At 43.3% G+C, this 265,426-nt stretch overlaps 5 protein-coding genes, 2 long non-coding RNA genes and 1 pseudogene across 14 annotated transcripts; 2 read left to right on the top strand and 6 right to left on the bottom strand.

Annotated features, from left to right (window-relative positions):
- The first annotated feature begins 17,597 nt into the window (after window positions 1-17,597).
- On the top strand, window positions 17,598-19,369 carry LOC110491696 (C-reactive protein). Its single transcript, XM_021565334.3, has 3 exons — window positions 17,598-17,732; window positions 17,899-17,969; window positions 18,249-19,369. The coding sequence occupies exons 1-3, from the start codon at window positions 17,629-17,631 to the stop codon at window positions 18,863-18,865; spliced, it is 792 nt and encodes a 263-aa protein (XP_021421009.3). The 5' UTR covers window positions 17,598-17,628; the 3' UTR covers window positions 18,866-19,369.
- A 1,276-nt stretch (window positions 19,370-20,645) lies between these two features.
- LOC149976612 (uncharacterized) lies at window positions 20,646-22,593 on the bottom strand. The gene is made up of 2 exons (XR_016487186.1): window positions 22,271-22,593; window positions 20,646-21,108 (listed from the first exon to the last, which is right to left on the bottom strand). It is a non-coding gene; the product is annotated as an uncharacterized LOC149976612 (long non-coding RNA).
- A 794-nt stretch (window positions 22,594-23,387) lies between these two features.
- On the bottom strand, window positions 23,388-24,212 carry LOC110491695 (serum amyloid P-component-like; annotated as a pseudogene).
- Window positions 24,213-27,567: 3,355 nt separating this feature from the next.
- Window positions 27,568-67,555, bottom strand: LOC110491694 (V-type proton ATPase 116 kDa subunit a 1). Of its 7 annotated transcripts, none has more exons than XM_021565331.3 (22): window positions 67,422-67,555; window positions 66,016-66,174; window positions 65,787-65,865; window positions 61,987-62,084; window positions 61,181-61,309; window positions 59,558-59,640; window positions 53,995-54,121; window positions 53,522-53,604; window positions 53,131-53,224; window positions 49,241-49,453; window positions 48,356-48,506; window positions 47,924-48,063; window positions 47,182-47,345; window positions 45,590-45,680; window positions 45,321-45,439; window positions 44,934-45,150; window positions 44,404-44,511; window positions 43,611-43,808; window positions 42,350-42,367; window positions 40,791-40,908; window positions 40,247-40,418; window positions 27,568-29,046 (listed from the first exon to the last, which is right to left on the bottom strand). In XM_021565331.3, the coding sequence occupies exons 2-22, from the start codon at window positions 66,130-66,132 to the stop codon at window positions 28,953-28,955; spliced, it is 2,613 nt and encodes an 870-aa protein (XP_021421006.2). In that variant the 5' UTR covers window positions 66,133-66,174; window positions 67,422-67,555; the 3' UTR covers window positions 27,568-28,952. The 7 variants fall into 7 exon arrangements, with proteins under 7 accessions (XP_021421006.2, XP_021421007.2, XP_090058462.1 ...); XM_021565332.3 differs by having other exon boundaries at window positions 66,016-66,155; XM_090202336.1 differs by having other exon boundaries at window positions 43,611-43,718; window positions 66,016-66,155.
- A 2,631-nt stretch (window positions 67,556-70,186) lies between these two features.
- Window positions 70,187-79,332, bottom strand: LOC149976611 (zinc finger C2HC domain-containing protein 1B-like). The gene is made up of 2 exons (XM_021565330.3): window positions 78,127-79,332; window positions 70,187-70,588 (listed from the first exon to the last, which is right to left on the bottom strand). The coding sequence occupies exons 1-2, from the start codon at window positions 78,202-78,204 to the stop codon at window positions 70,313-70,315; spliced, it is 354 nt and encodes a 117-aa protein (XP_021421005.1). The 5' UTR covers window positions 78,205-79,332; the 3' UTR covers window positions 70,187-70,312.
- On the top strand, window positions 78,194-103,385 carry LOC110491691 (caveolae-associated protein 1). Its single transcript, XM_021565329.3, has 2 exons — window positions 78,194-79,333; window positions 99,548-103,385. The coding sequence occupies exons 1-2, from the start codon at window positions 78,809-78,811 to the stop codon at window positions 100,541-100,543; spliced, it is 1,521 nt and encodes a 506-aa protein (XP_021421004.2). The 5' UTR covers window positions 78,194-78,808; the 3' UTR covers window positions 100,544-103,385.
- A 63-nt stretch (window positions 103,386-103,448) lies between these two features.
- Window positions 103,449-108,976, bottom strand: LOC110491693 (uncharacterized). Its single transcript, XR_002468862.3, has 3 exons — window positions 108,518-108,976; window positions 104,976-105,037; window positions 103,449-104,723 (listed from the first exon to the last, which is right to left on the bottom strand). It is a non-coding gene; the product is annotated as an uncharacterized LOC110491693 (long non-coding RNA).
- A 237-nt stretch (window positions 108,977-109,213) lies between these two features.
- On the bottom strand, window positions 109,214-262,131 carry LOC110491690 (zinc finger protein 385C). 2 transcript variants are annotated; one of them, XM_021565326.3, is made up of 11 exons: window positions 261,965-262,131; window positions 198,627-198,775; window positions 192,807-192,930; window positions 126,810-126,952; window positions 125,467-125,574; window positions 123,151-123,337; window positions 117,349-117,717; window positions 116,989-117,191; window positions 116,641-116,739; window positions 116,421-116,513; window positions 109,214-113,217 (listed from the first exon to the last, which is right to left on the bottom strand). In XM_021565326.3, the coding sequence occupies exons 1-11, from the start codon at window positions 262,011-262,013 to the stop codon at window positions 112,981-112,983; spliced, it is 1,761 nt and encodes a 586-aa protein (XP_021421001.3). In that variant the 5' UTR covers window positions 262,014-262,131; the 3' UTR covers window positions 109,214-112,980. The 2 variants fall into 2 exon arrangements, with proteins under 2 accessions (XP_021421001.3, XP_090058458.1); XM_090202332.1 differs by lacking the exons at window positions 192,807-192,930; window positions 198,627-198,775; window positions 261,965-262,131 and adding an exon at window positions 169,152-169,445.
- Between the last annotated feature and the right edge of the window lie 3,295 nt (window positions 262,132-265,426).

The following is a 265,426-nucleotide window of genomic DNA, read 5'->3' as shown; positions in this document are numbered from 1 at the left end:
AGTTTCAACTATTCTGCCTTATTATTATTCGACCATGCTGGTCATTTATGAACATTTGAACATCTTGACCATGTTTTGTTATAATCTCCACCCGGCACAGCCAGAAGAGGACTGGCCACCCCACATAGCCTGGTTCCTCTCTAGGTTTCTTCCTAGGTTTTGGCCTTTCTAGGGAGTTTTTCCTAGCCACCGTGCTTCTTCACCTGCATTGCTTGCTGTTTGGGGTTTTAGGCTGGGTTTCTGTACAGCACTTTGAGATATCAGCTGATGTACGAAGGGCTATATAAAATAAATTTGATTGATTGATTGAAAAGTGCATTTGTGGAATTTCTTTCCTTCTTATTAATGCGTTTGAGCAAATCAGTTGTGTTGTGACAAGGTAGGGGTGGTATACAGAAGAAAGTCCTATTTGGTAAAAGACCCAAGTATATATTATGGAAAGAACAGCTCAAATAAGCAAAGAGAAATGACAGTCCATCATTACTTTAAGACATGAAGGTCAGTCAACAAGGAACATTTCAAGAAGTGCAGAGTTACCTCTCCTGCAGAGGATACGTTCATTAGAGTTAGCAGCCTCAGAAATTGCAGCCCAAATAAATGCATCACAGAGTTCAAGTAACAGACATATCTCAACATCAACTGTTCAGAGGAGACTGAGTGAATCAGGCCTTCATGGTCGAATTTCTGCAAAGAAACCACTACTAAAAGACACCAATTATGAAGAAGAGACTTGCAATGGACATTAGACCAGTGGAAATCTGTTCTTTGGTTTGATGAGTTAAAATTTGAGATTTTTGGTTCCAACCGGCATGTCGTTATGAGACGCAGAGTAGGTGAACGGATGATCTCCGCATGTGTGGTTCCCACTGTGAAGCATGGAGGGGGAGGTGTGATGGTGTCGGGGTGATTTGCTGGTGACACTGCCACTGATATATTTAGAATTCAAGGCGCACTTAGCCAACATGGCTACCACAGCATTCTGCAGCGATACGCCATCCCATCTGGTTTGGGCTTAGTGGGACTATCATTTGTTTTTCAACATGACAATGACCCAACACACCCCCAGGGTGTGTAAGGGCTATTTGATCAAGAAGGAGAGTAATGGAGTGCTGCATCAGATGACCTGACCTCCACAATCACCTGACCTCAATCCAATTGAGATGGTTTGGGATGAGTTGGACCGCAGATTGAAGGAAAAGCAGCCAAAAAGTGCTCAGCACATATGGGAAATCCTTCAAGACTGTTGGAAAAGCATTCCAGGTGAAGCTAGTTGAGAGAATGCCTAGAATGTGCAAAGCTGTCATCAAGGCAAAGGGTGGCTACTTTGAAGAATATCAAATATCAAATATATTTTTATTTGTTTAACACTTCTTTTTGGTTACTACATGATTCCATGTGTTATTTCATAATTTTGACATTTTCACTATTATTCTACAAAGTAGAACATAGTAAAACATAAAGAAAAACCCTGGAATGAGTAGGTGTGTCCAAACTTTTGCCTGGTACTGAAAGTGTGTGGGAGAGGGAGTTGAATGTGAGTATGTAGTGGTAGAGGTGTAGTTGGGAGGGGGAAATATGGTAATAGTGAACTTTTACAACCCGTGTAAGAGACTAGAGTTGCTGGCCCTTAGGAATGTAGAAGGTCAAGATAGGAGACGGGTAATGTGGTGTGGCGTCTTTAATGCTCAAGGTACGCTCTGGGGAGAGTTACGGACTGATGTAAATGGACAAGTGTTGGAGTAACTACTGCATGAGAAAGGGCTTGTGAGTCTTAATGATGGCCGGGAACCAGGATTGACCCATTAACTGAAAATGAATCTGCTCTGGATGTTACTTTGACCTCAAGTTCAATGGCAGGCAGATGTAGTTGGGAGGTTTTGGGGAAATCTACAGTGGGCAATGATCACTATTTTATCATGTGTACTAGAGGTCGACCGATTATGATTTTTCAACGCAGATACCGATACCGATTATTGGAGGACCAAAAAAGCAGTTACAGATTAATCGGCCGATTTTTATTTTATTTATTATTTATTTGTAATAATGACAATTACAACAATACTGAATGAACACTTATTTTAACTTAATATAATACAGCAATAAAATCAATTTAGCCTCAAGTAAATAATGAAACATGTTCAATTTGGTTTAAATAATGCACAAACAAAGGGTTGGAGAAGAAAGTAAAAGTGCAATATATGCTATGTAAGAAAGCTAACGTTTCAGTTCCTTGCTCAGAACATGAGAACATATAAAAGCTGGTGGTTCCTTTTAACATGAGTCTTCAATATTCCCAGGTAAGAAGTTTTAGGTTGTAGTTATTATAGGAATTATAGGACTATTTCCCTCTATACCATTTGTATTTCATTAACCTTTGACTATTAGATGTTCTTATAGGCACTTTAGTATTGCCAGTGTAACAGTATAGCTTCCGTCCCTCTCTTCGCTCCTCCCTGGGCTCGAACCAGCAACACAACGACAACAGCCACCACCCATGCAGAGCAAGGGGAACAACTATTAGAAGGCTCAGAGCGAGTGACGTTTGAAACGCTATTCGCGCACGCTAACTAGCTAGCCATTTCACTTCAGTTACACCAGCCTCATCTCACGAGTTGATAGGCTTGAAGTCATTAACAGCGCAATGCTTGACACACAACTAAGAGCTGTTGGCAAAACGCACGAAAGTGCTGTTTGAATGAACGTTTACGCGCCTGCTTCAGCCTACCACCACTCAGTCAGATACTTAGATACTTGTATGCTCAGTCAGATTATATGCAACGCAGGACACGCTAGATAATATCTAGTAATATCATCAACCATGTGTAGTTAACTAGTGATTATGATTGATTGTTTTTTATAAGATAAGTTTAATGCTAGCTAGCAACTTACCTTGGCTTACTGCATTCGCGTAACAGCTTGTGGAGTGAAAGGAGAGAGGGGCAGGTCGTCATTGTGTTGGACTAGTTCAGTGCTTCTCAATTATTTTATGTTACGCCCACCCCCCCCCCCCCCCCCCCTAGGAAGAAGTAAACATTTCGCGCCCCCCAACTCTCCGCCGCGACTGTAAATAGTATAATTTGTCTATAAAATTGTTATAAGTTCCCCCTCTGCATAACATTGTATCCATTGTATTTGATACTGAAAAATACAATTAAATATAATCAATAAATAATACATTCAAATTGATCAGCAACATTAACTCAGGAGCACAATATATGAAACACACAAAAATGAATAAAACAATTTGTGCTGATTTTTAAAAAAAATCAAAATGAGGAAGTCAGGATTAATGGCTACAATGAGCACGTTTTGCAGAGCACAGCTTTTCGAAGAGGGGTTTGAAACATGATACTGCAACTCTCAGCTCCTGCTCAATGTTTAGCTGGGACCTGTACTTGGTCTTCAGTGCAGCAACAGCAGAGAAGCCAGTCTCACAAAGATAAGATGTTGCACCACCAGTCAGCTACTTGCCCCCTCTGTCCCTCAGACTTCCTTAGCTGACATGGGCTAATTGAGTGACTTTCAGTGATTGACATAACGATTAAAACTGCTGATCCACAACCAGCACCTAGTGTATTATACTATTCTAGTATTGGCTTGGGGCGCTCAGGCCGCATGACCCCGAATGCAGGCTGCATGACCCCGACTGAGGGGGGCACGCGGCCTGTGGGCCACCAGTTGCCCATCGCTGAGCTACAGGCTATGGTAAAAGTTTAGTGTATCAAGTGTGGCCGACAGTCTGCAATTTATTGAAAATTAAAGTGGAGAAATCTATGATAATAGTAGTTTCTCCTCTGATGTCAATCATCGAGGATCAGGTTCATGTTCTGAACTCTCAAGGAACGCATACAAAGTGAGATGGAGGATGAGTACTTTTGTTGGTTCAGAAAAATGGCGATGCCTACTTTAAACGTAATTTTTCCGCCAGCGTCTCATTGGAATGGCTGTCGGTGAATTATCTGTGTGTAACTAAAATGTGTTTTGAGCATTTTTGGCTAAGTTGACTAAAACCAGGGCTGGCTCTAACCTTTTGTGGGCCCTGAGCAAGATTTGGTTGCCCCCCCTCCACCTCGCTGGCAAGACATTTTAGTGGCTGCCCCCTTCTTGACGACAGAGAGAAAAGTTTACGTTTTTAAGTGAATTTCCTGCAACTCTACAAATTTTGCCATGGGGCAAAGAGAGAGAAATGTGCAGTTCTACAGCTTTTGCCATGGGGTGGAGATTCATTTTTTTTTTCAGTTTTAAAGCAATTCTACACACTCTGCCATGACTTATGCCATGTTAATGATATTTGAGTGAGAGTGACTAACAAAATCAATGGGGCCCCCTGGAAGTCAGGTCCCCTGGGCACGTGCCCTGCCTGCCTGGTCGGTATTCGGCCATGATTACTACAAGAGATAGCTGGCTAGACTAACTTATCTAATTGAGTGACTGTCATAATAAGCAAAAAATTGCTGATGCACAACCAAATTTCGAACTTGCAACTTGTGTATTCTACTATTCTAACTCTCAACAGTAAGGGATGGGTATGGTTGCTCCTATGTGGGTAGAGTATGTGTGTATATGTTTTACTAAATGACGAACTCGAGTTCTTACTGTGCTATAAACTGTCTCCAGATAGGACCACTGAATAATAGTCCCGTCATGGCCATGGCAGGCAGTGATTGGCCCCTCCACACCATGATGCATAATGCCCCACCCCCGAGGGTATAATACGCACTATCCTGCCTGAGAGTGTCACTCTTGCTTTATTCAGCCACCGCTGTTCATCGGAGCTATCATTCTTATCTGTAAATTAATCTATTCTTATTTTGGTCTAAACTGCTACATTTCGGATGGCCTTCGACAGAGTGGCTAAGAAGATATTTTAGATATTTTTTTTATTCCGTTGACGTTGGTCCGTTTAATAGCCTGAGTCAGCTAGCTAGCTAATGTGTCGTTCTTGCAAGAGACAAGGATTCTCAGGTAATTATTTCATAATCACCTTCCCAATCACACTCAAACAGTGAAGGAAGTAGACAAAATCACATTCAAACCGTGAGGGAAGCAGACAAAATATTGGTCATTATCAGAAATATTTTCTAGTGCCAAAGAAAGACGGTGGCATGAGACCAATCTTAGATTTGAGGGTGTTGAACAAATTATTACGAAAACGACCTTTTCGCATGTTAACACACCTCCGTTTATTCAAAGTAGTCAGACATGCAGAATATTTCACAACAGTGGACCTCAAGCACAAGTTATTTTACGTACCTATTGTGGAAAGGCACAGGACATTTCTCAGGTTCTGATTTCATAACAAAGAATACAAATTTTGTGTCCTCCCGTTCAGCCTGAGCTGGACCTCCAACAGCCGAAGCTAAGTAGTAACATTAACATGATGCCTTCTAATTGCAGTCGCTGTACTCATAATATACATGAGAACGATCGCCTTACGGCGAGGATAGCTGTGCTACAAGCCCAGCTTCAGACGCAACCGCTAGGCAAGGGTAATTCCAGTGTAGGAAAGGATGAAACAGGGGCTGTGCCACCAGTAAGTACAGATAGTAACGTTAGTATAAATCCCCTCGCACAGTCCCCGCAGCCGGACAACTTTCTCATGGTTTCTGGAGGGAAATGCTGTAGAAATGCTCAACCGGTGTCGCTCATTCAGCCGACAGAAACTTTCAACCGGTTTTCCCCATTAAGCAGCGAGTCGGAGTCTGAGGCCGAGCCTTCTCTTGTCTCTACTCCTCTCGTTACGGGGTCTGAGACACCGAAGCTTCCCACCATTAGCTCTGACAAATTGAAAACCCTAGTCATTTGCGACTCCATTACCCACAGTATTAGACTTAAAACAAATCATCCAGCGATCATACACTGTTTACCAGGGGGCAGGGCTACCGACGTTAAGGCTAATCTGAAGATGGTGCTGGCTAAAGCTAAAACTGCCGAGTGTAGAGAGTATAGAGATATTGTTATCCAATTCGGCACCAACGATGTTAGGATGAAACAGTCAGAGGTCACCAAGCGTAACATAGCTTCAGTGTGTAAATCAGCTAGAAAGATGTGTCGGCATCGAGTGATTGTCTCTGGCCCCCTCCCAGTTAGGGGGAGTGATGAGCTCTACAGCAGAGTCTCACAACTCAATCGCTGGTTGAAAACTGTTTTCTGCCCCTCCCAAAAGATAGAATTTGTAGATAATGGGCCCTCTTTCTGCGACTCACCCACAAACAGGACCAAGCCTGACCTGCTGAGGAGTGACGGACTCCATCCTAGCTGGAGGGATGCTCTCATCTTATCTACCTACATAGATAGGGCTCTAACTCCTCTAGCTCCACAATGAAATAGGGTGCAGGCCAGGCAGCAGGCTGTTAGCCAGCCTGCCAGCTTAGTGGAGTCTGCCACTAGCACAGTCAGTGTAGTCAGCTCAGCTATCCCCATTGAGACCGTTTATGTGGGTTGGGCAAAACTAAACATGGCGGTGTTCGCCTTAGCAATCTCACTAGGATAAAGACCTCATTATTGAAAGAGATCGTGATACCTCACATCTCAAAATAGGAATTTACTGTGTTAAATGAGGCCTCACCTCCTGGTTACACTAGTGACCATATCCCCCGTGCATCCCGCAAAGGTGGAGGTGTTGCTAACATTTACGATTGCAAATTTCAATTTACAAAAAAAAAAAAAATGTTTTTGTCTTTTGAGCTTCTAGTCATGAAATCTATGCAGCCTACTCAATCACTTTTTATAGCTACTGTTTACAGGCCTCCTGGGCCATATACAGCATTCCTAATTGAGTTCCCTGAATTCCTATCGGACCTTGTAGTCATAGCAGATAATATTCTAATTTTGACTTTAATATTCACATGGAAAACTTCACAGACCCACTCCAAAAGGCTGTCGGAGCCATCATCGACTCAGTGGGTTTTGTCCAACATGTCTCTGGACCTACTCACTGTCACAGTCATACTCTGGACCTAGTTTTGTCCCATGGAATAAATGTTGTGGATCTTAATGTTTTTCCTCATAATCCTGGACTATCGGACCACCATTTTATTACGTTTGCAATTGCAACAAATCATCTGCTCAGACCCCAACCAAGGAGCATCAAAAGTCGTGCTATAAATTCACAGACAACACAAAGATTCCTTGATGCCCTTCCATACCTAAGGGAACATTTTGACGCTTGCCATATGGTTAGTGAGAAAGTCCGAAAACGTTTGTAAAATTTGCGGATGGTGTCGGGCCGTGCGACAGGGCCGGATCTTCCAGGAAGTCATCAAGCGAACTCTCTTGGACATTCGGTTTCCGTTTGATAAAATAATCAAATTTTGGTAATTTTTCAGCTGTCCCGGTAAATCCCACAAGAGGGCGAATGGAATCATATTGCAAATGTACAAAACATCACGAATCACAACGTGGCCTTATCTCCTAAATGGAAAATATTTAGAAGCCGAAACTTGGTGAGCAAAGGTTTGGCATAATGGGCAGTTGGCCCCGAACAAGATGGCGTCTAGACCTCAACGGTTTTTGAGTTATGGCCATTTTTCTGTGATTAAAGGTCCAAAATGAAAATAGAGCAATAATTTTTCCGCTTCATGTCAAAGTAAAGGAACCTACGGTGATAATAAAAAAAGAACCAGACATTTATCTATCGTCATTTAAGAGAAATCGTACAATGTCAAATTGGTGATGTTCAAAAATAGTTTTTTTTTTTTTAAACAGTTACAGATCCAGTTGCAGCATGTTCATACGAATCGTGCCTTTAATTGGGTCACAGTGTCTTTTTCGAAGGGTTAAAAAAGTCACATCTTTCCAAAACTTCATATGTGTGACTAGTTAACCCTCATGAACTGTAAATCAGTCATGTCTCCTATAAAAGTTCCAAGAAAAACTAAATCACACACACACACAGCTTGGAAGGAGGGACGCATTGGGGTGCGTAGAGACAGACAGTGTCTGCAATAGTTAACTTTGTTCGAACTATTAAAAAACCGTCAGACCTAGAGTTCTGAAACTTTAGAAACCTGTTCTAGAGCTCAGGTCGATAGTGCGTGGTGAGTTATGTGGCTCTAGAAGGTTCTCGGACTGAGAAAAAGCCTCGTACATTTGCAATAACTTCAATTAATTTTTGCATCACGAAAATGCCGACATTTAGAAATGTCCCAAAGTCGCAAGACTAGGTGCATTGCGACCGCCTCGGCCCATATAGACGAACCCCAACGTTTCTGTCCAATAGCTCATTTAATCTAATGGATATAGGGGGCGCTCTTTTAATTTTTGGATGAAAAACGTTCCCGTTTTAAACAAGATATTTTGTCACGAAAAGATGCTCGACGATGCATATAATTGACAGCTTTGGAAAGAAAACACTCTGACGTTTCCAAAACTGCAAAGATATTGTCTGTGAGTGCCACAGAACTGATGTTACAGGCGAAACCCAGATAAAAATCCAATCAGGAAGTGCCGCATTTTTTGAAACCGCCTCATGCCAATGACTCCTTATATGGCTGTGAAGGAGCTAGGAGTCAGCTTACGTTTTCCACGTTTTCCCCAAGGTGTCTGCAGCATTGTGACGTCTTTTTAGGCATTTCCATTGGAGAATGGCTGTAAGAGACCATATAGGGCGAGTGGACGCATGGTGTCTCCCGGAGAAAACCTTGCGTAAAATACTGAGGTAGACATTTTTCTAATCGTTTCTTAAGAGAAACCAACTGCCTCCACGGATATATTGTCGAATACATATGTTAAAAACACCTTGAGGATGGATCCTAAACAACGTTAGGACACTCAAGTGTTTTAGTACTATATCTCTTTATACAATGATGAAAATAATCATGTTCTCTAAACCTTCAAGCTGCATACTGGACCCTATTCCAACTAAACTACTGAAAGAGATGCTTCCTGTGCTTGGCCCTCCTATGTTGAACATAATAAACGGCTCTCTATCCACCCGATGTGTACCAAACTCACTAAAAGTGGCAGTAATAAAGCCTCTCTTTGAAAAGCCAAACCTTAACCCAGAAAATATAAAATGTATACGAAAAACAATGTATACGAAATGCTTCAGTCTGGTTTTAGACCCCATCATAGCACTGAGACTGCACTTGTGAAGGTGGTAAATTACCTTTTAATGGCATCAGACCGAGGCTTTACATCTGTCCTCGTGCTCCTAGACCTTAGTGCTGCTTTTGATACCATCGATCACCACATTCTTTTGGAGAGATTGGAAACCCAAATTGGTCTACACGGACAAGTTCTGGCCTGGTTTAGATCTTATCTGTCGGAAAGATATCAGTTTGTCTTCTGTGAATGGTTTGTCCTCTGACAAATCAACTGTACATTTTGGTGTTCCTCAAGGTTCTGTTTTAGGACCACTATTGTTTTCACTATATATTTTACCTCTTGGGGATGTCATTCGAAAACATAATGTTAACTTTCACTGCTATGCGGATGACACACAGCTGTACATTTCAATGAAACATGGTGAAGCCCCAAAATTGCCCTCGCTAGAAGCCTGTGTTTCAGACATAAGGAAGTGGATGGCTGCAAACTTTTTACTTTTAAACTCGGACAAAACAGAGATGCTTGTTCTTGGTCCCGAGAAACAAAGAGATCTTCTGTTGAATCTGACAATTGATCTTAATGGTTGTACAATTGGCTCAAATAAAACTATGAAGGACCTCGGCGTTACTCTGGACCATGATCTCTCCTTTGACGAACATATCAAGACTGTTTCAAGGACAGCTTTTTTCCATCTACGTAACATTGTAAAAATCAGAAACTTTCTGTCCAAAAATGATGCAGAAAAATTAATCCATGCTTTTGTTACTTCTAGATTAAACTACTGCAGTGCTCTACTTTCCGGCTACCCGGATAAAGCACAAAATAAACTTCAGTTAGTGCTAAATACGGCTGCTAGAATCCTGACTAGAACCAAAAAATGTGATCATATTACTCCCTACACTGGCTTCCTGTCAAGGCAAGGGCTGATTTCAAGGTTTTACTGCTAACCTACAAAGCATTACATGGGCTTGCTCCTACCTATCTCTCTGATTTGGTCCTGCCGTACATACCTACACGTACGCTACGGTCACAAGACGCCAGTTAAATCTAGGTGCCAGTTAAATCTCGGTGCAGACCTATCGTCCTCAGTCTGCAGAGTGGCGTATCCACCCACAGGTGATAGAGGAGATTTTGCGCCAGTTCAGACGAGCCCAGATCTATTCGCATCTCGAAGCGCCACATATTTCCCTCGTTGGTATTCCATTCTGAATGACAATCCACCGTTGAGTCACAATGCCCTGGCCCACCAGTGGCCCAAGCTTGTCGATATGTATTTCCTCCAACTGCCCTGCTACAACAGGTCTTGGACAGAGTGAGGGAGCACAGGCTGATACTGGTGGCCCCGTTTTGGCCCTCACAGACAAAGTTTGCAGAACTGAGTTCAATGGTGTCCGGAGCGCTTAGGACACTTCTGTTAGACCTTTTGTCTCAGGTGGATATATATTCCACCACTCCCCGCACAAATGGAAGCTGGTCGCTTGGTACCTGAAAGATAATTTAGTTTAAGTGACAGGTTACCTCTGGTGGTTATAGAGACTATACAGAGTACTAGGGCTCCTTCAACAAGGTCTCTTTACGCTTACAGGTGGCAAGTGTTTGTACGTTGGTACGAGGCACACAGTGAAGAACCACTGCACTGCAGTATCGGAATCATAATGAGCTTCATACATATTTTGATATTGGTCTTTCTCCTTCTACATTGAAGGTCTATTTAGCTGCTATATCGAAGTGCCACACTGATATAGATGGTAAGCCTGCAGGAAGCCACATTTTGGCCGCTCGGGTTTATGAAGGGCACTCGTCGTCTATTCCCCAGATGAGATTTGGTCACAGTTCTGGGTACGTTAACTTAACCTACTTTCGAGCATATAGACATCATACAATTAAAATTCCTCTAGTTTAAAACGGTGCTACTATTAGCCCTTGCCTCTGTGAAATGGGTAGGTGACCTGGCGGCCCTCTCCATGCACCAGTCATGCATGGAGACTGGTGACCTGGTGCCCCCTCCCTTCTTTCCGCTCGGCAGATAAAGGGGTTCCTCACTCAGTGTTCTGTGGCAGATGAAAGGGGTTCCTCACTCAGTGTTCTGTGGTGTTCGAGCTACAGTCCTCCTCATTCCACACCGATCGGGCCATGATTGCATACATCTCTCTACTCTCGCGCAAGGCCCTGGCGTGGGCAACAGCGGTGTGGGAACAGCAGCCACCATCTTGCAGATCCATAGTAGCCTTCACTGCCGAGCTGCAACGAGTCTTTGACCACCCAGTCGGCGGACGAGAAGCAGCCAGCCGACTGTTCAACCTCCGCCATTGGGCCAGACCAGTGGCTGACGTCACCATTGAGTTCTGCACCCTCGCCACCGAATGTGGGTGGAATACAGAGGCACTGGTTACCACTTTCCACCAGGGTCTAACTCCATCAAAGATGAACTGGCCGCTCAGCAACTGGGAGAGGACCTCGAGTCCCTGATAACGCTGGCAATCAGGTTTGACAACAGCATCCGGGAACGTGTGAGACAGCGCCCTTTTGACACCACTCCAGCTTTCACAGTTTCCTGAGCACCCCAGTCCCTCCGAACCCAGAATGGAGGATCCCATGCAGCTGTGGCGCACACGTCTGAGCCCACAGGAGAGCGACAGGCACATTCGCAAAGGCTGCTGCCTCTACGGTGTAGGTCTCGGCCATCTCCGTGCTACCTGCCCAGAGCTGACGGGAAATGCCAGGACAGGCTACCCGGCTACCCAGTCACCGTCTGTTTCTATCTGCAACCCTCCACTGAGACAACCGTCAGTACCAGATTCAAGTCTTTGTGGACTCCGTGGCCGCGGATAATTTCATTGATCAAGACTTCGCTAGAGAGTTACAGATCCCCTGTGTGAAATGTCCCATCCCTCTGCAGATTCAAGCCCTCAAGCCCCATTGGCTCCGGTCAGGTGGAATATCAGACCAAGCCCATTCTACTGCAGGTTGGGGTGAACTACTCTGAGACTCTTATCCTAGGGTACCCCTGGCTAGCGCTACATAACCCACTAGTTTCCTGGTCCATGGAAAACCTACTAGACTGAGGTAAGGACTGCCAGACTAAATGTCTAAGACCTCCAAGAACCTCTCCGTGTCCTCCTGCATCCCTTGAAGACCAATACTTTGACCTCCGGGAGGCCTTCAGTAAGAGGCAGGCTGCCACCCTCCCCCTCATCGTCCTTATGACTGTGCCATAGAACACCTACCTGGCACCCCACCTCCCCGGGGTCCTCTGTACTCCCTCTTGACCCCTGAAGCAGCAGTCATGGACAATTACATCCGGGGGTCGCTGGAGGTGGTATTTTCTTGTTTTTATTCCATTTCCTATAATTATAATATATGCCATTTAGCAAACGCTTTTATCCAAGTGTAATGGTATAAAAGTAAATACATGTTTTATGAATCTACATTGTCATTTCAGTACTACGTCTTCTTTCCTCATTCTTACATTACTTCTCTAACTGTGGCATTTAAGATAACAATTCCGATTCTAGGGTCTCAGCACTACAGCTGAAATCAACTGTCAATGTTTGTGACCCTCTCTGCGTGCCAAACGAACAAACAGTTTGTTCTTCTCACGGTGTAAGTTCAGTTTGTGGTTGTTGAACAACAACACTAGTTCCTCATAGTCCAATTTGTGCAACAGGTTTATTTGGAAGTTCTGGAAGCTTGGGTAGAACCTCCCAAGTTTAAATGCTGATGAAGTCTGTCTTTATCAAATATGAGGTCTGTCTGCTCTCCAATGTCTGTCTGCTCTCCAATGGTCCTGACTTTCTTTGCGATGTCAAACTGGACATTGGCCCTTTGATGTTGGATGAGTTCTTTTGTGAGGCGCACATGGTGTTTTCAGTTGAAGTCCAATGTATTGTTGTTTCCTGTTCCACCACCTGTATGAGACACACTGGGGCTGCAGGTACTCTCTCCATCACCCTCATGTATTAAATCTAGAAAGCTCCTTTCCAGGAGTGACACTTTCAGCAGGCCACTATGATAACTGAAAAATGTATCAACTACTGTTTAGTTTCGATCTGGCTTCAATTTTTGCTTGATTATTGCTCATGGGGACTCAGTTGTTTCTGAGTTCGGAAGGCCAGATGGCTACAGCCAGGATATTAACAGGTCTGTGGTTGTTTGTCCTGTGTTTTGGCTTTGATCCACTAGGTTGGCGGTGGACATCTCTTTTGTCATTGTTCATTGGTAGACAGTTCCCCTTTCTCCATTGGATGTTGTCTTGTAGAACTCCATGTATATAAGGTCAGTAAGTGGAAGTGGAAATCTGCAACAGCAGGCATGGCTCCATGGGTTCAAGGTGAAGGTTCTTATTTTTCAGAGTAAATAACCCACGGACACTAGAGAAGCTTTAACCAAGTTTAATTATTCCCAAAAGTTCTGTACAGCTGTAATTCAGACATTTCTCTCCATCACAGTTATATACATCTTACTTAAGACACGCCTTCTCTCCAATCCTTACATCTTATGGTTCAACAGAAAGAGGGTAACAGGATACCAAACCCTTATTACTCCCTTAAGGGAATCTGTCCACACCTCCTGACCTCAACCCTTACCTCCTGACCTCAACCCCTCCTTCACCTAATCCACAGATATCCAACTGTCTTCCCTATATCAACACGTTGCTCTCCTCTTTTCCATAAAACACATTCCAAAGTCTTCTGGCTTTCTACAGAGACCTTTGATTCTACTCTTCTTTCCTATCATTTATTTAATATTTCAATGTTCAAAATTTTGAATCCAACAAAGGGAATTGATCTGTATTTTGCTTTGTCAACTTCACAAGCGGCGTCTGAGCGGTCTTGCCATCTACTTCTATTGAAGAATAAGGGACATAACATTGTTTGATCAACCTCATTATCATTACTTTTTACTCTTTTACTCTTTTACTCATGTCTTTTATCTCCATCCTGTCACACCTTGATCTGTTTCACCTGTCTTTGTGCTTGTCTCCACCCCCCTCCAGGTGTCGCCCATCTTCCCCATTATCCCCAGTGTATTTATACCTGTGTTCTCTGTTTGTTGCCAGTACGTTTTGTTCTTCAAGCCTACCAGCATTTCACCTTGCTCCTGTCTGTTTATAGTTCCTGTTTTCTAGTTTTCCTGTTTTTTAACATTCTGCCTGTCCTGACCCTGAGCCTGCCTGCCGTTGTCTACCTTGTCACACCACACTGGATTATTGGTCTCTGCCTGCCCTGACCCTAAGACTGCCTGTTGTTCTGTACCTTTTGGACTCTGATCTGGATTACTGACCTCTGCCTGCCCTTGACCTGTCGTTTTGCCTGCCCCGTTCTACTAATACGCTTTTATTACTTCGACACTGTCTGCATCTGGGTCTTCCCCGAAACTTGATAGTACGAACTGGCCATGACTGACCCTGCAGACGCGGAAAAGCTCTGCATTGCCATCTCCTCCCAAGGAGCCACCATTGGAAGGCAGGAGGAGTTGCTTCGTGGTCTCATGTAAGGGTTCCAGACCTTGGACGAATGCCATGACCGAGCGTTGAACACATTGCTGGAGCAAATCCGCGGGTTGTCTGTTAGGCAACCTATCACGATGGTAACCAACCAGGCCCTCAGTAACCTGCTTGTTGGCAGCGCCGCCTTCTCGCCAACCCCGGTATCCCGGAAACATTGCTTACCTCCCCCGAAATGCTTTGATGGAGAGTGGGGCACCTGTCGGGCGGCTATACAGGCATCAAATCAAATCAAATTTTATTTGTCACATACACATGGTTAGCAGATGTTAATGCGAATGTAGCGAAATGGTTGTGCTTCTAGTTCCGACAATGCAGTAATAACCAACGAGTAATCTAACTAACAATTCCAAAACTACTACCTTATACACACAAGTGTAAAGGGATAAAGAATATGTACATAAAGATATGTGAATGAGTGATGGTACAGAACGGCATAGGCAAGATGCAGTAGATGGTATCGAGTACAGTATATACGTAGACATATGAGATGAATAATGTAGGGTATGTAAACATTATATTAAGTAGCATTGTTTAAAGTGGCTAGTGATATATTTTACATCAATTCCCATTATTAAAGTGGCTGGAGTTGAGTCAGTGTGTTGGCAGCAGCCACTCAATGTTAGTGGTGGCTGTTTAACAGTCTGATGGCCTTGAGATAGAAGCTGTTTTTCAGTCTCTCGGTCCCAGCTTTGATGCACCTGTACTGACCTCGCCTTCTGGATGATAGCGGGGTGAACAGGCAGTGGCTCGGGTGGTTGTTGTCCTTGATGATCTTTATGGCCTTCCTGTGACATCGGGTGGTGTAGGTGTCCTGGAGGGCAGGTAGTTTGCCCCCGGTGATGCGTTGTGCGGACCTCACAACCCTCTGGAGAGCCTTACGGTTGTGGGCGGAGCAGTTGCCGTACCAGGCGGTGATACAGCCCGACAGGATGCTCTCGATTGTGCATCTGTAGAAGTTTGTGAGTGCTTTTGGTGACAAGCCGAATTTCTTCAGCCTCCTGAGGTTGAAGAGGCACTGCTGCGCCTTCTTCACGATGCTGTCTGTGTGGGTGGACCAATTCAGTTCGTCTGTGATGTGTACGCCGAGGAACTTAAAACTTACTACCCTCTCCACTGCTGTTCCATCGATGTGGATAGGGGGGTGTTCCCTCTGCTGTTTCCTGAAGTCTACAATCATCTCCTTAGTTTTGTTGACGTTGAGTGTGAGGTTATTTTCCTGACACCACACTCCGAGGGCCCTCACCTCCTCCCTGTAGGCCGTCTCGTCGTTGTTGGTAATCAAGCCTACCACTGTTGTGTCGTCCACAAACTTGATGATTGAGTTGGAGGCGTGCGTGGCCACGCAGTCGTGGGTGAACAGGGAGTACAGGGTGGTCTTGAGAAGAGCCGACCGGGCTCTCTTCCAGGAACGACAACAGCGATGGACAAACATCTGGGCCGAAGGTATGCCGACCTCTTCCTCTTGCTCAGGGAAGAGCGGGGGCTGATAACCCAGGGAACACTCAAAGAGCGAGAGACCCTTGGCAGAGCAAGGCAAGGAAGGGTGCTATCTATTGTGCTTGAGGCCATTTCACAGCCGCCGTTCAGACCGCTGGAAAGCATGTAAATGAGATGTGTAATAAACGACCACTTTACATATAGCCAGTAAGACTAGCTGTCACCATTGGCTTCGGCTAATGGGGATCCTAATAAATCAAAGTACGTCCATAATCTCTTGGGGATTGTGGAGGCTATTATACTGGCGTATAAAAGCAAAGTTTATCACCCTCGGAGGGCTTGAGAGCTCACTCCATTAGAGGTATGGTGGCGTCATGGGCAATGTTCAAGGACATCTCTGTTCATCTACCTTCATGAGGTTCTACCGACTGGTTGTCACTGCGCCCTCGTTGGTGCATTCAGATCTCAATGTCAGGTTCACTGAGGGGTGATTCCGTCTAGACTACCTAGCTTTGGAGAGTATACGAGTGCTATGGGAGTTGGCTATATCCTCATAGTGAGAGACCAAAACAAATATTTAAAAGATAACTTATTAAGGTTACTTACGTAACCTCTGTGCTCTGACACAAGTACTGTAACCTTAGGTTATTATACTCAAATGTGGATAAATGCACGGCTTCTTTTGACCAATATCCTGGGCCCAGTTTTTTTAAATTCTTAATCTGGATCAGAATGATTTTTTGCTGTCCAAAATCAGATCTGTCTTTTTTTTGCCCGATTGCATAGTGCCAACTGTAAAGTTTAGTGTAGGAGGAATAATGGTCTGGGGCTGTTTTTCATGGTTCGGGCTAGGCCCCTTCGTTCCAGTGGAGGGAAATCTTAACGCTACAGCATACAATTACATTCTAGACAATTCTTTGATTCCAACTTTGTGGCAACAGTTTGGGGAAGGCCCTTTCTTGTTTCAGCATGACAATTCACCCGTGCACAAAGCGAGGTCCATACAGAAATGGTTTGTCGAGATTGGTGTGGAAGAACTTGACTGGCCTGCATAGAGCCCTGACCTCAACCCATCGAACACCTTTGAGATTAATTGGAATGCAGACTGTATGCCAGGCCTAATCACCCAACATCACCTCGACCTCACTAATGCTTTTGTGGCGGAATCCTGCAGGGACTTGCTTCCAATGTTCAAACATCTACTGGAAAGACTTCCCAGAAGAGTGGAGGCTGTTACGGCAGCCAAGGGGGGACCAACTCCATAGTAATGCCCATGATTTTGGAATGATATATTTGACGAGCAGGTGTCCACATACAATTACACTACATGACCAAAAGTAAGAGTAAAATAAGAGTAATTCGGACATAGCCCTGAAGAAGGCTACTGTCACCATTTTCTGTGTCAGTGGGATTGACAAAGCTTCTAATAGGTTCTAGTTGTTTCTCTGTAGAGAGGGTACGGAGTTTGTGTCTCGGAATATACTGTGTGCAAAGATGAATGACCTGCAGCTTTGATTTGAATGACCCACTTACACTCACTGGTAAAACATGGCAACCAGAGGAGGAGAGTGTATTTATCTGACGCTCTTCACCATTGGTTCATAAAAGATCCACCCCTTCCCCTTTAAAAGTCTATGACTTTTACAGTAAAAGAGAAAGACGCGGAAGAGAGCTCGAGTAAAACTGGTATCCTGGACATTTGCCTAATCAAGTCTTTTAAACAAGAAGACATGGAAAGGTAATTTGAATGACTTTACTAAAATATAATCGTTTTTCAATTGATTATGCAGATCGGCAACCTTTAGCACTGTTTTTTTTGTGTACAAAGCATGGTTGGTTCTTGAAGGCAGGTTTAACAGGCAGCAGATGCCATACTTTCAGTACCTTTTGTTCTCTTTTTACAGTGTACTAAAGTGGATGGAGAAGCTGCTGGTTCTGCTGTTTCTGATCTATGGTTGTTATGCTGAACATCAAGGTGAATGATCTCTCAAGTTTTCACTTGTAATTTTAACCATGTAGTAGATCTGGCCCTACATGGACTTAACTGTGCAAATATTTGCTGTCACTGAGTGTCCGCAACTTCTCTTCCGATCATGTTGCATTGCAAATATTGTTAAACTAATCTGTGGTGAAATAACAAAAAAAAGCTCTATATTTTCATCATACTGGACATCAAGACATACTAGGTCAAGTTGATTTCTGTTACATTTCTGTTGGTGAGCTTTTCGCCTTCTCTCATTTTTAACCCATACAGATCTCTCAGGGAAAAAGTTAATCATCCCAGTCGAGACAAGCAACTCGTTTGTAAAACTCTCTGGCAACGTCTCAAAGCCTGTTACTGCTATGACCATGTGTCAGAGGTTCTTCACTGAGGAACACCGAGACCAGTCCCTTTTTTCTCTAGCAACCCCCTCTGATTCCAAAGATATCAATCTGTGTATGCAATCAAAGGGTGGGTATAAACTGAATATCAGAGGAAATTCTGTTACTATCAGCGGTTTGCCAGAAAATAGAAATGCATGGATCTCTTTGTGTGGCACCTGGGACTCTAAAACTGGTCTCACCCAGATGTGGGCGAATGGGAGACGAAGTGCATCGAAGATTCTTAAGCCAAATGGCCCTATAAATGGAAAACCAAGTATAATCTTAGGTCAAAACCAAGGCAGTTATGGTGGAAGTTTTGTAGCATCACAATCCTTTGTGGGGGATGTTACTGATGTACACTTCTGGGACAGTGTCATCTCTCCTTGCCAAATCAAATTGTATATGCAAGGGAAAAACTTTACTCCAGGAAATATTCTCAACTGGAAAGCATTGGAGTTCACTACTGGGGGAGGGGTGTTCAAGGAGATAAGTGACTATAACTGTTAGTGAACCAAAAGCAATACATTTGTACCAGGTATTGCTAATGTGTTAAAATGTATTATGATTACTGTCATCGTCATTTGCATGTTCATAGCAGCTTTCACTTTAAAAGCTCTGTTACGAATCGATATCCCATATTTTTATGTTCCTGAGTATTCAATTCATAGAAAAGAATAGTGCAATAAAGTTTCAATCATTTCTGATAAATGTTTGTCTGTCTTTCATTTAGCGTTTGTATGCAGATGACCTCTGAAATTGTGTAAAGTGTTATTTTCAGAGGAGAATGAAACCGAAAAAGCAAGATGTCTTTATTGACATTTTTCCAGTGTGTCTGTGTGCACAAGGTCGTTGTGTAAACAGAAGATGAATGACTTTGCTGGCCAATTGCAACTACCAGGCAGAACCACATGCAGCTCTGTATTTACGCTGGTGTTCATGCACCAGCGTGTTGAAACCACTTCCCTGCAACTAAAAACCCACAAGAATAAACCAGCAGATCAGTTGATCTCATGTTACCGTGTCAAGCTTTGATTCCAAACAGCTGTGTCTAGGTTCTCTACTCCCGCTCCTTATAGGCCTATAACTCCTAGTCTGGTAATTGATCTAAAAAAAAAAAGACTTATTGTAAGAATATAGGATTATATTTCATACAAACATGTCATCTTAAATATCAAGATAATTATAATATAATTTGTCATTTATTTTAAATAACTTGATGAGACAATTTGTTCGAAAGCCACCGTCCGCCATATTGGTAACCTACTCCTCATGTCCCCTATTCAGGGGCGCAACTTTGGTTTTTAGAAGTGTTTACACTTTTGAATCCAGTCGGATAAACACTCCAAACAGCCTACCCGACCGCTCGGTGGCGTCTGCATGGTCATAAAGCACACCGTTTCCTCGTTTTGTATCACATTCCATTGATTAAACTGAGCAGGACAATTTCAGAATGTGGGTGGAGCCCCACCGTCCCCAGTGAAAGTTGCACCCCTGCAACTGTACACCGGGTGTACAAAACATTAGGAACACCTGCTCTTTCCATGACATAGATAGACTGACCAGGTGAAAGCTATGGTCCCTTATTGATGTTATCTGTTAAATCCACTTCAATCAGTGTAGCTGAAGGGGAGGAGACAGGTTAAAGAAGGATATTATAACCTTGAGACAATTTAGACATGGATTGTGTATGTGTGCCATGTCATGGTAGTAGGTGCCTGGCGCACATGTTTCAGTGTGTGAGTTCTTCATGCTCAACTGTTTCCCATGTGTATCAAGAAAGGTCCACCACCCAAAGGACATCCAGCCAGCTTGACAAAACTATAGGAAGCATTGAAGTCAGCATGGGCCAGCATCCCTGTCGAATGCTTTAGTCAGCTTGCAGATCCATAACCCCCCCCCCCCCGAAATGAGGCCGTTCTGAGTGCTAAAGGGGGCGCAACTCAATATTAGGAAGGTGTTCCTAATCTTTTGTACACTCAGTGTATATCTGTGCAATAAGTAGCGTAACATAAAACCTGAAATCATGGCCAATGTTTCGCCTGTTGTGACCGAACATGTTTTCAAGTGTCCTTGACAAAAGTCAAACTACTGCATGGGTCTGCTCATCTTTTGCGCACATGCATGTGCTTTGCGCAAATAAGTTTTCCTCAAATATTATATAGTGTTACGAATCCCTTTTGGCCCGACAGTCTAGGGGGGGATGGTAATGAGACCAGTAACATAACTCATGCAATTCTAATAGTGACAAAGTAAAAGTGTGAACGAAATAACCAGAACAACTGAAATCTACCGTCAAACTCAAGGTTTATTTGAAAACACACGGTAATGGGGGGAGCAGGAAAAGGGGCTGAGTCTGGACCCAAGGAAAGAAACAATAAGTATACAAAAACACCCCTAAGCTAGACTGGCTAGTACTTTAACAACAGCTAACTAACTAACCAAAAATACAGTGGGTGGTCCACCCAGTTCTAACTAGTGTATTTAACAAAGTTCACCTACGGGTAGTGTATGCCCATGGGCGACTTGTCTTGGTTTCCCCCTTTTCCCACCAGCAACAAACAAACACCATAACCAAAAAGAGAGCGTGACCTACAGACATGGCATTTACAGAGAGATTGAGCTGTAGAGCAAACAACTGATGGGGTTTTTAAACCAAGGGAAAGGAACTGTGATAGGGTAGGAAACAGGAGGAGGTGTGTCTTCTGATTGATGATTGGATTGGTGACTGATTGGGGAGTGATGATTTTCACCTGTGAGGGGAGAAGGAGAGAAAAGAACACAGGACACACACAGGATAATGGTATCTGTAACACATAGCCTACGTGTTATTCCTTTATTACTGTACATAGTCAATTGTCAAAAATGCAGAATGATATTTGACAAAGGACTAATAAGAGTACTTTTTAATAAGAGTACTTTTTAATAAGAGTACTTGAAAAAGGACTGGCCAGGTGGTAACCTTCACTGTGAAGTGTGCTAGGCATCCCAACATTTGCGCTGCTTGCTTGCACTAATTGACTTTCCATTATGGATTTTTTTTTAAACTTTGAAATGTACAAATATTACAAAAATGTACAAGAAATATGTATTATTATAATGACCCTCTTTGTCACTATGTGTTACGTTCATTGACACGCATATGACAACCAGTGCCGGTCAGTGCCATTCAAGATGAGGGAGGACAATTTTTTTTAATGAGCATAGCCTTATTTCTATTACAGCATATTGGATGACTGTCATTCATATTCCATTCACCCAGTTCAATGTAACAGCAATAGATTTAGGGTACTACATGATACACACATTTTCCATATACCCATCATGAGGTTCAATGGAAGCATATGAATGAAAGTTTACAATGTCGGTACACACAGGTCGAGAGACAAATTTGAGGACACAGACAGTGACACATGCACACATTCAATAGCGCCTTGCGCACTCTTGCCTGCATCTAGCTGATATTGGATGTAATCATTAGTCCAACAGTTACAGACGAGAGTTTCTATTGGACAAATTCATGTTTATCCCTGTTTTGTTCAATTTACTTCCGTTTAAGAAATGTTTTTCAACAGAATAGGCGGAATGAATACACCCCTGATCACGTGTGAACACACAGGCAAGTTGTACTCGTTCTCGCATCTTTGCGCTCTCGTCCTCTCCCCCTTTCCCTTCGCTTGTGGAATATTCAATGCACAACACATCAGCTGTATGTGACCAGGCTAAAAATCCTTTCCAAGCCACAACCTACATCGTTGTCACCATATTAGCTAAAGTAACGTCCTAGTCAACATAGCTGATATAACTAATGCGCTAGTAAACCCGCTACAATCATGCATTAACATTAGTGTACAATCAGCAAGCAGTTACATCGGCGGGCCAGGTGGCAATAAATTAGTAAAAACAAAAGCTTACCTTGACTTGGAAGAGTTTCAGGGTTGTGATGGATAGTCATAGCCAGCTAGCTAACATAGCATCCCTCTGCTTGAGCAGGGTGTTTCAGTAGGCCAAACGAGCTAGCTGCATTACTAGCTAAGTAATTGAAACTGAAAGTGAAAAAAAAAATGACAATCTCTATATATAGTTCTCTCTTGCTTCTCATTCATTTTGGAGTAAATTAATTAGTTCAAAATTGTTAAATTATTATTTTTCTCTCTCTTTGAGTCAACTATTCACTACATTTTATGCCCTGCAGTGCTAGCAAGCTGCTTTCATTACTATATTCATTTTCTGATCCTTTGATTGGGTGCACAACATGTCAGTTAATGCTGCAAGAGCTTTGATAGGTTGGAGGACTTCCTCGGAAGTTATCATAATTACTGTGTAAGTCTATGGAAGTGAGTGAGAACCATGAGCCTCCTAGGTTTTGCATTGAAGTCAATGTACCCAGAGGAGGATGGAAGCTAGCTGTCCTTCAGCTACCCTACAGAGTGCTGTTGAGGCTACTGTAGACCTTTGCAAATTGTGTGTTTTAATCAATTATTTGGTGGCATGATTATATTTAGTATAGTTTTATCTAAAAAGGATAACTTTGAAATGTTTTAAATTATACTTTTATGATTTCAGTGAGGAGGATGGTCCTCCCCGTCCTCCTCTGAGGAGCCTCCACTGATGACAACATGGCGCAATCCACTCGACTGCCTTCATCATACAAACGCAAGTCACGTAACCTTATCCAAATACTACTTGGGTGGTGGGATGGCTCACCACTGCCATCTGCTGTATGGTAACTAAACTGCTCCATGGCACTCCATAATGCTTTGGAATATATATATCCTTGACTCTTGAGTTTGCTCATTCTGATATTTATTAATTTCTTTATTTTTACTTTTTGGATTATGTGTGTATTGTTTTGTGTTACTAGGTATTACTGCACTGTTGGATCTAGAAACACAAGCGTTTCGCCGCACCTGCGATAACATCTGCAAATCTGTGCATGCGACCAATAAACTTTGATTTGATTTGCATCAGGGGAATATTACATTTTCTAATTAGAAGAGTGTATTCAGTAAATACTCAGGAAGCAAGAAAATCGTATTATAGCATATAATAATGTTGAAACAGCTGAAACAGTTATCACACACATTGAAAGACAGATAAAAAATCATGCTAGTGTTCAGGCAACATTATCAAAGTCACTCTTCTCCTTGAACATGTTCCCCTCAGTTATGTACTCTAATGCTTTCCAGTTTAGAATATTTCCAGGAGTGAAGGAATTCCCCTTCACATAAAAATCGGATTTGTCAAGGAGGGAGGACACTATCCCATAAGTGGACATTGGCCAGGTCCCCCACAAAGGACTGTAATCTATGAAAGCACCACCCCATATGTGTATTGCTCTTAACCTAAAATAATACTTGGCTTTCCAGTTATGGAAATGTCCGAAGTAACAAACTTCCATGTACTTCACTTCCCATTTATCCAGAGTTGGGTCAGACCAGTGTAAGAGTCCCAGGTCCAGCAGATGGAGTTCCATTCATTCTTATTATCTGGCAACCTCAAGAAATCCAGTCCAGCTTCTTTGATGTGCACTCAGTATGCTCCCCTCACATATGGTTTGAACAACAGCAAATCCTTATCATGACGGGCCTGCCAGTGAGACAATGGACTGGCCTCTGCCAACCTCAGAGAAGAACCGCAAGCACACGGTCATAGCGGAAATGGGCGTCTGGATTTTAGCAGAGAGTTTCACATGGAAAGTGTCGCTCTCCAACAGGAACGAGAACACTGTCCCTGAGAAATTGGAAAGGGTGTGGAATTGATTACAACATGATATCATGTGTCAAACATAGCCTGAATTAGAGATCATCAACTAGATTCAGCCTCGGGACGATTTTCTGTTGAGTGTATTGTCAGGGAGCCGAAACTTAATTACAAATCATTTGTAGACTGCAAATTGACCGCAGGAAGCCCAAACATACAGTGCATTTGGAAAGTATTCAGACTCCTTGACTTTTTCCACATTTTGTTATGTTACAGCTTTATTCTAAAATTGATTACAATGTTTTATCCCCCCCCCATCAATCTACACACAATACCTCATAATGACAAACCAAAAACAGGATTTAAGAAGTGTTAGCAAAGTCATTAAAAATAAAAAGCTGAAATATAACATTTACATAAGTATTCAGACCCTTTACTCAGTATTTGGTTGAAGCACCTTTGGCAGCGATTACAGCCTCGAGTCTTCTTGGGTATGACACTACAATCTTGGCATACCTGTATTTTGGGGAGTTTCTCCCATTCTTCTCTGAGGTCCTCTCAAGCTCTGTCAGGCTGAATGGGGAGCGTCACTGCACAGCTATTTTCAGGTTTCTCCAGATGTTCAATCTGGTTCAAGTCACTCAAGGTTAGAAGGTGAACGCTCTGGAGCAGGTTTTCATCAAGGATCTCTCATTAATCTGCACCGTTCATCTTTCCCTTGATTCTGACGAGTCTCCCAGTCCCTGCCGCTGAAAAACATCCCCACGGTATGATGCTGCCACCACCATGCTTCACCAAAGGGATGGTAACAGGTTTCCTCCAGAAGTGACGCTTGGCATTCAGGCCAAAGAGTTCAATCTTGGTTTCATCAGAACAGAGAATCTTGTTTCTCATGGTCTGCGAGTCTTTAGGTGGCTTTTGGCAAACTTCAAGCGGGCTGTCATGTGACTTTTACTAAGGAGTGACTTCTGTCTGGCCACTCTACCATAAATGCCTGATTGGTGGAGTGCTGCAGAGATGGTTGTCCTTCTGAAAGGTTCTTCCATCTCCACAGAGGAACTCTGGAGCTCCTTCAGTGTGACCACCTCCCTGACCAAGGCCATTCTCCCCTGATTGCTCAGTTTGCTTATTTACTTATGTAAATAAGGTACTTCTGTTTAAAATGTTTAATAAATTAGTAAACATTTCGAAAAACCTGTTTTTGCTTTGTGATTATGGGGCGTTGTTTGTAGATTGAAGAGGAAAAATATTTATTTAATCAATTTTAGAATAAGGCTGTAACATAAGAAAATGTGGAAAAGGTAAAGGGGTCTTTACACATTTAGGCTAGACACATTTAGGCTGGACACATTTAGGCTAGATACATTACTACCGTATAAATATTACAATTCCTAAGGCTATTGACAGGAGAAAAGACCTGTTATCGCAGTTATAAAATAAAAAATGATAAAAAATAGTGCTTTAGCGGAGACCAGACGTTTCTCCTCTTTCATTTAAAATGGATAATTAAGTTCTCCTGGACATGCTTATGCCTATCTGATTTTCTTTCAAATACAAATAGTGCTTCCATGTTCCAGAGAGCTCGAGACTTGTACCAATCTTCACAGGAATTTGTATGCTTTGAAAGGGAAATAAAGTCTGCCAAGTTTATGGAGGGAGGGAGTGGGCTTGGGGTATCCCCAGTCCAAATGTGCAGTCATATGGTGGTTGTTGGTCAGCTACTCTCATATCTCCCACTCATCGACTGAAGGGTTGAGCTCCCTCTTGTGTTACCTCTGGCAGCGTTTCTTTGCTAAATAACTTTCTCGGGTGTTCGCCTGTTTTATTACTCAAGATTCTTTATGACTTGCCTAGTTAAATAAAGGTTAAATATATATATATTTTTTAATCTCCTTCATGCTTCTCTGGCCATCACGTCAGAAAACTTAAAGGAGCTGATGGCCACGAGCGTGCTTGCTATCCATTTGGCGGAAACCAGCTAATAGTGTGCAACTGCAACCCACAATGCGGGCGTTCCTGCGTGGGTGGCGTTCTTGTTCCTGCATGAACACCCCTCCCTCAAGCACCCCACTGGTCTTGCATGAATGCACCCCCTTGAGCACAACATTTTCATGCTTGTGTGACACGTTTGAATGTGGGTCAAAAGGGGAATAAAAGTATTATGTGTTTTTCGCCCCCAACCTAATTTCTACCAGAATCCTCCTTCGGTAAAACAGTGACCGACAGGCGGGCGTGAAAGACATTGTCTACCGGTCGTCCCTACCCCATGTACTAGCTATAGCTAGCTATTGTTGTCACCCTCTGCCGATTCTTTATCGGCAGTTGGAATCCAACATTATTTACATTATTGCCACCTACTGTATTGGATAGCTCCAGCCTCCCTCCTGTGCCGGAGTCATAGCTTAAAAATGGACCAATAAAAGTATAAAAGGGGGTTTCTGCAGATGCAGGAATGCCCACATTGAGGAATGTCCGAAATTGCGGGCGGGGGAATGCGGGAGTGCACCCTGGCACATTTTATTTTGCAGTGGATTGTTGCCACGTGCCTCATGCTAGCCTGGGCAGCCGCTAGTGGGCGCTATGGATCTCCACTATCGTCTGTGCTCAGCTGGTAATACACTCATGTCCCCCGGCAACCAGGTTGTACATAGAACATCCTCCAAGGCCTCTAGACTAATTAGCCTACGAAAAGAGGGACAATTAGGCCAACGTCATTCCAAAAACAGTCCACTTCAGTTGTGATTTAGTTTCTTTTTGTCAAGACCCGTGGTCCGTATTGACCCCGTTCTGTGTTCGGATGCGGAATGCGGACCGCCTATTGAGTATAGCTGTTGTATGCCTGGATTTGATCAGGAAGAGGCATGAGAGGTTAGCCTGGAGTTCCCATTATAACGATGCATTGTCCTAACAGGTTGTTTGTTTCCACAGGCTTCTGAGGCCATATGGAAGGGGGGGATTGGGAAGTGGGTGGGATGGCTTGGCAGAGGAGCTCCAATTTTGTGTATTCAGGGCCATGTTGATGTTGTTCCTCTTGTTTCAAACAAAGGAGGCCTGTAAATCTCTGAGGGCTTTACCTTCATACATGGAAATCAATTACTGAAGTATTCAACAATAGACCAGGGAATCAAAAAACCAGGAACCCTAAGAAGTGAGTTCAGAAATCCAGGGATGATGAGGGTGGATGGAAGTATGTGCTTGACCATGGGAATTTGAGGTATCGATGACTGTTAAATGGATAGTTCACCCAAATTACACAAATACATATCGGTTTCCTTACCCTGTAAGCAGTCTATGCTAAAAAGTTAGCATTTGGAGACAGTAGACAGGTACACAAAACCAAAGCATGGATTCCTGTCTTACCTTCCATAGACTGCTTACAGGGTAAGGAAACCAATATGTAATATTGTCATTTGTGTAAAGTACCTTTTAAAGCTGATGGGTATACCTCTGAAAAACTATAGTTACTGTAAACAATGAATAACAATCACAATATGAAAGTGAGGACACTAGGGCCATTCCCCCAAATACTTTGTTTTAATAGTTAGCTTCACAAACACATCTGACTGATATCATGTACAAACATCAACTGACAGAGCACATGTTACACTGCAGAGTAAATTTGACCGTTAACAGGACTTTGTTTTAAATAGGCCAATCCTTCTGCAGGGCATGCACACGCGCACATGTACACACCGACTATGAACACAACACAACAATTCAGATGACCACATTAACCAGTTAAAATATGTATTCGCAGAACGAAAATAATACAAAATAAATATTTGTCGATGACTACATACCATAGGATTGTACTAGAGAGGACTTAATGTGTGTATTTTGATAGATATGTTTCATTACTTGACAGCCCACATCACACACAACCACCGATATGAACCAAAGAGAGTGTTGTTTTCATCACATGAGTTTGAGGGTAGAATAGGCTTCAAACCTAGCATTTAAAATAATATATGTGTAAGTACTACAGTATAATAAACAACAATACAGTTGCTGCGAGTTAGGGGCAAGTAAATGAGTACAGTACAGTAACCAATAGAAAGGCATTTTATGTTTTGATTTAAATATCGCTCTGCCTGCTCCTCAACGGAGCGGGTTCAGAAAATACAGTCAAATCAAACTGCTCCTGAACATGTCCCCATAATCTCCCCCATCTCAATTTGGTCATATCCTTAGCAGGAAGCATCTGTTATGATTTCCTCTTGACACGGTCAGGCTAATAGCTAGATCATGCTGCACAAAACAATATATACAGGGTGAGCCACAACACACAGAGGACATTCTCTTTGAATAGATACACCAGAACATTTTACACCAGTCACATTGAGGGAATGCCATAGGATGCCATAGGATGCCAGAGAATAAAACTTGACAGTGTTGCTACTTTGTCACCGACCCATCGTTTGTTCTCTTCACCACTTTCACAAAATTGTATGATGTTAGTACCAGCAGTGCTACGGGATAGCATCATTACATACACATGTTGTCAACAGCTGTCATTACATAGCCATGCGTTTTGGAATAAACACTCCATGACCATCTTTCATATGAATGAAGAGCGACTGATAAGCTCATGGGTGAAACGCGACAACACACAATATGTAGCAACTTCTTATGGCATCGCGGAAGGAAGGAGGGAGTTTCGTGAAAATGGAAAAACAACAACAACACTTCACAACATTGCGAGGCTGGAGTGGGGCAAAGAGGAGCGTAGACACACAACTCACGAAACCGACACGTCACAACATGGCTCCTAGAGGGGGTAAGAGAGCTGCAGTTTGGGGGTCCATGCAGAAACGTTTATAGAGGGAAAAGTCTGGGGGTGGGGGGTGGGAGGGGGTGTTCGTCTGGGATTTGTCAGGGATGTGGCCGAGCTGGTTTACTCGTCAAATCGCCCCTCCAGGATGCTCTCGAAGGAGAAGGGGACGAACTTGAAGCCCTGTCCCGTGTAGAACTTATTCTGGAACTCCACCCTAAAAAAAAGAGACAAAAAGGACCGCTAAAGATCAGAGGTTTATTGAACAGGTCGATGGATTTTTGGGACGAGGCCTCGAGCCAGCCGCCACAACACAAAACAAAGAAATGGTTGCCTCTCGAATGTCAAGACCAATTACAAATGATCATAGTCAATTATGATACTTCGTCCAACATTTCCTGGACATGAGTCAAAAAGCCTCAAATAAACTTGGACGGTCTTTGGACGGCACCATTATACCACATTTCGGGCTTTAACGAGCAGCATGTTCCTTCCTCAGTTACGAGGCCAGATGCTTGGCAGTAACACCATCTCCTCTCTGAATGAGAACAAACCTTAAAGAAGAAACATTTTAAATCGTGGAACAACTGCTGTCCCTACTTCGCTTTCAAGCTGGATTGTCCTACCGACAGTAGCTGAATATATATTCAACTGGCTGAAAGCAACATACACAGCATCATCCACTTGCTGACAACTGGTGAGAAGCCAAGTGAAGTCAACTTCTTTTTTTGTGCTTACCCAACATTATTTACATTAAGAAAAGGATAAAATTGCTTTTTAACAAGTGGAACACTTCCATTTGCATTTGATTTAAATAACCTGATGTTATACTGCTAAGCTACATGTAGCTAGCCACTTGTCGATCATCCCTTTCTCCAGAGAGGGGGTGGGGGGGGTGGGGTGGGGGGGGGGGGGGGGCAGTATCTTGCCAGTGACTGAGGCTGCACTTCATTCCCTCTCTCCTCTGTCCTCGTTCACTCCTCTGGCAGATCTGAGATGCATGGATGGGTGGAAGGAAGCAATAGCTCCAACTAGTTTCCATCATACTGATTTCCCACAGTTCTATCAAATCTGCCAAGGGAAGTAAGCAAGGGCAGATGGATTAAGATAATGATAATCAATTGCACACAAGGTTCAACTGAAATCGTACTTCCGCTTTTAACCCTTTTTCCACATTTTGTTATGTTACAGCCTTTTTCTAAAATGGATTCCAAAAATGTTTTTCCTCATCAATCTACACACAATACCCCATAATGACAAAGTGAAAACAGGTTTTTAGAAATCTTTTCAAATTTACTAAAAATAAAAAACAGAAATACCTTATTTACATAAGTATTCAGGCCCTTTGCTATGAGACTCGAAATTGAGCTCAATTGTACGGAATTGTCCGTAGAGCTCCGAGACAGGATTGTGTAGAGGTACAGATCTGGGGAAGGGTACCAAAACATTTCTGCAGCATTGAAGGTCTCCAAGAACACAGTGGCCTCCTGTGTTCTTGGAGACAACCAAGACTTTTCCTAGAGTTGGCCTCCTCGCCAAATTGAGCAGTCGGAGCAGAAGGGCCTTGGTCAGGTTGGTGACAAAGAAAAATCAAATTAAATCAAACTTTATTTGTAACATGCGCTGAATACAACAGGTTACTGTGAAATGCTTACAAACCCTTTACCAACAGTGCAGTTCAAGGAAGAGTTAAGAAAATATTTACCAAATAAACTGAAGTAAAAAAGAATAAAATAGTAGCAAAATAAAATAACAATAACTAGGCTATACACAGGGGATACCGGTATCGAGTCAGTGTGCGGGGGGGGGGGGGGGGGGGCAATTTGTACATGTAGGTCCTGGATGGCAGGAAGCTTGGTCCTGGATGGCAGGAAGCTTGGCCCCAGTGATGTACTGGGCCGTACGCACTATCCCCTGTAGCGCCTTGCGGTCAGATGCCGAGCAGTTGCCATTCAAGATGCTCTCAATGGTGCAGCTGTAGAACTTCTTGAGGATCTGGGGACCCATCCCAAATATTTTCTGTCTCCTGAGGGGGCAAATGTGTTGTTGTGCCCTCTTCAGGACTGTGTTGCTGTGTTTGGACAATGATAGTTCGTTAGTGATGTGGACACCAAAGAACTCTCGACCTGCTCCACTACAGCTCCGTCGATGTGAATGGGGGCCTGTTCGTCCCTTCTTTTCCTGTAGTCCACAATCAGCTCCTTTGTCTTGCTCACATTGAGGGAGAGGTTGTTGTCCTGGCACCACACTGCCAGGTCTCTGACCTCATCCCTATAGGCTGTCTCATCGTTATCGGTGAACTTAATGATGGTGTTGGAGTCGTGTTTGGCCAAGCAGTCGTGGGTGAACAGGGAGTACAGGAGGGGACTGAGCACACACCCCTTAGGGGCCCAAGTGTTGGGGATAAGCACGTCAGGAAGTCCAGGATCCAGTTGCAGAGGGAGGTGTTTAGTCCCGGTGTCCTTAGCTTAGTGATGAGCTTTGTGGGCACTATGGTGTTGAACGCTGAGCTGTAGTCAATGAACAGCATTCTCACATAGGTGTTCCTTCTGTCCAGGTGGGAAAGGGCAACGTGGAGTGCGATTGAAATTGCATCATCTGTGGATCTGTTGGGGCGGTATGTGAATGGGAGTGGGTCTAGGGTATCTGAGATAATGCTGTTGATGTGAGCCATGACCAGCCTTTCAAAGCACTTCATGGCTACCGACGTGAGTGCTACGGGGCGATAATCATTTAGGCAGGTTACCTTCGCTTCCTTGGGGACAGGGACTATGGTGTTCTGCTTGAAACATGTAGGTATTACAGACTCGGTCAGCGAGAGGTTAAAAATATCAGTGAAGACACTTGCCAGTTGGTCCACGCATGCTCTGAGTACATGTCCTGGTAATCCGTCTGGCCCCGCGGCTTTGTGAATGTTGACCTGTTTAAAGGTCTTGCTCACATCGGCTACCATCACACAGTCGTCCGCAACAGCTGGTGCTCTCATACATGCTTCAGTGTTGCTTGCCTCGAAGCGAGCATAAAAGGCATTTAGCTCGTCTGGTAGGCTCGTGTCACTGGGCAGCTCACGTCTCGGTTTCTCTTTGTAGTCCGAAATAGTTTTCAAGCCCTGCCACATCCAACGAGTGTCAGAGCCGGTGTAGTAGGATTACATCTTAATCCTGTATTGACGCTTTGCCTGTTTGATGGTTCATCTGAGGTCTTATAAACGTCCAGATTAGTGTCCTGCTCCTTGAAAGCGGCAGCTCTAGCCTTTAGCTCGATGCGGATGTTGCCTGCAATCCATAGCTTTTGGTTGGGATATGTTTGTTCGGTCACTGTGGGGACGTCGTCGTCGATGCACTTATTGACGAAGCCGATGAGGTGGTATACTCCTCAATGACATTGGATGAATCCCGGAACATATTCCAGTCTGTGCTAGCAAAACAGTCCTGTAGTGTAGCATCCATGTCACCTGACTACTTACGTATTGAGCAAGTCACTGGTACTTCCTGCTTTAGTTTTTGCTTGTAAGCAGGAAAACTTGGAGGATAGAATTATGGTCAGATTTGCCATATGGAGGGCGAGGGAGAGCTTTGTAAGCGTCTCTGTGTGTGGAGGTAAGGTGGTGTAGAGTTTTTTCCTCTGGTTGCACATGTGACATGCTGGTAGTAATCAGGTAAAACGGTTTTAAGTATTCCTGCATTGAAGTACCCAGTCACTAGGACCGCCACTTCTGGGTGAGCATTTTCTTGTTTGCTTATGGCCTTATACAGCTCGTTGAGTGCGGTCTTAGTGCCAGCAGCGGTTTGTGGTGGTAAAAAGACGGCTACGAATAATATAGATGAGAACTCTCTTGATAGATAGTGTGGTCTACAGCTTATCATAAGGTACTCTACCTCAGGCGAGCAATACCTCCAGACTTCTTTAATATTAGACATCGCGCATCAGCTGTTATTGACAAATAGACACACACCCCTGCCCCTCGTCTTACCAGACGTATCTTCTCTGTATCTTCGCTGTAGTCGCAGCCAAAGGTGCGTCAACAAAGTACTGAGTAAAGGGTCTGAATACTTATGTAAACGTGAAAAACGGTTATTGCTTTGTCATTGTTGGGTATTGTGTGTAGATTAATGAGGGGAAAAAACGATTTAATACATTTAAGAATAAGGAATAAGAATAAGGCTGTAATGTAACAAAATCTGGAAAAAGTCAACGGGTCTGAATACATTTTGAATGCACTGTACATACACATACTGTACATGCAGTACACATTCAGTGCCTTCAGAAAGTATTCATACCCCTTGACTTTTTCCACATTTGTTGTGTTACAGCCTGAATTTAAAACGTATTAAATTGAGATTCTGTGTCACTTACACACAATACCCCATAATGTCAAAGTGGAATTATGTTTTTAGAAATGTTTACAAATTAAAAATGAAAAGCTGAAATGTATTGAGTCAATATATATTCAATTATTTTGTTATGGCAAGCCTAAATAAGTTGAGGAGTAAAAATGTACTTAAAAAGTCACATAATAAGATGCATGGACTTAACTCTGTTTGCAATAATAGTGTTAACATGATTTTTAAATGACTACACCCCCTCTGTAGCCCACATATACAATTATCTGTAAGGTCCTTAAGTCGAGCAGTGCATTTTAAACACAGATACCACCACAAAGACCAGGGAGATTTTTCTACAAGAGCAGACATTGAATATCCCTAAAACTCAAGGCCAAATATACACTGGAGTTGCTTACCAAGACGACATTGAATGTTCCTGAGTAGCCTAGTTACAGTTTTGACTTCAATTGTCTTGAAAATCTATGGCAAATGGCAATGATCAACAACCAACTTGACAGAGCTTGACAAATGTTTTAAAGAATAATGGATAAATATTGTACAATCCAGGTGTGCAAAGCTCTTAGAGACCCAGAAAGACTCACAACTGTAATCTCTGCCAAAGGTAATTCTAACATGTTTTGACTCAGGGGTTTGAATACCTACAGTGCCTTGCGAAAGTATTCGGCCCCCTTGAACTTTGCGACCTTTTGCCACATTTCAGGCTTCAAACATAAAGATATAAAACTGAAGAATCAACAACAAGTGGGACACAATCATGAAGTGGAACGACATTTATTGGATATTTCAAACTTTTTTAACAAATCCAAAACTGAAAAATTGGGCGTGCAAAATTATTCAGCCCCCTTAAGTTAATACTTTGTAGCGCCACCTTTTGCTGCGATTACAGCTGTAAGTCGCTTGGGGTATGTCTCTATCAGTTTTGCACATCGAGAGACTGACATTTTTTCCCATTCCTCCTTGCAAAACAGCTCGAGCTCAGTGAGGTTGGATGGAGAGCATTTGTGAACAGCAGTTTTCAGTTCTTTCCACAGATTCTCGATTGGATTCAGGTCTGGACTTTGACTTGGCCATTCTAACACCTGGATATGTTTATTTTTGAACCATTCCATTGTAGATTTTGCTTTATGTTTTGGATCATTGTCTTGTTGGAAGACAAATCTCCGTCCCAGTCTCAGGTCTTTTGCAGACTCCATCAGGTTTTCTTCCAGAATGGTCCTGTATTTGGCTCCATCCATCTTCCCATAAATTTTAACCATCTTCCCTGTCCCTGCTGAAGAAAAGCAGGCCCAAACCATGATGCTGCCACCACCATGTTTGACAGTGGGGATGGTGTGTTCAGGGTGATGAGCTGTGTTGCTTTTACGCCAAACATAACGTTTTGCATTGTTGCCAAAAAGTTACATTTTGGTTTCATCTGACCAGAGCACCTTCTTCCACATGTTTGGTGTGTCTCCCAGGTGGCTTGTGGCAAACTTTAAACGACACTTTTTATGGATATCTTTAAGAAATGGCTTTCTTCTTGCCACTCTTCCATAAAGGCCAGATTTGTGCAATATACGATTGTTGTCCTATGGACAGAGTCTCCCACCTCAGCTGTAGATCTCTGCAGTTCATCCAGAGTGATCATGGGCCTCTTGGCTGCATCTCTGATCAGTCTTCTCCTTGTATGAGCTGAAAGTTTAGAGGGATGGCCAGGTCTTGGTAGATTTGCAGTGGTCTGATACTCCTTCCATTTCAATATTATCGCTTGCACAGTGTTCCTTGGGATGTTTAAAGCTTGGGAAATCTTTTTGTATCCAAATCCGGCTTTAAACTTCTTCACAACAGTATCTCGGACCTGCCTGGTGTGTTCCTTGTTCTTCATGATGCTCTCTGCGATTTTAACCGACCTCTGAGACTATCACAGTGCAGGTGCATTTATACGGAGACTTGATTACACACAGGTGGATTGTATTTATCATCATTAGTTATTTAGGTCAACATTGGATCATTCAGTGATCCTCACTGAACTTCTGGAGAGAGTTTGCTGCACTGAAAGTAAAGGGGCTGAATAATTTTGCACGCCCAATTTTTCAGTTTTTGATTTGTTAAAAAAGTTTGAAATATCCAATAAATGTCGTTCCACTTCATGATTGTGTCCCACTTGTTGTTGATTCTTCACAAACAAATACAGTTTTATATCTTTATGTTTGAAGCCTGAAATGTGGCAAAAGGTCGCAAAGTTCAAGGGGGCCAAATACTTTCGCAAGGCACTGTATCTTATCAAGATAGTGTTTTATATTCCACAAATTAACAAAAATATAGAGAATTTTTCTTCCTCTTTGACATTGCAGAGTATTTTGTGGCGATCGTTGACAAAGATGTTACAATTAAATTCATTTTCATCCCACATTGTAACACAACAAAATGTGGAAAAAGTCAAGGGGTGTGAATACTTTCTAAAAGCACTGTACATGGACAGGTTGCGGGGGGCTGACACACTGGGTGCCCAGGGAGCTGTTGTTGTGGGGAGTTAAGTGTTTTGCTCAAGGGCAGGCAATGGCGTCTAGGATCTGATAACAGCAACCTTCCTGTTGCCAGCTCTCACCTTCCGGTGGCTGTCTCGCCTCTCGAACCGCTTAGGTTACCTGCCGCCTAGGGGGCAACGTCCTGGAATGGAACGTCGTATCAGAGCGGTGGGTGACCAAATATGGCCAAAATAAGCACAGTATCCAGAGGCAGACGATCAGATGAGACCCTTCACGTCTTAACATTCCCCTCCTCATCTACACTGGAACTGGAACCCAACCAGATATTAAAATGACATTCATTATGAGAGATTACATTTATTCTCAAATAAGATCATCTTGGAGGTTTGTGGTATTTTTCATATGGCACCAGGACCAGAAACATCAATGGTGCATGCTTCGAATGATATAGGCTATGGACGTTATTGTCAGAATCATCGGTAAACCCAGACCAATGTGACGTACACTGACCACCTTTACATAATGACTCTGGTCTTTGTGCACCCAAAAACTCATTTTTTCTATCCTCCTCTGCTGGACAATTTAGAAGTTCACTTCAATGTTTACATGTTCAGTCAAGTTTTTAATTTATTTATTTATTTTTATGTTCAGTCAAGTTACCGAAAGCCAAGGTGAGAAACTTCAGAGTTAAACGAACAAGGTCAGGCTCTGGTATAGTCACTCTTTCTGGGGTGTGTCCCAAATGGCATCATATTCCTTATATAGTGCACAATTTTTGACCAGAGACCTATGGGCCCTGGTCATAAGTACTGCAGAGCACTATGTAGGGAATAGGGTGCCATTTGGAACGCAACCTGATGTCTTGATGCATTGAAAAAACAAAGAGTGGATTCCCAATTCCCGCTCCTCCTCTCCGGCCTCAGCTGACAGCCATACGAGGGAAGCACGGGAAGTGCCAAGGAATGTCCCACCGCCACAGCAAATATTTAGCTGTCAGAGTTGAGAGGGCAGCATTTAACGGCCCAATGCAGTCAATGACTTGATTTTCCTGTGTTTTATTTACAGTATATTTCCACACTATGATGTTGGAATAATACTGTGAAATTGTGAAAATTATGATAATGCCATTTTAGTGTAAGAGCTGTTTGAAAAGACTGTCTGAAATTTCAACCTGTTTTAGTGGGATAGAGTTTTGGTCTGCCCGGTGACATTTTCATTTACTATATATATATATACATATATATTCAGTTTCATTTACTATATATATATATATATATATATATATATATATATATATATATTCTCATCAGCTGTAGTACAATATGATACAAAACATAGAAAAACAAAACTTTTTCTGCACTGGGCCTTTAATATATTTAGCTGGGCCCTGGTCAAAAGTAGTGCACTATAGGAAATAGGTTGCCATTTTGAATGCACCCATTATTTATGTGAGGTGGTCTACATAGCATTTCCCTGGAGGCCATTTTGAGGAGCTGATAAACTGACTGATGTTTGGGAGAGAGAGCGGTATGGCACTGCACCATTCCAACACTGACAGACTACAGTACAAAGGCAGGCAAGCAGGCGTAAGACATTAGGCTTATACTGGCATCCAACAAAAACACACTCTCCTATACCTCATTTCACAACCATGAGGTAAGATGGTCATTAGTGCTTAATAGCCAGTGCCAGACGAGGAAGGTTTTAAGAAAATAAACCCAACTCTGTACGTAACATGCCAAAAACCTTTACCTAAGAAAGATAGACCACTAACAAAGTAAAAAAGAATGATAGTGAGTTTTTTGTTTATTTAGTTTTCCAATTCTTAAAAATATCGCCTCTCGCCTGTCTACCTACAGTATATGTCTATTTGGTTACACTGCGCAGAGCTATTTTTCCACATGACCTCTATCACTGGAAAACTCAGGGGGAAAAGGACACTTTGGAGAAAGTGAAAAATGGAGTATCGCATGAAGACTGGACAGTTAGTCTGCATCCCAAATGGTACCCTATTCCCGACACATGGGCCTTGGTCAAAAGTAGTGGATTATGTAGGGAATAGGATACCATTTGGGATGCAGCCAAGATAGACTGTGGGGGCTGTGAACTGGATCATCAGTCAGTGGCACACTCCCCTCTGCTAAGGCACTGGATTCACTCCGTGAGTCTTTACCCATCACATTCCACACTCCACTCCACCTCCCGACCATGTGTGCTCTCCTGTGAGTTTACACGAAAACAGATGAGCAGATCCCAAGGTATCTGAACAGCATCAATTTGGAGGTTGCGCAGGGCCATGGATACGGTATACAGAGTCTGTCATTGTGTGTGTGTGTAATGTGTGTGTGTGTGCGTGTGGGGGTGTCTGTGAGCGTGTGTTATGTGTGTGTGTGTGTGTGTGTGTGTGTGTGGGTGTCTGTGAGCGTGTGTAATGTGTGTGTGTGTGTGTGTGTGTGTGTGTGTGTGTGTGTGTGTGTGTGTGTGTCTGTGAGCGTGTGTAATGTGTGTGTGTGTGTAATGTGTGTGTGGGTGTCTGTGAGCGTGTGTAATGTGTGTGTGTGTGTGTGTGTGTGGGTGTCTGTGAGTGTGTGTAATGTGTGTAATGTGTGTGTGTGTGTGGGGGTGTCTGTGAGCGTGTGTAGTGTGTGTGTGTGTGGAATGTGTGTGTGGGTGTCTGTGAGCGTGTGTAATGTGTGTGTGTGTGTGTGTGTGTGTGTGTGTGTGTGTGTGTGTGTGTGTGGGTGTCTGTGAGTGTGTGTAATGTGTGTAATGTGTGTGTGGGGGTGTCTGTGAGCGTGTGTAATGTGTGTGTGTGTGTGTAATGTGTGTGTGTGTGGGTGTCTGTGAGCGTGTGTAATGTGTGTGTGTGTGTGTAATGTGTGTGTGTGTAGGTGTCTGTGAGCGTGTGTAATGTGTGTGTGTGGGTGTCTGTGAGCGTGTGTAATGTGTGTGTGTGTGTGTGAGTGTGTAATGTGTGTGTGTGTAATGTGTGTGTGTGTGTGGGTGTCTGTGAGCGTGTGTAATGTGTGTGTGTGTGTGTGTGTGTGTGTGTGTGTAATGTGTGTGTGTGGGTGTCTGTGAGCGTGTGTAATGTGTAATGTGTGTGTGTGTGTGTGTGTGTGTGTGTAATGTGTGTGTGTGTGTAATGTGTGTGTGTGTGTGTAATGTGTGTGTGTGTGTGTGTGTAATGTGTGTGTGTGTAATGTGTGTGTGTGTGTGTGTGTGTGTAATGTGTGTGTGCAGACGTAGAGTGTCTTCAGAAAGTATTAACACATTTACTTAACACGTCACAAAATAAGTTGCATGGATTCACTCTGTGGGCAATAATAGTGTTTTATATGATTTTTGAATGGCTACCTCATCTCTGCACACCACACATATAAGTATCTGTAAAGTCCCTCAGTCGAGCAGTGAATTTAAAACACAGATTCTTCTTGCAAAAGAAGGGCACCTATTAGTAGATGGGTAAAAAAAAAAGACAGACATTGAATATTCCTTTTGAACATGGTGAAGTTATTAATTACACTTTGGAATGTGTATCAGTACACCTAGTCACTACAAAGACACAGGTGTCCTTCCTAACTCAGTTGCTGGAGAGGAAAGAAACCGCTCAGGGATTTCTCTATGAGGCCAAAGTTGACTTTAAAACAGTTACAGAGTTGAATGGCTGTGATAGGAGGAAACTGAGGATGGATCAACAACATTGTAGTTACTCCACAATTCTAACCAAAATGACTTAGTCAAAAGAAGGAAGCTTTTACAGAATAAAATATTCCTAAATATGCATCCTGTTTGCAACAACGCACTAAAGTAATACTGCAAAAAATGTGGCAAAGCAATTAACTTTTTGTCCTGAATACCAAGTGTTATGTTTGGGGAAAATCCAATAGGATACATTACTGAGTACCAATCTCCATATTTTCAAGCATAGTGGTGGCTGCATCATGTTATCAGTATGCTTGTAATCGTTTAGGACTGGTGAGTGTTTCAGGATAAAAAATAAATGGAATGGAGTGAAGCACAGGCAAAATCTTGGGAAAACTTGGTTCAGTCTGCTTTCCACCAGACACTGGGAAATGAATTAACCTTTCAGAAGGACAATAACCTAAAACACAAGGCCAAATCTACACTGGAGTTGCTTACGAAGAAGACAGTGAATGTTCCTGAGTGGCTGAGTTACAGTTTTGATTTAAATCTACTTGAAAATCTGTGTCAAAACCTGAAAAAATTGTTGTCTAGCAATGATCAACAACCAATATGACAGAGCTTGAAGAATTATGAAAAGAATAATGGGCAGGTGTGGAAAGTTCTTAGAGACGCACACAGAAAGACGCTAAAGTATTGCTTCTACAAAGTATTGACTCAGGGGTGTGAATATTTCTGTATTTCATTTTCAATCAATTTGCTAAAATTTCTAAAAACAAGTTTTCACTTTGTCATTATGGGGTATTGTGTGTAGATGGGTGAGAGGGGGGGAAAAAACTTTTTAATCCATTTTGAATTCAGGCTGTAACACAATCAAAAATGTGTAATAAGTGAAAGGGTAAGAATACTTTCTGAAGGCACTGTATGTGTAGTGTGTACGTGCGTGTTTGAGACTCACCAGTGGAGACGGAGCGCGTGCAGGAAGGCGGACAGGCCTTCCATGATGAGCAGGATGCACACGGTGAGCATGGCGAAGGCCGCGAAGATGATTGACAGGCCGAAGAAGCCGCCTCCGCTCCTGGAGGATAGGCCCAGGTGCATCACCATCGTCCAAAGCACCTCCGACAGCTCTGTGGATAGAGAGAGAGAAAGAAGGAAAGAAAAAAAAGAAAGATAGAAAGGGGAAAGAGAGGTAGAAAGAGACAGACGGGAGATAGGGAGGTGAGAAGTGAGCGATGTAAGGCGTTCATTCCACCAGTAGGTCGTTATCCACCAATTAGTGTCAACCCTCTTGCCATGTAGTATGTGCATGATTGAGTAAGTGAGAGATAGAAAAGAACCGTATTGCATGTGCACTATGCTTGTGTTATGAGTGCGTGCCTGCTCGTTGTGTGTGTGCGCGCGCATGTATTTCTAGGTGCACAGAGTACGTAGTTACATGCACGTGCACAGTATATTCACCTGTGTGTAGTGTGTGTGTGCAGTGTGTGGGTAACACTCACGTGCATGGGCCAGACTGAGGGCCCAGAGTCGCAGGTAGGAGGCAGTGTTGGAGATGCAGCCCAGGCAGTATTCTATGGTGTGGATGGCCTGGTGGACCGCCACATCTCCAAAGTCAAACTGCAGAGAGAGGAGGTGCTCATCAGGGATGTGTTCTAAGATCAATGCTCCTTCCATTGGAACAGCATGTGCACTAAGACCTACTGCCATTCCGATGGAAACTAGATGTCTACTATTAACAATGGTCATTCCACTGGAAGCTACACAGATCTAGGCTATGGTCATGGTCAGTAGGAACAAAACAGAAAAAAAAGGATTTGAAAGAGAGTAAAAAGGAAAGAAACAGGGAGGTACCACCTGAGCTTGTCTAATAAAAACACAGATTTTTGTTTTCCATTGCAAAAAGGTTTTGTTACAGTGTGCCCTGCTGAACATGACTCTGGCTGGTGCTGTTCAAATTCACTTTACAGTTGACTGTAAGTATGCTGTAATTCCATACTGAGTGAATTGTACCTCAAGAGGTTGCTTTATCTAATCTATCCACAACTACCGGTAATGTGGCTTTCTTCCCTTGCGTATGAGATGTGAAAAACATGAGAATCAAAATCATTCAGTTTAGCTTGGCAAGGGCAAGGCTTCCTTTTTCCATCCCTCTCTTTTGTCCTTCGATCTGCTCACAGTTCACGGAAAAGCCAGCGCTGGCTCTCATTGTTCTACTTGAAAAGGGCTTCCAACGTGATTCGCTAAGAAAAACAACACTACTGCACAGTACATGTTGCAATGGCAAATGTAAGAAGCTGAATAGCTCAGATATTGGTTTTCATCCAACATCCAGATATCAATAGCAAAACATTACAGCAACAATAAAATCATGCCTTTTTGATATCTCAATGCACATTGGTGGGGATGGATGGACTGAGGATTGGTGAGAAAGGAGATGCAGAGAAAAATAAAAAGTGAGCAATCAGATGGTATGGCTAAATGTTAGTTAATGAAAGGGAATCCAATCAAAACTGTTTTTTGATGCACTTGCCTTGCCTTGCTACACACATACACGCATACACACACACACATGCTGTCCCGCCACCCACAACCCGCCAACCCCTCTTTACGCTACTGCTACCCTCTGTTCATCATATATGCATTGTCACTTTAACCATATTTACATGTACATACTACCTCAATCCGCCTGACTAACCGGTGTCTGTGTGTAGCCTTGCTACTGTTATAGCCTCGCTACTGTATATAGCCTCGCTACTGTTTTTCACTGTCTTTTTACTGTTGTTTTTATTTCTTTACTTACCTATTGTTCACCCAATACCTTTTTTGCACTATTAGTTAGAGCCTGTAAGTAAGCATTTCACTGTAAGTGCTACACCTGTTGTATTCGGCACACGTGACAAATAAACTTTGATTTGATTTGATGCACACACACGTCATTCTTGGGTGGTTGACAGAGAGTGGGTAGGTAGGCAGGTTGGGTAAACAGACAGGGCACAGAATACTGTCATTGGGGACAGGCAGACGCACAGCATGCCGGGATGCACGGCCTGGCTCTTACCGGTTCCTCCTCTGCATGCTTGAAAGTAAGCAGAGGTCAAAGGTTAGTGGCAGGGTTCAGGAATCAATTTGTTATATGACTACCGTGATGGCAAAAAATGATCACAAAAAAATGAATAGCATGCATTACATAACATTCTATGGCGCTTTGCGACAACATAATAACAGTTTTAGTTAATCCAGCATTTTGCTAAATGTTTAAACGTTCAGAAAAGGTGCCAGAGAATGTCTGGTTGGCCTTCCAGTGAATCATTACTTTAAAAGATGCTCCCAACACCCACAATGAAATTATATCATCTTGGACACAGTACACATTTCATAGTAGTCGTAGTTTGTATTACAGAACAAGCCAGCAATTTTTTTGTAAACATACAAACCTTTTCATAAGAAATCATCAAAGTATACTCTTATTGGACTATCAAGTACACTTTCTCTGTAAAAAACAAACCTCTTACCAGGATATATAATGTAACATTAGGCCTACATGAAAAACCCCAGAACCTCTGACTCAGAAACAATATTTTCCAAATTCCATTCCCTGATGCAATGACTCACTGAGGCTGGTTCTCATGCAAAATCACCTCACTGTTTACTTTTCTGAACCCACTGGAAACAGAAAATCCATTTCTTATCTCTTCCATTCCATCCCCCCTGCCCTCACTTGTACCCCCCCCCCCCCCCTTCACTCAATAACACACAGAAAGAAGCGCTGCTATTTGAAACACTCGTCTAAGAGGAAGACGATGTAACGAAGCTACGTAGTGAGGGTACATTAATGGGTTTTATGTAGCTGCGACAGGTTATAGCAAGTCATTGCTGCTGCATAAGGAATAGAGTGAAGCAGTATGTGCTGTAGTCTACAAAGATACCACAAATTCTGTAAAAAGGTCCACAGACTCATCCCTTTAAAAGGGTTTCAAATGGTTTGAGAGAAAGATCCAGAGGAAGAGCTATACTGTAGTTATGAATGAGAGGTTTTAAAAGGTGTGATAAAGAACGGGATGATTTCAAATGAGAGAGGGGAACGAAGTGCTTTCTAATGAGAAAGAGATACAACGTTTGAAAGGGAGAAAGGTCATAATACATGTTTAAGAATGGCAGAAGGAAGTAAGGTCCGAAGTGGGAAGATATTCGATTCTATTCTAAGCTGAGAGAAAACCAGATGATAGATATTTTTTTTAAATTAACTTTCAGTCTGAAATTATGGTACTTCAGAGCCAAAATGTCAGAAAGGTACGTGGTCAGTTAACCCCTTGGCTCACCTCGTCTCCGTCCTCAGAGTGCTGTGAGAGCGCGTCGTGGTCCATGATACCAGCTTCGTCCTCCGTGGGCCCGTTGCCCACCCGCACCCCTCCGAATTTCTGTGTGCCCTGTTGGGTGAGTCCGGTTGATGAGGACACGCCTGTTTGCTCTAAAGATTGCTCTAGATTCTCTGCAGGGCATTCTTCCCTCTTCTGTGACTAGATACAAAAGCCACAAGATCTGTGTCTGGCTTAAAGCACGCCTTGGGGTGTTATGTTTCCGTTTGGCACTTAGGGGGGCACCCAACAAGCAGATTGATATAAAAAAAATATGTAAAATATATGTAAAATACATGTAAAAATGTTAATCATGTATGCAAAATACATGTAAAATATATGGAAAAAAAGACATGGAAAATATATGTCAAATATTTAAAATTATGGGGAATATTGTACAAATTGGAGACTTGTTAGGTGCCACTAATATGCCAAACAAGCAAAGCTAGCCCTGTGTTAATCAAATAACAAAATAAATATTTTTTACATGCAGCTAAATTATTTCTAATCTCTTTGTAATCTTTTATCAAAATATAGCAAAGTAAATATACTTGTTTTACTTCACAGATTTTCCAAGGCATGCTTTAAAGCATCATTGTATGGCAAAACACAACCAAGCACAACATTACAGAAATAAAACATACAGTCCATAGAAACGAAAGGCCACGAAAAAAGCGAAAGAAAACGACAACAGGTTCTCAAAAACAGGTAATCAACTAGAGTCGTAAAGGTTAAAGGTTAGATCTGATGAACATACCAGGTGCTTTTTCCACAGGTGCTGGCGCCGAAGCACCATAGTTTTCACTATCAGCATACAGGGAACACATGCAAGGGCAATCAGCACCAAAACAATCTGGATCCCCATCTATAGATTCAAAACAGAGAGAACGTTAACAGACAACATTTTGGGGACATGGAGCCTTATCAGCGACATAGGCTAACTCGCTCTCCGGGACCCTGGCTGCGCCCCCAATAGCCTAAAATAGTGACCACCTTTCCCGTTCCTTTGATTGCACTGGTGTGAGCGAGAGAGAGAGAGAGAGAGAGAGAGAGGGAGGGGGTAAAAGTGTTGAAAAGCTGAAAGGGTCGTAACAGGCACACCTCAAGGGTCTATCTTCTCATCTGTTAAGTTCTTTCTGATGGGAGCAGACAAAGGAAAGAAGACGAGGAAATTAAGTCACTTTTTGAGTCACTATTGAGATGCAGCCCCATATGCCACTGGGCATCAAAGGGACCAGAGTAGCTAGGAGAGACCGAGGGATGGAGGGAAGGGTCCCCCGGTCACACCTGTCCCCGGTAGAGAGGCTTATTGGTGACGTCGCCGTAGTTGAAGAGACACATGTTGATGAAGGCAATGAGGAGGCTGGGCGCGTCCTTGGAGGTGAAAGCGTCGTAGGCCGTCCACTTGTAGAAGACCAGGATAATGAGGTAGCCGAACAGGCTGGCCATGAAGACAATCTCAGGGATGAAGCCCAGGAAGATGTTCAGGGGCTTCTTGAAGTACCTGGCCCACAGTAAGAGAAAATAAAATATGAGAAGAGGAGAAGAGAATAACATTATTGACCATTACGTTTTCATGAATGAACCTTTTGTCTTTGGCACTCTGGTTTACAGGTAAAAGGTCAAAACGGACATCCAGACCACATACAGCATTAAACACAGAGGGGTACGTACAGGTGGTTGAACAGGCTGAGAGAGACGCCAAACATCATGTGGATCACTCCCAGGATCACAGACATCTTCATCTTGAAGGAGTTAAGGAAGGTCAACTTGTTGGTGGCAATGTTCCAGATCTGAAGATCACAAAGAAGAGGCGTAGATAAAGAGCTCTCATTGTCGAGATGACTCCCGGTAAGTGCAGACAGATAGACAGACACAGAGAAACAGAGGGACGGACAATATAACAGTTCAGACAGACAGACTGACTGGGCAGACAGACTTACCGGGTCTATACCCAGTGGATAGGGGCCATTGAAGACACCCGGCACGGCTGGGTCCAGCTGCAGCACCTTATTTTCATTGAGAGTTTCAAACCTAGATATATTATAGACAATTGAAGTGAACAATTTGTAGAGCGTTGCTATCATTGACAGACAGTATACATAAAGGGGGTTCTAGTATGCATTGCTGGAAAGTGCACCAATATTAGATTTTAAAAAGCCTGGTATAATAAATGAAGTGCCCTGTAATATACCCCAGATGGAACTTTCAATAAATCAGATTTTGTATATAAATAAATAAAGACTTGCTAAATGTCCCTCTGTACACTCACTGTGACTTCTCTGAAGATTTTAAACTCTAAAAGTCAAAGCCGTTGGGGGTACTAAGCTAACATATGAAATTATTTTAAGATGGTCATACTATGGATCATTTAGCAATTTGATTTGGAATTTTAAGACCCCGCAGTGCTAGAGGAGTCACTACAGACCTGGGTTTGATCCCAAGACGTATCACAACCGGCTGTGACCGGGAGTCCCACAGGGAGGAGCACAATTGGCCCAGCATCGTCCAGGTTAGGAGAGGGTTTGGCCGGGAGGGCTTTTCTTGGCTCATCGCGCTCTAGCGACTCCTTGTGGCGGGCCGGGCGCCTGCAGGCTGACCTCGTCGTCAGTTGAATAGTGTTTCCTCCGACACATTGGTGCGGCTGGCTTCCGGATTAAGGCGGGTGGATGTAAAGAAGCGCGGTTTGGCGGGTCATGTTTCGGAGGACGCATGACTTAACCTTCGCCTCCTGAGCCCGTTGAGGAGTTGCAGCGATGAGACAAGATCGAAATCGGGGAGATAATTGGGGTAAAATACAAGAAAAAAGAAAAAATATGATACAATTTTGAACTTGGCCTTTAATACTACAGCGCCTAGAAATGCATTGAATTAAACATTCATAAATGGCAAAAAAGACAGTTAAAAAATAAATCATAAGGAATAAGGTTTTGAAGTGTCTATCCTATATCTAGGCGATATAAGAAAGCTCAGGGAATATTTTAGTTTTTTTGGACACATATTCAACCCCTTATTTTTGTTGCCACAAAACCACCTCCATACTTCCATTTGTTTGTATGGGTTACTTTCAGACGAGTCCCATGACACTTGTGGGGGTCATAGAGCAAAACAGAGCAATGTTTCCCCTTTCCATAGTGGGGTCATATTAGTTTGTATCTCAAACGGTTCCGAGGCACATCAGTGTTACCAACTTCAGAAGAGTTTAACATCCGCTCATCATGACAGTGTTAAAATTAGGTGAATTAAAATGTTTTCACCAAGTTATACTACACAAAAAGGACACCTTTCGTGGAAAAACCCGGCTTCTACATTAACTGGAATGAAAGTTTGAGTATTTTTATTTTTTTACAATATGTTAAACAGCAATCATGCTATTGAAATCTCCCGTGGTGGGTGTATCCTTTTGTTGTTAGCTAATGTCAAAGCTTGTTACCAAGAACTGCCTTCACCCAATTGGCTGTCGCGCAGTCGCGTGAGTGATTGGTTGGTTATTGGTGGATTTATAGGTAGGACAGTTAACTGACGGATAACTTACGTCCAGTTGGCTCCCTTGGGGCTGAACATGGGCCGGACACTCCAACCGGAGCCAAACATGTTGAGGGATTTGGAAAAGCAATCGTTGTAGATGATACCGGTGTAGACAGAGAAGATTCCCATCAGCAGGATGATGTAGCGTCCAGCGAATACCATGTTGAACATCTGCCAGGGCAGGGAGAGTATGAACACACATTGGAGCACTGGCCTGGGTCATGTTCATTGGCACAGAAAGGAAAAAACGTACAGAGAGGGAAAACGTAGACCAGTCCAATAAGAAACAATCATTTTAATTTCCCTTTGTAAAACGTTGGAAAATGTTTTCTGTTGCGTACCCTAATGAACACGACCCAGGCCTCACCGGGTAAAGAATGCATCCGTCATTGCCTGTACCAGCCATCATTCAACACTCAACTACACCAAACACTAAAACATTACTTAAATTGCCCCAAGTTATGTAGCCTACTGTACAAGAGAGGGTAGTTTGCCAAATTAAATCTACAATACATTGGCCTAATTATCTCCTTCCTCCCAAAGTGTGCACTTGCTCACATCCCTTCACTGACTTTAAAGGAACTAAGTGTTATAAGAAACATGGTGGAAACTCCCCCTGGCCCATTCATTCCCCAATCCAATGCTTTTAGGTTTGTGAGAAGTAGTGAACGAGTGCACACTTCAGGAGAAAGGAGATATGAATCGAATCGGAAGCACACAATGTCATCAGCGCTCTTGGTGGGACGTACCTCATTGTCAGTCTTCTGGGAGAGGATGCGGCTCTCTCGGATGACCAGGTAGAGGGCGGCACAGGTCATCAGCACACCGTGACCCATGTCCCCGAACATGACGGCAAACAGGAAAGGGAAAGTGATGATGGTGTACGGTGCTGTAGGAAGGAGCACACAATAAGACACATCACAGTGGACAGTACAACACAATGGCATGGGGGAAAACAACAACAAGATACAGATAGAGACACAAGCAACACAAGAGACAAAACAAGAGACAAAGCAACACAAGACACAAAACACACAGAGACATGACAGTTATGTAGACACAACAAAACAGACAGACAAAACAACACACAAAGACACAACAGCATACATAGACACAACAACAACGACAGAAAGACACAACAACAACAACACAGAGGCACACAGTGTAGACGTGTATGTCACCTGGGTTAATCTCCCGGTAATTTCCGATCCCGTAAGCGTCCACGATGTTCTGGAATCCAGAGGTGAACTTATTGGTCTTGTTGAAGGTGGGCGGAGTCTGCTTGGTGGTCATCCTGTTGAGAATGGAGGGCACTGTGGAGCCACTCCTCTCCTGTAAAACACACCAATCCACAATGAGTCACCGCTATGGGGTGAAGTTTGTCCTAGGTACAACTCTAGGATCAGCTTCCCCTCCCCCAATCCTAACCTTAATCATTAGTGAGGAAAATGCAAATCTGACCCAAGATCAGCATCTAGGGGAAACTTCACCCTATACCAGAATTACCTGACAAATGCCAATTCACCTTCGCAAGCCCATTACAAACCTGATACAGCCAATACACAAACACCATTTTCATATTTTCAGATGACTCAGTGAGGAGGTTGCCACATCACTTAGATCAATGAGTAATGGGAGAAGGAACATACCCCAGGTCAGTTCTGCAGACCAAAGACTGGGCAGAAGCACTGTTGTATTTGGCTACATGATAACATTACATCAACGTTGGCCTATTCCTGTAATTTCATTTAGCTTTAGATAAGAACAGGGCACAGAAAGAGTACATTCCATAGACCTCTGGGTGAACTGGTGAAAATTGTGCGTGTTGTTAGTTTAGTTTGCCTGGCAAAACAGATTGCACAATGACAATCTGTATGTATTTGATATCTAGCAATATAATTTATCCCTTTATTATGATTACTGTCCAATTCCAAGTATTTCTATTCGACTCAAATTCTATGGTGTTTATAAAGAATGCAATTTATTTAACAGGAAGTGAGGTAATGAACTAAAGGGAGGTTCCTGCCTCAGAGCTCTAATCCTTCTGATTTGCAGACCCGACTCACCGTTCCTCGGCGCAGGGCGAACTGGATGGAGTCCAGGTCGGATACAGGGCACCACACCTCGGCGATCAGGCACTTCTGGGTGACGTCGATGTTGCACAGGTTCAGCGTGTGGTAAATGGCCTTCATCTTCCTCACCTTGATGAACCACACCCTCATGGTCTTGGCTGCAGCCTGGAGCACCCTCTGTCTGTGGTCCTCTGTCTGGTTCAGCACCTGCACGGGAGAAAAGAGGGTTTTGTTAGCCCGTTGAGCTAAAGCCTAGGTATTATTTCGGGGGAGCTAACGCAAGTCTTCAGGTCGTTGGTGCAGTTTAATGATTAAATATCTGGTTTTGGACCTGCACAGACAACAAGATGGTGTTAGCTAAGCCTAGGTAGTAGGTATTATCTCAGGGGAGCTAAAGCAAGTCTTCAGGCCTCAGATGGTTCAGACATAGACCGTGTCCAAATACCCATACTTGCATTCTAAATAGTAGCCATTTTAGGTATGCGAAAATATTACGTATTATAGTATATGACATTTCCAAAATCGAGTATGCTTTAAATGCCAGGATGTTATACTCACTTCGGCTTTTCATCTAGTAGAATTCGCTGCACACTTTTGAGGAAAATAATCGTCTTTCCAGGCACATGTGTTTGACAACAGCTGATAGTCAGCTGATAATGAGATAAGGGGACACACTGTAACCAAGTGAGCAAATAGCGGGTATCAATGAAATTGCACATTAGACGACGCATTCTTAGGAAGGGTGAGCCGAGTATGTTGATATTTTTTGCTTACTGTATTAACTTTGACTAAACAGTATGTAGTTTTAGTAAGTAGTAGGAAAAACAGATTTCAGAGAGAGGGAGTCTTCCCTTTCAAGCAGAACCACATAATTTTTTTTATAAGGATAGAGTTCAACACAATTATTGTTATACGAGGCCGAAAGACCTCTACCGACTAGTACTGAGATACTGCACATGTGCACATCCCAACATCGAGAACATTGTGCGACTTAAACCAACAGTATAAAGGGACTGTGCAACACAAGCACACACATAGAAATGTGCTTTCCGGAACAATTTATGATTGCCATTGCCATATGTTGTTGATTAGCATGCAACACTGTCACACAAACACAAAAGCCCTGTGTAACAAGAATGATGTATTGGAAAACGCAAGCCTGAGAAAGGAACAAGGGGTAACTGGGTAACTTCCTCACTTGCAACAGTGAAGGGTGGCGTTCCTACCTGAAAGACGTTGCATCGCATCAACCAATCGTTACGCGCCACACCATCGACTGCATAGTCGGGCATCATATTGCTGTATCATATGATGTGGTTATTTGATATGCAAGCGTCTGCAACGTAGTGAGGCAGGAACAAACCATTTGGGACAGTTCATGGGCCCTGTTTGGATGGAACTCCAATCCTACAATCATACAGTGCCTTCAGAAAGTATTCACACTCCTTGACTTATTCCACATTTTGTTGTGTTACATCCGGAATTCAAAATGGATTAGATAGATAATTTTTCTCACCCACCTAGACACAATACCCCACGACGACAAAGTGAAAACATGTTTTTAAAATGTTAGCAAGTTGGTTGTTGATTGTTGCTAGACAGCCATTTTACAGTCTTGCTATAGATTTTCAAGGAGATTTGAGTCAAAACTGTAACTAGGCCACTCAGAAACATTCAATGTCGTATTGGTAAGCAACTCCAGTGTATATTTGGCCTTGTGTTTTAGGTTATTGTCCTGCTGAAAGGTCGATGTTGGAAAGCAAACTGAACCAGGTTTTCCTCTACTACACTATCTACCAAGTGAGTTTTCATCTATATTATTCTTGCCGTCTATTTACCACCACAAAACGCTGCTGGCACTAAGACCGCACTCAACAAGCTGTATAAGGCCATAAGAAAACAAGAAAATGCTCATGCAGACGCGGCACTCCTAGTGGTCGGGGACTTTAACGCAGGCAAACTTAAATCCGTTTTGCCTAGTTTCTATCAGCATGTCACATGTGCAACCAGAGAAAAAAAACTCTAGGCCACCTTTACTCCACACACAGAGACGCGTACAAAGCTCTCCCTCGCCCTCCATTTGGAAAATCTGACCATAATTCTATCCTCCAAGTTTTCCTGCTTACAAGCAAAAACTAAAGCAGGAAGTACCAGTGACTCGCTCAATACGGAAGTGGTCAGATGACATGGATGCTACGCTACAGGACTGTTTTGCGAGCACAGACTGGAATATGTTCCGGGATTCATCCAATGTCATTGAGGAGTATACCACCTCATCGGCTCGACGTCGTACCTACTATGACCGTATGTACATATCCCAACCAGAAGCTTTGGATTACAGGCAACATCCGCACGAGCTGAAGGCTAGAGCTGCCACTTTCAAGGAGCGGGACACTAATCCGGACGCTTATTAGAAATCCCACTATGCCCTCAGACAAACCATCAAACAGGCAAAGCGTTGATACAAGACAAAGATTGAATCCTACTATACCGGCTCTAACACTCAGGGCTTGCAAACTATTACGGACTATTAAGGAAAACCCAGCCGCGAGCTGTCCAGTGATGCGAGCCTACCAGACGAGCTAAATGCCTTTTATGCTCGCTTTGAGGCAAGCAACACTGAAGCAACACTGAAGACTGCACAGACGGATTACCAGGACATGTACTCAGAGCATGCAGTGTGGTGCCTGGACAACAACCTCTCCTTCAATGTGAGCAAGACAAAGGAGCTGATCATAGACTACAGGAAAAGGTGGGCCGAACAGGCCCCCATTAACATCGGCGGGGCTGTAGTTGAGCAGGTCGAGAGTTTCAAGTTCCTTGGTGTCCACATCACCAACAAACTATCATGGTCCAAACACAGCAAGACAGTTGTGAAGAGGGCACGACAAACACCTTTTCCCCCTCAGGAGACAGAAAAGATTTGGCATGGGTACCCAGAACATCAAAAAGTTCTACAGCTGCACCATCGAGAGCATCCTGACCAGTTGCATCACCGTCTGGTATGGCAACTGCTCGGCATTTGACAGTAAGGCGCTACAGAGGGTAGTGCGAACAGCCCGGTACATCACTGGGGCCAAGCTTCCTGCCATCCAGGATCTATATACTAGGCGGTGTCAGAGAAAGGCCCAAAAAATTATCAAAGACTCCAGTCTCCAAAGTCGTAGACTGTTCTCTCTGCTTCAGCACGGCAAGCAGTACCGGAGCGCCAAGTCTAGGTCCAAAAGGCTCATTAACAGCTTCTACCCCCAAGCCATGACTGCTGAATAATGAATCAAATGGCCACCTGGACCTCCTGGACTATCTACAGATTTTAGTTTCGGGTCAAAGAAAACGGTTAAAATCACCAGCTGAAATTAAGTTGAATTTAGGAAATCTGTTCCCAAATAATCCCACAAATAAGATAATAGATATGTAATTGTGTCTCAATGTAATTAAGGTATGAAATGATTGTTATGTTGCGGCCCTCAACCATCAGCTCAGCCAAAAATCGTCCCCCTGCTGAATCTAGTTGCCTACCACTGGGTACAGTGTCCATATTAGGATACATGTAGCATCAAATTACCAAATCTCCCTCTAGTGGCCTCATGGGTAGAATGTTATTAATATGCCTCATCATTATTTCTATGTCAAACAATTTTGTTATATTTCAGTCATCTGTGATGTACATAAAGTGTAATATTGGGATGCAAACCCAAAAGTGAATTCATTTTCAACTCTATATCTGACATGGTGTCTTTGTTTTTTAAAGCCCATAACCATGTGTGTGAGGTGTATACCTTGGTTTCAAAGTAGATTTGTTTGACAACCAAAAAACACTGTGTCCCTGATTTTGCACACTGCAGTAAATGGTTAAGTGACAATGTGTTCATTGTCTTGCATACCATCTGGAGGTCGTCAATACGGGTGTTGACCCCAGCAGCCATCTCCTTCCTTTCCTGGGGAGTCTCGGGGCAGGGGTAGAGGGAGGCCCGGAACCTGGAACACACAACCAACAGTTCACATACTGACTTACAATTATACTGTAGGTAACCATAGAATTAGATTTACTAGAAAACAAACATTCCCATTTAAATCAATGTTCCGTGATCAGATAATGAAACGTCACAACTGATAAACTCGGGTATCATCATTCTGGCCCAAGTTTCCCAACTTAAAGGATTGTTCTAGTGGTTATTTCCGTGTCGGGAACTCGTATATCTACATTTCTGACAGCACTCAAACGCTAAATGAATGGACGAACGAGCTGGGTACTGACTAGTGGTAGTAACGTACCCCTCACATATCTTCTTGACTCTGTTCTTCAGCTGATCGCCTTGGAAAAAGATGATGAAGACTGACTTGTGGACTTGGTCGCCCTGTAAGAGAGAAGAGTCAATCATCTCACCAATCAAGCAGTGACTGTTGTTGGAACAACTTATTGAGCAACGCATATTTCCATATTTTTTTGCCCTGGCTCATTGGGTGTTAGGTTGCACAAACTTGGGTGTGTATACGTTTCTGTATTTTTCATCTTTCTTGGTGTGTCAAAGAAAAAAAAAATTGACAAACTTTTTATACTTAATAATTTTTATCCTTTTAGGTGCTCAGTTCACAGACAGGCGTGTATACATAATAACATAAACAAATACATACACAAATAATTGAAAGACAGTAGAGAATAAGAACAAACATACAACATAAAACACACACACACACTATTGTTTTTAAAAATATGAAGTAAGATTTCAAAAACGTTATTGACAGACCGTGGCGGGGTCCTCCAGGGGGTCCTCAATTTCTGCCTGACGTAAAAAGACGTTGCCGCGGCACACTCTCCACAGCATCCTCTCAAAGGTAGGGATCCTCTCCCGGCTGATCACCCCAGCAACAAACCTGCTCGGGCCAAATTAAAATATTTCAGGTTCTGGCCAATCAAATGCACTGTACATGATCCCTCTGGGTTGTCGTGACATTTTTCCTGACATAGGTGCCTGGTCCCAGATCTGTTTGTCCTTTTGGCATAACAACAACCATATGAGTTGCTACAGAACAAACTGATCTGGGACCAGCCTAATAGCATTAACCCCAATATGTCAATGGCTAATAGACGCAATAGGCGGCAATGGGAACAGTGCAAAACAAATGTTTGACGGATGGATGATCCCAAGTTGTTTGCTGTTCTGTCACTGTGTGTCACACACCTGAGATATCTCTGTTTTCTTTATATTTTGGTTAGGTCAGGGTGTGATTAGGGTGGGCACGCTAGTTTTTCTATTGTCAAGGGTTTTTTGTATGTCTACAGTAAGTTGTCTTTGTGCACTCCAGTAGCTTCACATTTCGTTTGTTCTTTATTGTTTTTGTTCGGCGTTCATTTAATAAATAGAGAATGTACGCATACAACGCTGCACCTTGGTCTCCTTTATATGACGAACGTGACAGAAGATCCCACCATAAAAAGACCAAGCAGCGTGTTCAAGAGGAGTAGACATCCTGGGCCCGGGAGACAGATGAGTGGAGGACATCCTGAACCTGGGAGGAGGTAATGGCAGGGGACAAGACCCTGCCATGGAAGCAGATGGAGATAGCACAGGAGGAACAGCGACGATACGAGGGGAGACGGCTAGCACGGAATCCCGAGAGGCAGCCCCAAAAAAAGATTGGGGGGTGGCACACAGGGAGATTGGCAGAGTCAGGGGTTAGACCTGAGCCAACTCCCGTGCTTATCGTGGGGAGCGTGTGACTGGTCAGACACCGTGTTACGCAGTGATGCGCACGGTGTCTCCAGTTCGCATTCATAGCCCGGTGAGCTCTATTCCAGCTCCTTGCATTTGCCGGGCTAGAATGGGCATTCAGCCAGGACGGATGGTGCCGGCTCAGCGCTCCTGGTCTCCAGTACACCCTCACCAGGATATCCTGCGCCGGCGCTGCGTATTGTGTCTCCGGTGCATCTGCACAGCCCAGTGAGTCCTGTGCTAGCGCCCCGCACTTGCCGGGCTCAAGTCAGCATCCAGCCAGGACGCATTTTGCCAGCTCTACGCTCCAAATCTCAAGCGCGCTTCCACAGTCCAGTATGTCCTGTGCCTCCTCCCCGCACTCGCCCTGAGGTGCGTGTCTTCAGCCCAGTGCCACCTGTACCGGTCCCACGCACCAGGCCTCCAGTGCGCCTCCAGAGTCCAGTACGTCCTGTGCCTCCTCTCCGCACTCGCCCTGAGGTGCGTGTCACCAGCCCGGTACCACCAGTGCCGCCACCACGCTTCGGCTTCCAGTGCACATCCAGAGTCCAGTACGTCCTGTGCCTGCTCCTCGCACTCTACCTGAGGTGCATGTCTTCAGCCCTGTGCCACCTGTACCGGTCTCACGCACCAGGCCTCCAGTGCGCCTCCACAGTCCAGTACGTCCTGTGCCTGCTCCCCGCACTCGCCCTAAGATGCGTGTCTTCAGCCCGGTACCACCAGTGCCGGCACCACGCATCAGGTCTCCAGTGCGCCTCCACAGTCCAGAGCTTCCGGCGACAGTTCCCAGTCCAGAGCTTCCAGCGACGTTTCACAGTCCGGAACCTCCAATGACGGGCCACAGTCCGGAACCTCCAACGATGGGCCACAGTCCGGAACCTCCAACGACGGGCCACAGTCCAGAACCTCCAACGATGGGCCACAGTCCGGAACCTCCAACGACGGGCCACAGTCCGGGGTCTCCAGCGACGGTCCCCAGTCCGGGGCCTCCGGTGATGATCCGCAGTCCAGAGCCTCCGGCAATGATCCACGGTCCGGTTCTACAAAGGCGGAGGGATCAGCGTAAAGAGGGGGGCTGCGTCCAGAACCGGAGCCGACACCGAAGGTAGATGCCCACCCGGACCCTCCCCTATAGGTTCAGGTTTGCGGCTGGGAGTCCGCACCTTTGGGGAGAGGGGGGGGGTACTGTCACACCCTGACTGGTGTTTTTTGTATGTCTACAGTAAGTTGTCTTTGTGCACTCCAGTAGCTTCACATTTCGTTTGTTCTTTATTGTTTTTGTTCGGCGTTCATTTAATAAATAGAGAATGTACGAATACAACGCTGCACCTTGGTCTCCTTCATATGACGAACGTGACACTGTGACTATAGGTCATAATGAGTGTAAATGTCCCTGCTTTGTTGGTGTGGCAGCTTCATATGCTGCCATTGACCTACTGACACGCACTCACACTTACTTGCTTACGGTTGTCCATCGTATCAAAGGATGACTTCCACTTCTGAGTTAACAGTGAATTCTTTGGTGACAGTAGAGTCTAATCCGAGATCCACAAACTTTATTGCAGGTGGGGCATATGAGGCATATGCAGTCTGTGTTGGTGGAGGCAGGCATGGTTGTATGTCTCCTGCGCTGTTTTTGCTGTGCTTGCTTTGTGCTCTTCTCCTCCCACCTCTGTACACAGCTCTGGCAGAGCAGAACGGTCGGCAGCAGCATCCTCCAGGTCTGTGGGTTTGATGTTGCACGTCTTCAGCAACGTTTTTAGCTGGTCCTTGTAGCGCTTCTTATGCCCCCCTATAGACCGCAGGCCAAGATGTAGCTGGCCATACAAGATCTTCCGCGGCAAGCGCTCCTGAGACATTCTAATGACATTCCCAAGCCAGCGCAGTTGGTGTTGGGTCACCATGGCCTCCATACTCTTGCAGTTGGTCTTAGCAAGTATTTCTGTATGGGGCACATGGTTGCGCCAGGTGATTCCCAGGATGCGCAGCAGGCATCTTATGCGGAATCGCTCGAGCTGCTTGTTGTGGTGATTGAGTGACCCAGGCTTCACAGCTGTAAAGAAGTGTGGTGATGCAGACGGCTTGATAAACAGCGTATTTGGTGTGGAGGTGGAGATCCCTGTTTTGGAAGACCCTGGGTCTGAGTTTTCCAAAGACAGCTGATGCTTGCTTGATCCTAATTTGAATTTTAAGGTCGTTGCTGCAGTCCTCAGAGAGGATGCTGCCCAGGTATTTGAAGGACGTAACGTCACCTTTGCCAGGACCTTGACGGCAACAGCCAGAAGGGATATCCCCCGGCTGTTTCTGCAGATGGACTTGTCACCCTTGTTCTTATAGATGGTGACAATATTTGCATCACGCTGCTGTTGGCGGACGATCTCCCGGTCCCAAACATCACTGATGTACTGGAGCGTTCTAGTGCAGAAGTAACCTCCCTTCTTAAGTAGCTCTGCCTGGATGCTGTCAGCACCAGGAGTCTTGTTGTTCTTGAGGGATGGATAGCTGATAACACCTCTTGGAAGGTTGGCAAATGATTGAGGTCTTGAATAGGTGGACGGACAGGCAGTTCTTCCAGGATGGAGTGGTCTGTAGGAGAGTGCTGATTGAGTAGTGCTTCAAAGTGGTCAGCCCACCTCATCAGTATCTGGTTTTGGTCCTTCATGAGTCAGACCATCAGCTGTTTTCATGGGGGTGATGTAGCGACTTCCCGGGCCATAGATAGCTTTAGTTGAGTTGTAGAAATTGTGCATGTCGTTTTTATCTGCATAAATTTGGATATTGTCCAGTAAAGGTTGTGATGGTGTCAGAATTCTCATCAAACCAGTCCTGATGTTTCCTACCTTTGTAGCCAATGGAGTGGGCTGCTGCCTGATAGAACACTGAGCTAATAGATGCCCACTTCTGGTCCATGGGGTCCTCTGCGTTCAGAAGAGGCTCAGTCTACCTCAGCCTTTCAGCGAGAGAGGGGCGGGACTCGACCCTTACTGTTGCTTTCTCAAGCCGGATATAGTGCAGACGCCTCTTACTGGACTTCTGCAGACGTTGGGGGGGGGGGAATTATTCTCACCTGGAGTTTAGCCAGTATCATACGGTGATCTGTCCAGCATTCTGCACCCCTCATGACACGTGTCAGCAGGATGTTATTAGTGTCACAACGTCTCCCTATGACGTAGTCGTCCAGGTGCCAGTGTTTGGAGAGTGGGTGCATCCATTATGTTTTATATTTGTTCTTCTGCTGGAACAAGGTGTTAGTGACAATGAGATCATGCTCGGCACATAGAGTTAGCAGTATCATGCCGTTCTCATTGACCTGGCCAACACAATGCCTACCCAGCACTCCACTCCATATCCTGTTTTTCTGTCCCACCCTAGCGTTGAAGTCACCCAGCAAAAACATCTTGTCATTCCTGGGCATGCGCTGAAGGGCCTTATCTAGTGATTGGTAGAAGCAGTCCTTTGCCTCATTTTCAGATGGTAACATTGGTGCTTATGCACTGAGAAGAGTAGCATAACGCATCTTGGCTAAGGGGATATGGAGAGACATGAGTCGTTCACTTATGCCGACAGGTGTTTCGGTGAGGCTGGGTGGAAGGCTGTTCTTAATTGCCAGTCCCACACCGTGCTGATGTTGTCCACCCGGAGGGTAACCTGACCAGAAGGAGGTGTAACCTTCTCCCTCCTCTTTCAGGGAACCTTCATCCAGGAGCCTGGTCTAACTCAGGGCAGCAATGCCAATATTATAGTGCCTTAGTTCTGCAGCAATCAAAGCTGTTCTCTGACGGGGTCTATTGCTATTATCGTCAGTGTCCAAAAGAGTTCTGATGTTCCATGTCGCCAGTTTCAGGGGAATTATTTTCTTTAGCATTTTTCGACCGCTGAGTGGAACTCCCGATAGGTGCGGAAGCCTATCCACACACACACACACACACACACACACACACACACACACACACACACACACACACACACACACACACACACACACACACACACACACACACACACACACACACACACACACACACACACACACACACACACACACACACACACACACACACACACAGCCCTGACATTATCAAGCATGGATCAATGCCTGGCTCAAAGTTAATTGAAATCAGTCCCTATTAAGAGGCCAGTAGTTTTTTTTATACACCATCCACTACCATCTGTCATTTAAACTGCATGTATATGCCTATAGGCCAAAAAGAGGTGACTTGGACATATATGAGTTAAATGATCCCCACGACAGCTAGAATATATTTTTCCTTGGGCTACAATATAATATTACAGCATGCAATGGTGTATGTATTGTACAGCTGATTGCATTCAATGTACAGTTCAAGTGCCCTATAGGGCGTACTCTAATGTATTGTATGTTAAAAGTACATCTCCTAGAACACCAGTGTTCCCCCTACCGTTATTCAAGCAGGGCGAGCCACCTAACTCTGTTAGACCCAAGCCTAACAAACTTTGGTTTCTATGGATTGCAATTGACAATTTCAGTGCCCGAGGGCTTGGAAGTTTCTTTGGGAAAACTGCTGTACGGTGCGTGTGTGTGATTGTGTGATTGTGTGTGTGTGTGTGTGTGTCTCACCCGAGTCGGAGCGGTGCTCCCCGGCCACCCTCGTTACCCTCCATTAGGGCTGACGACTCTTCCATCAGGGCGGGGTCCTCCATCTGTGGAACATAAGGAATATGATGATGATGGAGATAGGAGGAAGATGCAATTTAGTCTGGCGTTACAAACCAGCAACCACTTTGTTAAGATACACTTCATATACAAAAGTATGTGGACATCACTTCAAATTAGTGGATTCGGCTATTTCAGCCACACCCGTGTATGCACCAGGTGTATAAAATCAAGCACACAGTCATGACATCTCCATAGACAAACATTGGCAGTAGAATGGCCTTATTGAAGAGCTCAGTGACTTTCAATGTGGTACCGTCATAGGATGGTAACAACAAGTCAATTTGACAAATTTCTGCCCTGCTAGAGCTGCCTCAGTCAACTGTAAGTGCTGTTATTGTGAAGTGGAAACATCTAGGAGCAACAACAGTTCAGCCACGAATTGGTAGGCAACACATGCTCACAGAACAGAACGGGACAGCCGAGTGCTGAAGTGCGTAAAAAAAGTCTGTCCTCGGTTGCAACCCTCACTACCGAGTTCCAAACTGCCTCTTGAAGCAACGTCAGCACTTAACTGTTCATCGCAAGCTTTATGAAATAGGTTTCCATGGCCGAGCAGCCGCAAACAAGCCTAAGATCACCATGCACATTGCCAAGCGTCGGCTGGAGTGGTGTAAAGCTCGCCGCCATTGGACTCTGGAGCAGTGGAAACGAGTTCTCTGGAGGGATGAATCACGCTTCACCATCTGGCATTCTGACAGATGAATCTGGGTTTGGCAGAAGCCAGGAGAACGCTACCTGCCGAATGCATGTAAATGTATGTAAAGTTTGGTGGAGGATAAATAATGGTCTGGGGCTGTTTTTCATGGTTCCGGCTAGGCCCCTTAGTTCCTGTAAATAGAAATCTTAACACCTACAGCATACAATTACATTCTAGACTATTCTGTGCTTCCAACTTTGTGGCAACAGTTTGGGGAAGGCCCTTTCCTGTTTCAGCATGACAATTCCCCCGTGCACAAAGCGAGGTCCATAAAGAAATGGTTTATTGATATCGGTGTGGAAGAACTTGACTGGCCTGCACCAAGCCCTGACCTCAACCCCTTCGAACACCTTTTGGGATGAATTGGAATGCAGTCTGCGAGCCAGGCCTAATCTGCCAACATCAGTGCCCGACCACTAATGCTCTTGTAGCTAAATGGAAGCAAGTCCTTGAAGCAATGTTCCAACATCTAGTGGAAAGCCTTGCCAGAAGAGTTGAGGCTGTTATAGCAGCAAAGGGGGGACCAACTCCATATTCATTTCCATGATTTTGGAATGAGATGTTCGATGAGCAGGTGTCCACATACTTTTGGTCATAGGGATTGAGGAAAACAGGGGTTGTGTTCCAGGTGAACTACATTACAGATGTTGCATTGCATCAATCAATGGTTGTGTGCCATGAGCAGTCGGTCATCAAATTGCTATATCAAATGATGTGGGTAGCTGATATGTTAAAAACCTATCCAGGCGTTGTGAGATCTGGCATGCATCTGCAATGTAGTCCGCCTGGAATGTGCCCAAAGTATTGGAGTGGAGGTACTCGCTGACCTCGTCAAAGAACTGCTGGGTACGTCGCAGGATGTGCTTGAGCTCGGTCAGCTCCAGGAAGTTCTTCTTCAGGGCTTCCTGGTTGGTGTTGATCTCCTTCAGCTCGTTCTCCAGCTTCTCAAATGTGGCCTGTCAATCAAACAGAGACAACCAATGAGATTAGGCTTTAGATGGGATGGGGCGTGATTCGAAAACGGTAGAAGGGGTCATAGAAATAAAATCATTAGAACGGACATAGCCTTTACTTCCTGCTTTACTCCCATTGGTAAACCTTTAAAATGGCTGCCGGTACACCCATTACAGACCCATTGATTTGAATGAGGATACCCGTTCTAGTGTTTTTATTTCTATGGAAGAGAGAGTCTATTCAGCTCCATAACAAGCAGTCATCAGACCTAACATGAGTCCTACCTATATCCTATAATTATGGCCAATGTACGGTAAAGTGTCATCATGGGTCTTAGAGGTATTGGCTAGAGCAGGTGAACTGCTGCACAGTTCCACTTCACTGTCAGGTAGGCCCTTACAGAAAAAACACATGATTTCACATGTGGAAAATCTGGTTTTCACGTTGCTTTAAATGTTGTCACATGTTATTACATTAACTTCACATTAAGAAGTTTTGAAACACGTCACATGTGATCACGTGAAAGTCATGTGGTTTTTCCGTAAATGGAGTAGTAGTATAAGGCAAAAAAAGATGATTAAATGATCTGTGAAATTGTGTTGTGCTAAATTTGGGTTGATGTTTAATGACATTCATCATTTCATATTACTGACATGCAGTATTCAACAGGGATAGATACCTCCAGGTCAATCATATCCCTAGGGAAGGGGACTTCGGGATTCTCTCCTGTATCCACAGTCGGGATGTTGGCTTTTTTAATCTCCTTCTCGACAAACCCTGGAAAGCAAAACACCAGGTAATATTCAATACATGTGCGAGTTTCTACCCTGGTTGCCAGTCTGTTTCTGATCTCTTGCCAACTCCTTATGGAATTGTCATGCCAAATTGATTGACAATGGCAACATACGTAGTAGGCAGAAGCACAAACAGACCTGGGACTAAGCCATTGAGTTTCTGCATTGTCGGAGGAATAGACATCTGTGTGCCATTCTGTGTGTGGTATTCTTAACAATACTATATCTCAATGTACAGTGAATTCGGAAAGTATTCAGACCCCTTGACTTTTTCCACATTTTGTTACATTACAGACTTATTCTAAAATTGCTAAAAGCATTTTTTCCCTCATCAATCTACACACAATACCCCATCACGACAAAGCGAAAACAGGTTTTAAGTCTCTGTTCACCGGACGTGCTACCTGTCCCAGACCTGCTGTTTTCAACTCTCTAGAGACAGCAGGAGCGGTAGAGATACTCTAAATGATCAGCTATGAAAAGCCAACTGACATTTACTCCTGAGGTGCTGACCTATTGCACCCTCGACAAACACTGTGATTATTATTATTTGACCCTGCTGGTCATCTATGAACATTTGAACATCTTGGCCATGTTCTGTTATAATCTCCATCCGTCACAGCCAGAAGAGGACTGGCCACCCCTCATAGCCTGGTTCCGCTCTAGGTTTCTTCCTAGGTTCTGGCCTTTGTAGGGAGTTTTTCCTAGCCAACGTGCTTCTACACCTGCATTGCTTGCTGTTTGGGGGTTTAGACTAGGTTTCTGTACAGCACTTTGTGACATCCAATGATGTAAGAAGGGCTTTATAAATCAATTTGATTGATTAAGAAATGTTTGCACATTTATAAAAAACTGCAATACCTTATTTACATAAGTATTCAGACCCTTTGCTATAAGACTTGAAATTGAGCTCAGGTGCATCCTATTTCTATTGATAATCCTTGAGATGTTTCTACAAACTGATTGGAGTCCACATGGTAAATTCAATTGATTGGACATGATTTGGAAAGGCACACGCTGTTTATATAAGGTCTCACAGCTGACTGTGCATGTCAGAGCAAAACCAAGCCTTGAGGTCGAATGAATTGTCCGTAGAGCACTGAGACAGGATTGTGTCGAGGCACAGATCTGGGGAAGGGTACCAAAAAATGTCTGAAGGTCACTCTGACAGGGCTACAGAGTTCCTCTGTGGAGATGGGAGAAGCTTCCAGAAGGATAACCATCTCTGCAGCACTCCACCAATCAGGCCTTTATGGTAGAGTGGCCAGACAGAAGCCACTCCTCAGTAAAAGGCATATGACAGCCCACTTGTAGTTTGCCAAAAGGCACCTAAATGACTCTCAGACCATGATAAACAAGATTCTCTGGTCTGATAAAACCAAGATTGAACTCTTTGACCTGAATGCCAAGCATCATATCTGGAGGAAACCTGGCACCATTCCTACGGTGAAGTATGATGGTGGCAGCATCATACTGTGGGGATGTTTTTCAGTGGAGGGACTGGGAGACTAGTCAGGACCATGGGACAGATGAAAGAAAGCAAAGTACCTTCCAACAGGATAACGACCCTAAACACACAGCCAAGATAAGGCAGGAGTGGAAGTCTCTGAATGTCCTTGAGTTGCCCAGCCAGAGGCCGGACTTAAACCAGATCAAACATCTCTGGAGAGACATGAAAATAGCTGTGCAGCGACGCTCCCCATCCAACCCAACAGAGCTTGAGAGGATCTGCAGAGAAGAATGGGAGAAACCAAATACAGATGTGCCCATTTAAGGTTCTGTATTTATTTTCTTAAGTCAACCTTGTGTTCTTGAACGTAGCCCTGTTTCTTTGTGTTTTTGAACGTAGCCCTGTCTTTAATTTTTTGTTCATTGATTTCACCTGTGTTAGTTACTCACCTGGTCTCATCAGTTCCTTATTTAGTTCAGTTCATTCTGTTTGTGCCTTTGAGAGGTATTGTTCGTTTTGACTCTACTAAGCCTATTCCTAGCGCGTTTGTGAGAACCAGTTATAGCCTTCAGTCCTAGTTTTGATTCACCTGCCTGTTTGTCTACCTGTGTATGACCATCGCATGCCTGTGACCACGATTCCTGCCTTCTGCGAAGGTGAAATAAACATATCTGTGTGTGAATCTACACCTTTTTCTCCCTGAGTTTTCATTACAGCCAAGCTTGTAGAGTCATACCCAAGAAGACTCGAGGCTGTAATCGCTGCCAAAGGTGTTTCAACAAAGTACTGAGTAAAGGGTCAGAATACTTAAGTAAAATTAATATTTCCGTTTTTATTTATTTTATTTTATAAATGTTCATTTTTCCACTAAAAAACATATTTTTCTTTATCATTAGGGGGTATTGTGTGTACAGTCGTGGCCAATTGTTTTGAGAATGACACAAATATACATTTTCACAAAGTCTGCTGCCTCAGTTTGTATGATGGCAATTTGCATTTACTCCAAAATGTTATGAAGAGTGATCAGATGAATTGCAATTAATTGCAAAGTCCCTCTTTGCCATGCAAATTAACTGAATCCCCAAGAAACATTTCCACTGCATTTCAGCCCTGCCACAAAAGGACCAGCTGACATCATGTCAGTGATTCTCTCGTTAACACAGGTGTGAGTGTTGACGAGGACATGGCTGGAGATCACTCTGTCATGCTCATTGAGTTTGAATAACAGACTGGAAGCTTCAAAAGGAGGGTGGTGCATGGAATCCTTGTTCTTCCTCTGTCAACCATGGTTACCTGCAAGGAAACACTTGCCGTCATCATTGCTTTGCACAAAAAAGGGCTTCACAGGCAAGGATATTGCTGACAGTAAGATTGCACCTAAATCAACCATTTATCGGATCATCAAGAACTTCAAGGAGAGCGGTTCAACTGTTGTGAAGAAGGCTTCAGGGTGCCCAAGAAAGTCCAGCAAGCGCCAGGACCATCTCCTAAAGTTGATTCAGCTGCGGGATCAGAGCACCACCAGCACAGAGCTTTCTCAGGAATGGCAGCAGGCAGGTGTGAGTGCATTTGCATGCATAGTGAGGCGAAGACTTTTGGAGGATGGCCTGGCGTCAAGAAGGGCAGCAAAGAAGCCACTTCTCTCCAGGAAAAACATCAGGGACAGACTGATATTCTGCAAAAGGTACAGAGATTGGACTGCTGAGGACTGGGGTAAAGTAATTTTCTCTGATGAATCCCCTTTCCGATTGTTTGGGGAATCCCGAAAAAAGCTTGTTCGGAGAAAATACTTCAGTATTTCATAATAACATCTGACAAAAATATCTAAAGACACTGAAGCAGCAAACGTTGTGGAAATTAACATTTGTGTCATTCTCAAAACTCTTGGCCACGACTGTAGATTGATGAGAGAAAAAACAATTCAATCCAAGGCTGTAATGTAACAAAATGTGGAAAAAGTCAAGGGGTCTGAATACTTTTAAGGGGTCCGAATGCACTTAATGTGGTATTATATGAAATGTCCCTGCTATGTTTTGCCCAAGCTGTCCATTCTGTTACCCACCTAGAAATAGGGAGGACCACAACGGAAATGTCTTTATTGTGTAACACTTACTGTGTTTTTAATTCTCAAAAACATTGGATATATTGTTGGTTCACTTGGCTGACATATCTCTATACATATATTAAATATGTCAAATAAAATGTATTCATTCAACATATTGTGAAATCACTCACTTAGTTTCCTGTCCATCTCCTCACACCTCCTCACTTCATTCACAAACTTCCTCTGGAACACATTCACGTCTGGGTTGAGCTAAAAACAGAAACAGGTGTCAAAGTTGCCCTTCTTGGCCAGGTCTACCTTGGGAAAGAGGTATTCTGACCTCAATCGGACTTCCTGTTTAATTAAATAAAGGTTAAATCCTTTTTTAAAAAATAGATAGATGACTGGTATGTTACTTACATCGCGGAACTGAACCATTCCCAGTTCTCCCAGCTCGCTGACACAGCAGTAGGCTGCCTCAGACTGGAGGAAGAGCTGGGCAAGCGTCATCTCCTCGCTCCTGAACAGTTCCCCCATGGTGACCACCTGACACACTCACCCTCACCAAAAATAATACCCCTGTTGGCAAAATTAAGGGCAAAATGACAAGGACGGACAGATAGATAGTTAGCCTGAACAAAGTTGGGTTGGTGTGTCTCTAGCTTGAACAGTTCAAGAGCAGTAGGTCTAGCATTTGGCCTACCATTCAAAAGTTTGGGGGCACTTAGAAATGTCCTTGTTTTTGAAAGAAAAGCCATTTTTTTGTCCATTAAAATATAATCAAATTGATCAGAAATAGTGTCCAAACTTTTGACTGGTACTGTATGTCATTCTTCTAATTCTATGGCTTCCTTTTTCTTTCCAGGTGTGAAAGGACTGTCATCAGGATCAGTCAACACGGATATGAGGATTAACTGTCCGTGTCCAATGGAAATCCTACTCGTGCTTAAAGATGCTAAACATATATCCGCTGCCCAGGTAGTCAACCCGAACATAATTCATATAGGTTAGTTATATTCTAATACATTTCTAAAATGTTCTAAATAACATAAAGCATATTACGTCCAATCGTTAAAATATCAAATATTCTCTCAATTTCAGAAAGCGATGTCGTTTTCTCTGCCGCACTGTCCTTCATCTCAAGGACGCCATTATGATGATGATGCTGCTGTAGGCTACCAGTAGACTATTGAGCATCTTTCATAATATGATGAAGGCAACGGTGAACACGGGGAACAATGATAGGAATATTATTGATGAATTTATATACGTATTTCTAACAATTATGTAGGCTAATTGAAAATTAGGAGGACACATGTCTGAAATATTGCTTGAAATGACCGGCTATAGCTATATTTCAACCAAAATGACGCCGAAATAAATAGATAGCACCTCTGTTTGATGGTCACTGAAATAAACATTTGAGTATTATGAATAGATAATAATGAATTTCGTTTATATCACAAACGGTTATATTTTGACCGAAGGTCTATGGTTATTAGGCCTACGGCCTAATGCAAATACAGAATTATTCTAACATCGTCGATTAATGGTCGACTGACCTTATTTGCAATTTCTTCCATTTGATTTGGGATGACATAGAGTACAGTATGTCTATCACTATTATTTTAAACAACACCAAGCCGCATCGCATCATCAGCTGAAGTGCATGGACCAGAGAGGAAATGTTCTCAAGGTGAGGACACGCGCAAGTTGACAGCACGTTCAAATTCACCATTTAAAAAAATGCATTTCTGTTTGATACCGTTCGGTTTGTAAAATTGACATTTACATATATAGATTTAATCAGTTATGAATTAGCTTACTTGTGATAAAATCCTTCAGAATTTCTCCAGGTCGAACGAAAGGCGCTCTCCTCACGAATCAATGTGACATCACCCAAACCATCTGCTGGGGGATGGTCATGTGATGCGTTGGGATGCTGCAAGGCTGTGCGATTAGTGTGGCTTTCGACGTCAGCCACACTTTAGTTGAGCTATTACAATGGGGATTTATATTATGTAATGACGGTAGGCTACAAATATCTATAGATGGACTTAATACACTCTTTGATATCCATTTGATGTCATTAATTTGATGTAATTAATTGAAATGTGTAATTCAAATGGTAGCCAATACCATTTATTTAGAAATTCATTTAGATGACTGATTTTGAAATTAATTTCAATGACTGATGAATGTCAAGACGGATGCGCTTTCACGCCGCTATAGCCCTGCAGCTACACCCTCGGACCCCGAGACCATCCTTCCTACCAAATAAAATGTTATTGGTCACATACACATGGTTAGCAGATGTTAATGCGAGTGTAGCGAAATGCTTGTGCTTCTAGTTCCAACCTTGTAGTAATATCTAACAAGTAATCTAACAATTTCACAACAACTACCTTATACACACACACATGTGTAAAGGAATGAATAAGAATACAGATTCTTATACACACATGTGTAAAGGAATGAATAAGAATACAGATTCTTATACACACATGTGTAAAGGAATGAATAAGAATACAGATTCTTATACACACATGTGTAAAGGAATGAATAAGAATACAGATTCTTATACACACATGTGTAAAGGAATGAATAAGAATACAGATTCTTATACACACATGTGTAAAGGAATGAATAAGAATACAGATTCTTACACACACATGTGTAAAGGAATGAATAAGAATACAGATTCTTATACACACATGTGTAAAGGAATGAATAAGAATACAGATTCTTATACACACATGTGTAAAGGAATGAATAAGAATACAGATTCTTACACACACATGTGTAAAGGAATGAATAAGAATACAGATTCTTATACACACATGTGTAAAGGAATGAATAAGAATACAGATTCTTACACACACATGTGTAAAGGAATGAATAAGAATACAGATTCTTATACACACATGTGTAAAGGAACGAATAAGAATACAGATTCTTACACACACATGTGTAAAGGAATGAATAAGAATACAGATTCTTACACACACATGTGTAAAGGAATGAATAAGAATACAGATTCTTATACACACATGTGTAAAGGAATGAATAAGAATACAGATTCTTACACACACATGTGTAAAGGAATGAATAAGAATACAGATTCTTACACACACATGTGTAAAGGAATGAATAAGAATACAGATTCTTATACACACATGTGTAAAGGAATGAATAAGAATACAGATTCTGTACATATGGATGCGAGATGGCCGTGTGGCATAGAGTACAGTATATACATATGAGATGAGTAATGTAAACATTATATAAAGTGGCATTGTTTAAAGTGACTAGTGATACATTTATTTTTACCCCTTTTTCTCTACAATTTCGTGGTATCCAATTGTTTTAGTAGCTACTATCTTGTCTCATCGCTACAACTCCTGTACGGTCTCCAACCCGGAAGCCAGCCGCACCAATGTGTCGGAGGAAACACACCTGGTAACCTTGGTTAGCGTGCACTGCGCCCGCCCGGCCAGCCACAAAGCCCTGACCTCAATCCTATAGACAATTTGTGGGCAGAACTGAAAAACCGTGTGCGAGCAAGGAGGCCTACAAACCTGATTCCGTTACACCAGCTCTGTCAGGAGGAATGGACCAAAATGTACCCAATTTATTGTGGGAAGCTTGTGGAAAGCTATCCGAAACGTTTGACCCAAGTTAAACAATTTAAAGGCAATGCTACCAAATACTGATTGAGTGTATGTAAACTTCTGACCCACTGGGATTGTGATGAAAAAACTAAAGGCTGAAAAAATCATTCTCTCTACTATCATTCTGACATTTCACATTCTTAAAATTTAGTGGTGATCCTAACCGACCTAAAACTACATTTTTACTAGGATTAAAATGTCAGGAATTGTGAAAAACTGAGTATAAATGTATTTGGCTAAGATGTATGTAAACCTCCGACTTCAACTGTATCATACTTTGACTAAAACAATGAATTATTGACTTAAATCCATCATATGCTCTGGCCATCGTCTGTTGCTTTCTACTGGTGTATGGGCATTTAAAAAGGCAATTAAAGTAGTAAGGCCTCGTTAGTCATTGTTTATCATCTCTACACACATAAGAAAAACCTATAGATCGTATCTGTAAAAATGTGCTGCTATGCTTACAAATAATTATGTACCTTTGAGGTTTTCTCTGCAGTAGGGTAAGGGTCAAAACACAGTATCCACTCCTTCTTTTGAAGAAAATGGACACCTGCCTGCTGGGCTGCGCCACTTCCTTTGCCACTTCCTGTGTTTTCTATTTGGTTTGTATGTTTGTGATTTTAATTAACTTAGTTTTTAAAGTAAAAGATAAATGGAAAGCAAAGTATGCAGAACTGAATATGGATTGGATATGGATTGATGTTTGGAACTTAATTGCAATGATTTATGGACAAAACCATACCTTAAGAATAAATCTTTGAAAATTGTAATTTGTGTTTGCCTCTGCCTGCTCAACCCATATCCCCAAATAATGGTAAATTGTCCACCATTGGACATATTTACAGTGTAAATGCACCAATAGACTGTGATGGGAACACATCTTTCTCTTGAAATGCACTGATAGATCCAAACAATTCACGTATACTGTTTATTGAAGTGAAAATAAAAAGGTTTCTCTAGTAGGGGAAGAGTTTTAAACTTTGTCATAGTCAGAATGGCCTATAGCCTTGGAGGACAGGTAACACACCACATCACATGAATCATGGATTAATAGATCGCTTGATGAAGCTGTCCAGGTTGGTGCCCTTGTACCGGTGCTTGAAGGAGTCGTAGACCCCACGTCTTTTACTCTCGGAGGCGACCTTGGCACATATCAGGCTGTGTTTCTCCACACGGTCAGGATGAAAGCGCCGGCCACAGATATCACACTCTTTCCGGTTGCAGTCGGCGTTGCTCATCGACTGCTGTAACCCTCCATGCTGTTTCGCCTCCACTACTTCGCACCTCTTCTTCTCCTGAAATGGATTCAAAGTCACCTGGAGGAAACAGGTGAACACTGTTACATGTCATGTGATATCTGTAATTTTGCATACTATTCTCCAATTAAAAAAATATATTGCAATACAAAATAACCTGATTCAAAGTCACCGTATCTACCTTTTCTATCATGGTGGCCATCTTGGTCTTACATGAGTTCTCTAGCCACACCTTGCGCACCCTGAGGACTGCTGTGGGGGGCACAGGGAGTCTGGGGGGCAGATGCGGGGTAAACCTAGCCTTCGGCTGAACTGAAGTATCTGTACTGAGGCCATGTTGTGAACACAAATCCTCTAGTTGACTATTCCTCTTCGTCATCCAGATGATCACTTGGTTCATCTGCTCCTTCTCCTCCCTCAGTTTCAGGTATTCCTGCAGTAATTCCTCGTAACTTGCCGGAGGCTCCATTGCAAGCCAGTTGCTTTGATACCACTTTCTACATTGTTTCGAAGGTGCTGTTATATTTTCAGTGGTCAGCCATCAAATAGTTCAAACGGAATGTTCAAGGTGTACTGATCAATTATGAAATCATGGCTCACATTGTTGGGCTCATAGAATTAGTAATTATTAGAAAACTTAAGTATTCTAATTCCTAATTCTAGATGCAGTAAAGAGGTCAATGGAACCCGACTTAAACAATGCAAATGCCATGGAAACGCGTGGGGGAAAGATGCTGTGGGGGAAAGATCCCAAATCTCCATTTAGCCCCCCAGCAAAATGTGCCTACATTTAGGCGATTGTGTATATGTTTCTTTCACACTATGTTGAAGTAAAAATTGGAGTATAATGCTTGTCTGGATGTCATCGTCACCAATCATCTGTATTACAGAATTTCAATAAGCATTTTTCTACGGCTGGCCATGCTTTCCACCTGGCTACCCCTACCCCGGTCAACAGCTCTGCACCCCCCACAGCAACTTGCCCAAGCCTCCCCCACTTCTCCTTCACCCAAATCCAGATAGCTGATGTTCTGAAAGAGCTGCAAAATCTGGAACCCTACAAATCAGCTGGGCTAGACAATCTGGACCCTCTATTTCTAAAATGATCCGCCGCAATTTTTGCAACCCCGATTACTAGCCTGTTCAACCTCTCTTTCCTATCGTCTGAGATCCCTAAAGATTGGAAATCTGCCGGGGTCATCCCCCTCTTCAAAGGGGGAGACACTCTAGACCCAAGTTGTTACGGACCTATATCTATCCTACCCTGCCTTTCTAAAGTCTTCGAAAGCCAGGTTAACAAACAGATCACCGACCATTTCGAATCCCACCGTACCTTCTCCGCTATGCAATCTGGTTTCTGAGCTGGTCATGGGTGCACCTCAGCCACGCTCAAGGTCCTAAACGATATCATAACTGGCATCGATAAAAGACAATACTGTGCAACCGTCTTCATCGACCTGGCCAAGGCTTTTTGACATTCACCGCATTCTTATCGGAAGATTCAACAGCCTTGGTTTCTCAAATGATTGTCTCGATTGGTTCACCAACTACTTTTCAGATAGAGTTCAGTGTGTCGAATCGGAGGGCCTGTTGTCCAGACCTCTGGCAGTCTCTATGGCGGTGCCACAGAGTTCAATTCTCGGGCCGGCTCTTTAGTCTGTATACATCAATGATGTCTGCTGCTGGTGATTCTTTGATCCACCTCTACGCAGATGACACCATTCTGTATACTTCTGGCCCTTCTTTAGACACTGTGTTAACAAACCTCTAGATGAGCCTCAATGCCATACAACACTCAATCTGTGGCCTCCAACTGCTCTTAAATGCAAGTAAAACTAAATGCATGCTCTTCAACAGATCACTGCCCGCACCCTCCCGCCCGTCTAGCATCACTACTCTGGAAGGTTCTGACTTAGAATATGTGGACAACTACAAATACTCACATTAAGCATCTTCAATCCAATATTAAATCTAGAATCGTTTTCCTATTTTGCAACAAAGCATCCTTCACTCATGCGCCAAACACACCCTCGTAAAACTGACTATCCTACCGATCCTTGACTTCGGAGATGTAATTTACAAAATAGCCTCCAACACTCTACTCAGCAAATTCGCTGTAGTCTATCACAGTGCCACCCATTATGTCACCAAAGCCCCCATATACTACCCACCACTGCAACCTGTACGCTCTCATTGTCTGGCCCTCGCTTCATATTCGTCGCCAAACCCACTGGCTCCAGGTCATCTATAAGTCTTTGTTAGGTAAAGCCCTGCCTTTTCTCAGCTAACTGGTCACCATAGCAGCACCCACCCATAGCACGCGCTCCAGCAGGTATATGATCCCCAATCAGAGACAACAATAGACAGCTGCCTCTGATTGTGAACCATACTCGGCCAACAAAGAAATATAAACATAGATTTCCCACCCTAGTCACACCCTGACCTACCAAATAGAGAATTTAAAGGATCTCTATGGTCAGGGCGTGACACCAACCAACTACCTCATCCCCATATTTATTTTTTGCTCCTTTGCACCCCAGTATCTCTACTTGCACATTCATCTTCTGCACATCTATCACTCCAGTGTTAATGCTAAACTGTAATTATTTCGCCACTATGGCCAATTTATTGCCATACCTCCCTAATCTTACTACATTTTCACACACTGTATATAGATTATTCTATTATGTTATTGACTGTACATTTGTTTATCCCATGTGTAACTCTGTGTTGTTTGTGTCGCACTGCTTTGCTTTATCTTGGCCAGGTCGCAGTTGTAAATGAGAACTTGTTCTCAATTGGCCTACCTGGTTAAATAAAGGTGAAATAAAAATAAATAAATACAATTAAACAGTTAAAAACAACTGACCACTGATTTTGTATGCTAGCTATGCTACCAGCTTATTCGAATGGGCGTTATCATTTGTCAGTTACTTCTTCTAAACCTGAAAAGGAAATGAACAGGGATAGCTAGTCAGTCGCACAACTGAATGCATTCAACCGAAACGTGTGGGACAACTTCTAAATGTTATGCAGCGAAAACAGCCAAATATGTCGAAATCAGACTTTAGTAACCACATTGTGGGCCTGTTACAATACATAAATCGTGACGGATTTGAAGAATATCCACTTGGTTAGAACAGATTTGTTGAATGTGCAACAATCCGACGTCCTTCTTCCATCCCCCACGGTCTGCGTTCCATTGACCTCTTTCCTGCATCTATTGGTAATTTAATAGACACAACACAACCACAGAGATCCTATGTCACAATGGCCCAGAACTGCCCAAAGTTGACTCCACTAACTTCCGAATGTTTAAGTTGTCGCTGACTGATGTAATGGATCATAGGTGGGTTGATATGATGTTTTTTTTTTTTTAAAGCTTGGTTTAATTATAATACACTACCGATATATAAAATAACTCTGTATCTCAAATGATGTAAAATGGTATATAACTATTCTTGTTACTTCTCAATCGATATGATATTTCCTCTTAAAGCAACTCTAATTGTTGCCTCTCATTCAGATGCTGTTGTGTATCCATTCACCAGAGTGCATACGACTTTGAGTTTTATGATCTATAAAAAATCAAATACAGTCACTCAAAACCAGCTCTCTCTTAAACACACATTTTGATTGACTGTTTGACAAACAGGGAGACTTCTCTAGAGGTTATTACTGTAATTGTAATACAACATAATTTGAAAATATACCCTCTAGTGAAAATTCTGGATAATCCAGATGCCTTTCATAGGGGAGACTGGGGTTGGTTGTCATACTTTTTACTCTTGTGTGTATTCCTCAGCACTTGTATATCTTACAACACTCTTTTCAATATTAGGAGAAAGACAAATGTTGAAATGGGGACCATTTTTATCCTCATATCCAAAATGGAGTTATAAGCCATTAAACACACTCTGTCCACTTGTGACAACCAGCCCTACCGTGGGGTTGGTTGTCACAATGTTTGCTAGTAACCTATTCCCTTTGTAACAGGAAATTAAGCAATATAGCATGCAGAGTTTTAGAAATGGCCAGGCCTTGATCAAACAATATTCCTAACACAATTCCACATTTTGAGCCTTGAGACAAACAACCCAGATCTCCCCTACAGGAGTTATTCATGTAAATAGGACCTTATCTGGATGATAGAAATCGACCACAATTGTGTGACTATCCACTTGTCTTATTCACTTCGTAATCTTTCTTCAAATGTATCCTATTAATTGGTTTTAAAAATCTTAATTTTAACATACTTAATACATTTAGTTTGTTTTCATCTGGCAGTGTGTATTTGCTATTAAGTACTTGAAGGCTGCAGCCATTATTGGCAAAACATGAGGAATAGTGATAGTTTCTTTCCCCTTAACCTGAAAAACAGTGGTATTAGTAAAGTCATAAATATCGTAAAAGACAATGGCAGTAATAAGTAATTGGTCAAATATAAGTCCCTAATATAAAATAATGATGAGGCTAGCTATACAGCATGTTTTTCTTTCAACATCAGCAATACACAAACACACACAGACACACACACCTCCACTTCTTCACATATTCGACAGATCCCAAAATATATATATAATACAACACCCACGAAACACAATAGAAAACAGGCTACCTAAATATGGTTCTCAATCAGGGACAACGATAGACAGCTGCCTCTGACCAGGCCAAACATAGAAATAGCAAATCATAGAAAAATGAACATAGACAACCCACCCAACTCACGCCCTGACCATACTAAAACAAAGACATAACAAAAGAGAGACTCTGGCAGCTCCGGACAGACGGGCGACTCTGGCAGCTCCGGACAGACGGGCGACTCTGGCAGCTCCGGACAGACGGGCGACTCTGGCAGCTCCGGACAGACGGGCGACTCTGGCAGCTCCGGACAGACGGGCGACTCTGGCAGCTCCGGACAGACGGGAGACTCTGGCAGCTCCGGACAGACGGGAGACTCTGGCAGCTCCGGACAGACGGGAGACTCTGGCAGCTCCGGACAGACGGGAGACTCTGGCAGCTCCGGACAGACGGGAGACTCTGGCAGCTCCGGACAGACGGGAGACTCTGGCAGCTCCGGACAGACGGGAGACTCTGGCAGCTCCGGACAGACGGGCGACTCTGGCAGCTCCGGACAGACGGGCGACTCTGGCAGCTCAGGACAGACGGGAGACTCTGGCAGCTCAGGACAGACGGGAGACTCTGGCAGCTCAGGACAGACGGGAGACTCTGGCAGCTCAGGACAGACGGGAGACTCTGGTAGCGCTGGGCAGGAGGAAGGATCTGGCAGCGCTGGACAGGCGGGTGCAACTGTAGGGAGGAGACGGAGAGACAGCCTGGTGCGGGAGGCTGCCACCGGAGGGCTGGTGCGTGGAGGTGGCACCGGATAGACCGGACCGTGAAGGCGCACTGGAGGTCTCGTGCTCCGAGCCTGCCCAACCTGTCCTGGCTGAATGCTCCCCGTAGCCAGGCCAGTGCGGCGAGGTGGAATAGCCCGCACTGGGCTGGGCTGGCGAACCGGGGACACCATGCGTAGGGCTGGTGCCATGTACCCCAGCCCGAGGAGACGCACTGAAGACCAGATGCGCTGAGAAGGCTTCATGGCACCTGGCTCGATGCCCAACCTAGCCCGGCCGATACGAGGCGCTGCTATGTACCGCACCGGGCTATGCCTGCGCACCGGGGACACAGTGCGCCTCACGGCATAACACAGTGCCTGCCCGGTCCCTCTCTCTCCACGGTAAGCACGGGGAGTTGTCGCAGGTCTCCTACCTAACTTTGCCACATTCCCCGTGTGCGTCCCCCACAATACATTTTTGGGCTTCCAGCCACGCTGCCGTGCTGCATCCTCATACCGCCGCCTCTCAGCTTTGGCTGCCTCCAGCTCTGCCTTGGGGCGGCGATATTCCCCAGCCTGTGCCCAGGGTCCTTTGCCGTCCAGGATCTCCTCCCATGTCCTGGAGTCCTGAGATCGCTGCTGCTGCTGCCCGTTACCACGCTGCTTGGTCCTTTGGTGGTGGGTGATTCTGTAACGGTCATCGATGGTGGAAGAAGGTGAGGACCAAGGTGCAGCGTGGTATGTGTCCATATTTATTAAAATGAACACGGAAATAACAAAAATAACAAAGAGAAACAACCGAAAACAGTTCTGGCTGGTGCAGACACACAACAGAAAACAATCACACACGAAACACAATAGAAAACCGGCTACCTAAATATGGTTCTCAATCAGGAACAACGATAGACAGCTGCCTCTGATTGAGAACCATACCAGGCCAAACATAGAAATAGCAAATCATAGAAAAAAGAACATAGACAACCCACCCAACTCACGCCCTGACCATACAAAAACAAAGACATAACAAAAGAACTAAGGTCAGAACGTGACACTTATTCTAAAATTGATTAAATTGTATTATTTCCTCATTCATCTACGCACAATTCCCCATCGTGACAAAGAAAAAACAGGTTTTTAGAAATGTTAGCAAATTTATTAAAAACAACAACAACTTAAATATCACAATTACATAAGTATTCAGACCATTTACTCAGTACTTTGTTGAAGCACATTTGGCAGCAAGTACAGCCTCGTGTCTTCTTGGGTATGACGCTACAAGCTTGGCACACCTGTATTTGGGGAGCTTCTCCCATTCTTCTCTGCAGAACCTCTCAAGCTCTGTCGGGTTGGATGGGGAGTCATTGCTGCAAAGATATTTTCAGGTCTCTCCAGAGATATTAGATTGGGTTCAAGTCCGGCCTCTGGCTGGGCCACTCAAGGTCTTTCAGAGACTTGTCCCGAAGCCACTCCTACATTGTCTTGGCTATGTGCTTAGAGTTGTTGTCCTGTTGGAAGGTGAACCTTCGCCCCAGTCCGAGGTCCTGAGCGCTCTGGAGCAGGTTTTCATCAAGGATATTTCTATATTTTGTTCCGTTCATCTTTCCCTCAATCCTGACTAGTCTCCCAGTTCCTGCTGCTGAAAAACATCGCCACAGCATGATACTGCCACCACCATGCTTCACCATAGGGATGGTGCCCGGTTTCCTCCAGACGTGGCGCTTGGCATTCAGGCCAAAGAGTTCGATCTTGGTTTCATCAGACCAGAGAATCTTGTTTTACATTTTTATGATATTTTATATTATATATAAAGTTCTTTGTTTCTGACCATTTTGAGCCTGTAATCGAACCCACAAATACTGATGCTCCAGATACTCAACTAGTCTAAAGAAGGCCAGTTATATTGATTCTTTAATCAGAACAACAGTTTTCAGCTGTGCTAACATAATTGCAAAAGGGTCTTCTAATGATCAATTAGCCTTTTAAAATGATAATGTTGGATTAGCTAACACAACGTGCCATTGGAACACAGGAGTGATGGTTGCTGATAATGGGCATCTGTACGCGTATGTAGATATTCCATTATAAATCAGCGGTTTCCAGCTACTGTAGTCATTTACAACATTAACAATATCTACACTGTATTTGTGATCAATTTTATGTTATTTTAATGGACAAAGAAAAAGTGCTTTTCTTTGAAAAACAAGGACATTTCAATGTGACCCCAAACTTTTGAATGGTAGTCTATTATGAAAACTCCTACCTCACGTTCCTCCTGTTGCTGTGCCTGAGCTTGCATGTGACGGCCAGTCCACAGCGCCACTCTAACTATTCCAACCATGCTGGAGAGAGAGGGATGGGGCCCAGAGGGATGGGCCGTCTGGGTCCGGGGGAGGTGGGGGCTGGGTTTCCCCACAATGTTGAGGTGGAGTCTCACGGACAGAGAGGAGGGGCCAGGGAGGGGAGAGGAGAGGAGGGGAAAGGGGAGAGTCCCAGGAAAAAGGGGTCCGGAGAGGAAAAAAGCTGCTGGCTCTGCTTTGACTGGAAGGGTTTCTCCGGGAAGAGTGTCATTCACATCCCAGCGCTCCTACGGTTACTTCCAAAGCAGATTTCTTCCCTGTAGACTGGACTTTGTCCAAGGATTTGGAACATAGGGAAGAGAGAGAGAGAGTTAGCCTGCTTGCATGTTTTATAGAAAGAGTTTGAGAGTTTGAGAGAAAGAGTTTGAGAGTTTGAGAGAAAGACAGGAGAGAAGTGTACGGGACCACAGAAGGACAGGGCAGACAGAGAAGTGTACGGGACCACAGAAGGACAGGGCAGACAGAAGTGTGTGAGTCAGGGGACAGAAAGCAGAAAATACTGAACTGACACCCAAGGTATTATTTTGAATACACAGTCCTTTGGCTTATTTTCAGGTCTTCATCCAGAAAACTATCCAGAAAGTCATGGAAGTGGAAACATCCAGCCTGCACTTGGAGCTGCAGGAGCAGCAGCAGACCCTCACCGAAATCTCAGACGACGAAGTCAACCTGCCACCGTCGGATGACGAAGACTTTGGTGCCGCCAAGGAACGTTCATCGGTGGCGCTCGCCGTGTCCGAGGGCGACCAGGAGGAAAAGGAAGAGGATAAAGTGGGCGCCCAGGTGAACGGCGTTATGGTCCTGGCTCTGTTGGACAAGATCATCGGGGCGGTGGACCAGATCCAACAGACGCAGAGTGGCCTGGAGGCTCGGCAGCAGGACATGGAGCGGTCAGTGACGGGGATCCAGGGCGAGCTCACCAAACTGTCCAAGAGCCACAGCACCACGTCCAACTCAGTCAACAAGATGCTGGAGAAGGTGCGCAAGGTGAGCGTCAATGTGAAGACAGTGCGTGCCAACCTGGAGAAGCAAGGGGGTCAGATCAAGAGGCTGGAGAGCAACGAGAACGAGCTGCTGAAGAGGCGCAACTTCAAAGTCATGATCTACCAGGTGAGCGTTGGGTGAATGTGTTTGGGTGTGGAGTGGGGATGGGATGGAGGTGTGTGGGTGGTGGGGTGAGGGTGTGTGTGTGTGGATATGTGTGTCGATGGAGGGAAGGCGTGTGGGGTGGTGTGTGAGTTGGTTGAGGGGGGAATTTGGCACGGCACGCCCGCTTGACACCGTGATGGGTGAGGATTGGGGACTATCATGAGGGTACTGGACTGGGGGTGGTTGGCAAACACACAAACAAGTGGAACTTCGTGAAAAGGTTAATACTCAATTGACAGGTATTTTTTGCAGATGATAGTTTGCATATTACCCGGCTGTGTGTGTACTGGCGAGGGAGAGGAGTTTGGGGTGTGGCTCACCTCAAGGCATCATTGGCAAGTTACCAAATGACAGCTTGTTCTTTAATATGGATGTACTCCAAAAGGCAAACATGCCACTCAAAGATAAGTATATTTCACATCACACATCGCTATGTTTGAAGGACACAATTGCCCCATGAAAGCAATCCATCAAGTAGGGGAAAAAAAAATCTAGATTTGAACTTGAACATCAAAAAGCAGTTTAACCAGTGCCACATACATTTATTAATATGTTCTACTATGTCATATTTCTATGCAATATATGTTTCATTGTTTTGGTATACCTTGGGTGATCTAGGATTATATCATACCATGTGCCACACCCTATGGTAGAAGTAGGGTCACCCTTACAAATGTCCACTACCGACAAATCTCATGCCTTTGATCCTATTTGACATCCTACAGAGTTAAAACATACATGGCTTCACATGTGGATACAGCTCACTTCTTTGACCATAAGGAATCTATAAGCCATCCCTTTTCTATTTTATTTAAACAAAGATGGAAAACACCACCAGCACACTCTCGACTTCCAGATGTTTCATTTGAAAAGACACTTTGTAGTTTCGCAGCGAGCTCGGGAGCGCCGCGCAGTCTTTTTTTAGCCCGGGCCACGGCATAATGTGTAATGGCTTGCAGCTTTGCACAGCAGTGTGAGAACATTCAGAGTTTCCATCCTCCTGACTGTCTCGAGCACAGCTTGGGCAGACCCCCCCCCCTCCCTCTCTCTCTCTCTCTCCCTCCCACTCCCTTCTCTTTCTTGCTCTGTTCCCTTCCCCCTTTGCCCGTCTTTGAGAAAATGTTTTTGTCTGTGTGAGCTTGCCCACAGACACACACACACACACACACACACACACACACACACACACACACACACACAACAAAGAGCTGTCCACTCTCCCATTTGTACAAGTCTTATTTTAACTACAAAACTGATTCAAATCAAATCATACCCAAATGAGGCAGGCATACCATACATATGATACACAAGAGCACACAAAACTCTTTCTCCTCTATTATGTTGAGAGATGCACTGGCAACACAGGAACATTTAATCCACCACAGATGAGACTGCTGTACTGCAGAGAAGGATACTACATTCTTATAGGTTGACTCATAGGATTACTTTTTTGGTTCTAATTTGATGAGTGGATTATTTCTCAATCAGTACCATAAATCATTTTTTAAATTAGAAACGGATCAAATGGCAGGCGTAAAGCTAGTCTTGCTATGAGCCTTCTAAAATGAAATATATATATTTTTCAATGTAACAATTATTACTCTAGGCAAGTCAGTTAAGAACTCATTCTTATTAACAATGACGGCCTACCGGGGAACAGTGGGTTAACTGCCTTGTTCAGGGGCAGAATGACACATTTTTACCTTGTCCGCTTGATCCAGCAACCTTTCAGTTACTGGCCCAACGCTCTAACCACTAGCCTGCCTGCCGCCCTGGTTTGTTTGTGTATTTGTGTTTGTACTTGTGTGTAAGAATACATTCTGGGCTCTGTGGTGTAGAAGAGACTCCCTGAGATCCCTATCTAACTCAAAACATCACAGCCAAGTGTGACATGTCATCATATTCATCTTCATTAAAAACAACAACCACAACGTATTCTGTTTTGTGCTACTTCTCTTAGAGCCATCAAGGTCAACCACCCCTACACACACACAAACAAACACACACACAGCCATGAATGCTATCAATGTTTTTGCTACTTTGGGGCCATGAATACTGGATACAGTACACAGATAATAGCTTTTTGGAGCATTCCATTTTTAAGGCTATTTGGAGGGGAGTTCACTGTTAGCGATTTTGGAGCATTCCATTTGTAGGCAATTTGGAAGGAAGGATACGGTTGGTGATGCCTTCCTATCTCACCCTGCCAAATAGTGTTAGGTGGTTCCGATGGCAAGATGTGTACACTTTCACTATGAGGGAGAGTCCACTAGGTGAAGTTTTCAACCCTTCCCTAGTGATTGATACTCTGGGTGTGGTTCTTTGGGCTTTGTTTATTCGTTCCAGCCAGTGAGTGGTACTGTGTGTATCAGTGATGTAGAGGTCAAGCTGGGGACATAGAATATAGTGTGGGGATGCCTATTCTTACACAACACCAAGGATGCGTCCCAAATGGCAACCTGTTCCCTATATAGTTCAGTGCTCTTAACCAGGGCCCATAGCGAATAGGGTGCCATTTGGAACGCATCCGAGGAGTCAACAAGATACTGGTACCTATCAGAAACATGTTTCCTGTTAATGGATGAAAATGTAAATACACTTTGGGGTTTCTGTGCATCTTTCCAATGTTCTTTTCGAGCCTCCTCCTTCTAAGAACTAACTCCAATTATGATGTCACGCCAAAATCATATATCAGTCGTTCCTGATATAATCTTTTTTTTTTCAACTCTCATCCAAGCCCTTAGGAAACCCTACCGAGCCGCAGCCCTCCTCTGATACTAGTAAAAACACGCAGTAACTCATCCCGAAGGGAAGGTAGAAAGTTGAGGGCACAGCTGGGGTGGCTTTGTAGTCGGCAGGAGCACTGGTATTTATCTTCCCTTTGCAAGTGCCTGTTTACCCTGTAGTCAGCGCCCCCACCAGCCCACTCCCTCCGGGGGCCTCCAGGCTACCACAAGTGTAGTCACGACTCCCGGCTCAGCTGAAGTCCTCTATCTTCTGTGGTTGAACCGGAGAAGCTAACGCTAGGCTAAGCTAATATGAGAAGCCATTGGTATGCTAAATTAGACTAAACTAGGTTAATCGAAAGTAAGTAGGGGGAGTGAGTGGACCCTAATCAAATCAAATCAAATGTTATTAGTCACATGCCCCGAATACAACAGTGAAATGCTTACTTACGAGCCCCTAACCAACAATGCAGTTTAAAAACAAAAAAACAAACAAGAATAAGAAATACAAGTAAAAAGTAATTAAAGAGCAGTAGTAAAATAACAATAGCGAGACTATATACAGGGGGGTACCGGTGCAGAGTCAATGTGCAGGGGCACCGGTTAGTAATATGTACATGTAGGTAGAGTTATTAAGGTGACTATGCATAGATGGCAACAGAGAGTAGAAGTGGTGTAAAGAGGGGGGGGGGGGGTAATGCAAATAGTCTGGGTGGCCATTTGATTAGATGTTCAGGAGTCTTATGGCTTGGTGGTAGAAGCTGTTTTAGAAGCCTCTTGGACCTAGACTTGGTGCTCCGGTACCACTTGCCATGCGATAGCAGAGAGAACAGTCTATGACTAGGTTGGCTGGAGTCTTTGACAATGTTTAGGGCCTTCCTCTGACACCGCCTGGTATAGAGGTCCTGGATGGCAGGAAGCTTGGCCCCAGTGATGTACTGGGCCGTACGCACTACCCTCTGTAGTGCCTTGCAATTGGAGGCCGAGCTGTTGCCATACCAGACAGTGATGCAACCAGTCAGGATATGCAACCAGTCAGGATGCTCTCAATGGTGCAGCTGTAGAACCGTTTGAGGATCTGAGGACCCATGCCAAATCTTTTCAGTCTCCTGAGGGGGAATAGGTTTTGTCGCGCCCTCTTCACGACTGTCTTGGTGTGCTTGGACCATGATAGTTTGTTGGTGATGTGGACAGCAAGGAACTTGAAGCTCTCAACCTGCTCCACTAATCTGTGTAAGCTCGGTCAGCGCATCAGCGAAATTGATGGCTCCCACCTCTCTATCAGCAGGAACAGCTGTCCTGTGTGTATGTGTGTGCGCGCATGTCATTTATGTACATTTACTGTAAGTCCTTGTTTAATCTGTCTGATGCATCAGACTGGGCTTGGACAACTGACTGAATGTATGTGTTGCTGTGTTCCCCTCAGAGAGGCGCTCGGAATGGGGCTACACTTCAGTGAAATGTCACTGGAATGTGACAACTCCATGAAAGGGAGGGAGGGAGGGAGGGAGGGAGGGGGTTAGAGAGGGAGACAGAAAGAGGGAGAGAGAGAGAGAGAGAGAGAGAGAGAGAGAGGGGAGTGCGATAAGGAGATAAATAGGGAAGAGAGAGAGAGTAGTATGATTGGGGGATAAATAGGGAAGAGAGAGAGAGTAGTATGATTGGGGGATAAATAGGGAAGAGAGAGTAGTATGATTGGGGATAAATAGGGAAGAGAGAGAGAGTAGTATGATTGGGGGATAAATAGGGAAGAGAGAGTAGTATGATTGGGGGATAAATAGGGAAGAGAGAGTAGTATGATTGGGGGATAAATAGGGAAGAGAGAGTAGTATGATTGAGGGATAAATAGGGAAGAGAGAGTAGTATGATTGGGGGATAAATAGGGAAGAGAGAGTAGTATGATTGGGGGATAAATAGGGAAGAGAGAGTAGTATGATTGAGGGATAAATAGAGGTAAATAAGAGCAACACAGGAACATTTAATCCACCACAGATGAGACTGCTGTACTGCAGAGATTCTTATAGGTTGACTCATAGGATTACTTTTTGGTTTCTAATTTGATGATTGGATTATTTCTCAATCAGTACCATAAATCATTTGTTTAATTTGAAACTGATCAAATGGTAAGCGTAAAGCTAGTCTTGCGATGAGCCTTCTAAAATGAATATGTGTACGTGTGTGTGTCAGAGAAGGCTGGTGGGAGGAGCTATAGGAGGATGGGCTCATTGTATTGGCTGGAATGGAATCAATGGAATGGTACCAAACACATCAAACACACGGAAACAACGTGTTTTACTCCTTTCCTTAAATTCCGATCCAGCCATTACAATGAGCCTGTCCTCCTATAGCACCTCCCACCAGCTTCCTCTGGTGAGAGAGAGAGAGGGTCCATCTTCTTTGTGTAAGGAGTGCGTGATGCGGGTGTGTGTTTTGATCCAGAGCAGCACATATTTAGACAGCTGATTCATACCATCGGCATCTCCAGCTCCCCAGCTCTGCTCTGCTCTCTCACCTCCACTACCATCACTCCACCCTAACTCCCATCCCACCTTCCTCTCTCCTACTCCCCCTACACCACTAACTATCACCCCTCCCTGCTACCCCCCTCCAGTCCCCCCTTCACCTTAACTCCAAACCCACCTTCCTCTCTCCTACTCCCCCTCCACCCTAACTCCCACCCCTCCACACCACTACCAACCCCACCTAGCTTTCCGTGTATGTTACAAACCACATTACCCTAAGGGACGATAAAGTATGCTGTTCTCTTTTCTGTTTTCACATACACACCTCCAAATTGTCTACAAATGGAATGCTCAAAAAAGCTATTTTACTGTATCCAGTAGTCATGCACGCAAAGTAGCAGAAACATTGATAGCATACATGTGTGTGTGTGTGTGTGTGTGTGTTGGGGGCTCTAAGAGAAGTCGTACAGAAAACAGAATACGTTGTGGTTGGTGTTTTTAATGAAGATGAATATGATATGTCACATTTGGCGATCAGCAAATGTTTTGAGTTAGAGAGGCATCTCAGGGACTTTCTTCTTACACCACAGAGCCCAGAATGTATGCTTACACACGCACGCACGCACACACACACACACACACACACACACAGACACAGACACACAATCCTTGATTCCCATTCAAAATCCTATTTACCCTAACCCTAACCTTAACCCCTTACGCCAACCCTAATTGTAACCCTAAAACAGCCTTTTTCTTTTCGGGGACCGGCAAAATGTCCCCACTTGTCTGAATTGTCCTTATTTTACTATCCTTGTGAGGACTTCTGGTCCCTACAAGATGAGTAAAACCAAAAAAACACACACACACACACACACACAGACCATCCACTGTAATGACTAAACACAGATACCTGTAATGACTTATTCCCAGTCATTGCTGTTACATTCATAAAAATACTATGAGACGTTCCATTCCATTCCCCTCCCAGGCATTTTACTTTCCGTAGCGTAGTCTCCTCCCACACCCACTGCGTCTAACAACACAACACAAGGGTGGCATAGGCCCATGAGTTTGGCCAAGCAAGACTATTTCCAAAGATAGAGGAAAGTAGTATAAATACAATCCGTTATCCAATACGGTGGTCTACGTCTGCACTCAAGGACTTGCATGGACTTTTGTAGACACAATCCATTGCGAACTGTAACCAGCCTTTGCCACCGACTCCATTCTTTCTGTCCAGGCCGGTTTATGTACTGTTCTGTACGCTTGACTTATGGTGATGCCCAATGGGATGACAGTCACCACCGTTGCCATGGCACCCCCCTTGTTACTCTTTCCAATAACAATGGATTTCTGTTCATGAAGAGATTCACGACTCCGTGTGTGTGTGTGTGTGTGTGTGTGTGTGTGCATGAATGTACATGTGTTTGGAGCCCCAGACAAAGTATGTAGAAGAAAAAAAACCTGGCTTCTCACAATGGCAAGCTGTATCTTGCAGTGGCATTGTAGGGTGTATGGTGAAAAGTGCTCAGAGTACTTGACACAGACCTGTCGGTATCTCGGGTAACCCTGTAAAGAGGCACGGTTGCTACCATAGCCATGTATAGCCCTGAGACTGCCATGGCTCGATATGCGGGGCATATTTACAGCCTTGAACATTCACAAAGACGAGCCTATTTAGCGATATCTAATAAGCAAATTCCCGTGAGCGGGACATCGAGCTATTATCGACTTAACAATAAATGTATTGATATGTGTCAAATGACCGGCATTACCGTTGATCTGTTATGGGCCTTCCAAGAGGGGGGGATGGAGAGGGAAATGCAAATTGGGACACAAAAGGCCCTCAACAAACCCTCTTGTCCAGAAATGAAGCCGTCCGTCAGTCAGCTGTTACTTAATTGGTACAGTGAATTAACAAGCAATAATTTGCCACGACTGTCAACGGACACAAGGGATAGTTCACCCAAATTATGACATTGACAATTCATAACCCAGTCTATGGACAATGTAAGACAGTGATCCATGCGTTGGTTTTGTTTACCTGGCGACTTCTTTTGGGGGGTGAACTATCCCTTTAAACAACAACCACCCCATGACATCACGGCGGGCCGAAAGCCACAAGAGATAGAGTTTCGCAGGACAAAGACTTAGACCGTTGGTTCAAATCCAAGCCAACGTAAACAGGAACCCGATCCCATAAAGGCCTCTTCCTTCTCACAATCAAACAAGTATGTGATAGTCGCTATTTTTAGATTGCAGCCCCTTCCCCACCGACCCCTCCACCTCCAGTTCCCGTGGGCCCTGCGAGCAGCTACTCGAGCCGGAGTCGCCGCTACGCCAGCTGTCTAGATGTGTCTTCTGTTTTCCTGCAATTCTGTCCGTTGACAAGCTCTCTGTCCGAACGTATGATGTCATACCGGAGAGGATAAGGCCGCTACCCTACCTGCCAAAGTCCCCCGAAAGAAACTCGCAAAAATGAATGTTGAATGTTCTACATTTTGGCTAGTAAGTGAGTTAAGAGAACCAAAGCATTCCTGATACCTTGCCTTATATGGCACTGTAGACCGGAGAGAGGTGAACAAATGGATTTGCCCTGTCAAAGACAAAGGTTTGAGTCTGAGAGTTATTGTCAAGGCAGCTTCTAACATGTACATTTTCATCATTGTGTTGTGAATCACTGGTTTCAATCTTGAATTCAAAAGGGGAAACATTAGGGGCTTGTAATGGTAATAACATTACATTTGGCTGTATGTGAGCCATTTGGGTAGTGTGCAACACTAAAAATGGTCAAACGAGAGGGCTGTTTGACACCACTGTCAAACATAAGTGAGTGAGGACTGTGTGTGTGTGTGTGTGTGTGTGTGTGTGTATCCAAAGAAGAAGGGGGCACTTCCTTTAACATTGTTCCTCTCCACACAACTTCCCACTGGGCACAGACGTGAATTCAACGTGAAATCGAACAAACAAAAAAACGTCACCATGTCATTGGATTTAGGTTAAAAGTTGGGTGAAAAAAAAAAGACAAAATGCCTTTAAGTTGATGACTTCTTGCGAACCCAATCAGTTTTCCACGTTGATTCAACATCGTCATATTGATTTTGGGGGTTGAAATGACGTGGAAACAACGTTGATTCAACCTGTTTTTGCCCAGTGGGCTGAGTCTGCACTCAGACAAAGCATAAATCAAATGAAATCAAACTGTATTGGTCACACACACGTGTTTAGCAGATGATATTGCCGGTGTTTCGCGAAATGGTTGTGTTTCTAGCTCCAACAGTGCAGTAATATCTATCAAGTAATATCTAACAATAAACACAATCTAAAGTAAAGGAATTAAGAATATATAAATATTTGGAAGTGCAATGTCAGAGCGGCATAGACTAAGATACAGTAGGATAGGATAGAATACACATGTGAGAGGAGAAATGCAAAATATGTAAACATTATTATAGTGACTAGTGTTCCACTATTAAAGTGACCTGTGATTTCAAGTCTATCTACATAGGCAGTATTCTCTAATTTGCTAGTGATGGCTATTTAACAGTCGGATAGCCTTGATATAGAAGCTGTTTCTCAGTCTCTCGGTCCCAGCTTTGATGCACCTGTACTGACTCCCTCTGGATGATAGCGGGGTGAACAGGCAGTGGCTCGGATGGTTGTTGTCCTTGGTGACCATTTTGGCCTTCCTGTGACATCGGGTGTCCTGGAGGGCAAATAGCTTTCCCTCTGTGATGCGTTCCGCAGACCGCACCACCCTCTGGAGAGCCCTGTGGTTGTGGGCGGTGCAGTTGCTGTACCAGGCGGTGAAAAAGCCAGACAGGATGCTCTCAACTGCGCATCTGTGAAAGTTTGTGAGGGTTTGAGGTGCCAAGCCAAATTTCTTCAGCCTCCTGAGGTTGAAGAGGCGCTGTTGTGCCTTTTTCACCACACTGGCTGTGTGGGTGGACCATTTCAGTTTGTCAGTGATGTGTACGCCGAGGAACTTGAAGCTTTCCACCTTATCCACTGCAGTCCCAATGTGGATAGGGGCGTGCTCTATCTGCTGTTTCCTGAGGTATACGATCAGCTCCTTAGTTTTGTTGATGTTGGGTGAGATGTTATTTTCCTGGCACCACACTCCCAAGGCCCTCACCTCCTCCCTGTCTCATCATTGTTGGTAATCAGGCCTACTACTGTTGTGTCGTCTGCAAACTTGGTGATTGAGTTGGAGGCGTGCATGGCCACACAGTCATGGGTGAACAGGGAGTACAGGACGGGGCTGAGCACGCATTCTTGTGGGGCCCCAGTGTTGAGGATCAGCAAAGTTGAGGTGTTGTTTCCTACCTTCACTACTTGGGGGCAGCCCATTAGGAAGTCCAGGACCCAGTTGCACAGGGCGGAGTTCAGAACCAAGGCCTCAACCTTAATGATGAGCCGCGAGGGTACTATGGTGTTGAATGCTGAGCTATAGTCAATGAACAGCATACTTATGTAGCGGGTTTCTTATGTACCACAGGAGAACCAAGAAATGAAGAGCGACACCACGGCTGTCTTTTAGGCTTTTATGTTGATCTGCAATAGTATTGTGAAAAGACAGGACAGGAACACATCAGTCTCCAATGCACCATCTGACAAGTTGTTCTTTCTCTCTCAGTGTTTTCTCGGACTCACACAATCACACTCCTACATAAAGCCATAATGTATACTATAAAATAATAACCAGTCCTTAATACAGATCATGTATAATCTTAATTCCTAGACAATAGGACCATACCTGCAACAGTCTTGTGAAAAGACAGGACAGGAACACATCCGTCTCCAATGCACCATCTGACAAGTTCTTCTACACAGGAGCATGAAGAAAGGTAAAACACATATCCTGTCTCACATCCCCAATACATTTCTAGGTGCTTTCAGTGTTGACAGTACCAAAACACAACAACTCATGTACAAAAACACTGCAACATAAACAAGTCACAACGTGAAATCGCCTCTATTCCATTCTGACCGTAGAGGACCAAACTACATCTCCCATAATGCAACGCCAGCACCAGTCGGCAGCTCGGCTAACCGTCTGCATCACAGAAAGGCATGCTAGCAAGCAACAGCAGCACTTTTAGCACTCTGTAAACTATATGTTTCAATAGTCTCACACTCCCTTATAACAATATCTACAGCATCAACCTTGGGATGTTTTATTTATTTCACGTTATGGACTTCTACAAAGGAGTCATCTGCAACACATACCTTTCTCTCTCAGCGTTTTCTCGGACTGAGGAGAACGGGAGCTACGGGTAGTACCAGGGTGTTAGTAGGTGACACAAGCACCCAGATGAAATAAAATACATTTAATGAAACAAAACCCGAAGATGTTAACATCATTCAGCTACTTTAGCTGCCTACCTAACAACAACAGGCAGCACCAGTAGCGCAAGTTCCTGGCAATCATAGCGATCTGACTCCCCCCTTCTGTCTGAACTTGGAATATTCCTGTTTGCGGTAAGCAAATCGAAGTGGGTCTAGGGTGTCAGGTAAGGCAGAGGTGATATGATCCTTGACTAGTCTCTCAAAGCACATCATGATGACAGAAATGAGTGGTATGGGGTGATAGTCATTTAGTTCAGTTACCTTTGAATTATTGGGTAGAGGAACAATGGTGGACATCTTGAAGCTTGTGGGGACAACAAAGTATGTCCATAAACACTCCAGCCAGCTGGTCTGTGCATGCTCTGAGGACACGGCTAGGGATGCCGTCTGGGCTGGCAGCCTTGCGAGGTTTAACACGCTTAAATGTCTTGCTCACGTCGGCCCCAGAGAAGGAGAGCCCACAGTCCTTGGTAGCAGGCCGAGTCGGTGGCACTATGTTATCCTCAAAGCAGGCGAAGAAGGTGTTTAGCTTGTCCGGAACCAAGGACGACCCTGCGTTCACTCTACTGTATCAAGAATACTTTGACACTGCAAGCCATCTCACAAACTTAACCTAGCATGTTGTTGTTTTATATTCTAGCACAGTGATGTCAGTTCTTTATGACAAAAGTTGTACTTGTGACACTCCAGTTGTATGGTTCATTTGTTTCACTTTGGTTGGTTGAATGGACTTACTGTTGGTCTGCATCTGCGAAATTATTAAACTGTAACATTGACTAGCCCTGAAGTGTTTTGAAAATGCATATTTACAGATTTACATCTCGAACAAGCACAAAGACATGCCTATTTGCGATATCATATCTAATAAGCTAATTCCTGTAAGCGGAACATCAATACGAAATCATGTGATCAGATTAGTGCATTTTGTTATTTAGGGCGTTTGTGAAAGGGGAATCATCGGTTTGACTCACTGAGAAATCTTCAAGACTGTTACTGGAAAATAGCAAGCTATTATTAGAAATGTAATGGTTTAGCATTATACTACCCCAGTATAGGCCTAATGCACTAACTATAACTAAACCACCTTACAATGCCATAGGAGAACAGCTGAAACTAGTTAGTCAGGGCAGCCCTTTTCCGAGGGGAAAAAAATAGGGGAGTCTGTAAGGGTGTGCTGCTTATCTTTCAGGAGTCAGGGGTCAGCTAGTGTTGGCCAGGCATGGGCTTACTGTAGCTCATAAAGGAACTGTAAGGGAACTTCTCTTTGTGTTCAGCAAGACCTCACGGATGACCTCACAGTCAATTGATGAAGTAAAACAAAATCCCAATGTTCCTCATTGAAAAGCAGTGCGTCATGTCCTTTGTACCGTATGCTCACTGAGTTACTCGGCTCTCCTTGTGATATGACATAGTGTGTCTACTGAATGATAAGCTGAATTCACCATCTTCCTCTCCCCTGCTCCACCCTCAGAAACCATTCAAGAGAGGGGTGGAAAAGTGTTCTGAAAACAGCTCAGGGAGTCCCAATAGCAACAACATACGAAAGTCAAAGTGCGCTCATCCCTATAGGAACAACAAGGTGGAGTCAAAGTGCACTCATCCCAAAGGGAACAGCTTAGGGGAGTCAGAGTGTACTCATCCCCAATAGGAACAACATAGGGGAGGCAGTGGAGGTGTTGCTGTGGCCAGTTTGTGAACAAAGGGCCGAGGAGGAGAGATGTCTCAACAACAGAGCTTGTGATTCATCGCGCTCCGTTCCCCCCCGAGGGACCTCCGGCATGCCATAACTTTATATAGCAATCTCTCCTCTCCTCTCCCTCTGTGACTCCGACATTCTCTCTCTCTCTCCTCCTCGCTCGCTCGCTCTCCACTACACTGTATTACTCTTTCTCTCTTTCCACATTTTCTCTCTTTCTTTACTCTCTCGCTCTTTCAATCTCTTTCTTTCTTTCTCCATTTTCTCTCTTTCTTCCATTCTTTCTCTATTTTTTTTCTCTTCCTCTGTCTCTCTTTATTTCTCTTTTCTCTCTCTATATTTCTCTCTTTTTCTTACAGTGTCTATTTTCTCTCTCTTGCTCTCTCTCTCTATATATATTTCTCTCTTTTTTTCACTGTGTCTATTCTCTCTAAGGGCCAGGGGAAAATCAGAATGGAAAAAAGGAGCAGCCATTCTCCCCCAGTGGCTCTCTGTCACTGTTTGCCCATCGCATGCTTTCCCACACACACACACCCCTTAGGCACAGATCCAGGATCAGCCCAATCCCCTCCCCCAATTGTAATCTTAACCATTAGAGGGGGAACACACAACTGACCTTAGATCAGTGTCCCAGACTAGGCCTAATACGATCTTCAGTCAGTGGTTTGCTTTGGAAAGTAGTGCCATTAATTCAAAAGCTAGTCCAGTGAAGGATTTCTATTTCAAGGCAGGACGTTTCTTTCATTTCAGGATGCGTCCCAAATGGCACCCTAATCCCTACACAGTGCGCTACTTTTGACCAGGGCTCAAAGGGACTTAAATTGAAGGGCATGAAATTATTCCTAAAAGGGATGTTTGGTTTCTTTCTGCTTCTGTGCTAAAGATCGACATTTTCGTGATGCGTAAAAGGTTCAGATGTATGCAAAGATGAATGTAAAACTGTTTTTGCTTCATGAAGACTGAAAAGGGAGGAGGACAGAGAGGGAGTGTCGGTGAGAGAGGAATTCCTCTGTAGCCCGGCAGACACACACACACACACACCACACACACACACACACACACAGTAAAGAAGCTGTACACATGGCAGTGATGAGTGGTTCTACAGCGATTGAGTTTGGGGCTGGGCTGGGCTGGGCTGGGCTGGAGGAAAGCTTCCATGGTGAGCCTCACCCGGGTCCTCAAGCCTTGCCGCGGTCAAACGAGGTCCTCTGACACATGCCTGTTTGTAAAGTGCAATTTATTTTTCCTGCTAAGGTCGGAACGTGGAAATCTTGACAAAGCATAGACTCAAGGACAGGCAGATACTCCCTGTCTGTATTAGATAGAACGTAGGGGGCCCGCACGCCTTGGGGGAAAACAGCCCACGGTTACCTCTGTTGGTTACCTCATTTTTCAAACGTGATTTTCTTGTTGTTTGCTTGTTTTAGTCAATTACAAAACTACATTTAAGAAAAGCACAACATGTCTAAATAGGACTTTTCCTCTCTTTCTGCTCCCGAGCGTTCTCACTGCTTAGAAAAACGTAATATTGTCAGGCTTCCCTCATGCACCTTTTCATAACGGAGTGCTAGCTAGCTACCAACTAAAACCTTAAGCTAGCCAAGACCAACAATACAAAACAGACTATACAGCTACTAGTAGTGACAAAAGTTACAAACAGACTATACGAAACAAGTTAAATGTCTAACCTGTGATTAAATGTTTTGCACACACATAGCTATGAGAAGTCGACTTGGGTACCGGATCCCCACATTTCCCACGTCGAATAAGCCTGAAGCCACAGGGCTCTTCTCGCAGGCTCTTTTTCCTACATGAACCGTAGGTCCGGATGAACAAAAAAATTGACGAAGAGGTTGGCTCTTTTACAACGGGGGTCAATGTTAAAGAATGTTTGTTTCCCAATTTGTGGGCGTGGTCCGGGGGAATTCCTTATTATGATATGAATATTGACTCGGAATATACATGGAGTAAAGTATAGTGGTGATGGTGATGTTATTAAGGATGAGGACATTAATATTACAATTACAACATGAAGGATAATTGTCTAGGAATTGTTATTGTACACGGATTACATTTGCACATCCCACCACCAAATCACTCCACAAGGCAGAAAAACAGACCAAAAGCAGAATAGGGTTGCGGATACTGGACAGCCAGAGAGAGGGAAGAGAGGGAGGTTGGGGGGAAAAAAGAGAGAGACAGAGAGAGAGAGGGGGGCACGTAGGCTTGTTAGTGAAAGAGTGGGACTTATTTGTGCTGACGGCACGGGGCTGCAGCCAGCTGATCTCAGCATATGAGTACCCCCCCCCCCCACCACAACACAATGACTAGACATGCAGGCAGCAGTTCAACATGGGTCGCCTGTTTTTGACTTAGCTAGCCTCGCCAGCCCCCCACTGCCCGTTTGTGCTGCTTGCCCCAAAGCAGATACATGTTTAACGAAATAGACCTTTGCGTGTGTTAGTGTTGGTGGTCATAGGTGGATAGTCAAATGTATTTCTACATCCTGTAAATAGTCTTTCAACATACCACTGTTTAGAATGTTTGTACTCAAAAGGCGATGACATAGCCTGGTTAAGCCAGACTGAACGTGACGCTCGTTGTTGTCCCACATGAGTTTAACATTCAGTACAGTATGTACACTGGAGTGCATTGTGTGGTGTTGAATTATTGTGGATAGACCGCCCTCACTCACACACACACACACACACACACACACACACACACACACACACACACACACACACACACTCTAAGTGGGTGGTAGAGGCACTCAGCGAGTGTGAGTGTAACCGCACTGTAAACACCTTTGAGACAGATAACTTTTCCACAGGCCATGTCTCAGAGCTCGTGCACCACTCTCTCCATGACTAAGACTAAGTGAATGAAGGAGGGGGGAGGGAGAAAGGGAGAGGGGAGGGAGAGGGAGGAAAGAGATGGTAATAGAGAGAGAGAGACAGAAAAGAGAAAGAGGAATGAGAGATGAGAGATGGAGAGAGGGACAGAGATGGAGAGAGGGACAGAGATAGAGAGAGAGAGAGATAGAGAGAAAGGAATTAGAGGGAGATGGAGAGAGAGAAAAGAGAAAAGAGGAGAGAAATAAGGAGAGAGAGGAGAAGGAAAGAGAGAGAAAAATAGACTGTATTCACCACTGCGGTCCCAGCACACGAAGCAGCGGGTTGGAGGGAGTTTCTCTGTGGTGGTTGCTAAGGACAACAGAAGAGTGTGTGTATACAGTACACTGTAGCTGTGTATCAGTGGTGGTAGAATGGAACGGTCTGAAAGGGGAGGTCTGAAATCAGTGAAAAACCATATGCAGACACACACACACACACACATTACCCCCACCATCCTACATGCACAGACACACCACACCCTGCCTTGACTGACACCAAGCAGCACAAGATAAAGATTGCAGCCCATGTGATGATGAAACACAAATCATAGACTACTCCCAACACTACAGGACATGTTTAACCCTGGCACAGAGTGTTTTGCAATGCCTGCCATTTGTAATTGATGGGCAAAGTTCAAATCTAATATGGCAATGTTACTGTATGTATTGGGCAAGTTTTTGTGCACGAGCTCACATGCACACACACACACAGGCATACATACCCCCCCACCACCTTCCTGCCTTTCTGTCTATTGGTCTCTCCCTAGTCGGCTTCTGTCTCTCGGTCTCCCCCTCGTCGGCCTGAGAGAACAATGTCCTTTTAAATCAGGAGGGGTCAGGATATCAGTCACGCCAAGGTGAATGCCTGGCTTCCTGTCACACTCCGGTTGTAGCCCTAATGGCACCCTATTCCCTTTAAAGTGCACTACCTTCGACGAGTCAAAAGTAGTGCACTTCATAGGGAATAGGGTGCCATTTGGGACGCAGTTCACTCTTTTTTTCCATGTACACACTTTCCTCCGTTACACACCCCGTTTTGGCTCCTCAAGAAGAGCCTTATATAAGTGCCTTGACCTCTGAACTTCCGTTCTTTGAAGTTGCATACTGACAGATTGGAGGTCTCCCGAGCTGGGCCGGGCAGAGGTATTCACTGTAGGGGGGGCAGATTAAAGTCAAGAAAGGGCACATATGTCTAGTTTTTACCATCCAATATCTAAAACTCGATAGCTTAATCATATTTTGTATTCGGAGGGTTATTTTCACACAAGGTGGGTGGGGGGAAGAGGGATTTAGGCAGGTATGCTGTGGAACTTGTAGGCCTGTGCATCACAGGAGGCTGCTCAGGGGAGGACGGCTCATAATAATGGCCGGAAATTAGCAAATGGAATGGCATCAAAGCCCGGAAAACCCTGTGTTTGATGTATTTGTTACCCCTCCACTTCTTCCGCTCCAGTCATTGCCACGAGCCCGTCCTCCCCAATTAAGGTACCACCAACCTCCTGTGCTGTGCACGTACGTGCCTGCTGGTTTCAAGCCGATTTGATCAGTATGGTAGGAGTAAATGGGATTTGAAATAAGAAAAGGTTAAGGAAGTCGAGTCCTTACATAGACCTGCAATGAAAAAGGCTGTTGTAACAGACTGTAAAAGCCTGCGCTAAGAGCCCATTAGCCTTATATTTTCTGAAAGTTGTCCCCTGGGTGGAACAAATACGAACAAATCTGATTGGTTTGGTTAGTGACTTGGCTGCTAGGCTTGTGCAATATACTGTTTATACCGTATACAAGGGTATTTCGAAATACCAACGGTATGATTTTCTATACTGACAACAGAAACCAACAACAGAGACATTACAGCAGAGACATTGCAGCAGAGACATTACAGCAGAGACATTGCAGCAGAGGCATTACAGCAGAGACATTGCAGCAGAGACATTACAGCAGAGGCATTACAGCAGAGACATTACAGCAGAGGCATTGCAGCAGAGACATTGCAGCAGAGACATTGCAGCAGAGACATTACAGCAGAGGCATTACAGCAGAGGCATTAATTACAGCAGAGACATTACAGCAGAGACATTGCAGCAGAGACATTACAGCAGAGACATTGCAGCAGAGGCATTGCAGCAGAGACATTGCAGCAGAGACATTACAGCAGAGGCATTACAGCAGAGGCATTAATTACAGCAGAGACATTACAGCAGATGCATTGCAGCAGAGACATTGCAGCAGAGACATTGCAGCAGAGGCATTACAGCAGAGGCATTACGGCAGAGGCATTACAGCAGAGGCATTACAGCAGAGGCATTACAGCAGAGACATTACAGCAGAGACATTACAGCAGAGGCATTACAGCAGAGGCATTACAGCAGAGGCATTACAGCAGAGGCATTACAGCAGAGACATTACAGCAGAGACATTCAATCCCCTCCTGCATCAAGATCCCTGTTGCCTAAATTGTTTTGTGTGTAAAAAAAAAGTGGTCATAAAATGTTTGCCCCTAGTGTACACATTCGGTAATAACTCATACGGTCTGGTACAGAAACGGTATGACGGTATGAAAATCGAGATACCGCCCAACCCTATTTGCTGCTCGTTAAACCACGCCCCTTGACCTTTTCGCCAGAACCAATTGGAATCGTTCTGCCCTACAGAACAACTTTGATAACATACAAGGCTAGGAAATTGTTTCAAGAAAACCTGTTTTGCTTCTGATATAAATCAATGTAAGACTCTCTTCCTGGCAGAATCCCAAATGGCACCATATTCCCTTTTACAGTGCACTACTTTTGACCAAAGCCCTATGAGCCCTGGTCATAAGTAATGCACTACATGGGGAATAGGGTGCCATTTGGAACGCAGCCCCTGTGTACTACTAAGGAAATAAGGGTTCATCAGTCAAGGTTGCGTTTACCCTCGACACCAATAGAACACAATGCATGACCAAAAGTATGATCCCAGTCACAGAACAATGAAACACAATAGGGAGTTCTCCTCTCCCACCTGCTTTGACGCTCCAGTTGTTTTTTCCCCCAATATCGATGCAAGCACATGGTTTTCCAGACAGCCGTAAAAGCATCATCACCTTTGTGCTTATCAAAATAGCCGGCGGTGTCTCCCTCGTTTAACTCAGCCAAAAGGTATTTCTCGCCCCCCCCCCCCCTCCCCTCCCCTCCACTCCACTCCACTCCACTCCCCCACCCACTCCGAGCCCCTTTGTTAATGCCTTTTACTGTTCCTGTTTTCCTAACGGTGGGGGTTGGGGGGGAGGAGACAATGCACAATATTAGCTGGAGACCCATAGGAGCCATATGGCAGTGTAAGCGAGTGACTCAGTGAGATTGCCGTGATGGAAAAAAAAAAAAGAAAATGTCTTTCCCATTAACAAGCCGGAGCATTGTACACGGGGTTTGGCAGAACGCAGGAACACACGCACACGGGAAAAGAGCGAGGGGTTTGCGAGCCTGGAATGCGAGGAACAGGAAGAGGGAGAGGCAGGCCAGGACGATGAGAAGGGACGGGTGGGAAAGGGGAATGGGTGGAATGGAAGAAACGACAACAAAGACTTGAAACGTGCCTGTGCTGTTCAGAAACACTCGTTGAGGCAGGTCAAGATATCAGGTGTTTTTGAGAAGCAGCTATCTGGTGGGTTAGATCATGAAAATTATGGCCTCCTCCACTATTTTACCTTTATTTAACTAGGCAAATGAGTTAAGAACAAATTCTTATTTGTTCAGAACAATAGATTACCTGGTCAGCTCTGGGATTCAATCTAGCAACCTTTCGGTTACTGGCCCAATGCTCTGACCACTAGGCTACCTGCCACCCCTAGGTTAGATTAATTGATGACTTTCTATCCATCCTCGTGTCAATAAGGCATTAACAGCAGTGGAGCCGGTCCTTTGTACACGTGAACGAATTAAACATTTGTTAAAGAGCATACTTCCACGTTTTAAAGAGTGTACTTCATTCCTCATTGGAAAACCCCCCCCGAAAACATTTGGTCTGCACATGGGAGTTACACACAGACGTTCCGGTTAAAAGCTGTCTTCAGTGTCTAGGTTCCCCAGTTCCAGACAGGTGATGTGATGCAGTGAGCCTTGGTGAGGAGACGGCGTGCGACTCTGAACGTGTGGCAGCCTGCAGGTAGCTCAGAGGCCTTGAAATCACCATGTTCCTGACAGGAAAAGCCTGGAGGCCTCTCCACCCCTTCAAGTGTGCACGTGTGTGTGCACAAACATTTACAAGTGTGTGTGTGTGTGTAATAATAATAAAAATGTGTGTGTGTACATTAAGAAAGTGCGTGTGTGTGTGCAGTGCAAAGGAGGCGAGGAACATGACTCACCAGCATCAGGAGTACAGGCGTTAAACAATAGAGTAATTAAGGTAGACTGATTGCTTCTGGCAAGGCCGGGATCCAATACAAAGCTTGGATGCTGAAGGTTACTTATTTTTTCATGCCAGAGGGAGACACGACAGTGGAAAATGTAATGGTTTTGTAGTGGAGTGGAAATATGGAAACAGGGGAGGGGGGAGGGGGGTACTGTTGGGAGAGGAGAGGTGTTCAGGATCTCAGGCTTTATCACACCCACTGCACCAGGGTTTCCGCACACACACACACACACTTTGTCTGTTTCACACGCACACACGCTCACAAACACACACATGCGCACACACAAGTGTTGTTTTACCGGTACAAACCCAGGGCAAGGGTTCCCATATGGGATTCTCATGTCAGACTATTTTAAGACGTACCTTATCAGAAACGAATGCAAGACCCAAGTCCAAACAAGTATTACTGTTGCTTTGAAGTTCAAAGTTAAAGTTCCTCATGAATGTAGTCAAAGAGAGGCTAGTGTTTGCAATACACATGTGTAACTTCAGATACCCATTCCCTGAATAATTTGACTATTATTGTCAATAATATATTTGTGTGTGTGTGTGTGTGTGGGGGGGGCATATTTATTGGTCCAAAAACATATTCTCTGACGTACAGAGCATGTCTATCATCTGCTTTAACAGCTTCATGTCTCCTCTTATCTGCAGGACGAGGTGAAGATTCCCTCTAAACTGACCGTGTCAAAGTCCATGAAGCTCTCAGAGCTGGTGGAGGGAGGACGAGGCAGCGTGCTGGACTTGAAAGAAGGAGCCGAGGAGAATGGAGAGGAGGGAGAAGAGAAGCCCCACTTGGACCTCTCCTCTGATGAGGAGGAGCTGGAGATCGAGGACGTCATCGAGGAGTCGCGCGCCGAACGCATCAAGCGTAGCAGCCTCCAGCGCGTACAAAACATCAAAAGTGCCTTCTCAAAGGAGAAGATGGGCTTGACCAAGGAGAAGATGACCAAGACCAGGGAAAAGATGGGCTTGACCAAGGAGAAGATGACCTTGACCAAGGAGAAGATGGGCTTCAACAGGCAGAAAGCCAATAAGGAGAATGTGGAGAAAATCCCGAAGCCAAACGCCAAAGAGAATTTCGACAAGACCAAACAACACGCCAAAGAGAACTTCGACAAGACCAAAAAAAACGCCAAAGAGAATTTCGACAAGACCAAGCAGAAGACCAAGGAGAACCTGGAGAAGACGCGCCACAACATCGAGAAGAAGATGGGCAAGCTGGGCACGCGCATGAGTGTCAACCCGGAGCAGAAGGAGAAGATGAAGGTGTCGCGGCAGAAGGTGATGAAATCCTTTACCCCCGACCACACCGTCTACGCCCGCGACAAGACCGCCATCTACAAGGTGCCTCCCTTCACCTTCCACGTCAAGAAGTTCCGCGAGGGGGCCATGGAGCCCGTGGAAGTCCAGGGGACGGAGATGGTGGAGGTATCCCAGGACCTGAACCCTTTTCAGGGACTGGAGGATGACTGCCACGAGGGGCGTGTGGATCTGGACGTGGACGTGGATATGATGAATGGAGGAGAGGAGGAAGGGATGGAGGATGAAGAGGAAGAGGAAGAGGACGAGGAGGACAGCCATTCCCTGCAGGAGATGCACGAGGACTCGGAGCATGTACTGGTGGAGCGGGATAGGGACAGCGACTAGGTGAGGAAGTGGAGGAAGAGGAGGAAGGAGGAAGGTGAACGAGACAACTTGCCTAATACCAAAACTGCCCACTAGAACCAAACCCCCTGAGTGCCTTGTGTAGATCTAAAAAGGACTGGATAGGTAGAAGCAATGCGGTAATAGCTACCTGTATTCTTCTGCTGTATTTCTTGCACCTGTCCAATCCACTTTACAAAAGTGTCTAAGGGGGAGGGGCTAGGGATTGATTTTGGGATTGGGTGCTAGAGAGGCCATGAAGAGAAGAAGAAAAGGAAGAAGAATGAGACAACAAACAACAACATGGGGTTGGAAGAGAAAGAAAGGGAGAGAATGGGGTGGTAAGGAACACAGCATAAAGTTTATATGCCGTGAACAAATTATTACTCAGAAGGGGTGTGGCCATATCCCTTGGGAGCGAACAGTATAATATTCCATCAACTTCCAGAATCATGTTTAAGTTGAAATGCTAACGTCACTCACAAAAGCTGTGAATGGAAGTTAGTAAAGTGCTAATTTAGTTGCCACCTGTATGTTAGATATTTCAGTAACTCTTTAGTAACAGTCTAAAAAAAAAAAGGATAACACAGACCCTTAAATGATGGGAAAGTGTGGCCACTTCGGTTTTGAAATGATTTGTTTCTTGAAAGGTCATCAAGCGTAAAAAGCACAAAAATTAAAATGAAAAATCTTCATAAACGGCATCGGGTTAAAGTAAATAAATTCACAAATACGAATATAATTCTTTTAAATATCTTAAATTGACCACGTTTCCCTGAATTTGATTATATAATATTGAAGCCCAGTAAAAAAACAGTATGGGACTGGATCCAGGAAGTAAGGCCAAATAGGCAGTCACTTTCCCATTGTATGAGTGATTATAAAATGCACTGCATTAAAAAAAAGCACTGCATTAATATATTCACAAATGCTTACATCAGTTTACCAACCTACAAACAACCAAAGTTTGACGTAAAGTTTACAGTGACATACCATTTTTGACAGAATAATGAATGATTATGTAGTGCTTCTGGATATTTTATTCATATGTATTTTGAAGACTTGATTTAGGCCCCCGATACGATGAAAGTATCACTTCATTCTTAATATTATTACCCCCCCCCCACACACACACACACACACACTTTACCTGTAGGCATGGTGAATATGACCAGTTCATGTAATTTGGGTGTATTTTCTTGATAAAGATGGCATCTTATACCGTCACCTTTTGGTTGTTTGTGAAGAAAGAGTCTAACAAAGGGGTCTGCGCTCAAATGAAGGACCCTGACATCTGCAAGAAACACAAAATGGTTGTGAGACGTTTATGGAAAGTCACTCGTGCTGTAGGTAGACTGCGCACACATGTATTCATTCACTGCCTGAGTTTTAGATAAGAAAGGACATTCTGGTGAAATCGCAAGTCATTAAAATCTTTTTTTTATTTTTTTTACGTGACAACAAAGATAAGGAGCAATTTTATACGATTTCTTCACAATCCTGGTGGAAAAATGTAAATCCTGCCACTGGTGTGCTATATAAACCCTGTACAATAGCAAGCATTTGTTTTATCAATGTTTTAAAGTTTCTTATGTGTTGAGTTGACGGTAGACTAACCAGCCACTCACAGACTCATTTTCCCAACACTTTTTCAACATCTACTCTCTTTAAAAGTGTTTTGATGAGGTCCACCACCTAGTGGCAATGTATGATATTAAACCTAGGGACATTTACAGAGCAGCAGTGCTGACACCAGCATCTCCTTACGAAAGCCGCCCATCAACTAGTACTTTTTCACTGATGTAGGAGCAACCCTTAAATCCCAAAGGGCTGATACCAGGCACTTGTTTTCCCTAACATTTTTAACCTGGCTGATGCAAGTCAACTGTGCTTTGATTCTCTTGTTGCGTTTAGAATCAGTGTTTTTAATGTCCAATTCAACCCTTTTTAGTTTTATTGACACGTTCAATTGTTTTGTGAAGAGATAATATAAGGCTGGGGTTCAATCTAATCCTGACCTAATGTGTGCATGCTCACAGACTCACAGTCACTGGTTATTCCATAAGCACATAAATGCACCATCACCGTTGTTAATGATCTCATACAGACGAGTTCTCTATTTTACTTTAAAAACGTACATTTTAAACTAAACAGATAAATTGTTGGATTAATTGATCGAAGGCGAGGTGAAACGTACTTTTCCTCCAAACTGTAACAAAGGGGGAGACAGTACTCCAGCATCATTGATGTCCTGGGTCTTGTTCATTGTGGCATAGAACAGAAAACATTTTAAAACGGAACAGGGAAATGAACGTTTCTTATTGGACAAGGTAGTCCCTACCTAAAAAGTCAATTTTATTTTGCTTGGTGCTTAATGAACACGGCCCAGTTTCCAAACCCAGATCTGAATAATCCTGTTTTTTTCCTACCATTAATTTCCGTGTATGTAAGTGTATATAATGTCAATCACTGCCATAGCAGTGCAACTGCCTTTATTGCAAAACCAGTGAACCTTCATTTGCTTCCGCTGTCTCCAAACCCTCTGTGAAAATACTTACATTAAGCAACAAACAGCCATGAATGACATTTTATACTTACTTTGTACACAAAGCTTAAATAACATTCAGCAACTATGATTTTTTTAAACAGTGCCTTTCTAGCTTTTAATAAGATACATTTTAAATCAAATGTGGGGGGGGGGGACCCCACAACAACTAAAGTCTATGTTTAACCCCCCCCCCCATCTCTTTTTCATGTTGGTTAAATAATGCATATGAAATCTGTACCATGTAATGACTCATTCCCTAACCACTAATACTTTAATAAAAGCTAATTTGATTCACAATTGCTGTATGTCCTCATTGAAAACACTGGGATGATGATCCTAAATGAAAAACAAGCGGTAGTGTATCCTTGCAAGTACAATTTATTTGACTTTTGATTAAGTTGTTGCATGTGGTACAAGTAACATTGTGAATATTATTCAGCAAACATAAACCACAGAGACCAAAATTGTCTATAGGTGTATGTGGTGCACGAGTCTCACTATCTTCCATACCAAGTTTTCCAAATACACACTTTTCAGTTATAGTGCAAAATATAGTGCAACAACTAAGTCAAAATACTTTAATGATCAACTACAAATGACTCCCATTGAACTGTTCAGCGGTGTTCCGCTCCCGGACTGACTCAACTAAGCTCAATGATGATTGGTCCCTTTCATCTGGCAATCAAACTTCCACCATTGACGTGTACGCGTGTCTCATCATTACGCGTTGACGTTCATTCGAGAACCAAAGGCTCAGTCTGTTACACTCGGTTTTAATTACACCTCTGTATATGCAAATGAAGCACATTTATTATGCACTCGTAGAAAAAAAAGGGTTCCAAAAGGGTTATTCGGGTGTCCCCATAGGATAACCCTTTTTGGTTCCAGGTAGGAGCCTTTTGAGTTGTGGAAACCTCTGTGGAAAGGATTCTATATGGAGCCCAAAAAGGTTCTTCAAAGGGTTCTCCTATGGGGACAGCCGAAGAACCCTTTTAGGTTCTATATAGCACCTTTTTTTCTATGAGTACTGTACTCTGATATCTGCAATCCCAAATCATTTTCTAAAGCTCACAACAATGGTACCAGCAGACTACAGCTTTATCACTGAGCAGGTGTCAGTATCTCCACAGGATTTCCAACGCGAACAAAGAATCCAGGATAGAAGGACTTAGTGAATGTGGTCTGGACTCTGTGGAGGAGGGTCATTGTGTCAGAGATGCTGTAGAAGGACACTGTTCCTGCCACATGGTCCAGGTACACCCCTATTCTGGAGGAGCAGGGGACAGGGATATCAGTCCTGTTATTACTGTGGATGAAACAGCGGCTGAATGAAGAGCTGTATAACCTCCAGGATCGATCATTACCTCCCAAGCACACACTCATTACTATCTTCTTTTGTGCTGATCCGTTTATATACGAGACAGCTACATGAACCCCTTCCCCGCTCCACTCTACCTTCCAGTAGCAAGTTCCAGAGAGACAGTCTCTACACAGCACCTGTTGGTAGGAGGGATATCCGTCTGGATGGTTCGGACAGGACTGGGCCTAATCTCTCCTGGCAACATTACTGTTCTCCATCGAACAGACACAGGCTAGTGTGTGCTGTATTGGGATCCAATGTCAGCTGGCAAGAGTCTAAGAAGATGAAAAATAAAGTGAGCGACAATGTTTGCGTACGTGTTCATAGGCGTGTGTACGCACATGTATGCACGCCTGTTTATGTTTTGTGTGTGTGCATGCATGTCTACGCTTGTATGTATGCTTTTATGTGTGTGTGTGTGTGTGTGTGTGTGTCATGCACTTCTGTTTGTTTGTTTGATAATGTTTTTTGTTATATTTATTCCAAATACTCCAAACCGATCTGTTTGTGTTTGCCTGTTTACTCACATTTTGTTTTAACTCCTCTCTGGTCTTGGGCTCAGCAAGGTGTTCAATCTAAAATGAGGTCACTATGGAGAAGGACAGACTCAGTTCACAAGGCAAACTACTCCATTTCATAAACAGACTAATTTTCCCAACACTTTTTGAACATCTACTCTCTTTAAAAGTGACGCGAGCCTACCAGACGGACTAAATTAATTTTATGCTCGCTTCAAGGTAAGCAACACTGAAGTATCCATGAAAGTACCAGCTGTTCAGGACGACTGTGTGATCACTCTCCCCGTAGCAGATGTGAGCAAGACCTTTAAAACAGGTCAACACTCAAGGCTGCGGGGCCAGACGGATAACCAGGATGTGTACTCAGAGCATGCGTGGACCAACTGGCAAGTGTCTTCACTTACATTTCCAACCTGTCCCTGACTGAGTCTGTAATACCGACATGTTTCAAGCAGCGCACCATAGTCCATGTGCCCAGGAAAGGGAAGTTAACCTGCCTAAATGTCTACCGCTCTGTAGCACTCATGACGGTAGCCATGAAGTGCTTTGAAAGGCTGGTCTTGGCTCACATCAACACCATCATCACGGAAACCCTAGACTCACTCCCATACCGCCCCTACAGATCCACAGATGCTGCAATCTCAATCGCACTTCACACTGCCATTTCCCACCTAAGGAACACCTATGTGAGAATGCTGTTCACGGACTACAGTTTAGCGTTCAACACAATAGTGTCTTCAAAGCTCATTACTAAGCTAAGGACCCTGGGAGTAAACAGCTCCCTCTGCAACTGGATCCTGGACTTCCTGATGGGCTGCCCCTAGGTGGTGAGGGAAGGCAAAAACACATCTGCCACGCTGATCCTCAACACGAGGGCTCCTCAGGGGTGCGTGCTTAGACCTCTCCTCTACTCCCTGTTCACCCACAACTGTGTGGCCAAGCACGATTCCAACACCATAATTAAGTTTGCTGATGACACAACAGTGGTAGGCCTGATCACCGACAACAATGAAACAGCCTATAGGGAGGTGATCAGAGACCTGGCAGTATGCTGCCAGGACAACAACCTCTATCTCAATGTGAGCAAGACAAAGGAGAGGATTGTGGACTACAGGAAAAAGAGGAGCGAGTTTCTTGGTGTCCACATCACCAACAAACTAACATGGACCAAGCCTACCAAGACAGTAGTAAAGAGGGCATGACAAAACCTATTCCCCTTCAGGACACTGAAAGGATTTGCCATGGGTCCTCAGCTCCTCTAAAGATCCTACAGCTGCACCATCGAGAGCATCCTAACCGGTTGCATCACTGCCTAGTATGGCAAATGCTCGGCATCCGACCACAAGGCGCTACAGAGGGTAGTACGTATGGCCTGGCACATCATTGGGGCCAAGCTTCCTGCCATCCAGGACCTATATACTAAGCAGAGAAAGGCCCAAAAATTGGTCAGACTCCAGTCACCCAAGTCATATACTTTACTCTCTGCTTCCGCATGGCAAGTGGTACCGGAGTTCCAAGTCTAGGGCAATACATTGCAATGTCCGTACTGTGAGGAACTTGTTCAGTTTATGTCTGTTGTTGAATCTTGTTATGTTCATATAAATATTTACACATGTTAAGTTTGCTGAAAATAAACTTAGTTGACAGTGAGAGGAGTGAGTGAGAGAGTTTATATAGCCTCGTTATTGTTTTTTTATTTTACTTTAGTTTGTTTAGTAAATATTTTTAAACTATTTTCTTAGAACTGCATTGTTGGTTAAGGGCTTGTAAGTAAGCATTTATGGTACACCTGTAGTATTTGGTGCATGTGACAAATACAATTTGATTTGATTGGTTGTGTGTACATTGACATTTCTGAGCATTGACAGATTTTTCTTTCTCTTTCAGTTATATCCCCTTGGACTAAAATTCTTCCTCATATTACAGTTGAAGTCGGAAGTTTACATACACTTAGGTTGGAGTCATTCAAACTTGTTTTTAACCACTCCACACATTTCTTGTTAACAAACTATAGTTTTGGCAAGCCGATTAGGACATCTACTTTGTGCACCACACAAGTATTTTTTTACAACAATTGTTTACAGACAGATTATTTCACTGTATCACAATTCCAGTGGGTCAGAAGTTTACATGCACTAAATTGACTGTGCCTTTAAACAGCTTGGAAAATTCTAGAAAATTAAGTCATGGCTTCAGAAGCTTCAAATTAATTGACATAATTTGAGTCAATTGGAGGTGTACCTGTGGATGTATTTCAAGGCCTACCTTCAAACTCAGTGCCTCTTTGCTTGACATCATGGGAAAATCAAAAGAAATCAGCCAAGACATCAGAAAAAAAATTGTAGACCTCCACAAGTCTGGTTCATCCTTGGGAGCAATTTCCAAATGCATGAAGGTACCACGTTCATCTGTACAAACAATAGTACGCAAGTATTAACACAATGGGACCATGCTGCCGTCATACCGCTCAGGAAGGAGACGCGTTCTGTCTCCTAGAGATTAACGTACTTTGGTTCAAAAAGTGCCAAGCAATCCTAGAACAACAGCAAAGGACCTTGTGAAGATGCTGGAGGAAACAAGTACAAAAGTATCTATATCCACAGTAAAGCAAGTTCTACATCAACATAACCTGAAAGGCCGCTCAGCAAGGAAGAAGCCACTGCTCCAAAACCACCATAAAAAAGCCAGACTCCGGTTTGCAACTGCACAGATTGTACTTTTTGGAGAAATGTCCTCTGGTCTAATGAAACAAAAATAGAACTGTTTGGCCATAATGACCATTGTTATATTTGGAGGAAAAAGGGGGAGGCTTGCAAGCCGAAGAACACAATTCCAACTCTAAAGCACGGGGGTGGCAGCATCATGTTGTGGGGGTGCTTTGCTGCAGGAGGGACTGGTGCACTTCACAAAATAGATGGCATCATGAGGTAGGAAAATTATGTGGTTATATTGAAGCAACATCAGTCAGGAAGTTAAAGCTTGGTTGCAAATGGGTTTTCCAAATGGACAATGACCCCAAGCATACTTCCAATGTTGTGGCAAAATGGCTTAAGGACAACAAAGTCAAGGTATTGGAGAAGCCATCACAAAGCCCTGACCCCAATCCTATAGAAAATTTGTGGGCAGAACTGAAAAAGCGTGTGCAAGCAAGGAGGCCGACAAACCTGACTCAGTTACACCAGCTCTGTCAGGAGGAATGGGCCAAAATGCACCCAACTTATTGTGGGAAGCTTGTGGAAGGCTACCCAAAACATTTGCCCAAGGTAAACAATTTAAAGGCAATGCTACCAAATACTAGTTGAGTGTATGTAAACTTCTGACCCACTGGGAATGTGATGAAAGAAATAAAAGCTGCAATAAATCATTCTCTCTACAATTATTCTGACATTTTACATTCTTAAAATAAAGTGGTGATCCTAACTGACCTAAGACAGGGATTTTTTACTAGGATTAAATGTCAGGAATTGTGAAATAACTGAGTTTAAATGTATTTGGCTAAGGTGTATTTAAACATCCGACTGCAAATGTAACTGTGGAGTTCCCATCCTTACCGGTTTCTCAGTCCTTTCTGCTGTAGCTGTATCTGTCTCATGGCTTTTATGTTCATCCATTAAAAACCTCCAGTAGTTGTGTGGAGGCTTTGACTAGCTTGTGCTTCTTTAATGGATCTACTTCATTGTAAGGCTGGAGGTGAGTCTCACATTAAGAGACCAGGCAGGACATCACAGCTTTTATTTTTCTCCCAGCTCTCCAAATCTCCAGGTCCAGCAAAGGACAGAGAAGGGAGAGCAGCTTGGACTCCTGTCTTCTTCTGTTTCTGGTGACCTCAGAAAACATAGTGTTTCTCTTTAGAACAGGCCTTGGGATAAAGGTCTGCACTGGGGGCAGAACTTAACACAGTCAATACAGTAGCTGTGTCCACAGGGAATAGTCACTGGATCCTTCAGTAGACCCAGACAGCTCGGACAACTGATTGAGTCCATGGCCTCTGCCATTTTGATGCACACACTAACAAACATAGCAAGAGAACCAGAGATACGTTTAGTTTTCTGAGGAGTAGGAGGGAGTGGCTTGTATTCTGTTGTCGGTGACTTCCTGGTTCTGTGTGAACTCAAGATGTCAGGAGAGGGCAAGGCCAGCAGAGGGCATGATTGGTCTGTCACAGCCAGAGAATAATTGTATCCTTACAATTGTGCGCCAGTATAACAACAAGAGGCACTGTAGAGTAAGGTAACACAGGAGATACATTTCTATGAAAAATCTGTATTCTTCATAAGGTCATGTACAACGATACAGACATCATATCGACATGTTCTTTATGAATACCAATTTACATTATTGCAATGGATGGAAAATGAAGCTACCCATGTAGTCCACTGGATGACACTTAAATACAACTTTAAAATGACGTAATATTGCAATATTTCAGCACAAGCAGTTAGAACAAAGGACACAAAACTGAGGGTTGGCAGGGGCTTAAAACTACAGCGGTGTTACATCTTCAATAGTCCCCTTTTGTGAAAACACTTACCAGCTTCCTCAGGAATGAATGAAGTCCTCATACTACACATTATCAGGCTAAAGCATCAGGACATGATTCCCACTTGTTAAAGAGGAGCTCCTGTACTTCAGACTCCCATAAACAGTGTGCTTGGTGGCATCTGGAGATTGTTCAAAAGAGTGAAACGTTTCAGAACTTTGCAGATCGAAATGCACCGTATAGAGTGGGATTTCTTATTCTCTATGACAAAGAGGACTGCCTATCTATGTGATATACAGTACCAGCCAAAAGTTTGGACTCACCTACTCATTCACGGGTTTTTCTTTATTTTTACTATTTTCTACATTGTAGAATAATAGTGAAGACATCAAACTATGAAATAACACATGGAATCATGTAGTAGCCAAATATGTGTTAAATCAAAATATATTTCAGATTCTTCAAAGTAGCTACAGTACCTTTTGCCTTGATGACAGCCTGACACACTCTTGGAATTATCTCAAACACCTTCATGAGGTAGTCACCTGGAATGCATTTCAATTAACAGGTGTACCTTGTTAAAAGTTCATTTGTGGAATTTCTTTCCTTCTTAATGCGTTTGAGCCAATCAATTGTATGACATGGTAGTGGTGGTATACAGAAGATAGACATATTTGGTAAAAGACCAAGTCCATATTATGGCAAGAACAGCTCAAATAAGCAAAGAGAAACAACAGTCCATCATTACTTTAAGACATGATGGTCAGTCAATACGGAACATTTCAAGAACTTTAAAAGTTTATTGAAGTGCAGTTGTAAAAACCATCAAGCGGTCCTCTCAAGAGGTCCGACACAGGAAAGGAATACGCAGAGTAACCTCTGCTACAGAGGAAAAGTTCATTAGAGTTACCAGCCTCAGAAATTGCAGCCCAAATAAATGCTTCACAGAGTTCAAGTAACAGACACATCTCAACATCAACTGTTCAGAGGAGACTGCGTGAATCAGTCCTTCATGGTAGAATTGCTGCAAAGAAACCACTACTAAAGCTACTACACCACTACTACACCAATAATAAGAAGAGACTTGCTTGGGCCAAGAAACATGAGCAATGGACATTAGACCAGTGGAAATCTGTCCTTTAGTCTGATGAATCCAAATTTGAGATTTGTGGTTCCAACCGCCGTGTCTTTGTGAGACGCGGAGTAGATGAACGGATGATCTCTGCATGTGTGGTTCCCACCGTGAAGTATTGAGGAGGAGGTGTGATGGTGCTTTGCTGGTGACACTGTCTGTGATTTATTTAGAATTCAAGGCACACTTAACCAGCATGGCTACCACAGCCTTCTGCAGCGATACGCCATCCCATCTGGTTTGCGCTTAGTGGGACTATCATTTGTTTGTCAACAGAACAATAACCCAACACACCTACAAGCTGTGTGCGAGCTATTTGACCAAGATGGAGAGTGATGGAGTGTTGCATCAGATGACCTGGCCTCCACAATCACCCGACCTCAACCCAATTGAGAAGGTTTGGGATGAGTTGGAACGCAGAGTGAAGGAAAAGCAGCCAACAAGTGCTCTGCATTTGTGGGAACTCTCAACCAGGTGAAGCTGGCTGAGAGAATGTCAAGAGTGTGCAAAGCTGTCATCAAGGCAAAGGGTGGCTACTGTTTTGGTTGCTACATGAATCCATATGTTATTTCATAGTTTTGATGTCTTCACTATTATTCTACAATGTAGAAAATAGTAAAAAATAAAGAAAAACCATTGAATGAGTAGGTGTGTCCAAACTTTTGACTGGTACTGTACTTCTATGCTAAATGATAAATGTTCTGTGACGTTGCACCCTCCTGAATAAGCCCCAGATTATGGGTGTTTTGAACGCAGGCCTCTCTCACTCTCTTTCTCCCTCCCCCTTCTCTCTGTCTCTTTAGTCTTGTTTCCCTGAAGTAAAATATTCTCCATCAGGTTTGAGTGGGGTGCTGATTGCAGCTCTACTAATACTGCTTTTTACACAGGGAAGAAAGGGAGAAAGAGGAAAAATAAAGAGCACGAGAGAGAGTAACCCTTACCCCATCGATACCTTCTTATACCCATCAATGTTAACCTGACTTCAGATCTGCTTGAGCCAGCTCCTCTGAATATCTTGAAAGCATATAGAGATCTGGGACCAGCTACATTTTATGTATCTTTCTCTGTCAAATGCTGAGAGCAGGGTATACATCATTTATCCAGAGCGACTTGAAGTATAGTGAGTGCATACATTCTTTAGTACGTGTATGTGTTCCCTGCAAGAATTGAACACATGACCATGCCGTTGCCTGAGCCACACAGAATTACTAATAATGTGTTGTCTGATGGGTCTGTGGTTGCTTGGACTCGGCATCATGTTCCCAGACCAAAGCCAGGATTCAAACCGTTTAGGTAGATCCGCGTTATAGCGAATTGACATTTGAAAGTCCTTTCTGTTTGAGCCGACATACAGTATGCAGCATTTACCGTGAATGCGGTGGATACCGGCTGCAACCTAGCAAACCAAACCTGTTTTATTTAGGTTGGCCAACATCAACAAGGCTTTAGAAAACAGAAGTACAGACAGACAGAGACAAGAGAGACAGACAGAGAGAGAGAGAGAGAGAGAGAGAGAGAGAGAGTGATACATTGGCGGCCAGTGGAGGCTCTACCTAGCTAGGTTTGCTCTTTTGGGATTTAATACTGGGTTTCAATGAAAGTGTTAGTTGAAAAGTACCTTAGCTGAAAGCACAACACAAATAAAACAGTATCCTTGACAAAAAGGTGCTGGACTAATACTGGACAAGGGAAATCTGACAGTGTAGGCCTACTCCCAGAGTGAAACTGTTTGGAAAATCCTAAAGTGAGGGGACATCGGCAACAGACACTATACGTGACATAAATATAGGCCTACTTCTCTATCGTCATCTAATAAATAGCACAAAACAAATACAACTTGATCGTTCATCGCTATGGCTTCAAAGAGGGTCCTCCAGACCACGTTGGAGCATGCAGTCGACAGTCGTCAGAGAGCCAACGGGAGAGAGGGGCAACAATTTTGTGGCTGAAACGCCACGGCCATCTCTGGTTCTCCAGTGTGTAGCACCGTAGCCAGTAAGCGGTTTTGCATGTTGGACTTGGTGGCACGCTGCTCTGCTCTCATTGGCTGCATAGAAACATTTTAGGCCCTGTACAAAATCAACCCTTAACCTCTGTGCACTTGTGAAGATCTGAAAGGATTTGATGGGTTTCAGCGATAGTGTGAACATTCAAATTAGCCTATTAGAAGTCAAAGTGGAGCTCCAACCATATTGCTTACATACAGTACCTATCTAATCATTAAATGATATACTGTACTGTGCACAACTGCCAAGGATGGAGGGTAAAGGGTTGTTTCTGGACAGGGCCTCAGAGTAGCTCCACTTAGGTCCTTATTTTTCATCTAGAAAGGCTGGGCTAGATCGTCTGCTCTACTAAAATGTAAATGTATGCCAATTTGATCCAGGCTAGTCCAAACTCGGCTAGTATGGCGAGAAGATAATGGGCGTGTGAGTGGCCCTCAGGGGCCCCGGGGCGGGCCTGAAGAGCGCGGGGCTGAGCAGGGGGGTCTGGATGAGGGGTGTATGGCCTGGCCCCGGGGGGCACCGCAGGGTCAGAGGATTGGAGGCCATGGTGCAAAGGGTGGCCGGGTTCATGCGGCTGGCCAGGAAACCTGCCGACAGGGCCTTGGACAGCTGCTTCTGCAGGGCCAGTTTGGTCTGGAAGAGAGGAACCATAGGGTTTTTAGTATGAGTCTGCAGCAGCTATTCAACAAACTTACATGCAGGTCAAGTTCATTAGCGCACGCAACAAAAAAAAGTTTTGAAACTATTTGCAATGGAAAACAAAAATTTGCATTTTTTATTGGGCAAGTCAAAGTAGTCCCAGCCAGTTTCCGTCTGTGTTCCTCCATTTGGTGCTTAATGAACACAACCCAGGGTCAAATACCTCTTTGAGGTGTGCTTGATTTAGCATGGAGTTTATACTTTTGGTACTATTATATTGGTTCAATTGTACCGGCAAAAATGTGTACATCAACCTCGGCACAGGTATTAGACATACACTACCTTACCAAAAGTATGTGGACACCTGCTCGTCGAACATCTCATTCCAAAATCATGGGCATTAATACGGAGTTAGTCCCCCCTTTTCTGCTATAACAGCCTCCACTCTTCTGGCAATGCTTTCTACTAAATGTTGGAACATTGCTGCGGGGACTTACTTCCATTCAGTCACAAGAGCATTAGTGAGGTCGGGCACTGATGTTGGGCGATTAGGCCTAGCTCGCAGTCGGCATCCAATTAATTTCAAAGGTGTTCAATGGGGTTGAGGTCAGGGTTCTGTGCAGGCCAGTCAAGTTATTCCAAACCGATCTCGACAAACCATTTCAGTATGGACAGAATCGTCTAGAATCTCATATGCTGTAGCGTTACCATTTCCCTTCACTGGAACTAAGGGGCCTAGCCAGAAACATGAAAAACAGCCCCAGACCCTTATAGCTTCTCCACCAAACATCATAGTTGGCTCTATGCATTGAGGCAGGTAGCGTTCTCCTGGCATTCACCAAACCCAGATTCGTCCGTCGGACTGCCAGATGGTGAAGCGTGATTCATCGCTCCAGAGAACGCATTTCCACTGCTCTAGAGTCCAATGGCGGCGAGCTTTACATCGGCTGGCATTGCGCATGGTGATCTTAGGCTTGTGTGCTGCTGCTCGGACATAGAAACCCATTTCATGAAGCTCCCTGACGAACAGTTATTGTGCTGACGTTGCTTCCAGAGGCAGTTTGGAACTCGGTAGTGAGTGTTGCAACAGAGGACAGACCATGCACTTCAGCACTCGGCGGTCCTGTTCTGTGAGCTTGTGTGGCCTAACGTTTCCACTTCACAATAGCAGCACTTACTGTTGACAGGAGCAGCTCTAGTAGGGCAGACAAATGTGATGATCTGACTTGTCGGAAAGGTGGCATCCTATGACGGTTCCACGTTGAAAGTCACTGAGCTCTTCAGTAAGGTCATTCTACTGCCATTGTTTGTCTATGGAGATTGCGTGGCTGACCTTGGTCTGGTATTCAATAATTTCCTGATAGTTATGGATTTTCCATAACTCCCTCCATCCAGGACTTACAGTTGTGCAAATTCAACTTCTCAAAGCAATATTTGGAAAACCCACTATCTGCAATTGATTGAATACCGGCCACCTCAAGCTCTGTGGTACCAGCTGTGATGGAAACAGTTTCGGTACAATTTTATAAATGTCGACAGATCATTTGTTCGTTCGACATGGTGGGATCTTGTTTTGTCGGTCAAATTATTTATGCGAGAAACAGCAGTGGAAATGCCTTCATCGCCAAATATTTATATAATAACCTTCATATCGAAGTAAACTTGGGAGTCTTGCGATGATATGGTGTGTGGTCTTCCCGCTATGACTCAGGAAACGATGCAGTTTATTAGGCTACTGATGAAAAAAGTTCCGATGAACTTCACAGGGTGGTGAAAGTGCATGGTGATCTTGATGCTCCTTTCCAATAAATATCGAGGGTCTTATTCTGGTGACATGATGATCGATGCTTGCCTGCCGTTTGACAGATATAAATATTCTTGATCTTATCCATAATAATCGCATCATGTAGACTAGCCAACCGCACTGTATCTGCCAGCTGTTGCCTAGAGCGGACGTGGCAAGACCAGAGTCGGCATAGTTGCTATTTAACGCAACCGTTTTAGCGACAATATAGTTGAAAATGCAACGGGAAACACATTGAACTTACATTTTGTATTTGGAACATAAAAACTTAAGTGAAAAGTCAACTGTTGTGTGCATTACCTCATCACGCACTGGTGGAAGCCAGTTTGGTGGAAACACACCACTGGTGGGAATATTTTCTTTATCCGTATTTTAGAATATTCCCATAATAATCTGTCGCCAAATGGATGGAAACATAGCTATTGTTCGGCCAGAAAGTATGTTCACATGGTGTCCCATGTCAGAATCAGTCTAACAATGCTCTCTCTCTTCAAGCCCATAAAATTGTATCCAAAAAGTTATACTCTAGATCAGGCCTGTATGCATTCAGCTAACCACAACATTAACGTCAGAGTGAGGGTGAATGAAACATGAAAGTGAATATCCATCACCATCAATTTGTGTGAAGCCAGTGTGGATTGTTGGCAACCTCACGAACTGGCCTTAAATATCCCAGACAAGATTGTGACCATGGCCTGAGACACTGCCTCTACCCAGCAGCTGGCCAAACACAAATCCTGTGCGGCCCTCTGTCTTTGTCTGTCTGTGTCTGTGTCTGTGTGTGTGTGTGTGTGTGTGTGTGTGTGTGTGTGTGTGTGTGTGTGTGGCGTGTGTGTGTATGTGTTGGTGTGCGAGCATGTACTTGTGTGTGTGTGAGGCTATGTTTACATGTGTGAGAGACCTTATTGTGCCTGCCAGTATATTTGGCCTCACCAACTTTCAAGCAGTTATTTTTGTAGTGAGTGAACTGTGAAAGAACGTGACCATGCCTATTCCCAAACATGGCCCTTTGTCAGCTATCCGACATAGCAGCAGCACGCTATAGTGCTCAGTTCATTAACCCCATAGATAGACAATGGGACAGAGACAGTTTGGGAATGTGAGTAAATGTGTGTTTGTCGTTTATGTGACCAGAGCCACCTAAGACAATTGCCCAATTCAAATTCAGGTTCTTACTCTTCCTAAGCAGGTAAAATCCCTGACGTTATTTCCTGCCTTTAAACTGGTTTTCTGGGTTAGAAGACCGGATATAACTCAAATACAACCAACTGGTCTCTGTTACATGCAGGTAAAGACATCTGATGTCATAGTTTGGTTATCTGGTAAAACATCCAGTCAACCAGATAAAGACATCTGTCTCTGGTTGCTAAAAATACATTCACAAAACATCCACCTGAGGGCTGTAAGTGCTGAGGTGGCAGTGGCTGGCCAGTTTCCCTATGGCCGAGGTCACCCCCCCAAACGGGAAACCACTCCATCTCACGCTCTGCAGAGAGGACACAAGAACGGGGGAAAGGGGGTGACAAAATAAGAACGCTGGCTGTGTGGGAATGAATGGGCAGAACAGGAGGGGTAGTTGGTGTGATGTGTGTGTGTGTTGGACGGACAATCACCGCTAAAACAGGGTTTGGCTGGCTCTTAGTATAAGGGCTGAACTTCGGTTTCTGGGGCTTTCCTGACAACCGGTCTTTGTGTCTTCTGCTGCTCATGTGCTGAGGGACAAAAGCAAAGCATGTTAGGTTTTATACTGACAGAAACATCCCTTAAAAGCTACATTCTGGGATTCATTCGAAATATAATCGAAAATCCCAATTGTATTGGTCTACAGCTGAGGGATGGGGCTAGGGAAATGTAACCCCTCTCAAATTCATAGGCAGCTCCAAATTCAAGGACTGACTGCATGGCATATATATTTTGAGGCTGTACTACACACACTCAGAAACACTCACAAACACACACACCTGTTTGAGCTGCGTCTCCGAGTTGACGGACACCTCGCACATCTCGCAGTGGAACGGTTGGCTAGCCAGGGCCACGCCCACCCTGGCCTTGCTGCTTATTGCCTGCTTGCTCCTGCATGTCGGCCTAAGCAATGACATTACCTTGCCTCGGCGTCGCGCCTGAGCACCCACCTGGCCCTCCAGCATCTGCTTGTGTTTGGAGCCTAGAAAGGCACAGACACGACCACATAGCTATTGATTAATTTATCAGTAAAAAAATGTATTTAATCAGAATCATAGGCCAGCATTTAAATAGTATCTACTTATCACTCAATAGCAAATGCAGTGCGAGTAGCCATATAGACATATTGCAGTGCATACCGCTATAGTGGGCTTCTAGCTGGGATGAGGAGTTGACTGTGATTTTGCACATGGGACAGTGGAGGTGCTGCTTGGCAGGGGGGCTCTTTTTGCCCTGCCTGGTCTCCTCTTCCCCTCCTGGTGCCCCTGGGGACTCCCCCTGGCCCTCCAGTGACGGGTTGGAGTCTGGGGTCGGGCTGGGGCCCTCCATAGGGCTACCATCTGACGTGAGCTCGGAGAGCTGGTAGACAGCAGGGGAGACGTGGGGGGAGAGGAGGGCCAAGGCGTCCAGGGAAGAGGTCTCCGAGACAGGCATAGGGGTGGGGGAGACCCCCTGGAGGGTGTCATCCAGCTTCGGTCTGGTGGGGGGCTGGCGAGACGAGAGCAGGCCTGGGGAGAGAGAGAGAGAAGTTGCTGTGTAAGAGTTATCATACATGTGGTATTCACATACAAACAGGGATTGGGGTTAAATTGTCTTCTGACAGGTGGCTTCACTCTTACACAGCATTAGTCCCTCACCTGACTCGAGTCTCTATCTGACGTAAGACAATGGGGTTAGGGCTACATGGGGGGAGAAAGGCCAGCATTCACTTGGCAACTATATCAGGCAGCGTAAGACAGTGGATTCAGGTGAGAGCTGGATTCAATTAAAAACACTGGCAGATGTAGATTCTGTTTACTGAGAGCATTGCTCATCACTGGTATTTTTTTATTGAACCTTTATTTAACCAGGTAGGCTAGTTGAGAACAAGTTCTCATTTGCAACTGCGACCTGGCCAAGACAAAGCAAAGCAGTTCGACACATACAACAACACACATGGAATAAACAAACATACAATCAATAATACAGTATAAAAATCTATATACAGCAATAAATATGCCATGGTGGCGAAGTAATTACAATATAGCAATTAAACACTGGAATGGTAGAATGTGCAGAAGATGAATGTGCAAGATACTGGGGTGCAAAGGAGCAAGATAAAGAAATAAATACAGTAGGGGAATGAGGTAGATTGGATGGGCTATTTACAGATGAGCTATGTACAGGTGCAGTGACCTGTGAGCTGCTCTGACAGCTGGTGCTCAAAGCTAGTGAGGGAGGTAAGAGTCTCCAGCTTTAGTGATTTTTGCAGTTCGTTCCAGTCATTGGCAGCAGAGAACTAGAAGGAGAGGTGGCCAAAGGAAGAATTGGCTTTGGGGATGACCAGTGAAATATACCTGCTGGAGCATGTGCTACTGGCAGGTGCTGCTATGGTGACCAGTGAGCTGAGATAAGGCGGGGCATTACCCCGAGGATCGGTAGGATGGTCTGTCTGTTTTGGTGGACTTCCTAAGCCAGGATTCAGACACGGCTAGGACATCCGGATTGGCAGTGTGCTAAAGCAGTAAATAAAACAAACTTAGGGAGGAGGCTTCTAATGTTAACATGCATAAAACCAAGGCTTCTACGGTTACAGAAGTCAACAAATGAGAGCACCTGGGGAGTAGGAGTGGAACTAGGCACTGCAGGGCCTGGATTAACCTCTACATCACCAGAGGAACAGAGGAGGAGTAGGATAAGGGTACGGCTAAAAGCTATGAGAATTGGTCGTCTAGAACGTCTGGAACAGAGAGTAAAAGGAGGTTTCTGGGGGCGATAAAATAGCTTCAAGGTATAATGTACAGACAAAGGTATGGTAGGATGTGAATACAGTGGAGGTAAACCTAGGTATTGAGTGATGAGAGAGATATTTTCTCTAGAAACATAATTGAAACCAGGTGATGTCATCGCATGTGTGGGTGGTGGAACAGAAAGGTTGGATAATGTATAATGAGCAGGGCTAGAGGCTCTACAGTGAAATAAGCCAATTAACACTAACCAGAACAGCAATGGACAAGGCACGCTCAAGGTCCTAAATGATATCTTAACCGCCATTGATAAGAAACAATACCGTGCAGCCGTATTCATTGACCTGGCCAAGGCTTTCGACTCTGTCAATCACCACATCCTCATTGGCAGACTCAATAGCCTTGGTTTCTCAAATGATTGCCTCGCCTGGTTCACCAACTACTTCTCTGATAGAGTTCAGTGTGTCAAATCGGAGAGCCTGTTGTCCGGGCCTCTGGCAGTCTCTATGGGGGTGCCACAAGGTTCAATTCTTGGACCGACTCTCTTCTTTGTATACATCAATGATGTCGCTCTTGCTACTGGTGAGTCTCTGATCCACCTCTACGCAGACGACACCATTCTGTATACTTCTGGCCCTTCTTTGGACACTGTGTTAACAACCCTCCAGCCGAGCTTCAATGCCATACAACTCTCCTTCCGTGGCCTCCAATTCCTCTTAAATACAAGTAAAACTAAATGCATGCTCTTCAAACGATCGCTGCCTGCACCTGCCCACCTGTCCAACATCACTACTCTGGACGGTTCTGACTTAGAATATGTGGACAATTACAAATACCTAGGTGTCTGGTTAGACTGTAAACTCTCCTTCCAGGCTCACATCAAACATCTCCAATCCAAAGTTAAATCTAGAATTGGCTTCCTATTTCGCAACAAAGCATCCTTCACTCATGCTGCCAAACATACCCTTGTAAAACTGACCATCCTACCGATCCTCAACTTCGGCGATGTCATTAACAAAATAGCCTCCAATACCCTACTCAATAAATTGGATGCAGTCTATCACAGTGCCATCCGTTTTGTCACCAAAGCCCCATATACAGTACTACCCACCACTGCGACCTGTACGCTCTCGTTGGCTGGCACTCGCTTCATACTCGTCGCCAAACCCACTGGCTCCAGGTCATCTACAAGACCCTGCTAGGTAAAGTTCCCCCTTATCTCAGCTCGCTGGTCACCATAGCAGCACCCACCTGTAGCACGCGCTCCGCAGGTATATCTCTCTGGTCACCCCCAAAACCAATTCTTCCTTTGGCCGCCTTTCCTTTCAGTTCTCTGCTGACAATGACTGGAACGAACTACAAAAATCTCTGAAACTGGAAACACATCTCCCTCACTAGCTTTAAGCACCAGCTGTCAGAGCAGCATAGCCCATATATAATTTAGCCCAAACAACTACCTCTCCCCCTACTGTATTTATTTATTTTGCTCCTTTGCACCCCATTATTTCTATCTCTACCTTGCACATTCATTCACTGCAAATCTACCATTCCAGTTTTTTACTTGCTAAATTGTATTTACTTTGTCACCATGGCCTTTTTTTGTTGCCTTTACCTCCCTTATGTCACCTCATTTGCACACATTGTATATAGACTTATTTTTCTACTGTATGTTTGTTTTACTCCATGTGTAATTCTGTGTTGTTGTATGTGTCAAACTGCTTTGCTTTATCTTGGCCAGGTCGCAATTGTAAATGAGAACTTGTTCTCAACTTGCCTACCTGGTTAAATAAAGGTGAAATAAATAAACAAATAAAAACAATCAATATCCCACAAAACACAGGTGGGGAAATAGCTACCTAAATATGATCCCCAATCAGATGCAAAGATAAACAGCTGCCTCTAATTGGGAAACACATTAGCACCAACATAGAAATAGATATACTAGATCACCCCCAGGTCACGTCCTGACCTACTACACCATAGAGAACAAAGGGCTCTCTATGGTCAGGGCGTGACAGGGTGTCCTGTAAAGTTATTTTTTTTACTTCCCGGAAGACAAGGCCTTTGGGGGGCGACCTGGGGCCGTCAGCCTATTTTAATAGCACCCACGGACGTCTAGTAAGGGAGCATCCATTTGCCCTATGAAAATCCTCATCATTCATAAGGGAGCTGCCACATATGTAGGTTATTGTCCTGCTGAAAGTTGAATTAATCTCCCAGTGTTTGGTGGAAAGCAGACTGAACCAGGTCTTCCTCTAGGATTTTGCCTGTGCTTAGCTCCATTCCGTTTATTTTTTATTATGAAAAACTCCCCAGTCCTTAACAATTACAAGCATACCCATAACATTATGCAGCCACCACTATGCTTGAAAATATGGAGAGTGCTACCCAGTAATCTGTTGTATTGGACTTGCCCCAAACATAACACTTTGTATTCAGGTAAAAAATGAATTGCTTTGTTATAGTATTACTTTAGTGTCTTACTGCAAACAAGATGCATGTATTGGAATATTTGTATTCTGTACAGGCGTCCTTCTTTTCACTCTGTCAAATAGGTTACTATTGTGGAGTAACTACACTATTGTTGACCCATTCTCAGTTTTCTCATATCACAACCTTTAAACTTTGTAACTGTTTTACGGTCACCATTGGCCTCACAGTGAAATCCCTGAGTAGTTTCCTTCCTCTCCGGCAACTGAGTTAGGAAGGACACCTGTATCTTTGTAGTGTTTGGGTGTATTGATACACCATCCAAAGTGTAATTAATAACTTCACCATGCTCAAAGGGATATTCAATGTCTGCTTTTTAAAAAACCTATCTACCAATAGGTGCCCTTCTTTGCGAGGCATTGGAAAACCTCCCTGGCCTTTGTGGTTGAATCCGTGTTTGAAATTCACAGTTCAACTGAGGGACCTTACAGATAATTGTATGTGTGGGGTACAGAGATGAGGTAGTCATTCAAAAATCATGTTCAACACTATTATTGCACACAGAGTGAGTCCATGCAACTTATTATATGACCAATTTTTATTCCTGAACTTATTCAGTCTTGCCATAATAAAGGGGTTGAATACTTATTGACTCAAGACATTTCAACTTTTCATTTTGAATTAGTTTGTCAAAATTTAGAAAAACATAATTATTTGATATTATTGGGTATTGTCTGTAGGTCAGTGACAAAAACAATCTCAATCGAATCCATTTTAAATTCAGGCTGTAAAACAATACAATTTGGAAAAGTCAAGGGCTGTGAATACTTTCTGAACGCACTGTACATTGTCAAAGTAAACATATAACAACGATGGTCAAAGACAGGAATATACGAGACTGTTAGTTATAAATCAATAACCTTTCTCTCACTCTTTCTCCCTTTCTTCCTCACTGTCCCTTTCTCTCTCTGTTTTTTCTCTCTCCCTTTCTCTCCATTAATCAATTGCCATGGTTACCCTGGATATAAAGGCTCTATCATTATGTCATTAAATGGAATTGAATTATGGTGAACGAAGTATGGAGAGAATCAATAGAAAACGAAGATGAGTCTAGTAAATACGGCGAAGGAAGGAGCGACAGGAGATGGGGCTATTTTCAGATGAGAAAAATGGATTGACAAACGACAAGACAAAGAGACAAAATAACAGGAAGACAAAGATACTGTTTTGATCGGTAAACGGTATGGGCAACATTTTCTGTCCACAAAATAGCACTAAAATGCTAAAAAATATTTATAGCAGGAATGATCTCCTACCGTAACTTAGCTTTTTACGATGTCTGTGAGAAATCTGTGATCTTTAAAGCGGTTTCGACACAACTGTCATGAAAATGCATTGTATGCAACGCAATCCCTAGCAGTAGCATTCCAAACTTGGATTAAGAGTAGCTGTCTTGTCAACCTAAAATGGTTATTATGGGCAAGTTTCTGTGCTGTTTCTGTGCTGTGTTTTGCGGACAGAAAACAAGGTTACAATAAGCCTGGAATCTACTCTTATTCAGTGAATTGAAACAATCGTGAAACAGAACCATAATCACTGTGAATTCCAGGATAGCTTACAACAACAGCTCCGCTCCTACATGTCAAAACGACATCCTCCGCATGCACGTTCCTTGCTATGATCAATGATCTAACATGAATCCTAATTGCTGATCACAATCAGATCTCAATCCTTACTTCAAAGGAAGGCGAGAGGGGAGCTTTTTTTCCAGACCTGGTATTTTACCTGTTCCTTCTGTGAGGCTGGGGTCCATCAGTGCTGGTAGGAACTTTGCCACTCCAGTCTTCCCCCTGTCTCTGTCTCTCTCCCTCCCTGCCATGGAGCCATGGCCCCTCTGACGGTTCCTCTGGGCGTCCATGGATTTCAGCTTGCGTGCGTGTTTGTGGCCCTTGTAGTGAGCCTCAGCCTGGTTCTGGTCATGGAGGAGACAAAGAAACAGTATGAGAGGAGAAGAGATCCCTGGATCTCAGCATCAGAACAGAAACCAAAAATGACAAGAAATTAGGAAAGGGGAAAGATTTTGGCAAAAAACTTGGTAACTAGTTACACAGTTCATACAGTGCATTCGGAAAGTATTCAGACCTCTGGACTTTTTCCACATTTTGATACATTACAGCCTTATTAATTTGTTTTTTTCAATCTACACAAAATACCCCATAATGAGGCAAAAACAGTTTTTTTTTAATTATTGAAAATGTATAAAGAAATTAAAAACTGAAATAATACATTTACATAAGTATTCAGACCCTTTACTCAGTACTTTGTTGAAGCACCTTTGGCTGCGATAACAGCCTCGAGTCTTCTTGGGTATGACGCTACAAGCTTGGCACACCTGTATTTGGGGAGTTTCTCCGATTCTTCTCTGTAGATCCTCTCAAGCTCTGTCAGGTTGGATGCGGAGCATCCCTGCTCTCCAGAGATGTTCAATCAGGTTCAAGTCAGGCTGGCTGGGCCACTCAAGGACATTCAGAGACTTGTCCCGAAGCCACTCCTGCGTTGTCTTGGCTGTGTGCTTAAGGTCGTTGTCCTGTTGGAAGGTGAACCATCGCCCCAGTCTGAGGTCCTGAGTGCTCTGGAGCAGGTTTTCATTAAGGATCTCTGTACTTTGCTCCGTTAATCTTTCCCACGTTCCTGACCAGTCCCCACGTCCCTGCCGCTGAAAAATATCCCCACAGCATGATGCTGCTGCCACCACCATGCTTCACCGTAGGGATGGTGCCTGGTTTCCTCCAGAAGTGACGCTTAGTATTCAGGCCAAAGAGTTCAATCTTGGTTTTATCAGACCAGAGAATCTTGTTTCTTATGGTCTGAGAGTCCTTAGGTGCCTTTGGCAAACCCCAAGCAGGCTGTCATGTGCCTTTTATTGAGGAGTGGCTTCCATCTTGTCACTCTACCATAAAAGCCTGATTGGTGGAGTGCTGCAGAGATGGTTGTCCTTCTGGAAGTTTCTCCCATCTCTACAGATGAACTCTGGAGCTCTGTCTGAGTGACTAAGGCACTTCTCCCTGATTGCTGAGTTTGGCCAGGTGGCCAGCTCTAGGAAGAGTCTTGGTGGATCCAAACTTCTTCCATTCAATGATGGAGACCACTGTGTTCTTGGGGACCTTCAATGCTGCAGAAATGTTTTGGTAAACTTCCCCAGATCTGTGCCTCGACACAATCCTGTCTTGGAGCTCTACAGACAATTCCTTCGATCTCGTGGGTTGGTTTTTGCTCTAACATGCACTGTCAACTGTGGGACCTTATATAGACAAATGTGTGCCTTTCCAAATAATGTCCAATCAATTGAATTTATCACACCTGGACTTCAATCAAGTTGTAGAAAAATCTCAAGCATGATCAATGGAAACAAGATGCACCTGAGCTCAATTTCGAGTCTCATAGCAAAGGGTCTGAATACTTATGTATTCAAGGTATTACTGTTTTCACATGTTTATGAATTTGCAAAAAAATCTAAAAACCTGTTTTCCCTTTGTCATTATGGGGTATTGTGTGTGGATTGATGAGGGGAAAAAATATTTAATCAATTTTAGAATAAGGCTGTAACGTAACAAAATGTGGAAAAAGTCAAGGGGTCTGAATTCTTTCCAAATGCACTGTATATATACTGTATACAATACATCACAGCCCCGTCAAGCAGTTCTTCAATTAATTGACAAGCATAGCTTGAGCCCCAAAAATGTAATTAGTTCTCATGAACGGAGCAGTCTACAGATGTATTGAGCATTCCCTCTGTGTTCATGTGTCTCTGTGTGCTCAGTGAGTGTGAGTGTCCGTTTTTGTGTGTGTGGACTGTGATGGTTCTTCTATGTGGGGATTTGAATGCCAGCAGAGAGAGGGTGTCTGGGTTTAATGCTTTTTCTGGCTGATAGGTGGAGAGAGGCTCAGCGACAACAACAACAACACAACACAACACACACCACTTTCAGAGATAGAGGAACAGGAGCACACGTGCACACATACACCGTCAGAGTGATGAACGACAAGAGAGGAGGATAGCTTCAGCCTGTAGTATTGTGGCAACGGAGTTGACTGACTTACGGTGGAGTTGAAGCGGAGGTGACAGATGTTGCAGGAGATGATCTGTTTCCTCTTAGGCGGTGCAACACCGAACGTGTGGTTGATAACCGCCTTCTGAACCGGGTCCATCTGTCGCACACAAAACAAGCCAGACTAAACACAAACATTACTCAGATTAAGTGGTGTCTAACTATTACATGGGCGGTCAACTAACCCTCCTGGGGAGCTATTCTCCTGTAGGCCTTTACTCTAAAATACCTGGCTCATGTTCATCAGGGCACACAACGGAAAACTTTTAGAAAGCTTCGCAACGGAAAGGGAAAATGAGTCCAGGTATTCCCTGTTTCAGTCTGTTTGATTCCGTTTGTGGCCTAATGAACACGACCCTAATCAAGGTCTTGAGGAGCACCTGATTAGTAGAATCAGGTATGGAGGAAAATCCTGCAACCCTACAACTAAGGTCAGGAAGGATTGCACAACGCCAGTCCTTGAGGGCCCTGCTGATTTCTTGATTGTCAAGAGATTTCTGAACAAAATTATTTGGTCTGATATTATGAGGCAAGGACATAAGAAGACAGCCAGCCAACACTGCTGCCCTCCAGGACTGTAGTTGAGCATCCCTGTATGAGGCCATCAAATAGAAAAACTAACAGTCAATCGTGGATCTCTCCATGTGCAGCTTCTCCATATTTGAGTGGTGTGATGTCACTTCCGCCTGCACTTGCCACAACACACCTAATCCAAAAGATGTGACAAGGTGTGTTTTGGAGTTCATAGATGTACAGTATGTGTATACATGTCATCAAGTACATAGAGGAACAGGTAATAAGACAGGAACTGGACATTCTGTGTGTGTGTGTGTGTGTGTGTGTGTGTGTGTGTGTGTGTGTGTGTGTGTGTGTGTGTGTGTGTGTGTGTACATGAGCATGCGCATGAATACCTGTGTGTGCTTTGGCGATATTCCATTTATACCGTATACTGGGGTATTTTGAAAAACAAACGATATGATTTTCAATACCTCCCCAAAAATATATATAAAAAAATGTGGGTTGGGGGCAAAGATTATCAAATTATCAAGCCTTGGGTTCCAGCTATGCATTTGGTTTGCTAACTTGCTAACTAAGTGGCTAGATGTCAAGATCAAGCTTATTGCTTAGAACAGATACATGCAAACCCCCCCATGGATCAAGATCCCTGTTGCCTAAATAGTTTTGTGTGGCAAAAAAAATAAAAAAAAATAGTGTTCCTTCGTATATACCGTATACCCCGGTATGGTACAGAAACGGTATGAAAATCTGGATACCGCCCAACCCTAGTGTGTGCATGCCTGTCTACATGCATCTGTGTGTGTGAGAGCAGCTCACCATGTTGAAGTTGGGGAAGAGGTTGAGGGGGGAGGAGGCGTTGACGTGGAGCGGCAGGAAGTGCTTGATGTCCAGCTGGGTCTGGAGGGGCCGTCCCGGGAGGGATAGGGAGGCCAGGAGGGGGTTGGCCTGGGACAGTGTACCTGTAGAGGGTGGGTGGAGGACATACAGATGCTGAAAATCCATTGTCTTCCAACAGGTGTTGTCAATTATACCTGACATACTATCTGGCGTAAGACAATGGGCTAAGGCTAGAATTCATCTGTCACTGATAACTTTTGCTGTATTGGCGGTGTCAACTGGAGGTGATCAACACACCTCCCAAGCTACTTGGTAGACTCTGACTTCCTATCATCCTTGTGCACTCAAAGACTGACATCTTGTGGACATTTTCAATGGAAATGAATACAAAGCCACACCTCTCCTTGAAATAAATTCTGACTGCCGTATAGGGATGAGAATTCAAAATTATTTTGCTATTCGAATAATATCATGACATTTATCCAGATAGTTGAAATACAAGTTTATTTCAGGGACCAGTGTGTGTGTGACAGTCAGAGAGAGAGAGAGAGAGAAGCCAAACCGACTCAAACTAGTTAGACAAACTTGTTGCTGCAATAGGTTATATATCAAACCATCTGGAAGTGCTTGTCTTGACCACATCAAATTGTTGTAAAGAAGCTACCTAGCTACAGTAGCCAGCTAGCTAAAGTAGTTAGGTTAATTGAGGCTATTTTGCGCTTGCTGTCCTTGTCTACAACAACTCCATTCATATGAAACAACAGCCTACCTGTTGGGTGATCATTGTAGCCTACTCCTTCTCATTTAGCCAACTTAATTCCGGAATTAATTGATTGTCTTTTTTATGGGGCGCAGTCATAAAAACTGTCATAAAACAGTCATTTCATTTAGGGATGCACAATATATTGGTGAACATATCAGAATCGGACGATATTTGCTAAAATTGGCAACATTGGTATCGGCCGATGTCTAGTTTAACGCCGATGTGCAAAACCGATGTCAAAGCTGACGTGCATACCTATATAACGTGGGTACATGACGTATTGACGCTACGTAAAATTTTGCGCTACACGTGCAACACAGCATTCCTAACCTAGCCCACAATGTCTGCTGTGTGGATCGAGCAGTCAACAAGTCGAGCAGTCATTTGAAAGAGTAAGAACATTTCAGTGAGATAACTCAAAGGTGAAATCCATTAACGCCAAGATAATGGAATTCATTGCCCTTGACAATCAACCGTTCTCTGTCGTGGGTGATGTTGGACTTCACGACTGGTCGAGCACCGGTACACACAACCAAGTGCGCTATTTTTCAGATGTTGCCCTACCGGAGTTACACAGTAATATCGTCACTGTTATTAGCTTTGCGACGACATACTATGGAACGCCGTTTGGGTCTTTGCGTGTCAAAAAGGATACACGTCTAATAACACTATTTGACAATAACACTATTTGACGAGTTAAATAAGCTTTTAATTTGACACGTCAAATAACACAGTTCTATTATAGAATGTTGTGTGTTCTGAATTTTCACATGCAAGCCAGTAGCACTGTCAAAGCTGTACAAAAAAGTCTGTAAACACAGGCCACGAATGATGTGTTTACAATACCATGTTGGTAATAAAGCATTACCGCAACTTCTGGGGTAGCTAGCTTTAGCTTGGTACCTAACTAGCACCAATACAACCAGCCTGAAAACAATGACCAGTAGAAACTGCAGTCATTTTCCTTATTCTTAGCAATGATTTAGGAATCCTTGTGAGTAAGTATTAGGTAGGTAGCCACTTGTTGTTCGCCTATTGAAATTGAACTTCAGTTCATGAAAATAAAAAACTAGCCAGATACTTAACCCTGTTGCCCAAAGCTAACGTTATAAGCAGCCAGCAAGTGAGGCTCGACCGCACCAGGTTATGTGTTGTGAAGCTAGCCACAATCAGGATTAGGCACAATAGTGGAATTTGCAGTTTGCCTTCAAAATAAAAATACCTCTTTAATAGGGATGCAGAAGGTTACAATTGGTGGGATCATTCCATATTTAGACTAGATAATGTTAAACAAGTTTGAAATGTGAAGCAATGAAATGGGTTATCAGTCTACTCTGTGACACCCACAGAACACAACTGTGAAGAGTTTACGCAAATATTAGCTCTTATCGCGGGACTGTGACTGTGTGAAATCACCTCCCCAGTCAGCCGATTGTGTGTATTTATATTCATATTGCACTGTACAGCATTACCTAAGGATTGGGGATCAATGAAATGAGGTATCAGTCTACACAATACCCAAGATATACCCAATGTCCTCCTCCAAAACATCCACACAATGTTTTTCCTCTGGAATAGTGTTCAATACACAAAGGTTGACAATAAATGTGGCTCAATTCACATTTGAGTCCCGCTATAAGAGCTACGACGCTAATTTTCTCTGGGTGTCACTGAGTAGACTGATACCCCATGTCATTGATCCATAATCCATAGGTAAGGCTGTACAGTGAAATAAGTATGCCCCTAATGCAATTCTAAAGTATAATACATCCAGTGTGATTTCAACAGATTGTTGTCAAATTGACAAATTCTTGTCTTTTGTTGATTTTATATAACAACATTCCATCCTTGTTTAGCACGATCTATTCAATTATGGCATAATTCTACTCTTTGTATTTATTTGCATCACTGTCAATGACATACTTTTATTTTGAAAGCTCACCGCAAAGTCCTCTCTTGTGGCTATTCCTTATTGTGGCTAGCTTCACATAGATGGGTCCAACCACCATTAATCAAATAAAAAGTATAAATTAGGGATATTTTAGATGATGACACCCAGCTATATAGTTAGCTAGCTGAAACAGATTATGTTGTTTTGGGGAAGAACATTATTTGCATCCATCAGCTAGCTAGCTTTTTTTTATGACCAGCAGGTGCGAGACAACTTTACCAGCATCATAGTATACGTATATCGATGAATCGTTGTGACATATGAAATACGAGTGATATTGTAATCAATGTGTAATAACTACATAAAAAAATTATGAACGCGTTAAATTATTATGTGACGTGCAGTCATATTCAGGTCCTGATTGATCAACAAGCTTATTTGGCAAAGACCCAAACTGCGTTCCATAGAAATCCTGGTTGAGAATGAAATGACTGAACAAATGAACAACGAAACAGCAAAGTAAGTAAGTGAAATAAATAGGTTTTGATTATGTTTTACTGGTAATGGGGACATACGTAAATGCCAACAAAATAACTTTTTGGTCAGTGTGGTGTGTGTAACTTTATTTAATTAGGCAAGTCAGTTAAGAACAAATTCTTATATAAAATGACCGCCTACCCCAGCCAAACCCGGACGACGCTGGGCCAATTGTGCGCCGCCCTATGGGACATTTTAAATATCAGTTATCGGTATCGAGTGTTTTTGACCAGGAAAATATCGGATATCGGTATCGGCCAAAAATGTCATATTGGTGCATCACTAGTTTTATTATAATTTTGAATGTAATGGTCTATCCTTGTTGGCTATGTAGCAATGTCACAGATCATTTGATTGCATTTTAGCCAAAGCCTTTAAAATAATACTCTCCCAGGTAATTGAATACTAACGTCTGTTCGGATATTAGAATAATCGAATACCCGTGCCCATCCCTACTGCCGTACTGAGTACTTCAATCTACACATTTCTGTCCTTCTGTCCACTAGAACTCTCAATGTGCTAAATTGTCCAAAAATAACCAGAATATTTTAAGGATTAAGGACAGCACTTAATCCAAATCAAGTTTGGAGTACTGCAGCTTGGCGCACACATTTCTATTGTGGTACAGCTATAAGAGATTGGTCAGCAGAGAGAGAGAGAGATGGAAGAGAGAGTGAGAGAGAGCGAGAGAGAGCGAGAGCGAGAGAGAGAACGAGCGAGCGAGAGCAAATGGGACTTAAATAGCCAATTATATTACTTTTGATCTTGATGGAGGTGAACACTTCCCCTGGAGATATTACCATCAGCACACATTAATAGCAATCAGGATCCATTAAATAGAATGTGTGTTTGTGCTTTTGTGCGTGCGTGTGTGTGTGTGATAAAGCAGAAACTAGGGGAACATTTTCCCCCCTAACTGGGTGCTGTGCTAAGTTGTGACTTTTGGGGACCTTGACTCTCTCGTTCTTTCTATCTCCCTCTCTTTCTAACTCTCTCTCCTTCTAACTCTCTCTCCTCTAGCTCTCTCTCTTACTCTCTCCCTTCACTCTCTCTCATTCTCTGTTTCTCCTTTCTCTCCCCCGCTCTCTCTCTCTGTCACCCCATTCTCTCTCTCTCTCTCCCTCGCTGTCTCCCCCCTCTCCCCTCCCCCTCTCTCTCACACAAATCTGCAATTGATCTCAATAATCTTTCAAGCATTAAGTCACAAAAAGTACCAAGCAAGAAATGTAATGTTTTGCTCCATAGAAGCGGGTACAAACATCAACTGTGAGTGAATTTATATTTGGCTCAGAAAAATATTTTGGCTACAAGAATAGTTAGAGTGTCACGCCCTGACCATAGTTTACTTTGTATTTTCTATGTTTTGATTGGTCAGGGTGTGATCTGAGTGGGCATTCTATGTTACATGTCTAGTTTGTCTAGTTCTATGTTCGGCCTGATATGGTTCTCAATCAGAGGCAGGTGTTCGTCATTGTCTCTGATTGGGAACCATATTTAGGTAGCCTGGGTTTCACTGTGTGTTTGTGGGTGATTGTTCCTGTCTATGTGTTTTTCACCAGATAGGCTGTTTTAGGTTTTCGTTACGTTCATCACGTTCTTTATTTTGTAGTGTTTGCATTGATTCGTGTTTTACGTTTGTTCATTAAAACATGGATCGCAATCTACACGCTGCATTTTGGTCCGACTCTCCTTCACATCAAGAATACCGTTACAGAATCACCCACCACCAACGGACCAAGCAGCGTGTCAACAGGCAGCAACAGCAGCGTAAAGAGGAATGGACATGGGAGGACGTTTTAGATGGCAAGGGCTGTTACACTTGGGAGGAGATACTGGCTGGAAGAGATCGCCTCCCATGGGAACAGGTGGAGGCACTTAGGAGAGCAGAGGCAGCCGGAGAGAGGAGCCGGCGATATGAGGGAACACGGCTGGCAAGGAAGCCCGAGAGGCAGCCCCAAAAATTTCTTGGGGGGGGGCTAACAGGGAGTATGGCTACGCCAGGTAGGAGACCTGGGCAGACTCCCTGTGCTTACCGGGGGGCTAGAGAGACCGGACAGACACCATGTTATGCAGTGGTGCGCACGGTGTCTCCAGTGCGGGTGCATAGCCCGGTGCGGTATATTCCAGCTCCGCGTGTCTGCCGGGCTAGATTGAGCGTCGAGCCTAATGCCATGAAGCCGGCTCTACGCAGCTGGTCCCCAGTGCGTCTCCTTGGGCCGGCTTACATGGCACCAGCCTTGCGCTCGGTGTCTCCGGTTCGCCTGCATAGCCCAGTGCGGGCTATTCCACCTCGCCGCACTGGCAGGGCGACCGTGAGCATTCAACCAGGTAAGGTTGGGCAGGCTCGGTGCTCAAGAGCTCCAGTGCGCCTGCACGGTCCGGTTTTTCCAGTACCACCTCCACACCCCAGCCCTCTGGTAGCAGCTCCCCGCACCAGGCTTCCTGTGCGTGTCCTCGGCCCAGTACCACCAGTGCCAGCACCACGCATCAGGCCTACAGTGCGCCTCGCCTGTCCAGCGCTGTCGGAGCCCTCCTCCTCTCCAGCGCTGTCGGAGTCTCCCGCCTGTTTAGCGCTGTTAGAGCCTTCCTTCTCTACAGCGCTGCCGGAGTCTCCCGCCTGTTCAGAACTGCCAGTTTGCAAAGAGCTGCCAGTTTGCAAAGAGCTGCCAGTTTGCAAAGAGCTGCCAGTTTGCAAAGAGCTGCCAGTTTGCAAAGAGCTGCCAGTTTGCAAAGAGCTGCCAGTTTGCAAAGAGCTGCCAGTTTGCAAGGAGCTGCCAGTCTGCAAGGAGCTGCCAGTCTGCAAGGAGCTGCCAGTCTGCATAGAGCTGCCAGTCTGCAAGGAGCTGCCAGTCTGCAAGGAGCTGCCAGAGCTGCCTGTCTGCAGGATGCCGACAAAGCTGCCAGTCTGCAAGGAGCCGCCAGAGCTGCCAGTCTGCAAGGAGCCGCCAGAGCTGCCAGTTAGCATGGAGCAGCCAGGGCCGCCAGTCAGCATGGAGCAGCCAGGGCCGCCAGTCAGCATGGAGCAGCCAGGGCCGCCAGTCAGCATGGAGCAGCCAGTCAGCATGGAGCAGCCAGAGCAGCCAGTCAGCATGGAGCAGCCAGAGCTGCCAGTCAGCATGGAGCAGCCAGTCAGCATGGAGCAGCCAGGGCCGCCAGTCAGCATGGAGCAGCCAGGGCCGCCAGTCAGCATGGAGCAGCCAGGGCCGCCAGTCAGCATGGAGCAGCCAGGGCCGCCAGTCAGCATGGAGCAGCCAGTCAGCATGGAGCAGCCAGTCAGCATGGAGCAGCCAGAGCAGCCAGTCAGCATGGAGCAGCCAGAGCTGCCAGTCAGCATGGAGCAGCCAGTCAGCATGGAGCAGCCAGAGCTGCCAGTCAGCATGGAGCAGCCAGTCAGCATGGAGCAGCCAGAGCTGCCAGTCATCATGGAGCAGCCAGTCAGCATGGAGCAGCCAGAGCTGCCAGTCGACCAGACTCTCCCAGATCTGCCAGTCGACCAGACTCTTCCAGATCTGCCAGTCGACCAGACTCTTCCAGATCTGCCAGTCGTCCAGACTCTCTCAGATCTGCCAGTCGTCCAGATTCTCCCAGATCTGCCAGTCGACCAGATTCTCCCAGATCCGCCAGTCGACCAGATTCTCCCAGATCCGCCAGTCGACCAGATTCTCCCAGATCCGCCAGTCGACCAGATTCTCCCAGATCCGCCAGTCGACCAGATTCTCCCAGATCCGCCAGTCGACCAGATTCTCCCAGATCCGCCAGTCGACCAGATTCTCCCAGATCCGCCAGTCGACCAGATTCTCCCAGATCCGCCAGTCGACCAGATTCTTCCAGATCTGCTAGTCGACCAGGATCTGCTGAAACCGCCAGCCAGCCAGGTTCTGGTAGTTTCTACTACCTGCCTGGGCTTCCTCTCAGTGCTGAGCTTCTTCTCAGTGCTGAGCTTCCTCTCAGTGCTGAGCTACCCATCTGTCCCGAGTTACCTCTGTCCCGAGCTGTCCCTCTGTCCCATGTTATCATTGTGGTGGGTAACCTATTTAGGGACGTTTAGGAGGGGGATTAAAACTGTCATGGAGTGGGGTCCACGTCCAGCGCCAGAGCCGCCACCGTGGACAGATGCCCACCCAGACCCTCCCCTATAGGTTCAGGTTTTGCGGCCGGAGTCCGCACCTTGGGGGGGGGGGTACTGTCACGCCCTGACCATAGTTTACTTTGTATTTTCTATGTTTTGATTGGTCAGGGTGTGATCTGAGTGGGCATTCTATGTTACATGTCTAGTTTGTCTAGTTCTATGTTCGGCCTGATATGGTTCTCAATCAGAGGCAGGTGTTCGTCATTGTCTCTGATTGGGAACCATATTTAGGTAGCCTGGGTTTCACTGTGTGTTTGTGGGTGATTGTTCCTGTCTATGTGTTTTTCACCAGATAGGCTGTTTTAGGTTTTCGTTACGTTCATCACGTTCTTTATTTTGTAGTGTTTGCATTGATTCGTGTTTTACGTTTGTTCATTAAAACATGGATCGCAATCTACACGCTGCATTTTGGTCCGACTCTCCTTCACATACAGAAAACCGTTACATAGAGGTTTCATTTTTGTTTGTTTTCTAACATATTTTGGCGTTCATTTGACACTTTTAACCACGCACTCAGTCTTTTGCCGTCTTTGTTTTCAACTGGTCAACTGTGCATTGAATCATGCTTTTTAATCTTACCCTTATATTTGTTGTGTGTATGTCTGAAAGTATTTATATATATGCATTTTTTACACTACACAAGAGTTGCCCTTCACGATCCATTGAATTGATGGTAAAACAGTTTTCCTCTTTCAACCCGGCTTCGACTTCCCCAGAGAAAGATACCATATTCATGGATGATAGGAGTGTAGATGCAATGATCCTTTTCATAGAGTGGGGATAAAAGCTTATGAGGCAGAGAAATGATGGCACACTGCAAACTGGAGGCTTAATCGCAATTATTTTGAGGATTAGTCTTTGGGTGACTCACCGTCCCAGTGTTTATCATTCTTTTGATGAGGAAAAGGGTAACAAGCCTTTCAACGCAGAGGATCGCACTGACAGCACCTCAGAGTGTTTCAGAGCATCCCTTAGGGCACACCATATTGTCGAACGTTCCCTTAAGAGTCTCACTAGGTCATTAACTAACGTTTTCATAGTAACGTTCCCGTGATGTGCAAGGACTGTTTCCAAGAGACCATTCCCTTAATGTAAAATAGAACTTACTCAGACCGTGGTTACCATGTTCTCATAGCTTAAAATATGTATGTTCTAGACACGTTTCATTCCCCCTCAAAAAATATGTAATTACAAATCATGTCTTGTTATTGTTGCCAAGCCAATCAAGTCTCTGATTGGTGAACCCCTGATCCAATCAAATCCAAATCAAATCAAATCAAATTTTATTTGTCACATACACATGGTTGTCATAGCGCTTTGGCAATCATAGCGCTTTGTCTGTTGGCAAGGTTTGGGATACTCTCACACCCAGTGCTTTAAACATAGTGTTTTCAACGTATATATTTGAAATATTAGACATTTGTTAAGTTACTTTATTAACCGTAGCTGATAAAGCGCATGAGGGAGGGGCCATACTGTGAGTGAGTGACACGGGGAGCAGGGAGGAAATGGAGAGAGAGACAGCACCCAACCAAGCCTACTGGCGCTATAGTAGACTAATAGCTGCCATAGCGAGGTTATTTATCATGAAATATGATCACATAGTACCTGTCTTGACTGCATCAAACCCAGAGAAGCTAGTTAAGCCAGCTAACTGTTAGGCTAATTGAGGTTGCAGTGCATGCACTTTCTCATTCTACATTTGCAAATAACAACAACTCCATTCTGAATATTAAGTAGCAGCCTACCTGTTGGCTCTAGGTTGTTATAGCCTATCCTTCTCCTTTAACTTTTAATTCTGTCATTTTAATTGCATCTTCCATTGATTAGATATCTCCTAACTATTGCCGCTTTAATGACTTATGATAGGCCAACAACAACAACAAGAACAAGCTACACTCGCCATGCTCCACTCTCATGAAAAGCAAAAGCAGCAGCATAAGTGATAAAATCTCTCTCTCTCTACTGCAGGAGTAAAGTTCCGATCTGTACGGGCCCTTCCGGACAAGTCAGTTAAAATTACACAAACCTGTGACAATCATACAGAGACCCGTGACATTATTTAGAATTCTGTATCCGACCCGCTCGGGTCTCAGATCGGGTATTCGGGTACTGGTGGATCCATGAAGACAAGTGCAATCACCATTATTGCTTACATCCTTCAAGTTGCTTCATCTACATAAGTGCCTAGGGAGGAGGGGTTAGGGTTTCTTCTGGACAGGGCCTAACTACTGTATACTGGCCCAATAAGCACATGCCTGGGTTCGAGACCCACTAGGGAAGTCACCCTACTCTTACATTCTTAGCAATATACACTACTGTTCAAAAGTTTGGGGTCAATACCCCAAATACTTAGAAATGTCCTTGTTTTTGAAAGAAAAGCAAAAAAACGTCCAAATGTAAATGAAATGTAAATGTAAATGACTATTCTAGCTGGAAACGACTGATTTTTTATGGAATTTCTACATAGGTGTACAGAGGCCCATTATCAGCAACCATCACTCCTGTGTTCCAATGGCACATTGTGTTAGCTAATCCAAGTTGATCATTTTAAAAGGCTAATTGATCGTTAGAAAACCCTTTTGCAATATCAGCACAGCTGAAAACTGTTGTTCTGATTAAAGAAGCAATACAACTGGCCTTCTTTAGACTAGTTGAGCATCTGGAGCATCAGCATTTGTGGGTTCGATTACAGGCCCAAAATGGCCAGAAACAAAGTACTTTCTCCTGAAACTCGTCAGTCTATTCTTGTTCTGAGAAATGAAGGCTATTCCATGCGAGAAATTGCCAAGAAACTGAGGATCTGGTACAGCGCTGTGTATTACTCCCTTCACACAACAGCGCAAACTGTCTCTAACCAGAATTGAAAGAGTTGTAGGAGGCCCCCTTGCACAACTGAGCAAGAGGACAAAGACATTAGAGTGTCTAGTTTGAGAAACAGAATTCCTCAACTGGCAGCTTCATTAAATAGTACCCAAAACACCAGTCTCAATGTCAACAGTGAAGAGGCGACTCCGGGATGCTGGCCTTCTAGGCAGAGTTCCTCTGTCCAGTGTCTGTGTTCTTTTGCCCATCTTAATTTTTTCTTTTTATTGGCCAGTCTGAGATATGGCTTTTTCTTTGCAACTCTGCCTAGAAGGCCAGTTTTCAGCTGTGCTAACATAATTGTAAAATGGTTTTCTAACAATCAATTAGCCTTTTAAAATGAGAAACTTGGATTAGCTAACACAACGTGCCATTGGAACACAGGAGTGATGGTTGCTGATAATGGGCCTCTGCAGATATTCCATTAAAAATCAGCCGTTTCCAATTGTCATCTACGACATTAAGAATGTCTACGCTGTTTTCTGATCAATTGGATGTCATTTTAATGGACTTTTTTTTTGTTGCTTTTCTTTCAAAAAGAAGGACAAACCTTTGAACGGTAGTGTATGTTAATGCCATTATTTGGCAACAGTTACAACACACCTATCTGATCTAATGAAAATGAGTTTCTCAATGACATGGTAAATGTGTTGTTGATTTTAGAAAGACGACAAGGGTCTCTTTGATGCTCAGCTATATTGAATGAATAGATACTGACAATTTATGAGGTAGTGGAAATGTAGTACTACTTTGTGCTCAAGGGGAAACCCTACAGATTCACATCCTTTAATAAGAAACACATTTGAATTAGATCAGAGAGTTGTAACTGTTGCCAAATAATGACATTAATATATTTAGCAAAGAATTTGATAGTAGGATGACTACCCTGGAAGGTCTCGGACCCAGGCCACCGGCACCAATGACAAACGCTCTAACCGCTGTCCCAATAAATGTACGTAGTTCTGTCATCGAGCTCTTCTTGTCTATTAATGTTCTGTAATATGTCATGTTTCATGTTTTGGTGCGGACCCCAGGAAGAGTAGTTGGTGCTTTTGCAACAGCTAATGGGAGATCCTAATAAAATACCCCTCTCATGAAACGTGTCTAGAACATTAGTATCTTATATTCTGAGAACATGGCAACCATGTACTGTGAATGCTTGGCGGAACGTTGATGGAATATTCTCCTGACACGGGCACAGCGGGAACTTTATATTTGTTATGTTCATAAATAGTCTCATCAACAGGAAAACGTCAGGTCAGTCACTTGTTGCCGTTGGACAATTGAGCCACATCAGAATAACGTGATTCCACCAGGCTTCCTAATATACCTATGGGCATAGCAGTTCAATAATCACCTTGCTCTCTTTCTCACCAATGGGGGTAAATCATGTATTTAAATGATTGCTTACCCCTTGTCTCGCACTTGCAGCAAAGGTTTACGCCCTCTCCCCTCCACCAGCTGAATACAGTATCTTACACCCAGCCAGTGGGGTACTGATGCCAGACGCCCATCAAAGGGCTATCTGCCATCCCTGCGTCTGGCTCTGGGGTTCATCCCCCGGAGACGGGGCCATCCCCCACATCTATTTGAATAAATGTTCATATATACAAGTACATTTAGTCTCTCTTGTTCATTCAGTTAAGGCTGCCCTCAATTTAACTACCACCTGAGTGTGCACGGGGGCCTATGTCTATCCACTTGTTCTCATTTTGCTCTCTTTTATAGAATCACATAGCAATCAAATATTTTTTAACCTTATTTTATTTTGGGCCCTGTTGACGTTCAGGGTTCTCTCTTTGGCTTTGCTTTGGAGTTGAAGAGGCGGGAGACAGCTGCCCCTCACCACCTGAGCAGACCCAGGGCTTACACACACACACACACACACACACACACACACACACACACACACACACACACACACACACACACACACACACACACACACACACACACACACACACACACACACACACGGTTTCTGATTGGGCCATTGTGTCTGAATGTTTTTGAGTGTGCTTAAGTATTCTCATAAAAACATATTTGACTCTAAAACCATCAAGGGTAGAAAACTTGTTATCTCGACACAGTTATCTCTCCGTTTGCACAAATGATGCAGAATCATGGCTGAAAAAACAACACAATTAAATTGGAACGACTTTAGAGAGACGATTACGTACACTAAAGATTTAACACACCATTGTAACTAAGTCACGACACTCATCAACACTGGCTACTTCTAATCGTGCAAAACATACCGTTTCTCACATAATGAGCATTTTAAAAACATGCTTTTTTTCCCTCCAGTCTGTCACATTCCTTTTAGGGATATATTACAAAGTATTTATTTAGTCAAGGAATAAAAGCAATTACTGTACAATACTGTGCTTATGCAATAATGATGATGCTATTTGCTGCTTATAGACTAGGACAATAGGCTGACAGGGTGGGGGAGAGTTTTTAGTTTTCATTAGATAAGCAGGCTACCATCGACAGATACAGCAGAGCTAAACGAGAGAGTGAGAGGGTGGAGAGAGAGAGAGAGAGAGAGAGAGAGAGGGAGAGGGAGATCTTCCTTTTCTTGACAGCAAAAAAACACCTCTGTACTCGTCAATAAATACGTTTTTGTCCAGGCAAACTCTTTTTTTTACTCTGTCACTGTCCATGCACGCACACATGCACACGCAAACATAAACACACAAACACACACACAGCAGCCCAACGGCTTAGTGAGAAAGTCTTCCTGCAGGGTAACATCCAGCCAAGTTCAAGCCTCCCATCGTAATCTGCCCTATTTTCGCTTATTACACTCTGAGCCCACTTTCACACTGGCATTTTAAAACATACAATGAATTGTTCAAGGTTAAATCCACTGCTGGTGTCCTTGAGTCATTGAACCAGCAGGGCATTCTGAAAGCCTGTTTACTTTGGTTATATATTGTATATGTAAAGAGGGCAAAGCACTTCCAAATTTCCAAGTACCAAATAAATACCATTCCTTTTGATGTAGTGGACATCTTAATGGCATCATTTTCTGGTTGTAAACTATTCTTCTGGTTAATAAGTCCTCAAATAACTAGATTACAACCAACTAGTCTTTTACAGCCAGGTAAATACAGTCCAGTGTCTATACGGGTCCGCACTTTTCAGTGTTAAATTAACACACTGTTTAGTTTAAAGGCTTATTTGCATATTTCCCCGAGTGCCTTGTCTTTCGAGTGAATTGTAGAGTTTCCAAACCAAAACTGTATTTGATAGTTACAGAGACAGGGTTATTGCATTTATCAATTTTCGGTCACCAAGTGATATCTTAAGTGAATATGTTATCATAAAAATGTAGTCATTTAACACAATACAACACATATTTCATAAAGCCTAATGTTGAGGGAAAGTCACATCATGCTGGCTTGCAAAGTGATGTGTAATTCATGTTGGCATACAGCCCAAAACATTTAAACCGCAACCAGCATTCATAATGACTGCCGGATTGGGAAGATTAAGATGTGATACTACCTAAACCATCTAAACTGAAACAACCACTTTGCTAATGAGTGCAATAAGTCCAACTAACACATTTGATTAGTTAAGAATAATGTACAGTGCATTCAGAAAGTATTCACACCCCTTTTTCCACATTTTGTTGGGTTTCAGTCAGAATAAGAAATATATTAATTTGAGATTTTTTTTGTCACTGGCCTCCTTTGTCACAATACCCCTTAATGTCAATGTGGAATAATGTCTTTCAATGTTATTTATTTTTACAAATTAATAAAAAATAAAAAGCTGAAATACCTTGAGTCAATAAGTATTCCCCTTTGTTATGGCGAACCAAATTAAGTTCAGGAGTAAAAAGTCACATAAGTTGCAGTCGAGCAGTACATTTCTAACACAGATTCAACCACAAAGCCCATGGAGGTTTTCCAATGCCTCGCAACTAAGAGCACCTATTGGCAGATGGGTAATTATTGTATTTTTTAAAGCAGACACTGAATATCCGTTTGAGCATGGTGATATATCAATACACCCAGGCACTACAAAGATAATGGCTTACATCAACACCATTATCCCAGAAACCCTAGACCCTGTCACGCCATGATCTGTTTTACCTGTCCTTGTGCTTGTCTCCACCCCATCCAGGTGTCGCTCATCATCCCCGGTGTATTTATCCCTGTGTTTTCTGTCTGTCTGTGCCAGTTCGTCTTGTTTGCCAAGTCAACCAGCGTTTATCTCCTAGCTCTATTTTTTCCCAGTCTCTGTTTTTACTAGTCCTCCTGGTTTGGACCCTTGCCTGTCCTGACACTGAACCCACCTGCCTGACCATTCTTCCTGCCCTGACCTCGAGCCTGCCTAACGCCTTGTACTGTTTGGACTCGGACCTGATTTCTGAACTCTCGCCTGTACCCAACCTGCCTTTTGCATACCCCTTGTGTTATAATAAATATCGGAGCTTAACCATCTGCCTCCTGTGTCTGAATATGGGTCTCGTCTTGTGCCCTTATAGACCCACTCCAATTTGCATACCGCCCTAACAGATCCACAGATGATGATCTCTATTGCACTCCACACTGCCCTTTCCCACCTGGACAAAAGGAACACCTATGTGAGAATGCTATTCATTGACTACAGCTCAGCGTTCAACACCATGGGGCCCTCAAAGCTCATCACTAAGCTAAGTACCCTGGTGACTAAACACCTCCCTCTGCAACTGGATCCTGGACTTCCTGACGCGCCGCCCCCAGGTGATAAGGGTAGGTAACAACACATCCGCCGCGCTGATCCTCAACATGGGGGCCCCTCAGGGGTGCATCCTCAGTCCCCTCCTGTATTCCTTGTTCAACCTGCACGGCCATTCACGACTCCAACACTATCATTAAGTTTGCAGATGACACAACAGTCGTAGGCCTGATCACCAACAACGATGAGACAGCTTATAGGGAGGAGGTCAGGCATGACAAAACCTATTCCCTCTCAGGAGACTGAAAAGATTTGGTATGGGTCCCCAGATCCTCAAAAGGTTCTACAGCTGCACCATCGAGAGCACCTGACTGGTTGCATAACTGCCTGGTATGGCAACTGCTCGGCCTCCGCCTGCAAGGCACTACAGAATGTAGTGCGTACGGCCCAGTACATCACTGGGGCTAGTCATAGACTGTTCTCTCTGCTACCGCATGGCAAGCGGTACAGGAGCGCCAAGTCTAGGTCCAAGAGGCTTCTAAACAGCTTTTACCCTCAAACACATTCTATGTGTTTTTTCTATGTTTTCTATTTCTATGTGTTTGGCCTGGTATGGTTCCCAATCAGAGGTAGCTGTCAATCGTTGTCTCTGATTGAGAACCATACTTAGGTAGCCTTTTCCCACCTGTGTTTTGTGGGTGATTATTTTTCCGTGTGTGTTTGTGTGCACCTCGGTTACGTCATGTTCTTTGCTGTTTACCTGGTTGTTTTTTGGTTCTTTCGGTTTCACTTTCATTAAAAGATGTGGAACTACATGCACGCTGCGCCTTGGTTGATTTATGACAGGGAGTTTGAGGATAGCGAGCGTGACAACCGGTACCCCCTGTATATAGCTTCGCTATTGTTATTTTACTGCTGCTCTTTAATTATTTGTTACATTTACTTCTTATTCATATTTATTTATTTTTAAAATGCATTGTTGGTTAGAGCTTGTAAGTAAGCATTTTGTAAGGTCTACACTTGTTGTACTTGATTTGATACAGGAGTCCTTCCTAACTCAGTTGCCAGAGAGGAAGGAAGCCACTCAGGGATTTCACCATGAAGCCAATGGTGACTTTAAAACAGTTACATAGTTTAATGGCTGTGATAGGAGAAAACTGAGGATGGATCAACAACATTGTAGTTACTCCACAATACTAACCTAATTGACAAGAGTGAAAAGGAGGAAGCCTGTACAAAATACAAATATTACAAAGCATGAATCCTGTTTGCAACAAGGCACTAAGGTAATACTGTAAAAAATGTGGAAAAGCAATTAACTTTTTGTCCTGAATACAAAGTGTTATGTTTGGGGCAAGTCCAGTACAACATATTAGTGAGTAGTGCTGCATCATGCTATGTGTATGCTCGTAATCGTTAAGGACTGGGCAAAATCCTTTGCACCTGACACTGGGTACAAATTCACCTTTCAGCAGGACAATAACCTAAAACACAAGGCCAAATCTACAATTGAGTTGCTTACCAAGAAGACAGTGAATGTTCCTGAGTGTCCGATTTACAGTTTTGACTTAAATCTGCTTGAAAATCTATGGCAAGACCTGGAAATGATTGTCTAGCTAAAAACAGCAACCAATTGAAACAGAACTTGACAAATTCTGAAAAGAATAATGGGCAAACGTTGCACAATCCAGGTGTGGAAAGCTCTTAGAGACGTACCGAGAAAGACTCACAGCTGTAAATGCTGCCAAAGTTGCTTCTGCAAAGTATTGACTCAGGGATGTGAATACTTATGTAAATTACATATTTCTGTATTTCATTTTCAAAAACATTTTCTACAAGTATTAAAAACATGTTTTCACTTTGTCATTATGGGGTATTGCATGTAGATGGGTGAGAATATATATTTTTTCATCCATTTTGAATTCAGGCTTTAAGACAACAAAATGTGGACTAAGCCAAGGGGTATGAATACTTTCTGAAGGCACTGTATGTTATTTATATTTGAGTAGCATAAGATAAATGTATCAAGTAATGTACATGCAAAAACATTGATTTTGAACAATTCCAAAAATCTACCTGCAATATACAGCATGCTGGAAAATATGATAATGATGGGTGTGGTTTTGGTTTAACACTGGTTATTAACATCAACACTGTTTTTTGTTTTGTTTACACCAATGAATGTTAACACCTGAATCAACACTAGAAATGTTACACTAAAAATCAACACGAGGTAACACTGGCCATTTGCTTTTGGCTAGAATGCCAGTAGCGTCCTTCCAATTTGCCACCTGAAATGTTGCTATTCTACAAAAAGTGACAAATAATCTATCAAGAACTATATAAACAGTTGACTACACATTCTCTACAGTAGGTGCAAATACATGGTGCACCCCTTCATTATACAGATGTTTGCTCTAACTATCAACAGGTGGCAAGCCCAGTGGCAAAAGTCCATGTCTGCTACGTTGAGCATAGCATTTGAGTCATGTCTGTATTACTCAGAGGCTACGCTATTTACTGAGGAACGAGCCTGTGTTACAGGAACTGGACCTATACCAGGCACCCTCTTCAGAGGAACAAAGCAAATAACTGGTGGTCACCCATTCAGGTCACCCAACAGTTATCAAGGGAACACATGTGGGTCCTACACCCAGGCATTATAAAGGTACAATCAGGAAGCTGAGTGCTAACTTGTTTTGGTTCAAATTGAATTTGTATAGTGACTGGGGAAATGTTCTTATTTGGATAAGAATGTTACAAACACCATGATATTGGGGTTCACTAGTATCGACCTACAGTATTTCATTAACGAATGCAGAGAGGACGCTGCGGTGCCTTTGCACAGATTCTGTTACCATTTCCTTAAGGATGAACTCAGCATAGCTGAGCTATAGGAATGTGAGGACGTCTGAATACCCCCTAAAAATAAACTGGCACCAGCTGCACCCATTGAGATAAGGCTGGGCCAATCACTCCATTGAATGGTGCTCAGCAGATGTGCCAGCTAACATATTTCATGTCCGTTGGTGTCTTTCTCCGTCCGATCGACTTCCCAATTAAAAGCATTCAGAATATTAGCGTTCCTCTGAGTCTCAGCAAGACTGGGAGAGTGGCAAGCACAGATGCTTGAAGTGTCCTCTTAATAGCGCTGGAGATGAAAAAAATATGACACTCCTATATCAGCCATTAGTTTGAGACATAGATTTTTCTGGTCATAATCAAGTCATTACCAGAGGGCCGTTACTAAGGTTTGGTCATTTTTGTATGAATATGAAACTAATGACGACAGCTTGCATATTCAGCAGGATACTCCAAATACTGTTGTGAACAACCTCTTCCACTTCAAACTGGGAATAGCAACCAGTGAGCAGACATACATATTTGGATCAGGACGTGTGAAAAACCCTCTCCCTTTACGATATCCATTCCTAGAATTGAAAGATTGAAGCCTTGCCGGTTACGTTTTTGTGAGGTCGATTCTCCTCAAACCTGCATATTCCCGCTTGGTTGTTGTGACAATTCACTGGATACTGTGGCGCACAAGATTATCGGTCAAGTCAGCAGCACTTATGTGACTCCTTACTGCTGACAAAGTGTTTTGTGTCATAGAGATGTGATGTGGACAATGTGCTATTTGGGGCATTGAGGGACCAGGGGCCGTACTCAAAAAGCATCACATAGTAGGAGTGCTGATCTAGGATAAGGTCCCACCTGTCCATATAATATGATTCATTAAGACAAAACTGTTCCTATATCAGCACTACCATGCTCAGTACTACTCAGCACTACTCATTGTGAATGCAGGCCCTGGTCCTTTGGTTTTTATCCATTACCAGGTTTTAACTAGTGAGATATAGATTCAGAGTAGAGTGAAGTCATTACATTTTATTCAGGTATCCAGCATTTGGCTAACATCTAAAAGTACTACAGTACCAATTTATAAAGCTAAAATCTAGCCATCTTGGAAGGCAACCGAAGCCTTCTGAAGATGATGGCAAAACCACATGATAAAAACCTTCCAAGTAGATAGTGTTGCTACACGCATAACATTTCGTCACAGCTTAAAGGATTTTCTAGACATGTCGAGTTCAGCTAACTCACTAACTCGGAGCACTCAGCGAGCAGAGAATTATATCAGTGGTGGAGCCCTCCAGAATCCATCAACCATGACACTGAGCCAGAGAAAGAACTGTCTGGACAGAACAAATGCTCTTTTCGCTAATGAGCACCACGGCAGATTTAAACTGACTGCCTGACCGATCTTTCTTCACTGAAAACAGTGTCCTTGATTTTCACAGCTAACATATAATGAAACATGTTCACTGTGCCATCTTCATTCTTTATAATTTTGTCATTATACCATTTAGCAGATACTTTTATCTAAAGTGACATACAGTCACGCGTGCATATATTTAACGTACAGTACATGTGGTCCAGGAAATTGAACCCACTATGCTGGCGTTGCAAGTGCCATGCTCTACCAACCAAGGTACAGTACAGGACCACGTGACCTGTATGAATTCCTACTTCATCAAATATGCCAAATCTGTTATTTAATGCATTTGCAAAGTATAATACAGTTGGGGCTGAAATGATTGACACCCTTGATAAAGATGAGCAAAAACGACTGTATAAAATGAATTATTCAATATTATATGCTAAATAAAATGTGGAAATTATATTATTTGATACTAATACAACTGCTCAGAGAAAGAGATTTTGTTTAACAAGGAATATTATTTTTTTCTCAAAAAGGTAGGGTTTCAAAATGATTGACACCCCGGTTTTCAATACCTTTCAATTTCTCACCATGCGAGTATAATGACACTGAGCATTTAAAGAAATATGTTTTATGAGTTGGAGAACACATTGGGAGGGATCTTACACCATTTCTCCATACAAATTCTTTCCAGATCCTTGATATCCTTCGTCTGCGCTTATGGACTGCCCTCTTCAATTCAAACCACAGGTTTTCAACGGGTTTCAAGTCCGGGGGCTGAGATGGCCATTGTAAAAAGTAGATTTTGTGGCCAATTAACAATTTTTGGTTAAAATATCCTGGTACTGGGTAAAGGTCATGATGCCGTTGACCTTAACAATGGCCCCAGGACCAGTGGAAGCAAAATAGCCCTACAAGATCAAAGATCCACCACCATATTTTACAGTAGGTACGAGGTTCTTTTCTACTCATGCATTCTCATTTCGACGCCAAACCTACCACTGGTGTGTGTGGTCAAAGAGCTCTATTTTCATGTCATCCAACAAATGTAAATGGCTGGAGTTTGCTAAACAGCATTGGCACTTGGATTAGAACCGGTGCTTTGGTCAGATGATATGATGATAGAGCACTTTGGCCACGCACACCAGTGGTGGATTTGGCGTCGAAATGAGAATGCATGAGCAGAAAATAACTCCATACCTACTGTAAAATATGGTGGTGGATCTTTGATCTTACAGGGCTATTTTGTTAAGGTCAAAGACATCATGGCTTTTACTCAGTACCAGTATATTTGACTTGTTATTTGAATTGTTTCAAGCCATTCGATTCATGCATACAGGTCAAATTAAATATTCGAAAGGTAAAAATAGCAATAGTGTCATGTATTGTCATGTTGTGTCTTTCTGTCCTTTCCTTTCACCCTGTCTCCCTCTGCTGGTCGTACTAGGTTACCGTTTCTGTCCCTCTTTCCCCCAGCTGTTCCTTGTCTTCTCTGACTACCTCATTCACCCCTTTTCCCACCTGTTCCCTTTTTCCCTCTGATTAGGTCCCTATATCTCTCTCTGTTTCTGCTCCTGTCTTTGTCGGATTCTTGTTTGTGTGTCTCATGCCTGAACCAGACTATCATCGTGTTTGCTGCAACCTTGTCCTGTCCTGTCGGAATCTACCTGTCCATCTGAGCCCACGTGTGTTCATCATTAAAGAAACTCTGTTTGTTAATTCGCTTTTGGGTCCTCATTCACGCACCTGACAGAAGAATCCGACCAAGAATGGACCCAGCGACTTCGGATCCTCTCCACTCAGCCGTCGAGATCCAGGGAGCGATGCTAGGCAGACACGAGCAGGAATTGTCTGCTGCTCGACATGCCGTTGAGACCCTGGCCACCCAAGTCTCCAACCTCACAGAACAGGTTCACCATCTCCGCCTCGATCCACCGGCCACTTCCAGGGCTTTCGAATCTCCGGAGCCCAGAATCAATAACCCGCCGTGTTACTCTGGGGAGCCCACTGAATGCCGCTCGTTCCTCACCCAGTGTGATATTGTGTTTTCTCTCCAGCCCAACACTTACGCCAGGAGCACTGCTCGTGTCGCCTACGTCATATCTCTCCTTACTGGACGGGCTCGTGAGTGGGGCACGGCAATCTGGGAGGCAAGGGCTGAGTGTACTAACCAGTATCAGGACTTTAAGGAGGAGATGATACGGGTTTTTGATCGATCTGTTTTTGGGGAGGAGGCTTCCAGGGCCCTCTTCCCTATGTCAAGGCAATCGATCCATAACAGACTACTCTATTGAGTTTCGCACTCTTGCTGCCTCCAGTGGCTGGAACGAGCCGGCTTTGCTCGCTCGTCTTCTGGAGGGTCTCCGCGCAGAGGTAAAGGATGAGATTCTCTCCCGGGAAGTTCCTTCCAGCGTGGATTCCTTGATTGAACTCACTATTCGCATTGAGCGACGGGTTGATCTTCGTCACCGAGCTCGTGGAAAGGAGCTCGCGTTCTCCGTTGCCCCCCTCTCCGCATCACTACCATCTTCCTCTGCCGGCTCGGGAGCTGAGCCTATGCAGCTGGGAGGTATCCGCATCTCGACTAAGGAGAGGGAACGGAGAATCACCAACCGCCTCTGTCTCTATTGCGGTTCTGCTGGTCATTTTGTCACTTCATGTCCAGTAAAAGCCAGAGCTCATCAGTAAGCGGAGGGCTACTGGTGAGCGCTACTACTCCTGTCTCTCCTTCAAGATCCTGCACTACCTTGTCGGTCCATCTACGCTGGACCGGTTCGTCAGCTTCCTGCAGTGCCTTAATAGACTCTGGGGCGGAGGGCTGTTTTATGGACGAGACCTGGGCTCGGGAACATGACATTCCTCTCAGACAGTTAAGGGAGTCCACGGCCTTGTTCGCCCTGGATGGTAGTCCTCTCCCCAGGATTCAGCGTGAGACGCTACCTTTACCCCTCACTGTTTCTGGTAATCATAGCGAAACCATTTCTTTTTTAATTTTTCTTTCACCTTTTACACCTGTTGTTTTGGGCCATCCCTGGCTAGTTTGTCATAATCCTTCCATTAATTGGTCTAGTAATTCTATCCTCTCCTGGAACGTCTCTTGTCATGTGAAATGTTTAATGTCTGCTATCCCTCCTGTTTCCTCTGTCTCTTCTTCACAGGAGGAGCCTGGTGATTTGACAGGGGTGCCGGAGGAATATCACGATCTGCGCACGGTGTTCAGTCGGTCCAGGGCCACCTCTCTTCCTCCACACCGGTCGTATGATTGTAGTATTGATCTCCTTCCGGGAACCACTCCCCCCGGGGTAGACTATACTCTCTGTCGGCTCCCGAACGTAAGGCTCTCGAGGATTATTTGTCTGTAGCTCTTGACGCCGGTACCATAGTCCCCTCCTCCTCTCCCGCCGGAGCGGGGGTTTTTTTTGTCAAGAAGAAGGACGGGTCTCTGCGCCCCTGCATAGATTATTGAGGGCTGAATGACATAACAGTGAAGAATCGTTATCCGCTTCCTCTTATGTCTTCAGCCTTCGAGATCCTGCAGGGAGCCAGGTTTTTCACTAAGTTGGACCTTCGTAACGCTTACCATCTCGTGCGCATCAGGGAGGGGGACGAGTGGAAGACGGCGTTTAACACTCCGTTAGGGCACTTTGAATACCGGGTTCTTCCTTTCGGCCTCGCTAACGCTCCAGCTGTCTTTCAGGCATTAGTCAATGATGTCCTGAGAGACATGCTGAACATCTTTGTTTTCGTTTACCTTGACGATATCCTGATTTTTTCACCGTCACTCCAGATTCATGTTCAGCACGTTCGACGTGTCCTCCAGCGCCTTTTAGAGAATTGTCTTTTTGTGAAGGCTGAGAAGTGCACTTTTCATGCCTCCTCCGTCACATTTCTCGGTTCTGTTATTTCCGCTGAAGGCATTAAGATGGATCCCGCTAAGGTCCAAGCTGTCATTGATTGGCCCGCCGCTAAATCACGCGTCGAGCTGCAGCGCTTTCTCGGCTTCGCGAACTTCTATCGTCGTTTCATCCGTAATTTCGGTCAGGTGGCAGCTCCTCTCACAGCCCTTACTTCTGTCAAGACGTGCTTTAAGTGGTCCGTTTCCGCCCAGGGAGCTTTTGATCTCCTCAAGAATCGTTTTACATCCGCTCCTATCCTTGTTACACCTGACGTCTCTAGACAGTTCGTTGTCGAGGTTGACGCGTCAGAGGTGGGCGTGGGAGCCATTCTTTCTCAGCGCTCCCTCTCTGACGACAAGGTCCACCCATGCGCGTATTTTTCTCATCGCCTGTCGCCGTCGGAACGTAACTATGATGTGGGAAACCGCGAACTGCTCGCCATCCGGTTAGCCCTAGGCGAATGGCGACAGTGGTTGGAGGGGGCGACCGTTCCTTTTGTCGTTTGGACTGACCATAGGAACCTTGAGTACATCCGTTCTGCCAAACGACTTAATGCGCGTCAGGCGCGTTGGGCGCTGTTTTTCGCTCGTTTCGAGTTCGTGATTTCTTATCGTCCGGGCTCTAAGAACACCAAGCCTGATGCTTTATCTCGTCTCTTCAGTTCTTCAGTAGCCTCCACTGACCCCGAGGGGATTCTCCCTGAGGGGCGTGTTGTCGGGTTGACTGTCTGGGGAATTGAGAGGCAGGTAAAGCAAGCGCTCACTCACACTCCGTCGCCGCGCGCTTGTCCTAGGAACCTTCTTTTCGTTCCCGTTCCTACTCGTCTGGCCGTTCTTCAGTGGGCTCACTCTGCCAAGTTAGCCGGCCACCCTGGCGTTCGGGGTACGCTTGCTTCCATTCGCCAGCGTTTTTGGTGGCCCACCCGGGAGCATGACACGCGTCGTTTCGTGGCTGCTTGTTCGGTCTGCGCGCAGACTAAGTCCGGTAACTCCCCTCCTGCCGGCCGTCTCAGGCCGCTTCCCATTCCCTCTCGACCGTGGTCTCACATCGCCTTAGATTTTGTCACCGGACTGCCTTCGTCAGCGGGGAAGACTGTTATTCTTACGGTTGTCGATAGGTTCTCTAAGGCGGCTCATTTCATTCCCCTTGCTAAGCTTCCTTCTGCTAAAGAGACGGCACAAATCATCATCGAGAATGTTTTCAGAATTCATGGCCTTCCGTCAGACGTCGTTTCGGACAGAGGTCCGCAATTCACGTCTCAATTTTGGAGGGAGTTTTGCCGTTTGATTGGGGCTTCCGTCAGTCTCTCTTCCGGCTTTCACCCCCAGTCTAACGGTCAAGCAGAACGGGCCAATCAGACTATTGGTCGCATCTTACGCAGTCTTTCTTTTCGCAACCCTGCGTCTTGGTCAGAACAGCTCCCCTGGGCAGAATACGCCCACAACTCGCTTCCTTCGTCTGCGACCGGGCTATCTCCTTTTCAGAGTAGCCTCGGGTACCAGCCTCCGCTGTTCTCATCTCAGTTCGCCGAGTCCAGCGTCCCCTCCGCTCAGGCTTTTGTCCAACGTTGCGAGCGCACCTGGAAGAGGGTCAGGTCTGCACTTTGCCGTTATAGGACGCAGACTGTGAGGGCTGCTAATAAGCGTAGAACTAAGAGTCCTAGATATTGTCGCGGTCAGAGAGTTTGGCTCTCCACTCAGAACCTTCCCCTTAAGACGGCTTCTCGCAAGTTGACCCCGCGGTTCATTGGTCCGTTCCGTATTTCTCGGGTCATTAATCCTGTCGCAGTTCGACTTCTTCTTCCGCGATACCTTCGTCGCGTCCACCCGGTCTTCCATGTCTCCTGTATCAAGCCCGTTCTTCGCGCCCCCGCTCGTCTCCCCCCCCCCCCCCCATCCTTGTCGAGGGCGCACCCATCTACAGGGTCCGTAGGATTTTGGACATGCGTCCTCGGGGCCGTGGTCACCAGTACCTCGTAGATTGGGAGGGGTACGGTCCTGAGGAGAGGAGTTGGGTTCCCTCTCGGGACGTGCTGGACCGTGCGCTGATCGAGGATTTCCTCCGTTGCCGCCAGGTTTCCTCCTCGAGTGCGCCAGGAGGCGCTCGGTGAGTGGGGGGGTACTGTCATGTATTGTCATGTTGTGTCTTTCTGTCCTTTCCTTTCACCCTGTCTCCCTCTGCTGGTCGTACTAGGTTACCGTTTCTGTCCCTCTTTCCCCCAGCTGTTCCTTGTCTTCTCTGACTACCTCATTCACCCCTTTTCCCACCTGTTCCCTTTTTCCCTCTGATTAGGTCCCTATATCTCTCTCTGTTTCTGCTCCTGTCTTTGTCGGATTCTTGTTTGTGTGTCTCATGCCTGAACCAGACTATCATCGTGTTTGCTGCAACCTTGTCCTGTCCTGTCGGAATCTACCTGTCCATCTGAGCCCACGTGTGTTCATCATTAAAGAAACTCTGTTTGTTAATTCGCTTTTGGGTCCTCATTCACGCACCTGACAAATAGCTTCTTCAAATCCTACAGAATTTTTCCTACGTACAGCAAGGGAGATGCTACGGTTATCAAGTCTGACATTGCCGAAATAAACATTCAGCATGGCTGCAAATCTATCTGACTCATGACGACTTACAGGCTACGTACCAATTATTTATCATTGCTCCCACAGAGTGCACTTGTTCAGTTCCCTTCAATAATTTAAAAGGAAATGACAGGTTTAAGAAATATGGTAGAAATCCCTCAAACTAGCCCGTGCCTCCACCCATCCAATGCTTTCAGATTTGTGGGAAGTAGTGAATGAGTGTGCACTTCAGGAGAGATGTTATTGGGACGCATCCATGGTCTTAGTCTATGGCCGTGGCTATACCCCTGACTATTCTGACATCTTCCCTGATCAAGGGAGTAGGAGCAGGTAACCACTGCACATTGGTCCTCAATATTTTCTAAATAAACTAAGGTAACACATTAAACTAAAGTAACACATTAAAATAACAATGATGATGCTATATACCCCCTGTATATTGCCTCGTTACTGTTATTTTTATTGTGTTACAGTTTAAGTCGGAAGTTCACATACACCTTAGCCAAATACATTTAAACAGTTTTTCACAAATCCTGACATATAATTCTAGTAAAAATTCCCTGTCTTAGGTCAGTTAGGATCACCACTTTATTTTAAGAATGTGAAATGTCAGAATAATAGTAGAGAGAATGTTTTTTTTCAGCTTTTATTTCTTTCATCACATTCCCAGTGGGTCAGAAGTTTACATACACTAAATTAGTATTTGGTAGCATTGCCTTTAAATTGTTTAACTTCGGTCAAATGTTTCGGGTAGCCTTCCACAAGCTTCTCACAATAAGTTGGGTGAATTTTGGCCCATTCCTCCTGACAGAGCTTGTGTAACTGAGCCAGGTTTGTAGGCCTCCTTGCTAGCACACACTTTTTCAGTTCTGCCCACACATTTTCTATAGGACTGAGGTCAGGGCTTTGTGATGGCCACTCCAATACCTTGACTTTGTTGTCCTTAAGCCATTTGCCACAACTTTGCAAGTATGCTTGGGGTCGTTGTCCATTTGGAAGACCCATTTGCGACCAAGCTTTAACTTCCTGACTGATGTCTTGAGATGTTGTTTCAATATATCCACATAATTTTCCTACCTCATGGTGCCATCTATTTTGTGAAGTGCACCAGTCCATCCTGCAGCAAAGCACCCCCACAACATGATGCTGCCATCCCCCATGCTTCAGGGTTGGAATTGTGTTCTTCGGCTTGCAAGCCTCCCCCTCTTTACTCCAAACATAATGATGGTCATTATGGCCAAACAGTTCTATTTTTGTTTCATCAGAACAGAGGACATTTCTCCAAAAAGTATGATTTTTGTCCCCATGTGCAGTTGCAAACCGTGGCTTTTTTTATGGCGGTTTTGGAGCAGTGACTTCTTCCTTGCTGAGCGGCCTTTCAGGTTATGTCGATATAGGACTCGTCTTACTGTGGATATAGATCCTTTTGTACCTGTTTCCTCCAGCATCTTCACAAGGTCCTTTGCTCTTGTTCTGGGATTCATTTGCCCTTTTCGCACCAAAGTACGTTCATCTCTAGGAGACAGAACGCGTCTCCTTCCTGAGCAGTATGACGGCTGCGTGGTCCCCTTGTCACGTTCGTGTGTAGAGACGGACCAAGGCGCAGCGGATGTTGAGTTCCACATATTTATTATAAAGTGAAACTTAGCAAGAACAAAACAATAAATCAATAAACTAACAACAAAACGTGACTACGTAGTGCACATGCACAAAACACAAAATAATATCCCACAAATGCAGGTGGGGAAACAACCTACCTAAATATGACCCCAATCAGAGGCAACGATAAACAGCTGCCCCTAATTGGGAACCATTAGTGTCGGTGGCGGCTCCAGTGCGGGGCGAGTACTTCGCCACTCAGGTTGCGGATCCGCCAGCATCGGTGGCGGCTCTGGTGCGGGACGAAGAACCTGCTCATCCCACGGATCCGCTAGCATCGGGTGCGGCTCTGGTGCGGGACGAAGATCCGGTACAGGTGGCATTGGACTGGTGACACACAGGGCGAGTGTGTGGAACTGGCACAGGATGTACCGGACTGGAGAGGCGCACTGGAGGCCTGATGCGTGGAGCCGGCACAGGTGGTACCGGACTGGTAACACACACTTCAGGGCAAGTGCGAGGAGGAGACACAGAACGTACCGGACTGGAGAGGCGCACTGGAGGCCTGATGCATGGGGCCGGTACAGGTGGCACTGGACTGGTGACACGCACATCAGGACGAGTGTGGGGAGCTGGCACAGGACGTACTGGGCTGTGGAGGCGCACTGGAGACCTGGTGCGTAAAGCCGGCACACATGTCACCGGACAAATGACACGCTCCTCAAGGCGAGTGTGGAGAGCTGGCACAGGACATACTGGGCTGTGGAGACGTACTGAAGACCTGGTGCATGTAGCCGGCACAGATTTCACCAGACTAATAGCACGCTCCACAGGACCAGTACGGGGAGCTGACTCAGGTGGCATCAGATTAATAACACGCTCCTTAGGGCGAATGTCGTGCATCATAGACCAATCCAACAACTCTCTCCTCCAATATCTGCATCCACTCACTGACGGTCTCTGACTCTCTCCGTTCACTCTCCTCCAGTTTCTCCCTCTTCTCCCAGACTGGCTCTGGTTCACTCCACTCCATGTGGCCGCGAACCCCGCCGTCGTTGCTGTCCTCCCTTCTCTCCTTGTGTCTGCTGCCAAGGAAGGCTATCCGGTCCTGCCATGATTTCCCCCCAAGTCCAGGATCCTTTCCCATCCAAGATCTCCTCCCAAGTCCAGGATACCTTCCCATCTAAAACCTCCTCCCAAGTCCAGGATCCCATCTCCTCCTGGGCACGCTGCTTGGTCCTGTTGTGGTGGGATATTCTGTCACGTTTGTGTGTAGAGACGGACCAAGACACAGCGGATGTTGAGTTACACATATTTATTAGGAAGTGAAACTTAGCAAGAACAAAACAATAAATCAATATACTTACAACAAAACGTGACTACGTGGTGCACATGCACAAAACACAAAATAATATCCCACAAATGCAGGTGGGGAAACAACCTACCTAAATATGATCCCCAATCAGAGGCAACGATAAACAGCTGCCTCTAATTGGGAACCAATTCATCACCCACATATCACCCACATCACCCACAAATATCTATACTAGATCACCCCCTAGTCACGCCCTGACCTACTACACAATAGAGAAACAATGGCTCTCTATGGTCAGGGCGTGACACACATGGTGTTTATACTTGCGTGAAATTGTTTGTACAGATGAACGTGGTACCTTCAGGCGTTTGGAAATTGCTCCCAAGGATGAACCAGCCTTGGGAGGTCTACAATTTATTTTCTGATTTCTTTTGATTTTCCCATGATGTCAAGCAAAGAGGCACTGCGTTTGAAGATAGGCCTTGAAATACATCCACAGGTACACCTCCAATTAACTCAAATTATGTAAATTAGCCTATCAGAAACTTCTAACGCCATGACATCATTTTCTGGAATTTTCCAAGCTGTTTAAAGGCACAGTCAACTTATTGTATGTAAACTTCTGACCCACTGGAATTGTGATACAGTGAATTATAAGTGAAATAATCTGTCTGTAAACAATTGATGGAAAAATTATTTGTGTCATGCACAAAGTAGATGTCCTAACCGACTTGCCAAAACTATAGTTTGTTAACAAGAAATTTGTGGAGTGGTTGAAAAGCGAGTTTTAATGATTGTAAACTTGTAAACTTCCGACTTCAGCTGTACTTTTTACAATTTTTTACTTGAGTTTATTTAGTAAATATTGAGGAACAATCTGCAGTGGTACAGGATATTCGAGGTAATTTGTACATATAGGTAGGGTTAGGTGACTATGAAATGATAATAAACAGGATGTCACTGAGGACCATGTCAGGACCATATCTGGACCTGTTTAGGACGTTTTTGGGAAATTCTGTTATGGTCCCCTGGAGGTTGTCTATTTCCTGGGTTTTGTCCCGCTGAAGTCCACAAGGACATTCTTGGGACGTTGTGACATTTCTGACATCTTCCCTGATCAAGGGTGTAGGAGCAGGTAACAAAAATATTGATATTTTCATTTTGAAAAACGAGTCACTAGATTCATTGAGGGACTTTTATTTTGAAAAGGTCTCCGCTGCCAAAATGTGAGTCACTTCCCCTGCCCACACTCACTGCTTTGTTCTCACTCTCTGTTGTTACAAGCAGAGGGACAGTGTGTGAGTGAGAGAAAAAGCATGGTGCAGCACCACCATCATTACTCACTGCATCGGGGAAAGTAATTGTTGTTGGTAATATCACAGTAAGTTTAAGTAAAAAGTGCATGAATGTGAATACATGTTGATATGTTGGAAAGAACATGAGCAAATCTAAGCTTTCTCCTGGCTAGTAGCTACCAGCAAACAGGGGGTGTCCTGAGGACATTCGGAGATGTTCCCATTAGGTCTTTTAAGGAAAGCCCAAAAATGGTCAAAAACTCCAGTCACCCAAGTCATAGACTGTTTTCTCTGCTACCACACGGCAAGCGGTACCGGAGCGCAAAGTCTAGGACCAAAAGGCTCCTTAACAGCGTCTACCCCAAGCCATAAGACTGCAACACAATTAATCAATTGGCCACGCGGACTATTTACATTGACACCCCCTCCCACCCCATTTGTTTTCCCTCTGATGTTCTGAGAATGTTCTAAGAACGTTGTATGATGGTCCCAAGGGAAAGTTATCTGGGGACCTTTGTCTAGTTCCCTGTAAGTTCCCAGGATATCACTGAGGACCATGTCAGGACCTTTTTAGGACGTTCTCAGGACGTTAATTTTAATAGTCCTTAGAATGTTGCATGATAGTCACAAGGGAATGTTCTCTGGGGGGCCTTTGTCTAGTTCCCTGTAAGATACCAGGACGTCACTGAGGACCATGTCAGGATCATATCAGAACCTTTTAAGGATGTTATTGGGAAATTGTGTTATGGTCCCTTGGAGGTTTTATCTATTACCCGGTTGGTCCCACGGACATCCCCAAGGACCTTTTTAGGACATTCTTGGGAGGTTGTGTCATGGTCCCCTGAAGATCCTCTGATTGTCCCTGGTGTCCCAAACCATTATAAGTAAAGTATTGGGGTTTTAAGGTAAGTGGTATACTGTTCAGCTAAAAAAAATCTTGAATCAATGACAATATGATATTATTTATTTAACTAGGCAAGTCAGTTAAGAACAAATTCTTAATTACAATGACGGCCTACACCGGATGACACTGCACCGCCCTATGATCACTTAGCATTGACTTTGAATATGACCCCACCTGGGATTTGAACTCTCAATCTCTGGATTTGGGCTATGCTGATCTTTCTGCTGAGTCACAAAGTCTGTATAATTTCTGTTCCCTACATATTCATTACCTATAATACATCACTGCACTTAGCAAAAGAGTGCCATTTGTACATCCATTTTAATGATCAGTTAATCTGACTATTCTCTCATTGATTTAGTTTACATTCTTCAGCAATTTGAGTTAAGGTTTTTAGTATAGTTGTATTTTTAACAGAGCTGAGATTTCCTTTGAAGTGCAAAGTGTAGGAATAGGCGGGTGAAATCAGTCATTGTTTCAGGCATAGTTGGGTAGCAGGAAGATAGGAATGCTGTGAACCAAGAAGTTGTACGTTCAAATCCCAGTTGAGGACATGTTACATAATAATTACTGTATGATTAAACATACACAATGTAATATATGTTAAATTGTGTCAAATACATTAAGTTAAAAGCTGTGTGCGTGCGCGCGTGCGTGCTGAGAATTGCCAAAAGACAAAGAGCTGTGAATGGATTAGTGGTTCACCAATCAGGGCCTTGATGGGCTTGACAACAGGGGTGATGTGTAATGAAACTAGGGTCTGTGTGGGGGGTGGGAGAATGTTTATTCAAGACCATCAGGTGATGTCCCTGGGACAAACTGGGAACTAAACAAAAAACTCCAGGGGACCATGACAGAATGTCTAAAGAATGTCCTTAAAACATCCTTGGGCATGTCCCCAGGACAAACTGGGAACTACACAAAATCTGCAGGAGACCATGACACAATGTCACAAGAACAACCTAAAAACATCCTTGGGACAAACTGGGAACTAGACAAAACCTCAGGGGACCATGATACAATGTCCTAAAAATGACCTTGGAGACGTCCCCCCCAAAAATCTGGGAACCAGACAAAACTTCCTGGGGACCATTACACAATGTCCTGGTGACCATTTTGTGACATCCTAACAACTCATTATTGTTTGCAGGGTAGTTAGCTTTACGTATAGTCATTTTTAGCTGGGTTTTAATCTAACTAGCTAAGGCTGGGTAGTTCTGGCTGTGTGAAAAACTGATAGCGAATGTTTTGAAGCCAAGAATAAACCAAATCAAATCCAAATGTATTTGTCACATGCGCCGAATACAACGCGTGTAGACCTTATAGTGAAATGCTTACTTACAAGCCCTTAACCAACAACGCAGTTTTAAGAAAAATACCTAAAATAATAACAAATAAAAAGTGCCAAATAATTAAGAGCAGCAGTAAAATAACAATAGCGAGGCTATATACAGGGGGTCCACGCGCGGGGCACCGTTTAGTCGAGGTAATTGAGGTAATATATACATGTAGGTAGAGTTTTTAAAGTTACTTATGCATAGATAATAACAGAGTAACAGCAGCGAAAACTTACAACAGTAGCTACAGAATGACTTGCACAATCACTGTGTTAGTCTGGATCATAGGGTCAGCAAGTTAGCAATGGATGTACCACCAGTCAAGAAGAGAAAAAAAGAGGACATAAGAGTTCTCTTCAAAGGAGTGCAAAGGACTGTAAGTAAGGTTCTTGGTAACTGCCCGCACATCACCGCTGGCAAATTTACTTTTTGCTTAGATGTCTTTAACTTCATCACAGTGAGTATGGGTCATGAAGGTGTTCCATTTCTTAAGACCTTGTTCGGTGCTATCATGATCATGGCAGGAGAGTGACAGCCATGAACAGACAGACAGGCAGAGAGGGGCTACAAACCAACAGGTAAGATAGTGAGAAGTGCCTTTCCAAGCTCAAGCTTATAGAGTTCATGATCTGTCATAGTGTGAATCAAGCTGAATTATCATATATGATCTCTGATGAAATGATAGCAGCTTAAAGAGATTAAAAAGATGAGAGAGGCCTGTAATTTTCATCATAGGTACACTTCAACTATGACAGACAAAATGAAAAAAACATTTCAGAAAATCACATTGTAGGATTTTTATGAATTTATTTGCAAAATATGGTGGAAAATAAGTATTTGGTCACCTACAAACAAGCAAGATTTCTGGCTCTCACAGACCTGTAACTTCTTCTTTAAGAGGCTCCTCTGTCCTCCACTCGTTACCTGTATTAATGGCACCTGTTTGAACTTGTTATCAGTATAAAAGACACCTGTCCACAACCTCAAACAGTCACACTCCAAACTCCACTTTGGCCAAGACCAAATAGCTGTCAAAGGACACCAGAAACAAAATTGTAGACCTGCACCAGGCTGGGAAGACCGAATCTGCAATAGGTAAGCAGCTTGGTTTGAAGAAATCAACTGTGGGAGCAATTATTAGGAAATGGAAGACATACAAGACCACTGATAATCTCCCTCGATCTGGGGCTCCACGCAAGATCTCACCCCATGGGGTCAAAATTATCACAAGAACGGTGAGCAAAAATCCCAGAACCACACGAACCTAGTGAATGACCTGCAGAGAGCTGGGACCAAAGTAACAAAGCCTACCATCAGTAACACACTACGCCGCCAGGGACTCAAATACAGACGTGTCCCCCTGCTTAAGCCAGTACATGTCCAGGCCCGTCTGAAGTTTGCTAGAGAGCATTTGGATGATCCAGAAGAAGATTGGGAGAATGTCATATGGTCAGATGAAAGCAAAATATAACTTTTTGGTAAAAACTCAAAGAACAATGCTGAGTTGCATCCAAAGAACACCATACCTACTGTGAAGCATGGGGGTGGAAACATCATGCTTCGGGCTGTTTTTCTGCAAAGGGACCAGGACGACTGATCCGTGTAAAGGAAAGAATGAATGGGGCCATGTATTGTGAGATTTTGAGTGAAAACCTCCTTCCATCAGCAAGGGCATTGAAGATGAAACGTGGCTGGGTCTTTCAGCATGACAATGATCCCAAACACACTGCCCGGGCAACGAAGGAGTGGCTTCGTAAGAAGCATTTCAAGGTCCTGGAGTGGCCTAGCCAGTCTCCAGATCTCAACCCCATAGAAAATCTTTGGAGGGAGTTGAAAGTCCATGTTGCCCAGCAACAGCCCTCTAATTTTTTCAGTCATAGTTGAAGTGTACCTATGATGAAAATTACAGGCCTCTCTCATCTTTTTAAGTGGGAGAACTTGCACAATTGGTGGCTGACTAAATACTTTTTTGCCCCACTGTATGAGCACAACGTCATTGCTCTCGCTCTCACTCTGCTGTGTGTGCATCTTGCTAGCTGTCACTCAAATTGCAAGGGGCTGAAGCATATTGGCTGAAACTTGAATTGCTAAGAGGCTGGCCCACACGGAGAAACATTTTGGGAAAATGGCACCCCACAGCTTCCAGAAAACAGTCACTTTCAAACTAGGGATTTCGTGGCTAGTTGAGGTATGTCAGTAATTCTGCTCATAGATTATGTATGTACACATTGACATATCCAGCCCAAAGCGGGAGGTTTAAAAAATACTTAGTAGTCGCCAAAGTTCCGAAGCATGTCTTTAAGTCTAGGGCGCATTGCATGTGTTAACTTCATGAAAGAGAGAGGCAGCCATGATTATATTGTATTTTTGATAATTGTGTAGAGTGGAGATTGATTCATTTCAGTTTGAGCTTTCATGCTTACCTTTTTTAAATTAAAATAGTTTTTAACTGTTTTGAACTGGTTATAATTTAAGCAATAAGGCCCGAGGTTGGTGTGGTGTACGGCCAATATACCACGGCTAAGGGCTGTTCTTATGCACGACACGACGCAGCGCGAAGTTCTAGGACATAGCACTTTGTGATATATCACTTTGTGATATATATTGGCCATATATCACAAACCCTGATGTGCCTTATTGCTTTTATTAAACTGGTTACCAACTAATTAGAGCAGTAAAAATACATGTTTAACTCTTGGAACTACCCATCCCGAATCCGGGAGAATTGTCATCAACTACACTAATTAGCATAGCGCAACGGTCAAAAAATATTACTAGAAAATATTCATATTCATGAAATCACGAGTGAAATATAGTGAAACACAGCTTAGCCTTTTGTTAATCACCCTGTCATCTCAGATTTTAAAATTATGCTTTACAGCCAAAGCAAGACAAGCGTTTGTGTAAGTTTATCGATAGCCTAGCATAGCATTATGTCCAGCTAGCAGCAGGAAGCTTGGTCACGAAAATCAGAAAAGCAATCAAATTAACCGTTTACCTTTGATGAGCTTCGGATGTTTTCACTCAAGAGACTCCCAGTTAGACAGCAAATGTTCCTTTTGTTCCATAAAGATTATTTTTATACCCCAAATACCTCCGTTTGTTGGTCATGTTCTGTTCAGAAATCCACCGGAAATAGCGGTCACGACAACGACGAAAAAAAATCCAAATTATATCCATAATATCGACAGAAACAAGCCAAACGTTTTTTATAATCAATCCTCAAGGTGTTTTTCAAATATCTATTCGATAATATATCAACCGGGACAATTGGCTTTTCAGTAGGAGCGAGAGGAAAAATGAGTACCTCTGTCTTTTACGCAAGAATCACTCTGAGAGCCCTCAGCTGGCCACTTACGCAATGTAGTCATTTATGCTAATTCTTCAACATAAAGGTGTGAAACTACATCAAAATGCTGTAGACACCTTAGGGAATACGTAGAAAAAGGAATCTGATTGATATCCCTTTCAATGGCCAATTGGGGTGCATAGGAACACAACGGTTTCAAAATAAGAGGCACTTCCTGATTGGATTTTCCTCTGGGTTTCGCCTGCAATATCAGTTCTGTTATACTCACAGACAATATTTTGTCCGTTTTGGAAACTTTAGAGTGTTTTCTATCCTAAGCTGTCAATTATATGCATATTCTAGCATCTGGTCCTGAGAAATAGGCAGTTTACTTTGGGAATGTTATTTTTCAAAAAATAAAAATAGTGCCCCCTAGTTTCAAGAGGTTCATATTGTAGGGATCGACGGTGGAGACGAGAAGCAGGTACAGGGAGTGAACATTTAATGAAACACGGACATGAAACAGAACAGAAACAGCATCTGGACAGGGGAAAAATAATGCCAGAGGGAGAGCCGGAGCAGGCATGACACCTCCACCCTACCTGACACCCTAGATCCACTCCAATTTGCTTACCGCCCCAATAGGTCCACAAACATACAACCACACTGCACACTGCCCTAACCCATCTGGACAAGAGGAATACCTATGTGAGAATGCTATTCATCGACTACAGCTCAGCATTTAACACCATAGTACCCTCCAAACTCGTCATCAAGCTCGAGACCCTGGGTCTCGACCCTTCCCTGTGCAACTGGGTACTGGACTTCCTGACGGGCCGCCCCCAGGTGGTGAGGGTAGGTAACAACATCTCCACCCCGCTGCTCCTCAACACTGGGGCCCCACAAGGGTGTGTTCTGAGCCCTCTCCTGTACAGCCTGTTCACCCACGACTGCGTGGCCATGCACGCCTCCAACTCAATCATCAAGTTTGCAGACGACACTACAGTGGTAGGCTTGATTACCAACAACGACGAGACGGCCTACAGGGAGGAGGTGAGGGACCTCGGAGTGTGGTGTCAGGAAAATAACCTCACACTCAACGTCAACAAAACAAAGGAGATGATCGTGGACTTCAGCAAACAGCAGAGGGAGCACGCCCCCATCCACATCGACGGGACAGTAGTGGAGAGGGTAGTAAGTTTTAAGTTCCTCGGCGCACACGGACAAACTGAATTGGTCCCTGAACTGCCCCCACAAAGGCAGTGTGGTGAAGAAGGCGCAGCAGCACCTCTTCAACCTCAGGAGGCTGAAGAAATTTGGCTTGTCACCAAAAGCACTCACAAACTTTTACAGATGCACAATCAAGAGCATCCTGTCGGGCTGCATCACCGCCTGGTACGGCAACTGCTCCGCCCACAACCGTAAGGCTCTCCAGAGGGTAGTGAGGTCTGCACAACGCATCACTGGGGGCAAACTACCTGCCCACCAGAACATACACCACCCAATGTCACAGGAAGGCCATAAAGATCATCAAGGACAACAACCACCCGAGCCACTGCCTGTTCACCCTGCTATCATCCAGAAGGCGAGGTCAGTACAGGTGCATCAAAGCAGGGACCGAGAGACTGAAAAATAGCTTCTATCTCAAGGCCATCAGACTGTTAAACAGCTACCACTAACATTGAGTGGCTGCTGCCAACATACTGACTCAACTCCAGCCACTTTAATAATGGAAAAATTGATGTAAAAAATGTATCACTAGTCACTTTAAACAATGCCAATTAATATAATGCTTACATACCCTACATTACTCATCTCATATGTATATACTGTACTCGATACCATCTACTGCATTTGGCCTATGCCGTTCTGTACCATCACTCATTCATATATTTTTATGTAAATATTCTTCATCCCTTTACACTTGTGTGTATAAGGTAGTTGTTGTGAAATTGTTAGGTTAGATTACTAATTGGTTATTACTGCACGGTTGAAACTAGAAGCACAAGCATTTCACTACACTCGCATTAACATCTGCTAACCATGTGTTTCACCAAATTTCATTTGATTTGAAGTACAGAGAGTGAACATTTAATGAAACATGGACATGAAACAGAACAGGAACAGCGTCTGGACAGGGGAAAAATAATGACATCAATGCTGACACAGGGAACAAACTGAGGAGCAGACAGAAATAATCAACAAACTAATGGAGTCCAGGTGAGTACAATATTGCACAACTGCATGTAATGATGGTGAAAGGTGTGCGTAATGGAGGGCAGCCTGGAGCCCTCGAGTGGCAGAGAGGGAGAGCGGGAGCAGGCGTGACACATACCCATGGTATACGGTCTGATATACCACGGCTTTCAGCCAATAAGCATTCAGGGCTTGAACCACCCCGTTTATAATACAGTATAATAACTGTATTTAACTTGGAAAATATTACGTTAGGTTTCAAACCATACAGTATGTGAGAAGCAGTAGTAACAATCATCACATAAGGGAAGTGAGAAAAATATGAGGAAATTAATCATACAGTTTATTTAATTGAATATACAGTATCCACATTAACAGTCACATTGGAATTCAGTACAGTATGAATGGCCATGGTCCTAAGACTGATTGGACTGTAACAGAGTAAGTGCCTCTCTGCAAGGCACCCCTTAGACTGTATCCTTTTCTCACAAGTCACTAGAAATTAGCATTTAATGCCAGAGTCGCTCCTACGCCCCTAGCCCTGATAGATGTCACTCCTAACACGTATCTTCCTCAAATCCTAACATCTAGCCCAAAAAACTAATTTCCATGGACTTCGTGGGTTCATAGTCTATACTCAGCGGGATGCCAAGTACATCAAATCTATCTGACAATGGAACACTGACCCAGAACACTGATCTAGCCAATAGAGGGAAAAAATGATGGATTGTCCCAGAGGGCAAAACTGGTTGGAATTAAGTCATTATGATGTCATAGTCGGGTTGTATACAGGTTGGCATCCAGATAGTGACCTAACAGTATGACAACATTGCCATGACGACTTGATCTTGAAATTAAAAAGCCACCAATACCTAGTTGTAGCAGAGACCAGTAGCTGGTAGGTAGGTTAGCTATAAGACCTATTCTCAACCAAGCAAACCATTTTACAACCACAAATTACGTCATTAAGCCTTTAAGGAAGTATTGTCTAGTATTGGTTATTCTATCCACTACACCAGAACCCTTGTGGGCAGCCCCGGGGTGTGGGCGGTACATATGCCTGTCCCGGGGGTGTCATCAAACATACCAGCCAGTGTGCCAACTCCCAGTGACATTATCAGACAGGCTAATCAAGCCCATGCTGTCACCACTCTGTAATGACTAATGCTAGCCATCACTCTCAGCAATGTTGCCCACAGCGGGGAGGGGAGCGGGGGGACGCACCGTTGGTACACCAGAGACTTAATGCGCCACACACTGTGGGTAGCAAACATGTGACCAGAACTGAAAAAAAGGATTGAGAATAGAGCTAGATGCTGGTTAAAAGGTATGGTGGCTATGCTATGCATTATCACTGCAAACATTACTGCCACTGTAATCAGAATCATTATTATCATCAACAACAACAACACAACATCATTGTCTATATTTTGTCAAACTCGCATTTAGGATCAAGGGAATCCAATGAAAAAAAATATTTGTCCGGTGCGGTCCAGATCGGCCTTGATTTGGCCCAAAATAAAAGTCTATGATTGGTTCAGATTACGTCAAGTCTGGACCAGCCTTGATTGGGCCCAAACTTGGTTCAGATTTGCTCCGTTCCTAACTGGCCTTGATTCGGAACAAACTTGGTTCAGATTTGGTCTGGTCTGGACCAGCCTTGACTTATCCCAAACAGATTTGGTCTGGACCGGCTTTGGTTGGGTCCAAACTTGGTTCAGATTTGGTCCGGTCCAGCTTTGATTTGGCCCAGAATTGGTTCAGATTTGGTCTGGTCCAGATCGGCCTTTGTTTGGGCTAAACTTGGTTCAGATTTGGTCTGGTCTAGATTTGGCCCGAAACATAAACATCTATGATTGATTCATATTTGGTCCGGTCCAGACAGACCAAATTTGGTCTTGTTTCGGGGCATAGCTCATTCGAATAATACCTTGTGTGGTTCATTTTGACATTTCGGTCATTTAGCAGATGCTTTTATCCAGATCTACGTACAGTCAGTGACATGTAGATGTAAGAGAAATTACGTATGATTGATATTTGGCTGTAGAAACGACCCAAATGTATGCATTTGTAAAATATGTAAACTTAAGAACTGAAAATGAAAGTAGCCCTCATTGTCCATAAAATACGTATTTTCAATGTCCATAAAAATTTGTATTTTCAAAGTCATAAAATACATATTTCCAACTTCCACTTAGAACTGAAAATGAAAGTGACTTCAACATATGTTCAACATAGAGGTTTGCTTTTTTGTAACAGAGAGAAACCTCAATTTGGAGCTACAAATGTAAGACATGAGGAAACTATATGATAATCACAATTATGGATGATATAACTGACTTGGTTGAAGACAACAACAGAGGGCATTCACACTACACCACTGTTCCATCGCTCACCACTCTGACACAGACAAGGGAAGTGTCCCAAATGGCACCATTTTCTTCTCTAAAGTACTGCACTAAATACGGAAGAGGGAACGCATCCAACAATTTCTCCATAAAAGATTGTCAGCAGCCCAAGCTCAAAGTGATACTGGCAGGAGAATAAAAACAGCTGCAGCATCACCACAAGGCAACTACAGAACTATCTCCTCACAACCGCCTCCCTTTGATCTCCCTAATCTTGTTTTTAAAGAAACTAGCATGGGGCTTGGGCTATGCCGCCATGGAGTACTGCATGCATTGCAGCCTGTGTTCATTCCTAGCTGATATTATTCAACATCTACAGTGCCTTCAGAAAGTATTCAAAAACCCTTGACTTATTCCACGTTTTGTTCTGTGTTTACACACAAAACTCGATCCTTTTAGCACATTATTTTCAAAACAAAATACATAAATATCTCATTTACATAAGTATTCACACCCCTGAGTCAATACTTTGTAGAAGCACCTTTGGTAGCGATTACAGCTGTGAAGTCTTTTAGGGTAAGTCTCTAAGAGCTTTGCACACCTGGATTGTACAATATTTCCCCATAAAATTTTTTGTTAATTCTTCAAGCTCTGTCAAGTTGATTGTTGATCATTTCTAGACATCCATCTTCAAGTCTTGCCATAGATTTTTAAGTCGATTTATGTCAAAACTGTAATTAGGCCACTCAAGAACATCAATGTCATCTTGGTAAGCAACTACAGTATAGATTTGGCGATGTGTTTTAAGTTTTTGTCCTGCTGAAAGCTGAATTTGTCTCCCAGTGTCTGTTGGAAAACAACCTGAACCAGGTGTTCCTCTAGGATATTGCCTGTGTTTATAGCTGTATTACGTTTATTTTTATCGTAAAAAACTCCCCACTCCTTGTCGATGACAAGCATACCCATAACATGATGCAACCACCACCATGCTTAAAAATATGTGGTACTTAGTGATGTGTTGTGTTGTATTTTCCCCAAACATAACATTTTGTATTCAGGACAAAAAGTACATTTGTTTGCCACATCTTTTGCAGTATTACTTAATTAAGTGTCTTATTGCAAACAGGGTGCATGTTTTTGGATATTTGTATTATATACAGACGTTTCCTTCTTTTCATTCTCTCATTTGGGTTAGTACAACTACAATGTTGTTGATCCATCCTCAGTTTTCTCCTATCACAACCATTAAACTGTAATTATTTTAAAATCACCATTGGCCTCATGGTGAAAGCCCAGAGTAGTTTCCTTCCTCTCTGGCATCTGAATTAGGAAGGATGCCTGTATCTTTGTTTTGATCCAAAGTGTAATTAATAACTTCTCAAAAGTTAACTGCTCAAAGGGATATTCAGCGTCTGCATAAAAAAAACACATCTACCAATCGGTACCCTTCTTTGCGAGGCATTGGAAAATCTCCCTGGTCTTTGTGGTTGAATCTGTGCTTGAAATTCACCACTCGATTGAGGGACCTTACAGATAATTGTATATGTGGGATACAGAGGTGGGGTAGTTATTCAAAAATCATGTTTACCCGCTATTATTGAACATTGCAACTTATTTTGTCATTTGTTAAGCACATTTTTACTCCTAAACTTATCAAGGCTTGCAATAACAAAGGGGTTGAATACTTATTCACTCAAGACATACCAGTTTTTTGTTTTTTGTTAATTTCAAACATTTCTACAAACAAAATTCCACTGACATTACAGGGGATTGTGTTTAGATCAGTGACACAAAATCTCAATTTAATTCATTTTAAATTCAGACTGTAACACAATGTGGGAAAAGTCAAGGTTTTGTGAATACTTTCTGAAGGTGAAGTACATATTACATATGAGATGGTACATAAAAATAAATAAATATTTAATACATTTTGATAATTCGTTTTTTATCAAGATATTTCGAACAAAACCCCTTTTTTAATATTACCAGAAAAAACACTTGTGTATCATCAATGGGCTACAATTAGCCTAGATCAGCTAATCAGGACCACAGAGATCACAATAATTGTCTGTAACAATATGGTCAGCGATACCAATTCTGTCCTTCCCTTTGAAACGACAACACAATTGTTCATTTTTTTTTGTTCTTCTCAAAGGGAAAAACAAGGATGCTTTACTCTTGAGTGTTTTTTACTGCAGACACTGATTTCTACCGTTGAAAATTGACACTTGACAGTGACAGGGATAACTATACTACACAAATTCCCTGTGTCTGTCACAAATGACAACCGACGGTAAGAGTGCTATGAATGCTATTTCAAACAGGCTAACAATATTTAATAATGCAACACAACATGTGTACAGTACTGACAATCACAGTTTTTTTGCAGACTATCAAGAAACCTACGAGACAAATTAAATGACAAGTTTGCTAGCACACTTTCTCAGACATCCACTCAGACATCCACTAAGTAAACATCACTTACCTAGAAGCATGGTGCCGGGTATTGTGATTCGTTTTTTAAACTCCTATCCCTTTGAAGCTACAGATTCGTGGTAAATATTGCCACAATGTTCCCTAACGTTCTCCAAAAGAAACCCACCTAAAAGAGCAGCCTATTTCTCTCTCACTCTTCTGCGCCTGCCTCTCTCACTCTACTTCCCTCTGTGCAGTGGTAGTCTTTTGTCAGTCAACTCAATGACACATCGCTCTGCTAATCCAATCTGCCGCAGCTCACAGGAATGATACACATGCGCCTCAATTAAAAGCTTCATGCTACACTGATCAGTGTGCCAGGGGGAGAGGGAGAGACAGAGAGAAAGGAACAGAGATTAGGGGGAGAGGGAGCGAGAGAAAGCAGGAGAATAAAGAGTGAGAGAGAGAGGAGTGGAGACAAGGGGGAGAGGAAGGGAGTGGGAGGGAAAGAGAAAAAGAGTGGGAGATGAGTTGGTGTTGGCCAGCACCAACTGTTTCCTCATAACCCCCTTCACCCCTCGTTGTCTTCTTTCACTCTCGCTCTTGCCATCCAACTGACTCTTACAACTATTCTGTTTTTATTTCGTTATTCACACCTGCATAATCCCTGCCAAATAGCAGAAACATCAGTCTATTTACAATGGCTTTTTAAAAACACACTGCTTTTTAAAAAGCCATTGTAAATAGACTGGTGTTTCTGCTATCTGACAGGGATTATGCGGGTGTGAATAACGAAATAAAAACAGAATAGTTGTGAGAGCCAGTTGTGAGAGCCACCTGTAGCACTCATGTCTGTAGCTATGCGATGCTTTGAAAGGCTAGTCATTGCTCACATCAACACCATTATCCCACTCCCTAGACCCATGCCAAGTCTAGGTCCAAGAGGCTTCTAAACAGCTTCTACCCCCAAGCCATGCAACTACTGAACATGTAATCAAATGGCTACCCAGACTATTTGCATTGCCCCCCCTCCCATTTACACCGCTGCTACTCTCTGTTGTTAACATCTATGCATTACTATTACCTCAACTAACCGGTGCAGCTGCACATTGACTCTGTACCGGTACCCCCCTGTGTATAGTCTTGCTATTGTTATTTTACTGCTGCTCTTTAATTACTTGTTACTTTAATTTCTTATTTTTACTCATATTTTTTTTTTAACTGCATTGTTGGTTAGGGGCTCGTAAGAAAGCATTTTACTGTAAGGTCTACACATGTTGTATTCGGCGAATGTGACTAATAACATTTGATTAGATTTTTCCACATTTTTTTACGTTACAGCCTTATACAAAAATTAATTAAATGTTGTTTTTCCCTCATCAATCTACACACAATAGCTCATAATGACAAAGCAAAAACAGGTTTTTAGACATTTCTGATTATTTGTATAAAAAAAAAAACTAAAAAAATGGAATTAATATATATACATAAGTATTCAGACACTTTACTCAGTACTTTGTTGAAGCACCTTTGGCAGTGACTACGGCCTCAAATCTCCCAAGTGGCACAGCGGTCTAAGGCACTGCATCTCAGTGCAGTCCCTGGTTTGAATCCAGGCTGTATCACAACTGGCCGTGATTGTGAGTCCCATAGGGCGGCGCACAATTGGCCCAGCGTAGTCCGGATATGGCCGGGGTAGGCCGTCATTGTAAATAAGAATTTGTTCTTAACTGACTTGCTTAGTTAAATAAAGGTTACATTTTAAATGTAAATAAATAAGTATTCATGGGTATGATGCTACAAGCTTGGCACACCTGTATTTGGGGAGTTTCTCCAATTCTTTTCAGCAGATCCTATCAAGCTCTGTCAGGTTGGATGGGGAGCGTTGCTGCACAGCTATTTTCAAGTCTCTCCCAGAGATGTTCAATCAGGTTCAAGTCCGGGCTCTGGCTGGGCCACTCAAGGTCATTCAGATACTTGACCCGAAGCCACTCCTGCATTGTTTTGGCTGTGTGCTCAGGGTCGTTGTCCTGTTGGAAGGTGAACCTTCTTCCCAGTCTGAGGTCCTGAACTCTCTGGAGCAGATTTTCATCAAGGATCTCTCTGTACTTTGCTCCGTTCATCTTTCCCTCAATCCTGACTAGTCTCGCAGTCCCTGCCGCTGCCAGGTTCACCTTCCTCCAGACGTGAAGCTTGGCATTCAGTTCAATCTTGGTTTCATCAGACCAGATAATCTTGTTTCTCATGGTCTGAGAGTCATTTAGGTGCCTTTTGGCAAACTCAAATCAGGCTGTCATGCGACTTTTACTGAGGAGTGGCTTTCATCAGGCCATTCCACCATAAAGGACTGATTGGTGGAGTGCTACAGAGATGATTGTCCTTCTGGAAGGTTCTCCCATCTCCACAGAGGAACTCTGGAGCTCTGTCAGAGTGACAGGTTCTTGGTCACCTCCCTGACCAAGGCCCTTCTCCCGATTGCTCAGTTTTGCCGGGCGGCCAGCCAGCTCTAGGAAGAGTCTTGGAGGTTCCAAACTTCTTCCATTTAAGAATGATGGAGGCTGCTGTGTTCTTGTGGATCTGTGCCTTGACACAATCCTGTCTCGGAGCTCTACGGACAATTCCTTCGACCTCATGGCTTGGTTTTTACTCTGACATGTACTGTCAACTGTGGGTCCTTATATAGACAGGTGTGTGCCTTTCCAAATCATGTCCAATCAATTGAATTTACCACAGGTGGACTCCAATCAAGTTGTAGAAACATGTTTTTGCTTTGTCATTATGGGGTATTGATGAGAAAAAAATCCTATTTAATCCATTTTATTTATTTAACTAGGCAAGTCAGTTAAGAACATTAAGAACAAGTTCTTATTTTACAATGACGGCCTACCAGGGAACAGTGTGACAGGGGCAGAATGAGATATTTTTACCTTGTCAGCTCCGGGATTCAATCCAGCAACCTTTCGGTTACTGGCCCAACACTCTAACCACTAGGCTACCTGCCTCCCTGTAATGTAACAATATATGGAAAAAGTTAAGTGGTCTGAATACTTTCCGAATGCACTGTACATACCAAAAGGCTAAAATCTATTGGTGTGGTCGCTGCGTGTTGTACCAAGGTTGTTTAGTATTTTTTACAAGAGGTTGAACATTTATTTTATTTAATAATTAATAAAAAATATATATATATATTTTTGCGCTATTAAGTCTCTCATAGACTCTTTATTTCATCTTTCCACAATTCATCCCATTCTACCTCCAGGGCTAGCTCGCACTATACGAGAACCACACGCTGTTAATTATTATTATTATTATACTTTTTTTTAAAACAGTCTTACTGTTCACAAAACACAAGGTGCAATTTCGAAATTGGGTAGTGCACCAGGAGTTTTCCTCTTGTTATGTCAATTACCGACAGACCTATCCATAAAGCATGACTAGAGATTATTTCAAGCATAAACTCCAAGGGACCCCATTGATTTTGTTATTATGTTTGAGTCACTCAGACAGTTTATGAACACACATACAGTAAGTAGGGTTGCAAAATTCGGGGAACTTTTCATAAATTCCCTGATTTTCCAGAAATCCTGATTGGAGGATTACAGATTTCCTGCTTATTCCCTCCTGATTCCGGGAAACCTTCAACCAGAGTTTCGGGAAAACTGAGGAAATTATTGAAAGTTCAGGGAATTTGGCAACCCTACTAATAAGCCATGGCAAAATGGGTAAAAATGCAAAACTTAAAAGAAAAGAAGGTATCTCCACATCATGAAGAATTGCAGGAAATTGAGAGAATTTTGTCTAGGTCGCCAAGACTGGGGGCCTCTAAAAGGTTCTTGCCCAGAACTTCACATTTGTGACTAGTTTCAGGAAACTAGGCATATGTCGCACATCACTACTTCACAGGAGTGCCATTTGAACGTAAATATACATTTTTTCATCAAAGTATGTTTTTTGGAAGAAATGCCTTCTGGAACATGTGAAGTTTCATGTGCCTTAATAACAAACTTGTATTCCATCCATAAATACAAATAAAATTGTTAAATTACGAGCCTAGTTGCTTTAGCCACGGAAAAAGACAGGAACCTCCCTGCTAGCCATGATTAGCTAAGATAATGGATGGGCTGGACACGCCGAGAGATGAGTTTGGATTGGTCTGCCATGTAGCATGCTTCTGTCTATAATGTTAGCTGTTCAGTATGTGTTGATATGTCCTTTCTATCGTGCCGTTTTTTAAAAGATATAACGTTGGCCATCGAGAACTACAAAAGTTTTGCTTCTTTTCTCAACAACGTCGATGCCCTGAATTTAGCAGGCGCTATCAACAGATCAATTGGGAAAAGTGATGGGTTACTCTGCACATGCCACGGTCAGTGTAAACCGGAGTGACTTGACACAATGCTGGTCAAACAAGATGTAGCTACAAACAAAACTGAGTTAAATGGTATCTATCGTCAACTCGCAATCGGTGGATTCTATTTGATTAGATAGATTGAAATTGTATGTTAAACATCACAGCATAGTTGAAAGATATATGGTGCGCAGAAATCCGAAGAGGCTGGCCAGCAGCAATAGGTGGGATGGGCTGAGGGAAGCTGAGGGTCGGGATGTGGAATTGGAGACAAGTGGGAGTGGAGTTGCTGGGTGGGAGATAGAATGACGGTCAAAGATAAAAGTTAAAAAAAATAAAGACAAAATAAAACATAACAAAAAGTCAGTTTGAATGACACTGAAGGGCAGTGTTGTTACAGCTAATGCCTGTTTGCCTGATGCTGATGTCATGCAGGTGTTTGTGCACATGCATATACACACACTCTCATTCAAATGCACACATGTGCCCATACACGGACACACACACATGTGTAAATAGTGCCATACATGCACTCAAACATATTCAGTTGGCCTTGCTGTTATGATTTTTGTTATCATTGATGTCTTTTGTTTTTGGCATTTTTGTTTTCTGTTTTCCTTTGTCTATCTTTTTTTTCTCTCTTTTGTTCATTTTTGGTACATTGAGGACGGGTGTCTTGGGGTTGGGGATTGGAATTATAATTCTTTTTTTCTTTGAAGGGGGCACTGTGTAGGGGGGTCTTGGAGGACTGATGGCCTGGTGGTTGGGAGATTGGGCCGGTGGCTGATGGATCGCTGGTTTGGGTCCCCGTTTTTGACCTTGTGGGAGATCTGTCGACGTGCCCTTGAGCAGGGTGTTGACCGTGGTTGCTTCTGTGTGTCGCTCTGGATGGGAGTCTGTTGGATGACTAATATGATGTAGTTGTTGAGTGGCTTCACTCACTGCAAGTATATTGTATGTTTTAAATATTAAATAAAAAAATCATTAAAAAAAACATTAGCTTGCTGGCTTGCTAGCTACCGTTATGATCTGTGTAGTAATATTACTTGAATTAGAAATCCATTTGCATTGCTAGTTATAGCCTAATGTTAGTTAGCTAACATTGAACCTAGTTTGTTAGCTTAAGCTACCTGCAGATTCATACTACAGCTATGACAATGTTTTTATTGGTAGTAGTATGAGCTGGGATTATGCCGGTTCATTGTTTAGCTAGCTAGCTAGCTACATGTCTAAACAAAAGACTCCAGTTCGGCCGGGTTATTACATGACCCATCAAATTAGCTAGGTGTGTCTGGGGGGGATTACAGCAATCTATTGTATTTCTTGAACATGCGTACATGCCTAGACAATCGTGACCCATCCACTTAGCTAGATGCGGTCAGGTAAAGGTCAGGTAAGGGTCATGTTCAAGGTAAGGGTCATCTAATAATGATAAAATATGTATAAATTATGGACACTTTCTGTTTTTGATATTGCTACTATGCGAGTAACCACTGTACCGTTTACACCTTCTGTATCCTGTGCATGTGACAAATAAACTTGGATTTTATTTGATATAGTGTGTGTTTACCACATGACCTCACATGTGAATTCTTAGAGAGATGGGTGGGACTATGGTGAACGGCTGTAGACAGGTGTACCAAAACATTCCAGGGTCATTTTCTCAAAAGTGGGGTTACAAGTTCATTAACTTTCAAAGCAGAATTACTTTCCCATTGTACCTCAACTGCAGTGTATGATATACCATTTTCTAGCTCTGAGTCGCTATTTTTATCTAATGTAAAAAACACAATTTCAAATTTTTCTGCATAAAACCGAATCAGGGCGGCCGGTCACATTTGGTTAATCTGGCCCTGGTTTCGAGTCATGTTTTGGGTCAATTTAAAGAAAACTTTTAGCAAGGGGTCGAGAAGTGTGTGTGTGTGGGGGGGGGGGGGGGGGGGGGGGGGCAGCAACTAAATCTCATGGCCTCCAAAAAGCTAGAGGAGGTGGGATGCAAGGAATCGAAGACAGATGAATTCAGTAAAAATCCATGCTGGCACGGTTGTTGTTCGTTCCTAAATGTGAGTCTGATTCAGACCTGGACAACTAGGTGTGTACTTTATAGCTAATCAATTACCTTAAAGAAACATTGACTATCATGGCATGACTATCATGGCATGTACGCAGACAGATTCAGTCCATAGTTGGTCAGCTACTGTATTGTACTCGCAATAGAGTTGTTTAAGGCTATTACAATGATTCCAGACAAGGCTAGTGTTTCATTGAGTCACATAATAATTTAACACATTATCATAATTTTAATAAAGCTGAATAATTCCCCTGCTCTCCCTGAGCCTCATTGACCTGGGAACACAAACATAAATGTCAGTGAGCGCCGGGGTGGACTTAGTCAGTGTGTGTGTTTGGTTGTGTGTGTGCGCGCCTGCATATGTGTGTGGATTCAGCCTGTGTGTTTTCGCTCTGGCTCCCTGTCAACACGAATAACGGCGGCTGGGGAGGCCGACACTGACACGCACTGACAGTTATACACTTGATTTGAAGGTACTGGATTCAAATAAATCTGCAAAGTTGCCCCAGAGCCGAAACCTTACTCCGCACGTGCCATCACTGAGGACTGGACCGCACAGCGGATGGGTACACATCTCCAACCGATTATGTAAACCAGCGTGTGTGTATGTGTGCGTGTATCCATGCATGCGTCGTATGGGTGTTCAAAATGTAAATTGCTGATGTATGGAAATCCATGTATTTCAGGAGCGGTTGAGGTTGACTGGGGAAGCCATATGGACAAGGACATCTCCTATGTAAATAACCAAGATAAAAGGCCAGATGGAATGAGAATGGAGAGATGGGAAAGCGAGAAAGAGAGAGAGAGAGAGAGAGAGAGAGAGGGGGGGGGAGAAAAGAGAGAGAGTACTCCTGCTGTTTGCCTAACATCGCCATATGTACATAGAAATATAAAGTTAGTCACACACACGCACTGATATTCTGACCTACAAATGGAACCCAAATTGCAATCTCCATACACAACGTGAACCTTCCCATCACTCTCTACGCCCCAGGCCTTCAACCGTGGAGAATGGCTTCTTATGACAGCTCCCCAAAGGAGCTCCTCAAAATGTCCACCACTCTCCAGTCTCCACCGTGAAATGAGGCCAGACCACCTCAACTCCAGCTGATAGATGTCCTATTTCACAGCCCAGCTTAATTTCCATGCCACAGAACTCATATAGTGTGTGTGTGTGCGCGTGTATGTGTGTGTGCATGTGTGTAAGTGTATGCATAAGCGTATGTGTCTGTATTGCAGTGGCACAACCTGGAGAAAATAAGGCAAGCTTTACATCCTTACTTTGTTGCTCTACCATGCAGCCCTTTTTTTTTAGGAACTGTTGAGGAGAAAAATCCATATCTCCATTTCTATTTCTAAAGGAGAATTACACATTGTTTCTCCCTCTTCTAAGCTTCTCCCCAATTTCTATTTAGTATTTTCTCCTTTAGAAAGTAAATACCTTCCAGGAAATTGAGGCAAAGGCAAAAATCGTCCCAATAATTTCTGTAATGATTCTTGTTTGTCGGATTTTGCATCCAATTTCAAGACCCCCCAGTTGGGGATGAAATTAAAAAGAAGGGGTGTACAGGAGAGAGAATGGGTGACAAGAACAGTTCAACCAAGAAAAGGGAAGAAAGCTTGTTCTTATTGGTTCGTCAATAGGTGAGGTTTCTCCTACTGTCTTGAACTATCGGTTCAACTCTCAAGGATAATAATGTCATTTCATGACCTTGCATCTTGTCTCAAGAAAAGCTATGGCTGATTTGTCAGCAATACCTATGTCTACAAAGAATCAAAGTAACACCCACCACTTTTTTGCCTTCCTCTTTTTGGTTTTACTGGATCTTATAATTCTTGACAGGGATTTGAAGGACATTTAGCTTTCTAACAATCTACCATACACCAAAGAAGAATGATAAACATTGTTGGGAACGGTTTTCCTATTTTCTTGGTTATCCTCTTTGGGCTAGGGGGCAGTATTTTGACGTCTCGATGACAAGCGTGCCCAAAGTAAACTGCCTGTTACTAAGGCCCAGAAGCTAGGATATGCATATAATTGGTATATTTGGATAGAAAGCACTCTGAAGTTTCTAAAACTGTTAAAATAATGTCTGTGAGTATAACAGAACTGATATGGCAGGCAAAAACCCAAGGAAAATCCATCCAGGAAGTGGGAATTTTTTAATGTGAGTGGGTTTTCCATTGAATGCCTATTGACTATGTAATGAATTAGGGCCCAGATTGCAGTTCCTATGGCTTCCACTAGATGTCAACAGTCTTGAGACATGGTTTCAGGCTTGTATTCTAAAAAATGAAGAAGAATGAAACCTTTTGGTCAGGGGACTGGAGAAGCATGCAGTACTGGAGAAGCATGTGACTGTGTGCGCGCTCTTCGTTGTTTTTTGAATACGCTATTGTCCGGTTGAAATATTTTCGATTATTTAGATAATTGACACCCTGAGGATTAATTATAAACATCGTTTGACATGTTTCGACAAACGAATTAGGATGTATTCGTCTGCATGTTTTGACCGCCTTTGAGCCAGTGGATTACTGAACAAAACGCGCCAACAAAACAGAGTTTTTGGGATATAAAGAGGGACTTTATTGAACAAAACAACCATTTATTGTGTTCCTGGGACCCTTGTGATTGCAACCAGATGAAGATCTTCGAAGGTAAGTGATTCATTTTATCGCTAATTCTGACTTTCGTGACTCCTCTGCTTGGTTGGAAAATGTTTGTATGCGTTTTGTGTGCGGGATGCTGTCCTCAGATAATCGCATGTTATGCTTTCGCCGTAAAGCCTTTTTGAAATCTGACAAAGCGGCTGGACTAACAAGATGTTTATCTTTTAACCTATGTATAACAATTGTATTTTCATGAAAGTTTATTATTACTATTTCTGTCATTTGAATTTGGCGCTCTGCAATTTCACCAGATGTTGGCCAGCGTCCCACCTTTCCCAGAGAGGTTATGCAAATATTTGCTTATTAAATCCTATTGCTTATCAAGAATCGTTTGTCACGCCCTGACCATAGTTTACTTTGTATTTTCTATGTTTTGATTGGTCAGGGTGTGATCTGAGTGGGCATTCTATGTTTCATGTCTTGTTTGTCTATTTCTATGTTCAGCCTGATATGGTTCTCAGTCAGAGGCAGGTGTTCGTCATTGTCTCTGATTGGGAACCATATTTAGGTAGCCTGGGTTTCACTGTGTGTTTGTGGGTGATTGTTCCTGTCCTTAGTGTTAGTTTGCACCAGTTTAGGCTGTTTCGGTTTTCATTACGTTTATTATTTTGCACTGTTTGTATTTAGATTCATGTTGCTATAGTCACAATAAACATGGATCGCAATCTACACGCCGCATTTTGGTCCGACTCTCCTTCACACCTAGAAAACCGTTACAGAATCACCCACCACAAAAGGACCAAGCAGCGTGTCAACAGGCAGGAGCAGCGCGAGGAGACGCGCAATAAGGATTTCTGGACATGGGAGGAAATCCTCGACGGGAGAGGACCCTGGGCTAAACCAGGGGAGTGTAGCCGCCCAAAGGAGCAGCCCAAAGAGGAGGTATGGACATGGGAGGACGAATTAGAAGGAAGAGGACCCTGGGCTCAGCCAGGAGAATATCGCCGCCCCAAAGAAGAACTGGAGGCGGCGAAAGCGGAGAGGCGCAGATATGAGGAGGCAGCACGACGTAGCGGATGGAAGCCTGAGAAGCAGCCCCAAAAATTTCTTGGGGGGGGGCTAACAGGGAGTATGGCTACGCCAGGTAGGAGACCTGGGCAGACTCCCTGTGCTTACCGGGGGGCTAGAGAGACCGGACAGGCACCGTGTTATGCAGTGGTGCGCACGGTGTCTCCAGTGCGGGTGCATAGCCCGGTGCGGTATATTCCAGCTCCGCGTGTTGGCCGGGCTAGATTGAGCGTCGAGCCTAATGCCATGAAGCCGGCTCTACGCAGCTGGTCCCCAGTGCGTCTCCTTGGGCCGGCTTACATGGCACCAGCCTTGCGCTCGGTGTCTCCGGTTCGCCTGCATAGCCCAGTGCGGGCTATTCCACCTCGCCGCACTGGCAGGGCGACCGTGAGCATTCAACCAGGTAAGGTTGGGCAGGCTCGGTGCTCAAGAGCTCCAGTGCGCCTGCACGGTCCGGTTTTTCCAGTACCACCTCCACACCCCAGCCCTCCGGTAGCAGCTCCCCGCACCAGGCTTCCTGTGCGTGTCCTCGGCCCAGTACCACCAGTGCCAGCACCACGCATCAGGCCTACAGTGCGCCTCGCCTGTCCAGCGCTGTCGGAGCCCTCCTCCTCTCCAGCGCTGTTGGAGTCTCCCGCCTGTCTAGCGCTGTTAGAGCCTTCCTCCTCTACAGCGCTGCCGGAGTCTCCCGCCTGTTCAGAACTGCCAGTCTGCAAGGAGCTGCCAGTCTGCAAGGAGCTGCCAGTCTGCAAGGAGCTGCCAGTCTGCAAGGAGCTGCCAGTCTGCATAGAGCTGCCAGTCTGCAAGGAGCTGCCAGTCTGCAAGGAGCCGCCAGAGCTGCCTGTCTGCAGGATGCCGCCAAAGCTGCCAGTCTGCAAGGAGCCGCCAGAGCTGCTAGTCTGCAAGGAGCCGCCAGAGCTGCCAGTTAGCATGGAGCAGCCAGGGCCGCCAGTCAGCATGGAGCAGCCAGGGCCGCCAGTCAGCATGGAGCAGCCAGGGCCGCCAGTCAGCATGGAGCAGCCAGGGCCGCCAGTCAGCATGGAGCAGCCAGTCAGCATGGAGCAGCCAGAGCTGCCAGTCAGCATGGAGCAGCCTGTCAGCATGGAGCAGCCAGAGCTGCCAGTCAGCATGGAGCAGCCAGTCAGCATGGAGCAGCCAGAGCTGCCAGTCATCATGGAGCAGCCAGTCAGCATGGAGCAGCCAGATCTGCCAGTCGACCAGACTCTTCCAGATCTGCCAGTCGACCAGACTCTTCCAGATCTGCCAGTCGACCAGACTCTTCCAGATCTGCCAGTCGACCAGACTCTTCCAGATCTGCCAGTCGACCAGACTCTTCCAGATCTGCCAGTCGACCAGACTCTTCCAGATCTGCCAGTCGACCAGACTCTTCCAGATCTGCCAGTCAGCCAGACTCTTCCAGATCTGCCAGTCAGCCAGACTCTTCCAGATCTGCCAGTCAGCCAGACTCTTCCAGATCTGCCAGTCAGCCAGACTCTTCCAGATCTGCCAGTCAGCCAGACTCTTCCAGATCTGCCAGTCAGCCAGACTCTTCCAGATCTGCCAGTCAGCCAGGATCTGCCAGAACCACCAGCCAGCCAGGTTCTGGTAGTTTCTACTACCTGCCTGGGCTTCCTCTCAGTGCTGAGCTTCTTCTCAGTGCTGAGCTTCCTCTCAGTGCTGAGCTACCCATCTGTCCCGAGTTACCTCTGTCCCGAGCTGTCCCTCTGTCCCATGTTATCATTGTGGTGGGTAACCTATTTAGGGACGTTTAGGAGGGGGATTAAAACTGTCATGGAGTGGGGTCCACGTCCAGCGCCAGAGCCGCCACCGCGGACAGATGCCCACCCAGACCCTCCCCTATAGGTTCAGGTTTTGCGGCCGGAGTCCGCACCTTGGGGGGGGGGGGGTACTGTCACGCCCTGACCATAGTTTACTTTGTATTTTCTATGTTTTGATTGGTCAGGGTGTGATCTGAGTGGGCATTCTATGTTTCATGTCTTGTTTGTCTATTTCTATGTTCAGCCTGATATGGTTCTCAGTCAGAGGCAGGTGTTCGTCATTGTCTCTGATTGGGAACCATATTTAGGTAGCCTGGGTTTCACTGTGTGTTTGTGGGTGATTGTTCCTGTCCTTAGTGTTAGTTTGCACCAGTTTAGGCTGTTTCGGTTTTCATTACGTTTATTATTTTGCACTGTTTGTATTTAGATTCATGTTGCTATAGTCACAATAAACATGGATCGCAATCTACACGCCGCATTTTGGTCCGACTCTCCTTCACACCTAGAAAACCGTTACATCGTTTCAAATCTATATAGAATAATAATAATATATTTATTTAATTTGGCGCTTTTCATTATACGTTGAATCACAAAGTCACCTTAAAAACAAAACAAAAAAAAAACAATTTATTTTAACAAATGTAGGAGGATCTGGAAGTTAATGGGCGATGGTCTTCCACAGATTCAGGTGATAGATCATTCAGAAAGGTAGTATCTTGAGCCGAGGGAGCATTGATGGTACGGCCAGGCAGAGAGGTAGGGACATCTGACAGACAGGGCCCGGAGCTCTTCATCGGGCACCTCATTGTCAACGCTCCTCCTCTGTAGATCAGGCTGGATCGTCCACTAGTGACATGTAGCACCCACCTAGCTGGGTGATGCTTCGGCGATTGTAAAAGTGCCAGTAAGACCACCACACCTCAGCAGTAGTCCTGAAAATCTCCCTACAAGGCGAGCTTCTGCATCACCCCACACCGCAGTCGTATAAATGTGGTTTATGCATTAATTTGCTTATGTGGTCTCTTATTATGGTCCTATGATTTGATTTGAAATAGGTCAATTACGCCCTCTAGCATCAATTAGTTTGAAGTACGGGTGGGCCTGCCAAGATAGCCACATATACTGTAGACGGGTTGGTTGTTTAGCAACAAAACCGACGAGTGTGCAATTATGGGGCAAAACAAATGGGGTTAGATTGGGCTTAGATTGTTGACAACATGTAAACTATATTCCCTCTCCAATGTTTATTGAAAGTACAAATACGTGTGCACAATGAGCACTTCTTGTCTCTCAGACAGATTGTTAGAGTTGCCATACTTGCATTGTCATGAAATCAGTCAAAACATCTCAAAACAACACATGGTATCAGCTAAAACTAGCTGAAACAAGCCACCTACGATTTCCCACACGGTAGCTTCTTGTCATTGTTGATAGCTACCTGACAATTCAGAATAACAACAATGGATAGCTACAGGCCCCATCGAAGCTCGCACATAATTTTCGGGACATTGTCAGCCAACCTGTCTATTGGGTATATAGAGATAGGAAGTAAAGGCTACAAGTTATTGCAAATGTTTGGGATACCGGGAAGGGGTACATTTTCTGAACCACAGGTTTTACCCTGATTTTTTTGTTTACCTGAAATACTGGAACCTTTGTTTACCTTGCGTCATATCATTTTGGATTCTACAAATAAAATGTTTTACGTTTCATTAATCAAGCCATCGTTTGGAAACATTTGACTTTCTATTGGATTATTTGATCTATCTTGCAACTGGAATACCGACGGCTATTCGAAAAAAACGCTACCGACACATTTTGTTGTCCACCCTGTTTTTACCTGTGGTGCATTGACCCTAAAGCAGTGAGGAATAAGTGAAAAAGAGATGATTACTCTCTTTCATCCACTTTTCAGTATTTCCTTTCAGAATGAGAAAACAATACAGTTGAAGTCAGAAGTTTACATACTTAGTTTGGAGTCATTAACACTCGTTTATCAACCACTCCACAAATTTCTTGTTAACAAACTGTAGTTTTTGCAAGTAATTTTTCCCACAACTGTTTACAGACAGATTATTTCACCTATAATTCACTGTATCATAATTCCAGTGGGTCAGAATTTTACATGCACTAAGTTGACCATGCCTTTAAACAGCTTGGAGCATTCCAGAAAATGATGTCATGGCTTTAGAATATTCTGAAAGGCTAATTGATATCATTTGAGTCGATTGGAGGTGTACCTGTGGATGTTTTTCAAGACCTACCTTCAAACTCAGTGCCTCTTTGCTTGACATCAGGGGAAAATCAAAAGAAATCAGCCAATACCTCAGAAAAAAAAATGTAGACCTCCACAAGTCTGGTTCATCTTTGGGAGCAATTTCCAAAAGCCGGAAGGTACCACGTTCATCTGTACAAACAATAGTATATAAACACCATGGGAACACGCTGACATCATACCGCTCAGGAAGGAGACGCGTTCTGTCTCCTAGAGATGAACATACTTTGGTGCGAAAAGTGCAAATCAATCCCAGAACAACAGCAAAGGACCCTGTGAAGATGCTGGAGGAAACAGGTACAAAGGGATCTATATCCACAGTAAAACTAATCCTATATCGACATAACCTGAAAGGCCACTCAGCAAGGAAGAAGCCACTGCTCCAAAACCACCATAAAAAAGCCAGACTACAGTTTGCAACTGCACATGGGGACAAAGATCATACTTTTTGGAGAAATGTCCTCTGATCTGATGAAAAAAAATGGCCATAATGACCATCGTTATGTTTGGAGGAAAAAGGGGGAGACTTGCAAGCCGAATAACACCATCCAAACCGTGAAGCACGGTGGTGGCAGCATCGTGTTGTGGGGGTGCTTTGCTGCAGGAGGGACTGGTGCACTTCACAAAACAGATGGCATCATGAGGACGGAAAATTATGTGGATATATTGAAGCAACATCTCAAGACATCAGTCAGTAAGTTAAAGCTAAGTTGCAAATGGGTCTTCTAAATGGACAATGACCCCAAGCATACTTCCAAAGTTGTGGCAAAATGGCTTAAGGTGAATAAAGTCAAGATATTGGAGTGGCCATCACAAAGCCCTGACCTCAGTCCTATAGAAAATTTGTGGGCAGAACTGAAAAAGCGTGTGCGAGCAAGGAGGCCTACAAACTTGACTCAGTTACACGAGCTCTGTCAGGAGGAATGGGCCAAAATTCACCCAACTTATTGTGGGAAACTTGTGGAAGGCTACCCGAAACATTTGACCCAAGTTAAACAATTTAAAGGCAATGCTACCAAATACTAATTGAGTGTATGTCAATGTCTGACCCACTGATGAAATAAATAAAAGCTTAAATAAATCATTCTCTCTACTATTATTCTTAAAACAAAGTGGTGATCCTAACTGACCTAAGACAGGACATTTTTACTAGGATAAAATGTCAGGAATTGTGAAAAACTGAGTTTAAATGTATTTGGCTAAGGTGTATGTAAACTTCCGACTTCAGCTGTACATGCATCTGTCCCCAACCCTTCTCCACTCCACCCACTCTCTTGCCACCCCTTCTGCTATCTCTTTCCTGGCCTTACAGCTCCTTCTCTCCATCCTCGCGGGCTTCGGCTCCTTGCTGTCATTTGGCATCACGGTGCCAGGGTCAGTGAACCATTCGCAGCCCTGCGAGGGAGACCGCCAGGGCAGCTGTGCCCCCCCACGCCAGCTGCCAGCACCGCTCCATTCACAGACACACCCTTCAGTGTGTGTGTGTGTGTGTGTGTGTGTGTGTGTGTGTATGTTAAATGAACACTTCAACCGAAGAACCCTATTTCTCAGTTTGGAAAATGTTGGTGATATGGTATATTTCTAGTTGTATAGTGGACAAGAAACCTGGACAAGAGGAATGCATATGTGAGAATTGTGTTCATCGACTACAGCTCAGCTTTCAACGCCATAGTAGCCTCTAAGTTCATCACTAAGCTCAGGGCCTTGAGTCCTAGATTTCCAGACGGGCCGACCCCAGGTGGTGAGGGTAGGCAACAACAACCTTCGCTGGCCCTCAACATGTGGGCCCCTCAAGAATGTGTTCTCAGCCCTCTCCTATACTCCCTGTTCACCCATGACCGTGTGGCCATGCAAGACTCTAACTCAGTCATCAAGTTTGCTGATGACACAACGGTGGTAGGCCTGATTATCAACAATGACGAGAAAGCCTACAGGGAGGAGGTTAGAGCTCTTCTCTGTCTGGCCACCCCAATGGTGGAACCAGCTTGCCCCTGAAGCTAGGAGAGCAGAGTCCTTGCCCATCTTACGAAAACATATGAAACCCTACCTCTTCAAACAGTTTCTTAAATAATCCTCCTAAGCACTTGCACTTATAGAGTCTTCTGATGACAGTGATTGGGAAGAACGAGTTGTTTTCACAGAAGAAGTTGACCGAGTTTTGAAATCAGTTTAATGCCCGGTGGAAGCAGAGAGATGATGGAGAGAGTCAAAAAGAGAACACAGAAGGCTGTTATATAAAACACTTGTCTCCAGATTAAAACACTTATAAAACACTTCTCTCCACATCTTCAAACTAAGGGCAACCATGGCATCCATGACAGAGAGGGAGAAGCATTCATACATGTAAGAGTAGCTACATTTTCAGATATTATAAGTTACCGATTTTGTCAGAAAGTCAATTTTATTGCAAGTTAAAGCTTACTGTTAACTAGCTAAGTAAAGTTAGCTGGCTGGCTCGCTAGCTAACGTTACTTGTATGATCTGTGTAGTAATATTATTACTATCTCAAAAATCTATTTGCATTGCTAGTTTAGCCTAATGTTAGCTAGGTAGCTAAAATTGAACCTAGTTGGTTAACTTTAGCTACTGTACCTGCAGATTCAAGCATGGTAGTATTGCCGCTACAAAACAACTGGGAACTCGGAAAAATACAAGATCAAATCATGATGTCAGCGATCTTCTGGTCGGAAAGTCTGAGTTCTAGAATGAAGCCTGAGTTCCCGACTGGGAATTCCGAGTTGGATGACCTTTCAAATACATTTTCCCAGTAGGAGCTTGTTTTTTTTCCGAGTTCCCAGTTGTTTTGAACGCACTGAAGTCAGAGATTCCCCAGTTCCGAGTTCCCAGTTGTTTTGAACGCGGCATTAGAGTTGGGATTATGGTTCATTGTTTAGCTAGCTACATGTCTACACAAAATACTCCATTATGCAAGTAACCATTTCACTGTACCGTTTACACCTTCTGTATCCTGTGCATGTGACAAAGAAACTTTGATTTTATATAGTGTGTGTTTACCAGAGACGGAAATATGAAGAACAACATGACTTGCACTAAAATCAGATTAAGATATAGGCCAAGGACTAGATAAAGTGTATTTTTACTAGTACCTTTTGCTACTACTTTCACCACTTTTAGTCTTGAACCCATTGGTTGTTTACTACTCTATCTTATTCACTCTGTTTAGCACATGCCCTAATGTGAATTCTTAAAGAGATGGGTGGGGCTAAGGCTTAAGAGGGTGTGAATGATGCTGAATGGGTGTAGACAAAGAAGAGCTCTCCAGTAGGTGTTCCAAAACATTCACGGGCCATTTTCTCAAAAGTGGTGTAACACGTTTATCAACTTTCAAAGCAGAATTACTTTCCCATTGTTCCTCAAATGCAGTATATTTACAATTTTCTAGCTCTGAGCCTCTACTTTTATCCAATGTAAAAAACACAATTTCAAATGTTGTTACATAGGACCGAATCCAGGTGGTGGGTCACATATGGCCCTCCAAAGGGTGGTGTGGTCAGCCCGACGCATCACTGGTGACACACTGCTTACCCTCCAAGACATTAATAGCACTCTGTGTCAAAGAAAGGCCAAGAAAATCATTTAAGGACCTCAGTCACCCGTGCTATGGACTGTTAACTCGGCTACCGTCTGGTAGACAGAGACAGTAAAGGTGCGCCAGAGTCGGACTCACGCACGTGCACGCGCACACGCACACACACGCACACACACACACACACACACACACACACACACACACACACACACACACACACACACACACACACACACACACACACACACACACACAGAGCCAATGCTGCTATCTCATGTTATAGAGACATTAAACCACTGGACACTTCCTGTTTCACACTGTATATTTAAATACTGTATTCTTGACATAGCTCCTTGTAATATTTCTACTACTCTACTACTACGTTTTATAGTAGTTACACTGTTTATACACACCGCATATTTCTTTATACACTGGATTCTTGACATAGCTCACCCTAATATATATACTGCTGTGCATATAATTCTTAGTATATTTACTGTAAACTAATCTGTTGTATATAGATTGCATTTGGATTACTGTTACAGTGCTTTTTGGTTGCTAATTGGATCAGTTCTGACATTTCTTGATTTTATTATAATATTACAGTATTACATGCAGACTATAAAAAGACAACAGGTACAATACATTTCCATGTCAGTTGACAACTCTGGGCATGATCTGTGATCTGAAAATGCAGATACAGTTTATGGTTCTTGAAACGATTCAAATATGCACCGGAGGTAATGAAAGTTATGCCACATTCAGTACAACGGAAAAAATCCTATGACAGTTATCACACTGAGAGAGAGAGAGCTTAACGGAAAAATCCACAAAAAAACTATATTTTTTATTCGTCCACTGTTAATACAGTTCAGCAGTCAAGTTTTCAAGATATTGGACTTTCAAGAAGCAGTGTCACTTGCCACAGTATCATTTTTGATGCAAAATGCACAGTAGCTCTGCCACTTTTCAACGCAGATGATTGAGACGAAGCCAATGCAAACAAAACACGGATACCTATAGCTTCAATAGACAGATTTGGAAGGGGAGTTTTTTTATTATGTTGTCATAATATAATATAATAAAATAATATAGGGGTGGCATTTCAGGCCTGGCTTACTGTTAGGGCCCACTGTAGCAAGTGTTGACGTTAGTATTTGCTCCAGGTGCCCAGATTCCCTGAGCTATTGAGGGTAACCACTAGAGAAAGCAATAGTTCATGGGCATAAGGTAGGCTAGCGGTTGAGAGTGTTGGGCCAGTGCTGAGCCAGTAACTGAAAGGTTGCTGGTTTGAATCCCCGAGTTGACTAGGTGAAAAATCTGCCGATGTGCCCGTGAGCAAGGCACTTAACCCTAATTGCTCCTGTATGTCGCTCTGGATAAGAGCGTCTGCTAAAATGTAAATGTCAATGGACTCTAGGGGGTTAATACACGTGGCACACCCTCATTTTCAAAGGCTGTTGACATCAGAAAGTGTGAGTGCATGCGTGCCTGTGTGTGTGTGTTTGAATGAGAGGATTTGCAGCGGGAGAGCATGCTATTACAAGTGTATGTGTGGTCTTTTGAATCTATTTTGCCCCAGCTTGCTGACAGGGCTGCCAAGACCACTTTGTCCTTAGATTTGTCACTGGGGTAGTCCATCCAGGAAACAACGTTACCTAATTTTACGGACACGTGAGTCTCACTCTCACATGATAGGACAGGGTTCCCCAACTAGGTGATTTTATTTGGTGCACCAAGTTTTCAGAGAAAAAAAAAGGCTGTAAAAAAAAAAAGGACAGAAAAGGCTGTAAGGAAATCGGGAAACCAGGAAATCAGATCCAAGTGATTTTAATTTAAGAAATCTGTTCCCAAGTATTCCCACTCATAATAGAGAGCCATGTGATCGTATCCAAATGCAAGCAAGGTTTGAAATGATTATGTTTTAGTCAAACATTATATCTGGGCTTCTTACAGTCAATTTGCAGTCTACAAATTATTTGTAATTATCTTCCGGTCCCTTGACCATCCGCTCAAGAAAAAATTGTCTCGCTACTGAATCTAGTTGATGATCCCTGTGATAAGTATCCATTTCTCTCCCACAAAAATACTCACCCAATGAGCAAAGACCAGGGGCTGTTCTAATCAAGCATTTCAGAGTAGGAATGCTGGTCTAGGATCAATGTAGCCTTTTAGATCACAATTAATACAATTAGATGGATAGGGGGAACTGATCCTAGCACTCCTACTCTGAGAAGCTTGATACATATACAGTAGCCCCAGAGCAAAGATGATTATGGGCTTTTTCAGGTCACCTGAAGGTGTGTGTCTGCACAAATCTAAGCAAACTCGCAGAGCAGTCTGGCGGAAATGATTAGTACCCTGCAGTCAAATGACCAAATGGCCCTCTAGTGGCCTCATGGGTGGAAAGTTATTAATATTTTTCATAATTAATAAACATTATTTCAAAAACACACTGAAAATCCGGTGTTTCTATGTCAAAGTCTTATGTGATGTATATTAAGTGTAATATTTGGACGTAAACTTGAATACATTTCAATTCTACCTGACATGGTACAGGTGTCTTCTTTATTTAAGCCCATAACCATGTGTGTGAGGTGTATATTTTTGTCTCAAAGTAGATTTGTTTAAGACTACCAAGAAACACTCTTGTCTAAGCCTGATTTAGCCCACTGCAGTAAAATGCTTAGAGAGCACACACACATTCACTCTCACAGACACACAGACAAACCATCTGCCACTGAGAATAAGCTCATGTGAGTCTTGGGAACGAGGGGAGAGATGTCCACTGTCCAGTCAAGTGGGAAGCTTACGGTGGTAGGGCAGGCTCAGGTGTGGGAAGCAGAACAAGAGTCAGGCGCCAGAGGAAGGCAGGAGCCTGGGAATGAATGAGTATATCTGCTGCTCTTCCCCAGGACTGAGGAACCTACTGGATGGAGCCCCTTCCCTGGGATCCATCTCATTCCTTAGGAATAGGTCTAGGATCAGCTTAATCTACCCTTATATCAACCCTAATCATTAGGGGGTAATGCAAAGCTGATCAGATTAGCATCTATATAGGCTTGTTCATCCTGTCTCCTATTGACTCCTGGACAAAGTTGCCACAGATAATGATAAGAAGAGCAGTTCAACATTTTCACGCCTAATGATTAAGGTAAGGTTTTGGGCAGGTGAGCTGATCCTAGGTCTGTGTGGAAGGTTAACTTTTACCTGGAGGGTAAAGAGCCATTCTGGAAGCGAGATGCACGACTATGACAAACCGTCTGACTTCAAAAGGAGAGATTCAGTGTTTTCTAAATATGTGGAGGTCTTTAACTGCTACAAGAATCTCCGTACTATAACACACTTAGCCAACACACACCCGCATACGCACGCACACACACACATATTTACATTGTGAAAGATATTACCTGTGCAATGCCTTTTGCAATGGAGCCAAGACATTAAACCGGTGTCTAAAAATATCCAATGCAATTTGCTACAGTTACATAAAACTCTACTGATGATGATCCAAGAAGGCAGGGGTGGCTTACCACAATCATTATCGTAATCACTACTGCAAGGGGTCATGTGACGCAATGCATTGTGAGAGTTTATAATTTATAGCTTCATAAGCAGTCCAATAGGCACATCAAAACCTATTAATTAGTGCACACCGTAGCAAACCGTAACAAAACATTTTGCAACAGAAATCAGTTTGCAACTAAAACTAGAGATTCTCGTTCCGGTAGGTCCCTCTCCATTTTGCCCCGTTTGCTTCCGTTTGGGTCCTAGTGAATACACCCCTGTACTAGACATCACTGTTTGTCAATTGCCTCACTAGGCAGTTAACATGTTCTCTGCTTGCTGATTGGTTGAGATGGTCAGTGAGTACACTACCGGTCAAAAGTTTTAGAACACCTACACACTCAAGGGTTTTTCTTTATTTTTTACTATTTTCTACATTGTAGAATTATAGTGAATACACCAAAACTATGAAATAACACATATGGAATCATGTAGAAACCAAAAAAGTGTTAAACAAATATATTTTATATTTGAGAATATTCAAATAGCCAGCCTTTGCCTTGATGACAGCTTTGCACACTCTTGGCATTCTCTCAATCAGCTTCAGGAGTTATTCACCTAGAATGCATTTTAATTAACAGGTGTGCCTTCTTAAAAGTTTATTTGTGGAATTTCTTTCCTTCTTAATGCGTATGAGCCAACCAGTTGTATTGTGACTAGATAGGGGTGGTATACAGAAGATATCCCTATTTGGTAAAAGACCAAGTCCAAATGGGAGATTTTTGGTTCCAACCGCCGTGTCTTTGTGAGACACAGTGTGGATGAATGGATGATCTCTGCATGTATATTTCCCACTGTAAAGCATGGAGGAGGTGGTGTTATGGTGTGGGGGTGCTTTGCTAGTGACACTGTCTGTGATTTATTCAGAACTCAAGGCACACTTAACCAGCATGGCTACCACAGCATTCTGTACCGATACGCCATCCCATCTGGTTTGAGCTTAGTGGGACTATAATTTGTTTTTCAACAGGACAATGACCCAACACACCTCCAGGGTGTGTAAGGGCTATTTGACCAAGAAGGAGAGTGATGGAGTGCTACATCAGATGACCTGGCCTCCACAATCCCCAGACCTCAACCAAATTGAGATGGTTTGGGATGAGACGAACTGCAGAGTAAAGGAAAAGCAGCCAACAAGTGCTCAGCATATGTGGGAACCAGGTGAAGCTGGTTGAGAGAATACTAATAGTGGGCAAAACTGTCATCAAGGCTAAGGCTGGCTATTTGAAGAATATCAAATATAAAATAGATTTAGATTTGTTTAACACTTTTTTTGGTTACTACATGACTCCATATGGGTTATTTCATAGTGTTGAGGTCTTCACTATTATTATACAATGTAGAAAATAGTAAAAATAAATAAAAACCCTTGAATGAGTAGGTGTTCAAAGGTTTTGACCGGTAATGTATGTTCACATGCACACTAATAGCTACATATTAAACTGATTATGGCAGTAGGCCGAGTATGGTATTAATCATGTAAACACCTTACTGTGCTTATCTTAATCGGTCATAATCTAAGTAAGCATATGCCGGTTTTCTGAGCAATCTTTCAAATTATTAGGACACATTAATGCCTTAGTGTGAGTTCCAGCAGTGCATTTGATCTGCACATGTGCTAACACCTGCAGGGCAAGCCTCAATCTTATCCGCAAGTGAAGTGAGTTCGTAAAAACTGAAAGTATGCTAATTGTTTTCACATACAAACTTTATATGTCCAGACTCAGAATCAAATAGGCTTCCCAAAAATAACATGGTCGCTGTGGTAGAACGTTTATTTTTATTGACGATTTTCTGCATTTATCAAAGTCCCATCTGTAGCATGATTTCACGTGTCCCTGTAAACAGGTTTATTTAGGGAAATCGTTCTTCTTGCAAAGCATGTAAACTATTATATTAATCTGGCTATTTACAATAATTCCATTACTGTGTGCATGTGAACGTACCCAGTATGGCTGACTGAGCGACACAGGGAGATGATTTCAGTTAATTAATAGCTTGTCACAGAAACAGAATTTGGGATATGACGTAAATAAGAAATAAGCTACCGCGAAAACACCTCTTTTTGCTGTCGGTGAGTCAGCAATTTGAAGTATAAATTGCCTTTTATTTTACCTCAAATACTTGTTCTTTTTAGGATTTTTACTTGCAGTGAGCCAACCTACACATTTATTTTGCATATTTATCTATCTCAAAGATAAGTTATATATTGTTTTCCCTTGTTGTTTTTTACCCAGTGTTTCTAGGGTGCAGTTGTCTTTGGTCTAATTTAAAGTGACCGAGACTCGAGTGCTCTTCCCCAAAGAAGCAAGGTCATAGTATGCACACACACACACACACACACACACACACACACACACACACTTATGCATATACACAGTCACACACATATTTGAGGAGCACCAACCTAGATGCAAGCTAGACCACTGAAATGTGTGTATGTGTGTGTGTCCAGTACCTGTGTGTGTGTGCGTGGCATTGGAGGCCTTGGCGAGATTGAACTGGCGAAGCCTTCTTTGGTGAGTCTTGCCGTTGTAGTGGATCTGGGCCTGGGCCAATGAATTAAGCTGGATGTTACACACCTTGGAAAAGAAAGATGGTTTTACACATAGACATACATTCTATGTACACTGTACTTTTAATACTATTAGAATGATATGTGATATTTAATTCTGTGGTTTGTATCCACCTTGACACAGAGGCTGGACAAAAAAACAACATTACAAAAAAATGTAGGTCATGTCCGTTCACTATGGTGCTCCCAGCAGGTAGGCTACTGCATGGCTCCCCGCTGTCACACACACACACACACACACACACACACACACACACACACACACACACACACACACAGTCTTGTACAGCTAACCATGTGGGCACACACAATTCAGTCCCATTCAAAATCCTATTTTCCCTAACCTCTAACCCTAAGCCTAACCCTAACCCGTACTCTTACCCTAACCTTAACCCAAAAACCTAACCCTAACTTTAATCCAAAAACCTAACCTTAACCCTAACCCTAAAACTAACCCTAAACGTAATTCTAACCCTAACACAAATTCTAATCTTAACCCTAAACCCCTAGAAATAGCATGACCTTGTGGGGACTAACAAAATGTCCCCAGCCCAAACCGAACCAAATGTAGCATGAATCAATCAGAAAATTGATTCAAGCGTTTCGAACCGCCGGTCGCTAATGTTTTTTCTCATAGAATTGTATTTCCCTCTGCTGAAAATAGCTCTATGTTTTTGTGACTGAATTGATGCGTCCTCTCCTTCAGTAGCTATCGAACTAAGCACGCAAATGTGTAAATGCATATGACAGTCATTGATGTCCAAGCCAGAAAACAACTGTGCTTACAGAACGCAGCTGCTCGTGCCAAAAAGAGCCTTTCCCTGACCTAATATTCGAAAATCTTCAGTATTCAAATGCTTGTAAAATGGCTTTCGCAATGTCAAATTATTGGCTTTATTAGTTGGGTGACAACCAATGTAATTTGCTGGATCATTGTTAGTCAATGCGCTGTAGAAAATTGTGTAGGCTACCAAAGTGAAAACAACTCACATCTTGCTGATTGCACATCTAACTGCTGATTGCGGCTCTTCGACTGCCAGGTTTAGCATAAGAAATAGTTTTGGTAGTTTTGCACCGATTTGGCCGATTATTATTTATTTTTTTACACCTTTATTTAATCCTTATTTAACTAGGCAAGTCAGTTAAGAACACATTCTTATTTTCAATGACGGCCTAGGAACGGTGGGTTAACTGCCTTGTTCAGGGGCAGAACGACAGATGTTTACCTTGTCAGCTCAGGGGATTCAATCTTGCAACCTTACAGTTAACTAGTCCAACACTCTAACCACCTGCCTTTCATTGCACTCCACGAGGAGCCTGCCTGTTACGCGAATGCAGTAAGCCAAGGTAAGTTGCTAGCTAGCATTAAACTTATCTTATAAAAAACAATCAATCAATCAATCATAATCACTAGTTAACTACACATGGTTGACGATATTACTAGTTTATCTAGCGTGTCCTGTGTTGCATATAATCGATGCGGTGTGTATTCGCGAAAAAACAAGAAAATGCCTTTCTTAAAATCAATACACAGAAGTATATTTTTAAACCTGCATATTTAGCTAAAAGAAATCCAGGTTAGCAGGCAATATTAACCAGGTGAAATTGTGTCACTTCTCTTGCGTTCATTGCACGCAGAGTCAGGGTATATGCAACAGTTTGGGCCGCCTAATTTGCCAGAATTTTAAGAAATTATGACATAACATTGAAGGTTGTGCAATGAAACAGGAATATTTAGACTTATGGATGCCACACGTTAGATAAAATACGGAACGGTTCCGTATTTGATTTGATTTTATTAGGATCTCTTTTAGTCCCCATTTGGACTAATCTTCCAAGAGTCCTTAACATTAAAATACAATTTATAATACAAACACACTTTCACATATAACACACTATTACAAACATACATAATACACTAGCATAATGACCCAATAAATACTCAATCTAAAAAAATATTGATTCTTCATCTACTATAGTCCCACAACATTTCTATATACTATATTTAAATTATTTTAAATAATGTTTAAACTTATATATTAAAAGGTTTCTAGTTTGCTCAGTTAATTTATTCAATTTCTTTATTGCTCTAAATCGAAATGTTCTTTTGCCCATTTCTTTTTTCTGTCTGGATAACGCATAGATGGTGGACAATCTATTGCTAGTATTTACGGAATGTCTGTCTCTTACCAACTGAATACCATTGTGAATAGAACTTGGCCGTTTTAAATGATGTATATTATCAAATAAGATAAGCATGTTTTTTTCAATTATCTTGTCGATTGATGACTGCAACAGAAGAACCATTTCACTGAAAGAATAAACGTCTTGTTTTCGAGATGATAGTTTCCGGATTCGACCATATTAATGACCTAAGTCTCGTATTTCTGTGTGTTATTATGTTATAACTAAGTCTATGATTTGATAGGCAGCAGCAGGCTCGTAAGCATTCATTCAAACAGCACTTTAGTGCGTTTTGCCAGCAGCTCTGCTGTTTATGACTTCAAGCCTATCAACTCCCAAGATTAGGCTGGTGTAACCAATGTGAAACGGCTAGCTAGTTAGCGGAGTGCGCGCTAATAGCATTTCAAACGTCACTCGCTCTGAGACTTGGAGTAGTTATTCCCCTTGCTCTGCAAGGGCCATGGCTTTTGTGGAGCGATGGGTAACGCTGCTTCGAGGGTGGCTGTTGTCGATGTGTTCCTGGTTTGAGCCCAGGTAGGGGCGAGGAGGGGAACAGAAGCTTTACTGTTACACTGGCAATACTAAAGTGCCTATAAGAACATCCAATAGTCAAAGATATATGAAATACAAATGGTATAGAGAGAAATAGTCCTATAATTCCTATAATAACTACAACCTAAAACCTCTTACCTTGGAATATTGAAGACTCATGTTAAAAGGAACCACCAGCTTTCATATGTTCTCATGTTCTGAGCAAGGAACTTAAACGTTAGCTTTCTTACATGGCACATATTGCACTTTTACTTTCTTCTCCAACACTTTGTTTTTGCATTATTTAAACCAAATTGAACATGTTTCATTATTTATTTGAGGCTAAATTGATTTTATTGATGTATTATATTAAGTTAAAATAAGTGTTCATTCAGTACTGTTGTAATTGTCATTATTACAAATAAATTTAAAAAATCGTCCGATTAATCGGAATCGTCTTTTTTTGGTCCTTCAATAATCAGTATCGGTATCTGCGTTGAAAGATCATAATCGGTCGACCTCTATTAGAGACATGTTTTTTTGCATTGAATTTTGTATATTTATTCTGCATCTGCCAATACCAACCATTAGCCTGTGCGATTGATGAGGGCTGAACTACAACTGTGTTGTGAGACAAGGGCGAATCCCGAAAAAGGTTCTTCTCACAAATGTCTGTTAAGTCTGAACGGTTTGTCAAACTATAATGACCATACCATGAAAAGCTGAGACTCTCATGAACATGCACATCTGTTTTGTTCTATGAAGCTCACAGATCACACAAGAGTTGTTAAAAGGTAAGGGTTCTACATAGAATATTAGACACAATAATTGCACATAATAGTGTAATAAACTCACATAGTTGCTGTCAAAAACACCAAACTCCACACAATTATAACTGACTAGTTGGATATTCATTTCCCACTGAGAAAACAATTTCTGTGTTTACAGCATTCTTATGAATTAATTTTTAATCAAGTTTTTGCTTGGCAGTCATTATTTTTGTTGTCAATAAATCTCATGAATGCAACTGTTTACGTCAAATAGTTTTGTGTTCTACATGTAGCCCTGGTTGTCCTGAAAAGAAAATGGTAAAACACTTCAATGTGAGGCTAAATATGAGGGCAGAGCGAGTAGATCAATTAAAGTAGTGTTTTAAAGTTTTTCACCCAGGGATTGCCTGGGTATGAAAAAGTTTCACATGAACAGGTTAAAGTTGTAATTTCATAACAAGGACGGCAATCATTTTTGCCCGCCGCACTGTAGGTTGGAGCAGGAGAAGAGCAGCTCCAAACGGTCAAAATCATTTACTTTTGAGGCGGGGGTGAAATCCCAAACGCCGTTATATTAACTGGTTATGCCATTGCTAATTTCTAACGATAAATATTGATACATTACTAGCTCAAAACACGTTTTATCTGCTAAAATGACAGGTTAATCAGTGGGTGATTGGAATTTCAGATAAAAAGTGTGGGGGGGGGGGGACAAAATGCATAAATTGCCCCCTCTAATCTGATAGTGGTAGATGCTGTCTGCCCTATGGCTTAGTTCAGGTGGCTACACACAGCATACAGGTGTGTGTAGCCACCTGTATACAGTGCCTACAGAAAGTATTCACACCCCTTTTCCACATTTGTTGTGTTACAGCCTCAATTTATACTGAAATAAAATTGAGATGTTGTGTCACTGGCCTACACACAATTACCCATCATGTCAAAGTGGAATTATGCATTTAGAAAGTTTAACAAATGAATAAAAAATGAAAAGGTGAAATGTCTTGAGTCAATAAGTATTCAACCACTTTGTTATGGCAAGCCTAAATAAGCTCAGGAGTAAACATTTGCTTAACAAGTCACATAATAAGTTGCATGGATTCTGTGTGCAATAATGGTGTTTTACATTATTTTTTGAAAGACTACATCATCTCTGTACCCCACAAATACAATTATCTGTAAGGTCCCACAGTTGAACAGTGAATTTCAAATACAGATTCAACCCCAAAGACCAGGGAGGTTCTCCAATGCTTCGCAAAGAAGAGCATATATTGGTAGAGAGGTAAAAAAAAAAAAAAAGCAGACACTGAATATCCCTTTGAGCATGGTGAAGTTATTAATTACACTTTGGATGATGTATCAATAAACCCAGTTGTCACTACAAAGACACAGGCGTCCTTCCTAACTCAGTTGCCAGCGAGGAAGGAAACCGCTCAGGAATTTCACCATGAGGCCAATGGTGACTTTAAAACAGTTACAGAGTTTAATGGCTGTGATAGGATAAAATTGAGAATGGATCAACAACATTGTAGTTATTCTACAATATTAATCTAAATGACAGAGTGAAAAGAAGGAAGCCTGTACAGAATAAAAATATTCAACAACATGCATCCTGTTTGCAACTAGGCACAAAAGTAAAACTGCAAAAATGTGGCAAAGAAATGAACTTAGTCTTGAATACTAAGTGTTATGTTTGGGGCAAATCCAACACAACACATCCACTCTTCATATTTTCAAGCATTGTGGTGTGGTGGCTGCATCATGTTATGGGTATGCTTGTCATCGGCATGGACTAAGGAGTTTTTAGGATAAATGAAATATATATGTATCGTGTGTAGATGGGTGAGAATTTATATTTATTTAATCCATTTTGAAGTCAGGCTGTAACACAGCCAAATGTGAATTAAGTCAAGGAGTATGAATACTTTCTGAAGGCCCAGCTCCTGAGCTCAATCAGTATCAGAATTGAATTTAAAATGGAAAATGAATATGTTCCTGCAAAAAATGTTAGCACATCAAATCAAATCGAATCGTATTGAATCATTCCACTAATTATACCAAATCGCACTGAATCGTTTTAAACTAAAAGTATCATTCCTGTATCGTACACACAGGCGTACACACACCCGCACACAGGCGCGCACACACATAAAGGTGCGCACGCAGACACACACACAGAGCCGGACATGTACTTATTTTTCCTATGGATATCACACACCTCACACAGAGTCACACTGCTCTGTCTCCTCTCCCGCTTAGGCCTCCGCCCAGGGGCGGCTCGCTCCTCTTCTTCATCCTCCTCCTCTTCCTCGGCCTTCGGCAGGAGGACATTCTCCAGCAGCCCGGGGCTCCTGGGCCTCTTCATCCCTTTGAGAGTTCAACCAAAGGTAAATAAATTATGATCAGTTAAGACTGAAACACAACATCGATTTTAGCATCAACCAGATTAAGATTCCTTTATTGCAGCAATGGTCGTCAAAATTGTTAAAAGGTTCAAATACAATACTGATAAGTGTAACAGTTGGGCAATGGATAAAGACACTTCAAACGTTTACATTTGTTCAAATCCATCAGATATTGACTGAATTATAGCGCATAAAACATTGCCCTGGCATGGACAACATAATGAATGGAGTTCAGGCATTTTGGAGAGAATTCAGGGATGATTTATTTTCAAATCTCAATTTAATAATGCACAAATGTATATATTTTCTTACTATATCAGGTACTTGTTTAATATTTTGTTGATAAAATAAAGAAAAGTATATGTGCCTTATATGCATATACACAAATTCTTACAAAATGCTATACTGCCCCATGCAATGAATCATTTCTAAAAGGAGCAGTCTTGTGCAACAACTAAATGGCTCTTAAAATGTGTTTACATTCGATGGAGTTTTATATAGATTGAAGTGGTGGGGGAGAGTAGGGTGCACGATGGTAATTGAACTCAAAAGTGGGCCACACAATGCTTCTAAAGCCTTACTGTGAATATTTCCAGAACAACCACAAGGGGGCAGAAGTGCACAGTTCATCTTTATGGCGGGAAGTTGAAGAGGAAATCTCACAACCTCTCCATTACTTCTCAACAATCTCCATCTCCAGACCCGGAGAGCACTTGGATGTGCAGTCATTTGTTCCATCCCAGCACAATTTTAAAAACATTACAATTCATTTCACAACAGATTTCATAACACATAAATTGTGTGCCCTTAGGCCGCTACTATCCTACCACATATCTACAACACAAAGTCCATGTGTACATAGTAAGTATGTTATCGTGTGTGTGTGTATGCATGTGTCTGTCCCCCGTGTGTGTGTCTCTTCAAAGTCCCCTCTGTCCATAAGGTGTATTTTTACTTGTTTTTTAAATCAGATTTTACTGCTTGCGTGAGTTACTTGATGTGGAATAGAGTTTCTTGTAGTCATGCACCTGTACTGTGTACTAGTACTGTGCGCCTCTCATAATCTGTTCTGGACTTGGGGACTGTGAAGAGACCTCTGGTGGCATGTCTTGCGGGGTATGCATGGATGTCTGACCTGTGTGCTAGTAGTTCAACCTGTCAATACCTCTCACAAATACAAGTAGTGATGAAATCAATCTCTCCCTCTACATTGAGCCAGGAGGAATTGACATGCATATTATGAATATTAGCTATCCGTGTACATTTAAGGGCCAGCTGTGCCGCCCTGTTCTGGGCCAATTGTAATCCCTCTTTGTGGCACCTGACCACACGACTGGACAGTAGTCCTGGTGCGACAATTCCAGGGCCTGTAGGACCTGCCTTGATGATAGCGTTGTTAAGAAGGCAGAGCAGCGCTTTATTATGGACAGACTCCCCATCTTAGCTACTGTTGCATCAATATGTTTTGACCATGACAGTTTACAATCCATGGTGCGATGTTGGTTTGAGATATGGTGATCAGAGTATACGCAGATGACTCTGCGACATTTGTACCAAGCTTGATTTAATATCATAACATACGCTCCACATCTTTGCTGTCTGTCAATCTTGTGTAATCAGGGGGCTATAACAGGTGTTACTTAACGTGCTATCAACGGAAAGCTATTCCTGGTTTGTTCGTCTGAGGAATAATCTTTAGTATCTGATCTATTAGAAATAAGCCGAAAGATGATTATTATCTTGCAGTGTCTCGACTCGGTAGTCGGTACTGTAATGCTGCAATGTTGGTTTACGATAAGTTGATCAGAGATAGTACATGTGCGACTAAAGATTTTGAAGGGGCTTGTAAGCTAGTTTGAACATTTAATTTGGTCAAAAAGAACTCTGTTAATTCACATAGCCTTAATGTACTTAATGTACTACAGCACTAATTATTGTGGAACTAAAAAGAGGTGGGATGGATGATATTCAACTCTGTTTTAAAAATCCCAGGAAGAGTAGCTGATGCCTTGGCAGGAACTAATGGGGATCCATAATAAATACAAATACTAATATTTTGCTTTGTGCTTTTCAAACGATAATAGCTCCATAACTAACACGATAATGATTTAGTTGTTGTCACGTATACTCCCTCTCCCGCACACCTGTCACCATCGTCTCGCGCACCTGCGCCTCATGACGCTCACCTGGACTCCATCACCTCCTTGATTATCTTCTCTATATCTGTCACTCCCCTTGGTTCTTTCCTCAGGTGTTATTGACTCTGTTTTCATGTCGGTGCGTTGTTTGTGTTTCGTGTTCATTGTTTCTTTTATTTATTAAAACACTCACTCCCTGAACTTGCTTCCCGACTCTCAGCGCACTCGTTACAGTTGTGGAGGTTGTACTTGAAGCTCAGCTAAAATTCACTGTACTCATGAAATGAGTGAAGGAATATTATGAAAGAAGCGAAGTCATGGAATGAAAATGAATGATAAAGAGAGGCTTTTCAAGGTTGTGTGACAACTAGGGTAGCCTAGATGTTTTTATTAGGTTGCCGTGCTGGCACTGAATGAACACTTACTGTATGAGTAAGCTGAATAGCCTTATGTAAGTGTTAGATTATTTTCCAGGACGGGGCACAAAGGCCCCCAAATCAGCATCTAGGACCTTAACCAAAATGTTCAATTGAAACCAATCCATTTTAGGCAGAGGGAACAGAGCCCTATACAACGGCAGGGTAAACACTGCATTGTATTTTAGCCCTTCATGAATCATTCATTCAAAGAAGTAGTCTTGTGTGGTTCAGTTGGTAGAACATGTGGTTCAGTTGGTAGCGCATGGAGCTTGCAAGGGATGTGGGTTCAATTCCCACTCAGCCACCCATACATAATCATGTATGCACGCATGACTCTAAGTCACTTTGGATAGAAGCGTCTGCTTAATGCCATATATTATATTGTATTAAAAAGTGTCCCATTTAAAACCAGAAAGCATTAACTCTAGCAAACTCATAACTGGAAACCATTCATTTTCAATGGGGGGAGGAGACACAAGGATACATTAAGCGACTTAACAGTTGGAGAGTATGAGCTCGGCGACCAGAGATCAGAAAATCCCACTTTTATGCAAATCGGCGGAGGGTGGGTGTTGCTAGCTAGCTTTGACAACATGCTTAAAAGGCAACGTGACAACACCCACAAAGAGAGAGCTCAACGATTCCTTGCTACTTTGTAGCTTTCGGGGAAATAACTGGACCGTTACATAGCCTTGAATATGTGGACACAAATATGGCAGTCCCATCCACATAACCATTAACTCAGCAGCTCAGATAGTAAGTTATCATTATGGGATCAGTTCGAATGAAAACCTGCATATAATAATACACAGGAGGCTTTTAGAATGAGGACCAACCCATCTGAACACCACAAACCACTTAACAAAGTGGTTTTCAGACAGTTTGGTTAAGGTTTGGCAGAGTTTCCCCTGGCAATGGTTGTCCACTCTCTTTGCCTGGCACCTGTGTGGGTAGTTGGGTAGTGCCTGCCCTGTAGTGAGTGAACGTTGAGCAATGGGTGGCTCTAAAGTGGGATCAGTGATTGGCACAGGAGAGGGCCAGCTGTGCCACCCAGAGCATGTTCTATTGACTGCGGTGTCTACCAAAAACACACATGCAAGCAAGTGTACTCATACAATCACCCACACACACACAATCATTCACAAGCAAGTCCATGCACACACAGAAGCGTACATAAGAGCCAGCTACCGCCCGTTTCTCCAGCACAATTAGGGTTGCAAAACTACCGCAAAGTTACCATAATTTTCTGTAAATTTGGTAAATTTTCTGTAAAATCTATGAAAATCTTGGTAATTTATTCTTGAATAACTTTTTTTTTTTAAGTATTAATATAAAATATATTTTAAAATGTAAAAATTACAAAAAAATACATAAATACATATATATATATATATATATATACATATATAATATATATACATGTAAAAAAATCTGTTAATTACCAAATTTACAGATAATTATGGTAACTTTGCGGTATATACAGTGCCTTGCGAAAGTATTCGGCCCCCTTGAACTTTGCGACCTTTTGCCACATTTCAGGCTTCAAACATAAAGATATAAAACTGTATTTTTTTGTGAAGAATCAACAACAAGTGGGACACAATCATGAAGTGGAACGACATTTATTGGATATTTCAAACTTTAAAAAAAAAATCAAAAACTGAAAAATTGGGCGTGCAAAATTATTCAGCCCCCTTAAGTTAATACTTTGTAGCGCCACCTTTTGCTGCGATTACAGCTGTAAGTCGCTTGGGGTATGTCTCTATCAGTTTTGCACATCGAGAGACTGAAATTTTTTCCCATTCCTCCTTGCAAAACAGCTCGAGCTCAGTGAGGTTGGATGGAGAGCATTTGTGAACAGCAGTTTTCAGTTCTTTCCACAGATTCTCGATTGGATTCAGGTCTGGACTTTGACTTGGCCATTCTAACACCTGGATATGTTTATTTTTGAACCATTCCATTGTAGATTTTGCTTTATGTTTTGGATCATTGTCTTGTTGGAAGACAAATCTCCGTCCCAGTCTCAGGTCTTTTGCAGACTCCATCAGGTTTTCTTCCAGAATGGTCCTGTATTTGGCTCCATCCATCGTCCCATCAATTTTAACCATCTTCCCTGTCCCTGCTGAAGAAAAGCAGGCCCAAACCATGATGCTGCCACCACCATGTTTGACAGTGGGGATGGTGTGTTCATGGTGATGAGCTGTGTTGCTTCTACGCCAAACATAACGTTTTGCATTGTTGCCAAAAAGTTCAATTTTGGTTTCATCTGACCAGAGCACCTTCTTCCACATGTTTGGTGTGTCTCCCAGGTGGCTTGTGGCAAACTTTAAACGACACTTTTTATGGATATCTTTAAGAAATGGCTTTCTTCTTGCCACTCTTCCATAAAGGCCAGATTTGTGCAATATCCGACTGATTGTTGTCCTATGGACAGAGTCTCCCACCTCAGCTGTAGATCTCTGCAGTTCATCCAGAGTGATCATGGGCCTCTTGGCTGCATCTCTGATCAGTCTTCTCCTTGTATGAGCTGAAAGTTTAGAGGGACGGCCAGGTCTTGGTAGATTTGCAGTGGTCTGATACTCCTTCCATTTCAATATTATCGCTTGCACAGTGCTCCTTGGGATGTTTAAAGCTTGGGAAATCTTTTTGTATCCAAATCCGGCTTTAAACTTCTTCACAACAGTATCTCGGACCTGCCTGGTGTGTTCCTTGTTCTTCATGATGCTCTCTGCGCTTTTAACGGACCTCTGAGACTATCACAGTGCAGGTGCATTTATACGGAGACTTGATTACACACAGGTGGATTGTATTTATCATCATTAGTCATTTAGTTCAACATTGGATCATTCAGAGATCCTCACTGAACTTCTGGAGAGAGTTTGCTGCACTGAAAGTAAAGGGGCTGAATAATTTTGCACGCCCAATTTTTCAGTTTTTGATTTGTTAAAAATGTTTGAAATATCCAATAAATGTCGTTCCACTTCATGATTGTGTCCCACATGTTGTTGATTCTTCACAAAAAAATACAGTTTTATATCTTTATGTTTGAAGCCTGAAATGTGGCAAAAGGTCGCAAAGTTCAAGGGGGCCGAATACTTTCGCAAGGCACTGTATATATACATCTGTGTCCATATTGTCCATGAGTCTATCTAGTTTATAGACAGACCTATAGTACTGTAGGGTTCAAGAGAAAATAGCCTACTCTTACAAAAGGGTAAAGTTTGCAAGTTTGCAGTTTCACTTGAGGAGGTCTGAGGACCGAAAGCTCAGCCTAAATCAATTGAATTGTGCATCGATCCCGAGTGTGCTGAGACTCACCTCACATGTGAGGTGAAATAATACTATTCTCCTCACATGTGAAAAGATGGTGTTAACATGTTGCAGTAACAATGTTTCTACCGGTGGAATTAAGGTGACCACATCTAAAAAGCCAAAATGTGGGACAAGGAAAACATTTTGCGGGACATTTGCGGAACAGTGGACAGAATACATTTTCTGGAGCAGGATAATGGATCACGTTCAAATAGCGACATCGTTTTGCTGTTTGATGGTCACTGCCTGTTAAAGGGGCTATCCTTAGTTGCTACATCATTCTGAAATTCATGATATGTACCCATTGATTCTTGAAGAACATAACGTAGAAATGCCTCATGAGCTTAGTTCAACTGTTATAACCCATCAGAACTCATAATATAAGCTTTTTTAACTCCAATGTTTGTAAACAAAGTAAATGTAAATAACCACTGTTAAAATATGGTTAAAACTATATTTTTTGTATCATGGATGGTCAGTCTTTGCATCCATTGCGTAGTCTATGGATTTGAGAGTGGTTATATTTCTCCAGCCCATCCCTCAGCTTTTTACAAAAACTGTGGCGGGGAGTCCTCTTTGTTAATGTTTCAATAAGAAACTGCCGCTTTAAACACCTTTAATAGAGTCATAGTGTTATTATATGGTGCAATCCTCTAGTGAGTGAGTTGCTTTTGTGCAATTTATCAAGTAAAACTTCTGAAGTCAAGAACCGAATTCTTAGCATTTCAAACAAAAATAATGATATTGAAAGCAAAACATTAACCCAAAAGTATTGATAACAAAACAAAATATTGCAAGGAAATCATTTTTAAATGCGAGAACAAATACATTATAAATGCATGCAAAAAAATAGTTTTTGTAAGTTTTGGCACATTCATTCCAGCAAAATAGCACTCTGCATCCCACTGCTGGTCTGCCTCTAAAGCTAAGCAGGATAGGACCCTGGACTTCCAGATGTAGCTGGAAGTGGTGGAAAATAAACATGTGAGTAAAATCGGATAATAATTCACAAGGGAAAAATGAATGTCCTTTGTTTTTGGACACGAGTGAAAAACTTCACTTGAAGCTTATTATTATTTATTTGATTAGATTAGATTTTTCCCATTCCCATACATTACTTTTTTTTCTCACATGTTTATTTCTTACCACTTACAGCTACATCTGGGCTCCCATCCAGGGACCAACTAGGACCGTCCCCACTTAGCTTCAGATGCAAATCAGCAGTGGGATGCAGGGTGCTAAGTTGCTGGAATGTGATTTTTTTTATGTGATATTTTGTAAGGGTAATTAATTAAGAAAAACATTTTTTTATCAACAATGACAGAATTTGCAATTAACTCCAAATATTTACTTTTTTCACAACTGCCACCAGTTCAGCATCAAAACACTTACAAAGACATATTGACATAGTAAAATAAATAAAAGCGTGTAAAAATATAAAGGATGTTCCATGCTGAAACCCTCAAATTAAACACCAACGGTATTCACTAAGTTGATGGGTTAGGCTATATTTAGAATGTTTTGCTGCTTTGTCATTCTATTTTTCATAATTAAAAAATGTGTATTATTATTTCATATTTGGCATGTTATGAAAATGACCTAAAGTCCTTGAAACTTTTTGATGATTTCGAAAGTTACCGGTAACATTTTTGGATTTCCCTCGAGGCAGCCCATTAGAGGTTGCCAATCATTGGCTGATCTCCTGGTGACAGAGTGTGACTCAAACTGCCAACAGTGGCTGAGTACACACTAACAGTTTGTCTGGTACAGCCAGCCAGTATGACACACACACAAGGCTATGTATCCAGCACCATACACATGAGGCTAGGTTTCCAGCACCAGACACAAGGCTATGCAGTGTTTCCCCTAAATGCATTTAGCAGCGGCACACCACTGCTGGCATGTGTCCCCCTTTGATTTTGTCACGTTTGAGTCACTCAGATCGCATAAGAACATGGCCCAAGCCTTGGCAAAATGTGTTTCATTGCAGGAAATTTGTTTTAAAACTTATAATTTTCTTTCAGCCCCATTGCAAAAAGTGTAAAATGTCTGTTTCAAAGCTAATCTCCTGTAATTCTACACATTTTGCCCTGGGGCTGAGAGAAAATGTTTAAAAACTAATTTCCTGCAATTATACACATACAAACTATAAAATGTTTTCTCTGCTCCATGGCAAAATGAGAAATTAGCTTAAAAACAGGCTTTGTACCCAGCACCACACACACAGTATGAGGCTATGTGCCCATCACTATATACAGTAGACGACCCCCAGATGATGGCCCAGCATATCTCTACCCTGTAAATACTAGCACTCATCAGTCTGTCCCGAGTGGGGAAAGAGAATAAAACCATGATGTGTCTCAGACAGGCACATAAAAGCAGGCCGTAAAGGATGGTTTATGCCCCACATGTTCTTTCTCTCTCTCCCTTCCTTCCTCCCTCTCTCTCTCTCTCTCTCCCTCCCCCTCTCTCTCTCGCTGCCCCTCATAAAGATGGTGACAGAATGCTGTTCCCAGATCAGCTGGCAGCTGGGAAACTAGAGAAGGAGCAGGGTTGAGTGTGTGTGTGCGTATTGTGTGTGTCTACTCTGAGCGGGTCTTCTCTATGTGTACAGTTGAAGTCGGAAGTTTACATACACCTTAGCCAAATACATTTAAACTCAGTTTTTCACAATTCCTGACATTTAATCCTAGTAAAAAAAATTATGTCTTAGGTCAGTTAGGATCACCACTTTGTTTAAAGAATGTGAAATGTCAGAATAATTGTAGAGAGAATGACTTATTTCAGTTTTTATTTCTTTCATCACATTCCCAGTGGGTCAGAAGTTTACATACACTCAATTAGTATTTGGTAGCATTTTCTTTAAATTGTTTAACTTGGGTCAAACGTTTCAGGTAGCCTTCCACAAGTTTTCCACAATAAGTTGGGTGAATTTCGGCCCATTCCTCCTGACAGAGCTGGTGTAACTGAGTAGGGTTTGTAGGCCTCCTTGCTCGCACACGTTTTTTCAGTTCTGCCCACAAATTTGCTATAGGATTGAGGTTAGGGCTTTGTGTTGTCCACTCCAATATCTTGACTTTGTTGTCCTTAAGCCATTTTGCCACAACTTTGGAAGTATGCTTGGGGTCATTGTCCGTTTGGAAGACCCATTTGCGACCAAGCTTTAACTTCCTGACTTATGTCTTCAGATGTTGCTTCAATATATCCACATAATTTTCCGTCCTCATGACGCCATCTATTTTGTGAAGTGCACCAGTCTCTGCTACAGCAAAGCACCCCCACAACATGATGCTGCCACCCCCGTGCTTCACGGTTGGGGTGGTGTTCTTCGGCTTGTTTTTCCTCCAAACATAACGATGGTCATTATGGCCAAACAGTTCTATTTTTGTTTCATTAGACCAGAGGACATTTCTCCAAAAAGTATGATCTTTGTCCCCATGTGCAGTTGCAAACCGTAGTCTGCCTTCTTTATGGTGATTTTGGAGCAGTGGTTTCTTTCTTGCTGAGCGGCCTATCAGGTTATGTCGATATAGGACTTGTTTAACTGTGGATATAGATGGTTTTGTACCTGTTTCCTCCAGCATCTTCACAAGGTCCTTTGCTGTTGTTCTGGGATTGAGTTTCACTTTTTGCACCAAAGTACGTACATCTCTAGGAGACAGAACGCGTCTCCTTCCTGAGCGGTATGACGGCAGCGTGTTCCCATGGTGTTTATACTTGCGTACTATTGTTTGTACAGATGAACGTGGTACTTTCAGGCGTTTGGAAATTGCTCCCAAGGATGAATCGAACTTGTGGAGGTCTACCATTGTGTTTCTGAGGTCTTGGCTGATTTCTTTGGATTTTCCCATGACGTCAGGCAAAGAGGTACTGAGTTTGATGGTAGGCCTTGAAATACATCCACAGGTACACCTCCAATTGACTCAAATGATGTCAATTAGCCTATCAGAAGGTTCTAAAGCCATGACATAATTTTCTGGAATTTTCCAAGCTGTTTAAAGGCACAGTCAACTTAGTGTATGCAAACTTCTGACCCACTGGAATTGTGATACAGTGAATTGTAAGTGAAATAATCTGTCTGTGAACAATTGTTGGAAAAATGACTTGCGCCATGCACAAAGTAGATGTCCTAACCGACTTGCCAAAATTATAGTTTGTTAACAAGAAATTTGTGGAGTGGTTGAAAAACGAGTTTTAATGACTCCAACCTCAGTGTATGTAAACTTCCAACCAACTGTATATCCAATGCAAAAAACATTCACATTTAAATGGTATTAATATTAATTTGCATATATTTCCGTAAATTCCCATATATTCCCATTAATTCCCGTATATTCCCGTTAATTCCCAAGTAAAGTTTCCACCTCTGAATATTCCCCAAAATGTGCAACCCTACCTACTACAGTAGCTATAATATAAAATAAGATAATTAGGTTGGTGCTTACATTTGTCCTATTTCACACATGTGCATGTGTGAATAGGAAATGTGTTTTTTGCATATCCCACTCCCCATGAGAAACCCTCAGAGAGTGGGGTCAGAAACAGGGATAACTATATACTTTGGCATATGGATGGCTCTACAAAAGTGGATTTGTCTTATCAGATCACTACTTTTAAAGTATGAAAACATCTGACAAACTTTTATTTTGGATTGAAATGTCCTCCCTCTAACTTAGACATGTGCATAGACCACACATTGGTCAACGGAATAATGCTATTTCCCTAACCTAGCCCATATTCGTACCAGTATGAGCCAAACAATATCTGTCCCTAGATCAGCTGTTAACGGTCCAATGCATAATTTTCTTAAGCAAGAATTTTGCTAGGACTGTCTGGGAGTGGGGAGGGGGAAACTGAAAATTAGCTGTTATTGGCGGAGAGGTTTGGAACTCTATTTCTTATTGGTCTATTAACTAATTTAGAGCATGGTGATGTCACCATGGACGGCCAAAACTCCACCCCACAGGCTGAAATATCTTAAATGTCTTCTCAAACCGTTCTTACACTTAAACGGGATTATCACAATTGCACAGTATTCTTCCAACCTCATATTTGGATTTTTTTTATTTAAAAAAAATCAACTTTGTTTACTACACTGGGTCTTTAAGGGCCTGTCTGTCAGGGGCTGATTCACAAGTTGCATTGGCTAGTTAGTAGGCTTTGCAATACATGAGCACATACATGTAGATAACTGAGGGCCTTAATAAATGATCTAGGATTATGATCAACACATCTGACCCTCCACCAGTTGTTGAGGGAACAATGTACCAAAACAGTTAAAGGGCCTGTCTGTCAACTGCTAGTATAATCCATGATGAGACACACACACATACACACACACTCTACCCATTTCCTCTGCCCTGACGACTATATCAGAATGCAGTCATCTTTTACAGTCCTCAACAGCTGCATGCAATGGAACAGTCAGCACCTCGTGCAGCCCCTCAGCCGTTCACACAGGCCTTCTGGGAAAGCGATTAGCAGTGTGCGGTGGTGGCCCGTGAATGAGCGACCCCGCCAGGGCCAAATTACAGGAGAGCGAGAGAGAGAGCTGATGGGAAGTTTTTAAACTGGCTCCTTGTTCTACACAGTGCCAGGGGAAATTTACAGACCCTCACTCTCTCTTTCTCTCTCCCTGTTTGCTCTTTCTCTCTCTTGCAGTGTCTCTCTCTGTCTCTGCCTGTCTCTCTCTCTCTTGTTCCCTCCCCTCCCTTCCTCTCTCTCCCACTCTCGTAGTTTCCCTGCCTCCCTCCCCCTCTCCCTCTCTTCCTCTCTCTCTCTCCCCTTCTCTTTCTCTCTCCACCTGCTCTCTCCATCTGTTTGATGGGCTGACTGTATCCTTTCCACACCAGGCAGGGTGCCTCGTTTATCAATGGGATCTGATAAATGAGGGCTGTGCATCATATAATTGGTAATTGGAACAACCCACTGACAGAACAAGGGACTGACAGCAGTTCCATAAAGGGTTGAAACTTGCACTATGTAACCCTTTTCACATGTTTGTGTGTTTTGTAACCTACCAGTCATTTAAGCATAACTTAAACGACAGCAATGCCCCTTGAGGGTCTCGAACCAAAATCTTGAACCTGGGTTTCCAAGCCCGTAGGCAAACTCGCTAACCACTGCTCCAATAGGATTAACCAACTTGGGAAAGATCGACATAACTGGCTGACCGAGACATGTACCTACTGTACATGAGCGGTCAAATGAAACACGCCCTACAAAGGCATTGTTATTATTTATGTCCCTCAAGGGACTCATAGAGTCCAGGAGAACATTCTATGAATAGAGCAGCCAGACACGGAACACCTGAGAGCCTCACGCACATACATGAGGCTCTTTTTAGGCCACCCTTGCGAGTAAATGTAATCCCTGTTCATCTGTTCTGTTGTACTGTAATTTCAATCGAGTACAGGCTTAACTGAATGAACAACTGAGACGGAATGCAATATAGTATTTTACTATATAGTTTGGCGTATGGCCTCTTCTCTGAGGAGCCAGATGCTGATGACAGGTAGCCCTTTGCTGGGTAGCTGGCATCGATAGTTTAGAAAGTTACAGATTAGTTGGTTAGTAAGTCTTAGGTATGATACAGTATTTGTGCATCTATAACTTACTCACTCATCATTATTCACGATTCATTCAGTAATCATGGTAGCATCCACATCCATGTAGAAGTGTTTAGAAAAATATAATTTCCTTATTTACAATAAAAGTGACTTCAAAATCACACAATACATTATTTACTATTCATTTCAATTGGGCACAAAATAATCAGAAACACAACCAAAACAAACAGCAAATGTATTCAACAAGTGTGTAGAGTCACAAGCTTAATGTAATCATTTATTTCTAGGAATATGAGACAATATACTAAACTTTTGACAACTTTAATACACATAACGCTAACCAACAATTTGGATCCTACCTGGTCACAAAAACTCATACCACAGAGTTTATAAACCCAGAAACGCAACATCGCGAGACTTCCGGGAACGCTTCTGAAACAGACCAAACAGACCAGGCCGGGGGGGTTTGAGAAGTCAATGAGTGAAGTGAAAAATTCTTCCTTTGTTGTTAATTTTCTCAAAATCTAAAAGCCCAATCTAGTCTCGAGCCAAGGTTTTAAGTAGTTGAACATGTTATTACTCTAACCTTGTGAAAGTGACAAAGTGACACGTTTTCATTTTTGTCAAAAACAACTTTATATCGAATGAGTGCCTTTGATGGCCTGCTCATGCGCTGTTTGGCGTGAAACGACCGTTAAACCCGATGACGTGTTTCTATGCATGAGCTTAGCTAGCCAACATCGCCATGACATCGCCTGCAAGTGTGATCATCATACAGTACTGTCTTTTCTCCTACAGTACCTGGCTTTTTCATTCGTTTTCATGCTAAACAACATTAACCATAGAATTTGAATAATCATTCTATTTCTATGATTCGAAAAGTTAGAACAGTTCACCCAAGTATTTTTTTTATATAAATTGCACAAAAAATCGTGTAAAAAAAATAATAAAATAAAAATGTTTAAATGATTGCCTTTTTTGGGGCCCATATCATGTAGCCCTAGTGGGACTTTGAGTGATGGTGGTAGATTAGTAATCTAATCAGAAAACGAGTCTAGTCTACTCTTTCTATTTAATTCATTGTGCAAAAACAAAATCTAGTCTATTCTTTCAATAGACTAGTTTATTCTGTCATGTAAACAGGAATTCCCTGTTGAGAAACAATACAGAGTTGCATTAAAATAGTTTTAGAAATGCACCCCCACTTTTATACAAAGTCAAGCGCCCAAGAATAGACCTACAGGTATGATTGAAGAAGGAAGCAGGTGTTGAACATGGGCTTTGCTACACAGAAAGCAGCATCTGACTACTCCATTGTCAACACCGTAGCCCTTTCCTGCAGTCAAATTACCTAGTGGCCTCATAGATGGAATGTTCTTAATATTTTTCAAAATTTCATAATTAATAAAAACTGACAATCTGGTGTTTCAAATGGTTTTGATATATTTCAGTTTTCAGTGATGTATATAACATGTAATATTGAGATGCAAACTCTATGTATTTTTTAAGCCCATAACCATCTGTGTGAGGTATATGCTTTTGTTTCAAAGTAGATTTGTTTAAGACTACCAAGAAACACTACGTGTGACCCTGATTTAGCCCACTGCAGTGAAAAGTTAACCCATAGTACTACAAAGACGGATAGGGAGGCCATGTGTTAGCAGCATGTTAGCAGCAGCCCCAACTTAGATACAGACAAGACAGGACAAGACAGTACAGGACAGGACATTGATGAACCACGCGAAGGCACCATCCAATGTGCTTCCTGTAATTACAAATATAAATATTGTGTTGCCGCCGGTGCTGCCCTCTCTGATCACAGAACCTTGATATGTGTTGAAAAGAGAGAGAGAGAGATTGAGGGAGAAATTGGGAGGAGAAAAGGGAGACCTAGTGAAAGAACGAGAGAGACAAAATAATAAGAGAGAAAATGAGAACAAGTGAGAGAGTGAAAGAGAGAGAAAAGAACAAGAGAGATGTGAAGAGGGGACAGATAGAGAAAAGCACGAAAGAGAAAGACAAAATGAAAACGGGAGAAAGACAGCCAGAGGTGAATGATCTGTGATCATCGGGGTAATTAAAACATCAAATTCTCCTTGGGTGTGGAGGGGCTCAGACTTCCCACATCTCCTCCGAAATAACAGGAAGCTGACACAAGGTCTTAAACGGCGTAAAGATGTTTTTATCCAGGACGGGTTTTTCATTATTCATTATTTTCTTTTATTTAACCTTTATTTAACTAGGCTAGTCAGTTAAGAACAAATTCTGATTTACAATGATGGCCTACACCGGCTAAACCCGGATGATGCTGGGTCAATTGCGCGCCACCCAATGGACTCCCAATCACAGCCGGTTGTGATACAGCCTGGATTTGAACCAGGGTGTCTGAAGTGACACCGTTAGCACTGAGTTGCAGTGCCTTAGACCGCTGCGCCACTCGGAAGCACAACAAGTAGCTCAGATAAGTAGAAGGACGGACGGACAGTCAGACCAAACAGATTGATAGACAAAGGGCTAGTCCCAAAGAGACAGATGAGTCAGGACAGAGAGGCGGCTATATACAGTACTTGACACACCCGCACACACACATGCACACGCACACACAATGGCTGCTTTATTAATCAAGGTTATAGATAACAAGGTCATCCACCGAGGCGCCATTCACTGATACACTTAATACACTGATTTCTACTGTATGCCAGTGGGGGTGCTGTATGAAGTGTGCCTTGGCAGAGGTAAACAGAGAGACAGACAACGACTACTTTTCGCTGATATTTTTGACTAACACTAACAGCAACAGTGAAGGAGAAGTCTGATTTTCGCCAAGACAGAACAGATTCTGATACCAAAAGGTTTACTGGTGAGTGTTTTGCATTGATCTGTGTCAGGTCTTCAAATAAAATAAAATAAAATGATATTGGTCACATGCACATGTTTAGCAGATGTTATTGCGGGTGTAGCGAAATGCTAGTAGTCAGTTAGCCACTGCTAGCGGTCTTCACCGTTAACTCGCTACACCAGCCAGCCTCAGCTCGGTTAATACCGGCCAGTCTGCACAGCGCGATATCAATCCAGAGCATATCAGACTGCTTTCTCCAGATTCCTATCGCAAGCTCTGAACCTTTACACTGGATCATCGCAGCTAGCGAGCTGCAATCCGAGTGGCTACTCTTGGCTAGCGGCTCTGTCCTGAAGCAACCACCAGTTAGCCTTGAGCTAGCCTCAAGCTAGGGCCATCTCCCGGCTAGCTGAAGAGGTCCACCAGCTAATTCTTGGGCTATAATACCTATTTTGCCAATTGGCCTGGACCCTTTACTGCCGACACGGAGCACCGCGATCCATCACAACTGGTCTGCCGACGTAATCGTCCGAGGTTGTTTCAACAGGCTCTTCCGTTGCGATGTCGCCGAAGGCCCATCTGCTAACCCCGGCCCGCTAGCTGTCTGAATCACGGTGTCTACAGCTAGCCTAGCATAGTAGTGACTACTGAACGGCTCCCTGACTCACCTATCGCTACTCATTGGGCCCTATGATCACTTGGCTACACATGCCTCTCCCAAATGTCAATATGCCTTGTCTATTGATGTTTTGGTTAGTTATTATTGTCTTACTTCACTGTAGAGCCCCCAGCCTGCCCAATATGCCTTAGATAGCCTTTTGTCCCACCCCCCACACATGCGGTGACCTCACCTGGAATACTGGTGCCTCTAGAGACAAAACCTCTCTCATTGTCACTCAATGCCTAGGATTAAGTCCACTGTACTCACATCCTACCATACCCTTGTCTGTACATTATATCTTGAATCTATTCTCCCACGCCCAGAAATCTTCTAATTTTACGCTCTGTTCCGAACGCACTAGGAGACCAGTTCTTAAAGCTTTTAGCCGTACCCTTATCCTACACCTCCTCTGTTCCTCTGGTGATGTAGAGGTTAATCCAGGCCCTGCAGCCACCAGCACCACTCCTATTCCCCAGGCACTCTCATTTGTTGACTTCTGTAACCGTAAAAGCCTTGGTTTCATGCATGTTAACATCCGAAGCCTACTCCATAAGTTTGTTTTATTCACTGCTTTAGCACACCCTGATGTCCTAGCTGTGTCTGAATCCTGGCTTAGGAAGGCCACAAAAAAATCCTGAAATATCCATTCCCAACTACAACATTTTCCAACAAGATAGAACTGCCAAAGGGGGTGGAGTTGCAATCTACTGCAGAGATAGCCTGCAGAGTTTCTACTTCTAAAAATCCACCTTTCCAGAAACAAGTCTCTCACCGTTGCCGCTTGTTCTAGACACCCTCAGCCCCCAGCTGTGCCCCTCATCACTGTCAAACGCTCCCTAAAATACTTCAGCGAGCATACCTTTCTAATCAACCTGGCCCGGGTATCCTGGAAGGACATTGACCTCATCCCGTTAGTAGAGGATGCCTGGTTGCTCTTTAAAAGTACTTTCCTCACCCTCTTAAATAAGCATGCCCCATTCAAAAAATGTAGAACTAAGAACAGATATAGCCCTTGGTTCACCCCAGACTTGACTGCCAGCACAAAAACATCCTATGGCGTTCTGCATTAGCATAGAATAGCCCCCGCAATCTGCAACATTCAGGGAAGTCAGGAACCAATATACACAGTCAGCTAGGAAAGCTAAGGCTAGCTTTTTCAAACAGAAATTTGCATCCTGTAGCACTAATTCCAAAACATTTTGGGACACTGTAAAGTCCATGGAGAATAAGAGCACTTCCTCCGAGCTGCCCACTGCACTGAGGCTAGGAAATACTGTCACCACCGATAAATCTACGATAATTGATCATTTCAAAAAGCATTTTTCTATGGCTGGCCATGCTTTCCACCTGGCTACCCCTACCCCGGCCAACAGCTCTGCACCCCCTGCAGCAACTTTCCCAAGCCCCGCACGCTTCTCCTTCACCCAAATCCAGCTGATGTACTGAGAGAACTGCAAAATCTGGATCCCTACAAATCAGCTGGGCTAGACAATCTGGACCATCTCTTTCTAAAATTATCAGCTGAAATTGTTGCAAACCATATTACTAGCCTGTTCAACCTCTCTTTCGTATTGTCTGAGATCCCCAAAGATTGGAAAGCTGCCGGGGTCATCCCCCTCTTCAAAGGGGGAGACACTCAATACCCAAACTGCTATAGGCCTATATCCATCCTTCCCTGCTTTTCTAAAATCTTCGAAAGCCAAGTTAACAAACAGATAACCGACCAGTTCGAATCCCACCGCACCTTCTCCGCGATGCAATCTGGTTTCCGAGCTGGTCATGGATGCATCTCAGCCACACTCAAGGTCCTAAACGATATCATAACCGCCATCGATAAAAGACTACTGTGCAGCCGACTTCATCGACCTGGTCAAGGCTTTCGACTTTCAATCACTGCATTCTTAACGGCAGACTCAACAGCCTTGGTTTCTCAAATGACTGCCTCGCCTGGTTCACCAACTACTTCTCAGATAGAGTTCAGTGTGTCAAATTGGAGGGCCTGTTGTCCGGACCTCTGGCAGTCTCTATGGGGATGTCACAGGGCTCAATTCTCGGGCCGACTCTCTTCTCTGTATATATTAATGATGTCGCTCTTGCTGCTGGTGATTCTCTGATCCACCTCCACGCAGATGACACCATTCTGTATACATCTGGCCCTTCTGTGGACACTGTGTTAACCTCTCTAGGGTATGTGGGACGCTAGAGTCCCACCTGGCCAACATCCAGTGAGATTGAAATACAGCCAAATTCAAATACAGAAAATACAGAAAAATACAGAAAAAAATCAGAAAATATACAACTATTTTACATAGGTTTAAAGATGAACTTCTTGTGAATCCAACCACGGTGTCAGATTTAAAAAATGCTTTACGGCGAAAGCATACCTTACAATTATTTGAGAACATAGCCCAGCAGAAAAACAGTAACCAGCCAAGTAGAAGAGTTACACAAGTCAGAAATAGAGATAAAATTAATCACTTACCTTTGATGATCTTCATATGTTTGCACTCAGAAGACATTCATTTATTCCATAAATGTTCCTTTTGTTCAATAAAGTCTCTCTTTATATCCGAAAACCTCAATTTTTCTTCAGTAATCCACAGGCTCAAACGCAGTCACAACAGGCAGACAAAAAAATAAAATTGTATCCTTAAAGTTCATAGAAACATGTCAAACGATGTTTATATTCAAGGTTGTTTTTAGCCTAAATAATCAACAATATTTCAATTGGAGTCCTAAGGCAATGGATACTGTAATGGCAATGAACAGAAAACTACAACAAGAACAAAAAATCCTACTTCCTGAATGGATTTTTCTCAGGGTTTCGCCTGCCAAATCAGTTCTGTTATACTCACAGACATTATTTGAACAGTTTTGGAAACGGTAGAGTGTTTTCTATCCCAATCTACTAATTATATGCATATCCTATCTTCTGGGCCTGAGTAGAAGGTAGTTTCATTTGGAAATGCTTTTCATCCAAAATTCCAAATGCAGCCCCCTACCCTAGAGAAGTTAACAAATGTTCAAATGAGTTTCAATGCCATACAAAACTCATTCCGTGGCCTCCAACTGCTTTTAAGATTGCTCCCCGCACCCGCCCGCCCAACTAGCATCACTACTCTGGACGGTTCTGACTTAGAATATGTGGACAACTACAAATACCTAGGTGTCTGGTTAGACTGTAAAATCTCCTTCCAGACTCACATGTAGCATCTCCAATCCAAAATCAAATCTAGACTCAGCTTCCTATTTCGCAACAAAGCCTCCTTCACTCATGCTGCCAAACATACCCTCGTAAAACTGACTATCCTACCGATCCTTGACTTCGGCGATGTTATTTACAAAATAGCCTCCAACACTCTACTCAGCAAACTGGATGTAGTCTATCACAATTCCATCCGACAAATCTCCGTCCCAGTCTCAGGTCTTTTGCAGACTCCATCAGGTTTTCTTCCAGAATGTTCCTGTATTTGGCTCCATCCATCTTCCCATCAATTTTAACCATCTTCCCTGTCCCTGCTGAAGAAAAGCAGGCCCAAACCATGATGCTGCCACCACCATGTTTGACAGTGGGGATGGTGTGTTCAGCTGTGTTGCTTTTACGCCAAACATAACGTTTTGCATTGTTGCCAAAAAGTTCAATTTTGGTTTCATCTGACCAGAGCACCTTCTTCCACATGTTTGCTGTGTCTCCCAGGTGGCTTGTGGCAAACTTTAAACTACACTTTTTATGGATATCTTTAAGAAATGGCTTTCTTCTTGCCACTCTTCCATAAAGGCCAGATTTGTGCAATATACGACTGATTGTTGTCCTATGGACAGAGTCTCCCACCTCAGCTGTAGATCTCTGCAGTTCATCCAGAGTGATCATGGGCCTCTTGGCTGCATCTCTGATCAGTCTTCTCCTTGTATGAGCTGAAAGTTTAGAGGGACGGCCAGGTCTTGGTAGATTTGCAGTGGTCTGATACTCCTTCCATTTCAATATTATCGCTTGCACAGTGCTCCTTGGGATGTTTAAAGCTTGGGAAATCTTTTTGTATCCAAATCCGGCTTTAAACTTCTTCACAACAGTATCTTGGACCTGCCTGGTGTGTTCCTTGTTCTTCATGATGCTCTCTGCGCTTTTAACGGACCTCTGAGACTATCACAGTGCAGGTGCATTTATACAGAGACTTGATTACACACAGGTGGATTGTATTTATCATCATTAGTCATTTAGGTCAACATTGGATCATTCAGAGATCCTCACTGAACTTCTGGAGAGAGTTTGCTGCACTGAAAGTAAAGGGGCTGAATAATTTTGCACGGACAATTTTTCAGTTTTTGATTTGTTAAAAAAGTTTGAAATATCCAATAAATGTCGTTCCACTTCATGATTGTGTCCCACTTGTTGTTGATTCTTCACAAAAAAATACAATTTTATATCTTTATGTTTGAAGCCTGAAATGTGGCAAAAGGTCGCAAAGTTAAAGGGGGCCGAATACTTTCGCAAGGCACTGTAGGTCAATGCACCGTTATAAAAAATTAGGTTGCTGTCACGACTTCCACCGGAGGTGGCTCCTCTCCCTGTTCGGGCGGAGCTCGGCGGTCGTCGTCGCCGGTCTACTAGCTGCCACCGATCCTTTTTCCTTTTCTTTTGGTTATGTCTGTTTTGTGTTTCACCTGGTTTCATTTTGGTTCATTAGGGGGGTATTTAATTCGACATTTCCTTTGGGTGTTTGTGCGGGATTGTTTTCGTTTGAACTGTCAGTGAGTTTGGGTTTCGTTTTATTAGCTCATGTTTTACAGGTGGTTTTTCCCTGGACTGTGTCTGAGTGGGGGTTTTCGTGGCTATTACTGTAGTCCGGTGTTCTGTTGGTTTTTGAGGTAGTTAAATAAAACGCCCTTTTCTTTGGGACTTGTTTCTCCTGCGCCTGACTCCACACTCACATCTCCTTGGGGAGATCTGACAGTTGCACTCAAAGTTTGTTCAATTAAGAATTTCAAGTGTCATGGTATATCCATGTAGGTAACAATGTCACAAGGATAATTTACTTGAAATGTAGACAAAGCTTTTTCATTGTTAAAAACATGTAATAATAATACTAATACATTTAAAGCTCACTCAAGTAATCAAACACTATTGTTCGTTCGGATATTCGATTAAGCGTGCATATCCCAAGTACCTATAAGAGGGTGTGGGCACTCAACTCCTGAAGACAAACCTAGTTCAGATAAGTGCAAACTCTTAAATTAGAGATGGGTGTCTGAAAGAATGTCTGCATTCGAGTACTCTCAAGGAAATAATTTTGTACTCACATGTTAGCGCGAAACGGGTTGAAATAATTTTTGGGGGGGAAATGCTATTGGTTGTTTTACCTACTGGTTGTTCTGATACACAAAATGATTAGTTATCTAATACAAACTTTGACTCGAGTACTGAAACATCTGCAGTGGTCTGGCATGGATTGTGCTGACAGACACACAATCACACACACACACACAGATTATGGAGCAGCATTTAACAGCAGAGCAGAGGCTGCACAGGGTCAGAAACATACCAGCTCTTTAATTATGGCACTTGTGTCTGTGGCACTCAGAGCTGATAACACACACACACATACACAAACACACACACATAGACACTCTAGCTAGCTTTTAACAACACAAACACACTAGCCTTTGACAAACACACACACACAGACTTTAGCCTTGGACACACATACACTCTACTGGAGTGCGACCCACTCACTGCCGCGCACCCGCAGCCCTTTGTCACTCCAGTGGTCGACATGACAAGCTGGCTGAGATAGATGTGATATAAGCAGGCAATCTGTTCCATGCCTCTTCTCTGGGTACATCAGACTATACTTAGACAAAGTGCAAACCTTTGCCCTACTGTAGGCACACACACACACGCTCATGCACGAACACAAAAACATACTCAAGCATCCCCCCAAACACACTAACAAAGCACACTCAAGTAAAAGCAACCTCTTAGGGACCTTTGCTCTGACAAGGCCAGACCCATTATAAACCGAGGCCCTGATTGTCTATCCCCAGCTCTATGGGCCTCCATAGTTCTCCATGGTGATTAATGATGTGTGGGCAGCAGTTGCTATGTTGCACTGCGTTCCTCCACACCTCAGCCCCCTGTAACTCATGCAGCCACTCCATTCATCAGCGACCCAGCCCGGGTTTGAGGCTTTACAAAGGCACTTTGAGACAGAGCAGGTGTCCTCCTCCGGTTGACCTACGACCTTGGCTATCGGTATCTACTGATGTCAGGAGAAGCTGCACCTCCGTGTTAAGCTGCTGTTATTTGTGTAAGTGTTGCACAGTAAAGACAGATCAGGTGGAAAGTGGAGTCTAATGCAGTCTATGTCACAACCTCCTGTGTGTAGAGCATTATGAATGGTCGCTTCCATCACCCAATGCCGGATACCCTTGTAAGACAGGTAGAAAACCACTCATGTCAGCTTGGCTCCTTATAACAGCCCTTGTAAAGGCAAAGGAAAACAATACATTGATTGTCACCACTCGCCAAACCACTCGCCAGAATATAGCCAAATTATCTGATGCAATTTAGTCTTTCAGCAACTGGGGTGACATTTTCTGGGACCCTGAAAACTTTGTCCTGTAACTCCTAAGAGTAAGGCTTTGAGAGGGTTGTGCAAAAGGTTGTTTTTACTGCTCCATAAAACAAATGTGAGATGTAAGAAGAAACACAATCTCCTCTCCTACACGGATCCCCTCGTTATTTCAATTGGCAGCGTAGCCATGCAGACACACAGGTTCTGTTCCCTCTCATAAGGATGGCAGTAAACTCACACAGGTAGCTGTTTGTCATCTGGTGGCATTTGCTGCTGACATTCACACAGAATGACAAAATACACAGTTTTTCCCAAGTTTTAATTTCCTGACAGAGCACAAAGGACCTGAAGAAGACAACTCTGAAGTTTCCCTGAACATTTTACAAAATCTCTGGGTGGCCCCAAACATTTTTTTTTTTAAACAGCTCTATACTGTACTTCATGGCTGTTCAATTGCGATCCTGGAATGCCAAAATGCTTCTGGTTTTCATCTTCTCCATCTAATCTGGTAAACTAATTAAGACCTGTAACGACACCAGGTGAGTGTTGAATTCAACAGCCATGCTGAACGTGTTTCACAACAGTACACTCTTAGAAAGAAAGGTGTCATCTAGAATCTAACAGGGTTCTTCGGCTGTCCCCATAGGATAACCCTTTTTGGATCCAGGTAGAACCCTTTTGTGTTCATGTAGAAGCCTTTCCACAGAGGGTTCTACCTGGAACCAAAAAGGGTTCTCCTATGGAGGATAGCCGAATAACCCTTTTGGAAAGGTGTGTCCAGTACAGGTAATCAACTAATGACAAAAAAGACGAGCCTGTGATTGGTGTTGGTGTAAAAAAAAAATTGCAACAGGAAATAAAGGATGCTAGCAAGCAACCTATTGTGGCCAAAGTACTTGGTAAGCATCCAGCCACTATGACGATCGTATAGGAAAGGACATGGACCACGCCAAGGACAGGCATGCTAGTGCCGATTGTAGGAATATTTTGGTGATTATAGGAAAGAGGAGGAAAGAGGGACAAGGAGGGGGATAAAGAGAGGAGGAAATAGTAAGGAATGGACTAAGTGGGATTAAGACAGGAAGTGGAAAAGAGCGAAAATAGGGACAAACAAAATGATACAGGGACTGGAGAGGAGACAACAGAGGAAAAGAGGAGGAAGAACAGGGAGGGGATGTGGTTAGGTCAGGTACTGGTAGAGTTAGAGAAGGATCAATGGCATCATTGCGGCTCTCAACCGCTTGGCCTCCAGAGGCGTCATTCAAGGATGTGGGCTCACCATGAACCTTGCTGTGTTGGGGGAGAGAAAAGGCCGATTTCCTTGATTTTCCGGTCGGGATAAAGGAACTTGTTTTGTCTCAAAGCCTCTGAGGGATGATACTGTTGGGACTACTATGCTTTGGAGAGCATGTTTGCGATACGGGACTTGGCCATATCCTAATGTGAGACACCTTACTCTATTATCAGAGAACAGTGGTATAAAGTACTTAATTAAAAATACTTTAAAGTACTGCTTAAGTAGTTTTTTGGGGTATCTGTACTTTACTATTTATAGTTTTGACTACTTTTACTTCACTACATTCCTTAAGAAAATATTGGACTTTTAACTCAATACATTTTCCTTGACACCCAAAAGTACTTGTTACATTTTGAATGCTTAGCAGGACAGGAAAATAGTCCAATTGACGCACTTATCCACCGAACTTCCCTGATAATCCCTACTGCCTCTGATCTGGCGGACACACTAAACACATGCTTCGTTTGTAAATGATGTCTGAACGCTGGAGCGTGCCCGTGGCTTTCCGTAAATATAAGGAATTGCTTAATATAAGGAATTAAAAATTATTTTTGGATACTTTTTTGATACTTCAGTATATTTTACTCAAGTAGAATTTTACTGGGTGACTTTTACTTTTACTTGAGTCATTTTCTATTAAGGTATCTTCACAGTTGTCTCCTTTTTTCACCACTGTCAGAGTACAGGGGTTACGAAAGTAATCTTAGGTTTCACAACCTTGAGAAATCTTAGGCATGGTGACATATAACCCACTAACACTCTCTGAAACCTGGTTTCACTTTGACTAGTTCAACCATCCCCAAATAACCTGGAGTCTTCACAGTTCATTGAAAACAACCGCTACGTATGTTTGGCACCCTTCAATGGCTTAGTTGCATAAACTCATTCCTATAAAACCCGCCACCAGCCTAATCCGGTAACTCAACCAAAATGTAGGTCATGTGTGTGATGGTAATATGGGGAATGATATAAAAGGAGTGGGAGAGTGAGGTGATGCTGCGTTTGAATGGGAAGATTAGAATTGCTGTGGGCTCTGGCTGCCAGAAAGAGGTTGGCTAGCTCTGGATGGGATTCCACCTCACTGATGTGACGAAGAGTCACACCAATTTAATCCTTCTCCTCCTCTTCCTCCTCCACAGGGGGGGGTACAAGAGCCTTTATCCCCTTTCAGCCTCAATACTGTAGGCCTAAATTCATCACAAGTCGTTACAATACACTGGGAACGTGGAGACATCACAAACTGCAATATGTGAACAAAACTGGATACACTAGTTTTGGAGACAGCTTTATATTTGCTAGCAAAGAGCAGTGCACAGCCAACCGTAAATAAGGGAAGCGTTTCGACCCACAGTTAGCCAAGATGGTTAGCTAGCTAGCAGAAGTTGTTTTGTCTTAGCCTAGTTAGCAAGCCCCCCTTACACTAATTGGCCAGCTAACTCCAAAAATGACAAGGTCACCCCAGTTGTGAACACATGTTCACGATTGTGACGCGCATCCATACATATCACCTTTCCATGTGTATTGTAACCCTCAAGTGGCATATGTTTTATTAATCACTGTCATTGCAAAAGCTTTATCAAATGATACCCTATATAAACAGATGAATGTCATTTTCAGATGTGAATTTGAGATGTAATATTTTGTTTGAGAGAGCGTGTATAGGAAACTAAACAGTGCTTGTGTGTAAAGCCCTCCGATTAACTGAAAGCTTTAGAAGGATCTAGACCAGGGGAATGAACTCAATATACTGTCGTAAACTGTCGTAATGATAATGGACCTACATTCACACAGCTTCTTGACTGTGTCCAGCTCGCTAATAATTACCGAAATAAAAGCTAGACAGTCAGGGAGCATAGAACATTTAAAAAACGATAGATAGATGCCATTTTTTTATGGCGAGGAAATAGAACCAATTTTCAATGCGGCCCTCCGGACCTCATTGACGAACGAATGCGGCCCCCTGGGAAAAATGTGTTTGATACCCCTGATCTAGGCAAAGCCTTCCCAGACACACTCTCTGTCTGGACACTTTGGTAATAGATCATACTCAAGACATGAAAAACAAGTGAGTGTAGCTCACGACTACGAGCTACAAAAACGACAATTTTCCATGGGAGAAGTCGACACCCACAATGGTATATTTCAGCAAAAAGGTAGCTGAATGTAGTGAGCAATGTGAATCCACTGTTAGGATGCGAGATAGCAAAGCAGTGAGCATAAATAAAACACTACAAGGTGAACCCCAAAAAGTTTTTTTTTCAGTTATCATACCTAACTTCAGACCCAAGATTATAAGAGGCCATTGTGTATTTTGATTCTGCTAAAGAGCACAGACAGTAATTGCCCTTGGATAATACTGATTAAGTGGTCTAAAGCCAAAGAGAGCATCAGACGACAGATGCCCTGACGACATCCCAATCAAAGTGCCATACCACAATATGCCCCCTCCATTCTCCACACACCCCTTACCTATGCCTTTCCATCTTACCAATAGCATAAGGCTTCAAACAAGCAGCACAAGCCAACAATGCGCTAGCTTGTTTCCCTCCGTTTCGAGGGGAAGCGTATTCTGCTTGCATTAGGGGTCAGACATTAACATTAACGCTCCTGGGAGCGCAGGATGACTAAGAGGATGACTACGAGGTGTCGTTTAGATGGTTTTCCATCCCATTTGTACACACTGCTACATCTAATCCTAGCTGATTAACATGCCAGTGACAGTCAGTGGAGGGGGGACACCTGCTCAGCAGCCCAGTGGCCTTTCAGTCTGGACTGAGCCCAGGAGCCCGGCTCTTGCCAGGGATTCTCAGTAACCACTAACGAGGAGAAAGAGCTAGACTGGGATTCTAGGTAATGGGGGGGGGGGGCTTTCAACAGGGGTCTAGAGACAGCTTTCCATTGACAGGCTATATCGGAGTGTGTGTGACTGAGAGTGCCTTTGAGGAACGGAACAAGCAACTGTTGATGTAAAAAGGGATTCATAAGTACATTTGATTGAGTAAGATAGGAGATGTCATGATGGCTAACTCATCTGTAAAGCACTAAAGTGTTGCCTCGCAAGGTACATTTATTTTTCTTGATTTGCGTAATGTAGCCTAATTGTGTCCATATCCAAATTCATAACAAATCTGGTCATCATGTATTCATTCAAGCTGCTTTTCATAACCACCATGACCTGGATGAGATCTTTCACTGTGCCAAACCAAAATAAGTTCTGGGGATGTCCATATACAGTGCCTTCAGAAAGTATTCATACCCCTTGACTTATTCTACATTTTGTTGTGTTACAGCCTGAATTGAAAATGGATTAAATGTATATTTTTTTCACACATCTACACTGCGTGCACAATTATTAGGCAAGTGAGTATTCCGATCTTATCATTTTTTCTATGCACATTTTCCAACTCCAAACCATATAAACTTGAATGCTTATTGGATTTAATCATTTTCAGGTGATATGTATTTGTGTAATGAGGGAGTGTCATGTATTGTCATGTTGTGTCTTGTTTCTGTCCTTTCCCTTCACCCTGTCTCCCTCTGCTGGTCGTTATTAGGTTACCTTTTCTCCCCCTCTTTCCCCCAGCTGTTCCTTGTCTCCTCCTAACTACCTCGTCACCCCTTTTCCCACCTGTTCCCTTTTTCCCTCTGATTAGTCCTCTATATCTCTCTCTGTTTTTGTTTCTGTCTTTGTCGGATTCTTGTTTGTGTTATTCATGCCTGAACCAGACTATCGTCATGTTTGCTGCAACCTTGTCCTGTCCTGTCGGAATCTGCCGGTCCATCTGAGACTACGTATGTTTTGTTATTAAAGAAGCCCTGTTTACGTTAGTTCGCTTTTGGGTCCTCATTCACGCACCTTAACAGAAGAATCCGACCAAGAATGGACCCAGCGACTTCGGATCCTCTCCACTCAGCCGTCGAGATCCAGGGAGCGATGCTAGGCAGACACGAGCAGGAATTGTCTGCTGCTCGACATGCCGTTGAGACCCTGGCCACCCAAGTCTCCAACCTCACAGAACAGGTTCACCATCTCCGCCTCGATCCACCGGCCACTTCCAGGGCTTTCGAATCTCCGGAGCCCAGAATCAATAACCCGCCGTGTTACTCTGGGGAGCCCACTGAATGCCGCTCGTTCCTCACCCAGTGTGATATTGTGTTTTCTCTCCAGCCCAACACTTACTCCAGGAGCACTGCTCGTGTCGCCTACGTCATATCTCTCCTTACTGGACGGGCTCGTGAGTGGGGCACGGCAATCTGGGAGGCAAGGGCTGAGTGTACTAACCAGTATCAGGACTTTAAGGAGGAGATGATACGGGTTTTTGATCGATCTGTTTTTGGGGAGGAGGCTTCCAGGGCCCTGTCTTCCCTATGTCAAGGTAATCGATCCATAACAGACTACTCTATTGAGTTTCGCACTCTTGCTGCCTCCAGTGGCTGGAACGAGCCGGCTTTGCTCGCTCGTTTTCTGGAGGGTCTCCGCGCAGAGGTAAAGGATGAGATTCTCTCCCGGGAGGTTCCTTCCAGCGTGGATTCCTTGATTGAACTCGCTATTCGCATTGAGCGACGGGTTGATCTTCGTCACCGAGCTCGTGGAAAGGAGCTCGCGTTCTCCGTTTCCCCCCTCTCCGCATCACTACCATCTTCCTCTGCCGGCTCGGGTGCTGAGCCTATGCAGCTGGGAGGTATCCGCATCTCGACTAAGGAGAGGGAACGGAGAATCACCAACCGCCTCTGTCTCTATTGCGGTTCTGCTGGTCATTTTGTCACTTCATGTCCAGTAAAAGCCAGAGCTCATCAGTAAGCGGAGGGCTACTGGTGAGCGCTACTACTCCTGTCTCTACTTCAAGATCCTGCACTACCTTGTCGGTCCATCTACGCTGGACCGGTTCGTCAGCTTCCTGCAGTGCCTTAATAGACTCTGGGGCGGAGGGCTGTTTTATGGACGAGACCTGGGCTCGGGAACATGACATTCCTCTCAGACAGTTAAGGGAGTCCACGGCCTTGTTCGCCCTGGATGGTAGTCCTCTCCCCAGGATTCAGCGTGAGACGCTACCTTTAACCCTCACTGTTTCTGGTAATCATAGCGAAACCATTTCTTTTTTAATTTTTCGTTCACCTTTTACACCTGTTGTTTTGGGCCATCCCTGGCTAGTTTGTCATAATCCTTCCATTAATTGGTCTAGTAATTCTATCCTCTCCTGGAACGTCTCTTGTCATGTGAAATGTTTAATGTCTGCTATCCCTCCTGTTTCCTCTGTCTCTTCTTCACAGGAGGAGCCTGGTGATTTGACAGGGGTGCCGGAGGAATATCACGATCTGCGCACGGTGTTCAGTCGGTCCAGGGCCACCTCTCTTCCTCCACACCGGTCGTATGATTGTAGTATTGATCTCCTTCCGGGAACCACTCCCCCCCGGGGTAGACTATACTCTCTGTCGGCTCCCGAACGTAAGGCTCTCGAAGATTATTTGTCTGTAGCTCTTGCCGCCGGTACCATAGTCCCCTCCTCCTCTCCCGCCGGAGCGGGGGTTTTTTTTGTTAAGAAGAAGGACGGGTCCCTGCGCCCCTGCATAGATTATCGAGGGCTGAATGACATAACAGTGAAGAATCGTTATCCGCTTCCTCTTATGTCTTCAGCCTTCGAGATCCTGCAGGGAGCCAGGTTTTTCACTAAGTTGGACCTTCGTAACGCTTACCATCTCGTGCGCATCAGGGAGAGGGATGAGTGGAAGACGGCGTTTAACACTCCGTTAGGGCACTTTGAATACCGGGTTCTTCCTTTCGGCCTCGCTAACGCTCCAGCTGTCTTTCAGGCATTAGTCAATGATGTCCTGAGAGACATGCTGAACATCTTTGTTTTCGTTTACCTTGACGATATCCTGATTTTTTCACCGTCACTCCAGATTCATGTTCAGCACGTTCGACGTGTCCTCCAGCGCCTTTTAGATAATTGTCTTTTTGTGAAGGCTGAGAAGTGCTCTTTTCATGCCTCCTCCGTCACATTTCTCGGTTCTGTTATTTCCGCTGAAGGCATTAAGATGGATCCCGCTAAGGTCCAAGCTGTCATTGATTGGCCCGTCCCTAAGTCACGCGTCGAGCTGCAGCGCTTTCTCGGCTTCGCGAACTTCTATCGTCGTTTCATCCGTAATTTCGGTCAGGTGGCAGCTCCTCTCACAGCCCTTACTTCTGTAAGGGAATACGTATGTCAAGACGTGCTTTAAGTGGTCCGTTTCCGCCCAGGGAGCTTTTGATCTCCTCAAGAATCGTTTTACATCCGCACCTATCCTTGTTACACCTGACGTCACTAGACAGTTCGTTGTCGAGGTTGACGCGTCAGAGGTGGGCGTGGGAGCCATTCTTTCTCAGCGCTCCCTCTCTGACGACAAGGTCCACCCTTGCGCGTATTTTTCTCATCGCCTGTCGCCGTCGGAACGTAACTATGATGTGGGAAACCGCGAACTGCTCGCCATCCGCTTAGCCCTAGGCGAATGGCGACAGTGGTTGGAGGGGGCGACCGTTCCTTTTGTCGTTTGGACTGACCATAGGAACCTTGAGTACATCCGTTCTGCCAAACGACTTAATGCGCGTCAGGCGCGCTGGGCGCTGTTTTTCGCTCGTTTCGAGTTCGTGATTTCTTATCGTCCGGGCTCTAAGAACACCAAGCCTGATGCTTTATCTCGTCTCTTCAGTTCTTCAGTAGCCTCCACTGACCCCGAGGGGATTCTCCCTGAGGGGCGTGTTGTCGGGTTGACTGTCTGGGGAATTGAGAGGCAGGTAAAGCAAGCACTCACTCAAACTCCGTCGCCGCGCGCTTGTCCTAGGAACCTTCTTTTCGTTCCCGTTCCTACTCGTCTGGCCGTTCTTCAGTGGGCTCACTCTGCCAAGTTAGCCGGCCACCCTGGCGTTCGGGGTACGCTTGCTTCCATTCGCCAGCGTTTTTGGTGGCCCACCCGGGAGCATGACACGCGTCGCTTCGTGGCTGCTTGTTCGGTCTGCGCGCAGACTAAGTCCGGTAACTCCCCTCCTGCCGGCCGTCTCAGGCCGCTTCCCATTCCCTCTCGACCGTGGTCTCACATCGCCTTAGATTTTGTCACCGGACTGCCTTCGTCAGCGGGGAAGACTGTTATTCTTACGGTTGTCGACAGGTTCTCTAAGGCGGCTCATTTTATTCCCCTTGCTAAGCTTCCTTCTGCTAAAGAGACGGCACAAATCATCATCGAGAATGTTTTCAGAATTCATGGCCTTCCGTCAGACGTCGTTTCGGACAGAGGTCCGCAATTCACGTCTCAATTTTGGAGGGAGTTTTGCCGTTTGATTGGGGCTTCCGTCAGTCTCTCTTCCGGCTTTCACCCCCAGTCTAACGGTCAAGCAGAACGGGCCAATCAGACTATTGGTCGCATCTTACGCAGTCTTTCTTTTCGCAACCCTGCGTCTTGGTCAGAACAGCTCCCCTGGGCAGAATACGCCCACAACTCGCTTCCTTCGTCTGCGACCGGGCTATCTCCTTTTCAGAGTAGCCTCGGGTACCAGCCTCCGCTGTTCTCATCTCAGTTCGCCGAGTCCAGCGTCCCCTCCGCTCAGGCTTTTGTCCAACGTTGCGAGCGCACCTGGAAGAGGGTCAGGTCTGCACTTTGCCGTTATAGGGCGCAGACTGTGAGGGCTGCTAATAAGCGTAGAACTAAGAGTCCTAGATATTGTCGCGGTCAGAGAGTTTGGCTCTCCACTCAGAACCTTCCCCTTAAGACCGCTTCTCGCAAGTTGACCCCGCGGTTCATTGGTCCGTTCCGTATTGCTCAGATCATTAATCCTGTCGCAGTTCGACTTCTTCTTCCGCGATATCTTCGTCGCGTCCACCCGGTCTTCCATGTCTCCTGTGTCAAGCCCGTTCTTCGCGCCCCCGCTCGTCTTTCCCCCCCCCCCCCCCCCCCATCCTTGTCGAGGGCGCACCCATCTACAGGGTCCGTAGGATTTTGGACATGCGTCCTCGGGGCCGTGGTCATCAGTACCTAGTAGATTGGGAGGGGTACGGTCCTGAGGAGAGGAGTTGGGTTCCCTCTCGGGACGTGCTGGACCGTGCGCTGATCGATGATTTCCTCCGTTGCCGCCAGGTTTCCTCCTCGAGTGCGCCAGGAGGCGCTCGGTGAGTGGGGGGGTACTGTCATGTATTGTCATGTTGTGTCTTGTTTCTGTCCTTTCCCTTCACCCTGTCTCCCTCTGCTGGTCGTTATTAGGTTACCTTTTCTCCCCCTCTTTCCCCCAGCTGTTCCTTGTCTCCTCCTAACTACCTCGTCACCCCTTTTCCCACCTGTTCCCTTTTTCCCTCTGATTAGTCCTCTATATCTCTCTCTGTTTTTGTTTCTGTCTTTGTCGGATTCTTGTTTGTGTTATTCATGCCTGAACCAGACTATCGTCATGTTTGCTGCAACCTTGTCCTGTCCTGTCGGAATCTGCCGGTCCATCTGAGCCTACGTATGTTTTGTTATTAAAGAAGCCCTGTTTACGTTAGTTCGCTTTTGGGTCCTCATTCACGCACCTTAACAGGGAGGGTGTGGCGAAAGTGAATAAGACCTTTTATCAAGGTGTGTATAACTATTAGGCAGTTTCATTACCTCAGGTAAAATGGGCCAAAAAAGAGATTTAACTGACACTGAAAAGTCTAAAAATTGTAAAATGCCTTTCAGACTCTTGAAATAGCTCAACTATTGAGGTGTGACAACCCGCCAATCAATCGTTTTGTTTGCGAATAGTAAACTGGGGCGCAAAAAACGCATGGAGAAGAAAAGGCGCAAATTAACAGCAAAAGACTTAAGAAGAATTAAACGTCAAGCTACCAGGAACCCATTATCCTCCAGTGCCACCATAATTCCAGAACTGCAACCAACCTGGAGTGTCCAGAAGTACAAAGTGTCAAGTGCTCAGAGACATGGCCATGGTCAAGAAGGCTGAAACACAACCACCACTGAATAAGATTCACAAGTTGAAGCGTCACGATTGGGCAAAGAAATACCCAAAGACAGATTTTTCAAAGGTTTTATGGACAGATGAAATGAGAGTGACTCTTGATGGACCAGATGGATGGGCCCGTGGCTGGATCAGTAATGGACACGGCACCACTTCGATTCAGGCGCCAGCAAGGTGGAGGGGTACTGGTATGGGCTGCTATCATTAAGGATGAGGTAGTTGGACCTTTTCGGGTTGAAGATGAACTGAAACTCAACTCCCAAACCTACTGCCAGTTTCTGGAAGATTCTTTCTTCAAGCAGTTGTACAGGAAGAATTCCTCAGCATTCAAGAAGGCCATGATCTTTATGCAGGACAATGCTCCATTACATGAATCCAAGTACTCCACTGCACGGCTAGACAGCAAGGGCCTCAAAGATGCCCGGATAATGGCCTGGCCCCCTTCCTCACCTGACTTAAATCCTATTGAAAACTTGTGGGCCCTTCTCAAACGTGAGATTTACAGTGAAGGAAGATAATACACCTCTTTGAACAGCATTTGGGAGGCTGTGGTTGCTGCTTCAGCAAAAGTTGATTGTGAACAGATCAAGAAACTGACAGACTCCATGGATGGAAGGCTCATGTCAGTTATTGAAAAGAAGGGTGGCTATATTGGTCACTGAATATTTTTGAAAGGCCAACATTTTTATTTCATTGTCTTTTTGTGTTAGTTATTTGTTACACTTACTCTAAAAATGTAGAATAAACAAGGTGGGAAAATGTATTTTTGTAATTTAGTTGCCTAATAATTCTGCACACTAATAGTTGCCTAATAATTGTGCACACTTATATATTCCCCTGAGAAAGACAAAACTTACTTTTCCTTTGTTAAACATTCAGGTTTGAGGTTCAGTAACATGTTGTATTGACTGAGAGCATTGTGTTTGTTCAACAATAAAATTAATCATGAGGAATACAAATTGCCTAATAATTGTGCACACAGTATACACACAATACCCCATAAAACATGTTTAAAGAAACGTTTGCGAATGTATTGAAAATGAAATACAGAAGTATCTAATTTGCATGAATATTCACACATCTAAGTCAATACTTTGTAGAAGCACCTTTGCTGGCAATTACAGTTTTTGGTATGTCTGTACCAGCTTTGCACGTCTGGATTTGGGGATTTCTCCCATTCTTCCTTGCAGATTTTCTCAAGCTCTGCTAAATTAGATGGGCTTTGGCTGGGCCACTCAATGATTAGAATGGCCCAGCCAAAGCCCATCTAACTGAAGCAAATTCCAGTGTTGCTTTGGCTGTATGCTTGGGGTCATTGTCCTTTTGGAACGTAAGTCTTCGCCCCCCAGTCTAAAGTTGTTTGCACTCTTGAGCAGGTTCTCATCAAGGATTTGCCTGTATTTGGCTCCATTCCAAACCTTCTCAATTGGGTTGAGGTCGGGTGATTGTGGAGGCCAGGTCATCTGATGCAGCACTGCATCACTCTCCTTCTTGGTCAAATAGCCCTCACACGATAGTCCCACTAAGCACAAACCAGATGGGATGGCATATCACTGCAGAATGCTGTGGTAGCCATGCTGTTACAGTGTGCCTTGAATTCTAAATAAATCACTGACAGTGTCACCAGCAAAGCACCCCCACACTATCACACCACCTCCTCCATGCTTCACGGTGGGAACAACACATGCGGAGATCATCTGTTTACCTACTCTGCGTCAGAAACAGCGGTTGGAACCAAAATCTAAAATTTGGACTCATCAGACTAAAGGACAGATTTCCACCGGTCTAATGTCCAATGCTCATGTTTCTTCGCCCAAGCAAGTCTCTTCTTATCAGTGTCCTTTAGTAGTGGTTTCTTTGTAGAAATTTGACCATGAAGGCCTGATTCATGCAGTTTCTTCTGAACAGTTGATGTTGAGATGTGTCTGTTACTCAAAGGTGCAGTTAATTGCCCATTTCTGTGGCTGGTAACTCTAATGAACTTATCCTCTGCAGCAGAGGTAACTCTGGTTCTTCCTTTCCTGTTGCGATCGTCATGAGAGCCAGTTTCATCATAGTGCTTGATGATTTTTGCAACTGCACTTGAATTTTTTATTTTAAGTTCTTGAAATTTGACTGACCTGCATGTCTTAAAGTAATGAAGGACTGTCATTTCTCTTTGCTTATTTGAGCTTTTCTAGCCATAATATGGATTTGGTGTTTTACCAAATAGGGCTATCTTCTGTATACCAAACCCCTACCTTGTCACAACACAACTGATTGGCTCAAACACATTAAGGAAAGAAATTCCACAAATTAACTTTTAAGAAGGCACACCTGTTAATTGAAATGCATTTCAGGTGACTTCAGCATTAAGATGTCATCAAGGTAAAGGGTGGCTACTTTGAAGAATCTCAAATATAAAATACATTTTGATTTGTTTAACACTTTTTTGGTTACTACATGATTTCATATGTTATTTCATAGTTCTGATGTCTTCACTACTATTCTACAATGTAGAAAATAGTAAAAGATAAAGAAAAACCCTGGAATTAGTAGGTGTCCACACTTCTGACTGGTACTATATGTAAATAAAATATTCCTGTATTTCATTTTCTGTAAATGTGCAAACATTTCTAAAAACATATCGATGGGTAAAAAAATGTATATTTAATCCATTTTTATTTCAGGCTGTAACACAACAAAATGTGGAATAAGTCAAGGGGTATGAATACTTTCTGAATGTACTATATAAAACACTGGCATTTAAACAGAGAGGACTATATTGCAAACCAAAACCACCATTGTTTTCTCACATCTGTAATTTCAAATATATTTAATAAAAAAATATAGATAATAATAATCCCTGAGCTTGCTGAATTGATTTGTCCTCTATGGCAGCCAGAAATGATGCGAAGGGAGTCAGCACAAATCTCACATTACATATTATTTTACAGTGACAGCTTAACTGGGTGACTAATCGAAGGGTAAGCCTAATACAGGGGAAATGTGGATATTTGACCCCCTTTGAAAGATCCAATTTCATCCACACACACATTCAATGTTCCATATCTAAAATTCCATTTTTAGGAAAGACCCAGAGAAACGGGGCGAGGTGAAAGCAAGATCTATTTTTGGCATTGTTGATGCTATTCTTCAGCACAACTTTGACTTTGCTGCCCGCCACATTGGGCCAAACACAAAAATTACAAAGATGAATGTGTTTTCCAAATATAGCTACAGAATGCTCAAGGGGACACAATTCATAGTGTGACGGTTTGGAGTGAAATGTAAAACTCACAGCAAGACAACAACGCTCTCACTCTCTCTCTCTCACCGACACACACTCCCTGAGTGGGTCACTATACAATGTACAGAATGTTCAGAAGCTACTCCGCCACATCGTCAGTGTCCTATTATTTTGCCATGTAGAAAATCAATGGTCTGCAATAGCAGATGTACAGCATATATAAATGTATGTAAAATGTATATCACAATATATGTTAAATGCATCAGAAAATGTATTTAATGTACTTCAAAATACATTCTGAAATACATGAAAGAATGTATTTAAAGACATATGTATTTTCAATATATGTGGTAAATACATTTTAAAAATGTATTTGGGCAAATCATATTTTCACAAAATGATGACTATTCTTAACAATGACACTTTAGTAGGCTCTTTGGTATCACAAGAACAGTCTCAATAAGACTACAGAACAGGCAGTGTAGAAGCTTAACCTTTAATCAAAGAACACAACATAACACATTAACTGGCATTACAATCCGGGGGTCTCACGTGGTCTCTCAAACAGCTCTTAAAGGTCATGAACAGTCGAAGATATTTGGATGAACCCAAATCAAAGTATGAGGACCAAAGTATGAAAAATTACTGTTGCTTGTACGTTGATCAAGTTTGATGATAAAGTGACTGGCCCCCTCCCCCATGTCAAAGACTTGGATTCGGGAGGCGAGATTATTAAGGGGATATGGTGACACCCTACCTAACACCCTACCTCTCATTTGAATACACCAATGGTAACATTATATTCTCTTACCTAACTTAAATAAGTACCGCCAACATCGGACAAGGCCAGTTTGCATAGGGGCTTGGTTTATATAGCTAGATATCTACTCTACTGGTGTCAAAATTTGACTGTAGGTGTCAGCAAATATAATGAAACGTTTACACTATTCATCTATGGCAAAGATGTATGTATTTTTACGTCTCCCCTTTCATTTGTGTCTGGTGTTAGCTAGTTACTCGCTTCAGCCAGCATGGAATAAAAGGGGGGAAGGGTCATTCAAAATTGTGACGGAGTTGTCATGTCAACACCTCCATCAGTGCTGCTGTGAAACTCACCACAAGAGACATGCCAAACGGGAGCTGTATACATTTGTTTTATATCATTGATGCAATTTCAATGTGGTTTGAGTTGCTTTGTGTATCACCAAATTAGCTTGAGATGATTTTACTGCAACACAGCTCACTGCATCCAAGTTTCTTGACATAGGCTTTTCAAAGAGGTGTCAGTCAAGGTGAGCTCATGAATATAACCTTCCAATCCACTCAGGCTGGGTTTTTTTCAAACTTCCTGGTAGTTAGCCATCAAATTTTGAGCATTACTATACCCAAAAGTATTATGGGTGATATTTTAGTCACCCTATACAGACTATTTTACATCGGAATCATTATCTGTTTGGGACCTTTAAACTAAAGGGGCATTATCATCATTTTATAATTTTCACAATTTCACAGTATTATTGCAGCCTCACAGTGTGGATATACTTACAAAACACAGGGAAATTCAACAATTTTTGTGAAACATGCATTTAATTGCCCCTCTCTGTTGCACACAACAATGTTTCATTCCCCCAGTCACAAGGGGATTCAAGGCTAATTTAACTAACTAGTAATTACCAGTTGGAGGGCCAATCAGGGATTTTTCCCAGATGTGGTCAATTCCCACTTCCCACTTGGTTACAAATGCACCATAACACCGCTAACCATCCACTGTAGAGCTGTATAATACCACTCATTTGAAGCGCAAGGTTTAGACCTACACTCCTAGACCTACACTTTGGCATATTGTGGAGCGTTGTATGACGTATAGTTTTTGTTTAAACTGATCATTCAAACTCAAATCATTCTTTTTAACTGCCTTGCACCATCACAATTAACACGATATCACTGCCAAAGTGTTGGCTTAGTGGCCCCAAAAATTATTTGTATTGATCAATACGTAAAATGTAATTTAAGAAACCGAATTAGGAACCACTTTGTCCACCCTGTAGACCAGATGTCATAGCCATGCATTTCAGGAATATTGTCAGGCAATACATGCATTTGAGCAAAGATGCAAATGTATCTACATGTATTTGAAATACGTTTTACATGAGCTTAAATATTTTTACATTTATTTTTTCCCATATGGGTACTGAGAGAACTAAAAGGATCAACTACAAAAGTCTAATAAAAAGGAATGGAAGTAGGTATTTTAAGAAAAAAATGTTTGTTCGACTAAATGAGAAAGACAAAACATAAGTTCAGGTGCTAACTAAGCAAAGTCATCAGAGGAGAAGAAACACCTTGAGGCCAAATAAACTTCAAAATAGACATGTCCCTTTGTCCCTGTGCTAAATTGAACATTGAAAAACCTGAGGTCCTCAAGCTGCAGCTGCACTGATTAAAATGTGTTACTGAAGTGCTTCTGACATGTCTCAACAGGACAGAATTTACTACTACCTTTGAAAATGTGAAAACCACTCTAACATACTACTAGGCTACATATTAAGTATGTATCTATTGGTTGCTATGAACCTAGTAATGATGAGTGCACTGTTATTTTCCCATGCTAAATTAAAGAGAAAAGAGGTAAAGAAGTCATGGTTTTGAGTCACTGGAGTTACACGTAATACAAACAAGACCAAGACCATCCTGACCTTCCTATAAAAAACAGTGTAGCATAGAGTTCTCTTCAATCAAATCAAATAACAATTTATTGGTCACAAACACATTGTTAGCAGATGTTAATGCGAGTGTAGCGAAATGCTTGTGCTTCTAGTTTCGACCATGCAGTAACATCTATAAAGTAATCTAACAAATTCACAACAACTACCTTATACACACAAATACAAACAAATGTAAAGGGATTAATACGAATATGTACATATAAATGGATGCGCGATGGCCGTACGGCATAGGCAAGACGCAGTAGATGGTGTAGAATACAGTATATACAGTGGGGCAAAAAAGTATTTAGTCAGCCACCAATTGTGCAAGTTCTCCCACTTAAAAAGATGAGAGAGGCCTGTAATTTTCATCATAGGTACACGTCAACTATGACATACAAAATGAGAAAAAAAATCCAGAAAATCACATTGTAGGATTTTGAATTAATTTATTTGCAATATATGGTGGAAAATAAGTATTTGGTCAATAACAAAAGTTTATCTCAATACTTAGTTATATACTCTTTTTTGGCAGTCTTCCAAGGTTTTCACACACTGTTGCTGGTATTTTGGCCCATTCCTCCATGCAGATCTCCTCTAGAGCAGTGATGTTGAGTGTAGTCTGGCCCAGGAGTGGGAGGGTGAACGGAAAGGCTCTGGAGCAACGAACCGCCCTTGCTGTCTCTGCCTGGCCGGTTCCCCTCTTTCCGCTAGGATTCTCTGCCTCTAACCCTATTACAGGGGCTGAGTCACTGGCTTACTGGGGCTCTCTCATGCCGTCCCTGGAGGGGGTGCGTCACCTGAGTGACGCACCCCCCTTGGGTGGTGTCGTGGCGGAGGTCTTTGTGGGCTATACTCAGCCTTGTCTCAGGATGGTAAGTTGGTGGTTGAAGATATCCCTCTAGTGGTGTGGGGGCTGTGCTTTCGCAAAGTGGGTGGGGTTATATCCTTCCTGTTTGGCCCTGTCCGGGGGTGTCCTCGGATGGGGCCACAGTGTATCCTGACCCCTCCTGTCTCAGCCTCCAGTATTTATGCTGCAGTAGTTTATGTGTCGGGGGGCTAGGGTCAGTTTGTTATATCTGGAGTACTTCTCCTGTCCTATTCGGTGTCCTGTGTGAATCTAAGTGTGCGTTCTCTAATTCTCTCCTCTCTTTCTCTCTCTCGGAGGACCTGAGCCCTAGGACCATGCCCCAGGACTACCTGACATGATGACTCCTTGCTGTCACCAGTCCACCTGGCCGTGCTGCTGCTCCAGTTTCAACTGTTCTGCCTTATTATTATTCGACCATGCTGGTCATTTATGAACATTTGAACATCTTGGCCATGTTCTGTTATAATCTCCACCCGGCACAGCCAGACGAGGACTGGCCATCCCACATATGCTCTCTCTAATTCTCTCTTTCTTTCTCTCTCTCGGAGGACCTGAGCCCTAGGACCATGCCCCAGGAATACCTGACATGATGACTCCTTGCTGTCCCCAGTCCACCTGACTGTGCTGCTGCTCCAGTTTCAACTGTTCTGCCTTATTATTATTCGACCATGCTGGTCATTTATGAACATTTGAACATCTTGACCATGTTCTGTTATAATCTCCACCCGGCACAGCCAGAAGAGGACAGGCCACCCCACATAGCCTGGTTCCTCTCTAGGTTTCTTCCTAGGTTTTGGCCTTTCTAGGGAGTTTTTCCTTGCCACCGTGCTTCTACACCTGCATTGCTTGCTGTTTGGGGTTTTAGGCTGGGTTTCTGTACAGCACTTTGAGATATCAGCTGATGTACGAAGGGCTATATAAATAAATTTGATTTGATTTGATTTTATGTTTTGGGGCTGTTGCTGGGAAACACGGACTTTCAACTCTCTCCAAAGATTTTCTATGGGGTTGAGGACCTTGAAATGCTTCTTACGAAGCCACTCCTTCATTACCCGGGCGGTGTGTTTGGGATCATTGTCATGCTGAAAGACCCAGCCACGTTTCATCTTCAATGCCCTTGCTGATGGAAGGAGGTTTTCACTCAAAATCTCATGATACATGGCCCCATTCATTCTTTCCTTTACACGGATCAGTCGTCCTGGTCCCTTTGCAGAAAAACAGCCCCAAAGCATGATGTTTCCACCCCTATGCTTCACAGTAGGTATGGTGTTCTTTGGATGCAACTCAGCATTCTTTGTCCTCCAAACACGACGAGTTGAGTTTTTACCAAAAAGTTATATTTTGGTTTCATCTGACCATATGACATTCTCCCAATCTTCTTCTGGATCATCCAAATGCTCTCTAGCAAACTTCAGACGGGCCTGAACATGTACTGGCTTAAGCAGGGGGACACGTCTGGCACTGCAGGATTTGAGTCCCTGGCGGCGTAGTGTGTTACTGATGGTAGGCTTTGTTACTTTGGTCCCAGCTCTCTGCAGGTCATTCACTAGGTTCCGCCGTGTGGTTCTGGGATTTTTGCTCACCGTTCTTGTGATCATTTTGACCCCACGGGGTGAGATCTTGCGTGGAGCCCCAGATCGAGGGAGATTATCAGTGGTCTTGTATGTCTTCCATTTCCTAATAAATACTCCCACAGTTGATTTCTTCAAACCAAGCTGCTTACCTATTGCAGATTCAGTCTTCCCAGCCTGGTGCAGGTCTACAATTTTGTTTCTGGTGTCCTTTGACAGCTCTTTGGTCTTGGCCAAAGTGGAGTTTGGAGTGTGACTGTTTGAGGTTGTGGACAGGTGTCTTTTATACTGATAACAAGTTCAAACAGGTGCCATTAATACAGGTAACGAGTGGAGGACAGAGGAGCCTCTTAAAGAAGAAGTTACAGGTCTGTGAGAGCCAGAAATCTTGCTTGTTTGTAGGTGACCAAATACTTATTTTCCATCATAATTTGCAAATAAATTCATAAAAAATCCTACAATGTGATTTTCTGGATTTTTTTTCTCATTTTGTCTGTCATAGTTGAAGTGTACCTATGATGAAAATTACAGGCCTCTCTCATCTTTTTAAGTGGGAGAACTGGCACAATTGGTGGCTGACTAAATACTTTTTTTGCCCCACTGTACATATGAGATAAGTAATGTAGGATATGTAAACATTATTAAAGTTACGCTGTTTAAAGTGACTAGTGATACCTTTAATAAGTAAATGTATTGTGGCCAGAGATTTGAGTCTGTATGTTGGCAGCAGCCTCTCAATGTTAGTGATGGCTGTTGAACAGTCTGATGGCCTTAAGATAGAAGCTGTTTTTCAGCCTCTCTGTCCCAGCTTTGATGCACCTGTACTGACCTAGCATTCTGGATGATAGCAGGGTGAACAGGCAGTGGCTCAGGTGGTTGTTGTCCTTTCCTGTGACATCGGGTGATGTAGATGTCCTGGAGGGCAGGTAGTGATGCGTTGTGCAGACTCTACCCTCTGGAGAGCCTTGTGGTTGAGGGCGGTGTAATTGCCGTACCGGCGGTGATACAGTCCGACAGGATGCTCTCGATTCTGCATCTGTAAAAGTTTGTGAGTGTTTTAGATAACAAGCCACATTTCTTCAGCCTACTGAGGTGGAAGAGGCGCTGTTGCGCCTTCTTCACCATGCTGTCTGTGTGGTTGGACCATTTTAGTTTGTCCGTGATGTGTACGCCGAGGAACTTAAAACGTTCCACCTTCTCCACTACTGTGCCGTTGATATGGATGGGGGGGGGTGCTCCCTCTGCTGTTTCCTGAAGTCCACGATTATCTCCTATGTTTTGTTGATGTTGAGTGAGAGGTTATTTTCCTGACACCACACTCCGAGGGCCCTCACCTCCTCCCTGTAGGCCGTCTAAACGTTGTTGGTAATCAGGGTCTCGAGCTTAATGACGAGTTTGGAGGGTACTGTGGTGTTAAATGCTGAGCTGTAGTCTATGAACAGCATTCTTACATAGTTATTCCTCTTGTCTAGATGGGATAGGGCAGTGTGCAGTGTGATGGCGATTGCATCTTCTGTAGACCTACGGAGGCGGTAAGCAAATTGAAGTGGGTCTAGGGTGACAGGTAAGGTGGAGGTGATATGATCCTTGACTAGCCTCTCAAAGCACTTCATGATGACGGAAGTGAGTGCTACGGGGCGATAGTCATTTAGTTCAGTTACCTTTGCCTTCTTGGGTACAGGAACATTGGTGCCCATCTTGAAGCATGTGGGGACAGCAAACTGGGATAGGGAGAGATTGAATATGTCCGTAAACACACCAGCCAGCTGGTCTGCGCATGCTCTGAGGACGTGGCTAGGGATGCCATCTGGGCCGGCATCCTTGCGAGGGTTAACACGTTTAAATGTTTTACTCACGTTGGCCACGGAGAAGAAGATCCCACAGGCTTTGGTAGTGGGCCATGTCAGTGGCACTGTATTGTCCTCAAAGCGAGCAAAGAAGTTGTTTCATTTGTATGGGAGCAAGATGTCAATGTCTGTGATAGGGCTGGTTTTCTTTTTGTAATCTGTGATTGACTGTAGACCCTGCCACATACGTCTCCTGTTTGAGCCGTTGAATTGCGACTCTACTTTGTCTCTATACTGATCATCCCTGCTTTAACCCTAGCAGGCTCACCTCAACACTGCAAGAATACCTCCATTTCATTTTTAAATCTAAATGACGGTTGACTCAACTAGGGATTAAAACATCACATCCTTCCCTCAGGACAAAACTACACAAACACAGCAGTTGAGTATTAGAGTAGGCGAGAGATCTGCAGAGGGAGGGAAAAAAATATATTCTCTGGACCTGGGAGGACACAGTCTTTTAAACCACCCCCTTCTGTCCTGATTCTTCTACGCAAAAACACACACATACACACACACACACTCATTCACACACACTGGCGTAGGATGTTGAAGTTGTATAGGGACTGATAAAAAACAGTGGGGTAGAAAGGATGGGGACATACAGTGCCTTGCGAAAGTATTCGGCCCCCTTGAACTTTGCGACCTTTTGCCACATTTCAGGCTTCAAACATAAAGATATAAGACTGTATTTTTTTGTGAAGAATCAACAACAAGTGGGACACAATCATGAAGTGGAACGACATTTATTGGATATTTCAAACTTTTTTAACAAATCAAAAACTGAAAAATTGGGCGTGCAAAATTATTCAGCCCCCTTAAGTTAATACTTTGTAGCGCCACCTTTTGCTGTGATTACAGCTGTAAGTCGCTTGGGGTATGTCTCTATCAGTTTTGAACATCGAGAGACTGACATTTTTTCCCATTCCTCCTTGCAAAACAGCTCGAGATCAGTGAGGTTGGATGGAGAGCATTTGTGAACAGCAGTTTTCAGTTCTTTCCACAGATTCTCGATTGGATTCAGGTCTGGACTTTGACTTGGCCATTCTAACACCTGGATATGTTTATTTTTGAACCATTCCATTGTAGATTTTGCTTTATGTTTTGGATCATTGTCTTGTTGGAAGACAAATCTCCGTCCCAGTCTCAGGTCTTTTGCAGACTCCATCAGGTTTTCTTCCAGAATGGTCCTGTATTTGGCTCCATCCATCTTCCCATCAATTTTAACCATCTTCCCTGTCCCTGCTGAAGAAAAGCAGGCTCAAACCATGATGCTGCCACCACCATGTTTGACAGTGGGGATGGTGTGTTCAAGGTGATGAGCTGTGTTGCTTTTACGCCAAACATAACGTCTTGCATTGTTGCCAAAAAGTTCAATTTTGGTTTCATCTGACCAGAGCACCTTCTTCCACATGTTTGGTGTGTCTCCCAGGTGGCTTGTGGCAAACTTTAAACGACACTTTTTATGGATATCTTTAAGAAATGGCTTTCTTCTTGCCACTCTTCCATAAAGGCCAGATTTGTGCAATATACGACTGATTGTTGTCCTATGGACAGAGTCTCCCACCTCAGCTGTAGATCTCTGCAGTTCATCCAGAGTGATCATGGGCCTCTTGGCTGCATCTCTGATCAGTCTTCTCCTTGTATGAGCTGAAAGTTTAGAGGGACGGCCAGGTCTTGGTAGATTTGCAGTGGTCTGATACTCCTTCCATTTCAATATTATCGCTTGCACAGTGCTCCTTGGGATGTTTAAAGCTTGGGAAATATTTTTGTATCCAAATCCGGCTTTAAACTTCTTCACAGCAGTATCTCGGACCTGCCTGGTGTGTTCCTTGTTCTTCATGATGCTCTCTGCGCTTTTGACGGACCTCTGAGACTATCACAGTGCAGGTGCATTTATACGGAGACTTGATTACACACAGGTGGATTGTATTTATCATCATTAGTCATTTAGGTCAACATTGGATCATTCAGAGATCCTCACTGAACTTCTGGAGAGAGTTTGCTGCACTGAAAGTAAAGGGGGCTGAATAATTTTGCACGCCCAATTTTTCAGTTTTTGATTTGTTAAAAAAGTTTTAAATATCCAATAAATGTCGTTCCACTTCATGATTGTGTCCCACTTGTTGTTGATTCTTCACAAAAAAATACAGTTTTATATCTTTATGTTTGAAGCCTGAAATGTGGCAAAAGGTCGGAAAGTTCAAGGGGGGCGAATACTTTCGCAAGGCACTGTACATGTGTGTCATGCCACCCCTGTGTCCCAGGCCTAAACACCTTCTGAAATTATGTTATGTTATAAAATCAGCTGTCAAAAATACCTGTTGGCCTAAGTGGGTTAGTGGCTTGTACCAACCACATGTTCCTTCTAAAGCCACCTCATTCACATTTCTGTGAAGGACAACAGAGGGATTCTCATGAAACCAGTTATAAAAGGTCGGTAGCAAATTTAGTTACAAAACCATGATGCATCTGAAAAAATAAACCACAGGGTTTGTACAGACATTGGCAGGTCAAATTCAAGGACTTTCAAGTACTTTTCCAAGCACTCAAATGTATTTTCAAGGCCCATCAATTTGTAATAGTTCCTACTAAGCAATTGTTTCTAGTCGCCAACAGATGACAGTATATCACCACAACCTCGTGAAAAAAATTACAAACTTACTGTTCATCATTACCTACTCAATAATACGTGTTTCACTACTTATTTACTACATACATGAGTGGTCAGGACTGATGATGTTGACTGATTTCCTTATATGAACAGTAACTCAGTGAAATCTTTGAAATTGTTGCATGTTGCATTTACATTTGAAGTCGGAAGTTTACATACACTTACGTTGGAGTCATTAAAACTTGTTTTTCAACCACTCCACCGATTTCTTGTTAACAAACTATAGTTTTGGCAAGTCGGTTAGGACATCTACTTTGTGCATGACACAAGTCATTTTTCCAACAATTGTTGGAAAATATTATTTCACTTATAATTCACTGCATCACAATTCCAGTGGGTCAGAATTTTACACACTACATTGACTGTGCCTTTAAACAGCTTGGAAAATTCCAGAAAACGATGCCATGGCTTTAGAACCTTCTGATAGGCTAATCGACATCATTTGAGTCAATTGGAGGTCTACCTCTGGATATATTTCAAGGCCTAACTTCAAACTCTGTGCCTCTTTGCTTGACATCATGGGAAAATCAAAAGCGATCAGCCAAGACTTCATAAAAATATTGTAGACCTCCACAAGTCTGGTTCATCCTTGGGAGCAATTTCCAAACGCCTGAAGGTACCACGTTCATCTGTACAAACAATAGTACGCAAGTATAAACACCATGGGACCACGCAGTTGTCATACTGCTCAGGAAGGAGACGCGTTCTGTCTCCTAGAGATGAACGTACTTTGGTGCGAGAAGTGCAAATCAACAACAGCAAAGGACCTTGTGAAGATGCCTGAGGTACAAAATCATCTATATTCACTGTAAAACAAGTCCTATATCGACATAACCTGAAAAGCCGCTCAGCAAGGAATAAAACTCCTAAACTGCCATAAAAAAAGCCAGACTACGGTTTGCAACAGCACATGGGGACAAAGATTGCATTTTTGGAGAAATGTACTCTGGTCTGATGAAACACAAATAGAACTGTTTGGCCAGCATTATGGTTGGAGGAAAAAGGGGGAGGCTTGCAAGCCGAAGAACACCATCCCAACCCTGAAGCATGATGTTGGCAGCATCATGTTGTGGGGGTGCTTTGCCGCAGGAGGGTACTAGTGCACTTCACAAAATAGATGGCATCATGAGGGAGAAAAATAATGTGGATATATTGAAGCAACATCTCAAGACATCAGTCAGGAAGTTAAAGCTTGGTCGCAAATGGGTCTTCTGAATGGACAATGACCCCAAGCACACTTCCAAAGTTGAGGCAAAATGGCTTAACCTCTCTTGGGTAGGGGGCAGTATTTTCACCTCCGGATGAAAAGCGTGCCCAAATTAAACTGCCTGCTACTCAGATCCATAAGCTAGGATATGCATATAATTAGAAGATTTGGATAGAAAACACTCTAAAGTTTCCAAAACTGTTAAAATAATGTCTGTGAGTATAACAGAACTGATATGGCAGGCGAAAACCAGAGGAAAATCCAACCAGGAAGTATTATTATTTTGAAAGGCTGTTTTTCCATTGAAAGCCTATCCACCATACAAAGACTTAGGACCCAGTTCACGATCTCTATGGCTTCCTCTACGTGTGACCAGTCTTTAGGCATTGTTTCAGGCTTTTACTCTGACAAATTAGGGAGATACAGCACATTCAATGAGTGGACAGTGGAAATTTCCAGACATGAGCCAAGAATGTGATCAGGAGCGTGCCTTTCTTGTTTCTCCTTTTCTATTGACAAAGCTTTTGTCATGTTGAAATATGATTATGATTATATATAACAAAAACAACCTGAGGATTGATTTTAAACATCGTTTGACATGTTTCTACTAACTTTTATTGTACTTTTTTGACTTTTCCTCTTGATGTTGAGAGCAGAGCGTGCATTGTGCCTTTGGATTTCTGAACTAAACGTACCAACAAAACGGAGGTATTTGGATATAAAGATGAACTTTATCAAACAAAACAAACATTTGTTGTCTAACATGGAGACCTGGGAGTGCCATCAGATGAAGATCATCAAAGGTAAGTGATTAATTTTAACGCTATTTCTGAAATTGGTGACACCTCTCCTTGGTTCTTTGGCTAGGCGCTGACCTAACATAATCGCAAGGTGTGCTTTTGCCGGAAAACCTTTTTGAAATCTGACACAGAGGTTGCATTAAGAAAAAGTTTATCTTTAATGGTATGTTAAACACTTGTATCTTAGATCAATGTTTATGATGAGTATTTCTGTAATTTGATGTTGATTTCTGCACTTTCACCGGATGTTTGTTTGAGACAATGCATTTCGTGACATAACGCGCCAATTTCAAATGAGGTTTTTGGACATAAAGATGAACTCTATCGAACAAAACACACATTTACTATCTAACATGGAGTCCTGGGAGTGCCATCTGATGAAGATCATCAAAGGTTAGAGATTAATTGAATCGCTATTTCTGACTTTTGTGAGCCCTCTCCTTGGCTGGAAAATGGCTGTATGGTTTTCTGTGACTAGGCGCTGACCTAACATAATCGCATGGTGTGCTTTCGCAGTAAAGCCTTTTGAATAATACTTGTATGTTTCAATTTTAATTATGGGATTTCTGTTGTTTTGAATTTGGCGCCCTGCAATTTCACTGGCTGTTGTCGAGGTAGCGTCCTACTTGTACCAGAGAGGTTAAGGACAACAAAGTCAAGCTATTGGAGTGGCCATCACAAAATCCTGAACTCAGTCCTATAGAAAATTTGTGGGCAGAACTGAAAAGGTGTGTGAGAGCAAGGAGACCTACAAACCTGACTCAAGTTACACCAGCTCTGTCAGGAGGAATGGGCCAAAATTCACCCAACTTATTGTGGGAAGCTTGTGGAAGGCTACCCAAAATGTTTGACCCAAGTTAAACAATTTAAAGGCAATGCTATCAAATACTAATTGAGTGTATGTAAACTTCTGACCCACTGGGAATGTGATGAAAGCAATATAAGCTGAAATAAATAATTCTCTCTACTCTCTGACATTTCACATTCTTAAAATAAAGTGGTGATCCTAACTAACCTAAAAACAAATTTTTACTAGGATTAAATGTCAGAAAAACTGAGTTTAAATGTTTGGCTAAGGTGTACGTAAACTTCCAACTTCAACTGTATATTTTTGTTCAGTGTACATAATATTAAGTTGTCTTTAAATTTAAATTGTTTTTATACTGTATTTCACTCAATTTTGGGTCCCACGGGCTGTTCCAACACATAATGCCATGAACGTGAATTCTGACAGTGTAAAAGGCCCTTAGTTGACTCTTAAATGGTGTGTTCTATACCCATTTGAAGAGAAACAAGTTATTAATGTGTTTGAAAATATTAAAACCCCTATCAGGGGTCCCTATTTAAATATTAGGGGACCTCACATGGGTCCAGGACCCCAAGTTTGGGAACCACTTTACTACTAACCTCTCTCCCTGCTTGCTTCAATGCTTCCTCTCTGTGTATCTATTTTGCCTCCTTCATTGCAGCCTGACTCACCACTGTCTGTCTCACTACTCTCTATAAAGAAAAGGTATTTTGTTATGAGAACTTATAGTAGCCCATATTTTGATTATAGTTTGCTAAATTTCAGTCAATTGCTCCTGCTGAAGTCAGGCTCCGTTCAACGTTAGCTTCTAACTTCATCCTTCTAGCCAGCTAGTTATAGCTAGCTACCTAGCTAATAGCCAGAGCCATTGAGCTACCTAGCTAGATGGACATCTGGCTGAAATATCAGCTACTATTTACCAATTGTACACTCATTCTCCGAGAGTCAGAGGGAGTTTGTTTGGGGGATGTCTGTTGGGGGATGTCGGGGGATGTTAAAAGAACTCCAACTGTCAGTGGCGTGCGTCTCTCTGCTACTTGCCACTGTAGGTCTGGGCTGAGGTAGTTTGTTTCCCATCGGACAAAGTGGTGACTGAATGCGCTAATAACACTGCAAATCTGGGGGGGAACAGGCGAACATAGCGAATATACATGAATCATTCATGATTCTACTCATTCGCAGAGGTATGCGCGATTAGAACTCAGATCAAAAAGCCTTCTGAGCATTGATCAACGCAATAATAAGTGAGTAAATGATCATTAACAAAATAAAAAGGTTGAGTAAACGCTATTTCACAAATAAAAGGCTGTGTTTACCCTCCACTACATCCCTGGCTGGGTCTGGCAAAACCCGGTGTTTTAGCTATAGATGTAACGTTTGGTGGCGCCTATTCAGTCAGTTCTGTACCTGCCTGGCTGAGTGGCAGTGTGGGTGGAATGAGCGAGCTCGCCTGGCAACCAGAACGAGAAACACGTGAGGAAATAAAACTTGGTAGTCTGCCTAGAAATTAATTCGCAAGACCAATACATTTTTCAAATATTTTTCATATTAACATACGACTTTCGTTTCTCCTCCCATTTTAATTCAAGTACTTTTAAAGTACCAACTTGAGAAAATTTCAGATTTTAAGGTTTCCAAATTCAAGAACTTTGAGCACCTCAAGCACCTTGTGCTGCGAACCCTCAACTATCATTTGGAGGATTAAGATATCTTGTTTTTGGGAAAGTTTCTTATTTTAAATTAGGGATGCACGATATATCGGTGACCATATCGGAATCGAACGATATTAGCTAAAAATGCCAACATCAGTATGGGCCCGGTGTCTAGTTTAACGGCGACGTGCAAAACCGATGTCAAAGCTGACGTACATACCTATATAACGTAGGTACATGACGTAATGACGCCACGTAAAATTTTGCGCTACACGTGGATATTTACGCACTACGTGCTTCAGCACTCTACAGTCCCGTTCTGTGAGCTTGTGTGGCCTATCACTTTGCGGCTGAGCCGTTGTTGCTCCTAGACGTTTCCACTTCACAATAACAGCACTTACAGTTGACCAGGGCAGCTCTAGCAGTGCAGAAATTTGACGAACTGACTTGTTGGAAAGGTGGCATCCTATGACGGTGCTACGTTGAAAGTCACTGAGCTCTTCAATAAGGCCATTCCACTGCCAATGATTGTCTATGGAGATTGCATGGCTGTGTACTCGATTTTATACACCTGTCAGCAACGAGCGTGTCTGATATAGCTGAACCCACTAATTTGAAGGGATGTCCACATACTTTGTATATAGTGTATGTGTGTAGGCTATACAGTATTGTTGTGAATGTCATGTTAATAGGCACAATATCAGTCATCACATTATTACATCTGCCAGTAAAGGTCTCTCTGACCTTTAAATGGAAAGATAGCGAATCATCTTCGGATGAAACCGTCTTCAGTCAGTGTTATCGGGGTTAGCGTTCTTTTTGTTTGAAATAACTTGGTCAATACTAAGCAATAACTCGTACTAAAATCAAACATATTGACAAACTACACATATTAAAACATTTTATATGGCCTAACACTGAGATGGTATTTTCTTGAGGGCAAGTCTAGTTATTCCACGGGTTTCACTAACCAGAAAATCACTCTAACCTTTTAAAGGAAACTCATTTACAGAGATGTTCAGTATATCAGAGGTGAATAAAAGAGATAAAGGATCCCGTTTTAATCAACTAGCCAACATGTAGACTGTAAACCCAGCTTGAACTATAGTTTCTCTGCGGAGTAGGCTAAATCACAGCCCAGCATTGGCCAATTTGTCATTTCACCCATCTATTGATCTTTCCCTGCCAATTGTCACATCTCAACAGAGCCTTAAATACGTGTTTTTCTTTCTTCAGCTTGAGATATTACAGTTTGTTGGAGATTTACAGAGAACTGTGTGGTTGGGGTGGGGGGGATGCTTTGCCCGGCTCTCTCTTCACTCCAGAGCAGTCATGGAGAGGTCATGGTTATCAATTGAAAGGAAGAATTACACAGGGACTGGGACAGATTGGCTGTCTTCTGACTTTTAATCACCGCCAAATACATTTATTTCATTCAACCCCTCGCTCTCTCCGATGGGTGATTTAAGCCTGAATCTGAAAGTATCGGTCAAAAGAGAGACTGCGTATGAGGGAAAGTTGTAGAAAATCATACTTTTGTGAGAGCCTTCCAAAACAAGCTGGCGAGGGACAGAGTCAGAGTCATGAAAGTTAAGACAAAAACACTACCGTTGTTAGGCTAAATCTTCAGGCTTATGTCATCAGTTTAGTAACACAACTACCATCCTGATTGATATGATTCACTGGCACACAATTTAGAACTGTTGACCAGAAGGACCATACCATACCTCCCAGTATTAGGCTAGTGACTGTTTAAGCATTTTCCCCACTACTTGATAGCTAATGGTGCATGAGAAAACATGAAAATGTTCCTAAATATAGCATGAGTGTACCAAGTTTCATGATTTTATGCAAAAGGCCACAAGTGCACAACAGTCTTTTTGGGCTTTTATCCGCTGGATTACCAGTTCCCACTGAGCTAAAGATGGGCAGTGTAACTGTCTGACATGAGATCCGTCTGAAGGGGCACTCACCATGGGGCGCCGGTCGTGGTGAGTAGCCCTGACAAATGTAGGATTTAGGCCCTGCCACAGGACAGGTGGTGCCCCAATCTGTGCCCAAGTCCACCACCCCCACGTCACCTCATTCCACAGCGACATCATGCCCTCTAGAACTTTGACTGGGAAACGCAAAGCATCCCGGGATAATTGGAGCGTATGCAGAGCAGAGGCCCTCTCAGCCCTCATCATCAGGGAGCACGGTGAACATACGTATTTCGTAGACTCAATGACTTAATGAGTAACATACTATGTTAGAAAGGTAAACAATGAGGTATTCTAAGATCAACAAAACATATAAATACGTCTAGGTTTTGAAGAGCTTTCCTTGGCATCGTCATAAGTCAGAATGGTCAGATTTGATACCAAAAAAGCAAAACCTAGCCTATCTACTGGTAAATAATACGAGAGAAACATGGCAACATTTTAAAGGACATTTTAGTTTGGATTGTGGAGCTCCTGGGCTGAGTCCATCATCAGTGCTGCCATGAGTCAAATGATATTGAAAACTCCAGATAGAGCTGCTCCACACAAATCCCGTTCCACGTGATTATTCTCAATTTCACAGCTGATGGTTTTTCCACATTGAGCTCAATCCAGCCTGAGAGAACACGCTTCTAAGACAGGAGGAGAAGCAAGCTGTAGAATGAAGGATATGCAGGGTCATGAAGGAGAGCAGCACGAACGCTGGGCCTATCTCTCTCCTTTCAAGCATAGACAGACACAGGAGAGAGCTGACCCAGCTGCCTTCACATCTAAAGCCCAGTAGAGACACACGTGTAGTACCATGCGGTAATGGAGGTTCGAACACCACTTTCAATCTGGCAACCGAGTGGCAGGTGAAAATTATGGTGTCACCCGAGGGAGTGGGTGGGTGGCAGGGGAAGGACCTGATGAGAGACACCTTGGTGAGAATGATAGCCTGGTTCTGCTGCTGGAAACTCTTCCACAAATAGCAAGGAAGGACACACACCACTGCAGGAATGGTTTGATCCGATTTAGATTTGAAAGCCCTGCTGGGGTATGGAGGGTGTATCAGACCAAGGTCATTTGTAGGGGACAAGGGAAGATGAAGATAATGAAGATTATATTTTATCTTAGTAGATGAGTGGAGAGGCTGCACTTGGCTTGAGTTACAGTTTTGTGTGCCATGGCAACACTCTTTGTAATGAGGTTAGTAGAGGTCATTTGTACATGTACACTACCGGTCAAAAGTTTTAGAACACCTACTCACTCAAGGGTTTTTCTTTATTTTTACTATTTTCTACATTGTAGAGTAATAGTGAAGACTTCAAAACTATGAAATAACACATATGGAATCATGTAGTAAGCATAAAAGTGTTAAACAAATCAAAATATAGTTTATATTTGAGATTCCTCAAATAGCCACCCTTTGCCTTGATGACAGCTTTGCACACTCTTGGCATTCTCTCAACCAGCTTCACCTGGAATTGCCAATAGTCTTGAAGGAGTTCCCACATATGCTGAACACTTGTTGGCTGCTTTTCCTTCACTCTGTGGTCCAACTCATCCCAAACCATCTCAATTTGGTTGAGATCAGGGAATTGTGGAGGCCAGGTGATCTGATGCAGCACTCCATCACTCTCCTTCTTGGTCAAATAGCCCTTACACAGCCTTGAGGTGTGTTGGGTCATTGTTATGTTGAAAGAAAAATGACAATCCCACTAAGCGCAAACCAGATGGGATGTAGAAGTTGTCCACAAACCGTTTGTAGCCCTTACCCAGCAGTTGAAAATCCAATAACTCCATAACAGAATCATAACTCAGTCCATTACCGGTAGCAAAACTGAAAGATGAATCTTCCTGAAGCAACTCAGTCTCGCTTTCTCTATCAATTTCCTCTATAATTTGGGTTAAATCTGTATACCTAGACTTTGTTTTAGCTTTTCCTGATTTAATTTAAATATAGAAACTTGCTGAAAATACTATTGACTATGTACTGCTATGCGTAACATTCGTGGATCCGTCAAGTAGGATTTGCAATGGCGAATGAACCTCTTTTACGCCAGAGTTTACGACAAAGGCTGGTCTTCGAACGTATAACCATTACATATTGCCGTTTACAGTGCCTTGCGAAAGTATTCGGCCCCCTTGAACTTTGCGACCTTTTGCCACATTTCAGGCTTCAAACATAAAGATATAAAACTGTATTTTTTTGTGAAGAATCAACAACAAGTGGGACACAATCATGAAGTGGAACGACATTTATTGGATATTTAAAACTTTTTTAACAAATCAAAAACTGAAAAATTGGGCGTGCAAAATTATTCAGCCCCTTTACTTTCAGTGCAGCAAACTCTCTCCAGAAGTTCAGTGAGGATCTCTGAATGATCCAATGTTGACCTAAATGACTAATGATGATAAATACAATCCACCTGTGTGTAATCAAGTCTCCGTATAAATGCACCTGCACTGTGATAGTCTCAGAGGTCCGTTAAAAGCGCAGAGAGCATCATGAAGAACAAGGAACACACCAGGCAGGTCCGAGATACTGTTGTGAAGAAGTTTAAAGCCGGATTTGGATACAAAAAGATTTCCCAAGGAGCACTGTGCAAGCGATAATATTGAAATGGAAGGAGTATCAGACCACTGCAAATCTACCAAGACCTGGCCGTCCCTCTAAACTTTCAGCTCATACAAGGAGAAGACTGATCAGAGATGCAGCCAAGAGGCCCATGATCACTCTGGATGAACTGCAGAGATCTACAGCTGAGGTGGGAGACTCTGTCCATAGGACAACAATCAGTCGTATATTGCACAAATCTGGCCTTTATGGAAGAGTGGCAAGAAGAAAGCCATTTCTTAAAGATATCCATAAAAAGTGTCGTTTAAAGTTTGCCACAAGCCACCTGGGAGACACACCAAACATGTGGAAGAAGGTGCTCTGGTCAGATGAAACCAAAATTGAACTTTTTGGCAACAATGCAAAACGTTATGTTTGGCGTAAAAGCAACACAGCTGAACACACCATCCCCACTGTCAAACATGGTGATGGCAGCATCATGGTTTGGGCCTGCTTTTCTTCAGCAGGGACAGGGAAGATGGTTAAAATTGATGGGAAGATGGATGGAGCCAAATACAAGACCATTCTGGAAGAAAACCTGATGGAGTCTGCAAAAGACCTGAGACTGGGACGGAGATGTCTTCCAACAAGACAATGATCCAAAACATAAAGCAAAATCTACAATGGAATGGTTCAAAAATAAACATATCCAGGTGTTAGAATGGCCAAGTCAAAGTCCAGACCTGAATCCAATCGAGAATCTGTGGAAAGAACTGAAAACTGCTGTTCACAAATGCTCTCCATCCAACCTCAATGAGCTCGAGCTGTTTTGCAAGGAGGAATGGGAAAAAAATGTCAGTCTCTCGATGTGGAAAACTGATAGAGACATACCCCAAGCGACTTACAGCTGTAATCGCAGCAAAAGGTGGCGCTACAAAGTATTAACTTAAGGGGGCTGAATAATTTTGCACGCCCAATTTTTCAGTTTTTGATTTGTTAAAAAAGTTTGAAATATCCAATAAATGTCGTTCCACTTCATGATTGTGTCCCACTTGTTGTTGATTCTTCACAAAAAAATACAGTTTTATATCTTTATGTTTGAAGCCTGAAATGTGGCAAAAGGTCGCAAAGTTCAAGGGGGCCGAATACTTTCGCAAGGCACTGTACATCAGCTCATTGGCTATCTTCCAAGCTAGATTTCAAGATGATCAGTGGTCATTGGGCCAAAATACAGGTCCTACCATTGGTGCGCAATGAGGTCATTGATTGGTGTCTTCAAATCGGTTTGTTTCGGTCAATACGTCCCGGGAAAATAACCATCAAGTATGGTTGTGTTAGTAACAACAGGAGGATTGCAAATAAACCAACCATGACTGGATAAACGTTTGTTTAGTGTGTGTAATTACCACGAATGCTTCGTCCGAAGTTGAATGAGACGGAAATCATGACGTAGCGGTTTACAAATGTTTTTTGGTTGGCTATAAAAATGGAGGTTATCAAACAAAACGAACATTCACTGTGTAGTTAGGACACTTGGCATTGCCACCAGAGGAAGATCTTCAAAGGTAAGCAATGTATTTTATTGCTTTTTCTGACTTTCGTGACGCTAATGCTTGGTTGGAAAATGCTAGTAATACTTGTGTGTGCGGGGCGCTGTCCTCAGAAAATCGCATGGTTTGCTTTCACAGTAAAGCCTTTCTGAAATCTGACACAGCGGCTGGATTAGACATTCATCTTTTAAATGATGTAAGATACATGTATTTACAAGAATGTTTAATATAACGAATGGTGTATTTAGAATGTTAGCGCTCTGAAGGTTCACCGGATGTTGGCCTGGTGGGACGTTAGCGTCTCACCTACCCTAGAGAGGTTGAGGAGCCTTTTGGACCTAGACTTGGCGCTCCGGGTATCGCTTACCAGGCGGAAGCAGAGAGAACATTCTATGACTTGGGTGACTTGAGTCTTTGACAATTTTTGGGGCATTCCTTTGACAACGCCTGATATATGGGGGGCGGCAGGTAACCTAGTGGTTAGAGCGTTGGACTGGTAACCGAAAGGTTGCAAGATTGAATCCCCGAGCTGACAAGGTAAAAATCTGTCGTTCTGCCCCTGAACAAGGCCGTTAACCCACTGTTCCTAGGCCGTCATTGAAAATAAGAATTTGTTCTTAACTGACTTGCCAAGTTAAATAAAGGTTAAAAATATATATTTAAAATATATAGATCCTGGGTGGCAGGAAGTTCTGTACTACCCTCTGTAGCGCCTTACGGTCGGAGGCCGAGCAGTTGCCATACCAGACGGTGATACAACCCATCAGGATGCTCTCGATGGTGCAGCTGTGGAACTTTTTGAGGATCTGGGGACCCATGCCAAATCTTTTCAGTCTCCTGAGGGGGGAAATGCGTTGTCGTTAACTCTCCACGAATGTGTTGCTGTGTTAAGATCATGACAGTTTGTTGGTGATGTGGGCACCAAGAAACTTGAAGCTCTCGACCCGCTCCACTACAGCCCCATTAATGTAAATGGGGGCACGTTCGGCCCTCCTTTTCCTGTAGTCCACGATCAGCTCCTTTGTCTTGCTCACGTTGAGGGAGAGGTTGTTGTCCTGGCACCATACTGCCAGACCTCTGACCTCCTCCCTATAGGCTGTCTCATCGTTGTCTGTGATCAGGCCTACCACTGTTGTGTCGTCAGCAAAGTTAATAATGGCGTTGGAGTCATGCTTGGCCACGCAGTCGTGGGTAAACAGGAGGGGACTAATTGCGCACCCCTGAGGGGCCCCCATGTTGAGGATCAGCGAGGTAGATGTGTTGTTACCTGCCCTTACCACCTGGGGGCGGCCCGTCAGGAAGGCCAGGATCCAGTTGCAGAGGGAGGTGTTTAGTTCAGAGTCCTTAGCTTAGTGATGCGCTTTGTGGGCACTATGGTGTTGAACGCTGAACTGTAGTCGATGAACAGCATTCTCATGTGCGTGGTTCTTTTGTCCAGGCAGTAAAGGGTAGTGTGGAGCACGCTTGAGTCATCTGTGGATCTGTTGGGGTGGTATGCGAATTGGAGTGGGTCTAGGGCTTCCGGGATGATGGTGTAGATGTGAGCCATGACCAGCCTTTCAAAGCATTTCATGACTACCGATGTGAATGCCACAGGGCGGTAGTCATTTAGGCAGGTCACCTTTGCTTTCTTGGGCACAGGGACTATGGTGGTCTGCTTGAAACATGTAGGGAGAGGGGGATACCTAGTCAGTTGTACAACTGAATGCCTTCAACTGAAATGTGTCTTCCGCATTTAACCCAACCCCTCTGAATCAGAGAGGTATTACAGACTCAGTCAGGGAGAGGGTGAAAATGTCAGTGAAGAATGCCAGTTGGTCCGCGCATGTCCTGGTAATCCGTCTGGCCCCACGGCCTTGTGAGTGTTGACCTTTTCAAAGGTCTTGCTCATGTCGGCTACAGAGAGCGTGATCACACAGTCATCCGGAACATCTGGTGCTCTCATGCATGCTTCAGTGTTGCTTGCCTCGCAGCAAGCATAAAAGGCATTTAGCCCTTCTGGTAGGCTCGCGTCACTGAGCAGCTCGCGGCTGGTTTTTCTGAAAACTGAAAACCTACAGGACAGTAGATCTCCAGGAAGAGGGTTGGGCAGTCCTGGTCTAAGGGCATAGCAGGATTTCATATAAGCGTCCGGACTAGTGTCCCGCTCCTGAACAATGGTTTGCATCTCCTAAAATATCAATGTAGATAAAATACTGGAATGTGACTGCTAGTGACGGCATTCAATGACACTAAAGGGCCAGTTCCCGCAATTAGACTTTCATGCAACAACTCCTTAGTCAGAAGGGTGTAAAATAAGTGAGGGCAAGTGAATGGATGGGAGCTGAGATGATGCCTAGCCCTAATCTTACCGTCTGACTTTTGAGTTCCACAGTCAACCCTACCCTTTACTTTCCTTGCTCTTAAGAAGTGGATAAGAAATAAAAGGTTCTAATAAATAAACTACAGATGGAAATAGGAAACCAGCTAGTCCCTGTTTCAGTTTCAGGGATTATCTATAAGAATCTTTAAATAAATGTCTTTATTCACTATGTCACTGCTGTATATCTTTCTAATCATTCGTCCGTTAGCCTATGTTTTATTTCCTTAAAAAAATTAATAGGTAGACTACACACTTGCACTGAAGCAAATACTAAGTACATGGAAATAAAGGAAGGGGGGGGTTTCCCGATGTGATAGTGGCTCGTTGGGCAGTCTCAAACATTTCTCTCTGAAGTCTTAATTTTTTTTCTGAGATGTTTTTTCTTTCCCATTATCTGAGGTATCAGGGAGGGGGGGAATCTAGTGGCCCTAGCTCAGCTCTCCTCTTTGCGAAGGAAAAGCAAGAGGAATGGCCTGATAGGCCTCATGTGAGCTTCTTGTCAAATGGAAGCTCAATGAAATATTCAGCAGTGTTTCTGTAGCACTGTAGACTGTGTGTCTTCTCCACTAGCAGCCTCTGTGAAAACAGCTCAAAAGGTTATGTGAGGTGGTCTATTGGCACCTCATATGGATTTATATGCAAATCCTTGAAATTGAGCAGGGGGAAACCAGGTATTACAGCTGTTATGAAACCATGTGTAATCCTACTGTATACACACCTATAACTAGAGGAGAAACACTCAACTCCATTCTCTTATATCGATACATAGTTGAGTTTTGGTAACTGGTTGCGGGACATTAAGCCACCATTCGATTCTTGTAAAAATGTCAATTCTGAAAATGCTAGCCTGTACCTATGTTTCTCCTATACAACTGTGGTCCTTCCGCGGGGTGTGGAAATTCAAACTTTTAATAAAAACTTTTATTGAATACAACCACAGAATTTTACCTAATGTGTGTTACTATGTAAACTATGTAATCTATGTAAACTGAGATTCAATTGGCACATGCATATTCGTGCTGAGTTGAGCAAACCAAATGAGGGAAAAGTCGGTGGTTGTAATCTTTTTTTAAATTAGAAGTCTGAATTTCAACACCCTGCGCAAGGAACACAGTTGTAAACAACAAACATATAGTTAAAGTCGGATGTTTACATACACTTACGTTGGAAGGTTAACCTCTTGATATTCCCCATCCCGGATCCGGGAGCGTCATCATCGCCTGACAATAATTAGCATAACGCAACGGACATAAATATCCCTAGAAAATATTCTTATTCATGAAAATCACACATGATATATATTGAGACACAGATTAGCCTTTTGTTAATCACCCTGTCATCTCAGATTTTCAAAATATGCTTTTCAGCCAAAGCTAGACAAGCATTTGTGTAAGTTTATCGATAGCCTAGCATAGCATTATGCCTTGCTAGCAGCAGGCAACCTTGTCACAAATCAGAAAAGCAATCAAATTAAATAATTTACCTTTGATGAACTTCGGATGTTTTCACTCACGAGACTCCCAGGTAGATAGCCAAAGTTCATTTTTTCCCGTTTGTTCTTCACGTTTGGCTGAGAAATCGACCGGAAATTTGCAGTCACGAAAACGGCAAAAAATATTCAAAATTAGCTCCATAATATCGACAGAAACATGGCAAACGTTGTTTATAATCCATCCTCAAGGTGTTTTTCTAATATCTATTCGATAATATATCCATTGGGATAATTTGTTTTTCATTAGGACCGATTGGAGTAATGGCTACCTCTGTATTTTACGTGAGAATCTCTCTCAGATCCACCATGTGACCACTTACGCAATGTGGCCGCCTTCGGCTATTCTTCAACATAAATGCGTAAAACTACGTCACAATGCTGTAGATACCTTGGGGAATACGTAGAAAGCGTAAGCAGGTTCATAGCACACTCACAGTTCAATAGGGACTCATTGGAAAGCAGCGCTTTTAAAACCTGGGGCACTTCCAGATTGGATTTTTCTCAGGCTTTCGCCTGCAACATCAGTTCTGTTATACTCACAGACAATATCTTTCCAGTTTTGGAAACATTAGAGTGTTTTCTATCCAAAGCTGTCAATTATATGCATATTCTAGGATCTTGTCCTGACAAAATATCCCGTTTAAAACGGGAATGTTTTTTTTCCAAAAATGAAAATACTGCCCCCTAGTACAACTTGTTTTTCAACCAATTCACCAATTTCTTGTTAACAAACTACAGTTTTGGCAAGTCGGTTAGGACATCTACTTTGTGCATGACACAAGTCATTTTTCCAACAATTGTTTATTTTACTTATAATTCACTGTATCACAATTCCAGTGGATCAGAAAATTACATACGCTAAGTTGACTGTGCCTTTAAACAGCTTGGAAAATTCCAGAAAATGATGTCATGGCTTTAGAACCTTCTGATAGGTTCATTTACATAATTTGAGTCAATTGGAGGTGTACCTGTGGATGTATTCCAAGGCATACCTTCAAAATCAAGGCCTCTTTGCTTGACATCAGGGGAAAATCAAAAGAAAACAGCCAATACCTCAGAAAAAGAATTGTAGACCTCCACAAGTCTGGTTCATCCTTGGGAGCAATTTCCAAAAGCCTGAAGGTACCACGTTCATCTGTACAAACAATAGTACGCAAGTATAAACACCATGGGACCACGCAGCCGACATACCGCTCAGGAAGGAGACGCGTTCTGTCTCCTAGAGATGAACATACTTTGGGGAGAAAAGTGCAAATAAATAGGACTTTGTGAAGATGCTGGAGGAAACAGGTACAAAAAAATATATTGAAGCAAGATCTCAAGACATCAGTCAGGAACTTAAAGCTTGGTCGCAAATGGGTCAATTTGTGGGCAGAACTGAAAAAGTGTGTGCGAGCAAGGAGGCCTACAAACCTGACTCAATTACACCAGCTCTGTCAGGAGGAATGGGCCAAAATTCTCCCAACTTATTGTGGGAAGCTTGTGGAAGGATACCCAAAACGTTTGACCCAACTTAAACAATTTAAAGGCAATGCTACCAAATAATAATTGGGTGTATGTAAACATTCCCACTGGGAATGTGATGAAAGAAATAAAAGCTGAAAGAAATAATTCTCTCTACTATTATTCTGACATTTCACATTCTTAAAATTAAGTGGTGATCCTAACTAACTTAAGTCAGGGAATTTTTACTATAATTAAATGTCAGGAATTGTGAAAAACTGAGTTTAAATGTATTTGGCTAAGGTGTATGTAACTTCAACTGTAGGTACAGGGAAGCATTTTCAGAATGTACATTACAAGAATCAACTGATGGTGACGTGTGGCTCAGTTGTTAGAGCATGGCGCTTGCATCGCTAAGGTTGTGGGATCAATTCCCATGGGGAGCCAATACAAAAATGTATCCACTCACTACTGTAAGTCGCTCTTGAGCATCTGCTAAATGGCTAAAATGTAAATGTAATGTTGTTACTAGAAAATATCAGTTCTCAAAACTCAACTTTGCCTTGAGAATAGAGTGGAGCATTCCTCATCTAACCTATAACCTGCTCTGTGGTGTGAAAATACTTTCAAGTACTACTTAAGTAGTTTGTTGGGGTATCTGTACTTTACTATTTATATTTTGGGCAAATGTTACTTTTACTTCATTACATTCCTAAAGACAATAATGTACTTTTTACTCCATCCATTTTCCCCTGACACCCAAAAGTACTCATTAAATTTTGAATGCTTAGCAGGACAGGAACATTTTCCAATTCATGCACATCAAGAAAACATCCCTGGTCATCCCTACTGCCTCTGACCTGGCGGACTCACTAAGCACAAATGTTTTTCTTTGTAAATGATGTGAAGTCAATTAAAAATACAATACAATTGTGCAGTCTGGTTTGTTGAATATAAGGAATTTTAAATGATTTAAACTTGTACATTTACTTTTGATACTTAAGTATATTTTAGCAATTACATTGACTTTTTAAATGTAAGTATATTTAAAACCAAATACTTTTAGACTTTTACTCAAGTAGTATTTTACTGGGTGACTTTCACTTGAGTCATGTTCTACTAAGGAATCTACTTTTACCCAAGTATGACAGGTACTTTGTCCACCACTGAACCTGCCTGTGTAACTACCATGTTAAAACACAGGCATTATAGACACAGGCTTTGTGTTATCACCAAAATAATGTGTTTTACTTCATAAAAACGTTTCCTTATGTAATGAAATAACATTAATAATATTTTAGAAATGAAGTAAATGATTGTGTCAACAACGGCATTTCCAAGGTGCTACCACGTTGCACCATAACGTTACTTGAAGTTGACAGAATTAATAACGCACCAACCACGACTCAATATTGTATCCGTTCTGACTATTCAGTTTAACAAACTTTTTTTTCCCTGAGAGAAGGGTAAACTAGTTTTACACGATATCATAACCCTCATGAATGTAAAAGTCGACTTAGATTCATATAGGCGGCTAATCTACCACAGGTAGGCTAGTCTACTCGTCGATGTACTAACGGATGCGCTTTATCTTCATGCACTAAAACAATAGGCAATACGTTAGCAAAAGTATGAAATATATTGTTCGCCTACCTGCTCTGGACTGTTGCAAAATAGCTCCGTGTTCGTTTGTACCGAACATTGCTCTACCGGTTGCGGTTTGAAGTGCGCCGCTGTGTCTCACGAGAGCGCCAAGAAAGCCACGCTAATGGGCGCGCGCTGCTGCACGGGTTAGCCTGGTCTCATAGACGAGACATAACAAGGCTGAACCGGTGCACGCACGATACAATTCCATCTATTCAACTATAAGGGGTGGGGGGGGACAATTTATTTTTCTCAGAGCCCATGTAGGTCACACATGGCATGTGTATGTTGTTGATCATTTTAAAATGTATATTACAACTCTGTTAGCCTACTCTTAAAATTAGTAACATGTATTTGTGGACAGCTTATACAGGACAGGTGCTCCATATCTATTTGGAGGCTCATTATTTCAAGATCTACAAGATCAAGAAATACCAATGTTTCGATTTCAATACTCAACTTCAAAACACATTATGACATTAAATAAACATCTGAGTCTCCATCTCAGTTCGGTCAAAGGAAAAACTCTGTTTATCTGTGGTCATTTTCATCCCACACAAAAGTAAGGCGGCCAATTGAAGGAAAAATGAGTTAAATAATTACAGGCATAGCTAACACTGTCTGTCAATATTTACTTCAACTATTGACCCCTCACCAATAACAGTCACTTTGTGAAGATATATGTGCTGGCGGGTCAAGGGAAAATGTTGACCATGTTGTATCACTCCAACACTCCTCTGCCTTGTAGGCCTCATTCAAATTGTTGGGCCACGTTCAAAAGCGGATGCCTGTGGGTGACTTTGCCACAGATATATGCTTGTGTGAGCTCTGCCCAGTGTGCTGTGGCATGTGTGTGTGAGACAGCTGTCAGCCGGACAGTGATTGATGTGCTGTGGAAACATACTTGGAGTCTTAGCTATGTCCTTCCCCTGGAAGTCCTTTGGCACCCGGCTTGACCAACGACAAGGCTCCCTAAAAATAAAAGCTGAGTGTAGAGCTCACAAACACACACACACACACACACACACACACACACACACACACACACACACACACACACACACACAGAGGTGTCATGCACCCCAAAAATATGAGGGGGCAAAGAGTACAAGATGATGGCTGGGGGTGGTCTGGAGGGGGGCTAGGCATTTTTGAAACACCTGGAACAACTTTTTCCTGCAATCTAGAGCCATAATCATTATGCTTACATCTATGTCAAAAATATGTTTATTTTTCTGCATTTATAAGCATACATCTTGAGTTGTCTGTTTCCTCCTGACTGGTGGTTTATTTTTTAAAATGTGAGTCTTATTCAGTACATTTAGTAATTGCTTGCTTTTCTAAAGTGTACCAACCTTGCCAGCAGGCATGCCAGCTAACATACACAAGCAAGCTACTCTAACTTTATTGATAAACTGAAATGGCTTCTTGGTAGCTAGGTGTGTATGGGGTTGGGAGATTGGGAACCTAGCTAAAGCCAATTTCAGAAAATTGCTAGCTAGTTAGTAATATTTCAGAGAAACAACAACAAAAATGAACATATCTTTTTTTTATATACAATGTGTAAATATATATATATTTTTTTTAATAGGAGACATCTGAGGGGGCACGTGCCGGACTGAATTTTTTAATGATATCTTTCACAAACAGATGCATATCTGACAGACAGACAGACGGACGGACTAATTTATTTTATGATATCTTTGACAAACAGATGCATATCTGACAGACTGACTGACAGACGGACGGACGGACGGACGGACGGACTGACAGACAGACAGACAGACAGACAGACAGACAACATTGCTCATCAGAAGCTACCACACAAAATAACAACTCTATTCAATCTGTATTGCTGAAGCCCAACAAAAAAATCCTAAAATAACACTTTCACTATCACCTTTAAGCTAAAAATATCTATTGAAATATTTAAGTAAATGTCGTCAAGCCCGATTTTGTTCCATTACCCACAGCCAAAGATAATAACATTTTGTATTCATCCAATGTCTGTCATGTTTCTGGAAGACGTGATGAGATCGTCACTGCTCACGCTGCTTCCAATGCACAGCCATTATCGGCTCTGTAAAGCAGAAGGCAACCACCACGAAAGGACGTTTGCAAACGTGAGTAGATTACGTTGAAAAAAACAGTCAGCAATTTTGGACGCTGTCTCCAGTTCATATGTAGAACATTGCCTTTAAATTTCAATCACGCTATATATACGATATATATTATACATACACAAACACTGAACGAAGATATAACTCAACATGTAAAGTGTTGGTCCCATGTTTCATGCACAAAAAGCTTATTTCTCTCAAATGTTGTGTCCAAATTTGTTTGCATCCCTGTTAGTGAGCATTTCTCATTTTCCAAGATAATCCATCCACCTGAGAGGTGTGGCATATCAAGAAGCTGATTAAACAGCATGATCATTACACGGGATCACCTTGTTCTGGGGACATTAAAAGGCCACTCTAAAATGTGCAGTTTTGTCACACAACACAGTGCAGCAGATATATCAAGTTTTGAGGGAAAGTGCAATTGTCATGCTGACTGAAGGAATGTCCACCAGAGCTGTTTCCAGAGAATGGAATGTTAATTTCTCTACTATAAGCCTCTTCTAACATCATTTTAGGGAATTTGGCAGTACATCCCACTGGCATCACAACCGTAGACCATGCATACGTGGTTGTGTATGTGAGAGGTTTGCTGATATCAACGTTGTGAACAGAGTGACAGTGGGGTTATGGTAAGGGCAGGCATAAGCTACGGACAATGAACACACTTGCATTTTGTCAATGGAAATTTGAATGCACAAAGATACCATGACGAGATCCTGAGGCCCATTGTCGTACCATTCATTCGCCGCCATCATCTCATGTTTCAGCATGATAATGCACGGCCCCATGTCGCAAGGATCTATACACAACTCCTGGATGCTGAAAATGTCCCGGTTCTTCCATGGCATGCATACATACCAGACATGTCACCCATTGAGCATGTTTGGGATGCTCTGGATCGACGTGCACGACAGCTGTTCCAGTTCCAGACAATATCCAGCAACTTCACACAGACATTGAAGAGGAGTGGGACAGGCCACAATCAACAGCCTGATCAACTCTATGCCAAATCAAATCAAATAAAGCAGGTGTTATTGTGAGTAGCGTAATGCTTGTGCTTCTAGTTCTGACAGTGCAGCAATATCTTTCATGTAATCTAACAATTCAACAACAACTACCTAATACACACAAATCTAAATAAGAATATATACATATGTGTTGTTGCAATAGTAATCCTACTCTCATATGGATGAGCAATGACAGAGCGGCATAGGCAAGATGCAATAGATGGTATAAAATACAGTATATACATATGAGATTAGTAATGCAAGATATGTAAACATTATTGAAGTGGCATTGTTAAAGTGACTAGTGATCCATTCATTAAAGTGGCCAATGATTTAAAGTC

The sequence above is a fragment of the Oncorhynchus mykiss genome, chromosome 16 (genome assembly GCF_057628025.1).
Source record: "Oncorhynchus mykiss isolate SJ-2025 chromosome 16, ASM5762802v1, whole genome shotgun sequence".
NCBI lineage: Eukaryota > Metazoa > Chordata > Actinopteri > Salmoniformes > Salmonidae > Oncorhynchus > Oncorhynchus mykiss.
Note: the sequence above shows the minus strand (reverse complement) of the source record. Positions and strands in the feature narration are given on the sequence as shown.

What these genes read in the sequence shown, in the direction of transcription:
- LOC110491696 (XM_021565334.3), top strand. Translation starts at nt 17,629, where the DNA reads ATGACTTTTACAGTAAAAGAGAAAGACGCGGAAGAGAGCTCGAGTAAA. An exon ending in AAACAAGAAGACATGGAAAG is followed by an intron (nt 17,733 to 17,898) that starts GTAATTTGAATG and finishes CTCTTTTTACAG; the next exon opens with TGTACTAAAGTGGATGGAGA. An exon ending in TTGTTATGCTGAACATCAAG is followed by an intron (nt 17,970 to 18,248) that starts GTGAATGATCTC and finishes TAACCCATACAG; the next exon opens with ATCTCTCAGGGAAAAAGTTA.
- LOC149976611 (XM_021565330.3), bottom strand. Translation starts at nt 78,204, where the DNA reads ATGGTTGGAATAGTTAGAGTGGCGCTGTGGACTGGCCGTCACATGCAA. An exon ending in AGCAACAGGAGGAACGTGAG is followed by an intron (nt 70,589 to 78,126) that starts GTAGGAGTTTTC and finishes TGTTTCCTCCAG; the next exon opens with GTGACTTTGAATCCATTTCA.
- LOC110491691 (XM_021565329.3), top strand. Translation starts at nt 78,809, where the DNA reads ATGGAAGTGGAAACATCCAGCCTGCACTTGGAGCTGCAGGAGCAGCAG. An exon ending in TCAAAGTCATGATCTACCAG is followed by an intron (nt 79,334 to 99,547) that starts GTGAGCGTTGGG and finishes TCTTATCTGCAG; the next exon opens with GACGAGGTGAAGATTCCCTC.
- LOC110491694 (XM_021565331.3), bottom strand. Translation starts at nt 66,132, where the DNA reads ATGGGGGAACTGTTCAGGAGCGAGGAGATGACGCTTGCCCAGCTCTTC. An exon ending in TTACCGGGAGATTAACCCAG is followed by an intron (nt 48,064 to 48,355) that starts GTGACATACACG and finishes TCCTTCCTACAG; the next exon opens with CACCGTACACCATCATCACT. An exon ending in ACCTGTGGAAAAAGCACCTG is followed by an intron (nt 43,809 to 44,403) that starts GTATGTTCATCA and finishes TTTTGTATCTAG; the next exon opens with TCACAGAAGAGGGAAGAATG.
- LOC110491690 (XM_021565326.3), bottom strand. Translation starts at nt 262,013, where the DNA reads ATGTTCGGTACAAACGAACACGGAGCTATTTTGCAACAGTCCAGAGCA. An exon ending in TGCCACGCACACACACACAG is followed by an intron (nt 126,953 to 192,806) that starts GTACTGGACACA and finishes CACCCTCTACAG; the next exon opens with GTACACTGTCCCAGGCCAAC. An exon ending in CGGAGACGCAGCTCAAACAG is followed by an intron (nt 116,740 to 116,988) that starts GTGTGTGTGTTT and finishes TTTGTCCCTCAG; the next exon opens with CACATGAGCAGCAGAAGACA.